The sequence below is a fragment of the Pomacea canaliculata genome, linkage group LG10 (genome assembly GCF_003073045.1).
Source record: "Pomacea canaliculata isolate SZHN2017 linkage group LG10, ASM307304v1, whole genome shotgun sequence".
NCBI lineage: Eukaryota > Metazoa > Mollusca > Gastropoda > Architaenioglossa > Ampullariidae > Pomacea > Pomacea canaliculata.
The window spans coordinates 8,086,525-8,374,882 of record NC_037599.1 but is presented as its reverse complement, the minus strand read 5'-3'; the positions used below and the strand labels follow the sequence as shown (position 1 = coordinate 8,374,882).

The following is a 288,358-nucleotide window of genomic DNA, read 5'->3' as shown; positions in this document are numbered from 1 at the left end:
AATGAACGTATCCACAATCCAAAAAAACAAAAACAAAACAAAAAAAAAAAAACAAACAAATAAGCAAGTAAACCCCAAAACGAACTATCCAACAAACAAACCAGCCTATAAACAAATCAACAAATAAACCAACGAACAAATCAACAAACAACCGAACGAACAAACTAACCAACCCATCAACAAAGGATTCAAGAAAAGAATCAACCAATGAACGTTCGCATTCTCTACTGAGGGAAAACCCAGTATCTGGTATACCTGTACCTAACAAGTAACCGATACTTTGATGAACTCAGCATGCAAAACCACGGCAGACGATTCGACCATCGGCATTGTCCATGAGTAGGTCCAGGCCGTCAAGAGAAGAAAGTGACCGCTCTGGTCTTGTTGGTCCTTCTTCGTCTCCAACCGCGCCGACGACACTCGACAGACCAGCTCTCGTTTTTCTGAGCACGCGGGGCATCTGTGTGTGCGTATGTGTTGTAATGTCTCTACTCCGTGTGGTCGTGAGCAGGAACCATTCCTCGCTCCTCTTGCTCCACTGTAGTGTTTTCTCGCTGGACAGCGGGAGAAACAAGTCTGAAGAGCGGGGGACTGAATCCCTGCCTCTCCAGTCGCAGAATCAAAAGCCTCACAGGGTCCTCGTAACACCGACCTCCAGTCATTGTTTTGTCTAGAAGATGTTTCCAATCTTGTCTGCCCTTTGTGGAGCGTGAGCGATTAAACTAAGGGTTAATTCAATTACTGCAGGAGGTCGGTCTGTGTGCGCCGGCGAGTATAAACACACCTGCCTTCTCTCCCAGGCCCCCTTGGATCAGAAATCAAACGTCTTCAACTGTCAGCAAATTCCCGCCGAGAATTCTGGTCACCCGTTCTTTCGGGCACACAGACAGCTGTCGGATGATCTAGATAGAACAGGCTACCCAATGCTTTCAGGAAAATTATGTTTGGAAAACCTGAATGAGCAACCCAATACTCTGTGTGTGTGCATGCATGCGTGCGTTCATCATGTATCTGCGCGTGAGCGAAGATATATTCTGGATTGTGTTCTATGTCTTTGCAGTTTTAAGCAAAATCTGACAGTCAGTTAATGACAAAACTTATTTTCATGTCGCATGTCGTCTCTCAATTTTTTATTATTATTTTATTTATTTATTTTTTTGTTGCAACTGAACGATTATTTACTTATTAACGGTCACTCTCCTCAGTAATGAGCAGGAGAGCCAACTCTGGTAGTGTAATACATCTTCAGGGCAATAAATAATCTAGAAATGTGTGCAGAATAAGTATACCAGACTGTTGATAGACTAGGCTAATCCATCTAGTGCCAAAGTTACTGAAGTTTTCTGTCCTGGTGACTGTCAACAAACCGTCGCAATCTCGGACTACAATAAATATACTGATACAAGTGCTTAATAAGACTAAAACTTCAAATGCTTTAGGAAAAAAAAAGTAACAATAAAAGACATCGATGTCATTTACAGACATAGAAAACCGCGAAAACTGTCGCATCCTTCGAGCAAAATATTTGTGCAGTCTTCGAATGTAAAGGCGAAGCTATTGACCCGGAAGTTCATGCGTCATCTGCCCCCAGACTCCTCCATTGAGGGCCTACTTCACACACTGCTCTGTGCAGAAGTCCGGTCCCCGGAACAGTTCACAGAGGACTGGCAGCAAAAGTGGACTCCCTGGGAGCAATGTTTATCGTGGCGACTGGCCCATTCACCTGTGAAGCAGCGCTGTCCAGGAGGTCTGAACATCCGGGGCACGGACATGCCCTGGAGGACCCTGAAGCTGTTCTGCACAGTGTCAACATTTTACTTCACGCCCGATGGCAGACTGTCGCTCATGACGAGGTGGAGAAATGAAGAGACTAGATTGCACTGAGCTGAGATGAAAGATGGACTAAACAGACAAACAAGCAAGCAGTCGCGTAATGAATGAATAAAAGTGTGATACGTGAGTAAATAAGTATGTTGGTCAGGGTCTTGGTTCCACCATTTTGTTTGGAAATAATTTTCTAAAAGATGCGCCACAGCCGTCAGCTGCAGCCTGTGATGTTGAAACTGCGCAGCTCAGAAAGTGAACACAAGTGCTACCCGCATCGCTACCCGAAGCAAAGCGGGTGGCTGTTAATCACAACGTCAGGGCTGATAACTCTGGCTGTAGATAACTCTGAGGGACGTCAGAAGGCGCACAGAAGGTGAAAATCAGACCATTTCTCACTCGGACCTGACTGGAAATCAATGTTTCTCCTTCACGCCATCAGATCCATACTGAAAGTTGACGAAAAAGAGACGAACTCCATCCTGGAGCAAAGTGCAGCAGACAATGGTCATGTGACCTATGAATGTTCTGCTGTTGCCAGTTGTATGCTCACAGTTCATACAATGTCCGTATCTCTCTGTAGCTGTAATAAAACTGCTGAGCTAAACGGAATTTTCATCAGCGCTGAAAGTGTTTTACTTTTTAAACGGCTTAAAAACAATATTGTTTAAATTCGAGCACAATTGTAAGTAATGGACCCGAAATGAATGCCAATTATCTATTTTATGCAGCTCCATCAAAGTATGGATAAGCAGAGAGAAGAGACTTTCCGCTTTCAGAATTGTTCAAAGAACACCATCTCTCGGGTAAAATGGAGGTCAACTGTTGACCTCAGGGATATGGCCATGTGTTGATGGCGGGTGTGAAATCCCGCAGTGCATGAGCAGCGAAGCAGTATCCACTGGAGGGCGCGAGGGCAATTATGTGTATCACCCAGCGTGGCTGCCCCTTTATCCTCCTACCTTTACAGCAGCATGGCCCCCTCACACAGCCATGATAGTTTTGCCGAGCGTCCCCCGCACGAGGGAAACTTGTTTGCGAGATCATCCATCTGTTCGTGACAATCTCCCTCCCCAGACTGAAGAGTAGAGAGTATAAAAACACTGCTGTGCTGAATTTTTAATTTTTATGACATCATCATCATCATCGTCGTCGTCGTCGTCGTCGTCGTCGTCGTCGTCTTCATCTTCTTCAGATTATTATTATCAAGAAACGCTTGTGAGACTTTTCTCTTTGAGGTGGGCAATGACATTTTTTTTCCCAGTCATCAAGTCATTAGTGTGTTGCATGTCACGACTGACACGTCATTTGCATCTCATCGATCCTCGCAAAGTATTATCGCATCCTTAATACGACGAGGAGCCTGAAATGTCATCTGCAACCCTTTGAAGCTGGCGTTATTACCATCACTTTTATTCGCTCGCGGTAAGTTGGGAGCAGAAGGAGGTGGGAGGGAGAGAACTTTGATGATGACGACGAGCAGCAATGGCGGGCAGGGGCCGCAAGCCTCGTTGCGAGGGAATGTTGGAGTCGGTCTCACACGTCAGCCCGTGTCCTCCATGCCATCGTTTAAGCCGCTTCTTGCCGACCCGTGGCAAGCGGGCTGTCAACGGGTCACACCTCATTTACTCCCCCTGATTAAACACGCTCAAACACGAGCGGCGCGCCCCCTAGTGGCGGCCGCTATTTCACGCGGTGCACGTGCAGGCAGCCGTGTAATCGTTGCCTCGTCAAGCGCGCGCAACAACTTCATTTTTTGGGGCCCGCATCAGCAAATCCAGATCTCAGTGGAAGGTGAGACGAAAGTGAAGACAGGGGATGAAAAAAAGTAGGGGTGGTAGTCAGGGGTAGAAGACGGGAGGGAGGAAAGGTTTCAAAGAGTTCTAATGACGGGAATGTTCACTTTTGGAGTTATCGTTCTTTGACCTGATTAAGCAATTACTCCACAGGGGGGAAAGGAAGCTAATTATTTTGTTCACATTTTGTTGGCATAAAAAGTGTCCAAATGACAATGAAAAGTGTGATAATTAAATAATTATACGATCAACTAATGATTCAATAAGAAAAATTTAAACAATCTTCGGACCTTTGATGTTATTCTGCAAAAGATATCAAGAAGTGCGCACTACCCCCACTCCCACCTCGACACACAGACACACCAACCCACCCATCTCTCTCTATCTTCATCTCGATATATATATAGATATGTAATCATCTATACAGTCCTAGAATTGTCAGCCAGACCGCACACAAAAAAAGAAAAAACTTCTCATGACAACCGACGTTCCCAGACAGGCTGACAAACCGATTTTAAAGAGTCTTGAAAGAACACGTGTCACAACAACATCTACAACACTTTACGCTTGTGAAAAGGAAATGGGATCCCATTAACTTTATTGGTCTGCTTGTAAACGAAACGCCTCTCTGGTGCTTGCAAAGAAATACTGAAGTGATTGTTGGAAGGCCTCAGGTTTGCACTTTTTGCCTTGATCGGTTCTCCGGATTCTTTATGCCACGCACGTGTGGACCCCTGCAGAAGTGGTGTGTATATATTTCTGGTCTCGCATGTACTAAAAAACCGTTTAGATTGGTGTTATTCTTAACGGGTCCCGAACGGTTAGTTACCACACTTTCGCGACCGTTATTCAGTCAACCGTGAAGACGGAAGTTTCACACTGAACGAATGAGACCACTCCTGGTAAATCTTTGCAGCGCTCCTTCTCTGACAGGATGAGGATGAAGAAAGACTGCTGCATGACCGGTGCGAACTATTCTGTATGATAAACACAAAAGGAAGAGAGTTTTCAAAAGGTTAATGACATTGCATCAATGGAAGATTTAAAACAGATTAAAAGGCAAAAGATGTTGATGATGATTATTTCGCTAAAGTATTAAGACATAAAGCTCTAGAATAAAACTGCCGGACGTTGTGGCTGGTCTGGAGACCACCATTATCTTATCTAGCTTCCTGTCTAATTGTGGGTGTCAGCCCCAAAGACGACATCTGACAGATCTGACACAATCTCACATTGTCGACATTTACCAACCTATAAGGATTATTATCAGACAAAACATGTGCGACCAATTGTCTGGTCAACTGCCATTTGTCCCGTGGTTATTGGAAGGCGGACGTGGAGCAAGATCTTGGCACCATCGGCCTCTTGTTTAAAGGCAAGACGTGCCGGCAACCGCCTCGCCGCGAGCCTTGACGAGGATTAAAGCAAGTTTGTGCAAACACTCGTCAGATACCATCAAAGGCAAAATATCGCACACCACGCTGCTAGACCTCCCCGCATCCAAGGTGAGGGTATCTAGATATAGTTTGGCCAACCGCCAGGACAGGAGCGTAGCAGGTACATCCAAAATGCCATGGAAACCCTGGAGTATTTTTATTTATTTATTTATTTATTTACAGTCGCTTGATGCTTGAACATAACATAGAAACTAACAGAACAAACATGCTGACACCTAAGGACATGGTACAAGTATGAAACGCTAAAGAAATCCAAAGCCATGAGCCACACTTAGCCAAGGAACGATAACCTCTGGACATAAAGATTGCAGTGTTTGTGCAGTTCTCCACTGGCCATTTATCAGACCAAGCCATAAAAACACACCCAATAAAATGCTGAACATTCACGGAAACCTAAGCGAATGTTTAAGGTCAACATTTGTTAAAATAAATATTATGGCGTTCACGCTCGCCATGTTTGCTTGCTCTATGCGACAAAGTCTGATGGCGCGAGGACAGACCCACAGATGTAAGCAGGCTGAGCAAGGGAGTATAAAAAATCCTGCCTGGTGGTGTTGTTTTTTCCTGGCTTTCATACCACCTCTAACCCCTTTTCTCAGAACTAATCGGAAGTGTCGCAGTTACTGCAGTGCCCTTTGTTCCAATTCAGAAGTCTTCAGTCAAAAGGTCAAATGTCTGACTTGGCGAACTGCTTCATCCCACGCGCTCATCACATGTTGTTATATCATCTTACCGAAGGGACCAAACTGTGTCTTTAGCCTTTGCAAAAAAAAAAAAAAACCTCTAGATGTCTTGGAGTTATCAAATTCTGACAAAGAGTTCGACAGTTGTAAGAAATGCAATGAAAAAGTAGGTGCGAAATTAACTGTACTTTTACAGTTATTGACCAATCGCTTGAGAGGTCGATGACATACAATTTCATGTCCACAATTTCACAGACAATTTCATGTCCCTGTATCAGCAGATTTTTAGTGATGATCACCTATTTTAAGGTCCAATAAATATCCAATGTTAATAATAACGGGAAATTTTAATGCATAAGGTTAGGCAAGCTGGAGTATTGTCGTTTTCCAAGACAGTTATTTAGTCTGCTAGAAAAAAAAAAAAAAAAAAACAAAAACATTGTAAAATAATTACCCGTATGTCACGTGATTCAGGAAAGAACAGAGGAAAAACTAGTATTTAGTCAGAACACAATTTTCTTTCTTTGATTTTGTGTGTGTGTGTAAAAAGCTGCAGAGCTGAGTAAAGGGATGTAAACACGAGACGACTTCAAAACGGCGAGACGTTTCAGCACACGGCAGACCTGTATACTCAACATCGTTTGAAATATCTGAGCCTTCCCTTCAGCAGCTCTGTCCTTCTCAGGAAGCAGTTCCTCCCATTACCCCATGTTCGGGAAATGATACCAAAGTAAATGTGAACAAGAATGTAAGAATGAATGAATGAAAAAAAACAAATGAATAATTACGCCTCTAATAAGCAAATCAAAATGCTTCAGTATCTCTGGCGTATTTATGTTGACATTTATTTATTTACAGCTTGAACTAATGAATAAGAAGAATAAGAATTTACGTATGTCATTCAAAAAGAGTTTCAAAGCTGTTCTAGTGGGTGATGTCAAAAAAAAAGTTTAAAGGTTTCAAATAACTGAGTAAAACTTAGTACCACTCCCAAAATCTACTAGATACTACTTCCCCAAATCAGGGTCAGCGCCCCTCTTCGCTTCTCGAGATCACGCCAGACATCATCATGCACAAAAACAGGTCAACAAATACTCGCCTAATTAACATTCCGTCTCTCCCACTGGCTGTAGCCGTGACAACGTAAACATATTCATGCACAATCTGTGTTGTTGACGTCTTCCATGGTGATGTTTGTACGCAGATATCTCGAGAACAGGATCTTCACCCTGAGTTTAGGAGGTATCACTTTATACCAAACTTTATCTATTCATTAAAAAAAAAAAATCTGCACCCCACTAGACGTTTTCAAAGAAATAGCCTTGAACTTGTAGCGGCTGATAATGTAGCGTATAATGGAGGAAACGGCGGGTTCCGCGCGGCATCTGACCCTCCGTGAGCTGCGTGTCACACTTACATCGTGAACATGCAGTATCCGTACACACAACAAATCTTGTGGCGTGAAAGACACGCAAGAACAGCCGTTAAAAAGAAATCCTCCCTGAGAGAGAAGGAGGAAGGGGGAATAACTCTAAAACCATTTAACCAGGGGAGAGAAGGAAGAGCCATCCCCTTCCCTCAATCCACACGCACACCTCACAAGTAGGAAAGAAGGAGGGAAGGGGTGAAGGGAGGCAAGCGAAATCCCTCCCCACAGTTAACTACTCTTGATGCTGTTGTGTAGCAGCAGCAGCCATTGGAGACTGATTCATTAGCTACGCAAGCCGCTCTCTGTTGTCACATTGTCAGTCCTACCCGACGCCTGGCAGTTCGCTGTTTTCGCTCTGACTGCATTCTTCTGCACAAATTTACACTAGTTGTGCCGCGCCGCGGAATGCTTATCGCGCCTAAAGGGGCAGATTTTAATTTACTCTAACATGTCTAAACAAATTTTCCAGTCAGAACTATAAGCGGCGGCAGCAAGAGCTCGCGACAACTGCGCCCTCTGCTGGCGCTCGTAAATCAGCTTCCGCAGCAAGCGAGCTCACTGGACGCCTCCCATGCTTGCCGTCAAGTCGATCAAGTTACGGCGGCTCTACTTGTTTACAGTCAAGCATATTGGTTACACAGTTCAAAAGACAGACAGACAGACAGACAGACAGACAGACAGACAGACAGACAGACAGACAGACAGACAGACAGATCCTGCTTTTTAGTGAGACCAAAAGATCTGGTCCGCTCGTTTTAGTTTCAAAGACATCAGAATTCATTTAGAGCTCATCCGTATCTAAAACAACAATTAATTTCATCCAGAAACTCACATTGTGTAAAAAGATTTGTATATTTCTACATAAACGATGCAAAAACTGTTGTTAGTGTCTCTGATGAGCAAAAGAAGAAGAAAGAAAACCTCATTTATGACGTCACAATAAACGAAGAACATGGCCAGGACGGTGGTCATCGAATACTAAACATCAAACAATACAAAATAAATGAAAGAAGCAGAATATTCAAGACCTAAAGTTGGAGCAGAATCGAGTGAAAAATCCTAGTTAGTACTTCTGTCACCATTCAATACACACTCTCTCTCTCTCTCACGCACGCGCGCACAAACACACACACATTAAAATATAAATAAAAATTAAGACACGAAAGACGAAGAAGGGAGAGGGGTAGGAGGAGGTTGAAAAACCAAAGAAACGTGAAAAGGCAGGAATTGAAAGTGGACGGCGAAAAGTAGCCACGGGTGAGGGAGGAACAGAAGCCATGAAAGGCGGTGACGGTGTGTGGGCAAAACCGCGGAAGGATACAGCATTTATCTCATTGTTGCCTCACCACGCCTCACGTGAAAGCAGCGCGGCAGGAGTAAGAAGAGTGCTAATTTTCCTCCCTGCCTGCTCCCTTCTCTGTTCCCCCGGGTGCGGCGGATTCTGGTTACAGAAGGAAAGTGCCTTGGTGCGCGTTTAATCGCCCTGTTCCTGCGCCAACTGAGCGACACGTCTAATTGGCACGTGCCCTCTGCGTGCGCAATCTCCCGCTGAATGCGCTGAGGGGTCCCGGTGGGAGCGTTCATTAATTTTCATGAATTTGTACATGATTGAGACCAGCATCTGTATGAAAAGTTTAATTAAGGCGCGCGAGACGCGTTTCTCGCCTGCGCGGTCGCGATAATTTTTGTCCTGACGGCTCTAAACTGTCGTGCTTCTCCTTATAAATATTTGGCGCTGGGTGCTCAAACAGTACATCAGAATTTCCGATGCCTCCGCGGCCATGGAGCCGTTCTTCACTCCGTCTCCCTGGGGTCCCGTAGACGCCTCGAGGTCCTTTTCCAGGCCAAGAAAGGTCCCGGCGTCCAAGAATGGGTGCCGGCGTCCAATCTCCCTCGACTTCTTTGGCGCTGACCCTCGCGCTCTTCTGGACATCGCCTGCCTGCTGCACGCCTGTTTGCTGCAATCAATCTCCATGCTGCACAAAGACTTGTGGAGACAGATCTTGGTGGCCGTCCCAGTATGACTTCAAGCTTGCCACGGCGGTAGGAGAGGGGAGTGGGTGGGAGAAAAAGGTGACCTCTTTTTTTCCGGCGAAGCACAAGTAGTAAAGGTTTTTTTCCAAAATTGAGGCTAGTTGCCAACGAGTCCCTTCTGACTTGTGCTCCTCGCCGTTTGATGACCAGCTGCCCGCTCTTGCTGATTGATGTCATCGCTCTGTTTCGGATATTTGCAATGCAACGATTTGTGTAAATGCGCGGTAATTAAGGCGCCATACGTCTGCAAGTCGTCAGCCAGTTGAACAGAGCGCTCCTGTTGTGTGGCAAATCAAAAACGAGGGCGGAAAATGGCGCTAGGAGCGGTTCAATCAAATACAAACGCAGGGCGGGACGCAGGGGAGACAAATAGGAGTTGCATATCAGGAAGAGAAAAATTGCACAACAAAGCTGGCAAATTTGGAGAGAAAGAGATTCAGAGGAAAAATAGTTTGAAATTGTCTCACTCCGTGTTTGTAGGCAGAAAAGCTGATTTAAAAAAAAAATCAAAAATAAAAATAAAAATGCAAGTGGTTTTGAGATTGCTGCGCACTTTTATTTGAAAGAATGCTTAACGCGTAATTAATTGTCCATGCATAATTTCAATCTTGTAATTAAAGGCAATTAGAAAAAGTCCTCCGAAATAAAAATTTCGCTTTTTAAAATCTTTTAGTTACATCGCCTTTCAGAGATGTAGGTTATGAAACATTTTCTTGAAATTCTTTCTCCACACAAAAGTCCCCGTTAGTAAAATAATAATAAAAAGCAGATGGGTTAGGATTTTAACTTTGGCACTAGGGGAAGACTAGAGATTTTCTAGAGATTCGAAACTTTCTTCTTTCTTGTGAAAAAGCATCTACTTTGAAGCTTGTGCGAAAATTTTATTGGGTGTGACCTGGTGGTGGAGAGACTCAAGCACGTCGATGATGAATGTTTCATTGCTGACTGATGCAGGTTGTTTGTTTCTTTCAGGGTGCCGAGATTTGCCTCCTAAGGTGGTCCGAGGCTTCCCTGGATAACATTCCCTTTCACAAGGAGAGAACAAAGCGAGTTTTGATTGACACAGTGTTGGATCTTTTATCTTGACTGTCTCAACAACCCAGGGCTGATGAGTGTGCATGCGTTGTGTTGCATATACTTAGTAGACGAGCTGTTGCACGTTCAGCCACTTCTAAACTTATACAAGATCTTGCTCACAAAGGTCTGTTTTTACAGATGCGAAGCAACTCTTACCACTTATTTTCGCGAAGAAGAGAATAAAAGACCAGAAACAGCAAACACGTTGCCCAAAGCTGTTTGCAAGGACTTTGCTGATGACTCGCTCGTGGTGCACGCCTGCCTGCACATGGAGAAAAAGGAGAAAATGTCTTCATCATGGCGACTGCAACCGCCCAACCGCTCCCACCTGGACCCACAAGAACAGGAAGTGAGGTAGAGAAGAGCCAGGATAAACGTTTGCTCACCGAAATATCGCGTTTTCATTAACCTGTAAAAACATGACCACGGGCTGCAACACGAGACACGTACACCCCGCGCTCAGAGTTACTTCCCCTTGTGCCGATGGTTGACATTGTGAGGTGAAGCCTCTTCAGCTGCAGCCCCTGGCTGCCTTCTGTCCTCCTTGTGCAGCAGCCATGATGGGTTTCACGAGGGTCGCAGCGAATATCCCCGCCTCTCTCGAGACGAGTGTTCTCTCGTTTCAAGGAAACCCTACTACCGCGAGAACAGCGATGGAACTGGGGGCGAGTTGACGAAAGATGAGTCTCTGGTTAAGTCGCCATTGTGCTGTACAAATGAACGTCCGCTTAATACTTTTGAAGTTTAAACGCCTAAGGCTGTCCATGTCTTGGTTTGTGGTACCTTTGAAATTTTTTATGAAAATGAAGGATATGAAATGCAAATAAGTGAATGTCTTCAGGCCGAACGATTAACTGCAAACAAATGCACGAACACAAGGAAACAAGACTGAACTGTCGCAAATAGAATGTTTAAAATTTCGTCTTTAGATTTTTACACACAAAATACTGTTTTCTCTTTGCTCCAAAAACAAAATCTCTCAGCATTTCATCGAAGTCATAGTATTTTTTTTTCTTTTCGCCTTGGTTATTTCTAATGATATTTCTAATGATAGAGCGAAGTAAATATATTTCTAATTCTTGCCATAGTTGATGTAGAGAATTGATTAGAGAGGTAGACAAAACCTTGTTTGTTGGAATTAGTTATATAAATAACACACAAGGAACTGATTTTGCGTTTATTTTCTGAAAGTTACTCCAAAACTATTTCATTTGATTTTCACTTTTAGAATATTTTTAGTTCAAATACCGTTGGCATAGTTGTTGCTGCTAAAATACTACAAAATCACGCTCACACCAGAACGCGCACCGGGTATATAAATATAACGGATATATATAATATTAAAAAACTGGTAAATCAGACGATAATATACATGATGTCAGTTTGGATATTGGAACAGATAACTTGCTGAAAAAAATATTCTCGATTAAATTGTGCTTTCTGTTTCACCGCCAAATTGAACACCAGAGGCGAGCTCCTTGACTTGATGTTTAGACGTTTGAAAAGATGAAGCTTTCAATGCACCCTGAAAAGTTGTGTGTTGAGGCTTCGCGCACTCATAAGCACTTTTGAACTGTTGTTTTTTTTTTCTATGGACAGAATGTCAAATGACCAGTAAAATTTTATTAAAATTGTGCAGATCGTGAGTCATAAGATATGTCGCCTTGGTGAAAGAAACTTGGTGATAACAAAAATAATTTTTTTTTCAAGAGGTTTACATTTAACGAAAATGAGGTAACCTTTGTGATGGAAAGATGAATAAGCTGACAAATGATTTGCAGAGCAGAGTTTCTATGTGACGCCGAGAAGATCTTGAATACACAGTCTGGGTTGAGGAAGACGACCTAACCTGGATGTGTGTGTGTGGGTGTGTGTGTGAGAGAGAGAGAGAGAGAGAGCAAAAGAACGGGAGAGAGATAGAGGGAGGACAATACCACCTACGGAATAAGCATTCTCGATGTGCAATGCCATGGATCCTCGATGCCTGGAGGCTTTCACGCTTTCTCGCTTCTAGCTTACCTTCCTCTGTGGACGCTCCTTGCCTCTTGGCTCCTTGTGCTATTGTCAACACCTCCACAAAGTGCCGCCCTGCGGGAGTCACAGAAACTGTCTGGCCCCCACCTGCCTCTCATTGGCCTGTAACGAGACACTATCAACAAACACAAGGAGGCCGTTTTTTTGTCTCCTCAACACTGGTACACCCAATTTTCGCCTCACAGCCGTTTCACCACAGATCACGGGGTCGTCGGGGCTGCCCGCCATGTGGAGGAGCTCTGTTGTGCCATTCCGAGGAACACGTGCAGGAGGTCTGCGGCTCGAGCTACGTCACAAGAGGGAGGGACGTCTTGTTGGAGGTCTCACGTTACGCTGCTGCCTGTCCTCGACATAAAAGGCCTTTCATGTTAGTAAACTTCTTCCATCCAGCAATTAATCCGGAAGTCGTTCTGCAAAGCCACATCGTGTCAGCCACTGAAGCTCTCAAACTTTGGGGTGGAACCGGGTGTGGATGAGGGGAAGGGAGAGCAAATCAAGTTCGACCAGTTTACCTTGAAACTGTTGAACTGAGGGACAAGTTACACAGATGCTCTCGATTACATCCCGAAAAACCCATCCTATGCTAAAATATCAGAAGTCAAAAATGCATTTAATACACCTAACCTACAAAACACCATAACTTATAACAAACGAAAAACACATTATCTCCCCTACCCCACTCCTCCAAAAAAAAAAAAAAAAAAAAAAAGGATGCTTGTAACACTGTATACTGAACTGTTTGTTGTTGAACCTCTGGATCCAGTTCCTGATTGGGAGTTGCGGATTTTCCCCTCTGTTCAACATGGCAGGAGAGTATTGTACCACAATATAAGCTCCAGAAAAATCAAAACTGCAAATTTCTCAAAGGTTTCTGCTGAATACGTACCGCACCATCATAAAGTTGAAAAATGGTGAGCAGAACCACTAGATCATCGTCTGTCAGTAGCAGGAAATCATGAAGACATCACAGAGACGTGGCCCTCAAATGTTGATCGTTTATTGTCAACAGCACCAGCAGCTGCACCGTCTGACGTCCTGAGGGAGGCAAGCATTGTGGGGGAGGCCTCCATCATTGTCCTTACCTGCAAGTTTCAATGCGAGCAGCGGGGACTCTCAGTAATTAGATGGAGAGCTCCTCTCTGCTTGTGACTTGTTTCCCTTGTCCTCCGTGTTTGACCACAACTTTCCGCTGGCTGCTCTTTGCGTCGTCCCACCGTCGCCACACCGGAGGCGCTCAAGTCATGCGAGAAGATGCTGGGGATGTCCCCCGTCTGCGTGTCCATTGGAAAATGGTCAAAGGGGCGGGGGAGTCTTTTCAAACCACCCTTAGAGGCTTGGGTACCATACTGGTTTTTGGCAAGGTAAGAGGTTATGATATTTAAATAGTACAAAACTAAGCAGAATAAATAAAATATTAGAGAGAATAAAGAATCGTGTAAATATTAGAATACGTAAAAAATAAATAACTTCAAATCCTTCACTTAAGTGATTTGTTTATAAAGATTATAGATACTATTATTTTTTTTTTTTTGCACAAAACGTGAACGTATTTTAACATTTCTAATAATCGTTATGTTTTATTTCTTCTAATTCTTGACACTTTCTGATCCCATCCTTCCCTAATGTTTGCTGTCCTCCAGTCCTGTGCGTTCATCGACTAGACATGCTACAACTAACGCATACATTTCAAGACAAACAATATCATTTGTGGTTTACTACTGGAGATAAGGCAACAGAATCTCCAGGCACTAATACAGAGAACTAAGGCCATGGAGTGAACCACGGCGACATGCACGTGAGGAGGTTATCTCGGGTGGTGGGGCACGCCTGTCTGTTTAGAGATGAAGAATAACAAACTGGCATACACACAGTTTCTTCTCCCTCGACAGTCGGAGATCGCTGCTGGCAGGCGGCAGTAGTTTGTTTTTGAACGTGAGGGTCACGTGTACACAAATACCACATACCAGCGTTCGCACATGCAGACGTGCCAGCCAGCACTTGTGAAGACATGACACTCCACAGAGCTGCATGCATGCATGGCGCGCGACTTGCACGTGCACAGGTTTGGTCTTTGAGTCTTGCGTCCTGGAGCTTTGGATTATCTGTGACTTTGTGACCTCAGGCTGTGTCAGCCATTTTGAGTCACACTTTTACATCTCTACACTTTTGTTACTCATATTAATTTTTTTAAAGATCCCTTTTATCACTCAACTAATTTCTGAAAGAAATAGTCTAGTCTCTTAGTGTGAAAAGTAAATTTTTTTTTTTGTAGCGTCGGTAAAAAAGTTGGAAAACATCGCTTCACACAAAGACAATATATTGTCTTCTACAGATTTTCATATATACCAGATTGGAGAATTTATGACCTCTGTAGAAACTTCCCTTTTATAGAAAACAAAGCCAATCATCCGATAATAATTATATGCTAATAAAGACCCTCACACACCGCAGTTAAGGCATGGGTCATCTTTCATTATTAGCGAGACCTTCGGTTAGATTTATTGAAACTTTGTTGTTGTTGTTGTTGTTGTTGTTGTTGTTGTTGTTGTTGTTGTTGTTGTTGTTGTTGTTGATGATCATTGTTTGCAACCAGATTTGGATCTATGCTTAGATATTAAAGATTAGAGAATGGAAACCGCGCTGAAAAAGATTCCTGCTTATTGCAAGATGACTGTAAAATTTTCTCAAAATTCGACAGAATAATGTAAACTAATACTTCGAATTGGTATGTTTGTGTATAAATACGTATAATAATCTAGAGATAAGGAAAGACAGGAAGATGTGTGAGTCTTCTTTAACAAATATTTTGTTGAAAAACCGTACAAGGTGTACCGCAATCATCGAATTCGGTATTTGTCTACAATCGGGAGTAACCAGCCTGTTGACCGCTACATTATCTCAGTGCCTCTACCCTGGGTCATCGCGGATCCCCGGTGTTTGGTAAACACAAGCTCGTGTTTAACCTTATCGCTGCTCGAAACACAACAAATAACGGCGCGACCCTCAGTTCGTGTTTGTTATTACGCCTTAATATCCATAACATTTATTCCTAATTGTCACAAAGGGAAATATCTTTGAGGCGAATTTGTACAGAAAATTGGACAGGGAGGCAGGGTCTGGCACCCACACGCCGGCGAGCAGTGATTGATGTCGGCTGACTCATTGCCGCCAAGTGTTGATGATGCAGGAAGTGTTTGTTAGTGTAGGAAGTGTGCGAGATATCCGGGTGTCAAGGCTTCTCCTCAACTCCCGAAAGTCTGTGTGCCTGTGTTTATGAATGCGAGTGTGAACGTGAAGGGGTGTTGTGTTTGTGTTTGTCTGTGTGTGTGTGCTTGCGTGCATGCTCAGAAAATTGAGTTTGTGTAGGCGCAATGAATTCCCATGTGTACGTGCGTGTGTCTTCACTCGTGTGTGTGTTGCATAATTTGCTTACTCAAGAATAAACATTTGAATACATTCAGTTTCTAACAGTCCCGACAGTACTTTACCCTTGTATTGTATTAATGCACAAGCGGCTCACATTCGGGTGCCACAAGCAGCCTCAGAGAGTTAAGTTAATTAGACAGACGAACACACCATTAACACCTGTCTAACACAGAGCTGTTACCGGGGTTTTGACCAGTGTTCTGCAGGCTGCTTATTTCTCCGAGAACAATTATTTTTCGTTGGGTCTAAAGGCTCTCCTTTTGTCAGCCACATCACCGCTTGACCTTTGCGCACAGAGGCGGCAGGAGGGACCGCTCCTCCAGTTGTTATGCCTGCGTGCACGTGCGTCAACACACGCACATATACAAACACATAGACACACACGCGTGCGCGCTTACACCGGCACCTGCACGCACACGTTCACACAGCCGTGCTCACACATTGTCCACAACGCCAGCCTCTTCATCTGATGCAGCAAAGGGTGAATTTATTCCGGAAGCCAAGACGAATAATTAAAAGGTATCCCGAATCAGATATGAAACGACGATCAGTGTTTGAAAAGTTAAAAAGAAGATACAACTGTGATGTTTGGAAAAAATAAGTTTTCATTACTTTTTTCAAAAATAAAGCCTGCGTCGCCTGATGCACAATTTAACCACTTCTTTAACTCGCCAAGAGTTGGATACCTTCAAGTAGTAATTGAGGCTCTACAATACAATGAGTGAGCCTACTTTTATGACTTAACATGAAATTACCGAAATAATAGCTACTAATACTTGAATCTCGTGGACAGAACAGACTTTTTTAATGGTGTTGGTGTTGGGTGAGGAATTAATATTTCACAACGAATTAAATTCACTCATTCAAAAACAAGTTTCGCATTAGGGATAACCTTCCTCCATGGTGATTTTATTTATGTCCAGAATCTTGATGTTTTAAACACATAAGCTTACAGATGCACACAAGCACGTTTACTCTCTCTCATCCACCCACACATACGCACACACACACACACATGAGAATTGTAAAGGTAATAGAACAGTGATTTTTATTTCCATTCTTAAAATAAAACTCATGCTCCCTGACGCAAAAGCAGCAATGACATAACCATTTTAAAAAGGTTTCTTTGGTAGAATCTGTAGAGTCAACTGAAGGTGGTTTGGTATCTGATGTACATCACGCGGAAGGTGAAGTCCATCGCTTCCACAATAAATCCCGCACCAGATACTGCTCCGTAGTCACGAAGAGTTTTTCCGTCACCGCTCCGAAGGAAAGGGAAAAGTTTGATGCTTCCACCTTTTTACATTCTCCCAACTCTTGATTGAAATCTTTGGTTATGTCACAGCTGAACACGCAATGCTATGTACGTCGTAAAAGAAGGTAACATAAATATTTTACGTTATATATATATGAGCAACATTCAAAAATGAGATAACAAATATTCGTGAAAGTCATCTCATTGTCAAACAATTTAAGTGCCTTGATCCACACAGTCCAGCATCTTCTTCATCAGCGGCCATTGTGTGCAGAATGTAAGTTATTTGTGGTCTATGTTTTAATTACGACTCAAAATTACACATCCCAAGCAAAAGCAGGATGAAGCCTTACGTGCAAGACACACAAAACAAGCAAAGCAGACAGAGCTACAGGGCATTGCCAGTGAAGCTTCAAGGTATCATTTCAAAGTGCATCCGTGGTGTGTAGGTCTTTGTCCACTTTATTAGCGGCAGGTCCGTTCTGCGGCAGCAACCACTCTTCTCGAGCGAGATGCGCGTTACTCTTGGGCGAACGCCAGTCGTCGGGGTAGTACTGATCCGAGTAGATTTTGAAGAGGCTGACCACGTCGTGGGGTACTCCACGTTTTCCCCGTCTGGACAGAGCCAGTAGTTTGGGGGTAGGGGGATGAGACAAGCGCCCCCTGGATGTCTTTCCGGTTACCTGGCTCTGCTTACTCTCCAACTCGTCGATCAGCTCCAGCAGCATCTGGCGAGCGTTCGACTTCTCGATGAAGACCTCTGGCAGGCCCTTCTCCTCGTCTGTCGATGAATCCGTCGAAGGTCCGAGAGGTTTGAGGGTCGGTCTCGCTGTGCGGCACAGCTGTGTGGCTCTGGGTGTGACGGGATGCTGACATGGCGGCGTCACGCACGGTTGGTACATCGTGTATTCGCGCGAGAACGACAGCGTGTGAGGCGGAGGAAGTGACGTAGGAGCTGACGACACAAGACTCCGCTCGACAAAGTGTTTCTGTAGGCAGAAATTAAAAAAGGTTGAAGTCGCTCCACTGGCAAAAACTAATATTTAGCGCAGGCTTACTTCACCGTCACGGTTATTAGATATTGCGGGGGACGTAAGTAATAATTAGAATATGCGATTAGCAAACGCTCGTCAAAGCAACATTCCGTAAGATAATAACTGGATAGTCAGAATGCATTTCCATGGACTGGGGCGAGCGCAATGCGTTCAGCATGAAAGGATGCAAACGAGTCAACAAATAACAATACAACAAAGAGACACAAGCGTGGCAAAGCAGGAACGAAGTGGATGGATGAACAAAGACAAAGAACTGAAAAGGGAACGGAAGAGTGAGCTTTAGTAAGAAAGATATTTTTGAAAGAGGTATGTTTTGAGGCCGGAGTTAAAAGCTTCAAACATAAACACAGTTCAAAGACAAAAGGGGCAGAGAATTCCAAACGGTGGGACCAGAGATTGAGAAGAAGTGTCTGCCAAATGTCGTTTGTCTGAGCGTGGTACTGAGAGGAGGTCAACATAAGCAGACTTAAGATATAGCAAGATAGACTGGGGTCGGCATCAATAGCTCTGACAAAAGTACCGTAGCACGGCATGGCAGTAAGGTAACTAGGGTGAGCTGGGCTTAGCAGCCAGTGGACCTGACGGAAGACAAGTGTAGTAAAGTCTACTTCACAGGTTTATTGATAAACTCGTAACCGTTATTTCTTACCTTACGGTGATACGATTTCTGTATCCATTCCCTGGCGCTCATGCGGAACTCGTTGTCTCTGAGAGCAGGCAAGGATTTTGTCAGGGTCAGAAGTGTGTATGCCGAGACATAATTTCCGTTCTTACATGCCAGCAACAGAGGTGTGTAACCCAGTTTGTTGCGATTGTCTGTGCTGAGCCCGAATTTGTTAAACGTCTCCACCAGCATTCTCACTGGATATGTAAATGATGAAAAGTGTTTGAAATAACCGTTGGAATTAAATGATATTTTACTTAAAACCATTAGTTCCTTTGATGTGTTGTCCTGTTTCCTCTAAAAATTCATTTATTTAGCGACTTCTATATGTATTCGGTAAGATTTCACATTTTCGACACCCGGTGTTCAAGACTACATCCTTATCAGAATGTTACAGAATCAACAAATGAAGGTTCAGAGGATCTCACCTATGGCAGGGCTGCCACTGATGGCTGCGTGATGCAGGGGAGTGTTCCCGTCGTTGTCAGGTTCATTGACGTCCAAGATGTCTTCCTTCAGGATGCTGCTGACGATCGCTTTGTGTCTGTTCAGGGAGGCATAGCTGAGGGCGGTGCGGCCCAGAGAGTCCCGCGCACTCAGGTACGCTCCTGCCTGTGAGATAGTGCCACTGTACGTCAGCCTCGTTCTCGTTCAAAAGTGCATGTTGATAGAGATGACAACAGAGCTCTACTGTACAGTTACACAAATGCGAAAACGCCTCTCACCCTTTCCCAGAGATTACAAACAAATCTCCAATAGTCATCTTATATTTAGATCAAACAGCAATGCGCATGTCATGTTTAACATCAATTACTCATTTCCTCTTGGCAGTCCAGACCTTGAGCAATATGGCCGCCATCTTGAGAGCGCGCTCCTCGTTGTCCAACATGCAGGCCAGCATGAGCGGTGTGCGGCCATGCATGTCCTTTGGGTCTACCCGGACGCCATGTTTGGCCACCAGAAGGCGCACCTGGTGCAGGCGTCCGTCCAGCACGGCCTGGTGCAGCGCCGTCTTCACCAGTCGCTTGGCAGGCGGCAGCTGCAGCGGCTCCATCATCTCCGTGGCCTGGTCAGCAGACAGAACGTGCCAGGCTCACCAGTGCGATGTTGTGGTGATAAGGCTACTCGACCGACATGAACAGCTAGGCAAACTCCTGCCACACACACACACACAGAGGATGGGCTGGATGGTTGGAAAGTGGAAGTGGAGGAGGGAGGGACATGGAGAGCGAGCGAAAAAATAAAAGACATTAAGGCAATCGTTGACAATATAACAATTCAAGAAGCAGGATACTTAAAAATCTGTTCTAGATCCCTGATACTCTACTGCTGAATATAAAACAAACCAGAGGCCCCTATAAATAGTGTGCGTAAAAACAAAGCACTGAGTACTGTAAATCAATCGAGGGAACAACGCACGCCAAAAGTCGAGTTACAAAGGAGGAAGGCAAGGTAAACTCAAACATAAAACATTGGCAGTGAAATAGGGTTGCTCCTGGTTGATATGATTTCAAGAGACTGTAAATTTCAACTAAGTGATGAACTTGTGATTTACTCTATTCTTTGCTGTACAGCTTTGAAGGACCCTACTTTGACTTGAGCGAGCTTTGTTTATTTAACCAGTCGAGTTCCCTAAGCTCTGTTTTGGCGTAATGGACGCCAAAGAAATTTACAATAGCTATAATGCAAGCTCTATCCGGAAAGTATCCGGCGATTTAACGTTGAAAAGCACCCTTGTAGGACAATGACGCCTTCAAAGTACCCTCCTGAGGACCTCACGCATTTATCCCAGCATCCCTTCCAATTTTGAAAGTCTGCAATGTTCCCTTTCGGGATCACCATCAGCTGTTTCGTCACGTTTTCATTAAGTTAATCTCGTCCATGGTTTGAACTCTTCTCTCTTTCATAATTTGTTTTAGCTTTGAGAAAAGCTAGAAGTTTTAGGGAGACTAATTGGGAGACCAAAGCAGACTTGGAAAAGAGCAGCAGAGAGCGAGGTAAAGGACGTCAGAACTACACGGGCCCAACTGAGGGAGGCTGCCCTATACCGGGTCCACTGGCGAGGTGTTGTTGTGTCCCTATGCTCCTCGAGGAGTAACAAGGACTAAACTAAAAAAAACAAAACAACTAAACTTCAGTGAATGGCCCTCGAAATTCGTAATCATTCGTATAGTTTCCGCGGTCAAATGTCCAAGTTTGAAGCAAAACTCGCAAGCTGTGTTCAGCTTTGAACGTTCTCGAGCGCTGCGTTCACGTGTCCTTGCAGTCTTGGGAGGCCGGTAGTTTCTTTGTTTAATCGTTCTAAAATCTCGCGTCTTCTCGGAAAGTCTCGTGCAACGAAATCCATACCTGTACAACACCTAACATCTTTTTACTAAAGAGCCAGACAATCTTGATTCTGCTGCACACATTTTTTTCATAAACAAGAGCAACAATTTATTTTATTGTTTATTTCAAAACACCCTATACTAATTTGTTTTTGTGTGTGTGTGTGTGGTTTTTTTTTTAACAAGTTTTTCTTCCGTGAGTCTTTGGACATAAATACTTCGTTGCCTTACGACCCACTCACCACGTCGCGCGTGCACTGTCTTCAGCTGCCGGCAAGCAGCACACGAGGAATGATTTACACCCGGTCACGCATGGCTTCCTCTCAAAAGGCCCGTAATATCCTCAGGAAATTCCACACGCACCAAGCACCGTTCTAGTTGCAACAATATGGCGAATACTCATTACCGCTTAGTTCTGCTTATTATTTTTTTACGAGCCCTTACTTGCAACAGTGTAACGTCGGTTTATTTCTCCCAGCCCTTCATTCGTCCTTCTTCAGCGACTTTCTGTTGGGACGGCGCAGAAGTCAAAGATTTTATGTTACCGGAACTGCTGCTGAAAGTGGCGACAGGAGCAGCTCACTTTCGGGTGTTTTATGTGTTTAGGTACTTTTGCTGGGTATCTGCAGTCATTGTGTCGATCTAGTAACCTCGGCAAGGAAACATAGGAGCCAGGTGAGACAACTGTTCCGCTCTGGAGGACTACAGGATTGTACGCAATCAATGTAATGCAAACTTATGTGCTAATATCTACAAGTACGTACATAAACTTTCTCATACAAAACACATGCGTGCACACATATATAAGGTTACCACTCTAACCTTTCCAAAGAATAATTTAAGGGAAATTAAATGCAATAGATGAATTATCGCAAATGTAGTAGACCACCTTGGAAAACATATCTGAGAAAGAAGTCTATATGTATAGATGTAAAATACCATATAGTATCAGCATACTGGAAACAGAAAATACACCACGATCCATTGTATATATTCAATTGGCCTTAGAGTTTGTATTTCCTTTTTTTCCCCGCATACACTATAATATATATTTCGTGTGTGTGAGTGAGCGCGCGCCTGAGTACAAGACATAAAAATGTAGATTTTTATGACCAGCATGAAGTATGTTATTCACACAGAAAAGCCTCACGAAATATTATTTTTATAATCGTGTCTGACAACTTGACCTTAGTAAGATCAATGACACAGATTTAGGTCGCTTATCCGTGAACTAACGTGTTGAAAGGACCACAAACGTCAGTCCCCTTGCAACACAAAGACACTCCATAGCAGGTAAACTGTTGTCCTTTTATCTTGTCTATGACTTAGCATGTACTGACTCAAAAAGACCGGCCATTACATGTAGTGGTGTACCTCAGAATCTAGAAGCTCAAATGGGCAACACTATGTGTCACTAAATACTTACCTTCAGTCGTCCGAAGAAATCCTCAAACTGAAGATAATTTTTCTGACGTCGGGTGTTTTACTGTCAGTCGACGACTTGATTCTTGCCAGACCTGTACATTGCTATACTTTTGTCCACCTGCAGGAAGCCACGGTCGGGTCACTTGGCACCCACCCGATCAGTTGCCGAGCGAAGTTCGGGTGGTAGGCAGGTTGGCAAGTGCTGTCGTACGCGTTAAGTCGCGGAACCCGGACTTCCTTAGCTTTGTCGGCAGACAGAAAAAAGAAGAAAAGAAAAAAAAAAAATTCTCAACGGGCAGGTTTTCGGTATCCAGGTAATGCTGGGGGTCTTGGGGTCGATAAGCGAACATTAACACGATGACTGCAGATCATGAGTACAGGGTGGGTTGGACTGAACGAGGTGTTCACGGCTTGGTGAGCTTTGGTTGTCAAGGTGAGTGCACCAGCGCTCGCAAAAAATCTCTGACGTCTACAGATGACCTTAGATTGTAAAACACTTGGCTTCACCCTCGTGCTTATTTTAGAATATTTATGGAAGAGAGATGTGTTTTGTTTTCGTCTGTTGTGATGAATGCTATACTCTCGTCTCCGTGCAGTAAACGCTTTAAACGCTTGCCGAGCATTTCTGCCAGCTTTTTATAACAAAACGTGATTTAGTGGTCATAGGGTCAGTGGTTCACCGTATCTGTGGGAAAACTGAGTCCAGTACTCTCTTCTCCCCGTCTTTAACTCCCTGATAAAACAGGTACACAGTTAACAGCTGCAGGGAGGGCAAGGGGAGGGATCCGGCCTCGGGCCTCGAACACCAACGTTCTGCTTCACAGTCCAGCACATTAACCACGACGCTAGGGAACCTCCTTAAGACCTGCTTTGAAAGTCCACGTGGACCATCTTTACAAAGCAAGGACTCATTCGCGATCAGAACATTACTCATATATTAAGCTTGCGATTTGTCAACGTTACTGCTAAGGTTTCTTGAAATATATCTGGTATATTTTTTTCTTTCTTAGGACATGATTCTCTTGACTGCACACGCAGTGATCAGAGATCGAACGTCCGTGTCATTCACCGACGCACAGCTTGCGTGAGATTATTGTCTAAGTCTCTTGACTGTGTTCTCCCTTTGTGAGCCGCGTGTCAATACCCAGCGCCGCCCACCCCGGAGGGGTTTGCGTTGGCAAAGACAGAGGCTTCATAATGACTAGTTCTCCTAGCAATCTCTCACGGCCCAGCGATCGAACTCCAGGATATTAGCAACGCAGTCTGTGCACAGCACCTACACCTCCTGGCCACCCGATCCATGACCTGCTGCCAGCAATACCCCAAGCTAGACACCCGATTGTGTATGTGTAAGACTGATCCATGGTGTTTGAATTGAGTCGTGCAAGGCAGGGACGCGTACATTTTTTTGAACTTCATGTTGCCACTTCGGTGATTCCATCAAAATTAGCAGGGTTGATGTGAGTGGTTTGCCGTTATGAATGCTTGCTGCTCGGTCAAAGCGCGGAATAGGATAAATAAAAAAAATTATTTGTTGTCTTACACACAATAGCCATTCTCTTGGTATCTAGTCTGGGGTCTTCCAGGTGGTGACAAATATCTGTGGCACTAATAGCAGTGTGGGCCTTTTACTGTGGTACCCGTCTTCAGTGACTGTTACACGTATTTTGAATTAAGGACAGTTTTATTATATACATCATCACAGCTTTCACGAGAATTTTTTTTAACTTTCATTAACTATTACAGTTTATGTGTCACAATGGAATGTAAGAAGGTGATGTTAATGACGACGATGCATAAGATCGTTGTCAATGGCTTGTGGATCCTAAAATCTATGGTTTCAGTCTTTCCACCATCAAACCGAGTCCACACAGTCGTTTTTTAATTTCAAGAACGTTTACTTACAGTTTGTGAATGCGATGATCTTCGATCTCACAACCAGCAGTCACACTTTATAAAGGCGACATGCTTGACACAGAAGAGTAGCAATCCACACACACACTGGCGCGACTCCTGCAGCAACATCACGATTAGTCATTGCACTCTCTACCTCTCTGCCTCTATACAGAATCTGAAGACAAGTACAGAAAACAGTTCATGTTCACGCATGCGCTCTCTCGCACCGAACATTCTGGTTGCAAGGCAGTCACATCCTCTACGCACAGCTACTAGAAGGATCTAGAGTCAACAGAAGGTAGATCTAGCTGTTAGACCAAAGCAGCACGCAGACGCCGGCCACGTCAAATTTGGGGAAAGGGTAAACATTCTGACGTCACTGTCAACAATAAAATTTAATTCATAACAATATATATTATAATAATATATTAATAATATTAATACAATTTTTGAATGAAAATTCGATGCAAAACGTTAAACTATATCCGTGACCCAACGGGAAGTAATCCTTTGTCCATTGTCTTACGAGTAATCGTTCTTTTCTCTCCTTGGAGAATATCTTTGCGTACGCCTCAATGTGTTCTTGTAGCGCTCAAACAGGAAGCAAACTGTGCAGGCTACCACACTATTTTTCAACTCATCTCTCTCTCACTTTTCTCATTACAGTTTAGTATTATAGAAATTTGTACCCATAGCCACAGCTCCTGCAGATGTTGTTGACAACCCGTGAGCTACCGCGAACACAGATCCGATCGCCGACATCGTTAACCGTCCTCCCACGGGGAGGATAAGGAGAAGGGAGGTGAAGAGGGCCAGCGTACTTACGTGAATTTGGTTCTTCATCCATTACTCAGGCGCAGCTGCAGGGAGTGTAAAAGACGGGTGTTTTACACTGAAGTACGACCGTGCAGACTTGATCGGAGCAAATGATCTGAAAAATCTGAAGCGAGGCAGTTACAGGCAGTAACAGCGGACGACTACGTCACTGAAGACATATGCTGACAGGAGTTTTCTGTTAGCAGTAAACTTTCTACAAACATACCCACGCTGTGTTGCTTACCTTCAGTTGCACAATACTTTGACTGTCGTCCTGTTCGTGTATGGTTTGTGTGTGTCAGTAAAAGCAAAAATCAAGAGCAACAGAGAAACATAGGCCAACTGATAAGACTTACTCCATAGTAAATAAAAAAAGATAAATTTGAGAATTTTTGTCTCTTTAATAATTTTTGTTCAAGAAAGTTCTGTTGCAGTAACACCTTATGTATGAGATTATCTCCTCTAAGCCAGAATGTTCACTCCCTCAGTATGTATATATGTCACTTGTATCATTATTACTTAAAAACATATTTAGAACCCACACGTGCAATGGTTTGCAGAATACGATTTAAATGCCTATGGAAATTAAATAAGTTATATCTTTAGATGCCCACAACTATTTAGTCTGTCACTACGGGTCCAGTGCCGAAGATCAACGAGGATGATGCCGTGAGAAAATAACAATGGAGCAAATGTTTCTAAGAAGTAATAATCTAGCTTAAAAAAAAATAAAAAAAAAAATATAGAAGTCATGCAGTTGGTTCCCTGCCCCAGTTAGCCGGTCTGCTGTCTTTATATCTGCATGTCTCTACCTCCATGTTTCTGTCAGCGTGTCCATCTCTCAATGTTTCTGTCTGCAAGGTGAAATAAGAATAACAATAATTTACATTGCGCACTTAACCGAAAAGTCGGCTAAATGCACTTTACCAACCAAGTATTATCAAAAATCTGTATCTTTAATAAACACACTTTAAAACACATACCAAACTTACCAACAAACAATTGTACAAAGAAATAAAAACAGACAGAAATACAAAGTAGAAAAAGAGAATGCTGCTTACACGCATGTCACAACAACATTGCATTAAAAGAATAACAGTAAGGTTGGCAGTCATGGAGAGGCGAAGTCTACAGTTGTATGTTAAACTATTTGAAAGACAGGACTCTTAGCAGACAGAGTACAACGTGTAAACTCAAGACGCCCAGTGCCAGTGTTCATGCAGGTCCTAATGGATGGCGACGATGATAAAGTAGACACAAGGTTGTTCATGTCTGGCGTGCACACACATTGCTGGTAGAGATGTCGCATCAACAGCAGTGCAAAACAGTAAACAAGACATTAGACCTGTTGATATGCATAGATATAGAATCTAAAATGTAGCGAAGAGGATGGTAGATGAGAAAGTGTAAAATTGGTAGTGAAGTAGAGGGAATGACATATATCTGACTTAGGAGACATGCTAGTTGATGACAACAAGCTGACGCAGGCATAAAAACTAACAGAAGCAGACAGAAAAACGAAAACACAGATGAACAGTTGACATTGCAATCGATGAAATTCACTGGCAGCGGCAGAAAGAAGACAAAGGATGAAAGAGAGAGAGAGAGAAAAAAGAAGAAGGCAGAACAGCCACCCTCGAGCGAAGGGGCATAACTCTCCTGTATGTCTGTCTACATGTTTCTGACTCTCTGTCTCAGTAACATAATGTCAACGGTGGTGTAGCTCCACAACAGCCCAGGGTCGATTGCAGGTCCACACATACCTGCACCCACAGAAAAGAACATGGCAGGTTTCCTTTAGGTCTGCTTTGGTGAGCACTACCGTCACAAAGCCAGACGTTTAATTACTTGTTCCTCAGCCTGTCCACAAAAATCTTTACTTTCATTTTATCTGAACGGGTTTGTTCATGTCAATCCTCATACTCTGATTTTAGCACATTTACTCCAGCAAGGGCGAAAAAAACAACCAAAAGCCATCTTCCTCACCTCAGTGTCACCAAGGACGGAAGCATAAGGTCTGCTTTTGATGTATCACGTATATTATTCACCGTGAACATTTTATGATGCTATAAGAAAAGTGGGACGAGCTCAGGCGACAAATAACAACGGATTTATCACTCCAGCCTTTTCTTTCAAAGGGGTTTGGGCAAACACTCTATGTGGAGGCGTTCCACCATCGCATAAAAATAATTTTCTTTGTCCTCTCTCAGCCGTGATGTACAAAGACTGTATAATGAAAACATTTTCTTCAGTTACGTGTCTTTTTACAGCATTATGAAAACATCCTTTTCTCTGTGGTTGTTCATTTAGTCCTCTCGAAAGTAAGTCCTGAAAGAAGTCGTGTTTACTCGCCAAGAACCGTACCTCGTAATCAAAACTTCATCCACGTCACACAGAACAGAAAAAACAAGTTTAATGTGCATCTATTCATAAAATTCCCGGGATGGTCCATTTTAATATACCCCAAGATGTGGAAAAATAAAAAAATAAAAAATAATAAAAACAAAACAACAAAGAGTTGTGATAGCTGCTAGTACGTCTGTACTCAAATGATGGTTCTAGGATCTCGAAAGCGCTGCTGGTCAAGTTATTTTAAAACAAACTTCATCGCAGAATCTGAAGAACTACTCAAAACACTCTGACTCTTCTGTAATTGTAATCTGGAAAATGTGTCATGGCTTAGTGGCCGGAGGGGCTGTGAACTTAAAGTGGATGGATCGCTGCATTTTGCACACGGCACAATGTGGAAGGTGGAGCCAAGCCATATCCCTCTTCAGCCCTTTACCTTCCCTGATAAATTAGGTACTCGGAATAAGTAGACAGAGAGTTTTCTGTTTACTAACTACAGCATTGCTTCAGACTTGGTAAGTGGCGCAGTGGCGAAAGCACCATGTCACCACGACTTTGAGAGTCGGGTGTCCGGAGTTCTGATTTCAGGTCAACATACCTCTCTGTGAATGTGACACTTGTCTACAGGGTTTATAGTGGTCTTCGAAGACACTGTATCAAATAAACATTATTATTATTATTTATTTTCAAGAACTTTCAAGACACATTTTTCAAAGCTTCATGCACACCAGCCAACCATGCTTTTTGGAAGCTGGAGTTAAACGTCGACTTAAGACCTCACATGCATGCCACACTGCTTGCTTTTGCAGGAGAGTTTTCATTCTTATAGTCTAAATTTCATTTGTTGGTACAACTAATAAGCGATAACCTGCTCAAAATTTATGCCAAGATATTTTCACTCTTAGCATCATCCATAACAATGTGCATACCCTTCTGGTGTGTCAGTCCATCTCACCTATTCCTTCTCGCACGTAACTTTTATCAGTCCTTTCGTTAGTCCGTTTGCTGGCTCTAAACATTGTTTTGCCTGCACCCATTCCTCTATGAACTGCTGTTTTATGCGACTCTTCCCAATATTATGGTGTCTAATGTGCGTCAGAATGGATTTCTCACATTTCGTGGAGGGAGGGAGGGAAGATAAAACGGTATTATTTATTTTCCCCGTGTCCCTCAGACGTAGGTATGACGTTATTATTCTTGCTGAATGTACTCTTTATTCCCCTTCCTACCCATGGATGACGCAGGGGTACCGCATGAAACCCCTTGCCCACAGTTAACACCTTTTGGAGGACCCGGCAGCCGACGTCTTTAGTCTCCTTAAGGAAAACACTCGCTCCTTTGTAGGCAGCAAAGGTGAACAGGGAGCTGTGTATATTGAGTGTCGTAAACTATCTGGACCCCTTAGTTTACATCACTTGTATTGACACCTTATTCGTGTTCACAATGTGGACGACGTGAAGTGCGATGCATTAAGGGATGAATGACTAAGACGGTGTTCTGAGCTCAACTGCTAATAATGCAACAGAGGCTGTAGTTCTGAAACTGAGGGACAGCAAAGTGCACTTTCCATACTTTGTCGATCCCCCTTTTTTTAAAATTTCTTTTACACTTTTTTTTAAGCTTGGCGTGATTGTGTGTGTGCTTTTTAATTTTTTTTAAAGCAATTGTCTCATTTCGATTTTGGGTCTGAGGGTGGAAATGTTTCGGACAAGAAAAGAGTGACGTAAGCCTCTTTAGCGGGTACACTGGCTCAACAAATCTCACAGTTCTGTTCATGCTTTATCTCTCGCTTTCCAATCTGTTTAGAGATCAAAACGTGGACCCAATCCGTTTTAAGCTAGTTTACAAGGGCGCGCGGTTTTACAAACATGCACCCGGTGACTTTGGCTGAGCACCCTTGGATCCGAGTGCAGGGTATTCCAATCAGCCATCTATATATAACTCCCCAGATCAGTTGTCTTCATCTGTGAGAGCCAGCAGTAAAGCAAGTTTTGCATGTCAAGTGTAGTATATCAATACCTCTTGAAGTGCTGCAGTTAGTTCATGAAGATCAAGAAAACACATTACTGCCGGGCCTGTCACTAAACTATGAAGTAATTAAACCTTGATGGACTCCTTAATCTGACAGCTCACGACGCTGACCAAGGCGCTGACGCAAGCTGATAACGGACCAGCGAGACGAACAAACTGAAGGTGGGTGGGAGGTCGGTGTCAAAGGTTGACCACAGCCAATCGATTAACAGACTGGAAACAAAATAATCAGAAAAGTGCGTACAGTTGGAAAAAAAAAATTAATCGTTTTGGTGAGCTAACAGTCTGACAGGCTGTCTTACTCCTACGTTGATTATGTTTTTGTATTTTGTGTTTTTTCATCGAGGTGCTGTCGTCTTCTGAAGATAACCTTTAAATATAGCGTCGTCTCTCGGCATATTAAGGAAACAGTGTGGACAGTCAGGAATTGTTTTTAAAAAAAAACTATGGGATAGGCTAAAAGTGGAAAGCATTAATGGAAAAGAACTTTAGAGTTGAAATGCGCTTCTAGATCCTAGGTTAAACATCCCTTGTGTCACGTGACCATGTAAGGAATCATAGTGTTTCTGACAAGTATTACACATTATTATCTGCTGCTATCGGTAAAAATTACACATAAATATGAGTTATGTCGGAATTAAGGTAACGTATAACTCTGTGATGTATTCTCCTCTCTCTCTCTCTTTTTTGTTTCCCTATTTAGTATTTAAGCTGTCTGTGCATTTTGCTTGTACACAATACTATCGTCACCTCCTTCCTCCATACACCTGTCTGTGTTTGTTATTGTACCTTTCAGTTTGTTCTATTCTTTGACCATTGTTATCTTTTCCACAAATAAATCGTCTGCTGAGAATCAACACGAAAAATTATTTGTATCCTGGAGGCAAAACACTACACATAAGCAGACCTCGTTGAACGTTGCACAAAGAACTCTGTGATTGCGTCACGGAACTCTGTACACTGAATCCTCTTTCTCAGCAGGTGCTCAAAATAGCGTTGAGCACAAAGAGGAAGCACGTGTACCTGCTCATCACAACGATTCTTTGAATACGAATTAAGTTCCGTGCTTCATTTGTGTTTGCTTTTATGTAGCGTTTTTCACGATGGACGCTTCGTGTGGGATCTCCCGAGGCAGAACGAGTGTCTTGCGGTGGCTGCACATGTACATGGAAAGACGTTTGATGTTTACTAATCAATACTTTTGTCCTTTGTTCGATGACGTAGTGTTAGCTTGCACCGAACAACCTCTTTCGTGGACGCTGTTTTCACGTGAAGGGACGTGTACTTCTTATGGAAAACGCCTGCCAGTGGGTGGTCCATTCATTGTAAGGCCTCCTTCTCGCTGGTAGCAGTTCTTCACTTTCTAATATGCAACATGATTGCTTTCCCAGTAAATCCACAGAGGGGAATGAAAAATCACATCTTGGTATTAAATAGATGCGGCTCAGAAAAGGGCATACGCTGCGACAAAAGCAGAATCTGATTGCGAAGAAGCTTCTGGTCCCCTTATTTTAAGTTTAAATGTGTCAGATGTAGAATTTGAAAATAATTATTTCAATATAAGAGTATTGACGTGGACGCGATATAAGTTTATCTTTTTCATACAAATGATAAATTAAAAATAAAACAATTAAAAATAAAACTCATCGTGCAATATATTTAAATTACCTGTTGTGTTGTGTTGTTACTATGATGTAGTTTTCTGGTGTAAAGATTGCCTTTAGTGTGTTCTATTGTTATTGCGTGGATTATCTTGCACGTATTTGAAATTGTGGTGGTATTCAAGACTATTACAAATACAGCCCGACATTGTTATAGTTAAATAAACGTAAAATATACATAAAAGTATTGTAATGATAAGCTGTGGTTTTCTTCAATAAGACTATAAACATCTAAAACATTTGTCAGTTTTCTTTTATTTAAATAAATGTGCGTTATTTTTCTGCAATTAATACAGATTGGAAAATCTATTTAAAATAGATATCGTTTTTTAAAACACTTTTACAGGATATATAAATATATCGATAAACTGCCGCTTCCTTCAGTAAAACTATATCTAAATCAGTTGTTAATAGGCTGCTAATTTCGAAAGCTATTAGGAAACATTTTATATTTTAAATTTGCTTTACTTTTTACAAAAAATGTACGTGTGTGTATTTGTGTGTGTGTGTGCGCGCGCTTGTGGTGTGCATATTCATTTTAACTCGGCAGAGGGAGATACACTGGGCGCACACCTGACAATCTCTAGGAGGGTGCTTACAGCCATCCTGACGAGAATGTAACAGCAAGGGTCTGGGCTCGCCAGCCCGCCGACATAGTGTTGCCAGACACATCCCATGTTAGATCGTTGAGGCCTGCTCTGATGGCGCGATTACACCAAACGAATGTAAGAAGCTTGCAGCTTCAGTTACTCCAGACGAAGACAGAAATCATGCCGCCACTCAGACTTATCTACTTGAGCCGAGTTCCTACGCTGACCAACCCATCTTCTTTTTAAGATCTTTTTTCAATAATAATAAAAAATACCGCATTGCGGGATAATGCCATCCAACTGTTTAGGCTTGTCTACATTTTTTTTTTAAAAAAAGGTTGTCTTGGGAACAAGTATACTTTACCTAATAACTGTAAGAAAAAAGTTGCATAAAACAATTTTTGGATCCCTGCGTAAGTACATTATTTTTATCCCTGTTCTTCAAACACTAAAAATACACTTGCTTAGTTTTTTCATTATTTTAATAGTGACAATCGTCATCTGTGCATCTGGAAAGTGAGTCAATAAATGTCACCAAAACTTGTATTTCTTGACGTGGGCGTAAGAAGTGTATTTTGTGAAGAGAACATATTTTATTTCTTTTTCGCCGTAAAGTTTTATTGGAATGTGTATCGTTTCGAGTTTTTTTTTTAAGAGTTTAAAAAATCCCTAAAACTATTCATACCGCAAAGTGACTGGAATTTCTGCTGGCAAGTTGACAGCCATTAAAATAGTATTAGCATCTTGATTTGCATACCTCATCCATACTGCACTAAATTTGGTGTCAGCAACCTAAATTAATAATCTGACAGATTTTAAATTGAATATAATCATAACACTCCTTGAACCTGCTGCTAAGTTCATCATCGACACCATTTTTCTTCGTCAAGTACCAATTCCTACGTCTCTCTCTTTCTCTCACTTTCCTGAACATTTCGACAAAAGTTTCACTTTCATATATCTATTATCTTCATCAATTTCTGTATAAAGAGCAGTCTCTTATTTCTCGCGGCTTAATCCTGTGGGAATTTCCAAGTATCGAGAAATGTAGATCCCCACTCCCTTCACCCTCCAGTTTCTATCTTGGAGCCGTTGGTTGTCGCTAATCGCTGTTGCTATTGCCGTTCTTGTCGTGCGAATCTTCGACGCACGTGGGAAACGCGTCTCGCCGCCGCACGCGTTGCCGAAGACCCTCGACTGCGCATGACGCCATCAGACAGGTGAGAGACAGGGAAAGATTGACAGGCAGCCATCTTGGAGGAGGCGTGCCGATTTGTCCTCGTGACAACAACTCCTATAGACGACCTCCCGGTTTGAAGCGTGCACCGAGACTCAGAATCAGAAGCCCCCTGCGCCGAACCGCCGCAACCCACTCGCGCCCGAGAAAAACTATTTCTGCGCGCTTTGCACGCGCGTGGATATGTCTCTCTGCACGCTTGTCAGGCGAAGATGGCGGAGGAATGCAGTGTATGTTAACGCGAAGGAAACGATTTTCGTTCTCTACTCTCTTTCCGACACATTTTTTTTTTCTTTTTTGTGTGTGTGTAGTTTCTTTGCTAATCTTTCCTTCCACGAAGTAATAGAGATAGGCATCAAAGAGCGTGCCTGCAGTAGTTTTCCACTCTTCACTTTTCACCATAAAACAGGAAAGTACTTAAGGCACGCTAAGACAAACAGGAAGAAAACAAAGCCAACGCGTCAGGTTTTAGGAATGAGTCAATAATGACTTTCTATTATTTACTTTTGTTGAAAGTGTCTTTGAAGCCCTCTTTTTTTCGAAAGATATTTTGTTCTTCTTGTGCGTCAGCGTCGTCCGTGTGTTTGTGTTTGTATTCGCCCAGCTGGTACCATATGTCTGTGTCTGTGCCAGCGGTAAACAAACAAACGGGAAAACCCATATGCACGCGCGTATGAACACACGCACACACGCGCGCGCGACTTACCCCCAGACAAGACAGAGAGAGATGGAGAGAATCAGAGACAAAGTGAAGAGGAAAAGAAAGACAGGAACAACAAGAGATGGAAAGCAAGAATAAAGTGGTAATGAGACATCGATCTACTTTAGAAAACGTTGAGAGAACGGCTTGACGTCCGTACAGTAACTCAGTTTGAATCACCAGGAAATAAATTAGCCCAATTCAGCATGCGTTTTCGAGACTCATAATTTCTGCTCCTGTACTTAAGGTGAATATAAACACCGAAAACAAGCACTTCGCAGAATGCCGGATCGAAATCCGCGAGGGCGCTTCTGTCATTGTCATGATCCTGCGCCTCACAGAAATTTAGAAAAGAGACCGGGGCTCCCTCTTTATCCTACTTCTCCCCGCTCTCCTCTTCCTCCCCGTACAGCTTTCCTATCAAGATGAGGCAGTCTGCAATATCAGATTCTGAGCGGAAGTTAAAGAAGGGGGATGACTCTTGAGAGGATGAATTTGGGGTTGGCGAGAGCCTTGTGTACATCACATCTTAGTTGGAGTGTTTTGTGAAAAGCATGACAACAGATGGACTGCAGCGAATTCGCTTGAACCTGGCCGTGCAGGAAGGGTGGTTATGGGGTGAAGGTGGTGTGTCTTGTGGAAAATCAGATTAAGTCTCTGGAACTATGGCAGACATGCAGACAAATGTAACTGCACTTACAGCCTAGTTGCCACTTTTTGCGCTTTTCTTCCTCCAAGAGTTTTCTGTTCAGCCTTTCCATGGAATCCTTCATTTTATCATTCTAGTGAGTCAACATTTAACATTCGACAAGTACTTTTTAAGGCAGATACGGAGATATGTTTTTCTAAGCTGTTTTGTGCATTTAAATTCAGTTTATCTGAAGTCAAAACGTAAAGTGCGCTACTTCTCTTTTGTTCCTAAATCGTCACGTCCTTTTTTTTACGTGACTGAAAATGTTTAAAAGTGTTGAAATATGAGGATACCTATCTCTCTATACGTGTGAGTGTATTCAAATTCGTACTGTATGTGGCTTTGGGGGTTATGTTTAAATATATTTTACCACTCTAGAACATTTAGTTGCGAAAAAAAATTTGCTTCTAGAAACAGGACACGAAATAATTTGTTTCATTTTGTTGACTGAATATAGAAGTAAGTGTACATAAAATAACAAGGACATTTTTAGCTGCTGCTGCTGCATTTTTACTACTACTACTATAATAATAATAAAATAAAGCGTTCATGGACAAAGCTGGTAAATTTTGTGCTTTTAAACAACTAAAAAATCCATGTCGTGTGTGGTAAGGATAAAAAGCTGAAAGAAATGAGAAAGCCGCAGTTTCAGATTTTTGACTTCACACTTTCAATTAAATCTGGGACAGGCAAAAATGTCATACCTGTCAACAATGTCAAGTATGTCTGAATAGTGTAAAGATACGCAGCTACCCGAAGACATTCATTCTGATGGCCAGGACTGCTGGTCAGCCTGTATTGTCATCTGGGTACACAGAAACGTAGATTATCTGCACCACTTAGAAACACAGTGTTTTGCAAAGGAAATAAAGGCAAGAGGACAGATATTAACCTGAGAGTGACATCTTCACTATACCTTAGCATGTTATGTTTTTAATTTTCAATGCCCACGCGAGTTTTTTCCCGACATTCCTGCGCACCTATCTGGAGTGAAATGTTTAGGAAGCAAACACCATGCGTTGGAACCTCATGCAGTCGACAGTTACAGAACCCCGTCGTTTGGCATAAAAAAAACCCAAACAACAAAAACAACTACAAAAAGACAAACATTCTCACGAAGTCGCTGGCAGCGTGTTACGGTGGGAGTAAGACTAGCGTATGTCTCGTCAGGAAATCTTTTTGTTTGCCCTCGCCCTAAGATGGCGATCACCTAGCTTTGCGCGGTGTACACAAGTTCCTGCGGCGACCTCACACAGCTCGCAGCATGCCTCCTGACAAAACGGCCAAACAGAAATGCTAAAAAACAAGGAGGAAAGTTATGAGTATAACGAAGTGAGGGAAAATGCAAAAGCAACTTTTTTCTGACGCGTCTCCATAATTTTACTGTTTTTAGGAAAAAAAACTGGGACTGTCAATCTTTCGGAAATATCGTCGTGCTGTTACCAGAGTACTCTTATGCGTGCCTCTTGTCGTCTGATGATAGTAGTATTAATAGCTAATCATACCAGAAACATATTTTAATTTGATTATAAAAATCTTCTTTGCCTGTTGCGGAAGCGAATGTCATCCGTACCCGGAGATGATCCGGTTCAATAGTGTTGTGGCGCAGAGAACTTTCCTCAACTCAGCAGTCGGGACTGGATACCTGATTCCCATTCAGGGATAGGGAAGGTAAGGCAGCGAGAGAGAGAGAGAGGAGAGGAATACCGCCTTCAAACAAAAACTGCCTAATCTCTAATACCCCACTCCCCAACGACCTAAAAAAAAAAAAAAAAAAAAAAACAAACAAACAAAAAAAAAAGGTTAGGAAACGAGCTTTATTTTTTATTTACTTGCTCTAGTTATTTGTGAGGGCTTGATGATTTTAGTATCATCCATCTTTTTTAAAGCGTGGATTCCAATACTGGAGCAATAACACAAATCTGTTCATTCGAAAATTTGACTTCCAACTTAAAAGAAGATATTTTTGTAAAGTAGTTGAAGAAAATATTCAAAGATCATGTGATGCAGTACAATACGTACCACACTACATTTCGTCTGCAAACATGTTTCATCATAACGAGTGAGTTGTTGCCAGCAGTGTTGACAGCCATGGTCGAGAATATTTTGCACGAGGGAACTGCTGCTCGAGGGTTTTGGGAGGTTGGGGGTTGGTTGGGGTAGGGGTTCTCGTAGCTTCTCGTCCCGGGTGAGGACGTGGCTTTAGCAGCTCACGCGTTGTTTTGTCAAGGTAATGAGGCTCTTGGCGTTCCGAAAAACCGAACTGACGGCTAAAGTCACCTAACTCCAAATAGTTTACTCGACGCGAGCCGAGTGTCAACAGGAAATTTGTCGTTTCAAAGGACGACCGCCAACCCACTGAATCTAGTTTTCTGCGTTTCCAGTAAGCCTCGGTTTGGCCATAAACCCGCAATGTTTGACCAATGAGCTTGGGCAGGTATGTTAATTAAAGTAAGCAAGTTTTGGACCCGAGCGGACTAGTTGTTGAAGGCAAGATGACACGTTAAGAACGAAGAGATACAAGGGATATACAAAAAAGAATATTTCTCTTCAGTTCCATATATGTCCTCTGCACCGCGATCACAACCAAGAGGAAGACACACACAAGCACTCTCCTCCCACACTATTCCAGATACTTCACACATGAACAAGTTTAAAATATACTGACATTTATCGCATGCATAACACACGAATATGCAACTACACACATGGACTCAAGCACGATCCCAAACATTTTAATGCATCGACACACTCACAAACAAAGAAAAATATTGAGAATAAAAATGAGAAATGGAGGTAAAAGCTTCAGAGAACAGCGTAGAAGAGTAAAAGCATTTTCAACAAATTTGCATAAATGTTCAAAGCTAAAAAATGTAACATTTGTAAACGTTTCGGCGATAAACCATTTCAAGTAAATACTGTGAAGATGCCGTCCAAAGGATAACGATAATAACATCAAGCTTTCGTGCTTTCATGTAAACAGCACCAGTGAGATTCGAGGTAAACTCCCACAGATATTCATGTAAGCTACTTACTGAAAGCGAAATGCAAAGAGAGCTTAAAGAGATAGGAACTGCTTTAGTTCCAGGCAAATATTATTGTACAGCTGAACTACAGCCACACCACCAGCACGTCCACAATCATCATCATCATCGTTGTCGTCGTCATCGTCATCATCATTTTCTTCTTCTTTTTCCTCTTAATCTTTCTTAGTCATAAGTCTTAATCTGACAACGTGATGAAACAACATTTATAAAGTTTCCAAGATATCAAGATGCTTCAAGTGCCAATAATCTATTAATAATCATAAGACAAGCTCCAGAAATGGCGTGAACAATGAAGCATTCATGCACACAGATTTTATTAGCTTTTTCCCCCTATAGGCCTAATCAATTTTACCAAAAATCATCAGTCACCATAAACGACATATCTGTTTCAACATTGATCACTATCTGTCCCAGCGCCTCGCAGTGGCTGAGAACACGACCGCCGACCGAAAAAAAAAAAAAAAAAAAGAATCGAGGCTTGCTTCACATGGACAGTCCTAATCTCAGGTGCTAGACGCATGACCTGGCAGGCTCAAGCTCACCTTTGAGGATTTACCGAAGCCAGGGACCATGGGCGGTACTTGTCTTTGAAGTTTCAAACCCTCGTGGCGCCACCGTTGTCTGCTGCACGAGCTGAGTTTATCGCGTCAAACTTGGACCACGTGGTCGTCCCCAACATCAGCTGCTGTTGAACCTGTTTACTGGCAAAGAGCACACGCATGCGACATCGGAACCACCTTTTGTTGTTTTGCTGGCTCATCTTTATTTCTATACCTTACGCTGCCTCTCCTCCCCGTTAAGACACACACATGCACGCACGCCAAATACATGGATGCATTACAAATCTTATTTTATTTTCACGTTGTGAAGATAAACCAAAGTGTTCAGGAAATATACACATTGTTAATTAAATGTGAAGACTTGCATTCGGTTAATATTTCATCCGCTGGTACCCCACCAAAGGCATGACATTGAATACCTTTTTTTTTTTTTTTTTTGGTTGGAAAACTAATGCTGCAAGGGGCCAGTCTTTAATATGGTTTCCAATGATAGATTTTATCCTCTCCGTTGCTTTCTTTTTAACTCCTAAAAGCCGTAAAGAAACCAAAACAAAATCGTAATTCTTTATTAAGTAAGGGTGACAATCATTTCAAGGTGATGAAGCCCCACTACTCGACGTGACTATTGGAGAACTCTGATTTGTTTTTCTTTAGAAAAGTTCCGCAACCATTAAAATGTTTGTGATTCAAACACATTATAGGCAAAGAAACACATTTCTGATCATGATTTCATAAACAATATGATCGTGGTTTCATAATTTGCCATAGGCAGGTAACAGCTGTATTAACTAAAGAGTTGTGCACACGGTTGTACACGGTGTCCTTAAAGAAACATCTAGATGAGAATGCTTATGTTCAAAGGTTCAAAGATTTCAGTCTCACAACCAGAAAGAAGATATTCGCTCAGATCTCAGGGAGCAGTATCGTTAAAAAAAACGCTGGTTAACTTTTAAGTACAAGATAATCAAAGGTGTAGTGGGGCATCCTTTATTCAGACTGCAAACCTAAGAGACAATTCTTAGTGGGTCTGCCGGCAAGACAGGGGTAGACCGGATGAAAATACCGTCAGTCCATTGTACCTCTAGGGACACACATCAATGGCGCTGCTGGCTCGTGAGGCTAAAGTTCATGACATTATAAGGACTATAAAGACATTCTAAATCTGGTCAAGACACTTGTGGCAAACACTTTAGCAAAGCAGCACGAGCCGTGTCCACGGCCCCTACTCGTTGGTCCTGTGGGTCTGAAGCCGCCTGGTATCTGGGAAGACAGAGGAAGCGACGCACTTTTCATCTGACAAAATAGGCATTTGCTCCTTCCGGAAGATTCTATTGCTCTTGGCATAAGTAGGTAGAGAGGACGAAGACGACCGCGACAAGAATAAGTATGAAAAATATTTTGAAAGCTTTATTATTAGTTCTAGTATCTGAAGTTGAATCCATGATCTGCTGTATTTTGTCAATTTATGAAGACATTAAAGAACTCATTTAATCCAGATATACTGCTTCTAAATAACCAAGCTTTATGCAGTTGATAGCAATGTTAGTTAAATTTGAGCTGTCAAAGGTATGAGTGATTCCAGAAAGACAGGAGTAAAATTGTGGTTCTTATTGAAAATAGGGGATTGTTCCTTTCCCTCCACATAGCAACTCAAGTAAAGCATGTTATAATATATATACATATTTAATTTCTCCTGCCTCCAGCAAAAAAAAAAAAAAAAAAAAAAAAAAAAAAAAAAAGCTAGGTGATGGTACATCGCATTCTCTCTGCTCGAATACATTTAGATAATAGTAAGTGAATAAGTTTTTGATGAACTGTCTGTCCTTTGTTATACCATCAGTTCCAAAGAAACTTAAAGGGTCATAAACAGCTTGATCATCGCACGTTGAGTGGATTCGAGTCGCTCGTGCTCACTCTGGCTATAGCTACTCACCCTCTTGAACATCATTAAGCGGTCAATTATGTCAGCTGCGTCATGCACGACTGATCTTAAGGCAGGAATACAGACATGATCGCTTGGGCGGAACAATCATGTCTCTCAGTAAGGACATCATCAACATCTCGTCCACGTTTTGTGTTGTATTTTCCGGTGTTGGAAGGATTGCGGTAGGAAATGATACAGCTAGCGTTACAACATCTCCACCCAAAGAAGTACTAGTGCATGGCAAAACCATTCCTCCAAAATATTTGTCTTCATAATATCATGTTCTGGAGACTTCCGTGCGTACACAAAGCATATTTGACGAAAAAGGCGACATCGTTTACAATAGACTTCACAGAGATCAGAGGGCAAAGCGGGACGATATTCATAAAACTTAACCCTTCCTGGGAAATTTTCGTCTTGATGCTAACAATGCCTGTGTCCGTACATCAAAGACCAAGGACAGGACACAGAAATCTCATCAAAAGGCTGTCTGAAATGGAAGTAGAACTTTACTATGGTCATCACTGACAATCCACGGTTAATTTCACCGGATGATGTCAGTCTTGACCAAATTTCTGACCAAAGACTGAGTGTCAGTCACCCTTATAAGGCATCATCAGTCGTACAATGTCCAGTTGGTCATTTCATCGTCGCCGCTCGAGATTGCAGACGCTGGCGTATGGAGAATCAAATTACAACTTATTCTTTTTAGGGTCCGCAAAATGTCTGTAGGTTACGCTGATGGGCAGTTTCAGTCGTTGCTTTCAGAAAGCAGGCAGGACACCATCAAGGGAAATTTACAAATCATCCAGCTGGAAATATGCAATTTCTCGGCCAGCTAGACAAAAAAGTCTCTTTGTACCTCTGCTTCCCCGTGAGTCGTGATAAAATAGGGGAAAAGTGGACGTAAGTGGGAGACAGAGCCCGTGAGCAGGCAACAGAGGGTAGGAGAAATTGAAACAATCGTCCTTGGTCGCAACCACTTAACGCCAGACTGGTTACAAGGAGAGAGTGGAGGGATCTTGGTCACACCTCTTAGTCATTCAATTATGGTAGCCGTGCCCAAGTTTAAAATGCCAGACGTTGACCCGAGCTCTTACGCATGTGCCCAGACATTCTGTGATAAAAATATGGCAATACTTTGGAATGTTATATATTACAAAAATTCAAAGATAACTTAAGCATCAGCAAGCAAAAATAAAAATGTGCTCTATAAACTTAAACCTTTTGTCTTGAGCACAAAGTTTACAGCTTTGTTCTTAAGGATTCTGAAGCTGAATGGACAATTGCAGTTTACAATGTTTAAGAAACATACCATTATCTTTTGAGAAAAAGATTATTCTTAAGATTGTCTGCAAAATCGACACTACAACTTTTCGACTATGACTACCTGACTACCTAAGCAAAATCTTACGTGGGTATGAAAGAATGAAAGGAAAAAGCTAAGTAGGACGAATGAAAGAATATTACTTATAAGTGACCCACGTCGAAAGGCATCAAATAAATCATTTGCTTTTTTCTTTTCACCTACACCACTCAAAAGAAAAAAGAAAGTAAAAAATCAGTGGCATCAGATGCCCTGACAAGCTTGTTTGTGGGCGAGTGTTTAGATAGAGCGCTGTAACTGATGGGCATCATCTCCCCCTCTCTCTCTTCCTCTGTGTGTGTGTCTTGGTCGTTTGTTCGCATGTATGCGAAGTGTGCTACTGAGCGCTCGTGAATATGAGGCAATACCATGCTCAGTAAAGCTGAACTGTAGGTTGAAATCAAAGAGATGTAGGGTAGAAAGAGGGGGAAGAAGAAGGGGTGGGGAAAGGCATGCAAATGTAACATGCTTATTGATGTATTTCCTTTTCCTTCTCTAACTTAATTTTGCGCGAGCGCACACACACACAGTTTTTGACAAACCCAGACTAAATTAAAAAATGTTTATCCTTATCTTCATTTATCAGTTATTTTATAGTGGGACCATAAACATAATCGTATTTTGTCGCTGTGAATTAAGATTTGTTTAGACTATATATAAAGCTCGTTGCAAATAGGTGTACACGTACCGCGCGCGCTACTCTGTGTGTGTGTGTGTGTGTGCGCGCGCGTGTGCCTTTTATTTATTTATTACGACAAACGCAGTTTTACGGGTGTTGGCTATAGCTCTGCAGTAAACGAAGATTAAATAAGTTCTCTATGACATTTTGTGCGAAAGGGAAATATTTTATGTTGGAGTATTTGATCTTGAGCACATATTGTTTTCCTCGTCCAAGATTTGTTTGCGGAGCCGGGGTGCTATACCGAGAACCAGTTTAAAATGAATTTGGAATAATGAACATGTGGGTCGGTCTCCTGCTTCAAGTTCACAGGGTGCTGGGAGCTTTGTGCTCCGTGTACTTGAAAACATAGAACCAGACCAGAGATTTAATGATGGCCAATGAAGCTGTTCAATCAAACCCTGCGTCCATTGTTTCGTGCAACTAATTTCATGGTAACCGTGTTGTCACTTGTCATTGGTGAGTATGATTTTCGAACAGATACAAATAACCATAACGAAAATGAAAATAGACGCATTGAATGATACAACAGCAGCTCACCAGTCAGATATATCAATAGTTAAAGAAATGCATTTTGCCCTGGCAGTGTTATTCTTTCCCTAAAACTCTCCACAGAGGTAAGAGGGGTGGAGATGCACGAGAGCCCATTCAAAAATTCACATGTAACTCCGCTTCGACATTTGAATTTTGACGTGCAAATTCAATTCACACACACAGGTTCGCACTTTTGTGACACTTTTTCTCTGGCCCTTGTCCCATTCAGCACAAAATATTCCCCAAAACTAAACCGTAGCTTAAAATTGATTACCAATAAGAAAAACATATTTTTGTGAAAACTCTGAGTAAAACAATATTCTTACAAGTTATCAAAAATGATTTTATCCGGTTACTCTATTTTTATAAAACGAACAAACAAAACAAAACAAACAAGCAAAAACTTTAAAAAAAACTAAATAAAAACAGAACAAAGCGATAAAAAGCCTGCATTACGCGATCTCTCGCGTGTCACTATACAGTCTCTGTGCATGAAACACCACGAGAGGGTTAAAGGGTGCGAGGGCGGCGATGTTCTAACATCTGCCTCGTTGTTAACCCCTCCAAATTTCTTTTACATGCCACTTGAATATTCTTTCCTGTGCTCCGTGCAGCATGAAAGAACACACAAAACCGACAGCGGGGGATCGTACTCAAAACATAACTTGGAGCAAATAATTATGGAGAATTGCACAGATAGAAATAACTGATACCAGCTAAAGAGCAGTTCACTGACATGTTCAATACTAAATAGGAACAAACCATTTTAAAAGGATTAAAAAACTAGACATCGTGGTCTTTCTTCTATTCAAGCATCTAACAGCATCGTCTAAAAAGAATCCCTTTTTCGCGCATATCGGACTTGACACAACTATTTTGTCGCCATGTCATCGCAAACGATTTACACGCGCTCTCCACAGCACCAAACCACTGTGTAAATAAACCGCCTCCTTAGTAGGGTCGTGAACTTTTTTTCTCTTGGTTTTGAGACTTTGAGAATGGAGGCACATGTTACAAGCGAAATAAATGACACACACGCGGACAGACAAAGAAGGGAACTCGTAACACTTGTGGCAGTTTTAAGAGAGGGCTGTTTATGTTCCAGTTTCCTTGCTGTCACTCACAGCACATTGACTACCCGAGTGAACAAACATTCCTGGCGCCTACTATGGTTTCGCTTTTTTGTCTTTGTTACTCGATGACCCCTGAGGCACAGACGTAGCAGATCTCCCTCCAGTAATCACGTGACGATTTCTTTCAATCAAATCATATTATCTCCCTTTTGTGGGGAGGGTGGGAATATCGGCGTTCAGTACAAGAACTTGGTCCTTCGGCGTGATTTATGTTGTGCTATAGACAGTAAAAACAACAACAACAACAACAGCGAAAAAATTAACAAAAAAAGGTATATGCGTTTGTAAGAAGACCTTAACAACACTGTTAAAATGAAATTAAGCAATAAACAAGGGTCAGGGATGAAGAAAAGTGTTAGATGTGTTAAAGAGTCGACTTCTCAAGACTAATGGTATAAAGGCTTAGGAAACAAATACTCAAAAGTTATGTTATTATATATACTTAAAAACCGAAGGGTCTAAGGTTAGTCAAGTTTTGGGTTGTTTTGGCCAAGTCTCATGTGACGAATATAGTTGAAAGGAAAAACAGGCAAGGCTTTTTTAGGCACATATGCGAGACTCCGGGACTGGGACAGTGGGACTTGTCGAATGTCGTGCTTGAGGCAAAACCACTGGACAAACTTTTTAGCTACGCAGTACCTACCAAGTATTTTCTGATAAGGAGAAGTCTATTGTATTTTAGGACGTTTCCTCAGTCAACATAATAAAACACTGCTTATATCTCGCAATAATTACACATGGAAGCACGTGCATACGCACGCACGCACATTCTGTGCAATCTTAGAATAATCAATCCCATCACCAACAGCAGCACCAACAGCAGCAGCAGCAGCAGCAGCAGCAGCAGCAGCAGCATTACCGCTATTGGGCTACCACTATGCACTTTAAATACCTGTCGATAAATACCTGTTGAATAAAGTTGGCTTAAAATATCAAATCCCATCAGAAAGTGTGTAAAAAGTGGGCGGAAGTGTTCATCTATGTCAGTCGTGACCATTCGTTTCTGAAAGCTTGTCTTGGATCTGTCCAGAAATGTGCTCATTGACTCTCTAGCACTTTACAGGCCATCATCACTTTTCTATAAATACCTTGAAACACTTGCATTATCAAACTGCGATTACCATTCCGTCAAAGTCTAAAGATGAGTTTCTGCACAGGACTTGCTGATAGAAAAAAAAATCTCTGCGAAACACAGCTGCACATAAAATTTCACTGGAAATCAAGACTAACATTTGTCGGAGAAGACATTTTTGTTGGCAAACTGAATTGCCAAGAAGGCCTCATTTCCTGGGACAGCATTCTGGAAACGCTGGAGATGCTTGCAACAGAATCAGGGGAAGCGAGTTAAGAGCGTTGATTGGATCATTGCGCGCCTTGAGGGGCCAGTGAGGGAGCGAGATAGAAGGAAACAGACCGCGCAGTTAATTCAAGTATTTTCCTCCCTCTTCCGTAAGAGATGGGTCTACGTCCAAAGTATTGGCCAACATTGAATTTGCCGGGAAACGCAATCGGCCTAATCAGGAAGGGCTTGGGGGACGCCGGGGGCAAAGAGACGGACACGGCAAGAATGCCAGACACTTAGGATCAAAATAATTTGATTTGCCACCCAATGCTGGGCTTTGTGGATGGGACAAATGAAAATATTTTCCGCTCTTGTATTCTCATCACATAGACCCGCGACCGGCCGCTCGGGGTGCCGTACGAAAAGGCCACTGTTCGTGCAGCCGGCCACTGATTGCATTAAGGACCTGCTTCAGCAGCGCGAGGCGCTAAATGTTATTGGAAAGACTACGTGCAGGACACCCACAGCACTTCACTCCTGGCAACGTGGTTAGAAGGAAAGGAAGGGGGAAGAGGGAGGGGAAATTCACTGCACATTTTGCACCGTGGTACATGCTCCCTCTGTGCAGATGGCTCTGTGGTTCCCCTTTCCACTCCCCTAACTCTTCCCGCCTCAGAAGCACTGTCACTTGCCGTGGGGATTTTCTTTAAGATGCGATTTTTTGTTTTATTTGCATGCTTTTTTCTGTCTAGCTGACATGATTTAGGTTAGCCTATCTGTATTGTTTGTTGGAGTTATTTAAACAATCTTAACTTTTTAGTGCTTGAAAGTCTACTCACACATATATTTATATCCCATGTGCACATTCAGGTGCATCCATATTGGTGCTCCTTTTCGGTCAAGATTAACTAGAGCTGCGACCTGCAGGAGACTGCAGCTGTTATGCACACCCAACCGCATGCAATAATTTGCAGCTTTGTGCAGGGCTGCACTTAAACAATTAAGAAATTTTACACAGTTCGAGTTTTCTACTTAAAGGACAAAATTAATATATTGTTTAATAAAGGAACGAGATACAATTAATATCTCTATAAAAAAAAAAAATGAAAGGAGAAAGAAAGAAGTCTCCGCCTCTGTGCAATGCACTCCTGGCAGTCGTCATTACTTCCGTTAGAATCAGAAAGTGTTGAGGAACAAACAAGGCTCAGACTGGTGGAGAAAGGGCACGTTAGTCAATGCCCGCCCTACCCCAAGCCCCTCCTACTCTATTATTGCCTGTTTTCAAACTTGGCTGCGGACAGTCGTAGGTCGGTTGTGGCCAGGGAGCGCTGATGGCAACACGGCCCTTAATGGTCTTAATAAGCTCCCGCTCCAACTTCTCTCATTATTCCGCTTACAGCACCCGCGGCATGGCGGGGCTTTTTTCTCTAGAACTTGCCGCCTGGTTTGATCAGCTTTCTCGGCCATGGCTTGATTTCGTCTGGCACTTTGCTAGGTAAGCCATCCAACCGACAGGTTTGTCAATAGCCTAGTAAGCGACTGAAACCAAAGAAAAAAAAAATGTCTATGTGGCCCTTGGTATAAATGTGTTTGGGGAAACACGTTTATGATGAACTTAAATAAATATATCGGTTTTCAGAGTAACCATTGACAGTTTTTCTTCCTTCCTTTTAAACCAAAGCTTGAGTTGTACACTCTCTGTTTGTTGTAAGAGAAGCAGGGAAGCCGATGACCTAACTGTCAAACTGGTACATAGATACACAGTTGCTGAAGAGAAGTTTTGGGTGCAAATCGTAAATTTTCAGAGGCGCTAAAACATCCCGAATTGAATTTAGCAAGACCATCCTTATATAAAGTGTGTCACTAGGACCAAACATTTGATACCCTTGTAGCAAACGAGACAAAGCACACACAAATACAATAGATAGGGACAGGGGAAGTCATTGAACTACATCTCGTCCTGATTTATTCACCCGCTCGCTCTCCAAGTAAACGGTGACACAAGACTTTTTTCCGGTAGACTTAAAATAAAATTTGTCTTAGCAGCCCATCAAGCTCAGGGACCATCCTAACCATTTTGGCTTCTGGCCATGCCGAGACCGAGAGGCAGTCCTGGACGCTGGCAGGGTCTGCGATGTGCAGTCACCCACAGCTAGCAGCCCCCCCGCGTCAATCTCTTCATCAACTCTTGACAGACAAAGAGTTAACCAGGACGGGGGCTACATCATTGTCGTCTAACCAGGCGGCAGCCCTTGACGGGAATCGAGCCGTGAGCAGCGGAGTTCGGCGCATATGCTGCCAGCGTTCGGCTGTCGGGGAGAAGCTCGCCAAGGTCTTGCCGCTCACCACGGCACTGGCCCTGACAGGCAGATGGGCCACGCGGGCCCCTCCTGTCGCCTCTTTGCGCTCGCGCTCCTCATAAGAAAAGGTAGTGAGCTGGAAAAGGTCCACAAGACCCTTAAAATAGAATCTCGCGTGTGTGTGTGCGCGCGCGCGTGCGGGTGTGTTTCCAGCCAAATATGGAAGGCATATTCGTGCCTGTTTTCGCTAAAGGGACTGTAAATCGTTTTGTGTTTGTATGTTTGTATCTTTGTCTTGCTGTTCTTAGTTCTTCTAGATGACCACATGTCCGACATAACCTCTTTCTGTCTCTCTGTCTCCCTCCCGCTCCCGCTCCCTCTCTCTCTCACACACGCGCAAGCACACACAGAGGTACGCACGACAGAAGCACATGTGAAAGTACGTCTGTCAGCTAACGATTTCTCCGATGAAAAACGCTGTGATGCACGAGGAGAAAAAGTGGCTCCATCCTGTACTGTTGACAGCAACAAGGAAAACAGATTGCGGTAGAACTCGGTCCGAAGGGGAGAGCAGTCACGACACCCATTGCACTATCAATCCTCACGTTGCACGATCGCTCAAGAAAACACGCCGAAAGGCCGGAGCGCTCGAGAAAACACGCGTTTAAACGATAAAAATCACAGAGGCGGAACACAAAACCCATAGGAAGTAGTGTAGGAAGCGAGATTCCGTTCAGCTCAATTGAGCGGAAAACACACAGCTCGCGAGAACGACCTCCTGACTCAAGTCTCACTCTCCTTCATCCTCCATCACCGTTTTGTCTCCCTTGGCGTTGAAGCTGGATAATGGGAAGTGCGGTGAGCACTAGCTCTCGCCCCCCCCACCCCCTTTCCCTAGCTTGGCGTAGAATAGCATCGGAATAGTTTGTTACATGTGTCCCATGGTCTGAGTGGTTAGTAGTATTCCCCGTCTTGGGTGATAAGTTCGTTTTCGACGTGTCCCTGGGTGGTTAGTTTGATTCATATATTTCCTATCTTCTGGACGGTGAATCATTACATGTGTGCCATGTGTACCCTAAATATTCCAGGCTTTATGATGTTTAGCTTTTCACGTTTTATTTCGCATCCTCTGAGCAAAAGAGACATGAACTACGCCGACAAAATGAAGCAGACAAAAGGCTGAAGAACTTTCTTAACATTTTTGATAATGCAGGTAATGGCGATGCCGTGTTGGGGTGGGTGTCTTTCCAAGCAAAATGCAAACGCCAGTAAAACTAAAAATATATTCAATGTTCTATTCAGCTGTTACAACAGCAAAGTAATCAAAATTTGCAGAATAACATCTTAGAGCCTGGCAAAATAGAGGAAAGGTTTATGACATCCGTTAAAAGCTATGAATGGCAAAGTAAATACAATAGGCGTGTAACAAGAAGTCAGACTATCCTACTGCATGATCTGTAGCTTCTCACGACTCAGGCAGGCTCGTTTTCTTTACATTTCTTTACAAGGATTAGTTGGATGCAACATTTTTTAACCTAACGATTGTGCAAACTTAGTGCAAGATAAATTGTGCAGAATCTGAGTCAATACTCCTCTTCTGTTCTCGTGATCTACAAACATCACCTTGCACAGAAAGAGGTCAAAATCGTGACTTCACGATAGGCCTAATTAACATATGCTCTCAGATTTCCCATTAGACTAGACCTTCTCAACATAAACGTATCCATGCACTTTCTTGGTGACTGTGTTGTCAACCTCTTTCTGGGTATAGAGATTTTGTAGGCATGTTTCTCTAAACGGAATGGGGCGGGGTACCAGCCCAGATTTGGGGTAGAAGTATAAGAAGTTATCCTTTACATCTTTACCACATTATAATGAAAACATACGCACACACAAACACATACGCGCGCAATTGTCAAGTTCTTAATCAAATTAAAAAAACAACTGGCGCAACTTTCTGGGTCTTCTCGTCGACGTCAAAAGCGTGTCTTCTGTGTAGGGTGGACCACGAAGATGAGTACATCATCACATGGAGTAAGGACACTCTTCGCGCCTATGCATGGATCGAGGAAAACGGAAACTAGAGCACGTCTTACCGACTAAGATAAGCTGTCGCCTCATGGAGACGTGGGGCTATCACAGCGTCCCATCGGCCACATAACGTCTCCGGCCTTTTCGAGAGGCAAACCGTTAGGGTCTCCTATGAACCTATGTCCCCAGCTGAAAGACTCTCTCCGGGTATCCCGCCGTCTAGGAAACCGTGTAGTGCACCGTGGGCGTGGTTTGAAGATCACAGGGACCGCCTGAAAGGAAAGTTGCCGACGGGAAGAACCACTTGGCTAACAGAAGTCCAGAAGAACTGTTGACCTGTTCACAGGTGCAGGCAAAGTTGTTAGTCGGAAGCTTGCCCGCTGCTTAGTGGTGTTAGCAGCGGTCGTTCCACTTAGCTTTGCTGCTTTAGTCGGCGGTTTTATCTTTCTGTGAAGGCACGCAGCTAAGACAATAGACAGAAAGAAAGAAATTCACCTCACACAGGGCCTGAAAGTTTTACAAGTTATGTTAGTAAACAAAACTTTAATCGCTTATCGGTTTATAAAGCTATATTTAGTCTCAGTAAATAGCACATCATCATCATCATCATCATCATCATCATGTGTGTATTACTCAATCTGGACTTCATATATTTGGTCCACGTTACTTTTTTGCCTTTGGTCCACTCACCTGAAACAAACTGCCACTCAGTGTTGGCCAGAAACCCCCTTTTTTTTTTTTTTTTCAAAATGTCTCTGAAATATTACCTTTTTCTCTTGTTTTGCCATGACCTTCCTTTTATTTTTCTTCTATTTCCATTAGCTTCTTTTTGTGTGTGTCTGTAGATGTTCGTGCGCATGCATGATCAGTGCTTGTATGTGTGTGCTATGAATGATGTAGCAAGAGTGGGCGCTTAATAAATATTATTATTAATCATTCATTATTATTATTATTATAACTACCACCACACCACAAAAAACTGGTGATCTAGTTTTGCTCATTTATTTATTTGTTTAATTCTCGGAGCACAACTGCAAAGCACAATCCTTTTTCAAGGAATACACTGTTGCGGCAGTTCACCGCAGTATCACATTTTCCATGCTGCAAGGACCAACCCATCCAGCGCTGAAAAATGGCGAAATTAAACGGCTGTACTTCTAGTTCTTTCGTTGCCTTGCAGCTTCATAGCAGGGGCCTGATGTCGCTTTGTGAAACACCTTTAGGGCTAACGCAGGCAAACAACACCTCACAAACGCTAGCTCGAGAGCTCAGCCCACCACCACCAGGAAGCGAAGTTCGCTATCGAGCACCCCTAATTACGCCAGCCTCGCGTGCCGGGTGGTAAAATATCTGCCCACGTCTTACGGGTCGGCTGCGTGACTACATGCCCTTCCAACCTCCATCAGCTGTTTGTACAGCGGATCTCTATCAAAGAGAGATTTTGCTACCCGTGTCGTGTTATTCGATGATAAAAGAATTTACCCCGGCGATTGTAATATTAAATGAAAGGGTTTGATTTAGCGCTCGGTCAACGTTGGCCGAGGACGGCAGCTGTCAACCTGCTTTGTTTTGTTGGTTACAAATCCTACGGTTGAGCGACCAACAACACCACGGTATGAGTCTAAGAAAACCACTCATAAAACAAAGGATGTAAGAATTATTTATCAATCGAAATGTTTCACTTTGCGTTATAGACAAGCTTGTTGTGATGACGTATCAAGAGGGTCGGATAGTTACAACTTTTGTTGTTTCACCCACCAAAAAACAAACAACAAACAAACAAACGAACAATCAAACCAAAAAGCTTGGCTTCAATGACAGTAGTACAAGTAATATTTTAAATCACTAAGTTTCAGTTGTTTTAACTATTGACTTACAATGCATCAACAAAGAAAAAATAAGAAAAGAAGGAAAACAATACAAAGAATGCTGAGGCATGAATTGAAACACTTTTTTAAGAAAAAAAATGAGGCGACGAAAGATAAAAAGAAGAGAGCTATATCAAAAGCTGCAATGGTGGCAGAGGAGAAAATCGTGGTGTTGATGGTGGTCGTGGTCGTTATGGCGGTGGTGATGCTGATGACGATGAGCACACGATGATGGTGATGATGAAAGAAACCCCAAAACATCAGTGTCCTAAAAATATAAACAAATCTTTAGTAGTGGTGAATAAAGTTTTAATCGAGACAATGAAGTTTCCCATCCAGCGATGCCTCATTAATTCCACCTTCACGTGCGCGTATAAACATGTTCCTCTCTTCACAGCTGCTCAAGTTCTTACATAAATAAAGTGCACCCCATCCTTTGCGATGTCCTGCGTTCACATCGGTGCAGGAAACATAGCAGTTGAAAGTAAACTTTCCTGTCCTTTAAAAACAGTTTCCGTGACAGATCTCTGACACAACAGCAGCTATCATTTAGCACCTTTGCACGTGCACTGCGTGCCAGGACTAATTGCTGCACGTGCAAGTCTCACTTACAATCTTACCTGACTCAAATGGAATGTCTCGGCAGGGGGTGGAGTTCAAACCCGCGGACATCACCAGAGTTAGGCAGGTGTCGACAGGTAAATAGCCAGGATAAAGGTCGGTGGTCAAACATTCTCTCGCTGCGGCAAGCCCCCAAAAAATATTTTCTTACTTTTGTTGCAGACGACTCTGCTGGCAGACAGTGTCTAAAATGGTTGCCACACTTCTCATGCAACTAACTGTAGAGAATGAAAATGCAAAGGTTTTTATCAACCATTTAATCAATTATAAAACACACACACAAGTGTTCGGGAATAAAGACCTTTAAAATTTCATAACAACCACATTCAAAATTTCATAACAACCACATTCAAACACTAAATCTCTTGCAGCAGAATGCTTTATCCTAAAAGTGTTTCTTCGTACGGTGGTGTCTATATCTGTGTATTTGATGTCACAAATGTGTACTTCGACATAATCTACTTTGTTTGACGTTTATTATGAGATGCAGTAATATCCATATCTGACCTAACGCTATAAAAATCACTTGCTTAGTGCTCAACTGTGTGGAAACATTGAAAACTTCAAGCAGCGACTACTGATGGAGTATAACAATGTCACTGCTATCAAAGATGTGACAAATACGTGCTTTCAATATTCTGCTTTCCCTTTCCAAATCTTATTAAATGCTATCTGCAGCGTGTGAAGTAATAAAAGCTACCCAAACTAAACTGAAGTAACTCACGCCAGCTCGTAGCACAGTTTACGTACCTCAATGACCGTTTTTGGCTGATGAAATGCCGTAAGCAAAGAGAAATAACGAACGCAGACGCCAATTAAGCTTTTAAAGGGGAAACGGAAGTGATAAAATGACGATAACCGGAAGTTCACAAAATGCACGTGCTTCCTGCAACGCTGAGCTCGCAAAGGGCTATGGTCGAAAAAAAACAAGGTAATTTGGATGATGTGTCTGATTTCCAGCGGCTTTAATGGCGAGCATTTGCCAAAGACTGCCCTGTGTGCGAGAGGCTCACCGCGCGCTGCAGTCGAGGTCTGGGGTAGGCTCGGGCCCACTCCAGCCGCCGTGTTTTCTCTTCGCGACCTGAGTCGCGTGAAGACTAGAAGTGCGCTGACATACGGAGCTCAGAAATATTACTCGAGCCCAGCTTGGACAAGAACCCAACAGCTGTCCTTTATTCTTTTACCCTAACAGATCAACAACAAAACAAGCAAAATCATAAAATAAAAACGCAAAAGAAACCCCAAAACAAGAATCACCCTTTTTCACTCCCGAAAAATAATACAAATATTATAACACTGCTTCTTTATCTCTCTTCATTTGCTCTTTCTGTTCTGTCGGTGTACTAATATTTGCATAAAGTGTACGCATTCTTTCGTGCATTTAAATAATACAGACTTGCGATCGCGGATGGTTGTCAGTGAACGCATTGACAAGAAAGCCTGTGTGAAAGAGATAGAGAGACGGAGAAAACAGGTAAGTGGCGAGTATAATTTACTCCTTTAAAATAGCTATCCTTCCTAACAGTAAGCACGCATCAGAACACTGACTTCAGAATTCAAAAGACAACGCAAACCGAACACACAATAGGGGCTAAAGACATGACAAATCGATGCTAAGTTGGGCCGGGATACAGCCCTTTTTTTAGCACTGTTTGAACATCGCGGCTGTCTTTATGTCAAATATTGTTCGTTTGCCTTGTGGATATAAGGCAGTCTCCCGGCTCAAAGCAATATACGCGACTGATATTAACAATCCTTTATGATAAAGCAAATTAAGCCGAAGTTACGGCGTGCGAACAAACACGCCCCATGTTTCATCCCCGCCGAATCCTTTACCGAGTTCCTGACACGTTATTACTGTTCATCAAAATATTGTCCTCTTCGCAGATCCCCCACTCCCCGCATCGGCAGGCAGTCATCGCGTCGCCAAGTCCTCAAATATTTGAGGTATGAAAAAGTTATGAAACTTACTATATACTTTCAACCCTCCCACACGGAAACTGTTTTCTTCTTTAGCAACACTCCTTAGCTCTCTACCTGTCGTCTGCCGGAATGGGCCGATGTGTCAGGAATTAGCATGGCGGTCAAGGGTGCTGTGTTGTGCTCGAATATTCGCTGAGGGCCAGAGCTAGCCAGCTATCTCAGCTCATCTTTCAAGAGCAGTTGACAACAAACGTCTTTATCATCCGATAAAAAGATGAACACTTGGACTTACGCAATGATCCTTCGCGACAATGATGGTCGGGACTGTGGCTCGTAATTTTAATACATTCTTTATGAAGGCATAATCTTGGAGGAAAAGAATATTTCACTAAGCGAGATACGATACTCATAGACACATATTATAATGCAACCACCATAAACTGGGAAAGCATTGTTAACATCCCTTTAGTAATGTCACCTAATTGCTTGTTTGAGTTGCAGCGTAAAAGCCCAATCCTCCTACCTGTTGTTCATCGAAATCAAGTGGACTGACTTATCCCTTTGTCTCTCCAGCCAGAGCACCTTCAAAGACACTAGGCGCATGATTATAAACAGATATTACTGCTGTTGATTGACTTTGTTTGTCTGCTCTCAGTCAGCGGAGAAATCGAAACCTTTTTGACATTTTCTGTGCTGAGAGCTGACTGTTGATATACGTGTCTGCGCTTCAGTCTTGCGTCCGTCTAACGGAGAAAGCCACAGAGACGAAACGGAAAAGAAATGACTCCAGACAGGCGAGCCAGCTTGGTGGATGAAAAGTCAGTGGCTGGGTGCGGCGCCATAGGAGGCGTGTCTCTCAGCCCCAAAAGTGCGTGACTAAAACGCTCACAGTAATCTTGCAGTACTTTTATTTGGACACACACAAAAGCACTTAAGGAGAATTAATTATTCATGGTCTGAATAAATAACTAAATCTGTCGTCAGCGAAATATAAATACAGACCCTTTTGTTTGCTTTCTTAAGTTTATCATTCTCAAACACTGTTCGTACCGGGATCGGGTTCTTCGACATCCCACAGTATCTTACAGATGCCAAACGCTCGAATCAGAAGGTTTAGGGAGAGATCCTTCTCTTGTGCTAGGCCCAAACCATGGAACTCGCTGCCAATTTTTGGTTTGAAGTATTCAGCCTGTTCCAGGTTTCAAGAATGGGTTAAAGACTTTCCGAAATACCTCTTGCAGGATACCCATTTCGATGTAATCGTGTGTGTGTGTGTGTGTGTGTGTCCGTGTTTTCGTTGAAAAAAGTGCTATTTTACACCCTTACCCTATCAATTGTATTCCTAGTAATGTAAAATGTGGAAAGCCTGGTCACGTGCTATGATTTAACAACAACAACAACAACAACAACAACAACAACAACAACAACAAAGGATTTCACTATATACAAGTATTTTTTAATTTATTTATTATTAACTACCTGTTCAATGGCTTACGACTGGAAACAATTCTGAGCTCACAGATTAGGTCTGCAACGTGTTTCTGCTAAAGTTTGTTTGCTTATGCATGACTGCTTCAAACCATGTATTTTATTACATCGTCATTCGATTTCAGCAACGCGTGTGGCCAGATCATCTAGACAACGAGCGAAATAAAGACAGATGTAAACTATATATATATATGTACGAGAACAAGATTGAGGAGAAAAGGCTGAAAGAGGATAAAAAGAAAGAGAGGAAGGATAGAGATCAGAGAGGGAGGGAGTGGGAGGAGAGAAGAAAGAAAGTGTACAGAGAGAGAAATTCACCACACACAGACACACGAGAGAGAGAGAATATGAGGTTAATCGACAACAGAAAGAAGGGGTCTGGATCCACCTAATGTTCGGTGTCAAAACCTTTAGAAGCGCCACCCCATCCCTCTTCCCACCCTTTCCAACATCAATAACTTACGTGCTGCCCTCCGTCTACTATATACGCCCAGCTCGGGGCCTCGGCGGCTCTTTCTTTCCTCTTTCTCATCTCGCCGCAAAAATAACGAAACACGTGAAGGTAAATAAACATGGGCGCTGTTCAAAAGAGGCGAGAAAGGCAGAGTTTATCTTGTATCCAGGCTGGGTGCTGGTTAATATGAGTCCCAATGCGCGATTTATGAATTGACAAACAGATAAAAGGCACGGGCTAGTCGACTGGAGCTGTAAATATTCTCTCCCCGACCTTTTATCGAGCTGCGTTTTAAATCTGACCAGAATGGAAAACGAGGCCCAATCTCTCGTAATAAAGAAAGTGTGTGACGAGAATCGAGCGGGGACTAGAAAGACAACAAAATTTCATAAACTTCGCCGGATAATCTAAATGTTTCCATAAATTTACCTGGAACTCTGTGAAGGCGAGACCACGGGTTGACAGAAGGACCACGCGGTCAGCTTTGAAGTCGAGTGGTCGCCGAGCTCTGATGCAGGCACGAGCTGGCTCGTGCAGTTTTCACCCTTGTTGGGATCGACTATCGAGAAGTCTCTTTTTTTTTCCCCCTCCACGAAAGGCGATATGTATGCAGAAGACTTCGCGAAAAAGACTGAAAAGAACTATATGGCTATTCATGTGGAGAAATAGATTGATTAATAAGTAGATTTTTATAGGTTATTTTTTCTTTTAAAAATAGTACATATTGCAAACACAAAACAAAGTAAAATACACACATATATAGATTCAAAATATTACATAGCTTACATAAAAAAAAACAAAATATGTCTCCCTCTTCAAACTATACCAAAGTAGCATCAAAGCATAGGAGCAAGATCTCGCAGTCAAGGTGGTAGTGAGATAGGTTGCAAATATTTGATGCTGTGAAGATAGTTATGAACTTTTGTGAAACGCTGAATTTTAAACTATTTATAGAACATAGCTTATTTAATAGCCTATTGTGGCGAGGTTTATGAGTTACCTATATTCTTATAATCTTGATTTTATTTTTATTAGTTTTTCGCTTCGGTCGAAATTTTTATCTTAAAATTGTGTTTTTTTATGGGCATGAACACATATACGCACGCGTATACGCTAGAAGGAGTGTTTGCGACTTAATGACTGTAAAACACTCTCCCATTTACAATACTCACTCGCACGCCAAGAAACAAATTAGTATAAGCGCATCGTTCACATGAAATATATGCAGTGTCTGTGTGTGTTGTTCTCACCGACAAAGCCCATTGTGAGTCATGAAAGTCAAACAATTCGAAAACTTTATTTATCGAACTCTTATAACCTTTCTTGACGGCCCTTCCAAGTGCATGGAGCTCTCAAGTTCTCGATGATGCAGGCTTCTTTTGATGGCCTGTGCTCTGTGTTCCTGAAATCAATACACGGTGGAGTTTAAAGAGTAGGGAGGTAACGTATACAGCAATACATCACAGTAAGTTCTTTGGATCTCATGAGTCACCTGCGAGAGGATGCGACCTCCCTAACGTACTAACCGTCATAACAGAGAGCTAAAGCCGGGCTTGTCGTGTTCTTCTTAACTGATAACATTTTAAAGTCCGTGGCTGTCGACGTCGACCCGATTGACTTCTGTTCTTCGCGTCATGGCCGTGACAACATCAAAAGCATCGCTCCTTCCTTTCTGTGCAGCTGTAAGTTTTATCTCTTTTTTTTTTTCCCCCACCGTGCCTATCTTGGGTTATGCTTGATGAATGCTGAAACGATTCTGATTTATTAGCGACAAGATGTTTCAATTTTAAGCTGTAAATGGATCGATAGACATTCGCACGTGCACCCTTTAATAATCGTTAAAGAAAGAAAAAAAGACTCCCATGGGGTAGGAGTTCAACTAAGGTGGTGCTCTGGTAGCAGATGAGGTGTGTGAGAGAGAGAGAGAGAGTAAGAAAAACGGAGATGAAAAATTCGATGAAAACAAAACATGGCATTCGGATATGCAAATAAAAGTGCTAAGCTATCACAGTTGAGTGACTTCTTTGCAAAGGTACGCTGTCACGCTATGCGTGTTTGATGGGTGTTTGATGTTTGATGTGTGTCTTTGTGTGATCGAACGCTCACTGCGAGACTGTGCCCACCTACATTTGATAGAGCAAACCTACTGCTGGAATAGCGCGAGGTGTGTGTGTGTGTGTTTTCCTGCACGCCGTCTGTAGGCGACTAGCCGACTCGACACTCACAGGACGACATATACCTCTCCCCTCCTTCCCCCATCCCTCCTCCCCCATCTCTCCTCCCCCACTGCCGCCTACGCTTCTTCCCTTCTGTTCCTTCCCGTGTTTGGTGCTGCCTCTTCTATTCTCTGTCCCTCGGGGTTTTTTCCAGATGCCGGGACCGGAGGAGGCTGTGAGAGCCGCTGTTTCCGCACAGGCCTGTGATGTTTTGGCCACACAATGGCAGCACATGTAAACAGTCTAGCCCTTCTCACAACACACTAATTGTGCCCACCAAACTACAACAACCCGTGGCGAGAAACCTACTCCTGATATGGCGAGGCTTTGCACGGCCTGTAACACGCTGACGCCGATACCTTCGGCTTCCAAAGACGAGGCGGAAGTCTTTGGATGTGGCTATCAGCCTCAGAAAGGAAGTCGAACTGCTTTCCGCGAGACATGCCTGAGCGTTTCCAGAGTTCCAAGGTACGCGAGCGTTCCACTGCAGTATGCGATGCTAGCAGCAAGCAAAGAACATGGCGCGTAAGTGAAATCCACTTTCTGTTTGACCAGGGTGGCGACGAAACGATGAATGGACGAAACTAGATTGTCGACAACTGGTTTCGGATTCAGTTTTTAATGACATGCTCCTTTCGTCAATGGCCTTGACAAGCAAACGAGTCGCGGCGTCATGTAAATTTACAGCGCACGAGCAGATTTCGTGCCTGTTGAAACGCCTTCACGGTAACCACCTTGCCACATTTGCCAAGTAGCCGGGAACACGATGAATGCTTCTCTCATTGATCGTGAAGAATCTCGACAAGCGTTCGATAATAACTCGTAGTGATTGTCATTATTAATAACGACTGTTCAAACATAACATATGAAACCCAACATGAGGCATAATATTGATTCGTAACTGTTGAAGGAGCCACTCCCTCCCTCCTCTCCTATTTAGTTCGTTAAGTATACTGCCAGTCTCGCAATGTTTTGCAAATGATTTTTGCATGGCACATTGACTAGCAATAGGAGAGGCGAAAAAATAGTGTAATGAACTACAAGTTTGTTTCTGACTAAAGTTAAGTGGTAATTATTTACTGGATTGGAATTCAACAGGATTCCCAAGTCGCTCATGATGTCTCTTGTTGCAGTAATGCTGTGATGGCAGTCACGAACAGCAGCAATGCTGACCTTTTCACCTGATGCAGAAGACGAGGACCACTGCCATAGGTTGCACGGCTTGTTGTCGGTCTGGATACTCTCTTCACTGCTGTCGAAATTGTGAAATACGATTTTCGATGCTAAAGCTGTGCTGAAGATCATTAATTAGCAGGCTTTGGAGATTGACTAGCTAGACAACAGCGATGTGGATCATTAAGGTTGACGATTACCAACACGAAATACTTGGTTGACTGTGTCGCACTCCTGATGCCGTCCTCGCCCTTCAAACTTTTATTTCTGCTCAATAATATTTTCCAAACTGCGACACATTACCACCACAATTTCTGCCTTACCACCTCCCCCTCGCGTCTTCTTTCAAGACAAAGGAGGCTTTTCGAGGTATGAGTACAGTACTATGTGATACATGCAAAGAGCAAGGGGAAGTATTATCTGCTTGGCGAAAGAGGCCTACATCAGATTGTAGAAGTTGCTTTGACGTAACCCCTGCTTTTGAAGTTGAGTCGAGATACCAGTCCCTACTGAGTGACCCGTCCACGCAGGAAACACTGTTCCTCTGACGGAGCCTCTTGAGAAGCCGCTGGGGCGAGAGGTCAGGGACGACCGGGGAGGACCGCTCGAGCAGGGTTCCAGGCGCACTCGCTGCTCCTTGCCCCTCGTCCTCTCGGCATGTTCACACGCCCACCACGCTGTAATCCCTTTGATGTACCCGGCGGTCAGGCCGCTGATCGTTTACATAAAGGATTGATCACTTTTCTCTATCATCGATGGGCCAGACGGTGGCTGGGAGCACAGCGTTCGTGCTCATTCTTTGATCATCAAACACTCTTCCCTTCTGTCCAGATAAACTGGCCACTGATGCGACTTATTTTCCTAGAAAAAGTTCTGAGAACTTAACAAGCATTCTGTGTAGACTAAAAGTATTGATTTTTATTTGGAAAGAGTAATCAAATCTCTCAGGTTTTTTTCACGATCCAGTTGGTGCGGGCATCTAAACAATTGCAAAAATGTGTCTGTCCACCATATGTTGAACGTGGGTCATGCTGTTCTAAAAATCAATCTTCTTTCTTCCTGTTTTTCTGTTTGTTTGTTTGTTTGTTTGTTTGCTTGTTTCTTTCTTTCTTTCTTTCTATGACCTGTCTACGTATAGATTTGAGATGTACATCTGCGCCGTACGCAGATTTTTTTTTTTTTTTATCGAAGTTTTGTTTGTTTAGTGTTGACTGAGAGAAAGAAAGTAAACAGAAAGTGTTCAAAATAGTTTTTTTATGATACGCGCTGGTGTAGCTCTCTACTATGAATAGATGTTGACTCAAGACAGTACCTCTATTGCCGACAACAATCTTCACTTTCATTTTTGTCTTGGGACGGTATAGAGTGCAGAACCTAATGTCTGAGAAGAAACTACGAGTGCTTAAGGAGGTTTTCAAAGGTCGACGGGAGTTGTGTTTGCCTTGACTTCTCCCCGGGAGCTGGTATAGTACATGCCTGCCCTCTGGGGAGCCTGGAGAATAATTCCCGGATGAATACTTCACAACTGTCTATGCAGGGGCACTAAATGAGCGATTTACTCCTTGGCTGTGCAGCACGGAAGAAGTAAAACACGCCACAGTTTCGAAGTAAACAGAGAAATGTTTGTCGCAGGCGTTTGTGAAGCAATTTGCATTATTCGTCCTCCTTGTCATTCTCTCCTCCGATCTAGTATCGTGGCTGGACAATGCCACTGAAAATTATAGCTGCTGTACAATAAACACCTCACTTTTCGCTAGGCAAATATTATGTTTATGAAAATTGTTTCGACTCGGTGAAAAGCAAGTCTGAAACCAGCATATACAACAAAGCAGTGTTGGGCTAAAAGGCTAGTAGCCTATTAGCTTCGAACGCAACGATTCCGAAACTGTCTAAACAATCCCCCGCCATTAACTTTTGAAATCGTAGGCAGTCGTGCATTGGAAAATCTATTCTTAATTTCTTTCAAATTTTGTTTGCCAATCATTCGAGAGACATCAAAGATGTTGACCATTTCAGTCAGTTGAAAGCGGAGAACTTTCTCTGATGTGTCACGCTTGGGCGAACAGACATACAGACAGACAGAGTGTATGCCCCATTCTTACATAATTATATCTTCTTTGTAACAGAATGTGTTACCAATATTTTGTAAGACAGGTAATCGTTGTAAAGGGGTCATCTGCGTATTGGACTCAATAAGCGATATTAGGTAGTATGTAGAAGGAATCAAGTAGTGCAGCTAGATTCATCACTAATATTGTAATTATATTATGTATTATGCTGCCAATCAGTAAATAAAATTCCGTCTATTTTTCCCAAGGATACCAGGATACTGTATTTATCTGCATGACAACGTAATGTGTCGGTGGGTGAGGCGAGTTACAAGTGAGCACATTAGTAGATGTCATAATCATAATAACCTTCTATTCTCTTAATTTCTTTCCTCTTTAGAAAAAAATAAATAAACAAACAAGCAACACACGAAATCATTAGCATCGTCCTTTTCACTTTGCCAGTTTTCTTTCTTCTCTCTTTTTTTTTTTCTTTTTTTTTTTTTTTTTTGTTTTTTTTTTGCCCGCACGCACAAACACAATGACAGAAAGACGCATAAAAGAAGAGACTTCTTACTAAATGCCACGTATCCTCAGATAATTTCAATCTGTCACTCAGATCAAGATAAAAGTAGGCGTGGTCTTGCTTCTAGAACCGTCACACTGGCACTTAGACAACTCCGAGTTCGCTTTAGACCCAGGGGCGGGACATTTTTGTGTGATCAGTAGCGCGAGCGCTGTTTGTTTGAGACTGACGTCCATAGTTCCTTGTGCGCTAATTAGTACTTTCTAGGTCCATAGTCTTTCGCTGTGTTTGTTTTGCTTCGAACCCTGCACTCGCACAACTGCCTCGACATCAAAGCTTTGGCCAGCTTGTTCGCATCAGCCCTGACTAGCGGGAGGGAACCAAAGAAACACGTCGGCAGGGTTAGTTCCGATCCACAGGGAATCTGGGGCAGGGAGCCAAGCTAGCCGAGACTTTTTTCCAGTGACTTCCACACGCAGACCACTCGGCAGTACTTTGCAGCAAATGGTGCGTTTTATCTTCGTGTCGGGTGGATAGAAGTGTCAGTGTCTAGCCAAAGCTTTTCTCAAAGCCTGAAAGCAATCCTCAATTTCCAGGATTTTGAACTCCAAAGGATTGTTTAGTACAAACGACTACTTAAATTAGCATATTATAACAATGAGACTGGTTATGTGCAATATACAGAGTCTATCAGTTATTTCAAAAAGCAGTAGAAAGTAACAGCATGATATTTGTTAACAGGTAACTCCAAATGACAGCAGAAGATTATGTCACTTTCGCAATTTCTCATCCAAACACATAAAGCAAGAAATGAAAAAAAAACAAACAAACAAACAAACAAAAAAAGGTAGATATGACTGCTCTGCGCAACAGAAAAAAAAATCTGAATAATGTGTAGCTTATTTGTCTTTTACTTGAAATATATTTTTTAGAACTGCGAAAATAAACTAGAAGCAGTGACCTAGGAAAATCTAGTAAACAGCGACTACAAAACAATTAAAAACAAGCCCGGCTGCACATATATTAATCTTCGAGTTAGAGATGGCGTTAAGGACAGAACAAGTGGTTTCCCATTTGGCTCTAAGAGGCGAGTGCGCCCAAAACGAGACCCTATTGTCCTTTTAAGTGTTGTATGTGTCAGAAGCATTTAGATGATTTCGATTGGTTCATTTGACAATGCTACCCTGGGTCAGGGGGAGAGGGAAGGGGTGTTATCTCGCCTCTTGTAGCCGCCATGCAGGCGATCGTCTGTGTGAGAAGCACATGTGAGCGGGCGATCTTCAGGGCAAATGTGCGAAGGCTGCCGTCTATCTTAGCATCTATAAAACTTTCCTAAGACCACACGGCATTCTACGCATGCGCATTCCTTACTGACCTCGAATGTCATTCGGCTGAGGTATATTAACTTAGCCCAACGGAAACTCGAAGCTAAATTTATGGTGTACTTACTTCTCCCACTGGTCAAAAACAAACAAATGTTCTGGGTGAGACAACTGGCTTTAAAAGCATGTCAACAACCATGTCAGTTTGTGCTCTGAAGAAATCAGACCAAATGTGTCAAAGATTGATCAAGTTTACTTACTTCCGAAAATAAAGTATCTGTCTTCTGAACAGTTGTCTACAATGTCCGCTAAATGCACGAAGAAAATACTTTTGAAAGCCCAGCACAGTTGGTAGTCTTTTGGCGCTAAGGTGCTCCCAAGGATAAGAAAGACATTTTCCTCAATAGCCTAGTCCGACGCTGACTTTGTACTTATCAAAATCGTGAGTGTGTGAATTTTACTACAATCAAAACTATTAAAGTTCTTTAAATTCATAACTCGACAGTTTAACGAAATTAGATGTTGCCTGTAGATCCTCAGTGGAAGCCTTATTTTGCCAGAATCTGGTAAATATCCAAAAGGCATGTGTACGGAGCCTCTGGCATATAAATGTGATGGGAAAAACAGCTCGAGCTGCTATACAAGATGACCCGCTGCGAAAGCAAATGGTCCCTCTGAGGCCGCACTTTATCCAAAGAAAACCAAACACTAGTGTTGGTTTATAAATTAACCCGGCGTTGGGTTAAATATTTTGCCATTTTTCTTCCACGTATGCGAAATCGTTTTCTCCAGTCTACGTCTCGTCAATGTTTGGTTTGTAGAGAAATAATTCCAACTGAACATGATTTAAAGTGGAAATGGGAGTAGCAGGATTTTGAGAAACCTACGAGTAGAGCCGGAAAAGGTTACGAGTTACACCTTTATATTGCCGAGATGCAGTAGGGAGAAATGGACCATACAATCCGCGTTTGGTTTCAAAAGAAAACGTGATCTGCATACAAGAGGATATTTAATATAAAAAAAACTCGCTCTAAGCGTGATTTTTAAATAGCTCACAACATTTCTAAAAGACACATCATTTGGATTCCATATGGAGGTAACGTTGAAATGTGTTTTGTGATCGCGGTATGTGCGTGTGTGTCGTGTGGACTCGCGCGTGCACTTTGTGTGTGTGAGAGAGAGAGAGATTTCCAAAAAGCCTTCTTTAATACACCATTGATTAAAGGAAAGGAAAGCCTTTTGTTTAAAAAAAGGCTAAAACAGAAAAATAATCTTTGAAGTGGAAATATCAGATGTAAGCAAAATTTTAGCAACCTTATCCATTGCATCGACTCAGTGCGAGTTCAGAAAGATTATCACTATTATTCACTAAGCAACTGCTATATATTTTCTAGAAATTAAAAAAAAAAGTCGTCTGATCTCGCTTTGAAATCGATCTCGTCAACTTCGTGCCCCCCAAAATTCCACATTTGTCTCTGGCCTAGCCCTGTGTTTCGAGGCAAAACTAAATGAAGACCTTCGGGAACAGAAAAGCGAATTTGGAACTCAACCGAAGTGCACTAGGTCTTCCATCAAACGAAACATCGTTGCGCCCCCAGCATCCGCTTTGAAAGGCGACGGCCTGGCAAGGTTTCCTAGAATAACGCTAGCCTTTTCTTTTCCCCGCCAGCCTTTAGCGAGCTTGTCTCCTTCAAAACAATCTACAGCCTTTTTTGTCTTTTCTGCCATTCTGCAAAAGAAAGGTGGGGGGAAAGGACAGACGCTTAACGGTGTTCTACTGCCGGGAAGAATGAGAAAGGCTGACGAGGAAAACGAAGGGAGTCGTATGAAATGCACTCCGACAGGAAATTCAGATTCGCGCGACCAACGCTGGGGTGATACTGACAAGCAGGGACGTGCGACTAACAAGGTTCTCGCTGTAATTGGCAGCGGACGATGACGCTTTCACTTTGCAAGGTTTCCCTTTAATATAACTTCGGAAATGACCCTCGCCCCAAATGGGAGAACCAGAAACGGAGCGAAGCTGCAAAACGGCTGTCTAATCAAGGAATTAAGCCCGAGGAAAGGTACACAGCGCTCAGCATTCGACAGGGCTCGAGAAACAAAGTTTTCTTTTGTTTCTCACTTTGTTTTCTAAACAGTTTTGTTGCATTTTAAAAATACCTCTACCCCCCTCTCTCTCTCTTTCGACGCCTGTCGTTTTTGTGTTCCTCTGATTTTGGTCTTATTTTTATTTATTTAGTTTTACCCTGCTGTGATTTTGTGAATTTTATTGTTAGAAAAAAATGTGTGCCCATTCAATTTCTTTTTGTTGCATTACAATGTCTGTTACATTCTGATGTAATGGGAATGTTTTGCAAGTTAAGACTTAATCAGTAACATATTTATAATAACATCTGTGACAAAATCAGTAGCATGTGTGACAACAACGACAGCTGGAAGTAAGGCTGAAAGGCTTTTAGCGTTTGTAGGGATCAATATTACATTACCAGTTCAACGTTCATGGGATAGTGATACAGCTTATATAGACACTCTGAAAGGGTAGTCGCTGGGGGATGGGACGAAAATACACACCTGCATCATTACAGGTCTAGTGCGGTGCAAAATGATGATGATGATGATGATGATGAGAGGAGGAGGAGAAGGAGAAGGAGGAGGATGGGCGAAGAAGAGAATGAGTAAAGCTCAGTGCAAGATTCGATTTTTAAAAATTAGGGTAAATCTGAATAAATACCCTTCTTACGCGTCGATACATAGCGTTGAGCTCTCGTTGACAACACAGACATAAGGATTGTATGGATAGGTTTAGGTTGTGAATGAGAGAATACCGGGTATCATTTAATAAGGCGTATCTGAACATAAACTTGATGTCACATGTTTGACTTCATATTATGTGTGTGTGTGAGTATGAGAGAGAGATGATATTGTTTTGATGTGTTTATCTTGAGAACGGAAGGGGGTCATTTGCACAGATTTTGGGAAGTAAACTAGTTTTATTCGGTTGTAAGGGAACAATTGCACCTTTAAAAAAAATAGAACTTGCTGTTTTGCAGCCTTATCATTCGACGAGCTGCTGCTCGTGGGCAGCACAAGGATGACGTCACGCCACGAGACAGGCTATACATCTACTAGCGAGCTCCTTCTGCCTGACAACCTCACCAGTGAATTGCCCGGTTGGATCTCTTCGGACCTTTCCGAAGCACTTCTTTGGCCCGAGTTTAAAAAGAAATCGGTCTAAAAGGAGAGGAGTTGGAGGGCCTGATTTATACGGCCCAAGCTCGAGGAAATAGCGCATGATAAGACGCAATAAAGCCGCACTTTGAAAATGTTTGTGCTCAGGGGCGCGGGGTCGCCTGCTTAATGCTACGTCGCGCACCAGCTATAGCTGCAGCCGGCGGTTGTTTAAGCTGTCCTGGTGCAACTAATGGTTGTAGCTGGTCTTCCATAGTTCATAGCCTGACAAAAGTTGAATAGCATGGAAAGGACAAACGGTCGTGGCTTTTTAAAAGCATCTTTGGAGCTGTGTCGCGGTTTGTTTTTGTTGTATGTTTCATTAACGACAGACGTTTGGAACTACTCTCTGGGATCCTGCTTCTTCGCTGAAGTTTTGAGCAATGAGGAGATATTTTTTCCCATGTCACAAAGGAGACGCGGTATACCGGTAAAAGTTGTTAAGTACAACTATAACTGCGGATGTCTTCACTGATTACAGATCTGTTATAGAGAACGAGAGACAGAGAGAAAGAGAAGCAGATCAGGATTTCGGAGGGCCTGTGTAAAGAAGAAAGGAAAAGAACTGAAAATACCTTTTTTTATTGTGTATAAACGCACATTTCAAACAAACACAAATCTATAAACAAAACGGTAGCGAGTACACATACGACAAAAGCAAATGCAACACTTCGCTTTCTCCATTAGGGATGGAATGGAAGAATGAGATTTCAGGTTTTGATTTTTTTCTTGATATCTTGCCTGAAACTGTGATCATGGGAGATAATAACAAAGTAAGCGACACCATCAAAACGTAGTGGACGCCATTATATAGAGAAGGGCAATAAATGACAGGAGTGAGGGCGCGTGGCCGCGACTCGCCGGACAAAACAAACATCGTGTCCTGAGGGAAAGGAAGAAATGAGCTGCAGATGAATCCAGCGTTTTCTTTCACTCACGCGGAAGACGATCTGATGCAAACAACTCATTCACAGATGAATGTCTATTTTTTAAACGTTTTAAGTCTCCGCAGAGAAATCTGATGCACTTTATAGTTATTTCTTCTGAAAGCAATTCATTGCCATTTGAATCGGTGCTACTCAAACCAGCATGGAGGTGCAGCACACAATGAACTTGCGACCAACGACAGTCAAACTAGATTATTGCGAAAGCTTCAATGTCCCTCAGAACTGGCTTTAAGGAAACACCTGTCAAAACTTTTAATCACTTGAAACGTGCAACTTGCTCCTTGAGAAATAATCGAACATGAAGGTTGATTTTATTCAAATTCAATTTTAAAATAAACTGACATTTATGGAAGAAGTACGTGAAGCCGACAGAAACAAAAGTAAGAAAAGTAAATCGAGAAAATGACCTAAGAAACAACAACAAAAGAACGAATGACTTTTCATGAGACCATCAAAGCGAGATTAAAATTCAATTTACATCCACTTTCAAACACAGAACAAATAATGTGAAAACTCAGTCATTACATATAATTATTTTATTGTTTCCCAGAACAAATGAATGGGGAATAACTTCAAAATAAAATATATAAATCACAGGAATACAATAACAGAAGTCTTTTTCTAGATTGACTACTTTGTTGACTTATAGACATTATCCAAATAATTAAATCGTGGCCTTGAAATAAGTTAATCTACCCTTATTTGGTGGGATGGATTATCTCAAACGACAAAGTACATCTCTGAAAGTGTCGTGAACTTTGTATAAGATGATTTTTTTCTGACTTATAAAGCTAGTTATTACTCTACTGAACTACTAACGAATACTGCTGGAGACAACACAGAATATACAAGAACACTGTCAGAACATAAGGTAGTCTACAGACCCGAAGATGTCACACAAAACAGTTTTTTTGTCTCTTCATATAATACTTCATTGGCATCAAGTTCACCTGCTTTAAATGCACATGAGCTAGAAACATGACTGGAATCTTTGGCATGCTTGAGAAATATAAAACATTTACAACGAGGTTCTGGGTTTCAGCTATGGAACAGTCAAATGATTGTAGAAGTTAGGGTTATGCAAGGGACATCAATCTCCTGAAGGTGAACGTGGCTGTGTCACAATGTAATCACATTGTAACATCTTCCAACAAATTATATGCTATAGATACCCGAGAAGAGGTTATTAAAGAAGTGTATAGAACATTTCAAGCTATCTACAGGGCCGGTGAAGAGCCTTGGAAATGGTCATGGAACAAAACAATTGAGTCTGGTGAGCTACATCATCACCAACATTGCATTGTCAAAAGTATCTTCAGATGGATCAGCACAAGAAAGTGATACGCATGAAAACACCCGGGCAATACCTAAGGTCTACGCCGTTGCCTTTCACTGCTGTGAACGATTAAAAAAAAAAAATCTTAAACTACCGATGCGTATGACTGCTTTTCCCCTCTGTTTAAATTAGTACCGGAATGGACAAGATTGCTGGGAAACGTGTTTGAATCATCACAATATGACACATCGCAAAGCCACAAAACAGTACAAAACAAAAATCTCGTGACCCGATGGTTTGTAATGCACTGAAACTTATCTAAGAGAGTAGACATCAGACTGCTAAACATAACAATACAAATATGACACTGATATATATATCGAGAGAGTGACTGCTATTACCGTTTTGTGGACCATCTTGCGTATCTGATTCAAACATTTGGTTGTCATAGGTTAAGAGCTTTTTTGTAAAACAAGCTGTACACAATTACTGGCACGTGATCAAAAGCCCGGAAACATGAAGGACTGAAATTAGACTGATAAACGAAATGTGTGAAATTTTTTTGCCAGTAATTGAATGTGGCATAGAAATATTATTTTTAAAGAAGGTGTTTTCACTCGTTATAAAATAGCTCTGTGGGACATTGCGACAAACGGGGACAAATGAGATTCACGCAAATAAATCGAACCAAAATGTTGATGTTTCCCATTATCATTTTGCATATTGTGAACGCCGTATGCACGATTATATGTTCATCGCTGAATACCAGAAGAGCTAACCCAGCACACGCTTCACACATTCATTGCATGTTAACCTATCGCGAAGTTCATTGAAATCATTTTCCTGATGGAAGATTTTTTAAAAAAACAGAGAGAGAGAGAGTGGCGTAGGAAACAGGAGGTAAGGTGGGGGTGGGTGGGGACAGCACCCCCTCAAAACAGACAATGAGGAGGCAAGAATATGAATGTTGTTCACTATCAGCATAAGAGTTTTCTTACCCCTTCCCCCAAACCGTTCATCGTTCCACAGGACACACACGCGCGCGCGCGAACATTCGGCTTGAAAACTTGAATACAGATTTTTGGCTACCTTCAAACAAATAGTATATGTACCATCTGGTTCAGCTGAATGTTCCTCTTATTTCGGTGCGTAGACATAACGGTAGATGATGATGGACCCACCATCACTTCCCCTCCCCATATTCTCATTTATATCTGTATACATTTATACACACATGCACGCACATAACAGCGCTCGCTCAAGTACGGACTAGCGCGTCTGGTAATTACTTGTCCCGAATCATGCCATGCAACCATAGGCGATAACGTACAGCGAGCACCGTCTGCTGCACACGGCAGTGGTACTTGACGCGTGTCCGAAAGGCAGCGAGAGCTGCGGGGAACCGTTTTCCGCTCTGATTTATTATTCGCCGACTCGCGGCACTGCCGCTGCCGTCTTTGACAAAGAAAGAAACTAGATCGGTTGCTACAAACGACGCTGACTCAGTTTTCTCCGCAAACCTAACACCAGCAACATCGTTTAGCTGATTTCACTAGAAGACCGCAGCCAACCCTTCAGCAGGGGATCGCTGATACTAGTCCCTGCCGTCTCCTCCCCTCTCCCACCGCCCACCCAACAGATGTTTGCCGATCACCCAGTGAATGGATTAACCAGTTCTGCGCCAGCATGTTGAGAGGGCTTTTTGTTTTTGTTTTTTAAAAAAATCCGTGAATGTAGTATGGTAAACTAATGAAATTACTGAAAAGGAATGGTCATTAATCTGTATTATGTATCCTGGCCGCCTACAGAAAAGCTTAATTCTAACAATATGAAATGACACAATTAAAATGACAGAATAATAATATGTTATATCAGAACATATCATTTATATCGCCACCGTACTCACAAAGAAGGCTATCGTGTCAACTGTTATATTGCATCTGTAACTGATTATTCTAATATTAGATAATTAAAAACTGCTTAATATACTCGAGGAATAAATCTAAGATACTGTCAAGCAGATTAGAAGGAAAAACCTAGCAAAACATTTCAGGATGACATGATGAGCTTTCAGAAATGGAACATCCTCCGAGCAGTACGCAAAGAAAAAAATGTTTTCAGTTTTTTTTTCTTTAGAATTTTCCAGTTTTCTCAATCAAATTACTAATATTGATGATGTTTGCCTGTTTCTTTTGATTGCTTACTAAAGTATATTTAGAACATAAACGTTGGTTTCCCTTTGGATGAGTGCATATTTGAGTATATATATATGAAACTAAGAATATTATCCGTAAAGCTGTAAACAAACCTGTCTCAAACTGCACACAGCTAATCTCATTGTGGGAAATATTCTATACGAGTGTCCGCCGTACACTGATAATGAGCTGTTTGCCAAAGCACATTTATTTGAAAGCCCAGCTGCGGCGATTACATGACAATCATTCTAATCATAATCTATAGTTTACTAGTAGCTTACAACCACTGAACTAACCACTGCATGTAACAATTGTATGTATTCATCTGATTCTGAGAAAGAGACAGGACAGTGAAGAAAAGCTGAGGCGGGGTTCGGGGGAGGGATAAATGATGAAAGAAAGAAAGCGAGTTTAATCGCACTTTATCTTCTGCTTTTGCACACGATTCTGTACTCAATGTTTATTAGTGGGTTCGATGTTACAAGTCACTGTATTAGCCAAGTGCAAGTCGGGGTCACAAAAGAGAGCTGTCCATCACAGAAAGGGGTACAGACTGCTGCATATTTTCTATTATACCGTTTTTAAACTGCAGACTAACAGAAAAATAAAGTGAGATTGTTTATATGCCGGAGATACCACGAAGTACTGTAAAAAAAACTTTTTAGAAAAGTGACACGATGTTAACATTTTTATTCATTCATGCCATCACTCAGCCATTGTCTTCCAGTCGCTCTATTCTATTTCATTTTATTTCAACCGAAAAGAACCCACTCACATAACTTGACGCTGAGGAAAATAACCTTAGGCAAAACAGTATCTCGCCACAGTAGTGCTTGTTTTAGAAAATTTAAAAGAAAAGGTTTGATATTGAAAACAGATATCACTTCTTATAATCCACTGTCTTAACTGTCATCAAGACCTTTCCTGTGTCAACCCCACCGCCCCATCAGTAAACGCTCTGTCAATCCTCCATACAGTGCAATAAATATGAGCATTTACGAAATAAATGAATAAAGTTAAATAAATTAAGATTTTTCACAGCTATTACAAACACTTTACTGCGAACACAGTAATTTACTACACTAGGCGTGAATTTATAAATACAAGTTCGTGTAGCTAAATTCAGAAAAAAATTAAGACTTTAATTTTTATCTCGCTTTATTCTTTTTTTAGTTTAAATGTGGTTTAGAATACACATTAAAAAATAATAATGAATTTGATCTCAGTACTAATATTTGCAATTAATATCAGCCTTTATTGTAAATAAACAGATAATTTTAAACTCTTAATTTAAATCAAAGTAAATTTGTTTATATAGATTTAAGAGTGCGACAAAATACATTTTAAAATTTCGATATTTGCTCGATTAAATGATTGCAACTTTTAAAAAAAAAAATGAAAACTGCTTCGAAGACAAATCATTATAATTTCTCTACAAAGAAGGTAATAGAAAGTAAATAATTAAATAACCTTTTATTTGTTTTGTGTAGGACATTTAACAATTAAAATTTACTGAATCGCACGTTCACGCTTATAAACGCTGAACAGAATTTTTTTAATGCGGCATGAGGCGAAGAGTTATTTTAATGAGGCTGGCATGCTGGGTGTTTTCAAACGCGATAGTAAGATCGTTTAGAATGCAGAAGAAAAATATTAGGCAGAGGGATATCACTATTAGAATCCAAAATCGTCAGAAAGTCGTCAGTGACAACAAAGAAGCAGCGATGTCAAGGCTCCAGATAAAAAGTCTGGTATTATGAGTCATACATTTTAATTCTTAATTTTCCGTTACAAGTCAAGTTTTTCATTTCCACAACACATATAGAAACGCATATTACTGTGGACATGGAATTAGCAAGGAATGGAAAAAAAAAATTGAACGAAGACAAAACAATATAGTTTTACTATGCAACAGTTCCAGCCATTAGAGTGGGTTTTTTTCACGAAAGGAAGAGTAGCGCAGTTTTTCGAATCCAGTTTTTGTTTCAGCTTCTCGTGGCCAATATAAAGAACGATGAACACCACAGGCTTAATAATCTGACAATATCAATGGGACAATCACAACAATTCAATCGTCTGCTGATGGCCTTATATTTACTCTCATGACCTACCCAGTGAACTACCTAATGCACAGTTTACCTGTCTGTCTATTTCCTCCATTGTCTATCGATGCCATGCAGGAAGGGCGCACGCTTGTATATACTGACGATACTTTTCCAGCTCCAAGGGTGACATACCCGAGAGCCCCGCGGATAAAGTCAAGGGAGAGGCAAAAGCACTGCTCCCCACGGGAACCCCCGCCCCTCCGTGTCGCAGAGCAGCAAGGGTGGCGGGCAGTGAGTGAATACCCGCTAACCCTGCTGGTCGGTAGGTAGATGCCGATACAATGGCAGTCACTGAGGAGGGCGAAGTACCTCTTACCTTGTTCAAACTGTCAGCACGCGTCGTCGATGTGATTACCGACGACGGCGAAGACGTTGATGCTGAGGGGGACGACGATGACAGTCCTATTATATTGTCAATGGTGAATCCTGGCTTTGAAGGGGTCGTGGTTGTGGTGGCTGACGAAGACGATGCTGTTAACGAGGGTGTAGACGAAGAGCTCGAAGAAAGCAGCCCTCCTGAAGACGAGGTCTGTGGCGTCGTCAAGGCAACGGAAACTGCAAAGTGCATCTTCGCTGCCTGCGGGGAGGAAGGCGGCGTCGGTGAAGCCTGCTCCTTCAGCTGCTCCAGCTTACTCTCAAGCTTCAGGTACTGACCTGCCGGAACGACTGCTGGGGCAGCAACGGCTGATAAGGTCATCTGAGGGGTCATGCCCCCGGCCATACCTGCAATGGCCATGTTCAGAGCCGAGTGAGCATGGGCATGTGCGTGGTGAGGGTGTGGGTGTGGGTGTGGGAGATGCGGTGCAGCAGACACCCGGGCATATTCCCCATGGAGCAAGGACAGCTGATGCGTCAAAGGGGACATGTAGGGGTAGCTAGTCAGTCCCGCTGCCGCTGCTGCTGCCGCAGCCGCCGCTGCAGCATGATGATGATGGTGATGATGATGATTGCCGCCTGCAAATGACGCTCCTGGGTGATGGGGGTGATGGTGGTGCGCGGCTGCAGCTGCCGCCGCGGCAGCGTAGAAAGGATGATGCGGATTGAAATAGGGGTCAGCGGCAGACATGAAAGCCGTTGGCTGGACCATCAGATCCGAGGAAGTAGCGCGTTTGTAACGCTTGCGTCTTCTGAGGAAGCTGCCATTGTCAAACATGTCCTCGCTTGCAGGGTCCAGCGTCCAGTAGTTGCCTTTGCCTGGATTTCCAGGCTCTCGTGGGATCTTAACAAAGCAGTCGTTGAGTGAGAGGTTGTGTCGGATGCTGTTCTGCCATGCCGGGAACTTCTCACGAAAATACGGGAAGCGGTTCATGATAAACTCACATATCCCCGACAGGGTCAGTCGTTTGCGTGGGGACTGCAGAATGGACATGGTGATAAGGGCAATGTAGGAGTAGGGTGGCTTTACCAAATTTGACTTCTTTTTCTCCTTGCTGCCGTCACAGCTGCGCGCGTCCGACATTTTTCCCTCGTCACTGTCTCTGTCGGAATGTACGTGACTGTCATCTTTTCCTGAGGAATCGCACGCTGAGCCGTCTAAACTCTCATCGCACTTATCGTCATTAGGATGCTGGAGGTCAATGTCGTCGTCGTTGTGCTCACTATCTCCCCTGGGTACAAATTCCTCGTCGCAGGCCTCGGAGGTGGCATCGCCATTGCACTGCATTTCTCCGACAGGGTCAGTCGCAGGATCAGGTTGAGAACGAGGGGACACGTTTAGAGGGGAGGGTGCCGGCGAGTCCACCTCCAGTGGCTGGTCGTCGTCCGTGTCGCTGTCGTCGCCACTGTCCGCATTGTGCCTTCTACCAGAACCTTCATCAGCATTTACCTCGTCACCACATTGCTCTGTGTTGTCGTTGCTGTCATCGAAAGCAAGTCTGAAACTCGGACTGCCTTCGTCGACGCTGCCACGACTGCGGTGTTGCTGTTGCTGATGTTTCTGCGACCGTTGCTGAAGTTGCAAGAGATGCTGATGCTGTGCGTGGCGGTAGTACTCGGATGGCGACATGCGTGAATCGGACGACGAAGGTGAAGATGGATGCGAACTTGTTCCGCATATAGTCAAGGTGGCAGCATGTTCATGCCGTCCCTCCACCCTGCCATGCTGTCTGCTTCCAGCGGTGCTGGCAGACAGTGACAGAGCCGGGTACGAATAAGGGGACATTGTCACACCTACTGGTTTTCTTAAGTCTAGAAGTCCATGGAAGGAGTTTCCGCCATAGCCTATGTGCTGTTGCTGGTGAGGGTGCTGGTGAAGACGGTGCAGTGGATGTGTCGGGGGAAGGGTAGAGTCAGACGTGGGCTCAAAAACACTGTGTTCCATGTCAAACCTCATCGCAAGGCTGCTTAGATTTTTATCAAGTCACAAGTATCTCGAGTCACAAGTATCTCGGCTTAGGAACATCTAAAGCATCGAGTATGTTCGGCTGGACTGTTTGTATGATAAATAGGAATAAATGCCTCTACGAGAGACTGTAGATCGCCACAACGCTTAGCCTGAAACGAATAGGAAGCGAAATTAGCTTTGTTTAAGAGTAAAGAAAAATATGAAATCCCTAGCCATTTAAAAACAAATTTTCTGTTGTGCAAGAGGAGGAGGAGAAGAAGAAGAAGACTGATGATGATGATGATGATGATGATGATGATGATGATGATGATGATGATGATGATGATGATGATGATGATTACGAAGGCTTATAGAGAAAATATTTTATCTTTTGACTGGGCTTTTTAAACTAATACTCTGAAAAGACAACAAATGAGACGCGATTTCTAGTTAAGGACAATAATTATTAGACCAATAATCTTGAAAACTGGCCAGTGCCAAAGTACTTGTCTTTGTCTACAGTATATATGCGTCTTGTGAAAGGAGCTTGACTATATCAGTCAAGCGACTAAGAGGACAAGGAAGACAGTAAAGCCGAGCGCTTTGTCACCTACAGATTAGTTTTTGTCTCTATGTCACGACTCTAGTGGACAGTAAGAGTGGCTGTAAAAATAATGTGAATGACACAACCTTGTCGCCAGGACACGTTTATGATGAAAAAGACTCTAACACTTAATGTCCTACTGACCTTACTGAAGAATAATCAAGAGCAAGATACTCACACGTCGATCAAAACGAAGCCGAAAACAGATAAACACGGTTAAAAACTGTCAACAGCCTCATGGGCATTTCCGGTTTGTGCGCAATCACTGCGTGTGTTGCTGAAGTCTGTGGAAGTCCAGGTCGCAGACGATCTTCACTGCAAACGACGTACGTGTTTTACTGAAGGGTTAAATCTCGCAGTGCACCCCGGGTCACAGGCACAGTTGTCAGGCGCGCGTTAGGACAGCGGGAGTCCATCTACACAGCGCGTTGGCTGACAGTCGACAGAACTATGACGATGGCGAGTGCCGTGCAGACATTTTTAGACAGGTCGAAAACTAATCCACCATCTCGTAGCTGCGATGGTAGCCTGAAAAGTCCTGTCGTCCGGCGTGCGACAGAAGCCGAGAAGAGAGCGATAATGAATGCAAGTGAGCACGAAGACTATCGCGAGCTGGTTTCACCAATAGGACGGGAAGCAAGCGCACGTCGGCACCTTCATCACCCGTTTCTCGCCTCGTGGACCCTATCGCGCGTATTCTTTACGCCTTGCGTGCACCGCGCCAAACCCGCAACTGACGTTAAGCTCCGCCCATTCGTCGATAACAGCCGCGTCGATTATATCACGTGGTAGCACCTCCCGCGCGCTGAGAGCTTGTGTCGGCGGAGAAGTCAGCCAATGACAAGCTGCTTTGCCTTCGCTGTTTGCCTCTCTGCGAACAATGAGGCGATTTGTTGGGAAAATACGTTTCGAAGAGCTGTTAGGATCTTGGTTACAGCCCGTGCTACAATACACGAGAAAGAGGAAGAAAATCTTATGGGTTGTGTGGTGTTTCTCTTGCCTCTCTTGCTTTGGTATGTTAATGTTGCTTTTTTTCCTTTCTTCTTCTTTCTCTTCCTTTTTTTTTTTTTTTTTTGCTTTGAAGGATAAAACGTGTTTTGTAAATGGTCTCCGTGATTCTTACATTTTTACAGTTGTTCTTCTCAAGAGCGATTTCCTGCCGATGTTTTGACACATCACAGTGAAATCCAGTTTCTCCCACAATGTCTTAAAAAAGAACGACATACAGACAGATAGAGGCTTATTAGAAGCTATATCATAAAGAGGGAAATCATTCATTGAAAGCGGACAAGAAAAAAAGGAATAGACAGAACTGCTATTCATCCTTCTGTTAACAGCCTACTGACACGCCTACAATCGAAAAACACCTGCGATTATTTTTTCTAATTTTTTTGTGACTCCCAAGGAATGGAGATTTTGTCTTCTTTTGCGATGTTCTTGCTTACTTCAGCCTACGTGGCCGCACATAACATCACCTTCCAGTAATCACGACCTAACAACGGGAGCTTGGTTCTTGCTCTGCGACCTCAGGCCAAGGAGGACTGACCTTGTCACCTTTGCCAACACCTGCTAATACATCGCCGTACAGCTCACCAGGCTGCTCGAAACACGCAGAGCTAGGACGAACATCTTGAGGACGTGTGCAGCATGGAGACTTAAAAAAAAAAAAAAAAAAATAGCACAACATCTAAAAGTCTCGGTGAGTACTTGTACAGCCAGTAGTAGTTGCTACCTTCTGCTCACAAAGTGAAAAATATGTCACTCCATGCCTCGCCAGACGTGGGTCTCCGTGACAGGGGAAAGTAGAAATGAATACCGCTTGAAAAATTGTTAAAAAGCAGTGCCGATGGAAAAGAAGACCACGACAACAGGGTTGGTTGCAAAGGGGGTTGGTGGTGGATATTATTGTGGGATCGGTCGACAGGATGGGGTGGGTGGGGCAAGTAAGACTGTTTGGTCTGGAAAACGCCGTCATCTCATGCTGAAGATACACGTTTCACTTTGCAGCATGTATTGCTAACGAAGGAGAAAAACGACCATGGCGTTCTTCACCCTGTAGTATTTGCTACTGTTTCGTTCCATTCTCAATTCTCTTTTCATTGTAAATTGAATTCGTTCTAAATACTTTAATTTTTATAATTGTTTGACCATGAACACGTTTCAATTTTTTTTTTACACACACGCCTATCGCAAAGTAAGCTTTCTAATATCAAACCTCGATTATTTAGAGATCTTAATTTGAACAAAAAACAAAAACAAAAAACCCCACACACAATTAAAACCAACAACAAACAACTCTGATTAACTGCTAATATTATAAGCTATCTGTGAACCGGTAGCGTCGCTAAAATAATAATAATAATAAAGGTACTACACAGCACCAAAATACAGAACGGAAATTCTTTTCGAGATTACGTACCTCGAAGTGACTTCAATCAGTTTGAGGACTCGAACGCTGCATCTACATGACAGAAATGTTGTTGATAGCCAGAAGCCATCTCAGCTCTCGAACTGATACTAAACATTTTATTCAAGTGCGTAAAAGTGTCCAAACAATGTGCACTTTCTACCATAGCCCTACGTTCTCGACAATGCCCATACTTGTGTAGTTCTTGAGCCCTTGACTGGCTCCAGGTTTAAAACGAGCTCTTGTGAGGATGTATTTACAGTCTATTACTGGCCTTTTCGCTTTGGCCTGTAAATTTCCAGTCATTGTTATGTCTTGTCTATTACAGGGTACAAATAACTAAATCAACTTTCTATCCGCACGGTTTATGACGATTTTATGGCTTGCAGCGTGGTTCACGCAGACGGCACGGTCTTGGGAGAAAAAAAGAATGAGTTGTAAATGATACACAGTGACGTGAAGATGGTTTTGTTGTGGCAAGCTGTGAGGAGGGAGGGGGGAATAGCGGTGGTTTAGGAAAGAAGAGAGGGAGGATGTGAGAAACAAGATTAGAACTAGTGTACAGAGGTTTTAGGTTATGGGTGAGGGTTGGGGTTGAGGGTGGGGAAAAGCGTAAAAGAGAGAAATAAAGGAAGAAAGGAAGAAAGAGAGGAAAAGAAGTCAGTGAATGAAGGGGAGACGTGTAGATATGAAGAAAGAAACAAACAATGAAAAACAGAAACAAAGAAAGCGCGAAAAAATATAAACGTGTGCAAAATAGGATCAATTTCCACGATCCTTGTAAAATAAAGACTTAAATTATCAAAATGAAGCAATTATCTGTAACGAGCCCCATGCTATTTACTGGGCTAGAGTCCTTGACCACCTTCAAATCACCAGATCTTAGCTCAGCTTTCTCCACCCCACCTCCTGCGCTCATAAATTTCACGCCTGCACTAAGTGGATTATTTCTTCATACTCTGACGACGTTTGCCTCACTTTCGGCGTACAGAGTTCGCGTAGTATTATTCCTGCCACAGTAAAGTCCCCCTGGATGATCTCTCCTGCCAGAGACGGCAGACTCTCGGTGCTAACTTTAAGACTCTACCTTAACTTCCGGCGTGGAGGTTTTCATTGCACGTCATAAAATGATGGTGCGACACAAAAATGCATCGTCTAAGGTCTCACTTACAAATGTCGTCGTAGTCATCGTGGTCAGTTATGCTTCAGACAGTTGAATGTGCACGCACATTGGTTGCGTCTCTTCATACTGGTCCTGGAAGTGCCCTTTCACGGCTCTATTTGTTTAAAATAATGCGAAATCTCATTAATGAACAGCTCGCACTCCTTCCCCTCCAATTCTTTTAAGACTTTGAAACGCCCAGCTGCGTGGCAGCTTTTAGGACAAACAAAATTGCTCAAGCACTCCGCTCTGGTGTATTTTATCTTACATATATTTTGAGGGTAGAGTGTTTTTGTTGACCAGTTCAATTCAGCAGCTGCTCACTGTATTTTAGTAATTAATCTACTGTGTGGGGTACTTTCAGAAATACTGTAGTACAAAGTCGTTCAACAACTCTCAGCACCTGGAAAGTAATAAAACCGCTTTAAACAGAAGCAGCCTTTAACAGCCGCGGCTTTTGCAGACCAAACGTTTCATCACAGTACAGCCAGTTGAAGCCGGTGCTGGACAAACACGATCCAGCGGCCAGTTTCCGTTCCGGCACAGGGATTATCAAACTTAATGAATGATTTGTAAACATAAGCATCCAGTACAAAACAGGCTCACCGGCTACTTGCTGTTGCTCTCCCCTCTCGCTCTAGCCTCCTCCCGGCTTTTCCCCTCCCACTCACGCATTATCGCTACTTAAAAACCAGAATATCAGCGGTACCAGTTCAGTCAGGTGTCCGAGCGGTTGCGCTGGCTTCCGTTATCGTTGTGAATGTGTTTGCTGACGGAGTCCACAAAGAAAAGCTCCTCAAAAACCAGTACTTTAAGATATGTTATTTCAAAGCGTAAGCCCACCTGTGACCCCATCATAAAACTACTGCGAGGTATGCAAGGGTGTAGCGATGTCTGCGTCAAGTTGGGAGTAGTGCTGCGGGAGCGATCTGACCATAAATTAGTCATAAACTCGCCTATTTATCTTAAAGAAAGAGCGATACATCTCCCACTAAGCACCCCTACATATGCCAATATTTGTCACAGAGAGTAAACGAGACATAGGCTGATCAGTCAAGCACATGAAAACGAGCAAGAGTAGCAGAAAGGGTCATGATGAAAACTTGAGAGAGAGAATAATGTTTAGGTGGTAGGTCAGGGGTTGCAATAATAAACTGACTGCACTCATTGGCTGTCGAATAAACATTTTTCGAAAGATGAATATTTTTGGCAGAGGCCAGCAGTACTAACTGGTATAAAGGCTATAAATGAGAATGAATGCAGAACTAACTGCGCCTTAAGACTCACATGAGCGAACACAACAAAGCACAATTTCAATGACTGAACTCCAAAATTATAATCCCCAAACTATGAGAAGAGGACACAATTCTGTTGCCAAAAATTTAGGCCGTGATAAATAGGGGTCAAAAAGGTGACATCATGTTGGAACATGCAAACGTCTGCTTTGATAAGGCTACACCATTGCGAACTGCATGTTAACTAGATGTATCCATCCATATAAACATTAGCAGAACATTTGCTGCTTTTACTACTAAATAAAAACACGCGAAGCGGTCTAACACACACAAAATTCAAAGTACTGTATATATATATAGCCTATTCTCACGGCAATTTTCGGACTGCAAACTCTTCAAATATCAGAAAGAAATCAGAAACCAAATATTTTCACTGTATGCACAACCTCGAGCAGTCTGATAATATCGTCAGTTGCTAAGCTGGATGGCTAACTCGAGGCTGTCAGCTAAAATACTCACTAAATATAAGCAGTTTAGCTTGACTCGTGAGCTATCCAGCTAGCGGCCAGTCCAGTATCAAGATTTTTAAGGTCTTGACGTCGCCATCAAGTATCCATTTCTGTTTCGAAACTTGATGCGCAGTGGTGGAGATTAAGAAGCCGGTGTCTTCACTGGCATCTGCGCACACCAAACAGATTTTTCTACCTTGTCAACAGCTCCCATGACGCCAAGATTCGCTGGAACGCAGATACATTGTGGCTTGTGTTTCTGGCATTTTATGCGGGAAAGTGTCGCATACCTTCAGCGGCAGAACAGACGGAGATTTCTTCAACCACGAAGCATTTATTCAGTCTTCCTTCGTTGGCAGGAGGATACTCACGTCCTAAAGTCAGATATATGAACATGTCTTGCTTGTATTTCTCATACACTTTTTTAGCTCTTCCCCTCCCATCACACAGTTTTTATTAGGCCGGAGAGGGGCATTTCGCTGTAGTTAACTGCTGACATTTAAAATATTTAACGAGAATAAGGGCAAATTTTGTGACATATTTTGCATTGCTATGAAAAAAATGGACTCCTATTAAAAGTCATTACCATCACCTCATTCGTGTCTGCCGTCACTAAAAAACTGGCACCCAAATCCCATCGACACAAACGTATGTAAGAACCTGGTCTTTTCTCCCACCTAATTTGGGCGTTTGGACACTGAAGGACTATTTGACACAATGTTGTGGCTCTTCTGTCTATTTTATACTTCAGTTTTCCGCCAACAGCAATATGCCACATCTCTACACTTCCAAGTTATTCATCTATGACCTCCATTCTACTAGACACTGTTTTACTTGCAACAGCGAGGAGGGATGAAACTAAAATAATCATTTCCGCAACTTTATTCAGGTGCCAATTCATTGATTGATTGAGAGAGAGAGCGAGAGAGAGAGAGAGAGTGCTCTACAAAAAATACTAATAAAAACTGTCATGAAACTATCAAGGGGTGCGCGTAACCATATAAACCAAGAGTTCCACTGACCACATGATCAAGGACTACGCATGCCAAAAAGAGACCTCCGGAAATATTACATTAAAAAACAAGGGAACACGCGTGGCTCTCTTCCCCATGTGAGACAGAAACAGAGGTGTACCGAGAACAGTCACACACATCGAGGAGGGCCGAGAGGTAAGCTGGAGGTAGAATGTTAGTTTCTGATCTTACAGTAAGAAAATAAAAGTAGATATTTAGGTTAAGGTTAGCGTTCGGACATTGTGTTTAATTGCTAGCAACTTGTAGTTGAATTAATAAAGTATTTATGTACGGAAGAACAGTTTGTGGGTTGTGGATTACTGTCATTTGCCACAACCATTGCTGTCTTCTCTCTCTTCCTTCACATCTATTATCATTTCCTTATCTATCCGCTCCTGTCCTATTAACACAAACGCGCGTGGCTCCCACTGTATCCGGTGAGGGGAAGACATGTTTTTGTCTGGTAGTGAGATGCCCCGCTACACCTTTTTCTTATTTCTCTCGCTCTCTTCTTATTCTGTAGAAAGAGCCTTGAGATTCGCCGGGGTGGCCCGGTGGCGCAACGGTTAGCGCCTGTCACCAATACAGGGAGGGTTGGCTGTCCTGGGTTCAGCTCTCGTATCGGACACGCTTTTCTTTCTCTGTATGCGGCATCTATTTACAGGGTTGGCTGCCTTGCCGTGATATAGCCTTAGTTGCTGGCTCGGCGTAAAACACAATCCCTCCTCCCCCTTGAGATTCGTCGCTACATTTCGCGCTGTTCAGAATTCTACTGCTATTATCATGTATGTGTGTTGTTTTTGTAAAGCGCTTTGAGCTGGTGATGAGGAACGGCGCTTTAGAAATCAACGTTATTATTATTGCTTAACAGAAGCGGGTGGCGCTTTATTTAGATTAGGAGCGCAGCATGTCTGCATGTCAACATCTCACTTGCTAGTGTTGCATGACATTGTGGGTGTTACTCTTGCAGCATAGACACGTAGCAGTGACACACCTAGTCCTATGATTCAAATAAACGAAGGGAGCTATGGTTATTACTACTAGCCTTCTATGCCACTCACTCTCAGGTGAGCTTGAAACGCTTGCACGTTGCAGTCAAACACACGAGATGCCAACTAAACTCAGCTAAAGTTTCATAACAATGGTCAACAAATTATAACAGGAATTCATGTTACTGAAATAAAATTAGCCAATTCTCATAAATGTTTATGTGCTCAACACAAATATGACGATGAAAATGCGAAATTGGTCCTAGTTTTCTTTTAATATCTGCAAAAACTATTGTATATTTTACGAAAGGTAATAGTAACTAATCTATGGTTAATACTTATACACAAAACTCAAGTCATAGACTACGTCTTACATTTTTTTTGCCTGTCTCTTATACAACTGTTTGGGAGCCTCTCTGGGCTGTGTCCAGCAGTAGTCAGCCAGCATGGTAGTGGACAATTTTTCTTGGTACCTTTTCTGATACTGCATCAACATGTCTAACCCTAACCCTAACCCTTACATTCCCGATAAAGTTTGTCGACAGTAGGCGAAAAGCCGTTCATGCTTGTTTTGTATCACCCTGCAGCAAGTTGTTGAACCGATCATCTTTGAAAAGTTCTCGAATCTGAGGACCCACAAAACTTCCTCTTTGCCTCGCTGAGTCGAGTGAATTTTTCATGCAGATATGTACCTCTTCCGTAAACATTACTCCTAACAACCTTTCCTATAATGCTAGTCCTTTTCCACACGCTTCCTTTTGCAATATCGTGTTACCTACCCTCAGCTCTTTTTCTTTTCTTGTTATTTGGTTCCTCATTGTGCTTTCTGTTTTTGATTTTATTCGTTGTTAGTACTGCTATTTAGTGGAACCAAGCAGAAATTTGTGTGGTTGCCTGGCTCTCTCCACACCATGGGGACTTCAAACGGCATTGATGGTCTTTTGCCATTCAACGACCGTGAAGGCTGTGTTGCACATGTAGCACAGCATAAATAAATCTGATACTACAGATTAGGACTTTTTAAGTCAGTAATAATTTCAGTGTTGACCAGTGTAATCCGACTGGTCTCAGCCAATGACAGCACGGGCATGCGATAAATGTTAGAAGCAGGCTATAAGCATACTACACCGACAATCACGTGTGCGCACGCTTGTCTGATATTTCACGTATCGCGTCCTGTGCTTTTGTTGTTTCCAGAGAGAGTAAACTGTTCAAAGAATTTGGATGTACAGACAACCACTGTTAAATAAAAATAAATACTCCGACAGTCCCCAAGAATGCTCCTCTATAAGGAATCACAAAAGAGGGAAAATTAGGGTCACAAACTGTTGAAGGAACCCAGTCAATTTAATCGTGGAGACCACAAACATTTTAATAGTGCTAGACTGACACTGAAAACAGTCCACCAGTTACACGCAATAAATGACACCACTTCTATGTAACAAAAAAATTCTTCGTATTTGGAGTGACTAGTTTTTGTACGACTGTTGATTTATCTTCCAAGGAAAGCGCACCTTTCAACCAGACAGCCGCATCCTTCTATTTTTAAACAACACCCACCCCTCGCAAAGATTTTTAAAAAGAGGATGGGGACTTTTAGGGAAGGTAGCCAGTAAGGAAAGAAAGAAAAGAAAATGGAGAAAGTCAACAACATGAAATGCCTGTGCCTCTCCGCAAAGTGCCGAAGTGTATTAAAAGCACAACAACTTCACTGTGATCGATAGCGAGTATTTGCGCTCTTTAAACAGATCTATGCTAATTCGAAGGACACGCAGAAACAACAGTTTGAAACAACGTGGCCGTGGCTCTTTGTTGGGTCCACGGATCAAACACTAGGCACTCTACAACATGTTTGCCCGGCAAAACTGTTTCTCATCAGACCGACACGGGAAGAGGGTGCTCGCTGCGTCCATACCTACAGTCAACAAAAGAAAATGAACCACCGCGCCCTTAGCTTCCGGCCTGATCTGCATAACGATGGCATTGTTTGATGCAGGCCTTTTCGCAGAAACTCTTGAAGGAGTGTTTAAATGTGGGTGAGGTTCAGTTCGTCCCAGCCGTAACATGAACACGTGTCACATGTGATTAAGAAATCTTTTGATATTGATCAGAATTGTATGATTGTCTGATTGCTATAGGAAAGGAAGCAATGAAGGAAACGAAGGGAACAATGAAGAAATATAAAAAAGGAAGAAAAGAGACAGAAGCGAATGTGGTGGTTAGCTAGCAATGACATTCACACAGAGGCCGTGAAACTGATCGGTCATTACCTAGCCAGTAGTTTACTCTAGAGTTGTAGCAGTCCTGTCGATGAAGCTGGTCGATGGTGGGCTAGGAGGCGGAGGAGACGCAGTTAGCGACGGTAGCCTCCTGATTCTGGGTGGAGAAGGAAGATAATGCCGTCAATGAATGGGAAGGAAGATAAACAACTGGAGGCTCAACAAAATAATTATTTGTGCGTGATACAAAGCATAACAACCGCCCATCGTAACGACCTTTTTCAACAAATTCTACCTTAGAAATTGACTTTCAAAATATGTACACCTATGGCAGAGGATAAACGGCTTATTTTCATTTGCTCTAACTTCTAACAGTGAAGCTTTGATCGCCCTCCTATAGACGTGTGTACGTGGGTGCTAAGAAAACAAGATTATGCCGTGCTTAGTGAAATTTTGCAGAGAGAACCGGAGGAAAGAAGGGACGGGGAGTGAGAAATACTGGCACAGAGAGATTGAGAGGAGAAAGCGGGTGGTGATGGGGGACTAGATGGAGGGTGAATGAGAAAGAGAGAGAGAGAGAGAGCGCGCTCGGTGCACGGTTATAGTAATGGAATTCTGATGCAGGCCTCTGAACAAAAATCGATGAGGCAACGGGTTTAAGCAAATAACCTATTCAGCCATATCGTGTTGTTCTTAAGGGGGTCGAACTTTCCTTCTTCTTTATTGTAAAACTTTCTCCACAGTCACCTGGTCTTTTAGTCTTCTACTACTTTAGTGTTAGTCTGTGTGGTGCAGCAAAAGCCTCGGGGTGAAAAACGCTTTAGCTACGGCTGTGTACTTAAGTTACAATAATTATCCTCTTACAGCCCACGTGAAGTACTAGCAGATAATGGCACAAATTTGGAATGATATACCACTGATTCAATGTTTGGATTTGATATCAGCTTCTCCATTTTCGTAATTAGCACAAACACAAGGCAGGAGAAGAAGAAGGATGGATAGGCAAACAAACTAAGACACCGAGATCAAAGGGAACTTCGATCAGGTCCATACTTTTTCCGTCGGCCGACGTAAAGGCTGATTTAAAAGAAGTAACTTCAACACGCTGTAGTTGTGGTGCAGGCTCCATGTTTGCAGAAACTGGAAAGTATGTCTGGTTAAACAGAGATGATGGTGTCGGCACAAAGGAGTTTTACACTGCGTGTCGTCATGATACACAGCCTGACAATACTCCCCACAATAATTATCTACACGGTGCCCTTCTTGCCAAGAATAAATATTCTACTAAATATACGAGTGGCACTCTGGGAGTTTCAATTTTGAGCCCCCTCCTCTTCTTTTAAAAATGTGTGTGAGAGGGAGAGAGAAAGAGAAAGAGAAAGAGAAAGAGAAAGAGAGAGACCTAGACATTATGCCTGTACATTGATCCAATATCAAAATGTGGAATCTGCAAGTTTTAGTCAGCTCGTTCTCCCCTTTATTCGTCGATTCATAGATTCATACACATTCAAATTATTGTAGCTAAGAGAGACATGACACGACGTAAACCCTCGACGCAAAATTGTTGAATGATAGCTAATCACTAGTTTGGGATTAGTTTCATGTCGGGTCTTAAATTTATATTTATTATGAACTCCTGATAATGTTTCTGTTATATGTGTATTAGCAATATATATATATATATGCGTATATACAAAGTTGTATAATCTTGCAAACTAATATTTTTGGGATAAACATTCACATCATTTCTGGCATAAGTCACAAACTGGGCATTTGTGAATAAAGCATTTCCGTGTTACACTCTGAAAAAAATCGGATTATATGCCAAAAGACTAGTAAATACGCACACTTTAGGTAGAGGAACCGATAAAAATATGTTCGGGCTGACGGTGGGGTAAAGCGGTCGAGAAGAGGTTCGGACTTTGCATTGATTCGTATATATATATAGTATTACAGAGACAAAATATTTCTGTGAATATTCGTATGACGATTAAAGGAAATTAGAGAAGAAATATAATTAAAACTTGTTTCTTTCATTCAGTGTGTACGTGTGAATGCCTACTTAAGTGGGTGTATAGAAGTGTGTGTGTGTGTGTGCAGGCGCGCACAAGTGCACGTCTCAAACTCCGCTAGCAGATACACGCACGGATAAGAAACTGTCTTCGCCCACGGGTGTCGTAACCTGTTCGCTGTAATATCAATAAAGTAAGGAAAGCTTAAAATTTCAGTTTGTTCTCTGATTTGCTATGAGTTCTCTATACATTGTGACAAGAATGACAAAACGAAGAAACAATCCCGCGCATTCCTTATGAAGGTGACGGTGCGTGTCTTAGGTCAATGTGGACAGACGAGAGATGCGCAGTCTTTGGAGGTCGATCCTTCATCTACCCACCCATCACCTGCCTTTTCCACCATTCCTTTAACGCTACCATCGCTACAGCAACCAGCAACGTGCTGGTTATAGCTATTCTGACAACTGAGTTCCCTGTTGCTACCTCTTTTAAAAAAAAACAAAAAAAAAAACCAACCAAAAAAAAAAAACCGCGGCAGGCACGCACAAAGCTGACATTTGTCGTGATCATGAACAGTGAAAACACTCTATTCGTCAGAAACTAGCTCGTCACGTTGCCTCGACAAGCGATCGATAACGGCGATCGATGCGACTAGGATGCACGAGACGAGGTACATGAGAAAGGATGTCCGAAACACGTGCAATAACAAATGCATTTATCATGCATTTCCACATGGTAATCCCCCCTCCAGTCCCCACTGTCTCTTTTTGTTTACCAGCTCCGTCTAAAGGTATTTTGGCCTGTTCAGCACGTCATTTATTTAATTAGAGATATGTGCGTGTATTTGCAGCACAATCCGCCTCACCAGCACCCGGGGTAGGAACTTTGAAAAACTTTTTAAAAAATCATATACAATCGAATGCCGATGTTCAGCCACAGAGTACCAAGCCACCGGCATGTGTCGATATCAAGGTAATAGCAATATTCTGTAACAACTGTTTACCTTCTTCTTTCATTCATTCGAAACTCTAACTGAGTCATGCGTAGTGTCGGATGGAATACCTCGAAATATTATTCTGGGGTTTACATGATTTGTACCATGTCTGAGCCAAATTGCATCGAGTCGATGTGTTTGTGATGCTGATTTGGTGAAACAAATGTTTTAAGGACATTTGCAACACAGCTTGTCTCTTCTGTCGCTCAGCTAAACTCTGCCACGTTATTGACCCTCCGCAGAGAGAGTCGACCCAGTGCAAGACTCGTCTGCACCTCGGAGATCGGTAGGATCGGCATTTCATGGGGTGAGCAGTCCCCGATCTGTTCCGATAGCTTCGCTTCACCTCCTAATGCTGGATTTTTCGTGTGGAGAGAGGCAGTAGGAAGTGTGAGTTTACTCACGCCACTTAACCAGTTAGTCCACTTAGCAGCAAACCCGGACAAGCGCTGTCTGGCATGTATAAGCATTGGGTGGTCTCTTTGCGATGAAGCGGGTATTGAGGCGATTTATGCTACCGTTGTTGTCTTGCTTACTTGTCCCAGTTTGACCTTTGCTAAGATGTTATTTTTTACAAAAGTACATTGCTTTCTTCTCCCCATATCATGAATTCGCTTCAGTTTATTTTGCAGCTATCATCGGAGGAGTCTTGCGAATATTCTCCAGCAACCGCTGGCCACAATATTGCACCTCAGACTATCATAAAAGTCATTTTATATGATTTTATGTCGAAATGATTTTAGGAAAAGAACGTGAATTTGATTTTCATAAAATAGTGAATGAGTTTGCTTTGGCCGAGGCACTTTAAATATAGTGTCATAGATGAGAAAGGAAGAAAAAGAAAGAAAGAAAAAAATAAAGACTTTACAAAAGATCAGTGAAATAACTGAGATTATCGGGGGTAGGGAGAGAGAGACAGACGAGAGCGGTTTTAGGCGGGAAACATCTAGAATCCTGGAAGCCAGATGAGACTGAATAACCTTGGGCAGCTGAGGAGCTGTGCTGGAGTTTTAAGTACGATGAAAACATCCTTTCAGTAGTTGCACATGAACCCCAACGAAAGGATTTTAGACAAACTGAGATTACATCGACCAAATTCTGTGTTTGTGTTAGCATTGTTGAACATTTGTTGTGATAGTCGTCATTTTCACCCACCTGAAAGGCTCGAGGACAATGAAAAGTGTAAGGCAGGCACAGATGCAGAAGAAGAGCACCATCGGGCCATGTTTACATGCCCTCTCTCTTAGTCGGGTGGCTGAAACCACTCTTCACGTGCTTCCACCCGTGGAGGTGCCCAGGAAGCGAACGCACCCCGTTCAGGGACATATAAAGACAACCCAGGTGTAGGTACTTGAGCTGAGTGTTTAAATGGGCAGGGTTTTCCGAGGTCGTTTGTATCTTTTTGAAAAAGAATGAAGAAGAGTGGTTGGGGAGTTTGAAAATATGGGACGGAGGAGCGGACTATGTCAAGAAGCAGAAGGCCTTAAGCGTACACCTACCTACCAGTGTACAAAAGCTTAATGTTTCAAACCGGTGTGTCTCAGTCATGCATATAATTTGAAAACGGTGTTTGTATCTCAGCTGTCACTAATAAAAAGGGCTTGTACTAAGCCACGAAGGAAAGAAATAAGCAAGCATTCAGAGTATGACAGCACGCCAAGTATCTGACCTATACAAGTCAAACCCAGCTAGATAGTGTACAAAATATGAAACTAATCAAAATAAACTCTACGTCAAAACGTCAAACTCCTATTAACTTAAGCACACAACATACCTACATACACCACAGAACGGTACAGAAAGAAAAAAAGACCAAATAAATAAACACAAAAGACATAAAAATGAAACAAATCGATATTAATGGAGTTTATATCCTTTTAAAACTGTTTTAACTCATTTAATGCGGGTGTATGATGCAATTGAGCTATAGAATAGAGGAGCAACTAAACTTAGTTTCCAATTAAAGGCGTAAAAATGGTGTAAAATTCGTAAAGTTTCATAAGCGGTATCGTCTTCGTACTATAAGATGAATACGCACTGTGGATGTTAAGGGAGTTTTTTTTTATAAATACGTCTTGCTCCCATCCTCCAACAACATCCCTACACCTACCCCAAAGTGCACATACTATACGTGAATGGGTCTCAGTTTGATGAGGCTTTCTGCCCTTCTGGAGGATTTGAATGACAATTAGGTTTTCCTTGTAGTGTTCCTGTGCATTGACGAACCATGTGCAACAGGTGCCACGAACACTTCAAAATTTACAAACTACTATGTATTGACAAGGCCTCTTTTTTCTTTTGAGGTCGTGATCTTGAAAAAGGAACACCCGTTCTTGCAGCTCCCAGACTCGTGAAAAGCAACATGTTTGCCAAACAGTTGCAGTTTGGTGAAACAGAATGTATTGCGGGCTTAATGTGTTGTATGTGAGAGATTTGACCGTGGCGAACGCTTTTGAAAAGTGTCAAGTTATGAGCCGATTACGTTCTCGTGACAACGTCTTTTGAAACAGAAAACTGAAGAGTCCGTTTACTCCTTCTCCAACAGTGAACCGGCTTTTGAGGAGGAAACAGTACAATTATAATCATGTGAATACTCATCTCTGTTATCCGTGCATCTGAACGTCAATCTGTCCAACGTATCACTTGTCTCCTACATATACACGCACGCAAGGGCTCGCGCACACCCACACACATGTAATACTATGGGAATGTATTGTCGCTCAACATATATGGGTTGTCGGGTGGCGCAACGCTTAAGCGCCTGTCACCAGTACCGAGAGGATATCGGGTGGCCTAGACTCAGATATCGTCTCAGGCACGCCATTCTTTCTCTGCATGGTGGTCACATGCGATTTGGAGTAATGTACATAGCCTCAGTTGCTGGCTCACACTGTGCATGTTTAAGAGAAAGTCTGCGTAGGCGCTTCTGGGCGTATTTTGTTGTGTGCAATTAGTAATGTGTGTACATTTAACGCCAGAGTGTTTAGACACACGCATATGCAGCCTACAAAAACCTGTACATACATGCAGTTGAAATCTGGGAGGTAATAATGGCTTGCTTGTGCTGAAAGGTTAAAATATGACTTCTATTTTGCTTTCTCTTATAACACCATTTTCTTTTCCTTTTGCCCATATTTGTATCGACCCGTAAAAACAACATCTGAAATCAGCATAAGTTACAAATGTTGGGACAGAAAGAAATAAAAAAAATAAAATCTTGATTACGAATTATTCAAAGGATGAGTCTGCACTTCCATAAAAACCCTGGAGAAAGCTCCACTTTTTCCTGAGTAACGTCATCTTTGTGCTTTGATAGCACACACCCAGTGACTCGCACTAGGTTCACCTCATATGGAGGATGAAAAAATAAACAGTGAGTTTCTCTCATTCTCTGGCTATGGATCCCTATGTCAATTTAATGGGGTTCACACGCCATATAACGCTGTGTCTGCCCTGTCGCCTCGGGCAAAAATAATAGTGGATTTGGAAGGCAGTTCGCCGCGCAGTTTTTCTCCGCATCGCTCTGCTGCATCGATCTGCGTGGCCGTCGTTTTCTTGTTTGAAATTTACGAAATGGCTTATTGTGTTATCTTTTCTATTTCTGTTTAGTGTGTCAGCTGTCCGCACTGTGTGTTTATCTTTCAGTCTCCCTGTTTGCATGTTGGGGTTGAATAGTGTTCTCCTAGTAGTTTTTCCCTGTCTCTTTTTCTGTAGTGCACTCGCGCGCGCGCACGCACACACACACACGCACACACCCACACGCGTGCCCTTTTAAGCAAATGCTAACAGACGGCACGAGCGCGCATCCCACGAGGATTTCAATAAATAATAATAATAAAGAGAGACGGCATAGGTAAGACTGTTTTTTCTTGCTGGCCATTATTGTTCTGATTTGGCAGTGATCCCTCTGCGGCTCATCAAGAATTAAACCTATGTTCCACAGCGCACTACGAAGCTTATTAACTTTCCTTACATTATCATCATCATCCATCATCCATCATCATCCATCATCAATCAACATCAATCAATCATCATCATCATCATCATCATCATTGGAGTCGTCGTCGTGACTCATTCGGTCATAAGATGGATTCAGTGTTATTGAGGCGCGGGGAATTTTGAGGCTGCAGCTGATGAATAAGTTACGAATCCACTTGCATAAACAATCTTGGTGTTCGCGTATTGTGTCGGCTATTAATTATTTCATGATGTGTCGATTGTTCTCTAACCTGGTCTGTGTTGATAGTTAATAAAGTCTGATTCGGTTGCTGCAGTCTAAAATTCCGTAAACACTTTGTTAGCTAAAAGCGCAAGGAATAGCCTGAGGAATGTACATCCTGTCACCAAGTACTTCACTGCACTCAGTTTCTGAGCAATATTTCGCTTGATGATGATGAATCTGAATTTTTTTCAGTTTTTTTTTTTATAATGAAAAAGCCTAGAAGAAAGAAGAAACCAAGCAGAATGGAGAATGTAGTCAAAAAGTTTTTTTAACCGGATAGAAACTTCACAGAAAAATTGTTATAGACACTTGATAACAGTTTAAGTCAAGAAGATATAAAGGAAATGGCAAGATTCAATCCCTGCAATGTTATGGTGGGAACTTTTCAAACTGTTTTACTCTTTCTTTCTTGCGATGCTAAGCCGTATAACACTACATCCGAAATCTGAAGTAAAAAGGTATTTCCCTGTCCCTGAAGTGAGGGACATGGTCCACGACATCAGGCGACTACAAATGCTCGTGTGCAGAGTGAGGGGTCCTTACACTAAAGATTCAGGAATGTCTGCTATGTCTCTCCCCCTACCAATCCACCCACCGACATACCTACTAAGCTGGTCGAGGACCATTGCCACAGCCCTTCAACGCGCACGCCTGAGCGATTACACCGGTGGGTGTATTGAAACGTTTGTTGCGTTGACCTGAGATTTACCCTTGGTTCAGGGATTCGAACCAAACAGAAATGACGAAGAGCCATTGTTGACCTAAGGAAACGAAAGCCTACGGAATAGATGCTATTCGTGACCGCTAATCAGCTGGTCCCGTAGCTAACAATTTGCTGTCTGGGTACTCGTTCGGACCGCTCGTGTCAGTGCGCACGCCCAATAATTGGATTTGCTATTTCATAAACAACTTGGCCTATGACCCCAGGCTATCGCAGTCGAGGGTGTAAGAAACAACAAAAGCGTGGGCCTAGTAACCCATTTTTTAAAATGTGTCTGGTGGTTGGATACGTTGCCTATAACACAATGCATAGCATACCACAACATAGTTGTTCTCTTTCCTTCCTCTCTCTCTCCAATCATGCCCCCCCCTCTCTAGAAGGAATGCATACTCCAGACTACCATCTCTTTCAAAAATACGTATTTTATATTAAAATAACAGTCTAACAACTTTGAACGAAAATGAAGTAATTTCTGATGCGTTTTTAAACGATCGTTTTTAAGTAAAGTATGGAAAATTGTATGGATAAACATCTCTTCTATGCCATTCTAAGTGACTGCATATTTCTGGGATTTCTTATTGCAAAGAATGTCCTTCGACCGGCGTGTGAGATGTTGATGTCACATCGGCACTTGCAAAATGCATAGCTGTACCCCCCCCCCCCCCCCGCCGCCATACACACACACTTTTTTTATTGTCAGGTTCAGTGCACTTAAAAATCAGTTGTGTGTGATTTCCACAAGGTCTGCTTTCGTGCTAGAGGGAATGTCGATACTTGCGAACCAAAGTCTCTTGGTAAATCTCTGGGATGTCGTGGTTGCGGTGCAGACGTGCATTATGCATTGTAAATGGTGGACAGGAAACTGGGATCGGATGTTGAACGAAATGGAGCTAAACAAACATTTTTAAATTGTATTTTTATGCTTTATGGATTTCCTTATATAATATGGAAATATCGTTCTGGTGAGCATCTCTCTATCCCTGACCCATCTATCAATTGTGCTCTGCGAAATTAAAAAAAATAGCTTTTCTTTAAAATCGTAACTAAATAATACATATTTCCGTTCGTTATGAAAGTAATGTTGAGTAGTCTAATTCACATATTTTTAGCCACCGATTATACCCTGAAGTCAAGGAAGAGAACCCTGTCAGCTGTTGCTTTATTCCAGTCTTCCCAGCGATCACCCACGTCAAGAGACAAAACGGAATTCAAATGAACTCGTGCCCCGAAGATGTGTCTGATATTGTGAGTGTAATCACAAACAGTAGTTTATTCATGAAACAGCTGCTATCGGAAGTTACCTCCGTTTGCAGTAAAACTTCGGTACTCTTCTGCGGGAGAAATTTTCCTTCGAAGTTACAGTGATCTGGTACCTAGAGTGCATCCATACTAGAATGTCGAGCACATTTTCAAAGAATAGTTACTGTGCCTCTTGCGTAATGAACCATGATTATCTTCATATCAATAGAAAGCCAATCGAGCAAACGACAGACAGGCTTGCTTGCGCGAGCGTGCGGTCACGTGTCACGGACTCAGCGAGCGCTGCATGTGTCGTCACCTCTCTGCCACGTTGTCTTGCGAACTATTAAAGGTAAAAGCTCCGGGCTGCCTGCCAAAATCACTAATGTCGATCTACTAACATAATCTCCCAAATTGCCAGAAATCGATTAGTTGAAAAAGGCACTAAGGCCGTTATAATGTACAATAAAGCGACACAATAGATTTCCTACTATTATGTTTAAAACAGCATCCAACCTGTAAAGCTGATTTTCATTCAGTCGAAGTGGGAAAAAGTTTTGATTCTCTGGAATTGTATTGACGTTTTATGGTCAGAGACCCATCTTTTACCGAGGATAGCTCCCCCTTCCTTTTTATTTCTCTTGATCTACGACGCGTGGTGTCAGTCTCCTTCTTTTCACTATTATGTCGACCAGGGGAAGTTCGCTGCGCCACACGAATATCGAACCGGCGCTTCGGCAAGTCCAGGTTCGAACGCCAGTGCTCTAATTCATCGGCTATCCGCTTCTCTGAGAAACTGACATAAGGAGTCAAGAAAAGCAATAAGTGTCCGTCACCGCTAATTTCAACAATGAATACGCCTCCTGCCACGACCCAGCCTAAAGCAAACACAAGGGAACAGCTTGAATCAAATGCGACAATTCAGTAGAGAATTGTACATAGGGTTTTGTTCTGACAGCAGATGGACACGACCAAATGGGTACTCCTTGCTCTGGCTTGAAAGGAGTCCAGAAGTGTCTACGTCTTTTTTATGACCTTTATTGACAATATTTCCAATATTCGAGACAAATATAACCAGCAAACAAAGCACCATCTACACAAGAAAAACATAGTAAGTGGTCGTGGCCATAGATCTAATACTATTACAGTAAGGTATTATGTTTCTAACTATAGGGCCACAACTGGTAGAGTTGGTGGATGGGGGGGGGGGTATATAACCTGGATTGTCTACTTCAAGCAAGCCCTCTGTAAATTGTTCAAAATTGTATGAATGGCTTGGTTACCATCCCATGTTACACAAAGCAGGGGCGGGTAAGAATAATAGGCTGCAACACACATCTGAGCAAGCTGTACAATATCTCAAATGCGTGCGCATGCAGAATGCTCACCAAATAAAACAAATACCCCCATGCTCAATTATTTTTTCTTATTTCGACGGCTGCGTATATGAAAGAATCAAAATAAACGAATCTACCAACTTTACTGTGCATATCACACCAAGTATCAATTAAAACATTTTGAAAGAAACTTTGTAATTGATGGAAGTAATGTCAATGCGCAACACAAAACAAACCACATTGCTTTAATATCTCTGTGTAATAAGTTTGACATAAAATGTGGGCTGTTTTGATTTCTGCTATGGCGGATGACACTTTTGTGCTAGAATAGATACACGCTGTATTGTTTCCTTTGAAAATAAACGAAGCTTTTTCCGTGAATGCAAACAGTGTTCCTGCCTCGTTCATTTGCAGAAATGCCTTCTGTTTTTACTGCAAGCAGAACAGATTTTATAGTGTTCTCGCTGTTTTAGGTTCGCCCCACAGTTTCAGAGCTTTTCACACCGCCATAACAGAAAAGGGCGCCATTTTGTGATCATACTGAATGAACCAGCTAACCACGTATCACATACATCCGTTTTTCTGTCATGATATGACACATAGAGAAAATCTTATAAACGATATAAACGATAAGAGCACCAACTTTATAATATGCAATGTTAAAAAAGATGTCTGTCCGTCCATCTTTATCTCTCATTTATTTGTCCGTCCGTCCGTCTGTCTGTCCGTCTTATTTCTTTTTTTCTCTTATTCGATCCTCCACGAGCTTACGTAAGTAGGCCGAAACTTGGCCTCAGCTGTTGATGAAAGTATATGTATTTAACGCCTAATTCTGTATAAACAAAGCAGCCCGTGTCCTAAGAGGTCTAAAGATTACCTGATGACAGCAGTAAGCGAAGAGACTCGTTATGTTTTGCTCTCCGCGCTGTTCAAAAGACAGCCACTTCTTATGTTAAGGCTGAGTGGGAACGATAAACGTAGACAACTACCTCAGCCACATCGATAGAAATTCTCTCATTCGCACAGCTCGAGGACAATACGGTCTGAGACAGTTATTAACTACACAGTAAAAACACAGACTATCAGCTTAAAAACACGTTCAAGATAAACATCTAATCAATCGGTGGGGCAATTTCTGTTCTCCTGTAAGTATACTTCACAGTCAGTTCCCTCAGCTTTCAGAGTATGTAACTTGTGAAAAATCAGGGAGTGGAGAATAAAAATCTATTTTATCTACAGTCTCACATAAAAAGTAACATTACCCGAAAGAGATTACTGTAAATTATTGCAATTATCAGTTATTGTGCACTTTAGTTTGTTTCTTGACCCTCGGCAAGCGAAGTCTTTGCCTTTCATGAAGGGCGCAGGAATGAAAAAATACAAAAGGTCTGGGAAAATCCATGAAGTCTAATAACATCGCCATTCACACTGCAGCGAATGCAGAGGAAAAGAGAAAATGGCGTCTGAAGTATTCTCGAATACTAATATTTTTCTCCTTTATCGGGTGACATTTACGCTCCCCAAGAACAAAGGAGGCGCGATGGCGGAGATCAGGCTGTTTGTTGAACATCTAATCGCTGAAATTACACGTTGGTTGCAATTTCACTTCGAGCAATTGCAAGGGGAGTTGCACCAGACAGAGAGACTGGCAGCAGTGTTCAGAGGGATAAACAAATATTTTCAGTATCTCAGAAAATGAGCCAATTTTCCGACCCAGCTTGTTTCAACGGAGAGCGTCTGTGGAAATGTACGAACCTCACGCGGACTGCCGGACTCGCGCAAATGAATTTCACGTGACTCAGATATGGAATCGCCGGCTACATCTCACAAGAGCAACACTCTCAAGCGATCCTTCGTTGCACTTACAGAAAATGGAAGACGCGTTTAACGTGTCTGAACGTGTGTACGTGCAGGCGTTTGTAGACTATGTACCTATATGTGAACGTTGTATGTATTCATGTATATATACATTTTATATGTAGTTTTTCTGCGGTTAGGTGTGTGCTAGGAATCTCACCTACACTCTTAAATAAGGAGGCCGCTAGAATTGCGCTCTTCTTCCAGACTACCATAGAGCTAACGAAGTTGTGAGCATCTGTGCCACAAGAAAGAATGCATTTAATTATTTTTGAAATTTCAAGAATGAAATTATTCCGCCAAGTGGAGCTGGTTAGGTTTTTTATCATTATTATTGATTTAATGTTTGCCCCGTGAACATCCACCATGTTAATTTTTTTCATTTAAATGAAAAGATCCTAATTATTTTTAAAATGTATGTCGTTCGTTTTGGCTGAGAGCGAAATACGACGAACACAAGCTTACTCGACGACTTGTTTGGAGAAACTTGAGGCTGAGTGGTACTAACAAAGTGGTGAAAATGGTTTTAACCCCTCGGTGCACACTTACATTTTCTGCAACTTCGGCTGAGTTTGCCAGAACTATCTTGTTGATCTTTCACCCAGGCCTCTCGAATCCTATTGTCGGAACATGTGCAAAACGCGATGCTATACAACGTTTTCTCCACGTTGCTGCCTTTCGGTCAATAGTTAATTCCGTGGAAAATGATCAGATTTGTTGTAAAATTACTCTTTTCCCCAAATGTTTGCAGCGCTTCAGGGGAAATAAAGCGTTGAGATAAAAGAGGAAAATGAAGAATTTTCACACGGTTCTGGCGCAGACTGCGTGTGTGTGAGTGTCAGAAATGGGATGTGTGCCTTATGCACCATATTTCGATAACAGTATTTAGCTTGGTTCAATGCAGCGAGGGATTTGTGTGTGATCATTTAATTGATTATTTGCACGTCCTCCTAGGCAAACGCACTACAGGACACAGAAAGAGGATGAGAACGAGCACAGATAAAGAAGGAGGCGGTATCCAAACGGCATCAAAACAGTGAAAAGTCTGGAGAAAGGGTGAGAGGAGAAGTGAAAAGTACTAGAGCAGTTATGGATGGCTGAAGAATTGCCTTGGATGACTTAAATAATAACAGCAACAACAATAACAATGATGATGATGAGGAGGAGGATTTAGTATTGCCTGGGGTTTTTTGGGGTTTTTTTTGTTTTGTTTTGTTTGTTTTGGTTTTTTTTAAAGAGTTTTCGCCTCCCTTCTGTGATGTCTATGCACGTGCTCTATCATTTATTTTATTTTATTTTATTTTATTTTATTTTATTCTTTAGAGTTTCGCGGCCAATAAGAAGCTCGATACAAGTGATTTCTACTAACAAAGACAAAAAACTCATGTGTACTAGTCCAACCCCACATTAAAACAGCAGATGACTTGTCTTCACTTTTTTCTTTTAGCTAGTTTTGAAAATTGAATACAAGAGCATATATGACTTGTTTTTCCTTTTTATTTTACTTTTACTTTTTTTCCTTCTTTTTTTTCTATTTGTTTGAGGTTACTTCAGACACCTCTGCAAAAAAACGAGCTCGCAGACTATTGGTGATTGGTAAAATAAGTTTAAATAGTTAAATACTTATGTTTGTCAATTTGCATTGTAATTTTACTAAAGCACTAGATGCCCCCACTGTTGTCTTCATAAAATCTGCGCTTTGCTTCAGACATCACGTTCATGAACTATATTATCTTCTGTGCTGTTCAATATTCTTTTAGTACAGAGTTATATATCAAGACATAAAGATTCATTTCGGGGGAAAAACATGGTTGTGCAAGCAGGTGTCTAACTTACAAATAAATGTGATGATGTGAAACATGAGCTGTCAACCCACGGACAATATTACAGCTTAAGGATTGGAAATCAAAAGCACTGCTGTACTACATCACTACACGGACGCAGCATATCAATACGTTTGATTAAAATGAGGTGAATTATTAAAAGTTGACACTAAATAACTAGACAAATTAGTGGCAAAAATCAACCCTGACAATCCTGGATACACTGGTTAGTTCATATATTTTACAGTATTCGCGGGAGTCAGTAGCGCAGGACTCCCTCGCATGGAGAAAATCTGCAAATAACCCTTGTCCATAGTCCTTCATACTTAATATGGTGGATGATATTAAGCGAACAATAAAGCAAGACACAATAAATTCTGCTTATAGGTATGTTTCATAAATTTATAATTATAACACCAGTAATATAGGCTTTAGCACACACACGCGCGCATAGTCCACAGTTCTTTAGAACACTAAACCTTTTTACAAAAATTGAGCTTAAATAATTAAATAAATTGTTTGATATATCTATGGCAGTAATTGATAAAATAATTATAGATATACATTATTAAGAATTTATAACTTACAAAGCTTTCTATTGGTTTTCGTTACGTTTATCTATGCGCGTCGTCTGCGATTATTCGCAATAGACTACACCTTGAAAACTTTCGATTTAATTACAAATGGAAAACTTAGGAATAATCAGACCGCGAGAACAATTACGAAGGCTAGGCGTCAATGGTAAAGAGGTTTTCGTTTTCAACAGAAACTAAAGACGCCTGCAGACAAAGGGGAATAACCGCTGCTTCTAATTGAACATTTAATTATTTCCCTTGAAAAAAATATATATAAAATGGAGAAAAAGAATGGTGGTGGAAAGAAGAGGGGGAAATCAACGAAAGCACAAATCTTTTAAAGTAAATGAAGACTCACTTTATTTTGAGATCCTTACAGCACCATTTGCGATAATATATGAGCGAGTTTGTTGTCTCTGGCACAGCAGTACACTTCTGTCTCTCGATTTCTGCTCAAGGAAAAAATCAGCAAAAATCGTTTAGGTTCAGTTGCTGTCCTGTCGTTTAGGCTGCTTATAAGGTTTATCCAGTTTTTTTAGAAGAAAAAAGTTTATCCAGTTTATTCCTATGCGCAGTGATAGATATAACCACAAATTTCTGTGATCTATAAGTCCGTGCCGATAACTGTACATTATCATTATTTTAATTAGGTCGCCTCATTTGAAAACGACGTCATTCCGAATTGAAAGTAATACGTACCATAGAACAAGTGTTATTCTTCACCTCTTCATTTTTTGCCGACGAACTTTTACTTTACTTTTTATCTTCTTTTCATTGCTGTTAATCCTTCGCTTTGTCACTTGAGATCTGCGGTCGTCTGCGAAAGGACGAGTGATGAGAGTGACTTCCCTTGACTAGTGAGCGCGCATTCTAAAACCTTTTCGTGATTCTGTAGTATCACACAGACAGGCAGACAGACGAAAATTTCATTTAAAACAGCATGCGTTTCATTCAAATGGACAAAAGAACTCGGCAAAAAAGTAGAAACCCAGCTTGGTTGTTTTGTATCTGCATGTTGAGCAATACAGGGCATAACACAACAATTTAGCTGAAACAAGCAAGGAAGGCTTGAGGAGTGTAAACATGGATGCCATACCACGCTGTTTCTTCATAAGTCACAGCATAAGGTTATGCAAGACATGCATGAGACAGCGGCAGAGTCAGAGATGCATAGGTAGGTCTGACCAGAGGAGGCGGGGGGAGGGGAACAGGGCGATCTGGAGTAACCAGCGGATTGTTTTCCTTCTTCTTGTCCTTTTCTTTTTCTTTTAAAGAAGGCGGACGTAACATTCCTCACTCTGGGTTTTTTTTTTTCTATGGAAATGAAACATATGTTCACAGTTCATTTCTTTACTACTATAAGTATATACTATAAGTATAACATCTCCCTTTGATCTTGATCTATAACTATTCTACCCCGCCCCCGTGTTTAGGCCGGCGTGTCCCGTGTCCCTGGTCAGATTTATGGGCCCCGCCATGACCATCCTGTCCTGTCATTAGCCGAGGCCAGTGTACGGTTGGTGGTCTAAACCAAACTTGCTAAAAGTAGAAAATACGTTTTCTACAGGGTCATACCGTTACTTTTGATAAAAATGACATCCAGACAAGTCCCATTTTATTTTTCATCAATGATTCATCTGCAATTTTTTTTTTCTTTTTGAAGATGAGGATAGGTCTCCAGTCATGCACTATGGCCATGCCTGAGGATATTAACCACACGTAGCGAGTATCCTTTGCGTTGAGGTGGCGAGTGATCTTATCACCCTGCAGCAGAATCATTGCACGAAGCGTGTTAGGATAGTTGGGGGGGGGGGAGGTGATGGAGAGGAAAATCACTTAAGTATTTTTGAATACTGAAAAATACTAAAATTCGCCTTTATGCGTAATGTCTCCTACCAGAGAATGTGTGTATTTTTTAAGACGATAAAGTAAACCCGATATGTGTGTGTCATATTATAGTTGCTTTGTTTTTATGTCATCATATATTAATAAAACTTACTTTATTTACTTTTATTGGGACTTTTATTGTGATTGAGTATATTTTCTGAAATTCTAGTTGTGTTAGTGTACTGGCACTCTCAACAACAGATCGACTGTTTTACCACAGAATTGACAAAAGGCTTATTGAATTGCTGTAAACTGAACTACATTGATGAGCACATGAGTGTCCGGGTCTTTTTATATCATACAAAGAAGTATACATTAATTGTGTCTGTTTACCATCTGAATTTTATGGCCATTAAATTTTTTATGAAGGCTTATGTCAGCCGCCAAATTGTACAACCAGCATTTAGTGATGCCTATGAATAATAAATATCACAGATAAGAATATTTGAGCTCAGTTATAAAGACTCAGAAACAGCCTCGCTCTCTCTCACACACACACAGTCTTTGTGTGCGTGTAACACGCCCGTGACTGGCGACTGCGCGCTGTAACAGCCAATGGGATCTCAGCGCCACAGCTGGACAAAGACGTGATCTAAAAATAGCCAGACACATGGCAGTCATCCAGTCCGCTCCACTGACGTAAGACGTAAACGAGCGTTCGTGCCATTCCCAGGGGACTGTACCCCAACAAACTGGCAACTCGTGTGTGTGTGTACCTTGTGCCACCTCCGGACATGAAGGCAGAGATCAGCTGCAGTATCCCGTAGTCTACGTCCAGGTGAGTTCTTTACGTCTTTTTCTACTGTCCATGACTTGCCATCCCTGTCTCAGTCTTCATCGATTTCCTTCACGTAACGACCTCTAGTTCTGTCGCCCGATAATGGTTGCCAGGAGGAAACAAATGTTACAGTTAGTCGTCACTACGTTTGGCTTCAGAGGCACGTAGTCCGTGAGCCCTTAGCTCATCTTCCATCACTTTATGTTTGTACATGCAGTGATCATAGGCTTTAAACTGGCTTTTCATTCGTTATCCGATGCTCTGATGAAATCATTTTTAACGCCATCAACATGTATCACGACCCTGCCTTCATGCTTTTCTTCACTGTATCTCTAAAGAATGGTCGTCTTTAATGCATTGTGATTGTCTTATCGATATTTCTGCTTACAAATCATCTGAGGAACGTTTATGTCATAGGTGTATATTAAAGAGTGACGCTAAGGGTCTTTTATTAATCAAACACATGTTATCAAAGATGTGACTTTGGCAAATGTTTATAAGAATGAATGCACACAATTTTCAGAATAGTAATATTATGAAGGCTACCGTTACGTTTTATTTACGATTAGAAACACTGGATAAGTTTCTGTCATCGCTGAGTTTGGTCCAGCATCTGGTTTACGCTCGGGTTGTTCGCCGGTGCGGTGACATTGTCGTGGGTTGTGGGGGGGGGGGGGGTGGATCCGTGGACAATGTGTAAAGTCTTTTGATCATTAGAGTGATTAGACCGTTACGAGCTGTTACGTGTTTGACGTGTTACGATCAGATGTGTGTGTAATCAAGCAAACACCCACTGACTTGCCAGGCCTGTCCCTTGGTTTGTTTTTATAGTCTTCCGTGTTCGTGTTCGTGTGTTCACACGCTGATCTCAAGTGGGGAGAGGCCTCCCACTGGCATCTTTCGCAGGTGAAAGGTTTAAGACCACAGGGGAGACTGCTGTGACACTGACAACTCTTCAGATGTCACAGTACTGACGCACCCATGATGCTGAAGGGTGAACACTGATACGAGCGATTTGTCAACGACACGTGCGCTTGCCTTTTTGCATTTCACCTCATGATGAAGGAGGATTGTTCGTCACGATTTGTCAAGTTTATGGGGTTAACAGCAGGCAGGAAGGGTCACTAATTCTACTGATGATAAACAGCCTCAGCACGAGGGGGAAGGGAGCTGGGATTGTGATGAATGGGGTGAGTGGTGGAGGGAAGCCATGCTGAAGTGGGAAGAGCTGAGAAAATGAAGGCTAATGAGAGTGAGGAGTATAGAAAGGTTGATAGTTGTGGTAAATCTCCACGAATAACAGCACGGATTTGTATCATACGTCCGTGGAAAACAGATCTTGTAACTGAAACAGATCATTGAACTGATTTGTGTGTGTGTGTGTGAGAGAGAGATAGAGGTGGGGAGAGATAAAGATGATTGTGGCAGAGGATTGAAGCCCCTCGTCACCATGCTGATGACTGATCGTAGAACTCGGCGCTGTTGAAGTAGGTAGATGTGTGTGGTTGTGTGTGAGTGGAGAGAGGGGAGATATTGTGGCAGTGACTATTACACCACCCCGTCTCCATGGTGATGACCTAACTTTAATCTTGGCGCTTTTAAATTAAGGTCTTGCTCCGTCCATACATGGTGAGGTGGAGGGTCGCTGCTTGAGATAGATTACTCATTGTCATGAGCTAACCTCTCGACAGCCACTAATTATCCCCTCCGCACAGCCTGACGCTGTTCTGACCACCTAACTGTCCACGCATAATCCATTTCGCTTATCAACTGCTCATTGTGTATTACACATGTCTGACTTACAAAAGACCTCGTTAGAGCAAGCGCCCACCCGGGGTGGGTAATCGCAACTGTGGACAGGTTAGGGCCCTACTTCTGGACATAATGGGTATTACATCGCGGCATACTTGACTGTTACCGGTGAACCCCGAGCATTGATAAAAAGGACAGACCCAAGGTGTACTCTTCTTTCTGTTCAGTTTGGATATCCGGCTGCAAGCTGAAGGGGAGTGTATGGAGGACTTCGAGTGCAGGTTAGTAAAGATTATTTTTTTGGAGCTTACATCCTGTTTTGACTTTTAAAAAAAGCGTATTTTGCGATTTTGTTTAAGAAAAGATCAGCATATTTTAAAGAGCATGTTGACAGCAAAGGACAGCAGGTTGGCTCCTTTGTATTTATGACGAACATTGCCGAGAGTCAATAGAATTGCTCCATGTGAAATATAAAACTGTACAGTCAATATGGTCCCACATTTATTCAGTATGTTTTTGACAGAAAGGCAAATTAAACTTGTTTACGTATGAGAACGATTTAAAAAAATTCACTTATCGTGTGTTGTTAGGAAAGAAGTTTATGGGGTTTACGAAGAGGAAGAGAGCAGTACGGGTGTATTTGTTTGTTTGTTTGTTTGGGTTTTTTTTATCAAGATAGTGTTGAGAGGGATCTTCTTAGCCAGACATATCGTTGAATGTGTAATTGTTTGACATTTTTTTTTTTTATCTTATGACTAGCACATTGAAGCGAGTTTTAGTATACGAAGTCTTCAACACGCATGCGCACACGCGCTTTTACAGCAACAAACATATCCTGAAAAATAAAGATAAAAATTCTATTAAAGACCAGACATTGGAGGTTGATCATTTGTTGGCGATATTTTACTGCGAGACGACCGGCTTGGCAGGCGCAGTTTAATCAGGATCAGAAGCAAAGGTCAGAGGGCAAGCGTGGGTAATCTTTGCGTCTGTTCCTTCCACGGGCAGTGTGTACTCTAGTACCAAGAGGTCTGACCGGGTACTGTGTCGACGACTGAGAGAGAGAGAACACCCTGAGTTGTCAGCACAGGTGTTTGCACAGTCACAGCCTGTGTCCGCGATTTTACTGAAGGGGTCTTGCACGAGGAGAGACAGAGTGTGTATGTGTGTGAGAGAGTGAGGTCCTGTGCATTCGTGTGTTATCAAGTAATCAAATTGGCCCCCCATTTCCCTCCCAACAGCATGAATTAAAAGCCAGAAAATGTCAGAGTCGTAAGGGGAGTTCAATAAACTCTCAAGAAGTCGCTTTTTTGTGTATAGCGCCCCCATTCACTCACCTGTTTGACTGCGGGCTGTACAAGTATAGGGACGGCTTTACCGCACTCACAGACATACCCGAGTAAGTAGTGGGCTTTATTTTTATGCAGGATGTAAACTTGCTGACCTTAGCGACAAATTGTTTTTCTTTTTAAGATATGGATAGTTTCTGTACTTATGGGTATACCCCATTTCAGTAAGCATTTCTGCGGGTATCCACTTATCCACCTTGGAAATTAAATAAGAGTGTATATAACATTATTATATAGCAATAATAATAATAACAACAATGATGATATTTGTAAAGCACATATTCACACTCCTTAGGAGTATGCAATTAGCGCTTAAGAATAAGAACGAGACATGGGCAACATACAGGGGACAGGAAAACTACATATGAACTACGAAAGAAGAAAAAACAGCACTGACGATGAGTACAAACAGAGAAAACGCAAAGAGGAACCACATAATAAGAAAACTCATTTTGAAAGATTGAAGCGTGCAAAAGGAAAAACAGAAAACACAAAAACTAATGCAAGAATAAGACTGTCTCTTCCTTTCTTTAAACACCCCCCACCACCACCACCACACGACTGGGGTAACTGGGACTAGCAGGTGCGTTGAGGTCAAACCAGCGCGAGCACACAGTCCTTCATGACCCAATAAACAGGTGGAACCTCGCATCTCAGCGCGATGTCACCTGAAGAAAGATGATTTACAGCAGCAACATCCCAGAGGATAAACACAGCTGTGCAACGTTCTTGATGGTTGCTTACCATTGTTGCTACACAGCTGCACTAGTGAAACATTTTATACGTTTTTGCGCAGATTTATGAGGGAATCGCTGTTAATAATATCTGAATGTGTTGAGAGATCTCGCCTGCTTGTGCTCATCTTTATTTAGTAAGAGAAGAACATTTCGATTTATGTTGCGAGTCAGGCTCATTTGTTAATTTGTTTAATAAAAGGAATTATTGATCTGTGTAAAAAAATTATGTCTGTTGGTCATTAGTACATACATATATCTGCTACTTATTTATCGACAAATACTGAAATCATAACCGTTTTGTCTTTGTTTTTCTTAACGGATAAATTAAGAATACGTTCAAATTAATTACATATTTTGGGGTCAATAATGTTGCAAGACCAGCATATCCACTGAGCATAACTTGGCAGCTTCACTAGACCGGAAAGAAGAATTCTTTTTACACAGCAAAAAGCAGGAAAATGAGATTTAGTGACTAGAACACTATAATCATTTGTTAAAGCTTTTGTCGGTTGTGGTGGTGGGGTGGTGAGGGGGGTGGAAAGGTTGTTAACAAAGACACAACATACCGTAACACTGGAGCTGTTACTCCAACGTAACACCACCCGGAGTACGCAGCTGCAGTTTTTTTTTTTCCCAAAGCACTTCGGGTGCTTTTGAAGAAGGCGGTACAGGTCGCTCGTGTTGGTCGACATACCCTTTTCACACACTGCGCTGCTCTTTGTTAGACAGCTACAAGAAAGGTGACTCAGAAGAAAGGAAAACTCAGTAGGAGACTGAATAGTGTGCAGTGAAGAAAATCACACGAGAAACTAATAAGTTCTCAGCCTAGCTAGGGCTGGAGAAGGGGGTTGGGGACGGAAGGGAAAGAAAGTCTCCCACCTCCACGGTAGGTTCCGTGCAATCTTTGCTGATCTTAACAGCAACACAGTTACAGACTCTTGTTATGACAGAAAGTGAGCAAGGTTTTTTCTATTTGTTTTTGGAATGTATTTCAGTACAATGTGATAATCTGTATGCTTTTGATTATTTTAATTATTGCGTACACACATATATCTTTGTTGTTTACTAAATCTTCTGCTAAGTTTTATCATATTTATCTGCTTCTATCTATTTTATCAGGCAAACGCGATCTGCTAGTAGTATATGGGATGCTGTGAGTATTAATGGTTTTAAATACACGTTTACATGATATTCAGCTTTCTTTTGTAGCTGTGTGCTTAAGTGTAATACACTTATGTCAATAATTTAAGCAGATACTGTTATTTAATAGACAGTTCATTAAGTACAGGAGCCACCATGCTTGGTTAGCCTTGCTGGATTAAGCTGCAGACGAACTTCAGAACTTCACAGAAAACAGAAAAAAAAAATGTATACAATGTTTTAATAAAAATAAAGAAATGCTTCAAAAGGTCTCTACCTAAGAAAACGCAACAAAATGAAATTGACAAAACTGATTGGTATAACTACTTTGTTAAACATGTTCAGTTTGATTGGATAATTTAATATTCTCATACTGATGCCGTGGGCACTGATGAGGTAGGGGAGGTAAATGACGATGCACGTTTAGATCTGAACTGTTATTACATCCCCTGGAAAGCCATGGATGCTGCGTGTGCTGTAAGAAATGGTAAAGCAGCAGGACCAGGCGAGCTAATAGACAAGTTCAAACCGATACAGTAGTGATCTGATTCACCTGATAAAATAATTAACCGTCTATAGTATTTTTCGTTGATTTTTTTCCTTTTTAATTATAGCCGATGAGAACACGAAATTGCGAGTAAATGCGTACACTCTCTGCAAAACAAACAACAAACTAATGCAAGAGCGTTCAAGTATTCAGGATAGGAAGCACCATTTTGTTTGTTGTTCATTCCCGCACACGTGAATGAAATCAACAAAAATAAACTCAGTCGCGTGAGGTCGGCGTATGATTTTTTTAGACTTTTGCCGTCAAACTTTATTTGCAGGAAATTGCAGGGTATCGATGTTGTCTCCAAGATTCATTAGACTGTGGTTGCATGGTGTTGTGGTTGATAAGAGTACGCCTACCTGTCTTCAACACTCCAAGTTTGTTATAGGATACTTGCCCTTAGGTCATAGTCTGTACATTCTGCCCTGTGAGCACCAGCGGGGAGGGAATTGTTTGCTGGGAAACCCGCCCCAGGGCCAGAGGTTATAACGAGTCTCTTTATGGCGTGGTGGACCTGTCATTAGAGAGTTTGAGATTCATGACGCGTAGGGAAGACGCGTACTGCAACGGGTAGGGCCCGCCTCTACGCGTACCCGTTCTGAGAAAGCGATTGCGATTAAGCGACGGGAGCGCGAATGCACGGGAAGTAACTGCATAGACAATTCTGAATGGTTCTATGTTAGAAGAGGATGCCGTCAGGGGGACCCAATTTCGCCTTATATATTCATCTTATGTGTAGAAATTCTAGCTATTATGATTAGAAAAAATAAATGCATAAAAGGTATAAAAATACAAAACAGCGAAACAAAAATTGTACAATATGCAGATGACACAGAATTGACTTTAGAGGGTGATAGACAGTCTTTTGAAGAATCAATGGATACATTAAAATTGTTCGAAAAAAATATCTGGTTTAGTTCTGAACACTGAAAAATCAAGTGCAATATGGCTGGGAAGCAAAGCAAATTCAGCAGCTAAATATTTACCCCATTTACAGATGCAGTGGAACCCAGGAGAGTTCAAAATTCTTGGTATTTGGTTTACTAATAATCTAAAAGCATGTATAAAGTTAAATTATGATAGTAAGCTAGCCGAAATTAGAACATTGTACAAGATTTGGCTGAAAAGACAGTTAACTCCATTAGGAAGAATAGCAATACTCAAGTCCTTAATCTTGTCAAAATTAACACACTTATGGTTATTGCTGCCAAATCCCCCAGATCATATTGTTAACAATATTCAAAAATCTATATTTCAGTTTGTGTGGGGTGGAAAAAAGGATAAAATTAGCAGAAGTGTCTACTAAAAAAGTATATAATGGGGGGATTGACATACCTGATGTTAGAACTTATATGAATGCCTTAAAACTAACATGGTTGCGGAACATAAAGAAAACCAGTCATAGTTGGAAAATGATTATTATGTCCTCACATAAAATGTTAAATTACCTAGACAAACTTGGCCCAGTAGTTGGCTCTTTTGTAACTGTAAATAGTTTCTGGAAGGATGTTTTAAAAGCGTACGAGATATTTGGAGAAAGTGTTGTGTGTAAACATATGGAAGAGATTATATCAGAGCCTATTTTTTGTAACAATAAAATTAAGATTGGGAATAAGCCATTTCTGTATAGAAGTTGGGTAAAGGGATATATTTAATTAAACACTTGCTGGATGAAAGAGGTAATTTTCTATCATGTCAAGATGTTAAAAGGATATATGATGTAAACATTAATTTTGTCTCTCTAAATGGTTGCATAGAAGCCATAAAGGAATATATGCATCAAGACAGAGAGAATGCAACTGATCCATCACCGCTTGACTATGATACAAATAAAACTCTTAGTGTAATTCAATCTGTACAGAAAGGTGCAAGACTGTATTATGATAACATGGTAACTAATACACATGTGCCTAACTGTTGCTCAAAATGGGATACAAGACTAAATAGAAATGTAGATTGGCACATTATCTTCAGGAAAGTAGCCAAGATTAAAGATATTAAATTAAAATGGCTCCAAATCAGAGTCTTGCATAGAATACTGGGACAAAAATAGCTTTATTTAATATGGGTCTAGAAATTGATGATCTTTGTAACCACTGTAGAAGTGAAAAAGAAAACATTCAACATATTTTTTGGAAATGTAAATGTGTTCAAGATTTCTGGCAAAACTTTCAAAATTATGTGTCAAATAAATGTGGGATTATGACAAGGATGATATTATGTGAACACCTGGTTTTATTTGGATGCAGTAATAACTTTAAGACAGACGATGTACTGGATTTAATCTTACTACTTGCTAAATTATACATATACTCTTGCAGATTCAAAAAAACCACACCTCAGTTGCAACCATTCATTCAGATACTGCAATATAGATATAAAATTGAAATTTTTAATGCCTGCCTGGAAATGAAAGAAGAAAAAGTTGTACAACTTTGGCTACCTTATATGAAACTTGTTGACCAAAACTTAAGCAGTGACTAGACTTTCATACACGTTGACATACACTACCTTATATGTCTTTTATATTTTATATATGGTATAGTGCAATGGAGCGAATGGCTAGTTGTTAGATACTAGATAGTATATTGAAATTACTTTAAATCAGAGTTCTGCACAAAATGTTGGGGACAAAAATGCCTGGCACTATATAATGCTTGTGATATTGTTATGTATGCTCGTTATAATTCAAGGAATATGATTTTGATGAAAAAAAAAAAAACAAACTGCATAGACAATTTTTTTGCCTCTGAAAGTAAAATAAAAATATGCAAATGCTAGTAGTGACCAGGGATAACCAGTACAATTTAATTTCAAAATTTCTCAGCATTTCATTCCTGACCCACTATAATTCCTAAGAATAATAAACTATTACACAATCAAAACTTGTTAAATGAAAATGCTACAAAAGATGAAATTGCTTATGGTTACTGCTTAAATTATGGCATAACTGTAATAGAATATACAGAACATAACAAAATAATATATATAATTAAAAAACATAAATATTACAACTGTATAATAAATAAAAAATTAATAACATAAAGAAATAATTTTTGCCTATGGTATGAAATATTTATTCAAGAGTTATAGATAGTTGTTCCTATTGCTCTATAATAGTACTAAGAAATATTTAACGGTTATTTTTGGGATAGATAACTAATGATGAAGAAAATTATAATTATTATCTTTAACAGTTTTATCTCATCATTAAATAACTTTACACGAAAAGTGTCTGAGCAAGTCTTGTACATAGATTGAATAGACATAAACCAGCGATTGCAGGCTTGGTCGTTTTTCACTGCTTTAACTTCATAAACAAGCAGCTTAGTTTAATTTCCAGCATAAAGTATGATTGCAGAAGATTTAAATATTATAAACAGTTGAAATTATATTGACTATCCTTGCAAAAAAAGCTGAAATAAAGCGAACAATTTACACGTTCTGGTCACAACCGCTAGGCTCCAATCTACCCGTCGCGCCGTGTAGCTGTACGGCTGGCTGTGGCAGAAGTGATGACGTCACACGCAAGTTCCCGTGACGCTACACGTTGCCGTCCCCGTACGCGTCGCGCCAGCGCTGAGTCTCAAACTCTCTATTGGACACATGGGATCTTTCCTACTGTGGGCAGCAGTGTCACCTGCTAACCTGCCTTATCTTGGTAAGAACCCCGCCAGTTTGTCTGCTTATTCGTCTAGGAAGAACCAGGCTTATTTCGCAACTAACCTCCATATCTTGGGGTCATTCTCCTATCCGTCACCTGGAGACGCGCGGGGTTGGGGGTGGTCGCTCCGCTACCGAACTGAGGATAACATTTGTCATAGATTGCAGTGAGCATTTACTCGTTTACAAAAGACTTTTCTAAAATAAAAAAAAATGGCAGGTAGGATTATGGGATATAGCCGTTAGCAACCAGTTCTGACGTCACCTCGAATGTCTAGAGTAGCTCCTTCGATTTTTTTGTTCTAGTCTGAACAAAGCCGCTCAGTCGTTAAAGCACACTTTGGGGGTTGGTGGAGTGGTGAGGTCCTTGAATAAAAGCAAACTGCTAATGGCACGATCAGGCCATTATATTTTCAGACGTGCACCGTTAAGGTTAGAAAGGAACAGCTGTAAGGACAAGCCAACTAGTTTCCTTCAGCGCAAGCAAGATTGCGTGTCCCTTTTTCTGTTATTAAACTTTGGTGCATGGATTTTAAATGACAGCAGTATTTCTCACATTGCTGTGCTTTTTCACGTGATCGGTAAGTACACAATTCTTCCAGAATTTTCAGCATAGGATGCGCCAATGAATCAAAACAATGAGAACTCGACAAACTATTGTTTCAATCGTACCCTTTTAACTGTCTGTACTTAGTACTGGCTATTTTTTAATATAGGTTGACACGTTTTAATTACTGGATATTTTTGTATGTTTCAGAGTGAACGCTGCTCACAGTTCGACCTATTAGATCCATCTGCTCCCGCACGGGGAGGAGAAAAGCAGGTTGATTCCTTTGACTGACATTTTGTAAATAGATGGAAGAGGCTGGGCCTTAGGAACAAGCAGAGATGGAGATGCGTCTGTATCCCGACCTCCGAGAGTTCTACAACGAGGGTTTCGTTGAGTACGGTTCCTCAGTCAACCTTTCCTTCGACGCCATCGAGGCGCTTATCCCCACAGCGCCGCCTCTTTCAGAACCTGACCTTGAACCCTACCATGACATTGACGGAGACATCACCCTCAACATCACGAGTCCAGAGGAGCCCGAGAAGGACTATGACATGGCAGAGGAGCCAGAGCCGGACTACGACATCGACAAGCCGATGGACGACCTAAACTTCAATCGCTCAGAGGTGAAGAAGACCAAAGACAAAGTGCTGGATTTCCTCAAGCACACAGGGGGATAAAAAGGATTTCAACATCTGGATGAAGTGGAGGAAGGAGGTCAACCAGCAGCTGCTCGCGGTCATCCTGCTGAGGCAAGGTCACCGAGTGCACCTCAGCTCCACTGAACTGCATCGCAAGCCGCTGTGTCGCCATAGTGAGGCGTCCATTGTGCGGGAGGCGACTGGGTGCAGCTGGGTAGAACGTCGCAATATAAACGGAGCGGAGAGGACTCGACTTCCGGGTCGCCCATACATCATGTACGGGATTCCCAGGGTCAGGCTTAGATCAAAGGCGAAGTAGTGCTGCGTGTCACCAGACCTGTTATCAAGTACAGGCGGATTTATCCCGATGTCACCGCAGGTGTTTATCTTGTTTCTTGGTGTCATTGTGGAACTGTACTTTTGTCTTATTCTCGGTGAATTTTTTTCTTTTTTTGTTCAATCCCGAGAGACCGACACAGACAGCTACGTTGTGATGGAAAATCAGTCTGCCGACTGAGTACAAATAAGCTATACAGTCGTTTCCAAATATCACAAACGCATTTTTGTTTGTTTTTTCCTTGACGTCATGAACTATTGTGAGGTTGTGCTGAGTACAGGAGGACCTTTACCCTCTCTTTGAACTCGAGGGAAGAAAGAAAGTTGCGCCTTATACATGAGCTGTGATTATTAAGAGTCATTTTTTCGCCCTCTCGGCTGATGACGCACTCGACTGTATTGTGGTAACTGTTTCCTGCCTAATGTCGGCGGACCGCACGCGTGATCTGTAGAAAAGAAGGCCAGGTGATAAGCGCACCTCTTTATTCGTCTGCTTTGTGAGCTTCAGTTCAATGACACGTCTAGGTCGTAATCAAAGAAGTCTCATGTCTTTACAGGCATGCTGTGTGTGTGTGACAGACAGACCAGACAGACAGACAGACAGACAGACAGAAGCTGTCTTGAAATGGTAGCTTGAAAAGGGCTAACGTCTTTTTCTCCATGAATCTCATGAGATCGTGTTAGCGGTGGGGTGTGTAGGGGGGTAGTATGTAACGCCTGTTTGCTTGCCTGTCCTTTTGAGATTGACGGTATGAGTTGGAGAGGAAAGACAGCCTTGCATTGACTTGGAATCCTTTTTGTTGAGACTGCAGCTGTACTGGGATTATCCTGTTTGGCGGATGGAACACATGCAAGAGACAGATGTAGGCCTCTTTAGACAAATCCTTTCAAACACGACGACGCTAAAGATCGCCACACAGAAGGTCGATGGCGATAATTTCATCACACCCCAGATGAATGGAACAGCTGGCGAACTACAGTCTATAAACCCTAGGGGGACAACATATAGTCAGTAGTGACGTGGGTGAGGTGTTTGAAGATGTGGATATTTATTTATGGATTCTCAAAGGGGTGAACATATGTGCACGTCATGTGGTAACGTATCGCATAAGGCATGCAGTTCTTAACATGGGCAATTTTATTTGAACTTGACACTGTTGGTGCATGATCTTGAATGACAGCAAACGCGAGATTCAAATTTGACAACTTGCTTGAGAAATGGACATTATCCCCATTTCGCAAACGAAGAAACGAAGTCTTTACAGCAACTTTTAAAGTAAAGTGAACTTGCACGAACGTCGCGTTATTGTTGGTATACTTTTCTGAGTTATTTGTGCGTGTGTGTGCGGCGCGCGCGTGATTTTTTTTTATTTTTTTTTTTTTTTTTTTTTTTTGGAGGGGGGGGGAGGGCTTAAAAGCGTGTTTTTTTCAATAAACAGTAAGTTGATAAAACTGCTGAAAATAATAAGGAGAACAGATATCACGTCCTGAGTGTGTCCAAACCGAGAATTGAACCATCAACACTACGAATATCACTGTGGATGTAACAAGTGTTGTAACGCTGCGCTCACAGGACCACCTGACGCAGACGAGAGCAGGAGGGGAGGAACGGTCTAAGGGAAATAATCGTGTCAGAACTAACATCAGTTAACCACAGCGGTAGCGTACCTTGTATCTCACCGCCTCTTGCACACTTTCGGTCTTCAAAAAACATTAAATTGATAAACAGTCAATTAAACAATCTGTTGATACATGTTTGAAAATGTATTTTTAGGAAAAATATTTAGGCGAATAGTCCAGTAAGAAGGAACTTTTTTTAAAAAAAATAATCCTTACAAAGCTAGGGAATAAATGGCTGCCTTACTAATACCGCGTTGACTGCTTCGCGTTTTCTATTTCGTTTTTTTTTTTTTTTTTTGGCCACTGGTCTGTGTTTCTCCAGTTATAGTGGGGCGTTGTTGCGAAACAATCGAGCTCATTGTTAGGTCTTATCTAAAACAGTTTGGTGTCAGCAGGCAGGTGGTACAAAAAGCAGGGAGACAATTGACCTACAGATTGGGAGCAACTCGGATCGCCTTTCAAGACAAACTCGTTTTATTGACGCTTTCGACGTCGCTGCATTACTGATTTCAGAACTCACACCTCTACCTCCTACGGAACTAAAAGGAACTGACCTATCCGAAAACAGAAACAAATGATAAAACTCTCACAACGCCTTGTGTGCGTATAACCCTAAAAGTTGAGGGGGGGGGGGGATCTGAGAGAAAAATAAAAGGACCTTGGCATAACAGACTTTCACCCCATTACGTTTGACAGAGAAAGTGTTTGAAGCAGCGCCCTATGATTGTTCTAGGACACGTGCTTTGAATTAGTTTAACATTACATAGGGCATGCATGTAAATGCCAAAGCTATCGTATAAGGGTTGGTAGTCAACCCCAAATTCACAAATCACATTATCCTAACGATTGTATTTCTTCAGTGTGAAGTAGGTCGTATACAACTGATCTCATTGTCCACTTGCCTGTGTGCCACCCTCCCTCCTGTCTACTTTCTCTTTCTTGTTAACATTTCTTCGACGGCTTGACAACAGAGATGACCCTGACCCTTTCCGGCAGCGGGGACGAGAAGCAGGAGCTGTAAACACTCGGATTACAGAGGACGAAAAAAAAAAAAAGTCCAGCAGAAGAAGATCGTGAAGAATTCGTTGGTCATCTCTGCGATTCAAAACAGAGGCATGGCAATGTAAACCTTGGCAAGGGGCCAGCAGGTTCCTAGCGCATGCCGCTGGAGGGGAGCGGGTTGGGGGGAGATCGAAACTGCGTTCGTGTTACGACAGTGGAGGAGGCTCTGGTGATGAGGTCTGCGGCTAGAGGACAGGGTTTAGCCATTACACACTGGACTCGTGCAGCCGCTGCTAGGGATACCTGGAGAGGTTCCAGTGCGGCAAGAGCTCCTTGTTGTTATTTACAGGTACGTACGCTTGCACGCATGATTATGTTACGTGCATGGGGTGCGTGTGTGTGTGTGAGAGAGAGAGAGCGCTAGGTCTATGTATGGAGGATGTTTTCATTTAGAATGATCTGTTTAAGAAGGGGGTAGCTGCAATGATTGTTGTAAATAATAATTTAGACAAAGACATGACCGTATCAGCGTTTTTCCCAGCCTGTCAAAATCAAGAGGGTAATTTTTCAATACGCAGTGTTTTTCTAAGGATTGCTTCCATTGAACATAGAGTCTTTCCACTGGAAGAAAGTAAACATATACAACAAATCATTACATAGCTTATGTAAAACTTGGAGGGTAAAGTATTTTTGCTTAAGGCTTGGAAAATATTTAGATTTTGTCATTGAAACAATCCATCACCGCTTTTTTGCGCTAAGTGGGTATGCATAATTACTTTTTACCTTTAAATAATTTTTAAGGAGTACGCGAGTTGACCCTTAATGTGCAAACAGCCCCATACCTCATGGCAGACATGAAGCAAGGTAAATAGAGCAAGAAGAGTAGCAAGTCGGTCGCTTGATGCTGGATATATAAAACATTGATGTGCGAAGAAAACGTGCAGCGAGATGTAAAAAAAAAAAAAATAACCAAACCAAAAACAAACAACAAACAAACAAAACAAAAACGTGAGACAAAAATTATATTACAAGAGAAATTTGCGACATTTCAGGAAAATCTATGAATAAGAAGACATCGACAAGAACACATGCAATGACATGGACTTTGAGCAACTGTGTTACCTGTCCTGTACAATCTCCCTGTACAACTGTACAAAGACAATGCACAGAATAAACCAAGCGGCGTTCACACGACTAAACTGTGCAATGTGCGGCCATGTTGCTCACAGGTTCTGTCCAACCCAGGGAATGTTTGCATGAAGCTGCGCTATGCTCTGTTTGCTCTCTCTGTTTGCCGGAAAATGAGGTTACCGCAGGTCAGGGGTCAGCTGCGCAGCCATCACCATCGCCGGTCCCTAGCTGCATGATTAACGCGAGGCAGTGAGCTGTATATAATTCTCATACCTAGTAAGCCATCAAGCTTAGTGGTGTAGCCACGTGCTGTGCGTTGCCCTCTGCGTTCTTCTGGTTCACAACGACTGAGGTATGCAGCAACATCTGTGTGTACCCGAGTGTGGTGGGTGTGCCTTTTATTCCTTCTCCTTCACTCGTTATAGTCTCGGACGCACTCGCATTTGAAACAGAACTTGTTCCAAGGTATCTTTCTGAACAAACTGAAATCTAGGTATACGTATAGTAAGCAAAGCTTCATCAAGAAACAGAGAACAAAAATAAATACATAAAAATATTTAAATACATACATAAACAACTAGCACAACAAGGATTTTTATGGTTCATCGAATTTTCTTTTCATCTCTTGTGATGGAGTAAGCCAATACCCTTAAAAAGAGACTAAGCCTATTATTTTGTATATACTTGTGTGTGTGTTCTTGCATGCCTCAACATGCGATACTTCGAAATTATATTGCTCCACTTCTCTTAACAAAAGACTCAGAACAGAAAGTAAACTTAAACAGTCTGCGGAGGAAGTGTACTTTAATGCTTCAACCACTTTAACCGGAACTGGTGAGGGACGGGATTGGTTTCGCTTGTGTTTCGTGCAACTAATTACAAAAATATGCATCAAAATATCTTACTTGTTTTCTGCATTAAAAGCGCAAACCCTATGGTGTGGGTGTTCCGGGACTGTTGGTCGACACTTTTTGTTGTTTACTAGACTACCAGAGCATTCCTGTCAGCTATCCAAGCTCATATTCCGATGGAAACCGTTCAACAGTATTTTGTATATGTTTGGCTTATCAAGGCGTTGGCGCCGGACAAAAAGCTAGCAATATAAGCTACTCACAGGAAAAAAGAAACCTGCTAAAATTAGTTTTTACTTCAAACACCTGGGGATCCAAGTCTTGTTTGTTTAGTCTGTCGTAACTGATAAAGGGGCTCAGCGGCACTCAGCAGCAAACTGCAATTAAAAAAATATTTCCAGTACTACAAGTGAACTTCTGCCCAGATTCAAATAGAAGATCTGCTTGTAGATGTGCTCGCGTGCGCACAAACACCCACACACACAAAACACGACGAAAACATTAAATACAAAACTTAGGACAGACAGACAACTAGGTACACATAAGAACACGGACACGCAAACACAGAGATATGTAGTTGCTAAAGCAGGTTATAAGGGTGGGGTGGAGATTGGTGTTTTACGGCAAGGCAGCCAGCCCTGAAAACAGATGACATATGCAGAGAAAGAACAGCGTGCCCAAGACGAGAGCTGAACCCAGGACAGCCAACCCTCTCTGTATCGGCACGAACTAATATCCGTGGACTAACGGACCTCCCAGCAGGTTACAGGCACAGGCAACACCAGATCGACGCCCAGAATTCGTTTATAATTTTTGAAGATCCTTATCTACTGATCGTCAACAAATTTACGCTTGCAATACAGCTGAAAATGAGTTTTGTGTTAAAGTCACATCGAGACCTCGGTAAGTCGCCTCGTTAGCAGCCTGGTGACAGGACCTCTGCAGATCGACTGATGGCAGGTGTTCGTGGTATTCAAGTAAGCTGTATTCTAAGCTTGCACGTTTGCTCGGTTGATCGAGTTGCTTTGGAAGGTCTTCAGCCTTTCCCCCTGGGGAAGAGGGAGGCAAAAGGAAACCGGAGTACCTGGAGACGCCTGACAAGCAGGTGTCACATACAGAGAGTGACTCGAGACGAGATTTGAACTCATGGCCTTTTACTGCAGTGTTTTACCCACTACACTACCTGTTGCCCCATTTAGCTGTGCAAACCACCCACGTTTTTGTGGCTTCCGCGTGTTCTGCGCTCCTAGTCATGTGGTCACGTGTCCAGGGCAACAGTGAACATGGCTGACGACATAATAAGCTCACTCCATGTGCAACGTGAACAAGCAATCAAACCCAGAGGATATTCGTGACAAGAAAAATCTGGGTCGACCAAGCAGTAATGACAGTAAATTGATGGCATGAGATTGTCATAATGAGAAGCATGGGCACTGCTCAGAGACCAGAAGGATGAACAAATAGGGTTTTAAATAAAAATCAAATAAAGAGAAGTGAGTTAACAAAGTCATGACATTAAATAATTAAGACAAAAAGGGGATTCATTAAACTTAGATAATTAGGATAAATGTTTATAATTAATAATATGATCAACACAACAAAAGTATTGACATCAAATGTCAATTAAGACAACAAAGGAATTACATTAAATGGAAGTTTATTGAACTGTTCAGATGTTTCTGATGTGCAGTCTTCTTATCAGAAAGCTGTCACATTGTTAACATTTAAAGCACTCGAAATAATAAAAATAAATTGTTTACAGCATCAATTATTTTCTTTTACTGGATTAGACATCTAGCTATCATTTTAATACCTTTTAGAAAACTGCTGCCTATCTACACATTAAAGAGAACCTAGGCAAAAATGTATGGCTTCAACTTTGAACGAGAACGAAAAAAGATAAGCAACTCCCCTTCTTGTTTGGTAAATATTTTCAGCATGGGAGACTACAAAAACAAGCAAAAGGCGCGAGTTCACTTGAGATGTCGAATAAAAATCGGCTAACGGACAGAAGAGACAGAACATACATCCAGAGTGAGATCGTGATATTCTCTGGAGAGAGAGAGAAGGGGGGAGAGGGGGAAGAGCAAGGTGTGGGTGAGACTGCAAAAAGAGAAAAAGGGAGGGAGGTTAAACAAACGGTTTTCTGAAAGCGTTTTGACTCCGTGCTGCCGGTAATGGAAAGCTGGTGATGGTAAACAGAAGGGACGACCATTAGTGATTTCCGCAGCGCTTTATCTTTGAACAGGCCGCCGCGTAACTAGCTGAGAGATGTGTGGGTGTCAGGTAAACAGTCACACCGCCATGCTGCTCGGTCAGGGGGAGACAACTGTCGCCATTTAGTGTTGCACATCACCAAACAGACCCAGAAACCCATGCGATGAAAATGAGGTTAATTTATGTGTTTGTGATGCCATTAGCTGAGTCAGTACTACAGTCACGGGTAGGTGCGCGTGTGGATGGGAATACAATCTATGCTAGATACTAATAATGAGCTTTAATTACTAGATACTAGAGCTTTAATTACACTCACCAGTGAGCAAGGTGGATGGTGGGAGGCGGTTGAGGGAATCGCTAGGAAGGGTTTAGGTCACAGAGGAAGATTTGGAGGGAGAAAGTGCGACAGTGGTCGGTAGACAAGAATCCGGTACGGCATCCAGTCATCATCGTCATCATCTGTTGACTTGTACCCAGCTGAGCTGGTCCGCCAGGACAGTTAGCAGAGGGAAGGGGATGTATGTTAGACACAGTAGCTGACAAAGTTTGCCACTGATGCTGGTCAGCTCCAAGATAATACTCAGAAAAAAAGAGTTTTGAAAGACTGACTTGTGGTAGAGTTTTCTTTAACTTTTGAAACGACTTCCACTGAAAAAAAAAGTGAAGGGGATAATGGCGATGAACGGAGCGTGTTGAGTAGTGTGCAGAAGTCTTGAAAACCTTCAGACGATGTATCTAGAAAGTGGGAACAAATCCTCCGCATAGCACTCACCAGGTAGTGCTTCAGGTGAACGAACTCCTGTGTGAAGGACACAAGTCTACGTTGTCTTCCTGCCACCCCCCCCACCCTGTCCTCACTGCCTCCCCCTTCACTCTATTGTAGCTGAGTGTGACTCACCAGTCCCCACAGTGTTTTCATTGAAGTTTGGAGACCGATGCAAACCGGTCCTACAGCCCAGACTTTCCCACTTGGCGGCAAAATGGTTTGCTTTCCTTGGGTTTATGACCACTAAATTGCGTCCCTTGCTAGTGCCGGAAAACTGCTCGTTCTTGAGGTGAGGTCGTGCTGTCAACACATTCACTACGTCACTCGGTTTGTGTCTCGTCCTGTCAGCACATTCACTACGTCACTAGATTTGTGTCTCATCCTGTCAACACATTCACTACGTCACTCGGTTTGTGTCTCATCCTGTCAACACATTCATTACGTCACTCGGTTTGTGTGTCCTGTCTGAAAACACATTTACTACGTTGCGCGAAAGGAGACAGCGAAAGAAGCTTTTTGTTTTCACAAAGGACATTCACGTGGTAGACACGTAGAAATTTTTAGTGGCGTCTCCCATGTTCTTCCCTGTAACCATGTCCAGCAAGTCGAAACGGAGTTTCTGGTCGATCTGATTAACTTGAGAGTTGACTAGACTCTCCTTTCCCACTCTCAGCGGTGGAAATACAAACCCTCTTTCCGGTCCTTGCGTGTGTGTCCGGTTAAAGACAGGAACAAGGCCTCTGACCAGTGTTATTCATCCATAGACTGCGATAAGCTTTTCTGATCCCCGGATAAGGCTCTGGGGAGTTTGCAAATTGTTGGTTTTTTTTTTAATCGATACGAATCAATGAAAATGTGTGAGGATAATCTAGGAAGTAAACAACAGGCTCTAATCATAAATGTCCTGTTTTTAATCTTTGCAATGGACACTTTATTCTAAAACAGCGACAGCAATCTGAGTCGCGTTTGTCTGGTTTATAATAAAATGTCAAAGGTAATGAGATCTTTCAGAACCAAAGTGTTTTGTATCTGTTTACGACGTCCGTCGACGAATCGATTGCAATTCCAGACAGTCTGGGAAAACATTGTCTTTACAGGATTTGTAACATTTTTATGTGATGTAAGCACGTTTGGCCGCTACGGGAGTCACTAACAGTCAATGTCGGTTCAGTTTAATGTCATTCCATCGACACACGGGGTCAAAAGTCAAAGCAAATTAATGAAAATATTCGCAAAAGGAAGTTTTTTGTAGTACAGGATAATATTTGTGTTGTATCTACCGAATGTTCGCACCCAGTGACTACTCTCTTCATTCTGATTCATAAAAAGGAAATAAAAATGCAAATCACAACCTGCTTGTTCTCAAATTGAAACAAAACAGAGGAGTGCTGGTTCCTGTTACATTACTTAAAGATATGTTTATCTCTCAATAATATTTCGGGACTTCAGTGGAAAGTATTTCTCGTCTTCAATTTTAGTTCCTGGGAGTTGGAAGCCGTTACGTGAAAGTCAGGAAACCGGAGTACCAGGAGAAAACCCTCGATTCCAGTCCTGTGGACAGGTGTCACATACAAAGTGTCCGGAGACGAGATGTGAACCCAGAGCTGCTCAAAGCAGTGGTGACAAGAGAGTGCAGGTGTATGTGTGGCTTGGCTCCAGTACCTAAGCCCTTTGGAAAGGGGTCAGTGGAGGTCACGCCACCGATAGCAGTCCCAGACAATAAAAGTTGCGGTCCTTTGCAGGATTGGAGTCGGTGCTACCAGGGTTTAACCGTTTTCCTGCCAATAATCAGACTATACGTCACTAGCCTCTCTCTGACACAGACTCGAGATTGTTTAAAGCTTTATACTTCATGTAAAAAGATTTCAGTTTCAACTGCATTTGAGCATGTTTATAATTTTTTATTGTGCAGCAGTGAGCTAAAGAAGTTAGATAATTATTTTTATCCTTGAAAAAAGAAAAAACTGCAAAGCGTTGTACAAATTATTTCATATTGATAGATTGCAGAGTAGTTGTTTAGATTATGTTTAATGTCTTTTAATGTTTGTGATTATATTATTTCTTCAACCGTAACAATGTTGGCTATTTTCTCTCCATAAAACTTAAATTTTTTTTGTTTCCATTAATTTTCCCACCAGGTTTAGGATATGACATGAGCCACATAGGAGCGGTTTGAACTGTGGACAATAAGTTCTGAAAGCTGAGGTCAGGATGAGGCTAAGCACATCGTCTTGCTGTGGATGGAGAGACTAACAATGGATGGAGGTATGGTGTGACCAATCGTCATCCGACAGGAAAGACTCCTGCAGGTATGACACTGCTTTGTCACTTTACCATATTATTGGTATGTTGTCCTTTACATTCTATATTCACACCTTGAGACATGCTGGCCGGGTGTCGGGTGGACTACGGTACGTTGATAACAAAGAGTGTTCTTCAATGTTTACCGCCACCGCCGCTGGAACTACCTGAATGAGACACAATGGCATCTTGGAAAATTCAAGGATCACAAGAGCTGGCATGCTTGGTGTTGTGGTCCCCGAGTAGCGAGATTGATATTACATCATAAGTCACTGGGCGGGTAGAGGGGTGTCCTAGACAGGTACCCAGTTCGTCACACATTACTGGGAAAATGGAGAAGGTGCCTGACTGTAACTCTCTTCATCTCTCTGATTGTGACTAGAAAGACCTGAGTGTGTGCGAGGACAAGAACAAGACTAGAACAGTGTGCAGGAAGTACAGCAGGTAAGACACATGTTATCTACATGTAGTAACTGTACAGTCAGAGTAACTCTCACCAGTCCACTGTTGCTATCGTTTCCTTCCCTTTACAAGCTGTAGTTTATTGTCACGCTCGTTGTTAATAACAAACGTGTGTTTTATGTGCGTTTGCATGTGTGAGTGTTTGTGCGAGCATGTGTATGTCATTTAGGATATATGTACGTGGTGTGGGGATGTGCCGCGGCATGTGGTTGGGGTGGTGGTGGTGTGGCAGTGACTGGTCGTAGGCTTGCATGACCCTCGCTGCACCTCTATGAACGAGCGTGACGTGGAGATATACCCGGCCCCAAGTTTGTAGTTGCTAGGTGGCCTGTAAAGCCTGCTTCACATCGTGCGATTAAGGATTCTATCAAACGATCGAAATTACTGCTATCAGAGTATATACGCTCACACCCACCCCTTTCATTGGCTTTTGCGGAAGAGGGTGTGACCGACTCCAACCCTCGAGCCAGGTCAGAAAGGTAATCCCTCGTGAACCAACTGAGAACACTGTGTCTGTGCATTTATTTTTCCTTTCGACTTCCACACGAACTAACCTCTCCTCTTCGTTCTTTTGCATCCCTCTCTTTAATCACCACCTTTGAAAATCAACGGATTTCAAAATCCATTTTAATGGATAAACTGCACGGACGTGCACCAGGTAAGCATGCCTCAGCCATTTAACAAAACAAAACAAATGACCCGGTGTTCTGAGGCCACACGATTGTTACCCAGGCAAGCTCGCTGGTCGTAGGTTTCCTTCTTGTCTCACATTGTTTATAGAGTTGGCTCCACTGATATAGTATTGCTGCTTGACAACGAAGCATAGCCATCAGCGAACCCTCGCCAACCTGCCCCACCTCCATGCTTGCCACACACGATGGCGAGGGGCTGGAGACTACGTCAGCACGTGCTTGAGCCCCGCAGGTGCGCAGTCGTTGACCCCAGCTCCTCCTCATAAACTCTTGTTTACGTTGACACTTTATGCCCTCATCTTCACTCGCAGGAGGATCCAAAGACAGCGGAACCCGACCATCAACATCCTCCATGATTGTTTAACTTAGTTTTTTAAGGAGGAAGGGGTGTGAAGGTGTTTGGTGCAGGTGAGGTCACTTATAGACAAACCTCTTTCGATGCTTTTCTTTACCTACCCCGTTTTTTTTTTTAAAGAAGAAAGAGCTGTTAATTTACTCAAGGATTCATTTTCTTATCTATTTCTCCGCCTTTCCATTGCAGCAGTCTACTTTATCAACACACTTTATTTTTATTTTCTGACGGTGACTGGTGAGGTAAGTTTCGAAAGGAACGAACAATAGGTGAGAGTAATGGCTTCCCTCTGCTGCCAAGAAAAATAAATAAGGTCAGCACAGCGACTACAGTCGGTTGCCTCACGACGACAGGTGTCGGCCACGATGTCTACAGTCGAGAGCTCGGCGATGGCGAACAATAAATACACAGACCGGCCTGGCTCCGCCTGTTTCTCACGAGGTCCTGTTTATCATCGAGGCGCGAGGATACAACTCGACCTCTGCAACAGATGCACCTTGTTCAGCTTCTTACCTGCCTCCAGTCGGGACAGACAACCCGGGGAAGTCTCACACACAGATGTTCGGTTCCAGTGAGTGATTTCTTTCGTGTGGCAAACGGCTGGTCGTGTGGGAGGTTTGGATTGGAAACAAAAACTGTGTGGAGATTTTTTATTCTCTCTCTCTCTCGGTGTGCAGTCGGCGATCCGTGAGAAAAATATGGCTGTATGAGTTCCAAACATGAACTCCACTGACCGGTTTTCAAAGGAATGTACTCACGAGCTAAAATGCTGACTATGGAATTCGTTACACAAGCCTACAGACGGACTTTTCAGTCATCTGCCTCGGATGGTTTGTCTGCCATGGTTGACTGAGAGACTGTTGATGTGGAAACTGAACTGAGATGGTAAGTGACCGTTGTAGCTGTTGTGTCCCAAGCTAAGAAAAATGTAACGGAGAAGGAAGATGGTTTGAATTTACGCCTAGTCAGCAGTTTAGGTAATATCACAGAAAGCTGCTTCAGCCACAAAAATACTTGCACAGACAGAGAATGGGTGAGTCCAACGCAAAATGTGAACCCACAACATATCTTTGTGCATTACTTTTGCTACAACAACTATTACTTGGGAAGTTTTGGAAAAGGCAAACAATGGTATGGAAAAAGATGTGAATAGGTAAATTTCCTCCCTCCCTCTCTCTGTCTCTCTCTCTCTCAGAGTTTACATGACCGCGACAATTGGCTTATTCTTTTCATGAAGGGTCAGAGTCTGTTTGTGTCCGGGTTTTGTTAGCCTATCAGTCTATCAATATTAGTATAAAACAGCGAGTTGCCTACGTCATGCTGAAACCGGAGCTGACTATCCATTGAACTCAGGGTCACAGACAGTTCATGGCCCCGATCAGTAGTCAACAACTAGCAGGGGAGAGATATTTTATGAAAGGTCTTTTTAAGACCATGTCTCTAATAACATGATTTTGTATTATGTATTATGTGCTGCAAGTCCTACTTTTAGTCGAGGACAGTTTGATTAACTTTGTCAGGCATGCGTTTCGAAATTCGGTGCCCAGAGGAATAAGAATAATAATAAAGTTAATAACATTTGGCGCTGAGACATTCAGCGAGGGCTCTATAATGGCGATTCCATGTCCAGAATGTTTTCAAAATAATATGAACATAATTCTCCCACTGAAAATCATGTTTATGGTGCTCATAATATGCTGTTTGTATGAACTAAATCACATTAACGCGGCTTGTTTAGAGTTTCGAGGGAAGGGCGAGGGGAGAAGCAGTTAAGTCTGATGACGTCAAATAGTCAGTCATGGTTTATCTACCACATTTCTCACCTGACGTACTTGCTGACTCAGTGTGCAGCCAGTGGTGCTCCACCTCCCCACACCACCCCACTCACCTCCACCTCACCCCCCGACCTGTCCACGTGGTGTGCCCAGCGCCTCGTGACGTGTCGTTAACCTCTGTGTCGCCACTCGTGACCAGCAAAACTCGCTCCGACTCGCGCCTACGCGATGCCTGTCTATAAAGTGTGGCTGAGACTGGCAACTGGCGACAGGAAGCAGCGCCGTGAGTTACAGTCGCCATCTGTCTGTGGTCAGCTTGCGTGTTGTTTGTTTACTGGGGGACCAGGCCGCTCTTACAATCTGTCTATCATACCGGTAAGGAAATATTTACTCAGTTTACGTCGCACGTCTAATATTTTTTAAAAGGTGAATTCACATCGTCTCGAGCATTTTGTTGTGTGTGTCGGTGATCGACTTTAGTTCGACCTCGCTCGACTTTCCCACTTTATCTCGGCGGCAAATGTGGGCCAAAGTCAAGCGATAAAATTGTGACAGGCTATTGTGGTTACTGCCCTACCGAACTCTTCAGCAAAATGTTCAGACCATGGCAGCAGCACCCTAAGGGCGAGCCCCACACCGGGAGCTGATGTGTCATAGTTATGTGTCATTGGGTGTAGTGGTGGTAATGGTGATGATGGCGGCGGTGGTGGTGGTGTGCTCGGGCGATGTTGGGATGCGAGTGGAGTGTCAGGATGTATGTTGGAGCTCCACAGGTCTGCGACTTGAAAGGTGAGTGGTTCACACAGACGGCAACATCGCTGCATCTTCCTGTGTTCCGCTCAGCGCCCTCTTCCGGTGCTGGCGCCTGAGGCTCTGTGTATCTGATGTCCTGTAACCATGACAATTGCATTCCAGATGATGCAGCATCGCATACCTGGACCAGCATTGGCCTCATTTAGTTTCAAGTTTCCACCGCTGCGATCGGCGCAGAGTTACAGTCTCCTGAGACCGATCCAGGCTCTGTAGCCTTATAACCGCCTGAGGCTGATCCCGGCTCTGTTGCCCTATAACCGTGGTGTTGATGTGTGTCAGTGGCAGAAGGTGCAGCCGAGCTGTTCTCATCCTCTGTTCAGTGTTCTGTCTTTGCCTCTCCTAGCTGAAGCTCACCTGTCTTTGTCTTCTGTTTGCTTTATTCTTACCATTGATAGCCACCATAGTTGTGATCGCATTATTTTCGAGAAAAACGTGGATTTAAAAAGTGTAAATGTTACTATATTATTATTAGTTAGTTACAATTCCCACTGGGATTTTTCACTTCTTAGTTTTATTTTCCTTTTGCGCGAATTCGACATAAATTGTGATGATGCTCTCGCGATGGCAACCAGAACTTTGGAAGCAGTGTCTCAAGGTCAGTTAATATCTCATTTCCGGTGATGCAGGACTTCATCACATCCATCACTGATGTGCACACGATATCTGCGTCGCTAGGTAACAGCTGCAGGAAAAAACCCGGTCTATGAAGAGACATGGAACATGATTATCCGCCCATCTGTTCAGTCACTTGACTGACTTTTTATGCAGAATATTCCTGAGCAATGTAAGTGGTACAACGTGTCCAGGCCACAGGCAGACCGGCACAGGGAATAATTACTTTTGTAGTACCGATGATAAACATACACTGCCTAAACTGTTTTAACACAACAACAACATAATTCACTCAGGAAGGAATTTAAACTCGCTAATAATTATCATCGTCTGTTCACCGTAATTAAATTTAAACAATGAAATGACAGCCGAAGCCGCACTCTCTGCTCTCTGTTAATAAGGGAAATTCATTGGTATTCAATAACCTGCTCGCGAAAACCAAATACCAGTAATGGGAAATGTCATTTCCATGCTGATTGGTGCTGGGATTGATGCCCGCCACCATCATAATTAAGGGCCTTGTGAGGTGCAGGTTTTCTTCCTAGTATCTTGCACTGACCTGTAGTCTTTGTACATTGCCCAGTCAGAAAAATATAATTGCACCCTGCTTGACCTTTGACGTTTATCGGACAGGAGAGTTGTACTACTTTACTTGTTTTGTTTACGAGTAGCAAGCAGGGATGTCAGGGAGGCAGAAAGTCGCTGTTGACGACCTCCTCGGATCTGAGTCTGAATTATTCCCACCCAGCAGCTGCTTTGTTGCTTTAAAGTCAGCGGAAGGACATGGTTTGGCCTTCTCACACCATCCGGGCCCTCGACACAAAGGTGGACCATGTTCATTGACCGTTTCTTCCCACAACGGCTATCGAACATTCTAGCAAGCAAAGTTTACAACTCCTGCTGTGTTCTCGAGGCAATGCGAGTATTTGGCTGTAGATGATTAATGCCTTGTCTTATAAAAAAAAAGGTTTTCTTGTGAGTCGATGCTTGGGGCGTATTCCCTGCCGCCAGATGGACCATGTCACAGCAAATGGAAAACAACCGTTAAAAAGCGTTTATCTTTGGAATTGATTAAAGACCGCGTACAACCCGGCATGTGTCATAAGATGCCTTGGCAAAGGGACCCTGGCAGATAACAAGTAGTCAAAACGAGTGGAAAAAACAAGCTTGTGAGAAACAAACAAGGCTTTTAGACTGACCGCATTCGGGGTAAAGTTCCTCCCCGAGCAAGATTTACAGGTCACAGTTACCTTGGCAAATTGCAGATTTATCAAAAACAAACCTAGCTTTCAGACGGACTGGCTTCTGTGTAACTCATGTCTGAAACAAGATTTGGTTCGGGACAGTGCGGCTCTTCTTCTCATCAAACAGCTTCGAGGGCGCGAGCTTGTCGGCGTGAGACTGTTCTTCAACATGTTCTTTGAAGATGTCCACTGGCTCCATCTTTTCATCTTCTTGATTCAAGTGTTCGCAATTAACATAGGTCAAGGCTGTTGAAAATCCAGCTTCAAATGTCAGGAATTAAAATAGTAAATTACAATTGTACCTACAGTGGAACCTCGGTTAGCGAACGCCTCGGATAGCGAATATTTCAGATAACGAACAAAACATTCGTTAAAAATTTGTCTCGGATAGCGAACAAAATTTCGGATAACGAACAGCCACGTGAACCACACGTGACCGACCAGCATGTCATCATTCGCGCTCGAGACACAGTTACGATCGGTCGTTCCTTATCTATGAGCATCCTTCTTATTTAGTGATAAGATATTTAAATAAGATAATCCTCAATCATGGCTCCAAAGAAAAGTCTGTAGAGAAGTCTTTCCCTAACAGTGCGATAGGCAATATGAGGCTAAACATTTTCAGTGTACTGCTGTGTATATGTAGTACACATACTTCTATGTATGTGTATACACCTTGTGTTTTACGGTATATACTGCTGTACTACTGTATGAAGTTCATATACTATTTTGTATATGCATATATCTGGGATAGCTGGATTTTGAGTAAGAGTTTGGACAGCCAACAACAAGAAAAATAAGAAAGTCATACAGATAGAACCCTGCTTACGAAGTCTCAGTAAACTTTATGGGACCCTTGAATTTTCGGGAGAAGGAACAATCGAGAAGTGACCTCCTCTACATGATGATCAGGGCCGCCGAGAGCCAGCCCGGGCCCCGGGACAGACGACCTCTCCGGGCCCCTTGTACTTGTAATCGTAAATTATTTTCCCAGTATATAATGTATTGTTTACAATTCGAAAGAAGAAAAAAAATCCACTGACCAATCCCCATGACAGCTGCGGGCCCGGGTACACCAGACCCCCTTGTCCCCCCCTCTCGTCAGGCCTGATGATGATGATGAGGAGGAGGAGGATAAGTTTCGTGCACCCAGCAACACATTTTGACCGCCTGTTGCCTTCCAAGTGATGATAAGCATGGAGGGTTTCTTTGTCTGCAAGATGGCCGAGACCAGTAACATCTGTCGTTATGGAGCAGAGTTTACGTTCTGTCAAATTCTACTTGAGGGATTTTATTTTCGTTTTAAAAGGAGTCACAAAGCTTTCTTGCTGCATATAAAACTGTGTGGCATTTAATGATGTTAATATAGAGGAGTGTGTGGAATTTAATGATTTCAGTATAGTTGGCATTGCAGGTTCAATTTAGGTCTCTTGCACGTTGAGAAATATTTCATAGCCGGAGCGCTGTTTAATGTTTGAATGACTGTAGGGGTCTTTCATACAGATTTCACATTAAAGTATATCATAGCTACGCAAATAACATTAACAGTAAAATATTCACAGACAAGAAAATAAACACAGAGGCTACCGGAGTCGGAAAGTCTTACCCGTAAAAAGACTAATTTTTAAGATTTAGAAAACATCCTTACGAAGATCTTCTGTAAATTCTTCAGTTATTTGTTTGTACGTTAACTTTGGAAAGATTTCCATGCAAGTAAAAAACTAATGATGGAATAATGTCAAATGATACCAGATAATGATACGTTCACGATAAGACTTGCCGAATTCAAAGTAATCCACCCTTTCCATTCTCAAGATACGAACCCACAAATATCAGCATGCACAGGTCAAGGCCACTCGCACAGACGTCAGAGTTGTACATAACGAGTCATTAGGGGCTGGGAACCAATTAAATCTATTTCCTTTATTTCTTATGGGAAAAACTGTTTCGGATAACGAACATTTCGGATAACGAACAACTTTCCAGAACGGATTATGTTCGTTAACCGAGGTTTCACTGTACTTTCTTCTCGAACATTCGCAGCCTGATCAGCTGCACCAAGTATTTTTCTATAATGACCGTGCAGCTGGTCAGTCACTGATGGTGTCAAGATTCAGAACTCCTTATCGTCTGCGATATTTTTAAGTTTAGAACATCCTTATCTAGGTACATTTATTTTAAAGCAAGAGCTTTAGTTACTATAATCTCTAGTCTCCCCTTCACTGAACAATATCTAAAGCAAAGTTATTCTTGTTGGTTGCAGGTTTCTCAAAATTCTCTCTCATTCCCCGTTTTGGATGCTTCACCTGACTTTAGAAGACTTTCCCCAAGCATGCTCCATTTTAGTTGCACACTCAAGCTGGTGCAGAGTTCAGCGAGAGAAGCTAAATATTTTGTTGCTGCAAAGACCTTGTTAAGCTCGCCTGCTTGCTTTACTCGTGTGTCAGGAACAAGATGGGAAGATTACCTGCACTTAACCGGATTCTTTCAGATATAAAAGCGAATTCGTTTTTGAAATTTCTACAAGCACTTTAAAATAGTTATACAACACTGCACCCACAACGACTCAAATATTGGAAATGCTTAATTTCATCATTAACTGAAACATGCACACGCTTGACTTTAGCTTAAACACCAGCTTCAGAAAGTGAGGCCAGGTTCAAACAGGTCACGTGACGATGTGATAGCGTGAAACTGTGGCGACAGATGGTCCTAGCAACTGAGACAATAATTATCTGTCTCTAGACAGAGTGACTGTGTCATGTATGTCATTACAGTCTCTTTTACAGAGATTGTCATCAATATACATGTACACATTTAAGCTCCGCGCAATAATCTCTTATAGAACTTTCTTTCGAGAAACCTTGCGGTTGTATACACTTATCAACCAAACAACATCCGCAACAACAAGTGCTGCTTTAAGAGGTCAAGTGATGCAACCCTCGTCACTGACATCACTAACAGCCGGTCGTCGCTAAACTAGTTCAGGTTAAAGGTCTAGCATGGCGCAGCTTGCTTTGGCTGCTGTTTACAAGATAAACGCCTACACATATCAACGTAAACATAAGAGATCAACAACACAACTGTCGTGATTGTACATGGATACGTTTATACTGTGGTAACATCCAATGGGAGAGCTGGGACTATATTTTAACAAGCTATATTCTGTACAAGCTCAGGTCAGGTCACCATTTGCAGCGCTTTCTGTGCATTGAATGTTTTTAGGAATGTATCTCGAAAACAGAAGGTGGGGATTCAACTCGATTTGGAGAAATGATATCTTGGACTGAATGTTACCCAGTCACTAGAAAATATTTGTACTTGGCTAGACCTTTAACTCATTGGAAATGTTAAAAATGTCAGTAAGCACGAAATCAAGTTTAGAAACTTTAAACCTTCTTCCGGTCTTTTTTTGGCACCCAAAGGAGTCTGGAAAGAGATTCAGCTTAAAAAAAAAAAAATCACAAGTTTTACTTTGTGAGCTGTTACTAACAATTGTCAAGATCGTCAGGGGGTTAGTATCTTTCCTGGAAGACGTGGATTAACTACCAACATTCTAGTATTATCATGCAGATTTACAGCCAATGAAAGTTCCAGTTTGGAAAAAAATTTGGAGATATGTGGGGTTTACAAAAATTCTAATCCTAAGATTCAAACTTCTCTCTCTCTCACTCTCTCTCATACACACACATACACACGAGATTCTAGGTGGCGTCCTCGATCTGATTCAAGTGAACACCACTGAACACTTTGTGTAGGTTTGTAGACTTATCTCTCGGCAAACTCTCATCACTTTGGTTCCTTTTCTTCAGCTTTGCTTACATAATCGATTTCTTGCCTAGACTTCATCAAGGTAGACCCACTGTTGACATGGTGATCACTCAAGCATTCATGCGATCGCACGTCATCCGGGCATCTTGTTCCTCCTCCACTCTAATCCGGGGCCCGACGCTCGACAAATACATCACGCGCATCGATCTGGCCGCCAGGCAGAAGTGGAGAGGTTATTATTCACAACAATCCGATTCCAAATGAACTCTGAATCATAGTGTTCACCGTATTAGCTCTCCTTGTTTTACTTGTCTTCGTTTGTCAGAGATGAAGTCTGCAGAGTTTCTCTCATCCAGGAACGAGTCTGCGGCACAAAGCTGGGGTCAGATGTCATGTTTGGTTTCTATTCGTGAATGCTTTTCATCATGAAGCGATTTCCTCTTGTAATAAACATTTCGCTGAGCTTATTGTTATAATCAGTTTTCTCCATTACTGCAAGATAGTACAGTTGTAGCAAGATGAGGCCTGAGGAATGTTCCATTGAGTCAGAAGCTAAATATCTAGTCACTGATGATCAACAGAAGACTGAATAGACAAATGAATGAGAGAGAGAGAGACAGCGAAGAAGAAATGTCCTCTAAAGAAAATCTTGATTCAATGTACGCTTTCCGCAGTCGTGCAAAGGTTTGTTTATCTGTAGAGAGGGAGTCAAGGATGTTAGAGGCAAAGAACAAAGAAGCAGAAAAGCTGGTTGGTAGCCAAAGATTCAACGTAAGATTGCAGTGATGAGACCTCGCCGAGGGCTGGCGACGATGGGCAAAGAAGTACTGACCTTGTCCTTTGTTGATGTCTGGCCTTTTATTTTGAGAAACATAAGGTCGTGTCAATTTCACTTGGACAGAAAATTGTTTTTATGATGTGTGAGAAGAATTTTCATCATCTTTCTCTCCTAATTACAATGGCGTACCCATGTCATTGCGAGAACATGAACAGTAGTGAAGAAAGACATGACATCACTCAGAAGGAATATTCTCTGCCTCCCTCCATCTCTCTTTCTTCTTTCTCGCAGTAAAACTTGCCGACGTCTGACCACTGAAATCACGGAAATCACAAATTCCATTGACGGCTCGCGGGCACAGGAAGGTCATGAGTATTGATTACTCCCCCTTCCCATACCCTCCCCATACCCTCCTCATCCCTGAGAACTAGGTGGCGCAGGATGCGCTCCCTAAGTAGCCGCTAGCGCCAGCCAGGCGAGGCTTTAGTCACGTGATCAAACGTCCTGCAAAGAAGCTTGCCACCATCCTGTTGAGAGAGTGAAGACCTTGGAGGCTGATTTTTTTTTTCTTCTGACCTTTAGTCTAAACTGACAGTGAGGTCATCATATTGGTCAGGATTTTTTTTCCTTCTTCTCTGAAAATCGTGCAATTAAAAGTGTCTTTTTTTCCCTCGCTTCGGTGTTTTTCTGTATCCTTATGGGCTTCCAAAGAACCGTTGAACAACGTTTTATATACTCATAGGTTCTTCACTTCCACATGTGTTAGCATGAGGAAGCTTTATTTTTTTTTTTTTCTGCTCTACATTCTATCATTCGTTATCATTCAGAACGCCTGTCTCCCTGCTCACCTGTCCGGCTGGCTGGCTTGTCACATGCGCGCCAGTGGGCGATGAACAGTCACGTGATGGGATGGATGCCACCCCTGCATCCCTGGCCTCGACGAAGTCGGTTATTCAGACACGGAAACATATTCGATAAGTATGCACGCCGTGCAGGGCGGCGTATGACCCAGTGCGACTGTCGTCAACCCTCGTGACACCGACACACTGCCGAGGTCAGCAGCAAGACGAGGACTGTGCTATCAGCCTTCAACACTCGCGCAGTTCCGGTATTTCTAATGGCGAATAATTTCTTTGTTTCTCCCGGAAAGACTGCTTGTTTTGTGAAGCAAACCTGCTGTGACAGTTTCAGACACCATGCTGAGTTCGCGGTGAGAGGAACTAATCCACAAAAAAAAAAAAACCAATGGAGCGGAGTACTTTGCAGGGTCCTGTGAGACACGGTGCGTGACCATGCACGCGGGATGGTGTTTGTGGTCGGCACACACGCTGTGGACTGTTGCTAGCTGGCTGTCAGGCCGCATCACACCTCCAGGCTATGGACTATAATCATTCCGCAGACTTTCCATCGGATGGAGTATGAGAAATGGCAGTTAATAGAGAGGGGGTGGGGCAAGGTTATGAGGAGTGATGAGGTTCAAAATGGTGGCAGCTGTCCACGCACACAGTGGAGGTTGGGTAAGCATGTTTTTTTTTTCATTAAAAGCACGATACAATAACAACTGTAGATGAATGTAGAAAGGTAGCATGTGAATGTTTACAGCTGGTGCTTCACAGAGCGCAGTTGTCGATAATCGAAATGAACTGGTACGTCACATACAGTGCAGCTGACACGTCACAGCTGTGAGCGAGACTAGATGAGTGAGACCTGCAACATTAAGGAAGAAAACACGGAAATATGGAACAAAAATTTGTCGACATCCTAGCTCTCGGCACACGTATGCTACTACTGATACAATTTGTTATCATGAACGTACACAGCATCACGCTAAAGATAAGCACACGACAAAGCCTCGTGTTGTTGTCTTTTCTTTGTATCAAACTAATAAGATGAGCATCACAGCTGCACATTCAGGTTCATGTCGCATGACGGTCACCTTCCTGTTGTAGAAAACAGGAAACGATTGAAGCCGAGATGTGAACGACCAGATGTGTGCCTCTTGCCTGTCTGCACGGCCATGCATGACTGTGTGCACACGCGTGAGTGCACGTATGCACGTCTGCTGACAGGCAGGCAGGGGGTAGGAGGGTCTGGTTACAAACTCTCACAGCTGCCACCAGCCGTCGGCAGAGTAGCTAATGATGTACAAGTAGAAAACACAGTTTTAGTGAGCTGTGCGAGTGAACAAGCGAGCTCACTGCTGTGGTTGTCATGGTGTCGTGTGAGCGTGAACTGTTTGTGTCTGTGGTGGACATGTCGGCAGCGACACGTGTACCTGTAGATAGATATACATGTATAGCAACGTTCACACGCATGTACGGTGTGTGGTTAGAGGAGAGTAAGTGTGCTGTGTGTGTGTGTGCGTGAGAGTGGGTGTTTATATGTGTGTGTGTGAGAGTGCGGTTACTTACATGTATGTGCGCGCTTACTTTCATTTCGCAAACTTCATGAATGTTTATGTCTTTGTTGTAGACTTCGCTTGGCTTCGTGCTGGCTATGGCTATGGGCTATGGCTGGCTATTCACTTGAGTTATTTCGAAGGCCCAGGATGTCATTCGCTCTCATGTTTTCATCCTGTTCGTGAAGTGATGCATGGCTTCATTCTCTGGCGTGAAGTTTCTTAGTCTGCTAAAGCTTCAATCATTCTTGCCGCCAGCAAAGAGTATTAACAAGAGGATATAGTTCATGTTGATGCCAGTTTTTATAATTTATGACATAAAAAGAAGCCCATGATGGGTTTATGGGACTTTCGTGTTGTACAAGGCACACTAGCTTACACAAACAGGCGCACGTGTGCGAGGGCACGCACAGACATCCATCTCTGGACTCGCACCTGTTGAGGAGATTAATTTACTGGTCCGCCGGTACTGGTCGTCAGGGTCAACTACTGGATAGACGCAGAGGTTGACAACTCGCCAGTCAACGCTTCTAAGGCAAAGATGAGCAAGTACAACACCAAACGACCAGTCCACTCCTTTCTATTCTACGAGGTGCGATGGAAGACACAATGTCGTGCCAGCCCCTCCTCCCAAATGCTTTTTTAAAGTCGATTAAGTTGTCGAAGAGATCCCATGTTTTTTCTGGAAGTGTTAAGAATAGTAATTGCGACCGTTTGTTGGACCATTCTTTGCATTCCCAGACTTTTTTCACAGAACAGTGAGGGCCTTTGTCGTTGTTTTTTTTTTTCCAACGTGCTTGAGAAGTTCAGCTGCGATATTGTGAAAGCCAGGTGACATCCTCCCTTCAGACTGCTTACTGTTCTCTCATCCTCTTCGAGTAGGACTGGTAGGTTTGTAGTTTTTTTAGAGGATGTTAGAGATTGTCGTCAGCTACATGTTGCAATATTCAGTCCATCGGCTTATCACTGGGGTGCTTTCTGTGACAAGATGGCCACTGCTGTCTTTGATGAATAAAGTCTTGTGATGACCTGTCATGGTGAGCTTCAGTGCCTTCAACTCAAGCTACTTACTGAGGATGAGCCTCTTTGATGTCACTTCCTGCCATTTCCTCCTTTATGGTCTTGCATTTGTTCTCGAGTTGTGTACCTGTCCGATTTGTACTGTTCCATCATTTCTAGAATTACTTTTCGTGCCATTCTGCATTGAGAAGAAGCCCTAGGAATCCTTCCAACAAATGCCAGCCTGAATTCGACTGAGCATTAATCAAGCCATTGCTGTCTCTTATCTCCCTATTTATCTGCTGGGCGTAATTGGCAATAAAAACTATTGTACACATCAGTTTTAATAATGCAAGCAAGGATCTGTTATTCTAGCTAGATATATCAGCTTGCATGGACAACTATTTAGCAACAAAAATCTCAAGTTTAATTTTCTACAATTTTTAAAAACATAAAATCAGTTTTATGGTCATTCTCAAGAAATCAGTAAAGTGCATCAAACAAATTCTCTCTCTCTCTGTCTCTCTCTCTCTCTCACGCACAGGGATAGAGAGAGGACAACAAAACAAAGAGAGAGTTTGAGGACAGGTGTTCAGACAGGAAGAGTGAAGGTGAGAGTGAGCTCTACAGAGTTTGCAGTCCACTGTCCCTAGCAAATAGCAGCCATGTAAATACCGCTAAGGCTCTAACAGTCATGGTTTTGACATGCGTCCACTTGAACTTTCATTGGGAAAAGCTGTAGGTTGTAATCTTCTAATTAATCTCGCCCTAGTTTCGATCGCCCCGCCATACATTTCCTACAGTGTCTGACCCCCAGTGGCTGCTGTACTGAACTTATCTGTCACCCCACAGTTTACACCAGGTCATTTGGACTGACAAAGAGTTGTACAGACTGACCATTTCTGAGTTCAAAAGTGGAATCTAAGGGAAGGGAGTAGAATTAATCGGTTTTATCTCTCTTTAATTCACAGCACTGGTTATATCCTGTCGGATTTCCATCACAAAAGTCCTTTGAAGTGTAGTCAGACCTGATGATCCGTGACACAGAGAAGACTGATTGCTTCTGTCTGTGTTTAATTAGGACCTAGCCAGAAGGCTATTATAATTACTGTTGCATGTAATGTTCTTGTATTTCTTTTTCATTATGTGAGGCCAGCTACTTATCTACATATCTTTCGCATCTTCTCATTTTCACGACGAATATTATGGGCTCGAAAATCTCTTCCTAATCTGGCTGAACTCTGAGTGAACTGGACTTGTCGCGTCTATGAGAGAGCTGAGTCACATTTAGCCTCCTACCTTCCTCCTACATGGGATCGCCTACGAAGGAAGCAGGAAACGATGTTCCTCTACAAGGATGACGGTCATTCCAGTCATGGAAAGAAGTAGCAGCAGTAGCAGAAAGAAATCGCTAGAAAAATTCTTTCTGACAACATTGCTATGTCGTTGTCATGACCTTCGTAAATGTAAAGAAATTTCATTTTACAATGAATGAATTCGTCATTTATTATTAAATAAGTCGTTCACCATTATTGTAATATTCACAATGTTGTGTGCTTCAGATGCAGCGAAGACTCGCACTAGAGCAGACTTTACTCCTTCACGTGGACGGAACTGTCACTTGGTCGTTAGCTGGTGACCGCCAGTGATCCCCATCACCTGATGTGAGGAAGCAGTGACCTTTGCACCGACAACTCGGCACTGACCGTGTCTGGACGAGACTTGCCGAGAGTTCATTGAATATCGGACACCTGCACGTGTTGATGGGAAGCCATCCTGCGCGTGTGCTCCACTCCAGGCCCGTCTTTCATCACTAGGGTAACACGTGCGCCCTGCTGCAGAGGAAGTGACGCAGACGGCGGTTTATATCCGCTTTGACCATCAAGTAAGCTACTTCTTTATCTTCTCAAAATTCTATGTTAAGGTGTTACCGCCATTAAGGTCATCCCAAGTATGTATTCTGAGGTTTCTCTCTTTTGCCATAATTTTGTTTTTGATTTAATTGTAATGGAAGTTAATTTATTTTAAAATCACATTTCTGGAAAGTAATTCAAAATTGTATACACGCGTAAGATGTGAGTTTTGCTTCACAACTAAAGACTTCAGTCTGTATGTCGTCGTCGGCTTCATCATCATCCATCATCATCAATCATCATCATCATCATAAAATTTTATTTTGAGTTTCATTAAGTGAAATACGGAAAATGTAAATCTTGAGGAATAGAAAAAGCAACGAAAACTAATAGAACGATTATTATTAAATATATGTATTTGGCATTATATATTTGTATATAATGTATAAATAATTTTGAGAAAATATCGAACTTTTGACCTAATTTCCAGGTTTTTCTCTATGTCCCATTACAGTTAAAATCTTTCATTTTAATTTAGTAGAAGAAAACAAAAACTATAATTCTTAAAAGTCACACGAAGTAAATGTGAAGAAAAAATGTGTTGCAGATTCTTCATTCTCTGTCATGAGCCAGCTTCAGCAGGTCACGCCTGAGCACGTGCACTGGAAACACGTGCCGCCTGGTTCTGAAGCGTACGAGCGGGTGCTGAGGATCTAAGGGGTCAACCTGTTCAGTCTCTTGCCTCCTCCTGTCAGCCATCTGACCCTGATCAGCCTCCTTCTGTGACGTCGTTCGAGGCCACTCTACAGCACCATAGTGTTGGCCGAGCTGAGGTCGAGGGCTGGCGACAGCGACTACGACGATGAAAGCGACGCATGGCATCTCTCGACAAATCGACATTTCTGATGATGTTGCTGAGCATGCCGCCTTCAACTCTAGGACCGACATCAGTCACCATGGCAGTCGCACTGGAAGGCCATGCGTGTCCGTGGTGATGGTGCAACATGACGTCAGAAAGCCGTTGAGAGAAGACACAAGCCTAAGTAAAAGACAGATTTCGGTTCCTTTCGCTGAAGAAGAGCTCTGGGAGTTTGAAAGTGCGAGACAAGAGGGGGAGATCTGTGATTTTATTGAGAACTTGATTCCTCGCAAGAACGGAGTTGATTTGCCGCAAGCCATGGGAAACAACTCTAGCCTTCTGCTGGAAAAGCATCCAAACAATGGGAATGATCCGCAGGCGCCTTCCATCCTGAGAAAGAGTAAATCATTCTCAAAGGCCGGCCAGAACAGGAGAGCTGTGCCTTCAAATCAAAATGTTTCTACTCTTTCAGGTCCCACAAATGTTGATGTGGATCACAACAATCTAGGTTTAAGTCACGTGGCCGTCGGGAGAATGTCGTGCGAGCTCTCGTCAGGCAAAAATGGGGAGTCACGAGACCGCGGCCGAGCCTCTTCATTCAAGACCGACCACAAGTCAAAATTTTCAGGCAGAGAGTTACATTCTTTCTCTGAACATAAAGGCTCATCGTCACTCGTCCACCAGGACAGCGAGTCAGTAGATGGACATGGCGATAGCGGACACAACACGAAGAAACACTCGCGAAATCTCGCTCTGAAACAGGAAGACGTTGGTACAGACAGATTTGAAAGAGACGAACACGTCAGGCAAAAGTTGACTATCCCAGCAGGCCGCTGGAACGAGGAGGAATCACGTGAAGCAGGTGCTAAAGACTCTCTCATTTCGTCGAGGTCGGGAGGATCCAGCCATGACGGGGATCGTTCTTCATCAGGGGCACCACAGCAACTCGACCACGTCTCCAGCAGAGGCCAACACACCCTGTCCATCCACCCTCACCCTGCGCACTCAACCGACCCGAGACTAAAAGTACGATCGGATGACATACAGAAATGACCAACGGCGACGCAACTAGCAACGGCAACGGGGAGGCGGAGATCGTTGGCGAGCTGGGGCTGGCCACCTCCCACTTCCGGCAACGCTCCATGAGCGACGCCATCGTGCACGCGCGGCGCAGGCGTCTGCAGTCCTCTCCCATGCCCATGCATCACGTGCTGATGGAGGACGTGCACGCTCACGTGCGCTGGGCGGATGAGGAGAAGGGGTCGCCCCTGGCAACCAGCGTATTAGTCTCTAGCGTCCGGCCTCGAGCTTATTCGCACGGGTCCGTCGACATGCCTCACAAGCCCATTCTTAAGAAACCCACAGGGTTCTAGCGGGACTGCTCCTCGGGGCTCTAGAGGGACAACTTGATGACTTGCTCGGTACAAAGATAATAAAGAGATATCAAACTGTGCAAACGTATTAAGAACATGTTTCCCAAGTCTACAACACGGAACTGAAATTCAGGGAGCTGTGTTTAATATTACAGACAAAGTATCAGTTATCCAGTCCCCCATGACATCCGTCAAATATGCTGTGAAGTCCCCTTCCAATTATAATGCCCTCGCCATTTATTAGGAAGTTGCTGGATGTCCTTTAGGACCGATTGAATAAACCTCCTCAGGACACGTATAATCGAATAACTTCCCCTAGACACCTGTAATGAAACCAAGAGACATTCTTTGAAATGTGTTTCTCTAGTGTTTGTCGTAAGAGTAAGCTAATATTGAAACAGCATTAAGGTAAAACTTTTCAAACGATTGACACTCTAATTGTCTCGAGAACAGTTCGTTCTCTGAAGAACGGCTAGAAATAACCCGGATGATGAGATAATGCGTCTTTAACGGAAGGGAGTGTCTCAGTGACATTAAAGTGGGTCCTTTCTAAAGTGGGTCCATCATTCCTATCACTGGCTCGCAGACAGGAACCGGAGATACCCATCGCTCCTGAAGCATCGGCTACAGACACAGGTCATTTTCCTTCAGGTCATCTGATCCCGAGGTCAGAGCCTGTTTACTAACACGACCTCGCAATACTTCCTGTCCATAGCTACCCCGAGACACCCTTGTCTTCAGTTCTTATGACCCATGGCTGTTGTCTGAACAAAGCACGCGGGTTAAAGTAGTCTGCAAGTCTTTATTATGTATTATGTATTGCGATATGAGTTATGCTTCTCTGTGACCGGAAAGCTCCGAGTGTAATCAGTGCCAGGTGCCTGTGTCTTCCGGTGCAAAGAGTTGTCCGAGTGCATGTATTCAAGCAGACAGAATTCATGAAAACCTTAATGTATAGATGACCTGAACAGTGTGATCGATATACACCAGTGATGTTATGCCAAATATGTCTATCAGCCTTTCCATTTCGCTGCTTGTGGAATAAGCAGGTGACAAGATATCAGGAGGAATTAATTCACTTTATTCCCGTGTGAAAGGTTTTATCATTACTCTACCATGTGTCACTAGCTGTCACTTCAGTTCAGTCCCTTGACTCGGGTAACGGTTGGCACGAGGTCAAAAAATAGATCAGATTAATTACTGCTTGCTGTCTTTAAAGGGGTTTATCATGGTATTCTCTTTGATAGTATTTAATAATGTCCAAAAATTCAAGCGGTTGATACTGAAAACATAGCAGACGATCTGTTGGAATTCAGACTATTGTGAAGAAAAAGAGTACATCTCAGGATTTGTAAGCCGAAGTTTTATGTGTATATATGCTTAGAGACTTAGAAGCTGATAACTGAAAAAAAAAATCAAGATTGACCTCGCATTTTTCTTCGTTTGCTATGATAAGTTGTAGTTTCATGAGTTCAGTCTTCGGCACGTTGTACTTTGTAAATAGCAATGTACTTAATAAATATGGGCATGCGATACAGTGCAGGGTCCACCTACCATCTTCCCTCCCCTCCCCTTTCATAAAAGTAAGGACTGTGCAGTGCATGGAACGATCGACACATCCATATTATCCAGACACAAATGTTTAATAAACCGTGCCTTCTTGTTGTGAAGATGTGCTTACAGTCCATGACAGTCATCACTGTATCTTGTAGGTGGATGAACAAGCGAGTGAACGATTGACTTTCACGTTCACCTTTAATTATTATGTTCATTTAGTTATTTATTTTAAGAATTGATCTGTCATTGAGTCAGTAGGTGGAGCGGGGAGGCGGTCGCGGGTGTGCCAGAAGTTAATGCAAGGGAACTAACCCGCTACTCTGCTGTCAAATTTGTTTTACAGACTTGCTTCCCTTAAGTACGTTGAACCTATGTGACCTGTTGAAGATAAAACGATTTTCTTCGTTTGGTTGTCAAAGAATACAGTCAGACAAAATAAAAATGCTTATAAACATTGCTTATAGTTGCATAAATGAAATATGCAACAAACGACTTACCGTTGACAAAAACAAACCTAACCGTTTGTCTTCTCACTTGTTTTCTTTGGAGCAATACTACTCATCTCTGTTAAGTTATAAGTATTAATTTTCTTCAGAAAAAAAGAAGTTTCCTTTTTTCTTTTATTGTATTGCACCTCAGTGACTAATACATTTAAATGCTAGATCAGAAAACTCGATCGCAAAAGTTACACGTGAATTTAATATGTGAAGTCTGAAATGTACGTTTATAAGTGCTTTCTTATAGGACTTGAGTATTTTCTACATCGTACTATAGTCTTATTCGCTATCCACCTCTCTCTCTCACACACACACACATGCGTATCTGTAAGCACGTGAATTCATACAAAAAACGCAAGGTACTAAAGGAATTGTAAACAGTACTTACAAACACATCTGTTCGTTTCATCTCTTACTGTGTAGGCAATCCAAATCAGGGTTAAAACATTCCTTACAACAAACATGCATTTATTTTTTTAAAGAAAAGGTTATGTGGATTAAAATTTCTCTCCATTAGCTTGTGGGTTATCACAGAGAGCTGTGTCCATTACATAATCTAAAGGGTTTAGAAAGTATCTTCGGATCGCTTTACAAACTTAGCCGTTGATATCTAAAGGGTTATAAACTACAACAAAAAACAATAGTTTACCAAATAAATATGGTTGTGGTACGAGACTCTAGAATATTAGTTATCATCACACCTCGCACCAGTCCTCAAATGACAGACATCAAGACGAGTGGCTTTTGTTTAATTTTGTATTTTCTGCTTTCCCCACTCTCGTCTGTTTCTGTTCTCGTAAATCTATAGGTAAATATTTCTGTGAACAATTATTCTTCGATCATAACGTAAAGACTACGTATACACTGTGTGTGTGTGTGGCTATATTTATGCGTGCCTAACTGCGTACCTACGTGTTTGTGTGTGTGACCGAGCGTGCATGAACGAGTTTCTATCGCACGTACAATGGCGATGTTATCTCGCATTTTACATCAACTGTTCCTGATCGACATTCACTCACAAGACGATTGAACATTCCATGGACTTCACAAACCACTCCCTTGACAAGACCGTGTATTGACCATGATTTACATGAGGATGAGAACGCGCGCGCTCAAATACACACTTAGGTACACATGTACACAACTATCCCACGTTCTGCTGTACACACATAATTACCTACAAATTTTCCCACCCATTTATTGACAAATATACGCAAACAGGGAGAAAATTCTTGTTTTCAAGTGAAATAGTCTTATTGTTAAGAAAATATCTATACCAGGTATAAAAGCTGTTTGCATCTCTACTGTCTAATATAGATCTTTATTAGTGCCGGGAGCATTAACTATCTGAGTAACCCTCAGAATATTTTGTTTGCAATTACTATTTTACTCTTTTCAATTTACAATATTCACTGGCGTTTACATGGAACTAGATAAAATCCAGCATTATGGGTAACCTTTGGTATTTTCTGAGAATCGTTCTCCCTAATAAGAATAAAATCTTATTTAGGGGCTGAAGGAAGTTTCCTTTCCGCTCAAGTAAAAATGTGATAATTACGGCAATCTCTAAATTGTCTGAATATGTTATAGCAATTAAAAGAAAAATATGAAAAACATTTAAAATTTTGTTTTTACCAATAATTTCCATTCATGTTTGGAGCAAATTATATTTCTGGAGGTATATTTAAATAAAGATTAAATGTCAAAAGCCTTTTAAAGGAACCCTTGAAAAGTCTGTTCCTTTCTCTAGTCCTTGTTGGATGTAAAACTGGTTGAAATTACGAGAATTGGAAAACAAAATAAATAATATAAAGCATGGTGGATCAAAGGAAGACAGATATTTATAAAACACGGGAGTGCATTCAGTTGATGAACAAAGAACTTTGTTTGCAGAATCTGAGAAAGCCTCTTGTTTACAGAAGCTTGACGGCAGCCATCTTCAAACAGTCTGTCAGTTCCCAGACTGCTTAATGTTGTAGATTCTATAACTAATGTCGACAAACAGTAGAAATAAAATAATGTCTTTAATGAAATTTTCATTTATTTGCTCAATCTTTTTACTTTGCAGAATTATTTAACTAGTTTGAAAATTTGAAGACGGTTACGAAAACTAAGAAACACTGTCGAGGAATAACACCGCGCTGTAAAGAGAAGTTTACAAATCATCAAACAGCAAAGTAAAAATGTCGCAAGGGAATTTTCTTTACAGACTTTCAGGATAAGACAGGGAACTAAACTTATTACAAATTGGAATGCCTTAAGTTTTCCGATTGTAAGAACGATTTGAGATTTTGATTTTAACTTACTGTTTCAGTTTGTTTCAGTAGGCTGAATTTCTTGACAAGCGTCCATCATGATAAAGGTGGGTAGACTGCATGTGATATGTCCATTGCTTAAATGTTATCGTTGATAACAGCATTAATATGAAAGTGTTGCTTGTACACCATTAGCACGAGACTCTCACACCAGTGAGAAACCTGCGTATGAGGTCATTCGTAGGTCAGCATCAGGCAGCACGAGCCCGCAATATTGGTCAAGGAAGCTGGCACACGCAAGATCTCTTTCTCACACACACACACACACACACACACACACACCGCACGCACGTGCACACACACACAGCATCAGTGTGCTTGCAGACGGCTTTCCACTGGTCCAACAGCCAGGGTGGGACAGACAAGAGCCAGCGATGTTAATGGATGGACGTGGCATCTCGCTGCACATTCAAATGTGCGATGGTTTTTTTCCTTTGTGATGAAAGTGGTTGTGTGTGCACAACAACGCACACTTTGTAAAAGTGTCGGTAGTCCAGTCACCTGCCAGGTCAGACTTGCTTACAGGTTGTATTCTTTGTGTTTTACTCGAAAGAATTTCCATCACATTTTGCACTCGATCTCCAGTAGCAGACCGAGCAGAATTTGGCACAAAAGAATCTGAGGTTTGTAGAATCTTTTCTGTTTCATATTATTCATTGCGATAAACCGCTTTATTCAGTGAATATAAAATTCTATGAGGTATAGAATAAACTTTGAATAAATCAAACAATATTCAGTGAAGAGAAATATTTTCCCATGATGATGATGATGGAAAACCTTTATCACGCCAATGACCAACAGTAAGGAAAACCATTAAAATGCTAGCTCAAAGTAACATGCTATGATGCTAAACAATGCATAGAGAAATAGAAATTTAAGTAAAGAAATAAATTTTAAAGAAGTATAAAAATTAAAATAAGACATTTAAAGCATGAAACAATAGATGTGATTAATAAAATAAGATGTAAAAATAAACTGCACTGATACATAATGGTAGCAAAAAGAGTAATCATAGTATTTTTAATCAAGCGCAGTATTTAATCCATTATAGACTTGTTGAATCTTCACCAAAAAATAATCTTTCACTCTCATGCAGGTGGTTGATATTGTTGGACAGAGATACAGACATTAGTGTGGGCCCTTATCATTCCTTTAGCAGCTTAACCTTGCCTGGCTGTTTGAGGTTCGATAAGAGAACGCATGTTTAAATGACCAGTACATTGAAGAGAAGGACAATCAATGAAACTGGTCGTCGGACAAAGAACCTCCAAACAAATGTTTCCAAGTTTTCTGACGATTTAGACCAGAAGTGGTACATATGAACTGTTGCAAGCAGAATTTACTGACGTTTTCAATCTTTTGAATACTGCACATGATGTCACGTGGTTGTCAAAACGCGTTTTTTTTTTTTATTTTGGACAGATATCTTTAGAGTTGGTCCAAACATTTATAAAGGAATAAAAAAAAAAAAACCTCCATTCCCATGGCCATGGCAACTTCCTTTCAGCTCTCGACTACACTCGTCAGCTCAAAAGAATGCGGGGTCACGCATGATTTCACAGGGGACAGCAGAGGAATCAACGAAAGCAAATATCGTTAAACAAGCAGAGAGTGGACACTGGCTTCCACAGCATAGTGGATGCATTGACCTCTCGCAACATAGAGACCGCTGTGAACGTCGGCATGCTCCCGGCGATCGTAGTCATGGGCGTCAGCACCAACGTCATCACCATGGTTGTGTTCGCGCGTCAGGTAACTATGGTTACATTTCTGCCTATGGAAAGTCCAGGCTGTAATGTTTTCGGAAGGAAGAGCATAGGGACGGATCGAAGACAAATTAATTGTGGAGTCGGTCAAGGTATAAAAATACTCATCCAAACTAACTGTATGCCCTCGATTAAGTTCAAACTATTTACGGGAAAAGCAAGAGTTGATTTACTTTCCTTTATTCTGTTGTGTTGTTTGTGTCAGGCGTATACACCAGTTTTTCCATTTGCACACAATTTTGTTAAAAGTAGTAGCTGAAAATGTATTTACTCCCTCAATCCCTTTTTCTTTGTCATTTCTCTCTCTCTCTTCTCTCTCTCTCACACACAGACATAGAAGCTGAGAAATTCGGAGGACATGTAAAACTTATCTCATCAACAAAGACTGCGTACCTAGTTTTAAAACTAGTTTTGAATGATATAATTTTCTACCAATTGCTTTAATCGTATAACTAAATCCTAGTGTACCATGTCACAAACGATAAAAAAAAAAAAAAAAACTTGCTCCTTAGATATTTCTTGACTGTTCATATCTCAGGGCAAGGCGGACTGCGATGTCTTGCAAGAGCGAAATAATGACTTCCCAGAGCTAAAATACTAACAAGAAAATTACTTTGTTTTTGCTATATGACATAAAAGATATTCATAATCAGTTGATTGTATTTTTTCCAGAGTCTTAAAGATCGTATCAACCTGTGTCTCTTCAGTCTGGCTGCAGCAGACGCAGGCTACCTTCTCGCTGTTTGCCTATAAATCGTTTAGCTTACTGTCTCTCGTGTCTCCTAACCTCGGTGCTTACTGGAAGATCCGCAGTTTGAACACAGTCATCGGGGTGTACTGGGGATTTTCAAGCACCTCCAACGTGCTGACCATGATCGTTGCCCTCGAGCGGTGCCTGTGCGTGGTCAGCCCCTTTAAGAGCAAGAAGATTCTCAAAACCAGAAGTCATGGCTGTCTTGATACTCGTAGTCTACGTCTTCATCCTTGGCAGCTCCGGAATCTTCAACTCCAAGTTCGATGTCGGGACGATGGTGGATGTCAAGACAAACCTCTCCAAGTACTACGCCGCTCTAAGTCCCTTTTACTTAGAGAACAAGTTTTTCGTGGATCTGGTGTATAACTACTTGCTGGCTATTGCCGTTCCCTTCACCTCGCTCGTCATTGTCATCATCTCAACTTTCATCACGGTGGTCAAGCTGCGACTGTCTATGGAGTGGAGGCGTGATCGAGCTAACCTGTCGTCTGTCGAGAAGAAGGAGAACGCGGTCACGAGGATGCTCGTCATAGTATGCTACGTCTACGTCGTTTGCGTCACTCCGTCTGTCCTTAATGCTTTCATCGTGCAGACCGTGCCAGATTATCTGCCCACGGGCCGTTACTCTAATCTCTTCTACGTTGTGGTGGCGTTCATGCACTTGCTTACCGCCATAAATTCGTCCTGCACCTTCTTCATCTATTATTTTAGGGGATCCAAATTTCGTTCGACTTTACATAGTTTATGTCATCGCAAAGCCGTTAAGTCAGGGTTAGTGTCAGAGGTCAGTGTCACTAACTCTGACAACAAAATCCTCAAGAACTAAAACATTAATCCTGTCAGTGACCGCATTTTTTAACTGCTTAATGAGTTTGACTTTGTTAAAGTCAAATTCTAAAAAAAAATTTAAAAAAAAAACTTCGTTACCTCCTTGATCGGTGGAGAATAAAAACCGAAAATCATATATATAGAGTTAATAAGTGGGACGGTTGGTGGTGCGGTGGCTAAAGCGTCAGTAAGAAATTACAACAGTGACATCGCGTGTCGTAGTTCGTATCTCGGTCCCGACATGCATTTTTTTTTTCTCTGGATGTGACCTGTTTTACCCTAAATAGGTATGTGCTTGTGCGCCTTCGTAACTGTCGGGTGTATTTGTATACAGCGCTTTGAGCCTGGCTAGTGCTATGGAAAGGCGTTACATAAATGTCCCTATTATAATAAGATTATTATCGACATAATAACACTCTGTCAAAACAGGAATGTTCATTAGTCCTCTGGCAGCATATGCTGATAAAGAAACATCGGGGTGAGGTTCTTTGTTTGTCTAAGTATTGTCGTATCATCGAGAGAAAGAATTCCAAGCAGAATGGATTTTTTCGAAATTCAGCATTAGAGACAGTACGGGATAACTGTTATTGCCACAAACGATAGACCTAAGCCTGTAGTTGTTGTCCTCAGCATTTGCATCTCTAAGTGACTTAAAAGAAGGGAAGGGAAGAGGGAAAGAAATAAAGAAGAACGCGAGAAAAACATGAAAGAAAGAGAGAAGAAACAAAGACCCAGTTAGGGCCTCCATCGCCAATCTTTGGACGGTTCAGTTACAATTATCCACAAACACAAACATGTATGAAATTGTACAGTTTGTTTACGCTACAGCAAGACTTTCACATGTGCCAGAGGCAGTCAGGCTCAGCATTTCTGGAAGTCGCTGCAATGTTGTTCGAGAGCCTACGGATATTGTATTTCCTTTTACGCTTGTCTCGTTGTAAAGCTTCATTTGCATTATATTCTCCTGAAATCGGAAATGATGCTATTCTCACAATAAAACACTTGACAGCGATGTAAATAGCAAAGTAGGAATAGCGGATGAAGTGAGCTTTGAACCTGTGCTACGCCTTCGGTGCCAACGTAGGTCCTTCAGCACTGTACCACCTTACTTACTGTAGTTAGTCACGTGTGTGTATCTCGCCTCATGAACTGGAATAAACAGCACAGGCCAGCGAACTGTATAATAAGATATTGACTGTATGTCTTATCGTCCACAAAACTTCAGCAAGACTAAAACCTACCTTTACCAGACCTCGATTTGCCCCGAGAATCGTCAGCTTACTACCTCTTGCTGCCGACCTGACAACATCCCTCCCTGAATAATCTCCAGTCCATCCTGTAAACACCCAGTTTGATTTTTTTGTTGAACAAAGTAGTTTTCTACATCTTGTTCGCAAACATGACTAGTCATACATATATATTTACTTTAATGATGTGCTGTATCTCTTGAGAGAGATGACCAGAATTCAATATTTGTAGTCGACCTCTCTGCTTGGGTTGACTGTTAGGATGTTGTAGATGTACTCAGTCGAGACTAGATTACCTCTTAAATCTGTGAACTTCATGTTGTCTTTAATTATTGTTACTGATGTGTTTTCTGTAGAGAGACTGATGATCATGATCATGGCAATATCGCTGCATCATAAGATTAAAGAAAATAACGAAGAAAGCTGCTCATGGAACTAGCTGCAAGAAAAAGGAAATTTTCATAGCCCGTATGTTTGGTGATTACTTACATCACCTACAATATAGGCTTAGCACTCGGCTACCGACAAGCACTTTATATATTTCCAGCTCTAGTATATTAACAGTTTTATCACTGTCCTACAGAATATTTCTTTGCTCAACAATTAAATCATTTAAGACACCCTAATACGGATTACCGAAGTTCTTCCCAGATGAGGTTGACTTTATGAAATCTTTGGCGCACGGGAACTTTGGTTTTCTGAAAGCTTGAAGATGCATAAATGACAGAAAATAGCAGAAGGGTATCACTTTTAAATAAAACTTATGTATCGTGTGGCTATATAGATCACCTCATTGTAATATTCTACCGCTGGCATTAGCTGAGCCCATTCTGCAAGTTTTAGTATTCTTCTCATGATCACACCGTATTTTGTATTTTTTGCACTAATGCCGTTAGTCAATTCGCGTTCTGGATTATCACGTGACTCGACTGTCTTTCAGTCGCAATTTCAGGTACTGTTGTCAAATCTACGACTAGATTAAGGTTAAAGGTTTAGTGGTATTATCCATTCTTGAATACTCAGGTACATACAGACAACAAACCTCAAGCTGCATTATAATTTTCGCCTCCATTTTGTCGTTGACCGTCGAGCATTTTGTCAGAATGGTTTTAACAGATGACTGATGAAGCATGCCAGTATTATACTCAAGGAATCGACGGATATATGGATGCAAAAACCGTAGCTTGGTGTTTATGCCTGAAATACACAACAGGGCTAGTTGGGACACCTACACAAATTTTCAGCACTACTGTTATATTATTGTCTTTGTAAAATCTTCACTGCTCTGTGAAGTTTACCAACTCAGTACTTTCGTCAAACTGGATTTTCCGAGGAAAATGTCAGATTTTGACACTTTTGATAAAGTCTAATACTTAGCAAAGCTCCAACTTTAATTCTTGACATTTTCTGGCAAGGTGTTTGGCAGTTGCTGAATGTGATTTTCGTGCTGGCCGCACTGAATAATTCTGAACGTGAGTACCGCAGGGTTGTGACCTCAAGACCTATAACCCTTGTGATGTCACTAATCAGTGAACACCAAGCTATTGTTTTCTCACTTACAAAACATTCACTTGTTAATGCGTTCAACAGGAAGATTTTGTTTTTTGGTCTGAATAACCGTTTTATATTTAAGGATACAAGACAGAAAACTTGTCTTTTATACGAGTCACTATTATTTCCGAAGTGATACAGCGACTAACTATCGATGTTCCTATTTTCTGGAAATGCAGACATGTTTGTTGACAGATATCAATAATTTTAATGTATATCTCGTTCCGCCCAGGGTCTGTGTTGCTGTCTTAGATGATCCCAGCAACGATATTTAAAAAAACCATCGTATCTGAAAGGACAAAATACTAATACCTTGGGACCGACACCTGTTACGGAATACTACAGCAGCTAATACAAAATTTATAATTAATCAGCACCAACATAGACCACATAACCAATATAAGAAAGACGAAACGAAGCAAAAGAAAATGCAAGACCACGTGACACCCTGTCACTCGTATTGAAGCAAGTCACGCCCCATCCTGTCAGCATGGCTACAAGAATGTATGTCCCACTCTTGTCCCTCTTATTACAAGAAGGCGGGATTGTTGCACGGTCTGTTAATGGATTAGTAGAGAGATTATTTGTACTGATAATAAATTATTTACGACTTCTGAACGAGCGACAGCACGTTAAAACTAATGAAAATCGGCGACGACAAGTACCCACTATTGGCAGCAATAAACATTTGAGTTATTTCTAGTTATTCCTCAGAACCATTATTTTTCACATATTTTTGAAAACAAAATTGCCCTGTATACAAGACTGGAGCACCTGTACTTGCGTGACAAAGGTAAATCAAAACCGTTTCCGGAACTGCTCTTACAGGACTGTCCTGGTTGAGTTCAGGTCACCGGGCATTCGATGCTTCATTAACGCACATTCACGAAAGATCCCGAGGACAAATCGTAACATCGAGTCCTGAAATGCTGCCGCATGGAAAATGTTTAATATATTTCCATTATCAGGTGTAAAATGTTATAGGTGTGCACACTGGTTCTGTGTGGTGTGATAAAATTCCGACAGATGAACGGACAGAAACGGAGGACAGAGAGACGACAAACAGACGACAGACCAACGGAAAGACAAAATGGAGGACAAACGTAAGAGGAGACGACAAATGTTTAAGAAGAAACAGGTGAAAAGATAGACTGAGTTATTTAAAAATTTTGATTGTTTTATTTATTTTCTGTAATTGTATTTGTCTGTGCTTGATATGTACAAGAGTTTAATGAAATAAAAATGAAAAATAATATGAAGCTCATGTTTCTCTTGTATTCGCTCTTCATAACTTGTAAACACAATCGCAAGCTCGCACACATGCACGAACAGAACATCAAGTCCGTGGACAAGAAGCCTATCTTGAATAACGGACAACCCTGAAGTAACGAAGATTGCGGCAAGCTGTGTACACAGTGTGCTTCCCTGTCAGAATTGTCAACACCCGAGGAAGGTGTTTCACAGCATGCTTTACAAAAACAAACAACTCCCAGAACAAATCTGATTAAACAGCAAACACCAACCCCCATAATAAAAATAATAAAAAAAATATTTAAATAAAATCGTTTATTTTCCTTGGAGTAAAATACTTGCCGGCAATTAATCACGACCTGCGTGGAGCTCAGACCTTAATGCCTGTTCATCGAATACCAAAAGCAAAAGAGCTTTCATTCATCCTAAAGGACCTACACACACACATTCGGATGCATGCACATTGTTGCATACATAATCACGCCCACAGAGAGAGAGAAAAGAAACACTGGGCATACTGGCAGACAGCGAATTTAGGATTTGTTTGCTTTCTCAAGTGAATGCCACTTCTCACGCGGGCTTTTTTAATAACCGTTGTGTACCCCTTATCTCATCGTAAGAAAACCGATTATTGGTACCCGGAAGATGCAACACCCACAGTGAGTGAGCTGGTCTGACGTGTAGCCATACGCCATGTTGTTTTGCCTTCCTGACTGCTTGGAATATCTGTCAGACAGGTTTGCATACTTTTCATATGAAATCTGTGTTGTTGATCATATTGACTAAAGCAGTTTTTTTAATTCCTCAGGTGGGCTGAGCATATATTTGTTGCTCGTTTCTACACAAAATATTGCTTTTAAGGAATGCTAACGCTCTAAAAATGTTGAAACTCATTTACGGAAAGATGAGAATAATGGAGCCGCCTAGTGTAACACTTTAGAACACGAATACAATGATATCAAAATGTTTCGCTGTAAAGTGCAGTGGAAAGAGTACCCTTGAGGGGCAGTGCCTGAATACTAGTGTAGTGCAGACCTTCACTGGTTTGAAAAACCAGGCAGGACTTAACTGTCGCGAGGATAACCAGAGATTTAGAATTATATATCATTATTAAACAGGAAGATATATATATATATAACGTAAAACTAAAATGGTCAGAAAGAATGGAGTAGAAGTTGTCCCATGGCAACTGGTAGCTGTCGACATAAATATTTAAAGCGTTGCTAAGGGGCAAGAAATGGCCCAGGGATTGTTTTGTTCGCTGATTCCTGGGTAAGTGTAGTTTAGGCTGAGTGGGTAATAATTTTAGTCATGGCATTGTGAGGCCGATCTTCAACGAACACTGCTGAAGAATTTCACAACGAGTCTATCATGTCAGGATTGACTAGCAGTCGAACGCTCGACAGGTTCCACTGTTGTACCTCCACCACACTGCTGAACTCGTCCATCTATTATCACCCTCTGCCCAGACTCAGTTTCTTGTGCCGCTGCACCACAGCCAACCAAGGTTAACTGACAACAAACACCAGAATGTTCTCCGGTTTGAATCTCTTGCCACGAGACACAGCCTTTAACATTGAACCTTCATCTTCATCATCATCCATCTTTGAGTTATTTAGTTCATTGTTGACATGAAATGCATTAACCGTTGGTCGGTCTTTTTTTCTGAGAAGGCGGGGCTCAGTGTTAGCCTGGTCATACATTCATGTCCATGCACGCTCGACATGGCAATCTCTCGAACCCTTTTCGAAGACTTCAAATGTCTCAGATGAACAAGGCAAACATCAATAAGCCTTGTGGCATAAGTGCAGGCAACTATCGGATGGGCAAGGAAAGCGCAGATAAAGAACCAACCACTGAGATAAATCTGGCTACAGAAGTTTACCTGTCATTCACCTGCCATCTTCCGTGTACCTGTTATCACAGTGTAGCTGTACTGCACCTGTAAACTGTTCACCGGACATCCAGCTTTACGTTATCATCATGATTCTTATGTTTAGAAAAAATTGTCTGCATTACACAGGCTGTCAAATTTAAGCTGACCGGACTCATTTGTCATCTTTTTTTTTTCCGACATGAAATCTTAAAATCTGTGCCACCGCAGGAACACCTGGTATCCAAGTTACACAGTGTCGACAGTGTCCTCCGCTTTTGTTTTTTGTTTTTTGTCTTTCAAGCAAAACCCAATGGTTCTGATATTGCAAAAAGACAGAAAAACGAAAAGAAATCAACTACAAATATATAACTTTTTAGTCATTATCTGAAACAGGTTATCATACCTGTTGTTTATTCAGTGTTACAGGATGCATATTATCAACCTTTGATTTCAATGGCTTGCGATGCAAGACAAACCTAGGATAAACAAACACTTTTTTAAAACTTACTTCCTTGTCTTTATTTGCTTAAGAAAAAATTCTTGTTCTGTCCCAGTGAAATTTCAAATTGTTTGCACGCTGAAGAAAGCAAAAACCTTTTATCGCATTTGCAATATGTTTAACTTTCTAGCTCAGCTAAAATAGGATTTTACAACCCTAATGTTTGTTAAGTCTAACCACAGTTAAAATACATCAGCTTGGCTACATTTCAGCATTTGATGTTTAATTTTTCTGGTATACCAAAGTTTTTTTCTTATTCCACATGCATTTACTGGATTTATTGATGTGTAATGATGCTCAATGTTACTGCCAGGTGTTACCTATGAAACGTTGTAAAAGTACAGACTCAGATTTTTGCCGAACACTATTTATTAATCGACCAGTAAAACCAAAACGAAATTCATGTATTTTAATGAGTAAACATAAACAAATATACTGACTGTTCGTACGCTAGAAATTGATACAAAAATCCAAACACACATACACACAAATTTTAAACAACCGGAAAGTTAACTACGCACCCCCCATCCTGATTGCCTGCAAAAACTAGAGGTAGTGATATGTCTGTAATTTTGTGTACTCACTGAATCACTATGTCCTGTCCTCTTTCAGCAAAATTTTCCAGTGGTAGTAACCTCAGTTATTACTCTGGCTGCGCCATCAACAATGGACGAAAAAGACCTTCTCAAGAAAAGCCTCGTTAGTGCTCTGAAAAAAGAGAACCAAAGAATGAGATCAACTCGCTGATAGAAAAACTAATCCAGCAGAAAGTTCAAATCGAAAAGATGAAAGACGTGGTGAGTGCATTGTGCACATTATGGGATACCGAATAAACTTGGTAAAGACACGGGGAGGGTATTGTGCAAATATGAGATACAGTGTAAATTTGATGAAGGTTCTGTCAGCACATCACTACAAGTAAATTTCCTCCATCAACAGATCAAAAACCAAATTTTTATGAACTCTTTTTTAGCTAAGAAATAGTAAATCGACTAAACCTTTCCCTCGACGTAAAATAATAATAATAATGTTTATTGTTAATAATGTATATTTATTTTGTATGTTTGTCTATGTTTTCATACATGTAAATCTGTACAAGCAGACTGGTACTCCCCTTCTCAACATTGCCATCGATGCAGCTGAGGACAGCAAGAACAGTGATGTTATTTCTCTCTTGCTGCGGCATGGGGCTAACCCGCTGCTTACTGACAAGGTGAGCAAGTATGATATCAGAGCAGAGTTACACTTCATTTCCTATAATATGATTATAATAAATTAAATTATAATATATTTATAATATACTAAGGGATATAATGAAATGTGGCGCCAGCAGAATGCAGTCTAGAGACCGAGAACCCTTCTGTGGTAGATGTCTTCTTGCGGGTATAAACTTCACATAAAATGCAGGGATCATTGTCCATGCGCATGAACCTTGAACCCTAGTTGCTGTTAACAAGTTAGTTGTGTTTGTCTCTATCTCACCTCCGTTTCTTTAATCTCAACCCAAAAGGTTAATTGTTAAATATTTCGTTATCACGATAATTAGAACAACAGAGATCAACAGGCAATTTAAAAAATAATTGAAAGAGATTGACAATTAAGAAATGATTCAAACCTTTCTTAAAATATATAACCGCTTGAATATCTATTATTCATTGTAGAGATCTATTTACGGGAAAGATTGGTATGTTGACTGGATTGTTAACAAAATGATATATTTTCTTATCCTTATACAATGAACTACGAGGCGTCCAATGCTGTTCGTAATTCTCTCCCCTTTTCTACTCTTTTTTTTTTCTTTTAAGTTCCTCAAATAAACCTGTCTTAGTGCTTTAGATAATTGTATTCAATGACTTTGCAAGAACAAAACTATTATCAAGTGTCTATATCGCAACAAAGCAAGTTAGTCAACACATCTTTAGTAATTACAACACCTAAGACACCAAGTTGAAGGATTGTTTACAGTTAACTATCAATCTTACAGTCTTGTTGTTGACTAATATTAACAATCATTACAGCATGGACAAACAGCACTACATGCTGCAGCCTGCGTGGACAACGTTGACGCATTGTGGTTGATAGCCATGAGGACAGACATGAAACAGTTATTGAAACTGAAGAACAGTGTGAGTATTGGTTGTATGGGTGAGTGCATCAGGCCATGTTTGAGTGAGAGGGACATGAAATGACCTAGCTGTTTATTTGTTCAAGCATGTGGCTACAGTAAGAATGTGAAAATCTTCTCAGTGCAATTATAAACAGTTTACACACTGTGGAATGAATGTATTATAGAAATAGACCTATCATAAATTGTTATGCTTTTTCGTTTCTGATACCAAAACTCAGAAAATGCAAATTGCTTATGAAATTCTTGTTAATAGCATCGACAACGGGCATATCTCTAGCCATTTCGTTAGGCACAGTATCTCATATCCGACCTGTGAAACATTCGGACATGGCAAAACCAACGTTTCTGAAGTAAACAAAAAAAAAGAAAAAAAAGAAAATACTAAGAGAAGTAAGGAATGAGCGATTGAGATATTTCAGTAGACAAAACTCATGCACAATGGTCTCTACAGGAAGGAGATACTCTGCTGCACGTTGCTGCTCGGCGGAAGTGTGTAGACACCGCCCAGTGGTTAATGTTTGCTGGTGCTGACCCCATGACCCTGAATAAGGTCAGCTTAAGAATCAATAATGTTCAGAAGTTCAAATCAGACAAGACAAATCTTGATCTAGTGCCAGAAAACAATCAACACACTATCGTGATGTTTGCTATCCCCAGAGCCTTGTTCCACACACATACACGTGCATATTCACGTACATCACTCCTCCATCATCTGACATTTAGCTGACTGGCTACTCCCATTGCTGCATGAACTGTATCTGGCAAACTACAAAAGAGAAATTATTTCTACAATGTCCATAAATGTTAGTAAAAAAAATTTCATATAAGTATTTTAATTTCACTATTTTATCACAAGACTGCTACTAATAGAATTTAATAATTAATAACTGATATTAATTGATATTAATAATTTATATTGATTGATGTTAATGATTGATACCTTTAGGGTATTTCGGTCACCATGGCTGAAACGCAGGATAGGGGTCTATCTCTTATTGAGACCTAGTAGCATTTATAGAGCCTCTACATCGCTATCGCTGAAAATATACCTTGAAGGCAGTTTCAGTTATAACTACCTCAGAAGTAAAGACAAATCATCCTCCCCCCACTGTACACTCGACCACCCTTCACCTCATTATCTCCCTGCATGGGGTTTTGTTTGGAAAGGAAAGCCAAACATGCCGGCAGGTGGCGCCAGACAACTTATTTATGATCAAGCACATTCTGCGAAAGACCCGTGAGAATGAGTATGTAGGTTTATTATTTACCATATTATTTTATCTGGAAAGTGTTAATGACATACATGTACCAATCTAATTTTCCTTCTTCTGTCGCTTTCTATTAATTGTTAAAAAATTTAAGCTAAAAGAACGCATATTTGTAAAAAGCCCAATGAATGTCTGAATTATTTGCTTACCTTTAAATAAATTTACTTTGTATTTAATGTACTAAAACTTAAATCTCCTAAAATTCAAAAATACTTTACCCAAAGTATCTGAAACTTTCAAACAGTAATCTTACCTCAAACTTGTCCTACTTATTTAAACAAGCGTGGTTATAAAATAAAACTATTAAAGGAGTACGAATGTTGTTTCTTTCATCAGATCTGTGCCACTCTTTCTCACTTCCGAAAAAGCGAAATCTTTTCGTTCACGGAACGGACATTTCTCTATCGCACTCAACCGTGGACACAAGAGTGCGGCGAGTTCAAAGGTCACAGCGGTGGCCATGATCCGGACCAAAGCGCCTCAGAACCTGAATCCCCCAATCACCTGTTACGATGGAGAGACCTTCTGGGGTCACGGCATTGAATACATGAGCAGGACCACGACACAAGCAAAGGTCAAGTTTTTTCTTCACGACCGAGTGGATACATTCCATCGGCTGGTCATCAAGATAAAATCAGAAGAAAAAGAAGAGATGGAATATGATGCCACCGTAGAGGACTTTTCGCCTCTGGGAGAACAACTACAGACTTCTGTAGAAATGGTAAGTAAAGCACTTGTCCTGAGTTTCGATAAAAAAAATAACTTTATGTTTAGAGACAAATACCGATCATTAGTCAAATTTTCAAATACCTGTCAAAAACACTTTTTATTCTTTTACTTTTCTATAGTAGTAGTCACTAGCAATAGAATCGTTTTATTAAAAGGGAAACTTTTATCGTAGTCCCGCCTGAAATCTGTTTTCCACAAAGGAAGAACTATTTTTTGTAGGTGTCGATCAACAACAGTCCCTACGTTGCAGTAGCATGGGCACATGTTGAGCTCGACAAAAGTGGCTCAGTCAGCCTGGTGTATGGGCCACCCGTAGACACCATAGAGCTCGGCCCAGAAGGAGGCACCTTTGAATTTTCCAGGAATCCTGGCGTCAAACTCTCAGCTACTACAAGTCAGGGAACCATTCCCGAACGGACAAAGATTAATATGCAGGTATAAAGCTATGAAATTTCCACCACAACATCAAAGGTCACATTTAAACGATGTCATGTGAATGAAATGGCAGGAATCTTTTGCAGTAGATAATAATATCTAACAAGGTATGTTTATGAAAATGCAAAATCAAAAAAATCAACTACTGAATATCCTGACCGGTGACTAGGAAAATAGTTTTAAAACGAACCACTGAACCACTGGGATTAAAAAAAATATCATCGTGTACAATGAAGATAAATATGTAACAATCAGCGAGGTCCTCTAGACAGGTGCTTGTGATGGCTCGTCTAAGAGCCTCAATCTCATGTGTGTCTGAATCCTAGGTGACAAAAGCTCCCCCTCTGAATCATCCACCACCTCCGGAGTCATCTGCAGGAGAATCAGGAGAAGCAGCAGAAGCCAGGGTGAGCACTCAGCCAGTGGTGGCTATGACAGACTTCCTTCACTTGAGAGGACCGTCGTCTCTGGCGGACAGTACCCAGCTGTCCCTGCGCGCTACGCTGCCTCTGAGTGAGCAGTTTAGCAAAGAACAGTCACAGGCCTTTGTTTTTGTACGGTAAGTGAAAAGGAAGCAAAGTATAAGTGTTCTAACTTTCTTTCGACTTCAGAGGAATTAAGAAATGTCAGAGGCTGGCCGATGTGCAATTGCCAGGAAAGAAAAACAAAATCGTAGCAAACATTTTCTACCAAAGTAGGCTGTAAGAAAAGGTAAACCAGTCGGAGTCTTTAATACTGTACTCTGGAGGCCCTTTTGTACACTAAGTGAGCGGAATTCTGACTGAAAATAAAAATCAATTATTTCAATATCATTCTGAGCTTTATAACACCCAGAAAATTGAGATCTTTTGCAGACAAAATGGACAAACAAAAGAAAACGTGGAAGAAGAGATGAAGGAGTGGACACCATCGCCAGAGATAGTAACACTAAAAAGAGATGTCTCCAATGTCGTTATCTCCGCAACTATGAACCAAATGTAAGTACGACTCAGCTGCGAGTTATCTCTCGCCAAAGGCTCGCAAATATTCTCTCAAGGTGTTCGTGAATCTACACCCGTGTCTTTATCCTGCGCCCACCCCACAAAACAGTGACATTAAAGAGAGAAGGACTGCCATCTCTCGCGCGGGAATAGATCCCTTGCGATGCGCATGCGCTGGACTAAGTTATTGCTTCCGCCGTTTTTGATTTTGCTTTACCAGTGCATCGCAGAGCTACTGTCGTAATTATTGTGAGATGCCAGGCACTAGCTGTGCGATTACAGGTTGCCCTGCATATAAAAGTCGGCACAAAGGTTTATTATTTTTTCGCATACGAAAACTAGACAATCAAGACGGAAAAAACTTTTGTGAGAGCTGTGAATCGTTGTCATTCTAGCTTGACACAGCGACTACTTGACCCAGACATTTCAAAGTAGAGTGTTACATCGAAGGTAAGCCACCAGGCGAGAGCAATATAGCTTTTTATATTTTAGAATAATTCGACTTTTCAGTGGTTGTATTGTTGTGTCATAGATGTAAAAATAATCGAACTGTTAATCACATAGTGTAAGCAAATTTATCCAGCACTGATGTCTTGAAACTGATGATGAAACTGCTGAGTGCTGGATATGGTTCGTATTAGAGAGTGACAGAGAGCGCGCGCGTGTGTGTGTGAAGAGAATAAGTAACCTATTATGATATGTTATCTGTTGTAATATAAGCAACACAAGGTAAAACAAGAATCGAGAAGTAAATTAAACGGTTGTATTTTTGTAGACACTAAAATTAACAAAATAGGATTACTTGAATTCAACCCCTATTTAGCAATAAATCGTTTAAAAATAAATCAGAACACGTAGTGTTCCTTGTGCATTATCTTCCCTCCTACAGGGCAACTGTTGTACAAGGCTCTAAAGACGCGGATGTTCAGGACGTTAGACGAGAGGTAGCCAAGCAACACATAAAGGCGGGGCAGGTTGCTGTTCAGTTTTATGTGCGCGAAAAGAAAAACCAAAACCAGTCTGTCAAAAACGGTAAGAAATCGCAAAACGCATTTTTCTGAAAAAGAAATTTTAGAATATTTATAGAAAAGTACAAAAAGTCAGGTCAAAGGGTCAAATGAACCAAACCTAACGAATGAATGTTCTATTTCATAACAAAATCTTTCTATTTGATACAATCATCTTTTCGTAGGAACCGCTGTCCTTTAAAAGTTTATGGCAACCTTTATGTAAGAAAAAAAAGATACTCGGGGTTTGCAAATAAATTCCATTGATAACAAAGAAAAATACAAAAATAGTTCATAAAATTGTGTCCAATTACAATATTGAACGGATTAGTTTAATTTGAGGTAATGAAGTGGTGATTGGGGGGTGCGTTCACTCCATTCTGCATGTTATTCGCTGTAATAAAGGCCTTAGAGATCATCTAGTTCAATGTTCAACCCTTTTTTTATATTTCTTTAAGGAGAACATTTTAAATGAGAATTGTGAAAGTTAATTAAAAATGAATGTTGTCGCTACAACACTTTATTTAAAAGTACAAATAATCTAGGCAAAAACATACTTGAAGTTCATTTTCGTAAGTTCTATGTCGCATAGTAACCTAGAGACAGACTGTAGCACATACATTGTCGATGATTCAATTCGAGATTCATTCCACTGACAAATCATCTGTTTTTCTAAGAAATTTCCCAACCAACACACAATGTTACAAGAAAGACTCTTTTGTGTTTTACGAAGAAAACACCCCATGCTTTCTTTTTGTTTGATGAATCAACTTAATCTGTTGTCACCGTTAATGTAATGCTTTCCTTTCTTCAATGTAAACTAAGGTAATTCATCCAGCTCAAAGACGTGTCGTCTGGAAATAACAGTAAAAGCCAAAGAGGAAGGTTCATGCAACAGGCAGCCACAAGACAAGTCCGACAACTATAAAGTTAGTGACATCGTGTACGTGCCACCCAGCCTCCGTATGAGGATATGGCTTCACCAGGAGAACTTTGAATCATCGCTGGTATGCTAAAGAGTTGTACCTTATTTATATTGATTAGAATAACGAACGATCACACAAGTAGTTTCTTCGCTTCATACATAAGAGTATTTTAGGATAGACAGAAGGAAGGTGATATCATCGTGATTTTTGAACGCCTTTCTTTGCATGCTTATTTTTATAGATGTACTACAGATACTCAAACCAGTAACGTTTCTCTCTTATTCCAGACATCGGGTGATATTGTTTTCCAATATGGGGTGCATACAGAACCAATTGGAAACTACTGCTGGTTCGAAGTAAGCAGACAAGAAACAACACAGACGAGAATAATTCTTAAGATAGAAAAAAGCAAACTGTTAGAGCAGTGTGGCCAGATGAGCTGGAAACCACTTATTGACTTGGAAGTCTGTATACCTCCCTTCAAAACGGTCTCGAGCAGCCCAGAACCTGAAACACCTGTGAATGAAACGTTCGATGGTAGGTCGACATCTATTGCTAAGTGGCTGAACAGTATAGTGCATAATTACCACTTACCTCTAATGAAACTTGCATTATCTTCTGATGGAAGTGTGTTGCTTGTTACTATAATAAAATATGTAAAAACAAGCAAACAGAAATAAACAAAATGGAACACCGAATCGGAATAGTTCTCATGTTCAAGTCACAAATAATACAATTTACATGTTCCACAAAAATATGAAACAGAATCAGTGGACGACTCATTAGGAGAGAAACTGTAGTAGACGCATACAGATGACACTTTCAAAATTTTCTTCGGAGTCCTATAGGCATGGGCTCCTTAAAAGAAACCATTAAACTGATCGAGAAACGTGGGCACCACAGAGCAGATCATCACTTGGCACAAAAACATTTTCAGAAAACATTGAGTTGAGCCTAAAGAGCTTGAATTCAAAGTTGGACTGCTTGGTATGGTAAGAATGACTAGTCATTTAAACACAGAGACAAAGATACGACAGAAGTGCGTTCCACTATTATTAGTCTTCGCTCTATTTAGCTTAAATGCAAATATAAACGGCACACCACTGAAGACAAAGGTTGCAAAGGTTGATACTTGATCCTGTCTTTGTGTGTTACAATATAAATTTAGTTCCTGTCGATGACCAGCTACTTAGCCACCTTGCCAGAAGAATACCACCAACTGAAGTATATCGCCTGGGAATTGAACTTCAACTTGACTCGTGCTTCGTGGAGAACATCTTCCACAGCAGCCATGCACACGACTATTTTACAAAATGTTTCATGGTAAGAAAGTAACATATCAGTATAACATTGTTCTCGAATAGCATAATTAGTTCAATACTTTTTGTCATGTTACTGGGAGTGGTATCTACAGAAATGTCTTGAATACATGAAATACTTTAACAAGTACTATCATATTTCTTTACATTGATACCAAAAGCAGGTTGTCTGTAATTCGTTGTCTAAGTCTTCCTCCGCTGCACATCAATAATCGTGTTTTGTAAATATTTCGCCCAAGATATAAATGTATCTCATGTATTGGCATTGTTTCCCGCCAAAGATCATTATTTTGACAAAGCAAAAAAGACAGGAAACCTCAGCAATAATTTTCAGATTCAGATAAGAAATTCTTAACCAGAATAAGTTTTTGTTTCATACTACCTATCTCCATCACAGATTTTGAGAGCGGCACGAGATTCATGTCGATTACCAAAGGATTTTGTTGAACTCCTCCGCGCAGCTTTGACTGGACTTCAGTTAATCTCACAGTTGGAGTGGCTTCTTCGGGAACTCAGGAAAAGAAAGGAGTAAGTGAAATGATGCGATTCTTTTAGTTTCTGTTTTTAGATCAGCAGACAGACAGATGCGGAGAAAACTCCAGACCAAATGTCCTGCTTCAAACCCAAACCATGAACGCATACATGTCTTAGTTCGTGAGATGGAATCCGTTTTAAGCTGTTAAGCTGTAAAGGTGTTTTAAAATGTCTTGCATAAAAAAATCCATAGCCTGAACAGCTTAACACCTAGTGTCAGTGTCCTGACGAAATGATTCATTTTCTGATGCAGGTCTGAGCCACAGTGGGATCACTTCTCTACACTTCCGGTGATATAGTCGCAGAAATAACCAGGAGGATGAATCTGTGTAGTGAAGGCCCGATGAGGTTCCATAATAATGGCTGTTACATCTCGACATTTAAGAAGAAAGGAATTAATATCCTATGAGTACCCCAGAGTCACCCTCGTCTTACCATAAAATAACTGTGCGACCAGAAGATATTTCTGCTTCCACTCTTGCACAGGGAGATAATGGAGACAGCATGTCGCACAGCAACTAGTGTATGACATGAAAGATTGTTTTTCTTACTAGACCACATTCTCATCCCCTTCTCGCCTCCCACATCATATTTTGCAGGGACTAGTTGTTAATGCTTTTAATATTTAAAACTGTTCTACAGAAGCAAATTTTAGAAAAAAAATAATTGTTTATATACAATCAAATACATTGATTGTAGCGCATATGAAACAATTGGGCTGACAGGAACGAAAGCCTGGCATAAACAGTTTTATCTTATTTAAAGCAATTTTAGTTTATAAACAGTTCTAAAACTGTGTTGTACACTGCGTTTTTTTTCATAAAACTGACTGGAAGTGGTAAGAGGGATGGTGATGTTGGTACAGGTGTCATTCACGAGTACAAATTTTGTTCATTATTTCAAATGATGTTAGTAAATTTCAAAACATAAACAATGCATATCCTCGGACAACATAAACCGATCTGTAATATTCCATTTATAAAAAGTTGTTAACTTCTTTGTTGCCCTGTCAAGTTTGGCGAGCAGTATTTCAACTCTTCATCAACAAGACAATACGAATACAAAAGATAAGAAGACTACAATATTTGTTAGCTTGTACATACAAATGTAAAAATAAAAGCAATGAGATAAACACTATTTTTTGACATTGCCCTATCTTTGAGTTGAAAGGCGCTTGACCTTTCGTCAGAAAAACAACTCGTTTCGGAGAGAAGAAATCTCCTACCAACCAACAAACAGTTAACTCACCAGGAAGAAAAAAATGATAAAAAAAAATTGGCAGCAAAGCTGGGTTGGCTTCCTGCTCCCTATGTTGATGACAATGAACAGTTCGGCCCCCTCCGTCGACTAGGCCCTGGGACCTTCACCTTTTCCGACTAAATGTTGTTGTAAAGAAGGAAGGTCTTATATTTTGTTCTGAAATCAATAGGGCCTAAAAACTTCAGTTACACTGTCCTAACAGTGCTTTGCCAAAGAATAAAAAGGGCAACAGGTTACATACAGTAAATAACTTAGTGTACAGGAAGATACTGGTATACCACGTGAAAGATCCAAAGGGGGGGGGGGCAAAACATTTTCTAATGACTGGGTTTATCTCGGTGCAAGACACTATTTCCCAAAATCTGGATGAATAGCCCTCTTTCGTTCTAGATATACAAGCCCTACAGACATCATGACACACAGGAGGAGGACAAAATGATGTCACGTTTGTACTCAGATACGCCTATTCTTCCAGCTTTCCTATTAACTGAGGCCTTTAAAAAAAATATTGTATAAAAATACATGTGCACAATACTGATGTCTGACTTATTGACCTCTTTCTGGTCAACGCCGACGTAGACCAGGATGGTGAACATGGAAGAGTGGATTGGGCGTACCGTGTTCATCGCAGCTTCGGACAGGTTTACGTGAGCCTCTGGAGTCACATGACAATCTGCAAGTCCCTGTTAACGCCTGCGCACTGTGACAATTTTGAACCCGTCTCGAGCTCAAACTCAGTGACACCAGCTCCGGTTTCAGGGACTGGAGCCAATAGCTAGTGCCAACACCAGCCCACGCTTTGGTCGTGGAGTTTCTCTCTCTCTAGAGCCCGACAAATACCTTAGAAAAATGACAGCCGTTGTCTGCTCACTTTCTTTCTGTGTGCCTTCACTGCGCTAATAGAAGACACAGAAGCAGAAAATATAGAAAATATAGATGTGAGAAGCAGACCAAAGTTCAACACCTTATGTAGTAGCCATTCTGTTGGAGCAGCGGTAAAAGCCCTTGTCACAGCCAGAATCGTGAGTCTCACTTCCTGAATGCAGTTTTTTTTTTTTTTTTTGTCACCTGTACCATATAGTATTACTTATAGTTGCTAACATTGTAAAAATAGCACTGATTATTCGACACTTCATCTTTCATTCAAACTGTGTACGCATGATCAAACTCTGGCCTTGGAAGCGGGCCATTCCCCTTGTCACTGCCTGTTAGTCATGACTGGTTGCACCTGAAATAAGACACAAATACCTGTTCATCGTAATGCGAACATTGGAACCATTTATCCTTTCGGTCATTATAGCTGAGTGGTGAACTACAATGACTTCCTCTTTTAAGTAAATGTGGAGGAGTATCTGTTTATTTTATGGGAAGTGTACTTGAAATGTGCTAGGTATACCCACACAAAATATATAAAAATTATAGGATTCAAACTGTTGCATGGCCCTATGCGCTGCTTTTCCTACCAGAGTAGCAGTTCAGTGTCCTTTTAAACCCCGAGTCATTTTCGTGACAATAGTTTTTGTTTTTAATCTGTAGGGGAAGGTGATTAGCAGACAAGATCTTATATTCCACCTCTGCCCTCTCTCATCAAACTCAGTCGTAAATATTTTATTTGTGTGTGTGTGTGTGTGTGATTAGAGAGAGAAATTCACTGCACATTTTCCTTTCTGCTTTGGCAACCACCACTTCCCGTTGGTCTCGAGGTTTTGATTCTTCTTACACTTGAGTGCGCACAAAGAGCTCTTAGCTCACAGCCGTACCACCTGATTTCTGTCTTCTTTTTTTCCACTGGCATACAATGTAACAGCGCGACACCCACATTGACAGTACCCGTGCAGCTGTCACTTTGACTCTACCTTCGTAACGTCGTCCACCCAGGGTACTGCTCCGAGTATTCGCGAGACAGGTTTGAATACCTTTTCGTAAATCGCTTGGCCTTTAAGTAGAGCAGTTTGTATCGTTAGAATTGAGCTATAAAAGCTTTCGTTTCTCGTTTCCACGCGTGCAAAAATCAGCTTATGCCGTGACTACAGACTGAAACTAAGAATCATTTTTAATTATAGAAAGCAGAAAAAGTTTGCAAAGCTTACATACATATCGATAAGTGTAAGCATCCAGTCTTTAGTGACCTGCAATAATAAGAGCCGTTGAGGATGGTAGTTATCACTGCATCATGTCCTCTTTCAGTGACGACATCGGTCATCTTGCTGGATCCACAATCAGATGGATGAGAAGCAGCTTCTCGAGAAAAACCTAATTAATGCTGTAAATAAGATAAAACCAGAGCATGAGATCAACAAGCTGTTAAAGCTAGTCCGGCTTCACGTTCCAATTGAACAAATAAAAGATAAGGTAAGGAAATGTGCGACGGCTAATACTAATGAATTTTCTCTAGGAAATGATAGGAAATCCAGTTTTCACAAGCTCATTCACTTCCGACGACGACTGAAGCAAACTGCGTATAAATGTTTCATTCATAAAGATAAAAAAAAAATATCTATGCATGAGCAGTCATGTGTAACTGCGTTTGTCGATTCAGTGTGGAACTCCCCTTCTGAACATCGCCATCAGTGCTTCCAACCTTGGTGCGGTTTCCCTTTTGTTGAAGTATGGGGTGAATCCGCTGGTTGTTGATAAGGTAAGTGTCATATCAAAACAAATAAGGTTAAACATGTCAAATAACACATACAGAAAACGCCTGTAAGTATACGAAGGAAGATGACATCGGCAGAAAGGTAACAGACAGAAGGATTTGAAGCACAGCCTGACAACAGATAGAAAGAAGTAAAGAATGCAGACAACTGCGTGTGTGAACATGTCGTGTGTGTAACGGCAACATAATGCGTTGAAGGAATGAAAGTGTGTAAAATTTGTTTTTAATAATTAGGCAACGCTCTGTAAACGGTTCTACATACCCACACCTGGTACAGAAAGAGGTCAAAATTACGATTTCGCATTTGTAAACATATATGCCTAATTAATGTATGGTCCTTTTCCATAGCTTTATGATATGCTTTTGCAAGCCCAAAAATTAAGTCCTAGCTAGACAACACATTTGTACAATTTATAGCACTTAGCATAAAAGATTAAGTGCTATTAATAACAACCTAATTTAATCTTTCTTGTCCTCTTTACAGGACGGACAAACTGCTCTACATGCTGCAGCATACGTGGACAACACTGATGCCTTGTGGTCAATAGGGACTAGCAGAAACGATATTGAAAAGCTTCTGACAGTCAAGAATGGCGTGGGTAGATTGTGTGCATGTGTGTTGGTGTGTGTGAGAGACAGCGAGAGAAAGAGGGGGAGGGGTGGGTTATGGTACACCACAGACAACCCATCACAAAACGCTTCAAAAGAAAGAGGTGGAAGAAGTAAGGAAGGGTGGATAGACCGACAGATATGAACTGGTAAGCAAAACTCTTTTGTTTGACATTCTCCACAGAAAGGAGATACTCCCCTTCATGTTGCAGCTCGACGGAGTTCTACAGACACCACCGAGTGGATGATGTTTGCCGGTGCTAACCCGATGGCTGTCAATGAGGTCAGCATAAAAATCACGGGCGATAATCGATAAAATTCACATGAAATTTCGTGAACTCAGGCTGAAGAGACGACCTCTCATCATTTCCTTATATTACTCCCTGTTATGTCTACAGGAACAGCAAACATGCCGGCAGGTGGCGCCAGAGAGGCCATACATGATAAAGTACATTCTGCGGAAGTCCCGAGAAAATGAGTAAAGTGATTTTGCACTTTTCCCAATACTATCTTTGGAGAGTGTCAGTGATGGCCACAGTGTACTTTCAAACTCGGCATGCATTGGTGTAATCAGTTATCCGTGATTCTTCGTGTTCATTAGTGTTTGTTGATATTGAGATCCACTTAGTGTTCATTTTAATATACATTCGAGATCATGTCATGTCATAGAATGTGAGGGTGTGAGCGGATAGCCTATTAGTTACTGCAACAGATGGCGTTTACATCGTTAACTTTTCTCTTTTTAAAAAAAAATATTATGTTAGTGTATTTTATTTTTTTTTTAAATATATTTTAACGGCTGAAATCGGGAAGGTTTTGCCCAACCTAAGCGAACATCTGTTGAACAATAACCTTTTCTTGAGCTAGCTCTGTTAGTAAAGTAAAACTAATAAATGATAATATTACATCTTTCATCAGGTCTGTGCCTTTCTTCATCACACCCACACAGACGAAACCTTTTCTTTCTCAAGACGGTCACTTCTCTATCGCACTTGATGCTGTGGACCAGAGTGCTTCGACTTCAGAAGTCACAACGGTGGCCATGATCCGGACCAAAGCGCCTCAGAACCTGAATCCCCCAATAACCTGTTACGATGGAGAGACCTTCTGGGGTCACGGCATTGAATACATGAGCAGGACCACGACACAAGCAAAGATCAAGTTTTTTCTTCACGACCGAGTGGATACATTCCATCGGCTGGTCATCAAGATAAAATCAGAAGAAAAACAAGAGAAAGAATACGATGCCACCGTAGAGGAGTTGCCACTTCACGAAGAACAAGTGCGGTTATGTGTACAAGAGATCGTCAAATCGTTAAAATTAACTGCCATAGTTTGGTCAAAAATTTTACAACTAAGAATAATTTCGATCATGCATGTTCGGAATCTGAAAAAGTACTTCTCATTATTTCACTTTGTACTGTGGTTGCAATACTCAACACCCATTTATTTGAACGAAATATCTTACAAATTTTACGGGTGGGGCGTGCAAAACTGTGCTCGTTACACATGAAATGACTTAAATAATTAAGAGAGTTCAGAGCAAGAAAATTTTAAGAAATCAACGTTTTGTTTGCATTATTGTTTTCACAACTTTCTTTATTCCTATTACAAATATTTTCACATTTGTAGGTGTCATTTCAAGACAAAGCTTACGTTGCAGTAGCATGTGCACATGTTGAGCTCGACAAAAGTGGTTCAATCAGCCTCCTGTATGGCCCAGCCTCCGATACCATAAAGCTCGGTCCAGATGGCGGAACGTTTGAGTTCTCCAAGGATCCTGGTGTCAAAATTTCAGCTTCTTGTACAAATCAGAGGGGACTTCCTGAAGGTGCGCTCCTGAATTTACAGGTATGCCATCAAATTTATTAGCAAAACTCGCTCTAGATCAGGGGTGGGCAATTAATTTTCCCAAGAGGCCACATGAGAAATTGGGATGGTTTTAGAGGGCCGGACTTATATAGTTAACTCAGTTTTACCCAATACTGTATATATATAGTATATATACTGGCGGGCGGGCCAGCGGGCAGGCCGGTCAGAGATAGCGGGCAGGCCGGTCAGAGATAGGAGGCGGGCCGGATGCGGCCCGCGGGTCGGCCTTTGCCCAGGTATGCTCTATAGTGTCATGTGAACATTGGTATGACACTCGTTTCAGAAGACAATATAACCTCGCAGGATAAACTCTGAAGATTTAAAAAATCGAAGTTAACTGGTTAAATATCTTTTTTCTAGGTGATGAAGCCTCCTCTTGAAGATCAAAAAACACCTCCGGAGCCATCTCCGCCATCAGAAGCAGCAGAAACCACTGCGACACTTCAGGGAGTGTTGCTGGCTATGACGTACTTCCTGTACTTGCGAGGACTGCCGTCTCTGGCTAGCAGTACTACCTGCACTGCTACACTGCCTCTGTGTGAGCAGTTCAACAAGGAACAGTCGCACGCCTATGTCTTTGTACGGTAAGTGAGAAAGAAGCTAAGCAACCACATAATTTTCTTCCAAAATTTTTTTCTGTCAACTTGAGGTGTTGAGAATGTAGGAGATCGTAGGAGACTGACCAATGTGTGAATGCTAAAGTAGCAAAAAACTGTGCTGCTATTTTCAGATGATAATGATTTTGTGAGAAAATCCTTCCATACATCAGGAGGCATTGTGAAAAAGAGTCAGGGAGGAGAAAAGTTTAACTTGTCCCTTTCTTTCAAGGATGCGGTCCCAACTCTTGTGCCTTTGACATGTGTTAAGGGCAATATTTTCACTTAATCCAAGTTATACTTGTTTTACAATTTTGCCTATTTCGGTTGCTTGGGGTAGATTCACATAAGTATAAGCCGTGTCGGGGACTATTAATGAGTCTTTTCACATAGTGTAGCATGAACCATTTGATTAAATTTTGGCTATTTTAGTTTTATTTTATTTACCCGATTTGTGCAAGAGTAACGACTTACTGGAATGTTCTTCTAGATCTGGTCAACAGTTTCTATTGAATAAAGCAGCAGCAGCAGCAGCAGCAGCAACAACAACAACAACAACAACAACAACAAAATTATGTCCAAAACACGAAACAATGAAGCACAATCTTTTTCAGACCCGATGGACAAGGACAAGAGGGAGACAACGTGGACGAGGAGATGAAGAGATGGGAGCAAAAGCCAGAACCTCTCGTCCTGGAAAAAAATAACTCGAGTGTCGAAATCCCCACAGGCATCAACGAGACGTAAGCTCCTCGTGCAGCTGCTGAAGTGATATTGCTCAATGTAGGAATAGTAAATACAGTATCGAGGTTCAAAAAACTCAACTCTTTCACAAATAAACTTTTATTGGTTGCAAGCATGCGTGTGTAAACCCAAAATGGATGTTTTTTCTCTGTCTCTCTTATTCCCATCCAGTCATGTGATCCTCTTTCTCTTTTCATCACCAACTTCATTCCATCCTTATATCTGTCCTGCACTTACCTTACTGCATCTTTTACTTTTCTGCATATGAAGTATTGTAATGAAAATTCAGGCTTTGTTCCCTTCTACAGGACAACTGTTGTACAAATCGCTGAAGGAGCAGATCCTCAAGAGGTCAAACGAGCGGTAGCCGAGCAACACATGAAGTCAATGCTGGTTCCAGTTCAGCTTTATGTCCTAGAGAAGCTAGACCAAGCTATCGAAAACGGTGAGAATTCCTTAAAGATTTTTTTTTCCATACCTTTCCACCTTCAGTCACCAAATTAATCCACAGTTTCTTTGAGAAAATGTCTACTGCAAAGGTTTTATCTTATAAATTATTTCGATGACAGTTCGATACCTTCTTTTTGTTTGTCAGATCACATTTTGTTCTCGTTTAAACACAATATTCCTGTTCTCTAATGGAAACGTAGGCCCTTTATCCATTCCAGAGAGGTGTTGCCTGGTAATAGCAGTAAAAGCCAGACAGGAAGGCTCATTGATCACGGAGTCACAAGATCAGTCCGAAAGCTATAATATACTCAAAGTTAGTGACACCCTGTACGTACCACACAGCCTCCAGATGAAGATATCTCTTCACCAGAAGAACCCTGTCACAACGGTATGTTATTTCTGTTGATTAGAGTAACTAACGATCACGCAAACAGTTTCTTCGCTTCGTACATAACAGTAATACAATACAACTTTATTTAGGATACACAGAAGAGAGCTCATATCATTGTGATTTTTGAACGCCTTTTTTTGAATGTATGTATGTTTTATTTATTTATTAATTTATTTATTTATATATTTAGTTATTTATTTATTAGAGATGTGTTATAGATACTCAAGCCAATAACGTTTCTCTCTTATTCCAGACATCGGCAGTTATCCTTTTCCAACATGGTGTGCATACAGACAAGAACGGACACAGCTGCGGTTTCCACGTATGCAAACAAGAAACAACACAGACGAAAATAATATTTAAGATAGAAAAAAGCAAACTGTTAGAGCAGTGTGACCAGACGTTCAACTGGAAACCACTTATTGACTTGGAAGTCTGCATACCTCCCTTCAGACCGGTCACGAGCAGCCCAGAATCTGAAACAGTCGCAGAACAACCTTCGTCGCTCACACCTGAAGTCGATGAAACAAACGAATGTAAGTCAACAGCAATGAGAAATGATTTTAACAGACTGACTGATGAAAAATATAAAGAGTTTAACGTTTGTTTCCCTGGAAACCTGATTAATTTCGGTGCGGCACATTCTTTTGTTCCTTTGAATTTTTTATGAAATTTGCAAACAAGTGAGTAAAACAAAACATCTAGTCGGAATAGTTCTTATTTCCCCGTCAGAAACCCTATAATAATTTACATGCTTTAAGAAGACGTGTAAATCAGAATCAGTCGACGGTTAAACGGGTAAGAAAATATGCTAAACCCAAAACGATAACAAATGAATCTGAGTCGTCTTATATACCAGCTTCTTAAAAGAAACAACTAAACTGATAAAGAACTTGTGCAGTTCTAAAACATCACTTGACTGAAATGCGTTTCCTGAAAACATTAAGAGAGATGAGTCTTCAGAGCACAAATAACTGCAAGGTTCGGCCTTCTTGGGATGTGAAGAATATAAGCATGGTTAGTCATTTCAAACAACATGACTAAATGTAGCAGAACAATGAAGAACTCATTTCACAATAGTTTGTCTTCACTTTGTTTAGCTTTAATACTAAGAGCACACCGGTAAAGACATGCACAGATTGATACATCGAAAAGTTTTGTTACGATATAAATTCAGGTCCTATCGATGACCGACTACTTAACCAACTTGCCAGAAAAATACCAGCAAGTGATGTATATCATCTGGGACTTCAACTTAAACTTCGCTCATGGGACGTGGATAACATCATGCAAAGCAGTAGTACAGAGGACATGTTTACAAAATGTTTCAAGGTAAGAAAGTAATTAGAATATTGCTCTCTAATAGCATTATAAAGACAGTGCTTTTTTAGAATTTTTTGTGTTTAGATAAGTATACTTTTTCTACGAGTGGTCTCTACAGATGACATTGTGAAGAAACCCTTGCCTTTCTCTTTCTCCACTTTTCTTCAGTATTAACTTGACCATTAAATTTTTTTAATCTATTTTGTAATCATCATTTCCAGTAAGTCTAGAACATTCAGCTGACCGTGAATGCCAAGATATTTGTAGGAGGGACAGTATGGCACCATTGCGGATTATATCAAGCCTATTTATTTTCCGATTTGATAATTTCTTAATAGCCTTGTAAATTCGTTCAGAAAAAAAAATCATGCAAGAAACAGTTGAGCCCTTTCCCTCTGCAAAGTTTATCCTAAACGTTTGTACAAATAGAGTACCATCATATTTGTTTACATTGATACCAAAAGCAGGGTCTATATAACTAATTCGCTGACTAGGTCTTCCTCCACTGCAGATCAATAATTATCAATGTTTTTGTAAATATTTCACCCAAATATCTCATATATTATACATCATACATTATACCGTTAAAAAACGGAAATCATTATTCTGACAACACACACACACACGACAAAACAGCAGGCAATTAACCTCCGGGACCAAAAAAAATCGGATTCAGATGCGAAATTCGTAATCAGAATAAGTTTTTGTTTCACATGACCTATCTCCATCACAGATTTTGAGAGCGGCGCGAGATTTATTACCGAAGAATTTTGTCAAACGCCTCCGCACAGCTTTGAGTGAGCTTCAGCTAATCTCCCAGTTGGATTGGTTTCTTCAGGAACTCAAGAAGTCGACAGCGTACGTAAAATGAGGCTCTTCCTCTAGTTCCTGTTTCACGGACGGACGGACGGACGGACGGACGGACGAACGAACGGACTTGACTGACTGAACTGGACGGATGGATGGATGCTTACTAATGCGTCACGGACAAAAAGTTCTCGTAAACTATCCTGCTTCCAGAAAACCTAAGATGTAAAAGTCTAGTTATGTGCTATCATAGTAAGGGCATTTCAAATGTATTATATAACAAATCCAGAGCTTAACACCCGGTGGTCAGTGTCCTGACGAAATGTTTAATTTTCTGATGCAGGTATGAGTCACGGTGGAATCCCTTCCATCGTCTTCCCCAGATTAATCACAGAAATAACCAGCAGGAGGAACATGTGATAGATGAGGTTTCTACAAATGTTATGGCTGAAATGTCGTTATATCTTGACATCAATGAAGAAACAAATTAATATCCTATCGGTATCCCATACCCTGCTCGGTCCTACCACAAAAATAAATAATTGAGGCACGACCAGACGATATTCAGCATCTAAAGAAACCTGCAAAGGGAGGTAGTCTGGACAGCATGTCGCAAAGCAACAGATGTATGACATGAAGGATTGCTTCCCTTACTAAACAATGTTCTCTTTCCCTTCTCACGTACCCTCCTACTTACTACTTCACAAGGCCTATTTCACGTTTCTGAAACTCAAACCATTTCTAAAGAAGCAAACATAGAAACTTTTTTTTCCAAAAAACGTTCTATGCCATTTAGATACATTGCACAAGTGTGTAAAAAAAAATTGCTGGCGGAAACGAAAGCCTTTCATAAACAGCTTTATTTTATTTAAAACAATTTTAATTTTTAAAAAGTTCTAAATTTATGTTGTGCATTGTGTGTCTATAAAGCTGATTATCTAAGCAGATGTAAGGCCTCTAAGTGTTTAAAATTAGAAATGTGTTGTGCACCTGTTCGTTCATAAATCCTCATCTATTCTAAATGTGAAGAGCTATCTCAACAAATTGTTACTGCGAGTAGAAAAACAAGACATTAACACCTTTTGAAATAGGACTTTGTTAATACACAGCTGCTCCAGATAACACTGCAAGGTCTGTCTTCTTTCTTTTTGCTCCATTGCTGACATTTAGGTTAGACATTCTTTCTCCACCTCCACCTCCTTCTTCTCCTCCTTTTCCTTCTTCTTGTTGGTGAAGGAGGAGGGAGAGTAGGAGTAGTGGCGGTGATAAGGATGTTGGTGTTGGTACAGGTGTTATTATGGAGTAAAAGTTTCCCTCATTAGTTAAACTGTTTAAGTAAATCTCAAAGTAAACATTGCATATCACTGGCCAACATAATCCCGTCTGTGATATTCCAGCTTTCTATATATATATATCCATATACATGTATATATAAGCTGTTGTTAAATCCTTTGTTGTATTGCGCTGGTAGTCAATCTATATGATTCGAAGAAAGTACGATAACAAAAGTTGTAAGCTTGTATATGCGAGCTCAGAAATAAAAGCAATTCTGTAAAGACTATATATTTTGCATACAGCGGCTATTTATACCACACCCACCCCGTTACCTACCTTGGTTAAAGTATTTCCTCAATCGGTACTAGGAGACAGTTCCACGAGGCGCTCAAGAATAAGAGACTGACGCCGAGACACTGCTAACAGTTAACAGTATCGAAGGAGGGATGAAACGCAGGCACAAGTTCTAAAACTAGTAAACACAAAACAACAAAGATGTGACTCTGCATGAAGCACGGTCAACCATAGGCTCGTTAATCAATAGACCTGCGGCGGTCAAGGCAGCACAGTTGCCTCGTGGTTGGCACGATTTATAGGCACCTTCACACCCAGGGCCACAATTAAGTCGATCGCTGATCACTTTATGGGGGATGACTGGATAATCAGTCAACACAACTGTCAGGGTCCGGGAAGGGCTTTCTTGACTGGAAATATGGCATAAAATATTTTACCATGGCGCAATTTGTTTTGTTGCTTTGTTTTGTTTTTGTCACAGTCACAGTACGATAACATGTTAGGTTAAGAAGGTCCTAGAGAGTAAGAGGATCAGCCTAAGGTTTTATGCAGTAATCTCCATGCAAGCCACCACCTCTCTATCTACTCACTTTCCCATTACTTTAATTGTTGCTGGTCTGCTGTGTTGCTTTCCCTCTTAGCGCACAACAAGACTTCATCATCATCATGAAGTGTCCTGGTAGTCCCAGATTCTTCCAGCCTGAACGCATATGCACGTTCCATGATTATTTTTGTCCTATCTTTGAGTTAATGGTGCGATTGACTTTTCACCAAATAATCACTCGTTTCAGCGAGTAGAAAAATCATACAAACCCACACAGTGAGGTCTAATGGGGTGCAAACATTTTTCTAACGACAGAGTAAAGTTCAATGCAAGATACTACCCAAATCTGGGTGAATACCCTTTTCCATTCTCGAGATACAAGCCTAGACGGGCCTAGAGACATCATCATGCGAAGGAAGGGGACAGAATGGTCACTATGTTTGTAGGCCTTTGCTTCCAGCTCTCCCATCAGTTGAGGTTTTCCAACATTAAAGCACCCAAGTACAATCCTGATGTGTGTTGTTAACCTCTTTCTAGTCGACACCGAGGGGGACAGAGGAACTGGCTGGGAACACTGAAGAGTGGACTAGGAGTTCTGTGCAGGCGGTTATCATCGCAGCTCATGTCGACAGGCCTCAGCCACGAGCCTGTGTTGATATCTCATCCTCTCAGCCTGGTTCTACTGTTTGTCATCCAGTTTTAGATAAATAATAATGATGAGAGAATGGAAGCTATTGAAAACGCTGTGCATTTGTCTTTTCTCCACGACATATACCTACCTAAAAAAAATCATAGGAATGATTATTACCTGTCAACCTGTAATGCATTTAATTGCCAATCCTGAGTCGCGTATTGCGAGCGTTGTGGAATTCAGCAGAAAAACTGATTCTGCTGATTATTTAACATTTTTGACAGTGCAGCTGACAATGTGGGTATGACAACGACGTGGCTGGATAAAGGAGAAAACATTCTCTGGGATACGATATCTGAAATATGCTCAGACTGGTAGACGTCTGAATCCAGCCGTTAAACGGTTTTAACATCTCGTCTGGAGCCACATGACAATCAGCAAGTCCCTGTTATCGCCGGCATCAGACAGACAACTATATATAAAATAGGCTTACAAAGAAGTATCTCCATTTATAACTGGCAAGATGGCTTTCTCAAAGCCCTCCACATCAGCCACTTTATACTGTAAGCTGAGCTAGCAAGATAAGAACACTGTTACCACCAGATCCCAGCCTAAGGTTTTCAAGACATCAAAGGAAACAACCAGCTTTTCAGTTTGGTGAAGAATTTCTACCTTGCGTCGTTAAAATCCTCATGAGCATCAACTGATTGTACGATATTATGTCAATGTCCTGAAAGCATCTACCAGTTACTGGCCTTTTGTCAAATAATAGTAAAACAAAACGCTAAACAGTACGTGGTGGTCGTTCACACACACACACACAGAAGCAGTATATGCCATGGTAAAGTCGTGTATTGTCACCGGTCGGTGTGACTTCTCGTTCTTTTGTGTTTCGTGTCCTGTAGCCTAGCGGACTGATCGCGAGCAGTGAAAAGGCCCATTCGTCTCCTGTCGCCTTTCACCTTTCCTTAGAAGTCAGGTAACCACCCTACCTGGGCAAAGGGTAGTTTTGGATCACATTCCGAATCTACATCCGGCAATTTTCTTGACACTGGAGCTCACCAACTACCGGCGGTTCATTATCATATCTTAGTAAGTGTTTCACTGTTAGCCATTTTAATCCTAACACTTTTGGTTATTAAAAATATTTTAAAACATAGTTTATATTCAAATTTATGGCTAGCTCGATCGGGCTGTTTAGTGAAGGCCGACTTGCGGACTAACGGGTGCGCCACAACAATAACTTGCAGATTATCATCTCGGGCTTTCACCGGCACTGAAGGGAAGAGAGGAAATGAAGCGACTGGAAGCCCAGTGGGCACCCACCGTGTCATGATGCGATCTCTCCCACTCCCTGACCTGGCTGTCGTCTTTGAATAGCAAGGCTGCTCTGGACGCTAGTAAAAGTCGACTGAGCTGGACAGAATAACTCAGCCTCGCTTGATTTAGCTCTATGGCCATGAACACCTCGACCTATTTTTACATATTATCATCTTCTAACAATTGCCAATAGGAATTGAAGTGATAACGGAAATAACTGGAGTTCCCGACAGGATCAAAGGGAAACAGGCAACATCGTGATATACATACATCAAGAATACACAATTTAATAAGAATAAATCGTTGTACCCTCTGCATGTATTATACTTATAGTGTATAAGAATATATGTACAAATGGTTTTTCTGTATGCATTAACCAAAAGGGGAAACGTTCGGAATCAAGTCTCCTTTATATGTGCTTTGTTTTTCCTGTCTGCTGCAGTAACGAGGCTATACAATTATTCACAATGTTTCTTGTGAAGACACAATGAATTCCTCTTTTTTAATTTTTATTCTTTCAAAATGTCTGTGAAATATTATCTTTATCTGTTGCAATAGTCATGTCCTTCCTTAATTATTTTCTGATCTTGAAAAAAAGAGTAATTAAGACGATCCAAAGAAGAAAAAAAACTTGCATTTAGCTACATGACAATCTTATTATTGGACAAAATGGTTCTGGAGGCTACACAATTATCGCTTTGACACAAGTTGTCTGTCCAGGCTACACCAGGGTTTGCCAGACCTAATCTCACCGACTGTTTACTCCATTTAAGCGCTTAGACGATACCCGCCTGTCAAGCAGGGGACTGATGAGGGTGCCAGCCGACGATTGACACCTACTGTACCTGCCAAGGCGCGAGACGCTGCGAACAAATTGAGCACAAATTCTCACGACCGAGAATGCTCGGACTTGAGCCAACTCCAGTTTCACGGGAGATCGCCTCACCGTCTTTTTTTTTTTTTTCTTCTTATCTGCTTGTCTCTCTCGGTGCATCATAAGTTAGCCCACACCACATGTAGGCTTGGTGTAGTGACAAAGATCCGTCCAACTGAGATGAGCAAAAACTAAGTGTGAAACTAATTAATTTTAGGCTTAAGACGTCTACATCGTGACAAAGAATCAGCAAAGGGGTAAATAGGATTCATGCTGCAACTTGACAAGGCCCTCCACAATGCTCACTTGTTACGAGTAACGGTAAAACAATGAAAAGTAGAAAAGTAATACGGATGTTACTGCTACCCTCGGTCATCCACTTCAGAGACAATTTGTGGTGCTTTCTGTTTTCTTGAAAGTGCAAGACTAGTTACTTAGAATAACCAAGGTCAATGGCCACGCATTTCTAATTCTTATTCACATAGCAAAAGGGGAAAATAACAAACACGTTGCAAATGTTTACTTGGTGCTGAACATGTTTAGCATCTGCAGAACGCCACCGAATTTCTTTCTTCCATGGCATGAATGTTTATGTTTCAAATACACCTACGGTGTATATACACAATAACAAAGACAGTCTTACAACCGAAGCGTCAAACTACGTGAAACAAAGATCTTTCTTCTTCCACCGTCCACTACTTAGTACAAATGCTTTCATCTTGAATCTCCCGTTGAGGCGAGTGCCATTAACGCCACATAAACATTACCACAACCTACTTTTAAAAGCTATTAATTCCAATCGCTAGCTCTGAATGGCATATCTCGCAGTAGTACGGGAATAATCACTCTTGGGGGTTTAGTTAACGCATCTTTATTACCTTCCCCCTGCCAAAGCTCCTTCCTCTTGTCCCTTCTACATCAACTGGCTTCGTGGATAAGTCAGGATGCCAAATAGCACATTCGCCCAGACCCTTACTCCTTTCTCCCTTTTCCATGGTTTTTTTTTTCTCTTCTCATCATCATCATCATCATCATCATCATCATCATCATCATCATCATCATCATCATCGTCGTCGTCGTCGTCATTAATATTTCTTCTTTTTTTTTTTCTCCTCCTCTAAACGAAGCTGTCATTGGCTATGTAACTCATAAATATACATGATGTCAACTTCCCAAACTGTAAACAAGGGATCAGATTCAGGTGCATGGAGCAAACGTATGCGTGACTGTGAATACTCAGAACAATACGACAACCACCGCAAGCACCTGCTCACCCACCATTCCCTTCACCTTTAATCCCAGGTCGTCGCAGACGGGCGGTCAGGTACTGAGATATTATGACGACCCACGTGACTGACCACGCGATGTAATCAATATCAGGGTTAGATATACCACCTTCAAGACTTCTCTCCACAGCATTAGGTCATCTCCAGGACCTAGCTACAACTATAGAGTACCTTTACTATCTCTACCCCACAAAAGATCACATTCAAGTGTCATCATAAGATGTACACACTTTGATTACTTACATGCCTTTTATTGGCTTTAGAGCGTCTCTATTCATCGTCAGATCCCATACCTGAACATCTTCGATACCTCTGTACCCGTTAAATACTTTCAAGACCTCTTACATGTTTATGTGGATGTAATGGCTACAAACATGAGAATTTATTACAGCAAGTCCTTTGTAAAGCACTGAGCTTGGAGGACTGCGATAAGGACGACACTGAATTATAAAGTGGTGGACATGATAAAGATGACTGCTTCGACATGAATGTTACATACAATGGTATATTTCTGCGAGAATAACGAGCCTTCGCAGAGATAATGGTGGATCCGATGAAGGTGGGTGTCCACTCGCTCACGACTCTGTCGGCAAAGGTAAGGGTGATCGGACAGCCTGTTAGACGAGGGATGAGGACCTTTAGGATGAAGGGTGTGTTATAGGAAAGTTCCAAACACGTTTTATATCAAAACATTTTCAAAACAAATTTGTTTTATGCGTGTGACATCTGACAAACACCCAACAAGTTCCGGAAACTTCTTTCTCCGCATGTTATACGTTTCAGAGCATGCTAACAAACACTTAACGAGAGCTTTAACATTATTTGCTTTGATAACTACTTAGGGCTGTCAAAAGATATAATTTTATTTCCGACAGTAAACGGAAGAAAATTGCGGGAAATTGCAATCTGCTCATTAACCTGCGCTGTAAGCCGTTATTGTTCACCTGATTCGCTGAAACAATACCATTGTAAAAGCGGCTCATAAATTCTGGCCACTCATCTGATCACACTAATTGGTCTGGCCATCCCCTACAGTCTATGAGAAAAATACTTACAGGTCCTGGAAATTTTCCAGTTCTGTAGCTATCTGAAACACGCAGTTGTGTACGCTGCTCCCCATCCAGTTTCTGTCTTATCTTGAAACCAGCACTTTGTCAAAGTAGACAGGTGATTGCTGTGGATGGGGTGTTTTCATGCTGGGTGAAGGTTAAGCTCCAAAGACGTGGCGAAGGGGCTTGAAAACCCTGATGATGGACGTCTGCTGACGAAATAAATGTTTTTTCAATCACTCCGCTACCCCTTTGTCTGTCCGCCCTTTGTGTGTGTGTGGGTGATGTTTGAGAGCATATATGAAAGAGTAAGGGTGTGCCTGAATGTGTGTCAGTGTGTGTGTGTGCAAGTGCGCATGTGGTTTCTTCATTTGTGTGCCTATCTGTGGTATGGGAATTTTTTAGAATACATTTTTATGAGTTTGTACAGGCGTGTGTGTATAAAATGTGTGTGCGACGATATTTTTGTATGTGCCTCCTCCTAATTCGAACTGTATCAGTTTTAATGCACTGTTATTCTGTTAAATCACCATCCACCCAAACTTAAAAACAGCAGCTCGTGCGGATGGAAACAGAAATGTGTTTCAAAGAAACAAACTGGAAAAAAAAAAAACCTCGATGATTGACTGTTCGAGTACTAACTGCATTCTCTTTCTGAAAATTTCCTACCATTTTATCCTGCTAGTAAGGTCGAAGTGGTATAAAAGCCCGTTACAGTAGCAGGTCCTTTCGAGCTTGCAATTAATCACTGAAAAGATTTTGAACTGCGTATATCTTCATATAGGTGTTGACAGACGAGGGAACGGCGAGGATTTGCAGGCTGTGCACGGTTAGAAGTCGGTCCTCACAGTTCTCTGGCATACTTACCGCGCTGTTTGCAGTTATCTAAGGGAATCTCGGTTTCCATCTGACCTTCCAGACAGCGTCCCCTTCCAATCAGCCAGTCGCACCTGCGTACAGCGAACCACGCGCCACTTGCGTCGAGTCGTCTGCCGAGGTCACGTGACAGCACGCTGACTATGGCGCTGACGCGATTTGCGTTCGAATGAGTGGCAGCGTCCGTGTGGATTTACCTGTTGTGTTGGAGTACTTTTATTTTGTGCTGCGATTATTGTTCGGTGGATTAAAGGAACGGTACTCATGTGAGTAAAATATTTAGTCTTATCTCTTGTTCCATTGCAAAGTCTTCAGCAGCAAGGGTACTTCTAGTCCCAAGTTTCGGTTTTTTTCTGAGGACTTCGCAGAGTCCTCTCTTTGCTGTGAGCCTCACACCCACGAGCAGACGGGCCTTTCGTCAGGCGTTAGTTGACTCGCTGCACAGCGGACACCAATCGAAGCCTACAGGCAAACAGCGGCCGTTTTCTCGTTTAACTTCGTTAGAAGCTCGAGGGTCATGCCGATTCCTGGCAGAAAGCTGTGCGAACTATCGCCACACAATCAATTTCTATTCACATATGCATGAAAAGGGTCAGCGGCGTTAGGTTCTCTAATTAAATATATTGATTATTGTTTAAAGAACTAATAAAGTTAGTTAGATTATAATAGGCTCATTACCAAACGTTTAGTGTGAATGTTTATTCAGTTGTTCATTAGAATGATTACTATATCACAAGCTTTTCACGACATTTGTTTCTTAAAATAACAATATCTTGAAGACTGCAGAAAAAACGAGCATCATGTGGGACTGGAATCATTCAGCTCCATAACATGCAGTGAACAACTGCACATACATATATTGTTACTAAATTTTAATATAAATTTATCATAAGCCTCAAGAAGCAATCTCCTATCTGTAACAGTATTTCTCAAGCAGTTGTTAATGTGCAGACCCACACAGTAGAACATACTCCAGAACTAGTCAAGTCTGCTAAGATTTTCCTCGCCTGTTCAACTGCTGTGAATGAAAGCCAAAAGCGTGGAACTGGTGTACACGTTCTGCATCTCCAGAGGCAGCAGCAAATACTGGCATGTTGATTCAAACAGTCAGATATGCAGATGAGGAAAATCCATTAAGACAAGTCAGACAGGTAGTGTTTAATAACATCACAAACTCTGGCCATTTCCTGTCATGCTGAGCATTTGACAGTAGGAGCAAAAAATTGCATTAGCAAACACAAATGAAAGATCATGGATCAAGTAATTGGCAAGAAAACACTATGAATAGGTATTGCAAAATAAATCCCAGAACAAGACATTGGAAACAATAGTCAGCCATGAAAAACAGAAAAAGGCTAAACATGATATTCTTTGAGATGGAGAAAGAGGTAGATCAGAAAGAGAAGGAAAAGTTTGTGAGTGCACATATGCATGTGCTTTGTGTGTGTGTGTGTGAGAGAGAGAGATGACATTTGTGGGAATCAGAATACAAAAATGTTTTCCTTTACTATTTTAGTCTCAAAAACAAAAAGATATTTTCATTCATGTGACCAGAAAAAGTCAAGATTCAAGTGTGAATATTAAAATTATTTAAAGCACATATGTGGCTCCTATCCCCCAAAATCTGAAAATCAAGCTGTCTGTATGTGTGATGATATATATATATTAGTGTCCTGATAAACCCATTTGCCCTTTTAAAGATGTTATTTGATTGCTGATGCCACTATCAGCGTTTTCTGGTTTTTTAATTAATCTTTTGAGCTACAAAATTGATTTCTATGATACAGACAGCTCTGTGTTTGCTGCATGTTCCTTGGTCAGCAAACCCAAGACAGTGGATATCACTTAAATTGCTATATCTTGTCTTGAAGAGTGTTAAAAATGAAACCTATAAAGAAGGGAAACAAATACACCAAAGGCGGTCACATAATTTCACCTAATGGTTGGCCACATGTTTAGAGGTTAAAGGGAAAAGCAAATAAAAGGATAAGAATCATGTTGAAATAAAATTTTAGGTTGAAAAACTGTCCTTATGTATACTCGCATTAGAAGAGAGCTTTAGGGTGACTTATGAAGACTGCCATGTTTAGAAAATTTTTTTGTGAAAGAAAATAGACTTCAGTTCCTGGCATGGGTACACCTATTTAACAAGAAAAGTACATTCATCAAGAGAAGTGATACTGCTTGCTGTTTTGCTGACTGACCAGGATTTGTTTTCTTAAAGCTTGCAATCTTCAAGAAGCATAGAAAGACTGCAGTCTGTGGAAAGGCTTAGCTTATGATGGTGAATGTAGACAGACTTGTTTTGGTTATTTCCTACCTTTAGAAAAGCAGGTATTGACAGTTTACTGGCTTCATTTGTTTGTGACCCTGCCGCCAGTCCAACCATCTTAATGCAAGTCACACAGAAGGAGGTTCATTCAGTTTTGTACTCCTTAACACTTAAGAGTTTGCTGCCCTGATAACTTCTTCCACAATGATTGCCATATTGAAAGCTACATTGAAACTCCGTGTTACTGTTTGTAACAGTATTTTCAGTCACACCAGTCTTCTCCAATTCCTGAAACTTTTCATCACTGTATGATCTTCAGAATCAGGATGGACAACACAACATAGTGGCCAACTGAAACTGCTTCAGACATGTGTTTTAGACATTTTGAAAGTTAACAGTCATTTGCAACCCAAATGTTTTCTTGGACATGATTCAGAATTACAGTATCCATCATTTAATTCCATCTTGCCATTCGACTTGCTTTTTCTTTCAAATACTTAGCAGGGGGAGAAGACTGGAGATTGCTCACTTTTCCTTTGAACTCTATTTTGCATAGTTACTTCAATTTTTTTTAAACTTTGATTAAAGTTTACAACCCATATCATAAGTCAGCCACCTCTTTTGCTTTTGATTCATCATTTCGAATCCTGTCCTATTTTTCTCTGCTGCTTTGCCTGCATCCATGTCTTCCATTGTTTTAGCCTAGAGTAATGATATTCCGACTTGAAGGTGTATTGTTTATTAATTAAAAATGAATCATGGCAAGCAGCCCCAAGTGCACTGCGATCAAGTAGTGCCCGAATGCCCCGAGCGTTGGGGCCAAGTGGGCCAATCCCGCCTGGGCTTGTGTCGCCACTAATCTGGCCTCCCATCGCAGTCAGCCCTTGGTGATCTTTTGAGGCGATCTAGCCGAGTGCCATTACAGTTTGAAAGATCGAGCGTTGGTAGCGGTGACAAGCACGGCTACTGTTCGCGGTGGATAGCTAAATAGTTTGGGACAGTAATTCTCCCCATTCGATTTTAATGTAAAGCTTGTCCCATGACCATTCTAAAGGTCGTTGAGGGGTGAGATGTTAGAGACCTCGCTTTTCTTGGGGTCAGCATTGTGTGAGGGCGGTATCTATATCCCATACCTTACTTCACACTGTAATTATACAGTCAGATACTCATTCCCGATGATGACTGGGTCGACTGGACGTACGTTCCTCCACGCGGGTATTGAACCGTCGTACCTCTCTCGGCTACCCGCTTTTTTTTTTTTTTGGTCTTTTTTAAAGTGTAAGGGTCCGTGTTTTTCAACAGCAAGGTGTCATACATTTTATTTCAAAGTCAGTGTAAAGCTCAAGTAACAGAAAGTGACAACAAAAGCTGAAAATATTATTCTTCCTGTCTCTTTGGTGTCACTGGCGTTATCAGCTTGACGTTTGATGCAGTATATAAGTATATATACTGTGCACTAATGTCTGACCTACAAGCAGAAGTCGTAAGTCACTGCGCTGATAGACCGGATCCATGCCTGTCAGTAGAAGCCCAAGGTACTCCTGTGAACTCGATAAGATTGGTTGGGATTGGGCAGAGGAAGCACGTGATGTTTATTTAGGGATAGACATTTTAAGGCCTTATTTCTGTGTTGTTTGTGGCGGTGACAATAGTGCAGGTGTGTAGCTATGGCGCTCCAAACTTGAGAGTTAGGAATCTAGGGGAGTGTTTGAATTATTCTTTTAGTGATACCAGTGAACTCTTGAAGTGTGTTTATAAAAAAGCAGCATGGGAAAAGAATTTATGTTGATAATGGATGATTTTTACAGACTATATACTGTACATCTTTGACAACAAAGGAAGAAGAAAAATAGAGTTTATTTTTATTTCATGTGACAAAATAACAGTTTGTTAACTTTCCCTATTTGAAGTAAACCTATAAAAAAAAGTTTGGGGCTCAATATTGTATTAATTGCTAAGATTCTTTGAAGGTTCGTTTAGTGATTATTTACTGAGGCCGGTTGCAAATTTTCACATTTCCAGAAGGTTCTATGTACATGCATACACTTATTTCTGAATCTCTTCAGATAACTCACATGTATTAATTTCCTACACTAGTTATGTATTAAATTAATACTGATTAATCATTAATTCATAAGTTAGATAGAAATACAGCTCATTGCATCAGTGTGTTTAGGGACAAAGCCAAGGGCTGTACTTCCTGATGGCTAGGTGCCAGCTGGTGTTAGCTTAACAGGGATCATGTCTCTGTCTCTTTGTCTTTTTAAGGACCAAACATCTTCCGTGTAGGGAGGAAGATACACATGACGCACTAACAAGAGAAACAAAAAATAGTCTGAATTGATGCTAGCTAAAGAGAGACATCAGCATGGCATGACACGTGCATCAAGGGTCTTTTGATGTCTTGCCAAAACTTCATGCTCACAGATTGATGGGATTTGCTATGATCATATTTTCATGTTATAAACAATTCACATGCAGTGTTTATTAAAACTACAGCAAGAGAGTTTTTTTAGCAAAGGTAAACAGGTGCAAGCAATGGAGATCAATACAGGGAGTTGGATTGAATGAAGGGTGTTAAAACAGAGATGGACCAGGAGTGTTTGCTACCCTTTGTTTACTGTTGCGAAACATTTTTCATTGAATCGATCATGTGATACACAAATACAGCATACACAGCATTTTGTTCATCCATTAAATCCCATTAAACCATAGCTGCATAATACCATTCTTAAAAAACTGAAACATCACCCATTTGTTTCGATACTTTAGTTAAGTATAGTTTGCACATCATTATTTTTTCTGAGTTCTAGGTAGCAGAAAGAGTATGTCATTACAGAGGAAAATACATGTAATACTTTTACAGAAAGCAATAAACAAATGAAGCAGAAAGATTGAGAGCAGCAACACAGAGACACACAATTTTGACACAAAGGGTCAAGTGAATAGGGCGTCTCTTAGCAGTTGCCCGGTTTATTTTTTCAGTAATTTGTACTGAGAAACCTCCACATGCAGCACAGTTAGAACCTGTTTTGACAGGATGACAGTCCGTTAAATCTCTCGACATTTTGCACGCTTCTGAACTTGTGAACCCATGCTAGCCACGCCAGCCATGCCAGACTTCTGTCCACTTACTCCACATGTTTGGTAGAGGAACTTAATCGATCTGCTTGGCTCCACCGAACAGCTCAGACCAGAAGCAATGATTATTGAGTTAGCCTCCGATCTCTCGTCAGAGCACCTTTGCCACACCAGTCTCCAGGGTGTTTCTCTTCTAGTTGACACGAAGCTGTGAAATCGGGCCGCCTGCTGGCGGTGCAGCTTTGATAGTGTGCCAGCGCTTTAATTGGCGACACGTGCGAGTAATCACCGGTGATGACGACGACAATGAAAATCTGCCGGCGGCAGGCAACCCCCGCGCCGCGCAGTGTCGCTACCTTCGGTAGTTTCAGGTGAGTGAAACCGAAAAACGTGACACAGCGAGGATGAGAACCTAGTTCAGGTCAAAGTTCAATTGCCGAGAGGCATGTAGACGTCTGGAACAAGTTCTTTTGAAGATTGAATTTTGATGGTAGGAATAGGGTGCGTTGACACCTTCCACGCCTCCACCATTAAAAAAAAAAGCTTTCAGTCTACTTAGATAAGCGAGGAGAATGTGGTGAAAGGATTGTAGTGAATGGTGAAAGGATGGTAGTGAAAGGCTTTTTCACTGAAGTTTGTCTTGAGTTCAGAGTGCAATGGTAATATTTTCAGTATGACAAATTGTGTTGAACAGATTAATAATATATTCAAAAAAGAATTTGTTTACATTGTAAATACAGACCACAGACATTGCATGTGTGTCAGTGAGTGCAGTGGCAATATTTTCAGCATGACAAACTTTGTCGAAGAGATTAATAAGATATTAACAAAAGGAATTTTAGAAGTAAATACAGTACATAAATGTTTGTGTGTGTGAGACAGAGTGAAAGTAATGTCATAGAAGTGGTAAACGATTTTCTTTATGGCTCACCATGTCTAGAGAACTGCATATGGAAGGCAGAACTCAGCTTTCTCCTGTCCATGATAAACCAGGCTACTTAGATTAAACACAAGGATTAAAACACTATCACCTTTGAAAGTATGAGCATTTGTGTGACATTTTTGCTAAACATTTTGTTGATTGTGATGCAGTTTCAACAGTATTGTCCACATCTGTTCTAAGATAATTGGTATCAAACAGAGGGATGTGCTTTATACTGTGACCAACAAATAGTAAGAAAAGCTTTCTGCATTTTGTCAATACCTGAACATGTACTGACCACAGAATTTGTATTATAAGCTCATTTAAACGCTATGCCATGCCTGTATGTAAAAGTAATAGACACCTGAAATCGTTTGTGCCATCTGCAGTCCTGCTGCTCAACCTCAGATGAACTGTCAGGTGTGTGTGTGAGATGCTTTAGGTGCGCACATTTATTCTTGATGTAAGTTTGTTTCTTGTTTGTTTTATGTCATTAAATATAATTGTCACTTGCTTCTTTTTTTGTTTGCTAATATTTTTCATGTTGACATAATTTCACTGCAGCTTGCAATGAACTTTCTTTCTTATTTTCATTTCTAACTTTTACTTTTGTGAACTAGAGCACCTTCCCATGTTCAAATGGTCCACTGGGACAAAGTTGGTCATTGTCTTCTCGTTGTCATCTTATAAAACTTCAAAGAGCTATTATTGTTACTGATGCTGAAAATCGTATTTTAAGTGTTTGTCATACAGCAGCAACCTTTGTAACTGCGACTGAGGTCTGAAGTTCCATAGGTTGTTAGAAACTGTTGGGGAACAACAGTGGTCAACAATCTGAGCAATCTATCATGGACACAAAATTATCTCATTCTGACACAATGACTTTGGCAATCATTTGAAGCCAGAAACATAATAACATACCCTGTAAAATCAAAGCTTGCCGGTATTCTTTCACGATGAAGATGATGACAGTGACAATGTGATGATAGCTTTTAATGCAGAAAAAAGTAGTGTCTAAGGAAAGCCCTTCCACCTTAAAACTATTAAGAAAAAAAAAGTTGCAGTGTTCGTAAAACCGACATTCGACATGTGCTGTTTCACAGACGGTTATTTCGAAACTTTTTTTCTTTGAGTCTTGCCTAAACAGCGACAACACACAGGGGTAAAAAAAAAAAAAAAAATCGAGGGCCCGTCCGGAGTAGCAATGGTCTCCTAAAACCTCTATTGTAGAGTTCGCGACCTGAAAGGAAGGTTGCCTACGCGAACCGGGGATGGGAGGGTGACCCAGACGACAGGTTCAAATCGACGGGCTTTCCTGTTGAAAACAAGCTTATCACAGTGGTCCAACATGAGGAGTTGGTAGAAATGTTGATGACTTGTCATCATAGTATGGCAGGCATGATATTGGTGGTTAGTTTCGGAATGCTTCAGTCCTCAAACATTCCCTTCTCCCTCTCTCTCACACACACATATATTACATTATTTCCACATTAGGCAGATCTTTGGTCCTAAAGAGCTTCCTCAATGCCGAAGGAGAAAGAAAATTCCAAGATCAATGAAATATTGTTTCTGCCTTGTTGTTAAAGGTTCAGTTGATTCATTCATTCCAGAAATAGAACTTTTTCTGTTTTCGAAGAGTCTTTAACTCATTTTGTGGTTATTTTGCCCGATATCTGCCATTCAGCGGCAGAGTTGCTTTGCCTGTAGTGGTTTTGTTTTTTTTTTTAAGAATCCACGTATTGTGCGATTCACATACAATTTATTCAAAGCCTAAAATCTCATTTACAGTTATTTAAAAAAACAGTTTGTTCGTGAATTCTAAATGAGGTTATTATAAGTCGTAGGACAACTGATTCCTAGAAATTTTTACCAAAACAGGTCAAGTTAAAATTTCTTTAGTAACAGACTATCCGTACATACATAGGTATAGGACCCGGGGTCGTCACGGTAATGTTTCCGGTAAACTCTTCCGTGATTTTATTACATGAAGGTCCGTGGATTTTTTTGTCTGCTTTCGATCTGCCACATTGGAATAAAGATTAGCAGTGAAACTGACTCATTTTGGGTTGACAGCTCAGTTTGGGGAAGGGGTGTAAGAGGAGGCGCGTTGTTTTGATATGAGGGAGATAATGCGATGATATGCCTGATCAAACGAGGTTGAGAGATTGAGGGAGAAGAGAAGCAAAACCTTCCGCTGGTAGCAATGGGAGAGATAAAAGTTGCCTCCACGCGACTCCACCTGCCTTTCTCATTTGAAGTGACTTTAAAAATTAGGGTGAAATTCAGATGGTCTTTTAAGCTGTCGAAAATTATTCGTGAGAAAAAGTATTGTCAGTTGTTCTGAAATATCTCTGGCCATTTAGAAACTGACATTTAGAACTAAATTTACATCTTCTAAAAAGGAAAGAGCCCACAGATGATTGATCTCAAGTCGGAGCTGACAGACTGGGATTGTTTCGTGAGCAAGACCAGTAGAGGATGAGAAGCATTGTGTTCAGTTTCTCTAACAGCATTCCATGCACAATCTATATTTAAACTTGACCTCCACACTGCAGCAACACGTTTCACGCATTACAAGTTAATGAAAGGTGTCGCATGCACACAGACATCCACATCACATGGTCCCTCCCCTCCTCTCCCCAATACCCCTCCTGTGACGGTGTGCACACCTCTCCTTTTGAAGCCTCGTCGAAGTCTCGGCGCATCTCGCGAGCGCAGCAAAGGGCAGCAGTTAAGTGTAAAGTAATCCTTTTTTTAACTCACATTTTTTTTAGGTTCAGACTTCCTTTGTTCGAAAGGAAAAAAAAAAGAGTTAAAGACGAAGGGAAGGGGCAAGGGTGAAGCTTGCAGGGGTAGAGGGCGCTCCAGTTTCGCAGTGGAGTTGGCCTTTTATTGATGCAATTATGCATAGTGGGTATGTGCAGGGACATGAAACCCACCTGTAAAAAATGCTTACAGCTAGCAGTGAAGGTGGTTTGGTTCTTGCAGATACTATTCAGAGATTATCAGAAAACTACATTGACAAGTGGTCATCGTGACCCAGTGGTCTCCTCGTGACCGACCGCTGCTAGGGGTTTCGTTCTGTGTTGATTTTTTCTCAGGCAGGCAACGGGGTTGGGGCTGTGCACAGCGTGCAGAGGTCAGCTGTCAACGTGCAGGCTGCATGCGCATGAGTAATGTTGACCATGTTGAACTTTTTTTCAAGGATTACTCACCCAACCCGACCGAACATGAACACGTTCAAGCTGAAAAAAAAAAAAAATGGTCTGAAACCCAGAGACTCTGGTGATCTTCGAGCTGCATCTTTCATTTTGCAACAGCTGTCATGGCCGTCAGAGTCTTACTAAAATTCCTTTACATCAAAGCACGAAAAAAAAAAAAATCACGATAAGCTAACATTGCAAGTAAACCAGAGTTTGAGAACGAGAATCAGATGTTTTCAGCAACTGGCACGCTTTTAAGTTTTTTGTTTTATATCCACTCGCATGAATGAAATCGTTGGCCATGGATCGTTGGCGGATGGCAGTTGATTGCCTCTGCACGATGTATGGTGCTGCTCTGCAAGTCAAGACACGCTGTTAATTAGTAACAGCTCATTCGATCGCTCGGCGTGTTTTACTTTCCTCTTTCTGTTATTTCCCCATTTCAGGATGAGTGTATCGCATATTTTTGACAGTTCGTGCATATTTTATAAGCTTGCTTCTTTTGCATATCGGTCCTTGATTGTACTCTTGGCATCAAACGTTTGTGTACCAAGCCTTAGCTAAGGTTGATAATGCGAATCTTGCGTGCCACTAGTGCCCCTATTTCCCTCAACTGTCCCCTTGCGTCAGCAACATTCAGACCCAAATAAACAAAAATAAGTCAGACCTGGGGACTGTGACAAGGCGATTAACTACACGACTGCTGCTTTGTAGTCTCCGTGTAACTATAGATTCTACGTCAGGTTGTGTGGGGTGATGAAGTGGTGGCTTGTAACGAGAAACAAAATAGTACTTGCGAACTTGGATGCCCACCCACGAACTTTGCTTGGCGTTGACAGGTAGGAGGTGGTTGAGGCTGGGGGGAAGTGAGATGTTAGAGCCCTCACTTATCTCGGGGCTAGTTTTTTTTTTCTTCTAATGGCAGTGCCCATCTCCTCACCCTCGCTGCCTTTTCTCAAATCGCTAGGGCAGAGATGAGGAACCTCCAGCCCGCAAAATCATTTGGTCTGGCCTGGCCAAGGCAGTCGCCGGTAGCTCGAAATTCAATAATACTAGAAGCTTTTTATAGTAACAAGTTTATATTTATATATGAATTTGACGTCTGTTACGGGATAGACAAGACACATACGAGTCATTATGGGATACACACTTAAATCTCTCGTTAGCTGCCCGCGGCCTGTATCGCGGTGACTCAGTGGACAGTCGGTGCCAGGCAGGCTAGGAGTGTACATGATGCTTGACCAAATATAGTAGGCTAATTTTTAATTTGAGAATTTTGTATGGCTCGCAAATTATGTGATAAATGATGCTCTTGGAAAAAAATAAGTTTCCCACCCCTAAGCTGGGGATTCAGCTAGGTCATAGCGGTGGAGGTGGGAGAGGTGGGAAGTACCCTGCGTGTATCGAACCGACTAGTTTGCATTTGGACTCCGTTGCTGTAACCATGCTTATTGGGGTGGGACCTGCCCTGTTAATCGTGATCACTACACCTGAGTTGTCTCGAAACGGTGGGCAGACACTTGTAAATAGAAGTGGCGAAACGAGTCTGTGAGTGGGATGGAAGGAGAGTATCTCGAGGGAATGAAATGCCTTTCATTGGCATGTCGTCTCTCCAAATCAGCTAATAACGGCGAGAACCCTGCGTTTTATAGTGCGGGTAGGTAAAAAAACATGACAAATGTTCTTAGTGAAGAATCCAAGTTTTTGTGAGGTTGGCACAAACAAAACAAATGCCTATGCGGTTGTGCGAATCCCTTTATTCTTCTGTCCGATCATAAACTTTAATATATATATATAACTTAACATATGCAGACAAATAATAGATATGAACAAGACAACACACAGAGACCAAACACACCAAATGCCAAGCTAAGAAAACGTGGCTAGTGTTAAAACGGGAAACATTTCTTTCAGTCTAATACATAAATAATTACATATTTGTTTTTCACGGTGCGAAGGTACTATTCTTGGTAGCTTAGATGGGAAAAGGATGGGTGTTTGAAGTGGGAGGAAATAGTAAATCTACCAGAAAGCCCCAATGGCCCTCCCTGTCAACTGATATCAGTGAGAAATCCATTTTCCAGAACATTAGTTTTATCAGGATAACTAAATTAACAGCCCCCCTAGGTTATACCTCTCTTGCCTCCTGAAACATTGCAAAGTCATGCATTTTTATATCTCAGACCCAAACAACTTCTTTACTAAGTAGTTAGTGTTTATTTCCCGCAGAACAGAACAAGCTAGCATATCAGTTAAGAAAAGAAACAGAACCACAGCTGTCCGTTATTTCAGTTGTATTTTGACAGCTGGTGAATCTTGTTTTGACCCAACTTCACCCTCCCACCACAAAAAAAATTAAGATAAGGTGACACCTCGGAATCTTAAAATACTTTTTTTAATGTACACAAGAACTTGACACTGATTGTATCGAGCCAGTTGGGAGTTGTAACTGGGTTTCTTGGAGTGGAGGCCGATACAGAAATTTTGTTGAGAGTACATTTACTTAGTGATAATGTGTAGACACGGTCTTCGTTTTATTTAATTAATTTTTGCAGCGTTGAACAATGCATTTTAAATATTTTTTTTAAAGTTCTGCAGATGATTTTAAATATCACGGTTTGGCATCAAGCATTTCTTGGCACAGTGATGCCTTAGGGCTCAATTTTCTGTTAGTATAGTGGATGAAATGACAAATGTTATTTTTGACTGGGATATTGTAGTAGAACATTCAGCCTCTGGTGCTGCAGAAGATATACAAAGATAAACCGAATATTACTACAGGCCGCTGTTAATCTTTCTTTTCTACTTGTGTTTCAGAGCAGACAGAAATTAAAAACCTGTAATGGAGTGGGAAAACGGCTGAGTGACCGGAAGCATAAACCATCTCTTTTATAGCGAGGTAAGCAGCCTACAAGAGTTCACTAAGGTCTTTTGGTTCAAAGTTCAATTATAATTGTGTTTCAGAAGATCCGTTCCAAAAGATCAGAAGGATATTCTAATATGTCAATCGAGGAAAATGATTGCATGACCTTTACAACCATCCGCTTCTGTGTTCTTTAAAAATCTTTTGTATTGCCAAGATGCTTATTTCGACTTGGGTTAATGTTTTTACGAAGAATAGACCCGTTTAGCATTGATACTTCTCTTTGGCACAAACAGCTGAAATGTTCCATTTGCAATTTTTCATAGTTTTTAAGTGTGTTTTTGTTTAGAACAATGGCAGGTCTGGTTCGGAAATGTCCGTGTCTTCGCCCCAAAATTGAAGAGGATGTGCGCGTGTTGGATTATCGCCACAGCAGCCTGACAGATGTCCCCGGGGAAGTCTTCAACTTCGAGCGCACACTTGAGGAGCTTTACACAGACTCCAATCAGATTCGCGACTTACCCAGGGTAAGCATAGTTACCCGAAATTTATTACCCTACAACAAGGCTAAAGTTAGAGAAGTTTCTTCGCTTGGATAAGCTTATAGTTAACCGACCTTTCTTTCCTGTAGGATGATTAAGGTTACTGACTGTCTTGCTGAGAGTAAAGTTTTTGAATGAAATAAAGTGGTGGTAAACAAGATGTTTACCTTGCCTGTGGTATGGTTAAAGTTAGTGCGGTTGTGTTCTCTTCTTACTGCAAACATCAACCCTCTATTAATAATGTCGAGCTTGGCATTTACGAGCCTTATTGATATAGATGTCAAATTTTGTGTCATTAAAAAAGCTCCTTTTACTGCCGAACTGCACACAATTAGGGTTTTTTCCCCTCTGTCTAGTTTATTTTTAACAGGCGTTTAAAACCTGCACCGATGGCAGGTAGATACTGCACGTTAAGTGACCGCGCGTGCTCGGTTTCCGTAAACAGACTGCTTGGCTAAATTGCCATGTGAGTGTTGTGTTAAGTCTTGTTTAATTTTGTAACACACGAACGCCCTGTTAATTTGATCTCAAGCCTTACCGCAGGTGTTTTGTTTTTGATGGACTTGTGGTCCTCTAACACTGTCGCGATCTCCTTGTCATGAAAACCAGGGTCCAGAATAGCATCAGTGCACAGCAACACCCACTCGCCCAGCTTTCTGACTCGTGTTACTCTCAGCTGAGTTCCGCAATCCCGTCCCACCATTAATCTCATGGTTAAGCATGCTGTTGAAAAAAAATCATTATGTTTGATTCATGAAACTTTCATTCCCGCTAAGTCGTTTTGTATCGTTACAAATGGCAGAAGAATATACCTCTGTAAGACTTCCCACATTCAGTTTGGATTATTTTAAACTGCCGCCGGCGCCAAATCTGTGGCGAGTGAGTAGCTTCACATTCCAGAGTAGCTGGACAGATATTTTAGCCCTCGGGACTCTCGGAGAGGACAGGGATTTCACTGAATGATTCTCGAAACAGCTTGAGGTGCTGGCCGTACCATTTATCACCGGAGCTCATTGAAAAGTGAGCGCCAGTCTTTATTAAATGTCTACCACAGATGTTTGACTATTTTGCCTTAAAATTTAATTAAAATATATCAACCTGACTTTCTTCTACAGGAATTGTTTTACTGTCACGGATTACGGAAGTTGAGCATCAGCGACAATGAAATTACTAGTATTCCCCCAGCTATCGCCAGTCTTGATCATCTAGAGGAGCTTGACTTCAGCAAGAATGGTAGGCTTTGATGCCTTCTCTTCATTGATAGAGATGAATATTACTGTATTACCTTCTCTGTGTGTGTGAATGGGTGGATGGAACATTTATAGTGTATGTCCTGATATGTAGGCATTGTATAATATGTTTATGAATAAATTGTTGATTTTGGGGGCCCGGGGGAGGGCCTGTAACAAGAAAACTCTTCCAGCAGATGAATATTATTGAGGGAAATAAAAGGCTGCGGAAGGAGTGTTGGGTCTTAGACACTTAAAGTTCACTGCTCCCATATCCTGTAGGTTATGGGGACCTGACTGTTGTTTTTTTATATTATTATGCGGATGGATGCTATTATAAAAATGATGATGCAAAAACGTGCAGACAAATTTACTCCTTTAAGGACCCTTTTCCTTCCCGATAATTCAGGCAATAATAATGCTAATTTCTTAGAACCTTTCCCCACCATCAAGGTCCTTTACAAAATAATATACAGTAATAATAACAATAACTGCTAGAGCACAATGTCCTGAAGTTTGTAACCGAGGAAGTATGAGTTGTCTTGAAGAAAACGAGAAAATCCATGGAGTAAGAGGCAGGATAAACACACTTCTTATTGGGTCTGCAGTCAACATTGTTTACATGTGACCTGTACACACACAGATCCGAAATCCAAACATATCGATAAATATAGAGACGAAGCGCAGGCCATAGATGTGAACATATGAACATTGAATGTAGTTGGGTAGACGGGAGGTGTCTAGACGCTGGCCCAAGCGAGCATCTAAAATTCCTAGCTTCAGCTCGGAAGGGGAGTGTACTAACCTCAGGATGGAAATCTCGAAAATTGAGACAGTTTCTGTAAAATATTACATTTTTATACCGTCTCGTATGTTTGCTTTCTTCTTTCTCTTCTTGCATTCTGATTTAAACATTTTCCCTTAGAAAGTTCCACATCGCCATTAACATTCGACGAACAGTGATCAATAAAACATTAGTGAATCTGCCATTGATACTGAGGGGCAGTGTTTCAGGCTGTTTAATTTGGTTTCCATGGATCTGTTTATAAAAACATTTGTTGTCGCGTGTAGCTAGAAAGCATCAGTTTAACAAAGCACTTGTTCATTCCACTCTCTATTATTTCGCTAGGTGGCGTTGTATGCAGATATATTCCGTTATAGGTAGACTTTGTTTGATTGGAGATTACAGTGTTCGTTTTTGACCGTTGATCTGCGATAGAGAGACACGGAGAATGTTTTTCAAGGAATTGTTCTCATTGTTTAACCTGGGTAGAACATCGCTTGGCAAATAGGAGTCATTGCGAGAGGATTTAAGCTCGAGCCAGAGATCAGCCCTCGTCGTTTTTGTCCTCAAGGGTGAAGGACGTGCCGCTATTGACGTTTAGAGGCGTGGAGGGGGTGGATGGGTGGTTGGCGAACGTTATGTAAGGGAAGGATTTCTAGTAATAGTCTTATAGTAGTGAAGGTAAGGGAAAAGAAGGTGGTTGAAAGAGAGAGAAATAACAACGATAGAGGGAGAAGGGTTTTTGAAGCTCTGTCTACAGTTCTTTCCACATCAAGTCTGTTTTTAGATCATATGGGAAACTGTTTTTTATTTATCCACCATCTTACCTCCAGCCACAAGCACTTCCACTATCAATCAATATATTAAATTAAACAATAATATAAAAAAATAGTAGACTACTAACTTAAAACATTTTTCCACCGTCCCATTCAACAGCATAAATGTATATTACAAAACCTCCCAGTCTTTAAAGGAGTATCCTCGCCGATCTTAACGAACTACTTAAGCAAATGTCCAATTGACTTTCAAGGAATCAAAAGCAGTTACATAAACACTCTGTATTTTCAAAGCAGTTTTAATGTGTAATAATTTTAATGCTCACCCAAACCCTCCCCTTCCCCGGTGTTATGAGAGTTAACAGTGTGCAGGAACTAAGTATCCAGTAACTATATCTATCCTTCATCGCATTCCCCTCCCCATCCTCAGAAAGAAACCTCCAGATTGTATGTGACTGCTTTTCGTTTGACATGTTTCGATTGTCGCTGTCCAACAGGAATCATCGATGTGCCAGATAACATCAAATGCTGTAAATATCTGCATGTCATCGACGCCAGCGTAAATCCTCTTGGGAAGTGAGTAGAAGTTTGGCTTTTGGTAAACATCCTCTTTGTCTTGTATACCGGCTATGTGGTTTATATACAGTCGGACCTCGATAAGTCGAACTCAAGGGACCCGAAAAAAAAATTGACTTACGGAGTTTTCGAGTTAGGGAAAATGGCGAAATAGGCGCAGGTTAGTTATGGACAATGTTTTTCCGGCTTAATTACTGTATTGTAACCGTTTATTATTATCGTTTTATAAGGGTGCATGTAGTATAGTACTGTACTGTTGAACAGTACTATCAAACAGCTTAACTTCAGTGCTCGTCTATAAGAGACTGACAAAGATGAAAGGAAAATGCGGTAAAAGCATCTTTCTTGAAACAGTTTGGAACATAGTGGAACAGTTTGAGACATAGTTGCGGCTGGTTGGTGATGACTCAAACTTCGACTAACGGAGGTTGGAAGCCAACAAATCTTCGAGTTAAGGGTATCTAAAATACATTGGTCTTATTGAATTTGGCGGGAACTAACCATTAATTCGATACAGGGAGGTTTTCGACTTAGGGAAGGTCGACATATCGAGGTCCGACTGTATCTGACGGGTGATGTTCGTTTTGCCCACCTAGACGTATTGGGGCAGACTGACGAGTGATGATCGATTTTTTCCTTCACGAGCGTTTTATCATCGTTAAGTTTCAGTTTGTTTTCTAAAATCCAATCTTTCACGCCACATAACTCACAGGCTTCTAAAGTGCTGATCGCGGAGTGAAACAGTTGGTGAGGTGGAGTGTACAGTTGCGTGTCATCAACATGACTGATGAGAAACATCATGAGATAGTGAGACTGGATAATGGTGTCAGTTGTTTCATGTAGAAAATGAATGGAATGAGGCCAGGTACTAAGCTGTGGGAGACCCCGCAATTTTTCTGAATAAAAGGCTTCACGACCAGTTTTATATGTATCTGCTGGTCAAGACCGCTGGGAGTCCAAGGTACCGGGTACATCTTGAGGTGATCGTAGAAACGCACCGCGTCGAGCATGGCAGAGGACAAAGGTCATTCACGGTGATAATGCAAATACTGTACTGTACCCTGAGGGAGATAATCTCAGTCCTAAACGAGTAGGCTGATAAAGAGAAGGTTCCGGTTTCACCCCGAGTCGTAGAATTAAAAAAAATCTGTGATTCATGACATTCCTCTCTCCTTTTTCACTCCCTTTCGATTCTATTTCCCTCGAACCACCCACCTCCCCTTATCCCCGCAGTCTTCGCGACTCATAAATATTTTAACGATGTGTCGTCCTCGTTTCTCTTTGGGCTGGTCTCAGGGCAGCCCTTCTCAAGAGTGGGTCAGAGGACTCCAGTGTTATATGTATGTGATTATCTGTGAAATACAGGTCAGGACTCTTGTCGTACAAAGTAGTAGCGAGGGTCACAGCGAGATACTTCGCTCAATGAATACACTTGACTGCTTATAAATTTTAGTTTGTATGCATTTGTGTGACATGAAGATCCTCACAAACGACACTAACGTCTCTATTGTGGCGATAACTGTTGATGTAAAGTTTCTGCTACACACTGTAAAGAATGCTTTGTCACCATTGAGATTACTCGCCTCGTTTTGATTGGCATTAACTGCACGTAAAGGTTTGAAAACTCTGTCGATGGTCATCTTTTTTCTTTGATATTTTCGTGTTTGCTAAAGAGAGCATTCAGTTTACTATGTGGAAGATAAAGAAGATAATAATGATATATCGAATATATAAAGAAGATAATAATGATATATCATTTTTCCCTGATGGTCATAATTTTTTGCATTAAAAAAAATCCGGGAGAAACTATTAGGAAAACGTAAACTGCATGGACACTTGAATTGCCATGAACCTTCCAAACAGAAGAACATTTTGTGTCTAAAGGGATCATCGTACTTAGACAAGAGTACAGATGTTCGTTTCTTTGCTTGAGTTTTCAACCGTTAAGTATATCAAGGTAATAGCAGAGAGAATAGTTCAAAAGTTTTCTCTTTTTATTTTGATAAATGATAAACACATTCTCATCAGTCAAAAACGGCTTCATTGTTTAATCAGATATTTGATAATTTTTTTCTTTGATGTTCAAAATTATTTGACTCGTGCAAACACTTAGCACAGATTGATAAAGATGAAAACTGTCGATATCCTCTTGTGAGAAATATGTGGCACACAAAACTGTCTCAGCATTTTATGTGACCCGTGAGAAAAAGAAGCGAATTATACTGTGAGGCAAGGAGTCATGATGAATCATTCTACTGGCCAGCACATCTTTCGGGCAAAGAAGCAGTAAAGGAATGACTGCTGCACTGAATTTGGGGTTTCAAAGAACTGCACAATTTAGTATTATTTTATTATCTATTTATTTTAATACTTATATTATAATAACGCATTGTTGATTAATTGTGTAGTAGCGACTCAGACTTAAAGGCTGTGATAAGGCTGTGGTGACTGTCAAAGTGTTTAAAAATTATATTTAGTTACGATTGCAGTGCATGAGAGCAATGCATCAGAAATAAATGATTCGTTTTTTACTTATTAAGCTTTAGCACCATTTCGGTTACCGATGTTTATAAAAATCGAAAAATATCCAATGAAATGGACCGTTGTGCCGAGTAACCACGATATCTTCCCGAGACGGTTAGCAGTCTTGGTCATATGTCATAAGGTCACGTGACGGAAAGCGAGACTTCGTCTAAGCAAACGAAAGACTCAAATGTAATTTCACTTCTTAAACACAACATTCTACAAAACCTTCAACTTTGTCCCTGTGAACAGACACGAAAATACACGAGATTCAAATTGATCCTACTTTTTACGAGATTCTAAGCAGTTTTATTTTGCCTTTAAAATCCCTTTAACCCGGCCGGCCAGCAAATAAGACAGACGTCAACGGAATAGAGGAGAGGGGGTTGGGAGGGAGAATGCAGACAAAATCAATGGCTGGTGCAGTGCAGGACCCGTGCTTGTACGGTGGTCTGTTTTCTGTACATGTTGCTGGGTAACTCTGTGACTACATGTCACCAATATGGCTTCCCCGGACCACACCACGAAAGTTAAATCAACTCATAGCCTCCATTGCTGTAGAAATATGCGTTTATTGTAATTTGTATAGGTGAATCTCAACCCACGTTTCAATTTGTGTCCAGTTCTTGCATATTTTAATGTACAATTTCTTTGTGGAATTGGGATGATCCTTTGAAGGCAGTAGTGCAGTCTCAGCTGCTTCTTTTACTCTTGTCACTAAGGACAGCTTGTCCAAAAAGAAGTGACTTTAAAGAAAAATCAGATTCCTTAATGCGGTGTGTTAAACGATCCCGTGCAAACGGTTTCGACCTTTCAGAGTAGAAAGGTGAAGGCTAATGCCCAAAGGAGTTGTTTGATCTGACCTGAAACTTCATTTCACAGCCAACTGTTCGGTCAACAGCCGGCTTGTGCACACTCGGTCGCTGTCTCTGTAAGAAAGCAGAGAGACCCTCTAAAATGCAAGGAAGGGGGAGAAAATGTTGGAAGAAAAGGCCACAGATTTCCGCGTCGCTAAGGGCTCCGGCTAAAGCAGCAACAGGGATTATGCTTGTCTCAAAAGCCGATGTAATGGGAGGATTAGGGGCACAGGAGGGGTAGTCATTTACAGACAATAGTAGGGTATCCAGGTATTCATCTGTATCTGTTCGCCATGCCTGCGGGCAGGCTGATATCCTGGACGATGCTCTGTAGAGTTTTTCTCCCATCACCGCACTTGCTTGAAACCCCTTCCATACCAGCATTCCTGAGCTTCACAAAATATTCAGAACAAAACGCCAGGCAGAATGGGAAGAAACTGTTTGGCGAGGCATCTTTCATATGAGACCTGCCACACCAAAAAAGTCAACTTCACATTTTGATTATTGTAAACATTTTCTTTCAGAATTCTTTTCACACGTCATTGTTCAGCACCAGGTGCTTTGCCGAAATATAGTCTGGAGGGAACTACTTTCCTGATGTAGTCTTAGTTGCTGACTCGGTGTTAAATACCAATTAAACCCACCCCTGTCCTTAGCAGGATATTGTTTTTGTCCCACTCCTTAAAATAAGACCAATTTTCTAACATTGTTTATTGTATTGCAGTTAATACTGTTATTAGGTATTACGACGGTTGGCAGCATTAGTTTTAAAAAAATCATTTACTGTTGCTTAAGTGATGACAACATATTGTTGTTTGATGATTTAGGCTACTTTTTTCATGTCTTCAGGTTACCCGAGGGCTTTACCCAGCTGCAAAATTTAACCCATCTTTACCTTAACGACACCTTTCTTGATTACCTACCTGGAAGTTTTGGAAGGTAAGTAGATCAGTTAGTAATGGACGAGAAACTGTTTGAACGAACAGCAAGACGTTAATATACTTCATCATCATCATCATCATCATCATCTACAACGCGCTCTATGTTCTCGTTGGTGTGTAGTATGATGAAGCTAGCGCGCTGCTTGTTTTCGGTGGCACCTTTTTTTGTGAAGTGTCGTGAAATCCTCGTCAGCTTAATGCTTTGTAAGGAGGACAATGAAAGAGAATTTTGTCGGCAAGGGCTGAGTCACAGTATTGTTTGGGGCTTTCCTTTTCACCCATACTCCTACCTCTTGCACCTGTTCCTGTCTCTTGTCATTAGTTCGAAACACCAGTGCGATCATCTCTTTGTGTCCACGAGGGCACCATCTGTGCTTGTCAGCTGGTGTGGTGCGTACGTGTGTGGGTGCAAAAGAAAGAATGAAAAGAGAGAGATACAATTATTACATTATAAACTGTAATAACTGCCGCTGATTGCATTTAGCTAGTCGTTTGCTGTTCCAGTTCAAAAATAATCAGGCATGGACCACGAAGAAAAGAAAGAAAAAAGAGGGAGCATTAGGTGAAGACGGGCAGGGGTGGGGGGGGAAGAGGTGTGGAGAGAGAAGAGTAAACAAGAGAAAACTCAGGGGTAAATAAACCAGCTTACCCGAGGCGTTTCTCTGCGTTTAAACGCCCACAGGCCTGACAAACTGTCACCTTCCAAACCGTTCACTTCTTTGTTTCTTTTTTCTTCTCTTCCATGTTTTCTCGGTGCAGGTGAAGCAGCTTTTTAAGACAAATAATTTTTTTACTCTGAATATCATCGCTTATTTCCCGCCTCGCCGTCCAGCATATTTTTTTTTTGTGATAAAAATAATAATCTCGTTATTGCTCGGAAAATTTTTTTAACAGTGACATAGTTTTATGCAGGGTACAGAAGATAATAAAGCGTCCTCAGCATCTAAGAATGACCATAGGTTGTTGTTGGTTCAGTTTGGTGTGAAGGACTGCAGTTAATGAGTCTTCGTTAAAGCGAGTAATGCGGTTAGAACTCTTTAAAAGTTTGGTCAGGCAGGGCTGTTCACGGTTTACTTAAGGAAGGTCTCAAGTGTTTGCAGATTTTGGGTGAAGCCAAGCCGAAGCTGACATGGAAATCAATCGACCTGTCTTTTCCTCCCAACGGGTTTAACATTTGTGTGAAAGATTGGTGCCAGGCATTGTCATTTTCAGGCCTGAAAGGGTCAAATGTTTGGCAAGGAAGGACAGGATTTACGACGAAGTGACGGAAGACGTGATAGAAATGTATTAAGTGGACCTCATTGCCTTGAGACATCGCCCGTTAGATTGAAAATGTATGCAGTTTTTTTTTTAACCTCCAGTGGAGTAGGAAGATGCTCGGCTTTTGTGGGTGTCTGTGTGGGAAAGGGGAGAAGTGGAAACTTCATTCTGACAGTGAAAGATGATCACATTTTTGCCTCCTTTTTTGAGGGGTCGGGTCCTTGGCTCCCCCCTCCCGTTCCTACGACACTGACTTCTTGTTGTAGCAGACGATATTCAAATGATATGAATTGGACAGTAACATATTAAAGCTTAACAGATAAACGGTATAGTCAGATGTTAATATAAAGAATCGTGATAATAATTGGGAACATGCGATTTCAAAGATAGTATAGACTGAAGATGTGCAACTTTGAGGCGGTTGATGTCGCACATCTTTGATGGCCAGTAGAAAAAAAGTGACGGCTTGCAACTTGCAAGGAGTTGCTTGTGACAATGAGGAACCTGCAGTTGACATACAGAGGGTATTGCGGGAGGTTAGCATCTAATGTGCAATAAACAATCACGCAGCTCGGGGCGGACACGAGGCATCAGCCATACGATCTGTGACCGAACCATGAACCTCATAAAGTTTGTTGCCCTCGCAGCTGCCGTGGTGGCGCTGGGGTAGACCGGATCACGGGCTGCAGCACTGACGCCATCTAATGGCGGGGACCACCGAGCTCTGCTCCGACATTTTCGGTGTAAATTTCAGGTCTTCTCTGCTGTTTGCGAACTAGCCAGAGTTCTTCACCCTCCTTTCTTTCAACCCCCCAGCATCCCATTTTGTGCTCCTTCTTCCCTACCCTGCTGCCTTTAAAGCTACGCAGCAACCTCTGAGAAGAGCGCTGGCAGCTTGACAGAAGTGACTTCCCAGCATGAAAGGCAGGTAGTCGGAGTCGGAGCGACCTTTATTGCGCAGCCGGCAATTACACGCATGCGACACCAGGGTGCACTTGCTACACGGAGGCCCCCAACCGTTAGCATTCGGTAGTGCAGGACGAATAGCATAGAGATGTGCCTGTGGAAAATGCAGGTTGACAGTGACAGTTGTAAGTTTCTGGCCGCCTAATTTTTCTGTGTGAAAGGGTCAGTAAATAATGAGGTTGTCTACAGAACGAATGTGACCTCTTGTAAAAATTGGATCGACAACCTTATTTCCCTTGACTAGTAAAACAAGTTGTTTTTTTTTGTTTGTTTTTTTGAAGGGGTACGGTAAATAAAGGATTTAATATGCTGGACTTGAAGAGCTCAAAGTCGTAAAACTTCTAGGCGGCCGAATCTACAGCCATTCGTTGAATCATTTTTTTAAAAAGTAAAATTAAGGGCCTGTGGCAGAAGGACCAGTTAACTGTGAGTGGCTCACCGTGCCTATGGTACGATTCGTGGAAGGTGGAACCCACCCATGCTGGTTCCTTTTACCTTGATAAATCAGGTACTCCTCTGTTGCGCAGCAAGGGGAGGTTTTAAGTCACATGTTTGCAACAACCACCAGACTACATCGCCGCTGCTGTGTTATGTAGTATGTGGTGAGAGAACGACAAAGCGAGTAGGTCTAATGTGGTGAGAGGAGAAAGGTGGGTAGGAGCAGGGTTTTATAGCGGTACACGGGTCGGGTGTCTGTTGGGTCCGTTGGTGATTTTTTATGACGTTTTGCGAGTAACGTTAGTCGGTGAATTCTGTTGCGGTGCGCACAGGAGGACAGTCAACGGGAATTTGAGAACACCAGCGACACGGAACGGAGCACGTGTTAAGGGCCGGAAACTCTCAGACATCATTAAAATGCAAAGGGCTTCATTGAAAACCCACACACACGCACGCACGCACTGGTGCGCAGAGTGAACATTCGAACGTTCTACAAGTTGTAATCTGCTAGCCAGACCTGACAAAATCGACATTTTTGATAACAGAAAACCTTTACCTATGCCATGAACACTTTGGGGGGAACAAAACCTAAAGTATATATACACACAGCTGAAGGAAGACATTAAACGCAGTGTTAGTACTAACTCGGTAAGTGTTTATCCGCACCTTAGAGGCGGGTACTCATGACACCCCGTGAAAATGAAATCCGACCTATAAACGCTTGGCCTGTTAGTGCGCTTTATGAATACAGAAGGCTGTCACCTCTGTGGGCCGTTATTCTGCTCGCTTGTCGAAGTGTTGGGGACACCGTGCACAGATTTGTATGCACTTGGCAGCGCTGTCGCTGTGCAGGCCGCGTGGCACTGTGGTGTCAACCAGGAACCAACCCCTCCCCGGCAGGTACAACCAGCTTGGTCTTGAGGAAGCGCTGCGAGCCAGCAAACACACACACACCTGCCCACGTAACGTGCGCACGCTCCAAGCATGGCGTGACGTTCAGGTGTAACGGCATGTTGTCAGCAGTGCCACAGTAACATTATTACGCGGAACCTAAAATAGTGCCAGGACCTAGAACCCACCTACCCCACCCACCCGACCGACATGTTCAATGGTTTCCCAAAGTAGAGAAAGGTTGGGTGGTGGTGGTGGTGGTAGAGAACAATGCTATTGTGTACGTATATCTGTATAAAGGGAGAAGCCGACATACCCGATTCGGGGTGGAGGGAGGTGAAGGAATGACATCAATGAAGAGAAAGAAATCTTGGATGTGTACGAATATCTTGATTTGTCATGTGACAGAAAGTTCACCCCCCTTCTCTTCACATTCTCTCGCCCCCTACCCACTCGCTGAGTTGTATAGGGTTTTGTTGTTCTCTCGGGGCAGGTGCCTGGCTTCTAGATTTCTCGTGCTCGGCAGTGGGCGCGCGCCGATCGGTTCGTCTGTTCACGTAGTCGTCAAGGTCTATTGAGGTCAGCGTCACTGCCGTTCAACGTGCTGAGCACGTCAATGCGTGACAGTCCTGGGGTGCGCTTGGTGGGGGTCAGGTGTCGGGTGCCAGGAGACGAGAGGGAGGGAGAGTATGTGCGAGTGGTGTGTGAGTGCCGATGGTAGAGCGGGTGGCGTCGATTTACCGTTATGGTAGCACCAGTTACCGTTGTAACCTTTCACGACCATGTGCTGTGGGAGATTAGTGCAAGCGAAATGTTTCGAGTTGTATTTTGACAGAAAAACCTGCAAGCACACCCAGGGTAGCACCCTATATTAAACCGTTTATGTCACCGCTTATTAAATGCTTGCTTCCGATGGTTAAAAAAAAATCAATTCGGTCCTAGTTCACCTTGAAAACACAACAGGGTAGTGTGGCCTGTTTTCCCTTGTTAGAGGTGTTCCTGTCTCATATACTGCTGGTTCACTGATGACCTGCACATGGTTATCACTGCACCCCCACCCCAACCCCCATCAACTCCTTACACATGTTTCCTCTCATCAACAATCATCGGCAGGAGAAATATGTCAGCAATCCTTCAGAATTCTGTGTATACAATCTGTGTGTCTGTAACTGCATACGTATGTGCCAGAATCTAACTACTGCCATTTGTCACCAGTCGTCACCAGTCATTATGTGTTTACAATGTGTGTGTGTGTTCATCATGTTTATGAGAGAAAGAATCTAGTACTGTAGGTGTCAATAGTTTTATTAAAAGATTCCTCCATTAACTAAGTGAAAGTGCACTGGGTAATGAGTGACCTGGAATGAGCTGGCCATGCTGGGCTGCTCTTTCATTACTCATTTGCTTATAAGCAGACCACAGCGACGGGACCAGTAATATTGATTAGTGTACTGATGGCAATAAGATATGACCAAGGCAGTCTTACGAAAGGATAATGGCAGCATTTTATAATTTGATAGAATCGTCTTTGTTCAACACTTATCGTTTTAATATGAGTCTGTTTCAACGCATTCTTGTGCATGGTTTCCACTGCCTAAAGCAGCCTTGGATCAATTGTTTTCTTCTTTTGAAAATGTCACTAAAAGTCTAAAAGTAATAAAAATTTCTCATGTTTCCTTTTGTCTTGTCATCCATCAGAATGGCATAACTTTTATTAAGAATTAAGAAAGATTTTTCTCTTTTACAGGCTGGTGAAACTGAGAATTTTAGAAATCCGTGAAAACCATTTGAAAACATTGCCCAAGTCCTTCGGCAGGCTAACGGAACTTGAGCGTCTTGACATTGGAAACAATGAATTTACTGACCTGGTAAACAAAACATTTTAATTGTAATGAATTTCGTTTTGAGTTGAATGTGTTAAGTATGCAGACGTTTGACCTGATTTTTAATTTGTAAACGATAAACACTATATAGGGCCCTTTATAAAAGTGCAATCACTGCACCTGAACAAATATATTTAGGTGCACACACATATATTCACAAAAGGTATCTATGAATAAGGATTTTCTAAATAAGACACATAAATGTGTGCATGTGTATGCCCATTTTATGATTTGAAATTTCTTTTTTCTCATGCAGCCGGATATAATAGGAAGCTTGACAAACCTCCTGGAGCTATGGTGTGATAACAATCAAATCCTCAGGATTACACATGTAAGTACATATCATTGCATCATGCACTGTGACAGCTCAGTCACATATAAATGGTGCAGCTCTACAACATTTAACATGATTTCAACAGCTGGCGGGGCATGCATGCAGTAGTTCAAATATAAGTAGTAAATAATTAAGACAGACTTCAAATTTAAAGCACTAAGTACTTTTATTCCAAACCATTATTGAGCTATTAGAATTAAGTTTAGAACAAAGAATAAATGGTTGTGATGCATTGATTACAATAAGCAAAACTAGATTACTCCATATCACAGTGTGAAGTAGGAGGACTTGTATGAATGTCAATATCAGGTTAGAGAAGCCACCGTGTGTCTTGATGTTGATTATTTTCCTCTTGTTTTGGTGAACTAGATGATTGGAGCATTAAAGCAGCTGATGTTCTTGGATGCCTCAAATAATGATTTGGAAGCTTTGCCAGGAGAGATTGAAGGCTGCACATCTTTGGCTGATCTTCATCTCAGTGGTAACCTACTTCGCAGCCTGCCAGATTCTTTAGGCAAGTTACCTGTCCTATGCAGACAGTTTGCAGGAGGTCATTCTTGAGAGGAGGCTAGATATTGAACTGTTATCTTTGTGGCAGAGATGTTTTTTTCAGCTGTGCAATTATAGCAAACACTTGGCCAAGCATTACATGCTGCTTAATTTGATAGACTCATGAAGAGCCAGACTTTAAAGACCAGTTGATGCATGGGTCAGGGATTATGACTCAAGCATGACTAAAATCATAGCAAAACTCAACAGTCTGTTTATGATCTATAAAGAGATGCCTGTCTTTAGGGAGTGGATACACTTAACACTGTGCCATCCAGTCTAATATTTTTTATGAATGGACACACAGATATAATAATTGGTTAAAAGTCAGAATTGAAAAGTAGATGACTATACTTTGCTTCAACACAACTGTTGCGGTTAGAGTATTGGTGAAATAGAAGATGGAATATTAACTATACTTTGTCTTTCCCAAAATGACCCCAAAGTTGATGATGATGATGAGATAAATTATTTTCTCTGAAATGTTTGAAGAGAATATACTAACATTTGAACTTTAAACTTGTTTTGTAGAGAAATTTCTTCACAAAGTGAAGGAAAGGAAGTCACATCAAATAAACACAGTATACATCTGTTTAATTTATTAAAATATGAAAAATTATGGCTAGTAATAAAGCCTAAAAGTTTTAAAAGGTGCTATTGAGTTTGTATTTTATGCTGCAGGCAACTTGAGCAGCTTGACAACTTTGAAGGTAGATGACAATGAACTAACATCACTACCCAAGACACTTGGCGGGTGAGTTTTCGTTGCTGTCATACTAAAATGAATTTGTTACAAAGCATGACGTGTTACTATAAAGGGCAATCTACTCATTTTTTCAAATATTGTACCAGATAGCCTTGTATCTTGAAATAAAATCTTCATTGTTGTCTTTGTACAATTCCCTATATTGTGCAAATTTGTGATCTTGAAGCTGATTATATGTACTTGCTCATAACCTGTTGATGAGATCTGGAAAGAATTTGACGTATGTCTCAACAAGTTTTTGAAATGTTTAAAGTAAGTTTCTGCAGCACATGCAAATGGATTTCTTTTAAAAGATGAAGTAAAATCACTCATCGGTATAATAATTGATGGGTTCATAAGTACAAATGCTATCCTTGGGTTCTGTCTGTTTTTGATGGAACTTATTTGATAAACTAAGAAAGATAAGACAGTTAAAAAAGAAACAGAAGTTATTTGTAAATGTTTGCTGTGGGTCTGGTCTTATGTGGGAATGTTTTACAGGTTGTCATCTTTGTCAGAATTGAATATCAGCATGAATGACCTTGAGGAGCTTCCAGCCAGCATTGGATTACTACGAAATTTGCGCACTTTCTATGCTGATGAGAACCTTTTGACATTTGTGCCAGCAGAGGTGACTAATAAACAGATCATATATGAATCTTGTGTAAATTATATTTTTAGAGTTCTTATTAAATCATTGCCTGTTGTTTCTCACTTTCAGTAAAGAATTAATTTGCAACACGTCATATATGAAATATGGTCATATACTCCACACTACTAGAAAACAAGAGAAAGAGTGTTTAATCTGTTGCTGCTTATGTTTCTTTTCTTTTTTTTCTCCCAACAGTTGGGAAGTTGCAGTGGAATTACAGTACTTTCTCTTAGGAAGAACAAGCTGACATACATCCCAGATGAACTAGGACGTATTCCAAGGCTTCGTGTTTTGAACCTAAGTGATAACTACCTGTCATACTTGCCATTTACCATTGTAAAACTGAAAGAGCTTCAAGCTCTATGGCTTACTGAAAACCAGGTATAATTACATCCGTAGATTGATATTTTTTTTAGTCATTCTTTGCCTCTGTCTTCATTAATCTCTTACGCTTTTGTTTTAATGATTAACTATCAAGCTAGGTGTTAACAGTTTTATTTGTTTTTTTCTGTACTGAGGAGAATGATACTTCTTTCTTTTCAGACCAGACCTCTAATTCCTCTTCAGTCTGACTATGAGCCAGAGACAGGACGAAAGATACTTACATGTTATCTTCTTCCACAGGGTGGTTCTGAAAATGGTAAGCCGTAAACAGCATGCAATTTGTTTTGATTTTTCCTGAATGCATAAGAGGGAAAGGAACCATTTCTGTCTGATAAAAACTCTTGCCATAGTTTATGAATTTGAATTATGAATATGTGGTGCCTGTCTGCTGAGACCAATGTTTAGCCTCTTGTGAAGTTCTCCGCTGTTAGTCTTGGTGAGCCTAAACAATGAACATTGGTAAGCCAGAAGCTTTGTATACACCAGCCTTATCTTATTCAAGAATTTTCTTTAAGCCATTTCCAGGAAGTGCACGAATATTCAATTGTCATAGTAATGTGTAGATAGGAAAAGGTCACTGTACCTAGTCTTGAGAACAGATGTTATGTTCATTCCTCCTGAGATATATGTTTAACAAAATATACAATGAAGTAGTTGTAGAATTTTCTCTCTTTTGGATGATCATTGCAGATGATAATGAAGGTGATGGTGACAGTGACAGTTTTCATGCCTCAATATGGGATGAAGAACGACTTAGAAGACAGCAGATTCACTTCAATTTTTCAGATGACCCTGAAGAAGAGGTTGTGTTACATTTACATTTATTAAAAAACACAAAATCAAAAACCAGAAAAGCCTTTTTATACCGACACTTAACACATTTCTCTGAAATAGAGTATATGGGACTAACTATACCTATAACAACCAGGGCTGTTAACCATGCAGTCACCATTCTGCTAAAAAGGTGGGGGTGGGGGGAGAGAAGAAACAAAATCTAATCATCACCTATTTGATTTCCACAAAATAAGAATGAATTCAATATAAGCTTTTGCATTGCTTACAAAAGTGTCCTTACTGTGAATTCAATAAAGGTAAAATATTGTGACAGTTTTTTTGAGTTTACATATAAAATTGTTAACTAAGATCCTACATTTATATGAATATGATTTAAGTGGCTTATTTGTCTATCATATAATCAGGAGCTTCTCATAAAATTAACATGCTGCAGGTGTAACAGACCTGAGAAGGATGGCTCAAAATAATTTTTTAAGTCATGAATGCTTTTGAATGCTGTTTTGCTGTATAACCTCTTACTTTTGATTGTAAATTATTTTAGTCATCATTTCCATGATAAAACTTTCATCAAACACATTATAAATTATCATCCATTGCAACATTGCCTTCACATGGCAGTAACAGCTTGCATGACTGTCCCTTCTTCTGATTTTCTTTGAAAGGACTCGTTTGAATATGTTTCATGTATGTAGCTTTTCTGTCACATACACTATTTGTGGGTGTGTCTCCAAAATCATAGGGTCACCTGGTACGTTGTCCCACCCCATACCCTAAAGAGATGAGGGAGAAGGCTCGACACATGCGGAACTTGGCAATGCGACAGACATTAGGCAGCAACTCAGAACCTACTGGCTGGACTCCAGAAGGCAGTAGTAGCCATAGTTTCCAGGATCAGGTAGTGAGATTAAAAAAATATAAGCATTATGTTGTTTAGAGAATGATATTCTTTTGATTGATATTTTTCTGGTAGTCATCACAGCCATAAACTGCAAATGTCTGCATGTATTGGTAAGAACTACTACCATTCAGTATGCTTTTTTATTGTTGATGATTGTATTTTATTTCCAAGTTCAAATTACCTGCTTCAGCATTCCTCAACCCTCATGCCTCCTATACTCTTTAGTGTGTCCTGCCTGTTCTTCCTAACCTCATTACGTGTGATATCCAGATTTTAAAAAAAAATATATGCCATTAAAGGTTAAAATGTTTTGCTGCTGGTTGACATATATGATGAAATCGGTTGTGACATATTAAAGTTGTAGGAATATTTTTGATTTGGATCAGTCTTGACCTTCTGGGCTTAATTTACAAATCATTTTAAAAGCATTTCTATAAAAGTCCTTATGTTTATAGCTTAATGCCCTTAAATTTTTTTCTGCAGTGTGCAGTGCAAAGCTGAGTTCTTTCACTTTTAAACTGGCTTAATATTCTGTATTGTTTATAGAAGAGCAGTAACTTTATGTAAAATAACATAACACATAGAGTGTGGTGGTTTATATGTTTCTTTGTGTGTTTGTGCATGGTTGTGTGTGTGCATGGTTGTGTGTGTGTGCATACATATGTGTGGAATGGCTTTTTTTCTTTAGAAGGACAGCAGTAACTTTATGTATGGGTCAGGAGAGGTACGGGTACGTGAAGCTAGGATAGCAAAGCCGCAGTCCCCTTCCTTGCAGGAGACCCATCGCTTATATCGTTACGACAAGGTAAGGGGATAGAAATACAAGATATTGAACATGCAAAGTAGTGTATATGTAGAGAGAACATATATATATAAAAACTTCAAATAGTTGTTGGTAGGACTGATTATTTTTCCATTGATTGAACCGGGCATCTGTAAGAGTATCATGTACAAAATTATGTAAATGGTGTACTAAAGAAAAAATTATCTAAAAGTGTAGTCCATCTATAACAATCTATTTTTAAACATCTTTAGGTAAGGAAGTCAATAAACTAGATTGACAGATGATGGTATAGGCATTTTCATTGCGCTCGTATATCTTGAAGCTTTGATGCTTTTGTGAGTGAAACTTGAGTGCCTTTAGGCTTCTTAGGCTAGAATTGTGTTGACATCATATGTGTTAAGACTTACTGCTATCAGTAGAGGAACTCACACTGGAACCACCTCTCACAAAGCACCTCTCTGATGAAAAACTCCAGCAGCTTTCACTCAGCCCCTCATCAGTCAGATAACTTGCCACTCTCAGAGTTGAATGCTGTGTCAGGACAGTGAATGAGGCATCAAAATAAGTCTATGGGATTGATGCAAGGGATGGTTACAATATTGAGTCAAGAGACTTTATGCCATCATTTCAGACTAAGCAAGATTTTCTTTTACCGCATGACCCCAAATGTGCATGATGATGTTACAGTTCATTGGATGATGCTACATCCTAATGTGTATGCAAAGTGATTATCTGTGCCAAATATACAAAATCATCACCATCAAATGGAATTAAATATGTATTGACCGGGGGGGGGGGGAATGAAACCTGATGATATTTTTAGCAGAACAAGAATTGTTATTTTGTCATTACTTGTGTTCTAATCTCAGTAAGTGTGTATAGACAATCAGTGGATTCATGAAATTATTTGGTAACCCTGTACCTCCTTTCTTTTATAAAGCAGTGAAAATGTCTTAAATAGATTTTTCGCATCAAGCATATATTTTTAGTTTAGTTTAACATCAGTGTTTGTTAATGTGTGAACCAGGAAAAATTGTTGAAAGACAAGGCACGAATGCAGCATCGTCACTCCATGCCTGACATTCCAGACAATGTGGCTACTGCGATAGCCTCTTCTGGCAAGCGAGGCAAGTTGTAGTTAAAAAGACTTAAGGAAGAAGAAAAAAAAGATGAAAATGAAAGAGATAGAAGATGAATATCAGAAGATAAAGAAAGAAAATGGAAACACAAAAGAGAAAATACAAGAAAGATTTCTTGTAGTGGTATAATTTTTCCTGTGACATGTTCATGATTTCTGATTTATTCTATCATTTCACTGATTTGAATCATTGAATTATATTTATTTAATCCATTATGTCTTTTACATAAGGTTTTTCAGTACTGCTGATCAAGCAAGGAGTCAGCATCGTGTATTTGTGTACATGAATCTGAAAAGACATGAAATTGTTTTTAGCATAAAATACAGCTGGGATGCAAAACATTGTGGTGAAGGAGGATCTGGCTTGGTCCATGCACATAAAGGCTACAGAATAACAAAATCACCTTAAAAGAGAGCTTCCTGGGTTGTAAATGGAAAAATATTTCTTTTAGAGAGCACACAGATTGTGTTTTTACTGTTTTATTTCTTTAATGGCTCTTAATCATCATTTCAGGGGCTGTAGGCTTGGAAGAGCCAGAAGCAGGACCTCTTGTCAGACGAAAGTCCACACCAAATTTACTATCAGCTGAGGGAGAGAGAACAGAGGGTGAACAAAGGATTCCAGCACTTACTTATGAAGACCTCTACAAAAAACCTCTGCTTCAGCAACATCAGCATCATCGAGGGTCATCCGGAAGACGATCCCGACGGATGAGGGAATATGATTCAGATACAGGATACAGAAGTGAACAGGAAATGTTCAGATTTAACAGACAGGTCGTGGATGATAGCAGAGTTGATGGTAGGGAGTTCCATCTGACAACATGTCTGTGAGGTCGCAACCCACCATGCCAAGGACACACCACAGAAGTCATGGGCGAGAAGGTGGTTATGCCAGTGACCTGGAGGCATATGCTAGCAGGGGAAGAGGCAGTGCAAGAAGAGGCAATGCTCCTTCCCCCATGCTTAGACCTCCCGTCATTCAGCAGTATCATTCTCAGAGTGTGCCTCAGGACCTCAACACACGATTAACTTTTACAAACACAGAGAACTTGTTTCATTTTCCCTCTCAGTCACGACGACCTTCACATGATATGTCCAACAGTCCAACTCCAAGCAGCCGTCCAAGCACTGCAATGTACATGTCTCATCACCAACAACAGCAGTCACAGTATCACCAGCAGCAACCTCCACCTTCACCAAGCCAGTTTGATGGTGGCAGCATGTTAGATCAAAGTACACCAATCACCATCCAGGCCCCACAGAGCTTTTTGTCAGCATCTGCAGGGTCAGGTCTTTACCCTCAAGCTACTGGTCAAAAGGAACAAGATCTGCACAGGGAGCTGTACACAGTGCTAGAAGAGCAAACAAAATCAAAAGAACCTTCTCCTCAACATATCACGGCAAGTAGTATTATTGTACCAATTTATATTGTGTTTTGAAATCACAAAGTTTTCCCTGGATTTTTTTTTAAGTTTGTCATAGTGACATTTTCCTATATACTTGACTTCCCCCAGTTTATTCAGTATATTAAATTAGTTTTTTGTTATGACTTTACAGCCCAGTCCATCTCTTGAGACCTTGCACAAGAATAGTCTGGAAAGACCACCACCACCATACCAGCCAGCACCACCATACCACATGACACCAAGAAAGAAAAGTGTAACAAGTAGCAGAGTCAGTGAAAGTGATGCAAGCGCTGGATCTTCAAAAGAAGGAGGCGGTGGTAGTGGCAGTGAAGTGAGCTACCAGAGCAGCTCATATTCTAATCCAGAATATACCACCATCCAATTTGTTGATCAGCCAAGGCAGGAAGATAAGGGAGTGAGGAAGAACTATGATGCATTGTCTCTTGGGCAAAGAGCTCCAGAACATTCATATACTGGCCAACAGCGGAGAAGTTCAGACATTTACTGTAGTGGTATAAGGAACTCACCTGTACCCAGAACTCAAAGAGAACGGGCTAATTCTGATGTTTATGCATTAGGAAGGTTTTCTGACCTTCAGTATTCTCTTTCTTCTCACAAACATTCTGAAAATCCATCACAGGCTAGTGGAGGAGGCCACTTTGTTGACCAAAATCCTCAACCCACAGTGTTTTCTGATAAGGTGATGGATAGATCAAGGGACTCTCTTACACCAGTCAGTAGTCAGTATGGAAAGTTTGATCCTAACAATGCAAGACAGTCACCACATCAGGTCGACCCTCAAAAACCAAGAGAAAGATCAAATTCTAGGGTCACTATTCCTGGTGGAAAGACCAGCAACATTGCCTTGACTTCTCAGACTGCATTTGAGGCTTACCCAAACCCATATGGGGAACCAATGGAAGCTGGGGATCCTCTAATGATGCGCTTTGAAGATGTGGCTATTTTCAAAAACATGCAAGAACCATCGTCACAGGTGTCTAGCTCAACAGACAGTGGTTATGGCCATAGTCATCATATCTATGAGCATATTGGTGATTTTCAGCACAGACATTCAGGTTAGTCTAATGTTACATTTTCTTAGTGCAGAATATTGATCTTCAGATAACAATCCCAGGAGTGTTTATTGTTAAATGTCGTCATTGAACTCACTGTTAAGCAACTATTCCTCACTGAATTCTGAGATCTTGCATTTTAACACATAAATGTATCTCTGTCTGAAGTGCAATTTTCTCTGAAACAAATGGAATATTATGACACTGTTTTGCTAATAATCTGAAAATGCTAAATTTGGTGTTGCCATCTGACAGCCATCATAAGCAGACTTTTTTTTTATATTTAGGCTCGCCGCATTCATCAACACCTCCATCTCATCGAAATACACCAGTCCGCCGGAACAGTTCCTCACAAGGCACTTCTTCAAGGGAGACCACACCTGTGAAAGAGGAAGGCTTTTACTCTGTTCAGGGTCACACATTGTCTGAGACAACATGTCAGGAATCTAGAGAAGTGGTGCGAAACTATCCAACTTGTATTTATTATGCCATTTCTGTATTTCACAGAGTTTAAAAGAAGGCTTAGATAGGATCGTAGTTGAACCAAAATTTTTCAAGATGTGCACTTCACTGAGTGGATTTTCATTTCTATAGCAAAACATTTTAAATTTCAAATTTAACTTTAAAAAAAATTAAAATATGTAAAGCAAGTTTGAGGCCTTGAACACATTTTTGTTGTGCTGTGCAGTTCCGTGCTGTCATTCAGAAGAATCCAGGCCTGGGTTTTAGCATCGCAGGAGGTCATGGCTCTCGAGGAAACCCTTTCAGGGAAGGTGATATGGTATGCTGGCTCCATGAAAACTTTTAGAATGTTAAAGGCCAAACTTTCACCATCTTGCAGGAAAGAATGATTTGACACCTGAGGGAGGTGACAGTACTTGTTAGGCCAGATGAAAGCAATTAGCAAAGCATCATCACTATGGTTGCTGGCACCAAATGTGCCACTCACCAACCTCTCTCATGTTGAATCATTCTTTCCTGCCTTAAGATTAAAGAACTCAGGAATTTGCAAAGAAGGCATTTTGATTTTTTTCTGTTAACGAGTACTTGGCTGCAAGAAAAAAGACCACCATATGCTACTGCTTTTATTAAAACTTATATTTGATGCTCTGTAGGGTATCTTTGTGACTAAAGTCCAGCCTGAGGGTCCAGCTGCCTCAGTGATTCAACCAGGAGATAAAATCCTTAAGGTACAATTTCATTCCTTTTGTACATATACCATTTCTCAGCCCGTCTTAGCAGCTGCTTAAGATGTGAAATCATCAAAATAAAATTTCTAAATATCTTTAACCAAACTCTCAATTTTGGAGCTTTAATAAATCTTTTATTTTTATTTTTTTCTTCTCATGTGCTAATTAGAATCTGACAGGCTGGAAATTTTATTGCAGGTTAATCACATTGATTTTCGCAACATAGACCACAGTCAGGCAGTAAATGTGATGAAAACATCCGTCACTGTGGAACTTCTGGTGGAGAGGATTCAGAAAATTAATCTTGTTTGACATCTTTCATTGACTATAGTGGAAGATATGAATAGGCAGCTGCTGTATGGCTTGATTTGCTGTTCTGTTAAATGAAACTTTGGATTCCCAGTGACTTCATATTGTGAATGATTTTTTGTGGTAAATTTGTACTTTGAAGAAATTAGTGTTAGTATGAAGTTCTATGAAGGATTTATTTTTATGTACCTGATCTCCGTTGATGGTGATGTTTGTGAGTCTGAGAAATGGAGATTTTTGAAAGTGCACACATTATCAACTCATTTGCCAAGACACACAGTAAATGAGGCTGAAAATACTGGTACCTTACTTCATTATTTCACTTTGCTAAAGAAGGCAGCTGTTGGTAATTAGCACACCAGGTGGATCACTGCCGAATGGTATTCATGTATTATATAATTTACTGTTTTATGTTTCATGATTCTGAAGTCATTATACACTTGTTTTAGATTAGTTCACTGTGGAGTTTCATGAAGAATAGGGTCCACAATTTGTGTGCATGAATAACTTGTATGTAACATGTCAATCATATCCGAGTGTAAATGGTATTTAAGAGATCATCATAGTGACAGAATGGCAGATCCTTTGGCCTCAGGCTGTTTATTAAGTTGTACAGTCACTGGTTTTATTTATAGACTGACTTGCCTGTATATATGTTTGTGCGAATTTGTCCCGTCCATAAAAACATATGCAATGTTATTTAAATGTCCTGTCAGTTATTTTTATGACCAGCTGTTCATCTCTGGTAGTTAAATGTTGTATATTGTTATTACAAAAAAAGTCTGCAGTTGACCAAAATACTTTTTGCATTAGTTATCTGTATATAAAAATATTTCATTGTAATATTTTCATATTATTGGGCTTATGGATTGCCAGACTTAAATACTGCTGTGATACTTGATGAGTTACTGTCATTCACAATAGTTATTTAGGCAATAGATATGAATAACAGTATCCTGAAGATGTGCAAGCATGTATGCATGTGTTTGCGTGAATATGAATATTTAAAAACAAATTGCTGCTTTAAAGTTCATACACAACATTATTATGCATCTCCAGAAATTCTCTCTGCTGCAGACTCTGCATCTACGTATGTGTACATACATGCGTAAATGCACTTAAATCACTTTGAAGGCCCATAAAAAGGAAGGGTTTAAAGGTGTCAAGAGTTTGATCTAGTCTGTAAGGGTCAAACATCAATCATGGGTATCCAGTGTCCTAACCTGGGGTGACAAGTATCAAATACCCAGCATCCACACCTGGCCATCTGAACATTTTGGATGAATTTAAAGTCTTTTAGGGTGAAGCTGAACCCTGATGCAGACAGAACATTTGTGACTCACATTCTGTGGCTGTTTCCTCAAGTCAGAAGAGGATAGCTTTTTAACTTATGATGGAGAAAGTGCACATTATTGATCATCAAGAATACTTGAAAATATAACAAATGAAATGCAACTCAATAAATGGCTTCAGAATATTATTCTCGCTCATTTTACCATCCTCCATGATTTAATTTTGTGTATGTGCATATGTGTGCATGCTCCATGTATGCATGGACATATATCATTTGTATATAAATATATCATCATATGCAAAATTTTTCAAAAAGAAAAAGAAAATCTACTGCAGCATACACAGTACATTTATAAGCTTTTAAAGTACTGTTAATTCAAAATCTGATTTTTTTAATTACTGCAGATTTAGAGTAAATGGGGGGTAATATATGATACCTAAAAAAATAAAACTGAAATGTAGGTTGAATGCCTGACTCTTAAACTGCACAAGAAGGCAATGGTGTTCATAAATGGACACTTTTTAAATTAAATGTAATAAGTGTTAAATAACTGAAAATGTCTGGACAGTCTTGGCACCGTATCTGTTGCTTGTTTCTTTGTTCCTACATTTGCTGCATAGACTACAAAGTGTTGAAACACAAGTTTTCAGTATGGACAGAAAAGTGTAATTTTCATGATTTTTTTGGGTAAAAATGCGTTACAGGCTTTCTTGTTTGCACCAAAACAGCTATAAAAGATATAGATCTCTATTTCAGGCATTATAAAATTTACTCTGCAAGTCCTACATGGTTACAAGATTGTGTATATACTGTTCTCCAAAATGGCAGTTGTATAATTATTACATTTGTATGTTCACATCGTGTAAGCGCATGGATGTATATTAGATGGCCCCTATATATGGTGATTTTACATTGATGTCTGTGGAAGATACAAGTGCATCACATTCTCTTAGTATATGTGCAACACACTTCTTCAATATTATCAATATTTTTACCTTGAAATTTAAAAAAATGGTTTAGCTTTATTGTTCAAAAGCATGGGTGGGAGATCAGAAATGTATTGTATTTTTAAAACATTTTTACATATTAAACAACTTACAAAGAGACTGCAAAAGAAAATGTTGAATAAAGCTGGAAGAACATTCATGCTGCTGCTTATTGTAGGCTGATCTGTAAGCATCAATTTTGGATATTTTTCAATGCCATCCAAATCATCTTCATGTATGTGTAGGAATATCATGAAGTTGTCACATGATTGACATTTCTTTTTGACAAGACTAAGTCCACTCAAACTTTGCCACATGCCATACGTTTCTGATTTGGGGCTAAAATTTGAGCTTTATGTTGATAGATGTGTACATTGCATGCATTTTTCAAGGTGGACATTACAGATAAATGGCAAGTCTTTATTTCTTTCAAAGTGTTGAGCATTTTTCTGTATTAGTATACAGTCTCAGAGTTTCATGAAATTGATGAATTGAGTTCGTTATTTCTAGGTTTTTAAAAATTTTTAGTTAATTTTTTGGCACAGCATAAAACCCAAACATTACCTTTTAGTCATATCTGCACTTGGCTCTGTGGAAAAACAACTATGCCCATGTGCAACAGAGAAAGGTGCATTAGATGCATTCAGACCCTACAAAGCATTCCTTCATTTATTCCAACAAAAAATATGGCAGAATTATTATTTTGCACCTGAAAGACCTACCTGTTCATACAATCAAAACTGCTCAATAGTATGCAATGGCAAGGTTAGTGTTATTATCACAGTAGGTTGTACATACTGAATTGGCATCTCATTTTGTTAAAATGTTACACAATTTGAAAAAAATTCACTTGCGCCATGTCATTGATTCTATGTTGATTTTCAAGAATAAAACTGAATTAATTTTATGATTAAAGTGTGTTTGACTGATGTTTACCTTTTTTCTGTTTCCTTCTATAAGGTTTCTTATCTATATTAGTACTCCATGGAATTCATGTCATTACTAATGAAGTATGCATGTGTAGTCTGCCAGCTGAGACTGACAGCACGTAGTGCTTAAAGCCAGTAGTGAGAGTTAGGTTTCAGCTGCAGGCTGGAGTGCCCAACCATACTATACAAAGGAAGCAGCTGTGCCAAGGCATCAAAGGTTCTTCCTTTAGCCATTCATCCTGTACACCTTAGTAATAATTACCAGAAAGTACGATGGTGTCTTCATTATGTGTATATGATACATTTTCTGAAGTCTCGAAAATGCTTTTTTCCATTTTGCCCTTGCCCTTTACTGGGAAGGGAGGATCTAAGAAGACCCAGCACTAAAATCCTTAGCCCTTACACTTCAGTTTTATTCCACCAAAGGCTACAGCTAGGGAATTGTTAGACTACCCCATTGTACAAATATCAGTAAATGGTATACATTGGGGCTGATGAACACCAGATTTCAGGGCAGTAAGTAGCACTAATGAAAATCTTGTTTATTGATGCTTGATTAGGTAAATGACTTTGTCTTCAGCATCCTTCATGGCCATGTTTGAATCTGAACCAGACAATAATACCATATTATTCCTAGTACAATCTGCTGCGAAAACAAATTCAAAATCTACATTACTTAAAAAAAGCAATGAACTCTAAAATAACAATGACAATAACAGGAAAGTATTAAGAAAAGTGAGGTCGAAGTTTCATTCAACACACGTGTATTAAAACGTGTTTATAGCAATAAGAGCTGCATATATTGTGTAAATACGTATTTTGGAAAGGAACTAACTTCAAATCTCTCGACTTTAAATGCAACCAAAATAAGAAATCTGTACGTAAACAACACAGATCGAGTTGCCCCAATTTAACCGTGTACTAAATGTTGACCAAAATATCACTTCTGAGAATATTCAAGTGCAGTGTAACCATTCTCTTTGGCGTATCTGCTTGCTGCCTGCAAACGCACCACACCTGTACTTGTCTTAAATTCATGCATTTTTACTACAAAAATGTCAGCGTATTTTCTTTTTATCTAAAGTAAAACGTAACGTGAAAGATTCGCATATTTTAAAAGAAATTGAACATGACTCTATATACGTATGGCAGACATTTTTAACATTTGGGTAGAGAAAAACCACAATCTCAGGCGAGTAAGTAGCTAGCAGTGGTAGCACAACCCATAACAAGCTCTCTCGCAAGCCCAGCCTACACGAACTAATATCCCAACACACGTTCATGCATATTAGTACGTGACCCAGCCTACGACACAAGCGTCATGACCGAGATCTCATTCCTAGACATCTTTTCTAGAATCTTCTTTAAATTTTTTTCTATTCTATGCCAACCGTTAAATAATTTCTTAGTTTATGTGCAATATAATAAATAATAATTTTTAATAAGATTTAAATCACTGTGAAAAATACCGATTTCGGTTTTACGACTGATGACGTAGTAGTTTGCCCGATTCACTAGGAGAGAGAAACAGACAAAAGCTCTGCTTTCTGATTGGTCAATCGTGCCGGAAATAAACAAGCATCTAGGACATTCGGGAATGTTCGTTACTATTCAGGACATCTTCGGGAAGTGTATTTCTGCACCGCCGCAAACGCTGCTCAGAGAAGTTCGGAGCAACCGTTGGTTGAGCAGGACGAACAACGTTCATGAAAGTAACCTGTTGCTAGTGGGAGAGGAGTGCTGCTGGTAAACCAAATTTACGAAATCTTCAGCTCTCGCAATGGGGAAAGACTATTATAAAATCCTTGGTCTTGCCAAGGGTGCAACAGAAGACGAGCTGAAAAAAGCTTATCGTAAAATGGCACTCAAATACCATCCAGACAAGAACAAGTCACCAGGTGCTGAAGAAAAGTTCAAAGAGATTGCGGAGGCATATGATGTGCTGAGTGACCCGAAAAAGCGGGAAATATTTGACAAATTCGGCGAAGAAGGCCTGAAAGGGGGTGTTCCCGGTGGTGGTGGTGGAGCTAGCGGGGCTGGCGGTGGAGGAACCTATCATTACACATTCCAAGGCGATCCTCGAGAGACTTTCCGCATGTTTTTTGGAGACGAAAGCCCTTTCGGTTCGTTCTTCAGCATGGGTGGTAGTCCTCATGGAAATATGTTTCAGTTCAGCACTGGGTCAGACGACCATATGGATGTCGACGATGACCCGTTTGCACACTTTGGACGAGGTCCTTCGTCTTTTGGTGGGGGTATGAGGGGAGGAGGAGGTATGCCTCATCGCAAGCATCAAGACCCTGCAGTGGTAAGAGACTTGCAGGTATCTTTAGAAGAAGTCCTAAACGGCGCCACTAAAAAACTGAAAATCACTCGAAAGGTGCTAAATCCGGATGGTCGAACTTGTCGCACTGAAGACAAGATTTTACAGATTGATGTGAAACCTGGTTGGAAATCGGGCACCAAAATAACTTTTCCCAAGGAAGGTGACCAGACACCTAATAATGTGCCGGCGGACATTGTGTTCGTGATCAAAGACAAACCTCATCCACTGTTTACGCGAGAAGGCCAGGACATTCGTTACAAGGCAAAAATTTCTTTACGTGATGCACTTTGTGGAACCACCGTTCAGATTCCGACATTGACAGGCAGAAAAATTCCGCTGAACTTATCAGAAGTCATCAAGCCAGGTTCAACGAGGCGCATACAAGGGGAAGGACTGCCCTATGCCAAGCAACCGAGCAAGCGAGGAGACCTTATTGTGGAATTTGATGTGAAATTTCCAGACAGAATCCCGCCTGGTGCAAAAGACATTCTCAAAGATTGTATTCCAGCTTCTTAAACTTGTGCCTGTGAAACTTAACGAACTGTGATACTATCTTATCTTGAGCACTGTAATGCGTTGCCAATGCATCGAAAAGTAAGTTTGTGCAACTTTGATTAATAGTCGTTTAACGCACTTGAAGCATGTTTGTCATTGCATGGAGGTCAGTGTGACATAGTCCGTGTAGTTGTAAACAAGTTAAATTGTAAACTCGAGCCGATTGAAAATGTAACCTTAAACACATTTTGAGTCAACGGAGAAGCGAATGTTACATCGGAAGATCAATATTCTGTAATTTGTTAAATAATGGGGTAATGTGTTATAGTACATTCTAAATCTAAAATAAGTTTCAGCTTTGTAGAACAAGTAACAGCAGTGCAGTAGAGCGATGCTTTAAAAAAATGTCCTATATTGTTGGATTTGGAGTTTCTCCAACATGAGTCATCGGTTGCTAGGTGGCACGAGATGAATTGCGTTACCAAACGCTTCCACAGGCTATACTTAGCGTTGCTGTTGCTGGCGCCAAGTGCTGAACTGGTGGTTTGCCAGATAACAGCTCCCGTTATTTTAAGTAGTTATAATCAGCTTGTATTAGCACAGCCAGTCTTTGATTATAAGATAACGACTTTCATAAATAATCTATGCGTCCCAGGTATTAGTGTTTGTATACAAGAAGAAACTGGAAAAAAAATGTATTTTGTGTAAATTTTGGATGCAAAGCCAGAATGTTGATGTGACTTGGGTTATTGTGTAACTGTTTTAATTGTTTTTGAAACTGTAGCATGTGCAGTCTTTGTAATTCATCGTCTTGCAACTTGCAGAGCTGGTGTCAGCTGTTACTGTGAAAATGAGATACGAGGGGACTTGAAAAATCGAAGGTTTATGTATTTATGCAAGGTCCGAAGAAAAAATGCATTTGAAAGCATGTGATGTGCAAGATCGTTTCAAATGAGTCTGTGTGAATTATTAAGTGTAGTAAAGTTTAAAAGGAGTACTGAGGAGCTGAAAAATAAAGCGTGGAAAAGTTGAATTGTCTTTTTTTCAGTAATGCTTACGGAATGTGCTTACAGAAAGTGTGCAGTCATAGTTTTCTATGGCTCTTGGCATAGGCCAAAAAAAAGTGTTTTTGACCACACCAAAAACTGACAGCCTTAAATGAATAGACTGGTCTAACAAGATCTTCAACTCGATAAATGTTAAATGTATATAAATTACTTTTATTGCCCACTATAAAGATAACCATTGAAAGCATTTTAATTGCTCAAGAATTTAAGGACATAATTTCTTTCAATCTCTTCCCCAAAGACAAGCTTTGGAAATGTAAGGTGGGCAGCCTTGAGCTTTTATCTAAAACTTTAAAAAGTAATCCCACATTATAAATGTGAACATAATGCATCACTGGTAATAACCTTTTTAGACATAAAAGTAATTTAAAATTCCACTAAAAGTGTTTGGACGGGAGGCATTGTAGACAAATTTGAGATTTGTACCTATGAGCCTATTTAAGCAACATGCAAGAAATGTATAAACAATAAAGATTTTAAGATGTCTTTGTAACAAGCAGGAGTCTGAAAATGCCCAACTTGCTCATGCATGGGGTTCAAGCCTGCAACTGTCTGGTGGATACTACCTGTATGGTTAGCAGGATGGAAAGGCCGTCATAATGAGACTGATAGTCTGACTCTTTGTGTTTATTTTTTGTGTAAACTTTTAAGATAATTATGTTACCTTTCACTCTTGCTTCAAAATGTAGACATTCGTTCCCACCAAACGTGCATACACATATGCAAACATGCATTTACCCAGAGAGTAAATGCATTCCCAGACATTGTGTTTATTACACCATGATTTCTTAAACCCTTTATATACTCAAGGGAAAGGGATAGTTTGTGGAAGACCCCTGAGGGTGATTTTTAGTGATCCTGCCGTAACTATAACACCTAATTCACTCTTAAAATGCAAGCATTGTGTCTGTGAGACAGAATGACCAGCACAACTTTAACATGCTAAGGATTGTGGTGATGAATCTGTAATATAGTTAAATAATGTAACTGGCTTTATATGAATATTACACCCTATGAAATCATCTAAAAATGTACACACTGTATTGTTAAAATTGTATAATCAGTTTTACATGTAAAAGTGTAGACACTTATGAAGATGAGTATATGAATTTTATTGGCTATTGTTGAAATAGATTTATTTGACGCTAACAATGCTTGTATCACTGAAATATAAGTTTAAGCAACCAAAAACCTAATCTGTACTGCAAGAAAAAGTTGAGAAATTAAAAAAAAGGGGGGGGGGGGTAAACAATGTTGACGACCTAGGATTGGTATGTCAGGGCTAACGAGGATGAAAATTCTGATGTTAAAAAGTTAACTCCAAAAAAAGAATAAGTTGTTCAATAATAACTTGAGGATTATGATGAATATATGTATTATAAATGATTTCAAATACACTCTGCAAGACCTGGTTAGGAGGAACATCTTAAATTTATTGCACACTAGTATTTCCTATTAATTCACATAGTATGCACTGCTTTAACAATCCCTGCTGCAACAATTCTAAATGTATACTCTGAGAAAATTTAAATGCTGTTGACTTTATTAAAAAGAGACTTGAACACACAATAAGATTATGACTATTTGCTATAAATGCTGAGCCACAGAAGAAAAAAAACCAGGTGATAGCTGTAATGGAAAGGATCCATAAAACCACTATGATGCAAGAGAGGAAAAAAGATGGCGAGTGCGGGGTCAGGATTGCATTTTCATGTTGTTATGGTGAAAGAGTCCAGCTCAAGTCCACAAAATTAGCAATCCTCATAACATGAAAGTTTCATGCCAAATTCCAGCATTTTTCTGCCTGGTACAGCAGCCAGATGTATTTGACTGTTGTCCCCAGTAGATGCATCCACACTTATGTCAATCTAGAATCCACTGGATTTAATTATTAAATAACAATTGAACATTTTCATAATTATGCTCATGCAGTCTTTCTCTGCTCTTCATGTGACCAGTGATGAAACACAAATGATACTGAAGAGGTCCACACAGTCTTCAAAGCAGTGTCTGATAGACCTTTCTTATCAGCACAGTGGTGCCACTGTGACAGGTCAGAATTGCAGTCTGTTCCTTCTGGTGGTCCTCGAACTTGGATGTTGTTAATACATCGCTTGCATTTGAACCTTAACAAGAGAGAAAAGAATCTTGGTGTAACTAACCAAAAATAAAAATCCCAAAAATGTTCATAGATATATTAAGCTGTACCAATGATTTCTTGACCTACAATTTCTTAGAGCACTTTACTGATGTTTTCACTACTGTTAGCCAATTTAAAATAGAGTACTTATTAGTTACAATGCTGGCGAAATAGTTCCATGACTTTCTTTGACAGAGATAAATGATGGAATGTTTGCTCTGAATTTAAAAAAGAAATTGAAGCTTGGGAGCTGGTCTCTTTTACACATACTGATCATATTGGCAATTTTTAAATACTCCCCCCCCCCCATAAAAATGATTCACCTAGCTTTTTGAATCCAGCAAGCTGTAGTACTTACTTGTCATGAGTGTCACTCAGTGTTTCTTCATTTAATGTGAAAAGGTCACGAAGATCACCCAGTGAAAAATGTCGTTCAACATCTTCCTCCTTATCAACAACACAGCTGCTCAAAGCCTTTTTATGTGCCTGCCGCTGGAAAATCTTCTCTTCTATGGTTCCAGTCTGTAGAAAAGAAAATTGGCTCTTACTTTTTTCCCCTATGAAATGCTTTCCCTCCTACCTTGTCAATATTGCTACAGTGGGTGATGTTGGCTATTACCACAAATGTCTTTACACCATCCAGTGGAGATATTTGAGATTTGTTTTCATGTTAAATAGTATTCCTCCACAGTGCAAGTTTTCTGGATTAGAAGCAATCATGCTTCATTATCTAGACCCTGAACTCCCTTTATGCTCTCAAACTATCAGCATTTTTACTAGAAGAAACTAGTTTACCTATCTCCCTCTGATCTAAGCTCCCTCATTAAAATCAACTTACTGCAATTAGTCTATAAATAAAGCACTGTTTCTTTTGCCCATCACGCCAGCATCTTGCCATGGCTTGCTCATCATTGGCTGGATTCCAGTCAGGATCAAACATAACAAGACGATTGGCCCCTATCAAGTTCAGACCACAACCACCTGCTTTGCTGCTGAGCATGAAGATGAACTCAGGACTCTAAATGAACAAATAAAAAACCGACCATGCTTTAGAGTATAACGATAACAGCCTAGAGAGAGAAGAACTCAAAAAGAAAAGGTCTTAAATATAAGCTTGCACTGAACTTAAATAACTCTCTCAACCCACCTATTAGTATAGAACTATGGCACACTGTATGGTTTTAACTGTAAAGATGGTGTCAAACCATTGAAATCCTAAATTTAAATAAAAATTTCAAAGGAGAAAATGAGAACAAAACTGACCCCACCAAAAAAATTATTACAACTTCAAGACAATTCTCATAATGCAAGAAAGGGGTTAATTATACAAATGATAGTTAAGATGTGATCTTCATTTTAAAACGGTAACACAACTTCATAAGCCAATTGTTAACATTAATATAGGGTAATAGAACAAAAATGAAATTAACTTCTTTACATTATGAACACTATAGATATAAAGTCAAAAATGGTAATATAAATATGACCATAAGCATGCATAACTTGTGTCTGTGATTCACTTTGTGTATGAGTGTATGTTGCAGAAGTGAGAATGTCTGTTATATGTGAAGTGGGTGCATGGTTGTTGATGGTTTAGTAAATGTATGATTTGGTAAAGTGTTGAACAAATCTTTGGAAAGGCACTATTCAAATCCTCATTATTATCATTATAATATGAACAGTGCAACGTAAGGAATCTTGCAACCAGTACAGAACACCATCACCACAAACAGGTCTCCTGAACCCTAAAAGCAATAACAACTCGAAGAGGGTACCATTAACAGTAATCAATACCGCAGTATTAAGAAACAGTGACCCTTAAATATACTGATTAATATTACTCATGAACCTCAAGCAATTTACAATATGAAATAAAAATATTTAAAACTCACAGATGGATCATTGAATCGGTCAACAATCTTTGCCCTTTTCTTGATTGACATGGATCCATCCAAACGAACAAACTGGTAACTAAAACAAAACAAAAACAATACTGTACAACTAATCTGTTATATAAAAGTGACATGAATAAGTAGTTTGAAAAGTGTACCAATTCTTAGCATTGCATTCCAGAAAAAAATACACTTCTGTAATGGATCAATATTAATTTCCTGTCACCAAAACAACATATGGCCACATGATTTTTGGTTATTGTGCAGTGAAACAATGCAACTCTCTCCCTTTCCATATCTGCCACCTATCCACTATTGAAACCTTTAAATGTGATCTTAAAACGCACCTCTTACGTAAACATTACTCCTAACAACTTTCCCATAATGCTAGTCCTTTTTCACACTCTTCATTTTGCAATATCATGTTACTCTCAGCTCTCATTTGATCTTGTTATTTGGTTCCTCTTTGTGATTTCTGTATTTGATTTTATTCTTCGTTTAGTATGGTTGTTCATTCTTTTATAGTTCATATGTTATTTATTTGTTTTCCTGTCCCTCGTATGCTATAATTGCCCTTGTGGATGAATAAAGTTGTATTGAATTGAATTGAATTGAATATGCTGTCCATGTTTCGTTCTTGTTCTTAAGCGCTAAGAGCATGCTCCTTAGGAGTGTGTGTATGTGCTTTACAAATTTTGCATTTACTATTATTATATTAAATCTGCAGCAAGTTATAAGCTTTAATACATAACCTTTAAAGGAATAAACATAAACACACCATAAACTTTAAAGGAATTAGTCAATACATGATTTTAGGGACTCACCTGCGCTGACGGCACAGCTTTTCAAATAAGTCTAGGGTCTGTGTGTAGTTAGATACTAGAACAACTTTGTCATTGCTTGTGGCTTTAATGACTGCAAGCAGTGTATCTAGAACCACCACTTTGCCTGCATGAAAATAAAAACTTCTTACACATACAAAATTAAAGAGACAGAAGTCAACAAAAGCCGCAGTTTGTAATTTTAGTTAACCTCAATGCTGAAACAATATACTGCTTCCAGAATCAGAAAACTCTAGTCTAAGAATATTTTATCAGTGCAATATTAAGAAAAAAACCAACAAACAAACCCGCTCACCTGACAGCTCAGGCCTGACCACCTTAGTGCTGTAATCTGCTGGGAAAATATCAAGGCCATTTTCAAACCCTTCTGCACGCTCCACACATTTGTCATAGATCAAGTCTGGATCTGAAAGGGATTGTTCTTCTGTATTTGTCCATAACCTACTAATACCTTTATATTACGATACGAGAGAAGACTGCGGGAATGTAACTACCCTACTCCCCCACTTCATTAAAGTATATTCAGATTTAGTTTAAGTAAGCCTTAAACCTTACGATTGCAGAGCTTCTTTAACTGTGTGATGGCAGAAAGTGTGCTCACAGACACTTTTCCATCTGTCTCCATCTCACATTTGGCAGCCTGTGACTTAACAAAGGACTTATAAAGAGCCATTTGCAAAGAAGTCAGTCTGCAGCAGACCACTTGCTCCACTGAAAAAAATATCAATAAATAATACAAATTTAAAATGTAGAAGCTTTACTGCTTTTTCAGCGATAGTTTAGTAGATACAGCCAAAAGATATTTATAATCCATGGAATATCATTTACCTGAACTTAATAATACAAATTCTCTTGTTAGTACATGTTCAGGTATTGACAAAATTGGTGAAGCTTTCCTTACTATTTGTTGATCACAGAAAGGCAGACATACCTTTAACTGGAAGATACTTTACAAGGAGTGCCTGAGTACGACGAATGATGCAGCGGTTCACCACTCCTGCAAGCTGCAAAATGTTTTTCAATGTTATAGTAGTGTGGGTACGTTTAATATAAATTTTAAATAATTATGTCTTTTCATTTTTACAGAGAAGAAAGTGTTATCCCAGAAGGCAATTAGAAGTTTGATATGAAAGTACAAAACGATACCATAACCTATCCATATCCACCAAACTCATGCATTCATGTTTCAGACAGCTGCATTCATTTCCACACAGTAACATTCAGTAGTTGGACAGCCGAAACAACAAAGAACAGCCTCAGTCTGTTGGTCCTGCATGCAGGTACACAGAATCGGTGGCCCAATGGGAGTTGGAAAAATTGTTATTACAAGGATTTCAGACACTTTTCATATTTCAGACAAAAGTGTCTGCCTGCTATACACAGCCTGAAGAGCATTCTGGGCTGTCCCAATGACTTTGGAGCAGGTGGATACAACATGATGTAAGCTGCTCTTGTTCTTCACCTATAAACTGTTGTAAAAACAAATAAAGGAGGCAGCATGCTCTCAATGTGCGATCTATAAATTAGATGAATATCCCTGGGAGACAGAGAAAGACTTCAGCTTCTGAAGAAGAAAGAGGTGCTGCTAAGCCTTCTCCATGACTGGTTGAAATCCTATTAAAGATGGCGCCCAGGTATTAAAAAGCAGGGACAATTTCTACTTCCTTATTGTAGATGACACTTATGGGACTTGGTGAAGAATTCCAAGGAAATCAAACACAATTCCTTTGGTCTTACTCATTAAGTTAAAGAAATTGTCATAGCACTAGACAATAAATTCATCTAAAGCTACATCATGGATATCTACTGGCCTGCTAATAAAAAACGGTGCAATGTCATCAGAGAAAACTCACACACGTCTCTCTAGATATAAATATATACACATACACACAATGCTTCAGAGATGGAATAATAAAAAAACTTTACAAATTACCCCATAATATCTATTTAAATGTTTACAAAATCTACACAACGCACCTCTTGAAGTTTTTCTTCTCCTTTCTTGTGCTCGTCATCTGAAGCATCTGCATCCCGTCCACGCAGAATTGGTGTTTCAAATCGACGTTTGAATTCTTGAGCAGTACCTAAAGGCATGAACACATGCAAAGATGCACACACACATGCACACACAAAACAGTCATTATTTAGGATGAAATATTTACTTGGAAAGCTTGATACCTGGAAAAACAGTTCTTCACATCAGAAGCTGCTGATATGAAGTAAGGTAAAATGCTAACTCAGGGAAAAATGGGAAACCGAGAGCTAGCATCTTGTCTTTGAAGTTTTGAAGCAGCATGCAGTCCTCACAAAAATTGCTTTTATGATACTTTATCCTAGATCTAGCATCTTGCCACTGCTTTAAAACTACAGCCCAAAACGTAAAGCTGCATATGTTGTACCTGGACACCACTTTATAGTTACAGTGACAAGAAGCCTGCTCTTCAATTTCCCACATTGCTCCATGGCAACATTTATCCTGGTTTCATAACAACAGCCTTTATGTCGACTCTTCTTGAGCTCTGTTCCCTATCACATAATATCAAGTGATGGATATAGTGCTCTTTACAAGCAATGGTATTATAGGACCTCACTGTCTCCTGTGAATGTCAAAATAAAAACAATAGAGACCAAAAAAGTGACCAGAACAAGTCATGTTTCAGGGCACAAGAAAGACTAGCACCTTCACCAAAGCCCTCAATATGTATATACTCAGAAGAATATTTTATGAAATATTTTGCAGTTTTAGGGTTGTTTATTTTTATTTTATATTTCCTGCTGCTTTAGATTCTGGATCTATTTGAGAACAAGCGCAGACTTCTCTGATCTATTGTCTACAATCCTGCCACATCCATTTTTTTACTGCCACTGTGTTGATGTGACTTTCATGACAGTAATATGTGCGCCTATGTTTGTTGATGCCACCACCTCTTCCCACTGATAATACAACTACAAATCCTTTTGTTTTGAGACCATTACAGGTAGTCCTCGACTTACGACGTTGATCCGTTCTTACACGTAAACCGAATTTCGACGTAAGTTGGATCATACATTCATACAATACTGTATCATAATAACAGTACAGTACTGCACACACTTAGCCTATCCAAACACCTATCCTAACAGATTAACCTACATAATTATCAATAAACATAAGTACAGTAAAATATTGTGCCGCACTTGGAATGAGGCGCACGTACAGTTTGACTTACGACGCTAAACCTCGTGAGTCGATATGAGTGTCGTATAAAGTGTCGTAACCACGAAACGACGTAACTCGAGACCGTCGTAACCCGAGGACTACCTGTATTATTCTTATGTCTGTGTGTTTATATTTTTTCTCTATAAGGTACTTTGAGCTAGCCTTTGATGGCAGGATAATGCGCTATAAAAATTCACTTAATTATATATCAATGTTTATCAAAACAACTCATCACACAATATAAGACACATAAAGACAGAAAGAGAAAAACTGAAGGATGTACTAGGAAGAGAACAAAAATGAAGGAACATTACCAAGCATGCCTCTGTTGACAAAATGGATCAGACTGAAGTATTCCAGAAGATCATTTTGAATAGGTGTACCAGACAGCAGAATGCGTCGTTCAGCATTAAGGTTGGCTAAAGCCTGGTATGTCTGATTTTCTGAATTCTTTAGTCTATGACCCTGGAAAAAGGTGGGGGGAAACAAAAGACAGTAATAAAGCTAAAGTAATCTCAAACTATTAGAAGAATTTGTTCTCTTTCTACAATTCACTTCATATATATATTGTATTCAAATACCTGTTTAATGAATACTTTCAAACAAAAATGTTTTTGAGTCAAAATTGAAAAAAACAGCACAACAGAATACCTCATCACAAATTACAAGTCCCACAGAACCTTTGTGAAGAACAGAAGCATGTAGACGAAATGTTTCATATGAAATGATAAGAACTGGGTTAAGAACTCTGCGACCATTCTGTTGCATAAAGTGAGCTGAAAAATAAAATAAAACGATGATTATTATCATCACAATTACTCCATGGTTACTCTATTTCTTTTCAAGTATGGCATTCTTCTAATCATTACTCACTGATCAAGAAGATAGGTAATACATATTTCACAAACCACTTACTTTACTATAAACAAATTTTAAATGCCAACTATTGATTAATGAAAACAAAAAATCAAACAAAAAACAAACAAGAAGTTTGAGCTTATGCAATCATGTGATTCAAATTTTGAAACAAAAGATCCTGCAGTTGCAGGAAGATGGAAGAATGTACAACACAAATCTTTCCCTGAATTTATGCAGCAGATATTTCACTTTTAAAAAACAAAATGCCGCTCTGAACTTTCTAACATTGTTTTCAAGTACTTTCTACAAATTACTAAATTTGTAAACTAAGGAGCAGATGTCCGCTGCGACAAAGTACAGTACCCCAATGTTTATCCCAGAGATAAACATGTTACTCAAAACAAAATGCATAAACTAAACAAAAATTTAGAAGGCAGACAAATATTAAATTGTAATTCCTGAAGGATAAATAAACTTAATACTTATGAGCATAGAATATATATTTATGAATGTATGAATGAATAAGAGTTATATACTTAATTATACTAAAGAAAATTTTTTTCTTACCAAGATCCCTGTCAATCTCGCTCTTTGTTCCAGAGTCAATGGCAAGGGCATTTATTCTGTTTCCCAACCACTTGTTAAGTTCATTGTACCAATTCTGTGGGTTTTTCATGACCAACAATACATTTTAAAACACTTTAACATATATTTAATAATGGGAAAATGACTGGTTTACTGAGCAAAGAATGTTACTCATGAGATGCAAGCACATTACAAATCACAACTATACTTTGTGAAAAGGCACAAAAGAGCAAGATGATTTCACTTGTTATTTTTTTCTTCCATTATATTAAAAGCCAGAAATAGTTCAAGTGTGCTTTTCCCAAAGAAACACAATTAAAAACAAAATAAACCAATGGCAATGTTATGTTCTGTTAGCCTGTCAGCATCTGAGAGTTAAAATATTCATGGTTCAAAGCTTTCTGAACATCCGAGAGACTCAGCTTTATGACTAAACATGTTTGTATGAACTGCAATAAGTTTGTCAAACACAGGCTAGGCTTTAATTTTTCCTCATGACAGCTTAATTGCGAACAATTTAATTTGCTCACTGCATACATAAATAAGCAAATTATTTCACTATACAGTATACCATCATTCTTTCCTCACAATGCATAATTTTAAACTATAACATTAAAAACATAAAAGTTTATTACCTTGTCAGTTATAGTTTGAAATTATACGGCTTACATCTCCAGTTAATTTTAATAATAGATTTCAAAACAAGTATACATACAGAATATGACTATGATAACAGTATTCTAGTATTCATAAAATCAGTTTATGAGGTGTTAGATAAGGACGTTACAAAAATAAAATTACCTTCACAAGACTGCTAGGAGCAACAATGATAACTTTTGTGACAGTAGAACAGCAATCTGGACTTTGTCGCTTAAGAATAAAATGTAAAAAATTATCTGTAACCTTACAGATTACAGCTATCATAGACTACTGACCATTTCTTCTTTAATAAGAAAAAAATTACACAATGGATTACACCCACCATGAAATGAAAGAACAGGGAAAATAAAAAGACAGAAAAACAAAAGAGTACAGCAAAAAACAAAACAAAACAAAAAACCAACCACACATGAATAAGGTAAATGCAAGACAACAACAGTAATGGGGGAAAAAAACAAAAGGGGAAAATCTGTCTTTAAAAACTTGACCACAAATAATCATATCTTCTTAATCTACAAGAAATAGTCATTAAAATTTTAATTTCAACATTTCAGTGCTGAAAGTTTTAGTAAAAAGTTTGGCATAACGCACAAATTTCTGTTATACAATAATACAACACAACTTTACTGGTCCCCAGGGGCAATTCAAAATAGTGCTCCTACTAGCAATAATACACTACACTAGTGCCCTCAACAATAATAAATGTTCATTACAATTTTATGTTAAACATTTCAGTTTAAGGTGAAAATTTTACTTTAATGTTTAGGCATAAAGCTAACATTTCTGTTGGTACATTTCACTAACATTTCTAAATGATTCTATTTACAAGAGCAAATACATTTGAAGATGAAAAACGGATCAAAAATTTACAATAAACAGTTCTTGATTACAGATCTTTAGTAAGCTTCACTATTCTCTTTCTGAATACCAATCTCTCTTTGCAGTCTCTACTGCTTTTAAGACACATTTACCATTGTAAACACACAAAATCACCATTGCCTACACACAATCAAGCAAAGTTAAAATTCCCTACCAACAAAGTCCAGATAAGAGTGACACACTGCAAAGTTTTCCCAAGACCCTGTAATAAACAAATGCATTCAGAAAATTACCTGTCTGCAAAGTTTGAATAGAATTGTGTGATCCTCGTACAATGGATATGAAATTTGCATTAAAAACACAACACGATAAGTAAGCAAATATTTTAAATCTCACCTAAATATAAATTTAAGAAAAAGTGTAGTAACCAATTCAATATTTCGAACACTGCTGTGTCTCTCTCACCACTATCTCAAGTCTGCACATACTAGCACATGCTCTTTCTCACACACACACACACATGCGTGTGCGCAGTCTTACCCCCCTCCCTTATAGTCTTTATGCAAGCAGTGTATTACCATCTCATCAGCCATAATACATCCATGGTTGTTCTCTATTTGCTTTCCAGTGACACAATCATACATAAACTTCACACCCTGAAACAATCATATTCAATATTTGATGAACATAGACAAATCTGATTATGATAATGTTAGTGTGACTGGAACAGAATATCTTTTACGTTAACAAACTCTGACCTTACAATATGATTACTCTGGATATGTGCTGAAAGGTGATGCCACAAATACAAGAACAGGACTCTACACCATGACTACAAATAGCAAATAAAAAGGCAGTACCCCAAGATCCCACATGAAGGCATACATGGACCAATCTTTCCCCCAACCGCCGCCACTCACCACACACATACAGGTAGTCCTCGGGTTACGACGGTCTCGAGTTACGTCGTTTCGTGGTTACGACTCTCATTCCGACTTACGAGGTCAGTTCATCAAAGAAAAGGAAGGCCATCACCATGGAGGTGAAAGTGGATATCATAAGGCAATCTGAGAAGGGGGAAACAGCAACATAAATCTGCAGGTCATTATGACTTAGTCGTTCGACTGTCACTACGATTATCAAGGATAACGATCGCATCCTTGAACACGTGACAGGATCTGCTCCTATGACAGCGACAGTGATAACAAAGCTTACTGTACTGCACAATACTTTACTGTACTTATGTTTATTGATAATTATGAAGGGTACTGTGTTAGGATAGGTGTTTGGATAGGCTAAATGTTTGTAGTACTGTACTGTTATTATGGTTCAGTACTGTATGAACGTATGATCCGACTTACGTCGAAATTCGGTTTACGACGCCGCGTTAAGAACGGATCCCCGTCGTAAGTCGAGGACTACCTGTATATGAATGCATGCACTGTAACTAATGATTATTCACCTCTCTCTGATGAGGTCTCAGCACTTTAGTGAGGAGTGGATCTACAACCACATGAACTGGCAGTTTGTTCCTGTGATGACAAAAGCATAGCAAACAACTTCATTTGCTGTTTCTGTATTATGCTGACTTTATGCAAGCTTTTGGACTTAACTCTTTACACTTGATTTAATATGAGTAGCAGAGAGGGGAGGGAACCCATCTCTACTTGGCAGCTATGGGAGAAACACTGATAAGTAGAAAATTCAGCAATTTAACACACTACATCTAGGGAAATTGATAAAAGCCACTGTTACAACCATGGTCAGTGAGGTTAAATTGTGGTCACAATACTGGATTACCACATTAGAAATGCCAGAAGACTTGCTTAAAAGAAAAGAAATTTTGGTTAGGAGATGAAATGAAAATTGCTAGCTTTACCAGAATAAAACTTGCTAATAAAAAAAAGATAAAATAAAGACAAAAATAATACTATTGACAATAAAACCTCAAAGGTTGTTTTAATGATAGTTAAAAAGATAATCGCTAGCACTCACTGGTCTACTTTCATCAACTCATGAGCGCTGAGGATTGGAGGGGCATATAAAACAAGAGCATTCTCCTCATCTGGATCATGAAGAGGCTGCCTGGTGCCTTGCCTACGCAGGCCAAGGGCTCGATTAAACAAACCATTTCCTGCTCAAAATATTATACTTTGTAAAGCTCTTGGAAGTATTAACAACATTTTGGTGCTAGCTATCTAAATTAGATCACCACTTTTTCCTTAATCAATGCCATAATAGCACTCTATATGCATTCATACACATCCATGACAAATTATAATGAACTAGAAGTAGTCACACTTTTCTATGGCAGAAGGGTGGTGGTGCTTGTTTCCATGCTTCTCAGTTTGAGCCTTTTTAGTTGCCTGTGACTGAGTCTTAATCAAATCCTTTAACCATATGACTAGGTAAACCCTCCAACAAATCAGCATTTTTTCCCTTTCAAAATGATTTGAACATTTGAAGAAAATGTTATAATGGTGCACAGCTTACCTTGGTAGTTAGGAATAGGTATTTTAAATGGTTTTGACAGAATCTTCTTTATCAAAGCCTCCTGTGAACAGAAGTATGTTGTATACTTTGAGAATTTGATGCACATACAGACAAAGCAGAATTACAAAGGGAATTTAAGAGTACAAATACGGGAACTGAGTGCACGAAGTCTTCCATACTGATGTCATCTTCACATAAAATAAAATGCAAAACTATTTATTTCCTTCTTAAACAAATGTTAATTTTTTTTTTTGTTCTGTGCCATACTGGTATAGCATTCTTTAACAAAATGACTACTACCTACAAACACCAGTTTTTGTAACCATGCTTGTAGAAATTTGTGTGAATTCTATAATTTTTAGGCAGACTTGCATATTTTATAGGTGTATGGCATGCTTCAGTGGCTTGTTTTCATTGTAATGTGACTGAAAAATGTTTCATCATAAAAATATGCTTAGATTTCTAGACACAATAGGTAATAGTAATTGGTACTTATAAGTACAGTGTGATGGATGTGCTTGTTAGATCACAAGGTGACTGCATGATTTGCAACTCTTTAGCAGACTGTTAATTTCATGAAGAGAAGTAGCTTCAGTAAGTAAGTAATGTAATGTGAGCAGACGTTTCAAGAGCGAAAGCGGGACGCGTGCTGATCATGGTGTCGTTACTGACAAACAGCACCAAAAAAAGCGAAAAGCCAAAATGCAAAAGGAAACAATTTGAAAATGTTAATCAGAAAGCAATAGGCAAAAGCCAAAGCTAAAGGCACAAATGTGAATCAATGCGCTGTAACAAGATTTTTAAATATACGCAGGATATTGATCAACTTTTCAGATGAAAGTGGGATATTGGGTGCCCTACCATGACATTCAGAAGGTGGGATACACGGTCAAAGGTGGGACTGTCTCGCCTAAATCAGTCACCTTACCTTACATTCAACATTGTTACTGTTTATCGGTTTCCTTCTGTCACCCCTGCCCACTCACTGTCTGATGTGGCAAATGAGATGTATAACACTGGTAACCTTTTAGAAGGATTTGAACATTTTTGTTTTTATCTTTAAGTAAAATACTTACATGAGAAAAACTGTCAAAACTAGCTGATACATTGGTGAGCACAGTCAGGGGCTGGCGATATGGTGACAAGTGTTGTTGTGGGCTGTAAGCATCTTTCTGATTTCTTCTTTTCTGGAACAGATCAGTGGATAAAGATTGATCTTAAATGTCTCAGGTTTAGTTGTAATATCTGTAAATTAGTACTTCAGTGGCATCCATAATAACATGACATTATCATATCCTGGCTCTGGCTATTAGTTGTCATTATATGACCTTTGGTCACCTCCAATTTTGAGTAGCAAAAATTTTCCTTTAATCTTGCTAAGAGTAACAATTCCCATTTTTTGTTTTTCCTTTTTTGTCTATAAGTTTTGTTATATATATATCATTTCAATCAGTCTAAAATCTTCACATTTCTTTACACTAAGGTATGGTCTTTTGATAATTGGCACATCAATACTTTTGAAACAAGATGAATGCTGAAGAATATATAATGTAACTGGCAAATCAATATTTTCATGCTTTAGAAAAAATACAATGGTAAATTTTAATGTCTTTGGAGTGAATCTAATAATATAAACAAAATATATCCTTAAATTTAATTATACATGGTGTGCTTTAAAAAATGTTTCACCTGATGTTGTGGATAACAGTCCTCATCATGATCAGATTTTCTTTTTATTTGTTGTTGATTACCAATAGTCAATCGCTGGCTTGGTGCTTGACTTCGACGCTGAAATTTAAAATACAATCATTTTAAAAAGTACTATCATAAAAATCACGTGAATAGACAATGCTGGTGTGTGAATGCAAGACTACATGCTGCATGCATATCCATGCTTGTTGCCAAATTTTATTCTCAAAATGTTGAAATAAAGTTACAAGCAAGTAACCATGCATATACAATATCTGCCACATACAGGTGTATACGTTAAAAGCACATACACAGTGATATATACTTTCACCTCACACCTTTATACCAGAATTACCTCACACCTATCAATAATAACACCTGATTTATATAGCACATACACTCGATATAATGCAAAGAAAAAGTGTAGTACTTCTACTGTATACATATATTTTCTGTATATACTATCAGTTCTTTAAAAATTAGTGATCTGAAAATGCAGATAACCTATCTGATATTAATAATTGTCATGATAGTTATGTGTGAGAAAGGCATTTCGAGACCCAAAACAAATCCCCTTCCCAAATTGTTTTATTATAGTTATGTCTAAAGCTATATATGGATATATGTATATATGTTTTTCCTGCAATATTGCCTGTATTTGGTGTGTGTTCTGATTCCGGGCCGACCCCACCTTTCAAGCGCTTCGAGCGGGTGAAAGACTGTTGCTTAGTAATTAATGGAAAGTGAGTGAAAACTGCCTGGCTCCCCATCCCCACAACCAACGCACACGTACATATAAATACTTTATTTATCAAGCCACACCACGCATTACTTTCTCTCGTCTGAGTGGGCGGCCCTCGTCTCTTACGCAAGTGGAAACATCCATGTGATCAGTGACGTAGGCGACAGAGCGATCGCGACATCTTCCACAGCCTACTTCTGCCGCGTTCTGCTACCCAACCCACCGAGGCGAGATAGTTATAAATCAACCGATCTTCGTCACGATGATTCTTGTATCGAGACTAATCTACATGTTGCAGACGTTTTACTGAATAATACTAATTAATATTCAGACCGACAGGTGTTTTCTTTGTGGTTAATCACTCGCAGAACTTCGAGTTAGAAAGGAACTATTTCTCCAACTTACACAGTGAAATACTTACCATGATAGTATGTAAGTTATAGTTGTCATTAAAGCTGACATAAATTAATAAACGTCAAGAGCCGGAAAAAGTGAAAGTGAATGTGGAACACTCATTGGGTTTCGAAGAAGGCCGCCGACAACGAGGTTTCCTCAAGTAAGAAGAATTGACCAATCCTTGATATTTACCTTCTCACGTGGTTTTACTGGCTTTCCTCGAGATTTCCGACGCTGCAAGTGGGTCACAGGGTGAACATGGACGGTTTAGACTGAAAGAGGACAGTCTTGTTGTATGTTCGATGTCTGATGGATGGAAAGACCCCGAGAAGAAGGTTATGGAGTTGGAATTAAAGCTACATAGTCCAGTGGGAGGTGAATCGATCACATACACATGGCCTGTGTCGGGATCGGTAAGTATCCGTGTCTGTGTTGATATGTAGCCGATTATCTCCTTCTGTTGACTGTAATACCACATGCCATCTTCACTTCGATTTCTGTTACAATCATAAATGGATTTTTTCAGGATGGAAAAGAGGGGGCAGCAGAAGTAATCGACACCATTCGGTGAGTTTTTATACGTTTTCTTGTGTGTCATCGCTTAAAATTTATTCCTATTTACTGATCGGAAAAGCCTATGCCACGCGAGTTCACGACGCCATCGTTTTTTTTTTCCCGATCGGTCAAAGGGTCGCATTCATAATAATAGTAACACAATGTGTGGAATTTTGCAGCGTAAGCCAGTGCATTAGTATTTTTGATAATGCATTTGTTTTGAGCGAAGAAACTTGTGAAAAATAGCTTATAATATGATGCAATTGTGTTTGACTTTGTGGAAAAACTGTCGACCCATTTTGCTTTGCTCAAAACGTTCGCAAACGCAGGCCTGCCCCGAGCGAGTGGAGCTGACTTAGCAGAAAGAGGCCTACATTAATAGTTTCGATATTTCTTTGCTGAATTACTCGAAAAGATACATAATTACTGTATCTCCTTGTAAATATTATATGTTTGAGTCATATTGATGAGTCAAACTTGCTGCCTTTGTATTAATGACTAACACTTGGTAACAGTGTGTAAGAGGAAAACAATCACAAAGAAATCCCGCGGTTTCCCCTCATTGTATTGGTATGCAGAACGACCTTGGCATATGGGGCGAAGCTCTTTCCCTAACAGAAGTTAAACGTTAACAAACTGACTTGTAATGTAAAACACATCCACAATTACAACAGACAACACAGTTTTATGAGGGTTATGCCTAGATGGTCGACATTTTTAATACTTGCAGGAGGTAGTCATTGCCAAACGACCTAGTGTCCGTTATGTGGTACAATTTCGAGATTCTCTTGGTATGATTTAAGATTCTCAACAAATTTACCTACCGTGGATTGATGGAATGTACATGGCTATATAAAAGCAAGCATAAACTATTAAACTTAACTCATTCATCACCCAAAGTTGTTCTGAAGAAGGAAGTGGCAAGTGACATGTCATTTTGCCCCACAACAAAAGTCATTTTGTCCCAACTATGTCCATTTTTTTCTTAAATTAAAAACTCAAATTGTCCCAAGCCCAAAAGACAACTCATGCTTTCTTCTTGCATGCTTTCTTCTCAAACGTTGCAGATGCAGGTAGTCATTTAGCTTGAAGCACATCATGCTACAAAAGTGCACCTACACCACCGTTGTCAGTTGTGAAAGCTGCTTTGAAAATATACTATTTCAATCCACATTATTATTCTATAGTATAGAATTTATTGTAAACCGCCACAGGCACAGAAGACTGGTTTTGGAGTGGTCTAGTTATTCTTTAATCGGAGGTTCGTTTGCAGCATTTGTGGTGGCGTGACGGCTACCCATGATCCCCATATGACTGTCAAAACAAAGTCTAGACTGTAGACTACATTGACAGCCAGCATCATACATTAACCAGTGCATATTAGAAATGCAATGCCAAATGAATTTACAAGATTCTTTGTACACAGTAAATAAATGTGATCGTAATTCCTAATGGTTTTTTTGTTTTTTTTTTTGAGCATATCATAAATATTAACATGCATTAAAACCTTTGCCTTAAAAATAAAATCTTCGTGACAGGTTTTCATACGCTATTTTAGAATGGATAGATCCCTAGATATTTTTTTAAGGAGAAAATAAAGATTGTTTGTCTAAATAGAACTTAAACCAATCATAAGCCTTAGTTTAAGTTAGGATCTGTTATTTATAACAATACTGAAGTAAACCAAAAAGGGGGGAGGGGTTAAAGTCAGGGGTCAGTTGTTTTGCAAGGGTGATGCCCAGTTCTCTCTCATTGCTTTACCATCTCTACAAAGCCAGGTACCCAGTCCAGAGGTGGGAGAAGAATACTATGCACCTAAGTTTGGACATGTTACACTGACCACTATTCTATCCACTATTTCTGTACCAAAGTTGATAAAAATAAATGTGTGATTTATATGGTGCATACTCGTGCTCGTTGCACTTGAGACAAGAATGAGATATGTACAACATAGGGAGGTTGGAAAGATAAAAAAAACAGTACTGATGACTGATAAAAAAAAATGACTAGTGAGTAGGGTAACAAGAACTGAGGTGGGTTTGAAGGTGGACTAGCATTGCACAGACTGTCGTTAGGAGTAATGCTCAAGGAAGAGGTGTGTTTTTCGCTCACATTTTAAGGATTCTCTAGCAGATATGGATATGTTAATCTCGTGATGATAAGTGCAGTGTTTGACATACAGTTAGTATGATCAGTGATCATTCAGATGTTTCAAGTAAGAAGAATAATGTGACTGTTGCATGTATTAACATGTTGTGGAGTTGGAGGAGGGACCACAAAAGACTATGCCGTCTAAGGAAACCATTTTGTTGATGCTTTATTACATCTTAATCTTTGGTACGTGCAGCCATGGACTATCAGTTTCCAATAAAATGGTGTTTATTTCATTAAGTCCATCTAATGTTGCCAACACAGTTAACTGCAAGAAAATTCTAATCATTTTGAAACATCCATATGGTTTAATTTTTGTGCCACTTGGTTTGGGGTGGATTTTTTTTCTCAGATGTCCAGTACTAACAAATGCATTTTTTTGCTTATTTGGGGTTTTTTGGTACTTCTCTTGACACCAAAGCTAACAGCATATTTCCATAAGCTGGCCACCTTGTCTCAGGTTGAATATTTTCAATGTTGCTTGTGTGTCTGATTCAGGAATTCCATTGTCGATTCATTTGATTGATTTTGCTCTCACTCTCATTTTTATTTCCCTGACTCTTTGTGGAAATTATTCACTTTTCTTGTAAATTTGGGTGCATGGAGAAAGGATACCATTCCCCTTTTCTCCCCATGTGGAATTAAAGTGTTTTTTGTTTTGACTCTCACTTACAAAAAACATGATAGCTTTCATGCATCAGTCTGAAATTGTCTTTTTCTGGTTTGTTAATCTGTTATTGAATGTCTTTTTTATTTTCAGAGACACATTATGATGTCATTTGTGTTTTGTATTCTTTGGTGGCTTCTTGACCTACTAGAGCCATTTCTGGCTTACATTTCACATCATTTATTAAATTTTTTTTCAACTGCTATATTTTTCCTTTTAATATAAACAACTAAGTTTTCCACAGAGAAATATAAAATACATTTAATATCTGCACTGTGAGTGTTCCATTAAACATGTTAAAACATAATTGGCATATTTTGAGAAAAGCCCAGTTAAAGCGCATGAAGGAAATTCTTATTTCGGATGTACAGCTATCTCATTATTTTAAAAAAATTGGATAGTGACTGGATCTAACTATATGCTGTACTCATTAGTATGATGCAAATAGGCAACAATTGAACATCTGCAGCCTTGTATTTCCTACTGCACCTCAAGTTCCTAGTTCTGAGTGCTTCAAATGATAACCCGCTGCGTCACCAGCTGTGTGTGGTTGTTGATTGTTAAAGATTAATGCAAGCACATATTTAAAAAAAAATTACAAGGATGAAGAAACAGTTCAATTCTAAAGAAACAGGATTTTTCGTTAGCATGTGTTCCTTTAAGGAAGTATTTTAATATTTTACTGATAATTCCTAGTTAAAATCACAACTAGAAAATCATTTGGGGCTTTTGCATTTGTCCTGTATAAAACAATTTGATGACTCAAAATGTGGAAAATCAAGATTTTTGGGTAAATCTACCTCTTGAGAAAGTACATGCATGAGTCAAGCGATGAAATTTCCTTGTCAAGTACAGTATCAGTTGTACACATTCCAGATATGCTTCATTAGTTGTGTATGGGCAGGTCATGTGAAGCTTAGCACAGCCTTTTAAATCTACTCAGTGAGAAATATTTACAAGTGTATCATTGTTCAATTTTTTTCACTACGTGTGAATATGCGAGCAGATACCATCAAAAGTCTATCTGAGTAGATCATGCTAGCAGTCGTTGTAGTGGAATTTTGGGGGGACGAGGGTGTAACAGTCTATACGATTCACATACAAGCACGCTTCACTTAAGTCTTCCTCACATTCCTTCCTTTTTTAACTCCTTCCTTCCTAGTTTTTGTGAAATCAGTACTGATCTCAACTATTTTGCCCCACCAGCTTGATGCCTATGCAGTGATATTGGTTAGAAATTATAATGTGGGTAACAGATATACAATGCATCAGCATTAACAAATGCTGTGTTAAATACTAATCAACATTTTGCTGTAATGTTGTTTTATGCTGTTAGTTTTTGTGAGAAGGGAGATAATTTAAGTGAATGTGACATAATCGGATTTGACTTTTCACTCTTGAGTGGCAAAGAGTGATCCATGATTAAAATATCAAACTGTATAAACCACTCATTAAAAGTAGTAACATACAGCCTAGCCATAATGACAACTAGAATCCCCAGTTGGACCTAAGCTTATGGATGTTGTATGTATGGGTACGCATTGTGCTGTACCCACACATCCAGGCAGTATCTGCACACCTGCAATAGTATTGATTGTGCCTTTTAGTTAGCACATGAATGCAACTTACACTTCAGCAGTCATGTGTGCTAGCTAGCACTGACCTTACTGTAATTTAAATAGCTTTATAGTAATATAATGGTTGCTCAATCACAACATTGAAAGCAATCAACACTGAACAAAGGGAGTGACATTTCAGTCTATTCGGACGCATAATCCAGTCTATGATAATCAGGAAGATTATTAGGAAAGTAAAATGTTTTTACGTGTTTTGCATGCATATCTCACATACCAAAATTTGAGACACATTTTAATGGGAGTTTTACTTTGATATAGCCTCTCAGTAATCCTTTGTAAGTTATCAACCATCATTTTAGCATATCTTATGTGCAGGCACTTGTACCTGACAGTTCATTGGAGATTAAAAGCTAAATGTGATTTATTCTTGAATTAATATTTTATAATGAATGCAACCCCTTCATTTGTCAGCAGACAATGGGATACATTGGTGACAATCTCTTGAGACCATACAGATGGTAATTCCTATTAATTTAAAACAAAAAATTATTGCTTATGTTGCAGATGGGCTTGCCAAGAGACTCCAGGCCTCAGTCAGATCTTGCACAATCATATACTGCGGGAATTTGACCTCAAAAGGTGAAGATATCAAATTATCCATGAAAAGCATTTCTATTAGAATATTCATAAGATGTGATGACAACACATGAAGATGAATTGCTTTTTATGTATAATATTTATTCTTGTGTCTTAGACAATTTTGCAACATGACAATTACTTCTTAATTTCCTTAATAGTATGTTAGCAATCTTTTATTTATTTTGTTATCTTAAGATTAAAGAAACTATTTAATTATTTAAAAAAAAACTGGTTCCTTGCTTTGCTCAAACCTTTTAATAACTTTTTTTGTAAACTTCTCCCGTCTACTTTATTAAAACATTTTTCTGTTTGGCTTTTTTAATGGAAAGGTTATTTATTGATTTTAAAAAAAAAGTTTATTACTATTCTGTTTATAAAAAATTATTTTCATGACAGCTATGAGAGTATTAAGCGTGTATGTGATCGGTACAACAAGGCAGTAGATGGCCTGCGACCGCTACAGCTAGTAAGTGATGTGAGTTGTGTTGCAATAACACATTTGGCCCTTCTTTGTTGCATTAGGTGACAGGATGTAAAATATTACAAATTCAAAATAATCCTGGTAAAATGTGATCCGATCTTCAGTTGCTTGTAACCACCTCTTCCTAAAGGAAAATAGCCACACTTTTATTTTTAGATTTTTACAGTAATGTTTGTATAAAATAATCTATTTCCTTAATTGTACACACTGTGGAGATATGCAATCACTTTCTGCACCTAGTTTTGGGTTAAATGGTCACAGATTTTTAAGGTTAAAAAGAGCATCCAGTTATTTTTAACCTAGGTTTACATGTATGTATGCATCTGTGAGAGAGAGAGATGAGTGGAACTAGGATTTTTGTCTGACTGATATACATGGTAAAGGTAGGGGGTGGTTTGATGTCGCAAGTTTTCTTCCATTCTTCCTCCCTTTTTTAATTTTAACTTAGTGGAAAGGAACAAAGCAGTCAGAACAGGCATCTATGGGCCTTGTGAAGCATGTAGTCCAGCAATGCTACAATTATGCTGTGAAGGATCCGGAGCGCCTCAACCACTATGAGCCCTTCTCTCCAGAGGTTTGTCCCTCCCTATTAAATTTTCAGTTTTTTCTTGTCCATTGATAAAAAATATTCCTTTTGGATATATATATAAATTGACATATACGTGTTTGAATTTGTAAATACAACCAGTTTTAAATAAGGCATCTTTTTTTCTTCCATTTTTCAATTTTGGAAAAAGTATGAGTAATTGTCTGATTTTGTTCATTTCTTTTTCTTTCTGGTTTTTTTTTTTTTTTTTTTGCAACATGTTTTAACACGCTTCTTAATTTGTATATACAGGTATATGGTGAGACATCATTTGAACTCGTGGAACAAATTATCAAAACCATTGATATTGGCAAGGATGATTTCTTCATTGACTTGGGAAGTGGTGAGTTACTGTCTGTGTACTGTTAGCTGCAGAAATAAATTACCAACTAAAAGCTTGTGCAGATCCAGTTATGGTAAAGGGGGAGATAACACTGACCATAATCTATTAGGGAATCTAGATGGTATTTTTTGATGAGTTGATTTCTTTAATTATTTAGAGGTAGTGGTAGGGAGTGTCTTACTTTTTTCACTTTTAATTTTTTCGCAAAGCTTATTAATGTCTATTATCTTGAACAATTTTTTAGGGGTCGGGCAAGTAGTTCTGCAGGTAGCAGCAGCCACTTCTTGTAAATTTTGCTATGGCATTGAAAAAGCTGAATGGCCGGCTGCCTATGCAAAGGTAAGTTCTTAATAAAGATTCTTTAATTTAGATGTTTCAGAAATGTCAAGTTATTTTAAACATTTCTGTGATTCGCATGGTGAAATTTGACGCTGCATGATTTATGGCTGAACAGCATTTAGTTTTGCTTTGGGCAGACGCCTCATGGCTTATCTTGTCTCTTCCTCCTCATTGGTAGAGATTTGTTGCTACAAGAATCAAAACTAGCATCATCAAGCATGCCATGATAATTGCAAGAATTATGGTGTGTAAAACTCTGCAACTTGCAGACGCTCAAGCTCATGCAGTCACCTGGACACTTGCACATTATTACTCATTCAGCAGGTGCCACTATGCTAACTAGTTAACCCCATGTCATCCCTCTGTGACATCGTGTGACTACTGAAAGGAATTGTATGAAGAATATAAATGATGAGAATGCAATAATTGTTTGAAATTAGGCCTTCCGGAAGACAAAAGTGACCAGGAAATTTTTTGTTTTCTCTATCTGTTTTATCCAGTTTATTTAAGTGATTCTTCTCTTTTAGGTAACTTACCAAATTAATTTTGTTAAAAGGGTGTTAGTATGATTATTCAATGCTGCCAAGTTAATTGGCATAAAGATAGGTTTCCTTAAGTAACTTTTTATTTTTATATGCTTACAGAAATGCTTTTTGAAGTAAGAGATGATATGGTATAGTTTTATTTCTGTAGGACATGGATGTTGCTTTCAAGAAATGGATGTCTTTCTACGGCAAGTTACATGGAGAGTATATGGTAAGTAGAGAGTTTGTGTTACACGATTTCACTTTAAAATATATTTAGATTCAAATGTTTTGCCTTATGGAGCTTATTTATGGTGGTATATTTTTCTACATCTTTTTAATTTAGCTGGAAAAAGGTGACTTTCTGGTGGACAATATAAGAGAGAGAATTGATAGCGCAACGTGAGTATTTTATTTCTGTACATGAAAAAAGCAACCTAATGCATACATATAAATCACTGATGTTGGTTTTTTGGGAAGAAGAGGGATGTGTATTGTTTCTAGAAAGTGCCCACGTGATCTTTAAGAGATTAGACCTTGTGAAATATGCTGTGGTGGTTAAATTCTTTTCTTTGGCCTAGTTGTCATATTTCTGTATGTTACCTAGAGTAAATCATGCCTTTTATCATCTTTAGCTGTTCATGCCTATAAAATTTAGAAGTCATAAACAGAGGACATATTGGATGAAAACATTTAGAAAAATATTGCATGCATTGATTTTTGCTTGCTTTATTGCTTTTAAAATAGATCCATAAGATAAGAATAAATATTTCTGGGAAGCACTTTTTTCCCAAGACTTTCTGTTAGTCTTTTTTGTTTTGTTTTTGTTTGCTTGTTTTTTTAATTTGTTTTTTGCTTTTTCTCTGTTTTTATTTTCAAACAATATTTCTGATTTGTGCAGTGTGATATTTGTCAACAATTTTGCCTTCGGACCTCAGGTGGATCATAATGTAAGAACTGACATAAACTGTAATTCTGTACTTAATTAAAGCCTTTTTAATGAGAAAGCATTTTACGAAATTAAAATACAATCTTTGCAAGGTCTGAAAATAGCATTGAACCAATCTAAATAAAGAGCATGGAAGACGTAGTATAATGCTTTGCTTTACTTTCCTGTCTTTCAGTTAAAATTAATGTTTTCCAACATGAAAGAAGGTGCTAAAATCGTTTCCTCCAAGGCTTTTTGTCCACTCAACTTCAGAATCACTGATCGCAATCTCACTGGTGAGTTATGTGTTTTATTTTTTATTTTATGTTTAGGGTGTAGCTTTCATAAATATAGTGATTATTTCTGATTATTTTAAATGCTAGTTTGTTTATTGTCTTTCATTAAAAGATAAGGTTTTCTCTTCTTCACAAGGACTGGTCAATAGATGTATTTAAGATGGTGCATTAAATAGTTTTGATGGAGTACGTTGATGTCATTAGGTTTTATTCACAAACTAATTTGTGAGATTGATGCTAAAGGCAAAAGGTTTTTCTTCACATATTTTTTTCACCCATATGTTCTTAGACATTGGAACCATCATGCATGTTCAGGAGTTGTCACCACTGTGTGGTGCTGTATCCTGGACAGGCAAACCATTTGCTTACTATATTCATACCATTGACAGAACACTGGTAAGTTTTTCCCTCCATCTCTGTGTGCTGGTTAATTTAATTTTCTCTATGATTCTATGCTTCTCCCTCTTCTCTATGCAAAGCAGCTGTTACTCCTCTGTGCCTCTCTCTCAATTAAAAAATAGAGAAAAGATAGTCCCCTCTCTGGTTTTTTTCCAAGTTTCAGATTGTTTTGCAATTGCTCTTTGAAAGAATATTTTGATATAACAAAAAAGCTTTCATTAGCTTAAATAAGTGCTTAGAATTCATTTTCAGTTTTTTTTAAATGTGTATAATTTGGGGATATTATGACATACCAAATTCACTTATTTCAGCTGGAGAAATATTTTCAGAGGTTGAAAAACCCTAAGGCAGCAGTGAGTATATTTTAATTTTTCTTTTCACTTTACTGTATGTGATAATGAGAAGGGGTGCTAGTGTCAAGATATACACAAGTACTGAAACATTTCTGAGTTTATACCTGTTAAGATCTTCGATCTTAATAGCTTCAAGTGAATGTCATTTCTTGTGTTTTACAAGACATGTTTATAGAAGGAATATGGACATTAATGTAATTTTTACATCATAAAATCCTTTTAATTGTACTTGTAATTGAAAGGTAGTAATTTTTGAAAATACATTACAATGCTGGAAATGTATTAAGTAGAAGGAGAAGTAAACACTGATGTATTCTTTGAAAAGACAATAGGGAAAAAACAATGGCATGACTATTTCTCTGGATGACCCAGGCAAATGATATATCAGGTTGTGAAAAGATTCATAGATAGTTCTCATGCACATTTCTGCTTTGTTCTAGTTATAAAACTGTCATTACAAGTGTCATTTGATTCTGTGGTACATGTTGTACTGACTTTTTTTTTTTGCCTTAAACATTAGTTTCTTGTTAATTGTTAATGTTTTCCTTTTTTTTCTATTTCTGAAAAAGTGGCACAAGCATGCTATACTGGAACTCACAATTGTAGAATCTCTAGAGGCATTATTGATCTTTTAGGTGCAGCTGATCCTCCCTCAACAAACCTGCAGTTATTGATCTCTTTGTCTGGGATGGGTTAAGGCAGTGTTTTAAAACTGTAGAGCAGCATAAACTCCTTTCAGACATGGATGTGATTGCAAAAAGAAGATAAAATGTAATTACATAAGTAGTGTCGCACATTTCTTTCAGCAAACTCCAGCTGAACCAAGGAAAGATAGAAAAGGACGGATACTAAACTTTCAGAAGAAGAGTAACAGAGGAAAAGATAAGGTAATGCTGTTTTTGTTTTATTTATATTTTAATGAAAATATTTTCATGGATTTTTGTCACCCCATCTTTTTATGTTACTATAAAAATTTTAATATGTTGTTCCACCCCCATTCCCACACCCCACTCTTTTTAAAGCCATGTTACAGGAGACTGCTATTAATTTTGGAAGGATTGTGTAGGAAGTAACACTGAATACAGTGGAGGCATGTTTTTACAGGAAAATTCCAAACAAAGGTGGGGTCACACTGGAGATCACACTTACCAGGCAGCCAAGGCTTTAGACTTTGACTGTACAAGCAATACCAGCAGCACTGCTTGTGATGACAGTAACAGTAATTTTGGTGCAAGTGAAATGAGCACAGAGCCAGGGAACAACATCCTGGGACCTACAACAAGGCGTCAGTGGACAGAATGGGTCAAGCGGCCAAACTCTGGCAGCGAGTCTCAGAATGATAATGATAGCTCTGTATGTGGTGCTTTTTTCCTTAATCTGATGCAAACTTTAGCATTACAAAAAAAACTATGATCCAAACATAAAGTGAGTGTATTGAGGATGGTAGGGCAAGTTTAAATAAATAAAAATAAGAAAGAAAAGAGCTATAGAGACTATGGCAATAAAGTCTCTGATATATTTACAGATATCAAAAAAGACAAAACATTTGCTTGCATTCTGCCTGAGCTCACTAAATAATTGTAAGGTTAGTATAATTTCAGAAAGGTATTTTACATACAAACATCATAATGTAATTCCCGGAAGAGGAAATTGATAGTGCCAATTCTGTAGTTATATAGGTAGTTTTATTTTTATACAATTTACATTTTTAGGAAAACTATTTTAGCATTTATACACAAGTACAAGTCACTGTGAGTTACTAATGAATATTTGCAATCAAAGCCATTTCAGGTGTCTGGTTTTAAGTGATAAGTATTATATTGTTTTATGTGTTTTTTTACCCTTTCATTTAGGCTAACACAGATGCTGAAAAACATGTGGTCAAAATGAGAAGAAGGGTCAGAAAAAGAAACATCAAGCGCCTAAAGAATACTGCAATACAAAAGAGAAAGGAAAGGAAAAGAGGTATGCATGCTGGCTGAATAACATAAAATGGTTTTCTTTAAAATAAAAAAATGTTAACAAAGTTAATTGATGTCAAAGATAAATCAGACTGAAACCAAATCAAACGGTATGAGGCAAGTCATAATTCTGCAGTGCACAACTGGTCATCTTTATTCACCAGGGCTGTTTATGGATGTTAAAACCAAGGTCTGTGTATTTTGTTTCTAGAAAGTCAATGATCATCTGGGGAAAAAATTATACACCAATAAACATGTTCTATTATTCTATCCGAACATATTTCATTCTTATTTATTAGACCCCCTTTCCGCGGTGCACACTTTTGTATCCGCAGTGCAAGTTTATCCATTTATCAACCCATCTGCTGGGTGCAGGGCAACACGTGATCTGCACATGAACTGTGTGCCCAAAGGAGATCACTTTTTCTGCTTAATAGTAATTATCTGTTTTGTTAGTGCTTATACTGTTCTGGAGTATTTTAAAATATGCAGAAATAAATGAGAAAAGGCAGAGTGATAGATTTTCAAATTTTGTTTCCTTGACAGACGCCTAAAACATCTTTCTATGTAAAAATTGCTCATAACATTGCCCTAGTAAAATTTATGAGCATGTGGAGCAAGACAGCACTGGACAGGTAAATTCTCTTTAACGGGAATTGTGTTTCATTTTTCTTGTGATAATGCATGACATGCAGATTTCATTAAAGGTCTGCGATGTTTGCTCAGTTATAAACTTGTTTATTGCAGTTGTCACTCTCTTACTTCAACAGCTTCTCCTCAAGCAGGCAGTGGTGATGGGGAGCACAAAGTGGCAGCCAAAGCAGCGCCTAACAAAAGAACAAAAGCCAGAGCCAAGCCAACGAAGCAAGCACTATCACTGGACAGCCTTAATCTTCTGCATACTCATACCGTTTTGTCAACATCTGGTCAAGGTCAGTTTATTAAAAACAGAATTTTTACTTAACATTGTTTGATGCCCAATGGGATAAATTATCCCGGTTTGTGGGGTGCTGTATTTTTAAAATATTTACGTTAAGTTTTTTTAAAATATATTGAAGCTCACTCTGTAGTGCAAACTAGAATCTAGTCATTGAACAGATTGGTGTTTACAAATTTTACAGAATTGCGTGGCATTGCCGGATAGTAAATTCATGCTTCAGGTGATGATATCTTCGGGTTTTCTAAACAAACCATGTTGAATGAATTCTAAGGAACCACTGATGAAGCATGAAAAATGTTTGTAGTAAACCACCTTAACATATGTCATGTGGTGTTTAACACTTGTAAACCCCTATCAACAGTATTAATACTTGTGGCTAACCAATCAATTTAATCATCTTAAGAGTAAGTTTCCAGTTGAAAATCGCTTTGAAAGTAGGTGTGTACTAAATTTTGAGGTCTTTCCGTGAAATGTAAAAGGCTGTCCAATAATCTTCTTTATGTTCTTCAAATAACTACTTTTATTATCCGAAGAACACATGCGTAATACTTATTTGATGATACCAAATCATGTCCAGAGTAAAAATCAGATCCATAAACTGTAGGTGCCCTCTATATATTTTTAACACATTTGATTTGTAGTATAAACATTCTTCCATTTACTTGTTCTTGTGCTTTGGTAAGCCTTGGACTTGTACTTTATGCAAGTACATATTTTTCTGTCCTTATAGCAAAACTGGTATATTCACGGCCTCTTAATGAACCATATGCTGTACCTTCTGATCAAACTTTTTATTGAAATCTGAGGAATCACTAATAAAGCATTAACAGTGTAATTGCACAGTATCAAGAATTGATTTTTTTTCATCATTTTATTAAGTCAGAACTGAGAGCATAAATTCCTTTTAGTTTTATTTTAAAACTCTTCAAGGAAGAGAAGTTTATTCACAAAAAGATCACAAAAGCCAGTGCAATTTGCTTCCCCCCTTTCCGTGTGTGTATTCTCTGTCATTGAATAAACAACATGCTTCAGATGATGACAATTTTAACTTCTGATTAAAGTATGTAGATTCACATCTAAGGAACCACTGATGAAGCACTATTGTACCAAAGGGCAAAGCATATAGTGAATATATTTTTAATATGCTTTTCTTTCAAGAAATGATTATTTAGATAACAGAGCTGTTTCCTTTATCCTCATGCAAATAATTCCTACCTCATTCTGACCCGTTTAATGCATCTGCTTAATTAACCTAATATACACTGTAATAATATATGACTATGACAAAATTTTTCCTACCTAATTAGCAATGAAATTTTTGCATGAAATAAGCAGTGCCTACAAACCATTGTATAAAATAAAAGTTCAGGTTGTGTACCACTAGGAGTGAAGCAGATGTGAGCAGACAAAGATGACTGTCTTAACACTCACTGTCAGAATTATAAAATTATCAAATAACATATCAGAGATTCAGAATCAACACAAATTCTGAGACTTGGTTTTTTCATCATTTTATTAAGTCAGAACTGAGAGCATAAATTCCTTTTAGTTTTTATTTTAAAACTCTTCAAGAAAGAGAAGTTTATTCACAAAAAGACCACAAAGGCCAGTGCAATTTGCTTCCCCCTTTCCGTGTGTGTGAATTCTCTACCATTGAATAAACAACATGCTTCAGATGATGACAATTTTAACTTCTGATTAAAGTATGTAGATTCACATCTAAGGAACCACTGATGAAGCACTATTGTACCAAAGGGCAAAGCATATAGTGAATATATATTTAATATGCTTTTCTTTCAAGAAATGATTATTTAGATAACAGAGCTGTTTCCTTTATCCTCATGCAAATAATTCCTACCTCATTCTGACCCGTTTAATGCATCTGCTTAATTAACCTAATATACACTGTAATAATATATGACTATGACAAAATTTTTTTGTTACCTAATTAGCAATGAAATTTTTGCATGAAATAAGCAGTGCCTACAAACCATTGTATAAAATAAAAGTTCAGGTTGTGTACCACTAGGAGTGAAGTAGATGTGAGCAGACAAAGATGGCTTTCTTAATACTCACTGTCAGAATTAAAAATTATCAAATAACATATCAGAGATTCAGAATCAATACAATTTCTGAGATTTGGCAGTGACATATTTTTTAAAAAACTAATAGGCCAATGAACAAATTCATATAACATGTGTTTCCATCCTGTATTGCTTGCAGTCAAAGGAGCACTGTAATTGTCATGCAAAATTTTTTCCCAAGGAGAGAAAGACTGGGTTCTCAAGAAGTGCTCTTTCCTGTCATACAGGTGGAACATTAAAAAAAAAAAAAGTAGCCTTAAATGACTATAATTAGCACCAATATATTCATTTTTGTAAACAAAATTGTTATATGCATTTAGTGTGATCTCCTAAGAGGGCTCAAACGGTAATTCTGGTAATTTAAATTCTGGTCTAGTGATGTATAATTTTAGGTGGAAAATTTAATAGAAGATGGCAATCAATAAATAAGTACAATCAAATGAAGACTATAATATTTGTGCCATGAATCCCTTTGATGTGTCTTCTCCTCTACCCCATTCCCTTCCTCCCTATCTGCAGAAGGCAAAGACCTCATGCTTCAGATGATGACAACTTTACCTTGTCTGAGTTATTTATGTAGATTAAATCTAAGGAACCACTGATGAAGCATGTTGGCACTTCTGGGGAACAACAATAGTACCTTTACCTTTGCCATTGTCCGGTATATTTTTATTACTATTCCATAATAATGGTATTTTTTGTATTTTTTTCATTGTGCGCTGTAGATTTCAGACAGTGATTGTGCAAAATTAAAACTACATGTTAGGATGCCAAAATCTTTTATTAGATGCAGTCATGTTCCGTATACTTATGACCCAGAATTTTGGTAAAGCAGATTTTAATGTATATATATATGTGTATTTGTTTTTTCCCTCAGTGTGTGTATGTAACTTATTTCATTAAAAACAACCTCCCGCTCTGAGTTGCCTGGCACTGAATAAACTGTATGCTTCTGGTGAAATCTGCTTCACTGAATGAAGTAGATTTAAATCTAAGGAACCACAGAAGAATTATTGAGCGGAAGGACCATGTGCCTCTGCAAAATATTTGTGGTTTCGGGGGGTTTGGTGGTGGTAACTATAATGCTTCTTTTGCTCTTACACCACCCAAATCATCTTTTTTGCCATTTGTAAGTTTATGTCTTTATTGTTTTTTTTTTGTTTGTTATTCTTTCCATTTAGGAGAAGACAGTGCCAAATACAATGATCGTAGGATGGCCATTACAAGTACAGGTCCATTTAAACCTTCTACACGAAAACAGACCATCTCCACACTGGAGATCATGCCATCTCTTGACCAGATGTTGGGTTGGTGTTTTGAAAAATCCATAAAAGATAAACAACAATTTTGAAAATTACATATGGTAAATTCTAAAAGATAATAGTGCACCATTAAGGTCAGGAATTTTGAATATATTTAAGGGTTTTTATATAGTGCTATAATATAGTGCTAAAATACCATATAAGGAGCACATAGAAATTGTTTTTTGATACTTACAAGGAAAATTTTGACTTTAATAAACAATTTCATTCAAAAATGTACAAGTGTTTAAAAAATGCATTTATGCTACACCATGTCTTATCCCAAAGCTTTTGGTGTTTTTGTAAACAAAGTTACCTAAATGATGATGGATCGGCTCTTCGTTGTCTTACGAAATCCAAGAGATATAAGCAACCAAATAAAGTACCCCTCACGATTTCAACAAGTTTCTTTTTCTTTGATTATCAGTTTCTGCCTAATAATGTTCCTACCAGGATGTCAGACCGTTGGCATTTTTTCCATTATTTTATGCAGTGAACATCTTCACAGAAGGAAGAAGTGTCACAAAATACATTATGGTCATGTAGGTCTGCACAATACCTAGGTTAGGATGTCGATTTTTCAAATTTAAAATGTTATTTAAAAAGCAACTGATTAATCACTGCTAAGAGCAAATAGACAAGATCCTGAACGAGTTTTATCAGCAGCGTAGTCATTGATTTATTCAGTACCTGCAACACCGGAGAAAGCAACAGTGCGATAGCTCCTGCAATTTTTATTTGTCAGTTTTAAAATATCGTGTCTTCTAAATCTAAATTTCTGGTAAGTTCTTGGTCCTTGTATGTTGGATGTTTCCTGTCCAGAAAAACACGTTCTCAGCGCAGTGTCTAATACGGATCAAGTCCACCATTGTGCTATGGGTACGATAGCGAGATAGTGGAGGGGTGATACTCCATTAGCCTTATAGGTACGATAGCAGGCTATCGGAGGTCCCTGCATACGAATTTTCCTGCAATGTCGCGACAATAGCAATATCATACCGATAGCAGCGCTAATGGTGGTCCCTGCATATGGGGCCTGTATTTGGATGTAATTTGAAAGTAAACAATTAGTTTGTCAAGAGCCATTTTTGAGATTATTCCCAGTTACTCAGTTTGACATGGATTCGTACTCAAATAGCAGAAAATGATTATATGATAGTGTGTAGTATTTGAAATCTAATTTACATTCTAATAAAATATTTCATTATTTGGCACTTGTTTGTAAATATTGTGTAAATTTTTAAAAAAAATTCTGCCTTATCATTTTATGATAGGGCTCTCCGTTTCATTGGTTACCATCTTTTATTTGAATTGAGTACAAGAAAACATTTCTTGCAAATCCCATCACTTAAATGTTTAAAAAATAATGAGTCAGTGATGGTTGTCTTTACTGTATGTTAATAGGTTTAAATATTGGAACACTTTGTAATTATTGCCACCACAACCACTTTAGATGTTCAATTGCATTGCTTTTTGTCTGCGTTAAATGAGGTAAAGTGATGCATCTGGTTACAGATTCTTGGAGACAGCAATATATAGCTTATATTGGCTACATGCAGACTCCCCAGTTCCGCTCCTGCATACAGTCAGAGCTAGAGAGGGAGCAGGTGAAATATTTTATGATCATGATGATAGTATGATGTGTGTGTATGTTGTACATTATGTGTTGCATTGTATTAATATTCACGTATAAAAAGGTAAAAGCTAAAGGTCATCCCGTAACCTTTTCAGTTTGTTGGGGAGTGAGGTGTTAGAGACCTCACTTTTCTCAAGACCAACTTTTAATTGAGGGCAGTGCCCATCTCCTCACCTTCACTGCCTTACCTTCCCTAACCCTCTAAAGAGTCAGGTACTCATTCCCGCCAGCTGGGTCAATTGGGGTATGTTTGCTGTGCTAATCAGGAATTGAAAGCTCACTCTCAGTTTTGACACCAGTTCTTTAACCACTCAGCCATCTGCTTCCCCTTTCATGTATAGCTGGTGTATTTGACACCTGTCCTAAAATGTGTTCTCGTGTGACTAAATGTAAAAGCACCCTTAAGCCAGCTTTGGTACTTGACATAAAGCACTATATAACCGCAATCTGTAACAATAATTCATGGTTATGAGAATTGTGAGATGTAATAATAAGCTTTTGCTGATATACAAAATTTCTTATTCTGTGATATTTTAATGATTGACAGAGGTTTATACACCCTAATTGCACAATATTGGTCTTTTCAAATAGAAGAGCAGAAATTTAGGATTACACTTTCCCAAATAAAAGGCACAAGGATTCATAGGTTTACTATATTACCTGGCATCTCCTTAGTAGGTTCCTGTGTAGGTTGCATGTGTGTTGAATGTCTTGTATGGGTATGTCTGCCCATTATGCTTTATGTATATATGCTCATATTATGTTTGTACACATGGTTAGATTTGTGAGCAAAAGAAAAGATTGTGTCTTGGACTTCCTTGGACAGACATCAAAGTTTGATTCGATTTGAATTAAGGAATTTTAAAAAATGAGTGAAGTTTATAAAGACAAAGGGTTAAAATATTCCTTTCATCTTGTAGATCCGTAAAAGAGACATGGAGGGGAAAGTTTCCTTGCTTGAGACGCAGATCTCTGGGCTGCAGAAGGACAGTGTGGAGCTACTGAAGACTCGTATAAATGAGGTACATTAAGCTTGTTAAGTTTTTCAAGTAAGCTTGTCAGTTATTATGTCTGTGGTTTTTAAAGTGGATTTGTAACACATTTTTGGGGGTGATTCATTTTATTTCTCAAGTGGTAGAAGTTTGGAAATAGAGTGTTCATGTTGCATTTTATATCATGAAAGAACGCATCTTTTAAAAACAAAATAGTGGATCTATGTAGTTTGATTTAGTAGTAAACTGTTAGTAGAAAATAGCCAAAACCTACAAAAAGAACTAATGATGGTTTCAAATAGCTTGGGATGGAAGCCAACACCCCAGCAGAATTTTTGAACCAGGCGAAAGATATGGTGCAGCAACATCGCACTCTGCAGACTCAGCAGTCAGATCTTCAGCACCAGATTCGTTGCCTGCAATCAGAACAGGTTCAACTGGTCAGTCCCTTTAATAGATTGCCTCCCTATCACTTGATGTTTTTAGTGTGCCAGTTGGTACTGCATTAACAATTTTCAGCAAGATATTTTTACTATTCACCACTATATTATCAACAGGCAATGGCTAAATGTTGCACGACAACTATAGATAGGACAATTATATATTAAAAATCTGTGGTCATATTTTTTTCTGTGCGCTACACATAGAACAGGCACATACTTTTATTGCATGCATATGCACACATGCAATAGTGGTAGTAGTATTTCTTCAAAATATTGCAATGCAGACAATTAGTAAAAAATAAAAAAGGAAACGAGAATTATTAAGGTTGCCTTTTAGGCCCACTACTTTCCCTACCAATCTGGCAAAAGTAAATGGCATCTGCTTCACATGATGACAACTTTACCTGTCTGATTTATTTGTGTAGATTCAAATCTAAGGAACCACTGATGAAGCATGTTTTCAAAAAAACTTACTGAGTAGATGTTAAACCAATTATTGTCTGTCAATACTTTTTCGGGTTTCTCTGGTTCTAGCACTACTTGATATTCATGTTCACTTTTTTCCAGTATTTTTGTTCATTGTAGATTTTTTATATATTTATTGGATTTAATCATGTGTCTTATGTAATGAGATGGTTACTTGCTTTGTCTTGTTTCCAAAACAGTGAGCCAGACTTCTAATTTTGCATTCTGCTGGCTTTAATTTTTGGTTGTTTATTCAAAATACTTTTAGCTTTCTTAATTTGTACTTTGTGTGTGTGGTGTTCATAGGTGACCGCTCACAAGATGCTCTCAGAGCAGAATGGTGTTACCAACCATTACAAAAAGGTAAATGTTTTCCTTTGGAACTTAGTAGGCAGAAGAGAGTTTTTACACTGGAAAAACAAATTGATGTGCTTTCAGTTTCAAATAGCATATTAGGCTAGATGCATTTCCTTTTATCAAAGTTATGCAGAAAAGATATTAGTTATTAAGAATTATTTGAATTGTATTTTTATATCTATTTTTTTTTTTATTTGATATTTGGATCAGATAAATTTTTTAATGCATGTTAAAACTCTTTTCACCAGAATGGCCATGTGCAGCCAGCCATGACCACTAAGTGTCTCCTTCAAGAAGTGCTAAATTCTTTTAACTCCAAGCAGCGATTGCTAGAGCAAATGAGCCACCTAGAGGGAGAGGTGCAGCAACTGGAGAAAATAAACAACCATTATGTCAACCTCACCACTAACAGTGATTCAATATCTGCTTCTCATGTACATCAGGCCATTGCTGGACTAGGTACAGTCTCAAAGAAAGGAGCACAAAAAACTGGAATGGCCAAGCCCACAAAGCGCAAGTCTGGGGGCTGTCCTGCATCAGTGGGTGTTAGCCTGGGAGGTTCAGGTGACAAGAGATTGCAGGAAAAATTAGAGATGAAGGAAAATCTTGACTCCTTTAGCCACATCATCCGCAAACTGAAAACTGAAGTAACTGCTGCACTTATGGGTGAAGGAATTGATGGAGCACCAGGATCTGCAACAATTGCAAGTTCTGGCTCAGCAGCAACTTTGGTTGATCCTCTGCTGCTTCAGGGATCAGTTTCCTCCATTGGTGCTAAAGAAGAACAGAAATTTCAGCCTCCAGATTTAAGTATCAAGGGTCTGCTTGAAAAAACGAAGACAGTTCCAAATAGTGCCATTAAACAGGAAGCTGCAGCTCTGTCTTCCTCACATATGTCTAGCCCTGCACCAGCAGGGAATAGTTCAGTGTACAGTAGGATCAGCATAAAGACGGAGATCAAGGACATGCTGAATGGAGTAAAGAAACGTAAATTGGCGAATAGTGACATAGTGAGGCACACCATGCACCAGACACCAGGAGCTTAGAGCAGTTGATGGTAGTCAAGGGAGCAAATCCGAGTCTAAAACTTTCATTCAGCAAAAAGACATTCCAGACCGCAACATCATGGCATCTGCTTCATTGCCAGTAATCTCTCCTATACCCATTGCCCAAAACTCATTGTCCAATCAATGTGAGAATACTAGCAGCCTTAGCTTGAGTGACAAAGAAACCAGAGCTCGTTTATCTCTTGCTCAAGATCTGATCTTGCTCAGGGAATCATCGTTTGAGCAGACGCTTCATCCAGCACATGGTGGTACATCTGTAGCCTCCAGTTCTTCAGATGTTGCCAAAGGAGTAAGCATGGGAGCTGTTTCTTCAGACGCAGGCAGTCTGAGTGGGGACAAGAGTACGCAGAAAGCCACCGCGTAGAAAATAACTATTCCCCTATCAGCCGTCCTAGTAGCCAGAGCAGTACAGAGTGTGCTCCTGCTTTTCCAGGTTTGGCTGCTGCTCCTCCTAACGTAGGGGAAATAAGTGTTGGTCAGAGTTTGCCAGCATGTTTGACTGAACTTTCACGCCCATCCCATTTTACAAGCCCTTCCATCAAAGAATCATCACCTGCACGCTTGGTTGGGCCTGCTTTACCAGTGCCAGGAGTAACAGTCACAGTTGGACTTGGCACCGTGTCAGGTGGCAATGTGTCAAAACAAGTAAATCTGGGACCTTTATCCATGCATGACTACAGTGCGAATCAGACCATAGGATCACCAGGAAGCATCATTTCAAAACCTTCAAAAATCACACAAGACGGGACTCTTAGCAGCAGCAACAAACAGGCAGCATCCCAGCGCAACCAGTCTTGGCAGCAGAACAGTTCATCGTCGGCAGCTCTTGGCTCTTCTCGCTCCAGAAGTAAACAGCCTGTCATTTCCACCAATACAGCCTCACTGACCAGTGTGGAAAACACTCCTACTCTTGTGCTACCAAAATCCACTCCAGCACCTGTTTCTTCGTGTAGTGTGACAAACAGCTGGAAATCTCAAACATACCCAGAAGTCCACAACCACAACTGCAGCACGAAACTTGTGCCTGTAGAACACAAGCAGCAGCAGCAGCAGTCACGCACTGGCCACAAGATGGTGTCGCTATCATCAAATGGTATAAATGCTGTGGTGCAGATGCTTGGCACAGAACAAGAAATGACAAAGGTTGTCTCATCCATGCTGGGTTCATCTGTGGCATCTGCTGGGATGGCTGTACCTGGAGCAGTCCAGGTTGCATCCCTAAACACCTCTCTCAGTAGCTTTGCTCATTTGCAGCAATCCCAGCAATCAAACTGCCAGAAAGGTGAGTCTGCTTTCTCCTTGTCATTTCCTTGAAGTCACACATGTTTTCTAGCAGTGGCTGAGTTTTCAGGATAGTAGTATAAAGCAAGTCTATTAAAACCGAAAAAGGCAAGCAATTGTTGTTTTGTTTGCACTATCACTCGTAATATGAAGGTGAGAATTATGATTACCATTCTAAAATGTGGATGAAAAAATTGGGCTTCTATTTTAGGATGCTTTTTTAAGCCTTAAAAATATTTGCACAGGTTAAAGGTAAGCTTAAGATAAAATACTCATGCTATTACTTGGGTGATAACCAGACAGTATGCAAGACAGATGACATAAAAATTATTTTGCCAAAAGCAGCCCAGGCTCAAAGCCTCTTGCAGTGTTCAGAGACTTGAACAGGCTTTGTGCTCTTTTTGTGTTTTTTTATTTTTATTTATTTTTTTTTTAAATTATTGTTATTTTTTTCCTCAGTGAGGGTTTCTTGGGGGCTGGATTTGCTGACATTGGCTTGCATGGTTGCTTTTGTTTGACTGCACTGTAGAGCTCTGTCTTTAGATGTATATACTGTAGATAAAATCTTTCTGTCGTTAAATGCTTATGCTTGTAAATGAACATAGCCATCAAAGTGTAGAGTTAACAGCACTAGAATTTGTAGGTTTTGTGCTAATGTTTAAATAGTTTGTCTTGGGAGGCTATTTAAGATTGATGAAGACTTTGAGTTACGCAAAAAGATATTATTTTCATTTTGTTTATTTTTTTATATGGCTGTTCACACCTACAAATGCTTTCCTTGTGAGCTTTCCCTCATTGTGCAAACATTTTATATGTATTTCTTTTTTTGTTATGTCACTTCTTGTTGAGTTTTTTTTAATTTTTGCATATTAAAGCAAATGAGTTATTGCTACAATTTAGTTTATGATATGAAAATTTGTGTCTTTATTTTTGTCTCCTCTCCATAATAGTACACAACTCGATGAAAGCAATTTTTAAAGATCCATTTCACTAGTTAACCATTGTTGTATGCTTTGTAGAGATCTAATTTTATTGGTTTGCTGCTGTTGTTTAAAAATCTGTGCTATTAAAGACCAGTGTGTTTTTGTTTGTGTGTGCGAGAGAGCGTGTAATTGAGATGGGGGAAGGCTGACAGTCTGATATCTATATTATTAACGTTGCATATATGCACAACTAATACTTCTACTGTTCATTTCCGTGCTGTTGGTGCTTGTGTTTGGATCCTTTTGAATGTGGCACGATGCATTGACACTCTTTAAAAATGGGCATGAAGTAGTTATAATTTCTTAAGTTTGTATTATTAAATGTTTTGAAGCTTTGAAGCTTTTTCTTTTTTTAAAGAGTATGATACAGAGTTAATTTGTATCTTTAAAGTAGAATATGTTTTCGTGAAGTGCTATCAACAATTGGATTAAACCTTCTGGTTTAAGCACTTGGTTTTTGGCTTTTGATTACTTTGTTTTAAACTTTTCTAGATAGCAGTTTTTATTAACTGTTACTTGCATGCGGTGCTGTAGGCCTTTGCATTTAAAAATAAATTTTATCCAAGCTGTTTTACTGTCTGTGTTCTTAGAAATAATTTCATTGGTGAATACTTCTTGCTCATAGATTTCTTAAAACTTAAAAGTAAAAAAAAGGTAAACCAAGAATTTCACAAATTGGCCCAAGACGCAATAAAATATATGGAGAAAGAGATACAAACACTGATGCATCCCACTTTTGCAGTGTTTGTTAGTAGCCTTTTAGCAATCTTTCATAGCTTGCATGATGTGCACATTTTGTTATTTTCTCACTTGGCTCTTTACAGCAGACTGCGAGATAAATTGTTTGTCTTGTGATTCATGTCCACTCCCCCACCCCTATTTTGTATTCTTTTATCTGCATTATTGTTGTGTGGGGTCTAGGATGGGTAAAATTGTCGTATTGAACATTGTCTTTAGAGAAGCAAAAATTAAGCAGAAACATTTTTCTGGATGATATATGATACCCAGGCATTTGCTTTGCAGTTAAAGTCTAGGAAAAAAGATTTGCAGTTTATCAATCATTTAAATAATTTTAGTGTTTATCCATGTGTTCCACCTTTCACGCCACCCACTAAAATGTACTAAATTGCCACTAGTTGTGTGCTTTTGATATTTGTGCTGCCTGATTGTAATGCAGATTGCTTCTGTTTGACACAAAGCTTATGGTTGAAAATAAAAAAGCAGTATGTGCATAGAAATCAAATTTGAGGAACTCTGAAATCTCCTGTACATAAGGGTTCTGCAAGGTGTTAAGGTTATAAAAATCCAATGTGTATCTAATTTTCACAAAGGCATAAGCTTTTGGTGCTTTTTAGCCTTTAAATCCATACAATTACTTTACCTTGGCTGCTTTTGTGCTTAAGCAATTTTTAAATTATTATAAAACTAAGGGGGGGAAAATTGCAGAGTGAAAATTGTGTAAACTCTTGATAAACTCTTTTTATGCTTGCCATTTTGGGAAGAAATAGGCTAAATCTCGTTGGAAATCTTTTTGTGCTGACGATGGAAAATCAAAGTTTAAAAACTTGACAAACATGAATAAATAGGCAGTGCTGGCTTTGGAAACTGGGAAATGCTATTGGCAAATTTATTGGAATTGAGGAGATGGCTGGCAATTTTCCAAGCATGATCCTATTCTGTCTCCAGATAATGACATGCGGACACAACCTGACTCAAAGAATCCAGAAAGTACCATACATAATGATTTTGATGCACTTGTGGCTTTTGCTTCATCTGAGTTTGACCGCAGCAGCCGAGATCTTAAAAGAAAAAACACAGGGAAATTTCTACCTGCTACATGCAGCAGGGCAAAAGAATATGGAAGTAGAAATATGAAAGATACAAACTCGGTGTCTACAAATTCTGATTACCCAAGCAGAGCAAAGCTGAGCAAGCAAGACTCTCAAAAAGAAGAAATTGGACTTCCCTCTAGAGGTTCCCACAAAAGCAGATGTGATTATCCTTCAAGAAGGGATAGTTACTTGAATAAGCAATTTTCTTCAAAGAATCATACCACTGTTTTTGCAGAGTCTCCAAGCAGTATAAAGAGACCTTCAGATAATGCACACTCTATATCCACTGGATCACCAGCTCGGAAAAAACTTTCCCCAGCTCTTACAGCTCGCACTGTGTTGGCACAAGCATCCAACTTAGAAGGCAGCCATTTTAAAGTTCACTCTTCAGTCAGAAGCATACTTTGTACCAAAGCAAGATCAAGCTCATCTACTCCAGTATCAAAAATAAGCTCAGGAAGTCTTACAAGAAAGTCCTCTTCAAGCGAAAATCTGGCTCTTTCCTCCTTTCAGACAGACAAAAAGATGGATGAAAAGTGTACTTTGGCATACAAAGTAGGTGGAGCAAAAAGTAGGGATATTGGTGGGAGAGGGGCAGGGCAAAGAGAGCTGTCAAAGGGAGAACAGAACCTCTCACCAACTCCAGAAAATGTATCTGTTTTAATACATTCCAGTTCAAAAGGAAAGAACAGTACAAAGGAGGAAGAAAGGAAGGCAGACAGACTTATGCACCACGACAAAGGAAGAGAGCAACACAAAGGCAGCAGTAATAGCAGCCGCACAGCAGTTCATCCAGAAGGAAAACCACCACAAAGTATATTATCAATCTTGCAAGGGAAGACCATTCAGGATTTAATACATGATAAAAGAGAGACTACAGTGTCACCTCCTAAGTTGCAAGCTACCTCCACACTTTCCTTAGAACTCCATACCACTCCAAATTATTCTAAACAGCCCTCTCAGAAAGCAGGAGTTAAAATTTCTTCTGATGGGAAATCATCACCACTACCTTCAGCTGTCAAAAGAGGATCTTTGGAGCAGTCACCAAAATCTTTTACAGAGGTTTCACCCTTTAGGAAGGTGTCACCAGCATCATCCAGTAAGGTATCACCAGCACCCTCACCATTGCTACCACCATCTTCTAGTGAAGTATATAAAAAGATCTCCCCAGCACATTCACCTTCAGGTAGATCACCAAAATATGACACTCATAAGAATGTGAGTAGAAAATCTCAAGATAAATCATCTCCCTTTCAAGGAAAGACAACTTCAGAGTCACCAGATGTCTGTGAATCATCATATCCAAGAAAAATGCAGACCAGCATTAAGTGCTGCTCAAACCAGAAGCTATCAACTATTGACAGATATGTTCTTTCCCATGAAAGTTCTTTACTTTCTGGGGTCACGAAACAACCAGTGGATGCTTTGCTGAAATTTTCTAATGCTCGCAAACAACCATTTGAGAGTGGCACAGAGGATTTTAATTTACAGCTTGCTGAAGGTAAATCTTATGACAAGGCCCTTCATGTATCATCTGTTGGCCCAGAATCGGAATGTGGCTTACTGTTTCCTGTAAAGACTGTGCCTGTGAAGAGGGGTCCACTTACACCTCCAGGCTCCCCTACAAGAGTAACCATGGAAGTCAGCAAGATAAAACGTGGTGGGTCGCGATCCCCATCCAGCACCGGCAGTAGCACATCATGCAGCTCTAGTAGAAGTAGCAGCAGCAGTAGTAGTAGCAGAAGCGCTAGTACCACAAAATGCTTGCAGAGTAATGAAAACAAGGCGCCTTTGCAGAGGCGTACAAGTTACAGTAGCATCTCCTCCACTACTAGCAGTGATGATGATGAGATCAAGGAATACAATAAAGATGTTGGTGCCAAGAGTAAACATCCAGTCAATGAATTATCGGGAACTGTATGTCATTTGTCATATAATTCCACCTCACCACTGTTTGGACCCCCAAAAGAGCCAGAGAAAACTTATCAGCATGAAAAACAGCATAGGGTGTCATCTGCTTCTTCAACCGCCTCTTCCAGCTCAACGAATACTAGTAGAAGCAGTAGCAGGCTAGCAGACACAGGAGATGGGACTGTTTGCAATGATGGCTCTGATTTTGTGTCTGTCTGGCCTGACTCAAAGCTCCCTAGTTCAAAGATCCAGGACTTCAAATTTGTTAACATAAGTACCTTCAGTGGGGGTGGGGTAACAGTATGCCCAGGTTTACCTGGAGGTGCACCGATTTTGTCTCACACCAGGGAACATTTCAATCCCATTAATGAAACTGATCACAAGCATTTTGGGGGAGGTTTCAAATTTGGTGACAGACTGACTGATCAAGGCCATGTGTCTCTCTCATACAACAAAATTGCGAGGCAGATGACACATATCACCAGCAAGAGAGCTTCAGGTAACTGCACTAGCAGTATGCCTGACCTAACCAAGCCACCACCTCCACTGACCACTAAACCAGCTTATGTGACTGCTTCACAAGCAGTTCCCAGACCTGGTTATGTTTCAGCAAGACCTCCATCAACTATTACCACTCTTTCTCCAGGCTATACCTCACGCAGTCCTAACACTCCAGCAACTCCTCCAACTGGTCGAAGTAACTCTTCATATAACTCCAGTGCTGGAAAATTAATAGTCGGAAAAGGTCTTGGTAGCAAGCGCTCTTCTCTTAATGTGTTGCCAAGTTCCACTTTTGCCAGTAGCATGCATCATTCAGGAGGAAGCACTGGCAGTAGCTTTACCAACCGACAACACCAAAGATCTGGTTCAGGAATTCCTCACTCTTATGTTCACCAGCAGGGTGAGTTTCTTGCTAACCGAAGTGGAACAGCAACACGACATAGCTATAGTGCCCTGCATCCCTCACCAAAGAATTCTGTAGGTTGTAGCAGAACACCTTTGGGTGGACGTCCCCATAGTGGGCCAACAGGACCTCAGAGTCTTTTTTCAACTGGAAACGGCCAGGCCAGAGGATGGCAGCCCTACCCTTTGAACAATGCTGGGATTACACGCCATTAGGGTATGTTGGCTGATATTGTTGTGTGAATTGGTGTTAAGTTCATTTGGGCAAAGGGTTTGCTGATGTTTCAAGTGCCAGAAGCCCTTTTAAACATTTAATTCTGTATCCAAAAAAGAAAAACAACCAACCTTAAAGCATTTTACTCTTCACTTTGTCACAAAATTTAACGATTTTACTAAGTATTTATAACATAGAAATTAAGCAAAGAGTGAAACCCTTATTTATTCAGCTTCCATTCAGGATGCTTTGGCGAATTGCTTATTTTAATATGCCTTTTTTAGATGTTAAAGGGTGGGGCTTTGCACTTAGTTTTTTCATTAATCTTGCCTTCATTCCCTTAAGAAAAAAATGTGAAAGTGGGGGAGGGCGTATTCACCAAGGCAACAAAATGAATAGTTGGTAAAATGAATTAAATAGCCTAAATGGGTTGGTAATCAGTTGGTGTTTTCACAAGTTCAGAGGCCCATTGGTTGCATCTAACAGTATGCAGTGAACTTGTCTATTGTCTAGAGTTTGTCCTGTCCATGTGTGTCTACCAGCTAGCAGTGCTAGTCATGAAGTGTGAACAAAACATGAAATGTAAGTCCTATGCAGTTACAGCATGTTTGTTTTTTTTTTTTTTTTTTTGGTATCTGTAACACATGGAACAGAAGAGAAATTACATTTTTCAGTGTGGTATTTTTAGCCTACATTATGCATTATTTTGCTTGTGAGACAGCAAAAGCTTGCACAGAGTTCTGACCAATGGTGTTTTGGTTCTTTTACAGAGGTGCGTTGGATTGTTGTTCTTCCAAATCAAGGCAAGTCAACTTTTCAGTCATCAGGGTGTCACAAGCAGCAGTAGTTGACCACCTGCTACAGAAGTTATTGCCTTAAGCCCTCACTGAGCCTCTGCAGTCATTGGTGACATAATGAACAGATGGCGATGTTTGTCTGTTCATGCATGCATTATGCATGTGAATGTTTGTGTGTGTGTGTGATGCTGAGATGTGACATACTCATGTAGTGAAAAGATGCAGACTAGTAATGTGCAATACTAAGCCGTAGTTCAGTGACTTGTCATGGATATAATATGTGAAGGGTGGTTTCTAGCTCATGTCTCTTTGTATTCTTAAGTGCAGACTATTTCATAACTTTCTGAGAAAGCATGTGAATGTTAAAGTTTTAGAGTATTTAATGCTGTTGATACGATTTGTATCCTGGTTATGCTATTACTCTCTTGACACATTTGCATTGGTTTCTTCTCATTTTATATGTTGAGCTTTTTTTTAACATTGTTTTGCGAAAAATAATTTTCAGGTTCTTTGTACTATAGAATCTTTTACATAGTAACATTTAATTTTAGTTTTTGTTCTATTCTATATCTTATTTGGGTATTAGGAAAAACAGCTTAAACAATGCTTGAATATGTTAAGGTAGTCCTGTCTGTTTGAAGACATCCTTTTAACAATACTAGCTTAATAATATATAGAAATAATATGTACACATAGAATAAGTAGTATATACATATATCACAACATATATGGAGACTGGAAGAAAGATGTTCTGCATTAATGAGAATATTTTGAGGGGGGTGGGAGTGAGAGATAAAAGTGCTGAAAACTTTCAGAATGTATGATATATTTCTTGCAATAAGAAATTCTGTGACTGCAATAAGGATTTAGTAGGACAGCTTAATATTGAAATGCTTATCTCTCTGCTGGCTTTTGTCCATTTTTTTGTTAAGTTTATTTTTATTTAATATTTCTTTTAGCACAATTACAGCAGCTGTAATTAAACAAATTTTATGTTGGGAACTATTTTGTGGAATCCTTTCTCAGTATTGCTCCTATGGCACATGCACACTTAACAAAGGTTGTTATAGGCTGCAAAACTATCAACAACTACTTTCCAATGAATGTTTGAGACCATGTCTATGTCATTGCATTGAAGCATTTGACATCACAGTTTGACAGAAAAATTTTTGCTAATTAGCCTGTTCAGCTGGAAAGAAAGAGTAAGAAAAATTCCATTATATGTTTGTTGGCTGGGCATGGTCAACAAAACAAAGATCTGCAAAATGATGACCCTAATGGAGAACCATTTATCACTGCTTTGGCAGTTAAGCTTGGATCAGCCTATACATAAATGTTATATCCATCAAATGTGTGCAAGTGAAAAGTATCTCATTACTCAGTTCTTTTCTGTTACACCAACAATGTATTCCAGCAAGCACTTTGAATTGGTTCCTACATTTTCATGGAACTAATATGGCAATGATGAGGTGTTTAATGGTGTCAATAATATTCATGGCATCAGCTTAACAACACAGAATTATATTTTCTGAGGAGTTTTGTAATCATTTTCATTCTGACTTGCCATCAGTTTGTTTCATCTGTCAGGCTCGTGTCATCTACATCAACAAAATGCAATTTCTGTGAAATGTAAATAGTTTCTTCCCTCTCTGAACATTTTTTGTATTCCCCTTATGAATGTCACATTTATCATAATTATAAAATAATCCAAAAAAGAAAGTCATCAGTGGTCTTTAATATATGTTAAATTATTTGTAACTCCATCATTATTTTGGCCAGTAAAATATAATCATCCTGTTACATAAAAAGGGCAGAATTCAAAAGCTAGATATTTACCCTTCATGTTCATGACAGAAAATGGCATGTTTAAACTGCTGGTAATTGCTCAAGGCAGTTGAAATGTATTTGTCATTTTCAGTGAATGACTTTGTAATTGTATGCTTTTATGCTTATAACACAAGAAAAGTCAGTTACTTTTAGTGAATAAACGAAAAAGTCATCAGGCAGAACATCTGAAGGTGTTGCAACGATAAAGAAAAAAAATATGGTGAGAGTAAATATGATTCCTTTCCAACTCATATTTTAGAGAATCGAGGATGGCGTAGTTACATCATCTGACTAAAGCGGACAGCAGCAAGACTGTTGATCTCAAAAATTCAAAGATTATCTTGATTTATTACTGTTGAACTATATTGTTCTGAAAAGAGAGATTGTGTATGTGGGAGAGAAGAGGATGGGTGCAGAGTGCGTGCACTTACATTTATCCATTGTGTATCTGTGTGAAAGAGTGATGTTGATGTGACAGGCTGGTTAATATCCTTAACATGAGGTAGGATGAGTATCCAGTAACTGTTCGTGTATTATCTCTATAGTTTGTTTGACTTCTTGAAAAGCTTTGCTGTAACATAAGCTGCAGTATGTGATTATTTTCTATCTGAATAAAACATATGCATTCTTTTTTCTGTTCTCTTCATACATTTTTATCCTTTAAAATTGTGCCCATTTACATATTCCACTAATGTTGTGGAAGTAATGGTATAGATGAAGAAAGAGAGTTCAAGGTTTGTTGATGTTGCAAATATTACTTTTATTAAAGTATTTCTTGCAACATTATTATCCATTGTAAATATCAACCCTTTTCTTTAATCCGTTTTTATAAGGTATTTTTTGTGTTGCTGTTAAATTCCTTTATTTGCAGAAGACAGTATAGGACTAACTTATTTGCAAGATGTATTGTAGTGTCAGTCTTGAAATTTAACATTTTAATTTTTCTTTAAATGAAAATGATTTGTGTCTTTTTTGTGCCCATTTTGACATCTTTGTTTTCTGCATTTGCCAGTGTCATAAAAGAATGAGCACCAATTTTCCCCTGATCTTTCTTTGCGAACACTTGAGAAAAAAAATAAGCATTGTTGCATCAGTTCTGTATGGATTAAATTGACTTTAAAGTATTTAGTACTGAGCTTGCTTTCATTACTTTCTTTTATATCCACTTACCCATTACACACTGAAATGCAATTTACTTTTTAAACTTGATAATATAACATCTAACTCACAGACACTTGCTAATGCTAAGCACTTACCATAATTTTTTATTTATTGTAAGACATAAAACAATTTAATTCCCACTTGAACACAGAACATGCAAAATGGCATTGTATACATATCGTCAGTGACAAATGCATGTTACATGAATGAACCATGCACGTCCCAAAGAAATGTAAATTGAACATAAATTATGCAATCTTTTAAAAATAATAATGTGCAAACATCTGCAGGTGTTTTTCTCAAACCATGAAGCTTCATGTTTGCGATGCTTTTGAGAACTGTATGAGACAAGTAGATGAATACAAGCGTAGCAGATTTTTTATCATGATGTGATAACAGAAGAAATAAGAAATAAAATGCTGCACCAAGAGTTGACATTTATACTTGAACAATATGTTTATTATTTAAACATATCCTATCAATATTGAACTTATTGGTTCATTATGTCAGCTTTGCTATGTTCTTTCTTCCATTTTGTAATTTTTACATTATTCTGCACATTTTACCAGCATTGAACCACCTGGTTTATTTATTCAGTAAGTTTAAGCTCTTAGAAAGTGTGCTTTTTTATCGCCTCTGATGGTTGAAGTTCAAGTCCAAGTACAGCCAAACGTCTAATGCGCCTTGTACTAAACTTATTTTCTAATATAATATTCCTTTTTAATTATTTTGTTTTCCTTGTATGAACAAATTTAAGTATGGCCTTTACCAGTTACTTTCTTTTGTTAGCTATTATAGTTAGTGTATTTATTAAACAGATGGGAATAAAGAAGTGGCCTGTGCTTACATGGAGCATGCCTTTATTATAATCCTCCTGCATGCACCATTACTTGCATTTCACCAGTACTACCATACATGGTGACTGTTTGATCCTGAAGTAAGCTTTAATTTACTGTAAGTCTCTAGATCAGAGGTGATCTCTAGAATGTTTGAAAATGGAAAAGTAATCAAGATGTAAGGAAGGCTATGTATAGTGCCTTGCTTTTCTTTTTTTTTCTTTCTTTTTCTTTTTTTTCTCATCTCACATCTTAACAGCCAAACAATGACAGTTAGTCTACAATGACTGACATATAGATGGAAAATCTGTCATAAGTGAAACTGAATGTGGCATTTGCAAAAGATGTTTGTTCATTCTTTTCTTCCTTGTTTTTAATTATCTGCTTAAATGATCATTGATCCAAGAAGCTGGTTGTTATGTGTGCTTCCTTGTGATTGTACTTACAGTTGACTGTTTGTAAGTTTGTACAGACCATTTTTTAAAACTATATGAAACTAATATTCTGTGCACAAGACTGGTATGTCGTGTTTTAGACAGATGTAAATATTACACTGTACAAATGAGGATGGAGGGTTTTTTTTTTTTTTTGGTTATAAAGAAATGTAAATGAAGGGTTAGTGGGGTAAAGGTTTAAGAGTCCCATCCCATATAATTTGGGGGAAAAAAAAATTATGGACACAAGTAAGCCTCAGCCAAATAACTTGCTAAACCTACTTTGATAGAACCTGATTCGTAGGTTGGCAGTAAGGCATTTTACTTTTATTTGGTTGGGAAAAGATGAACAACTCATTAGGGTTTAAGAATACTTTTCTATCTATGAAAGTTCTGACACGATAGAACAGCCCTCTTTATCCAAATCTCAACTTATGCCTCATAATCCCTATTAAGCAGTTCAGAAAAATATGTTTACTTAAGGCTTATTGTTGAGGTTACATAAAGAAAGTATCACAGAACTGTGTACCTAGATTATTATTTAAAATAATTGTTTTGTGTAAAGTATTTGCTGGCTAAATAGTGTGCACTAAACATTGATATTAAAGCACTAAATAGTAATAACCTCTTTTTTTTTGACAAAGCAGAAACATTACGTTCTGGAATGGCAGATTTCGTTCAGAAAAAGATGAAATGTTAAGAAATTCTTTATAGTATGTTATAGTTATATTAAACTTTGAAAAGACTTTTGGATCCCAATTGCAGTTTCAAAAATGGTAATACATGTATATATAACTGTTGATGTGATGTGGTCACTGTAGTTACAAAGGTTTGTTCTTGTTCGAGTTTTAAAATAGGCATCTTTACTTCAGAAGCTCCAAGTAGGTGTCTATTTATCATGTAAGTAGTATGTTGACTTTGTCTGTTACACCTCTAGAGGCCATGTGGGACTAGTTATGTCTCTGAACTGCAGATATGTTTAATGAAATTGTCTGTGCTATTTTCCTGAGAACTGTTATGCACATTTTTAATTTATTTTTTGAGGCTGCAATCAGTTATTTATAAACCAAAATGAATGAAAGATTTGGTTGGGACTGCAGTTATAATAAGACCATCACTGTCCCCTCATGTCATGTTATTATCTGTTGGATCATTTGGTGTGTAAATATCTCTGCAAAGGAGCATATGGTTGAATTCCTGGACCCGTCAGTTGCTGATTCGGTGTAGCATATGGTGCATAGCTATCTTTCCCTTGGTGTGTGGACAGACTAGTGTGTTGTAAATCATGCAGACAACGTTGCTTCTTTACTCTCTTCCTCCACATTTTTTAGTAAGGGAGAGAAATGTAGTGAGTTGAGCATAGGAAAATACCTTTCACTAAGGTGCCATAAAATCAAGGTCAGTGGCATCTGTTTATACATTTAGTGCTGTATTAATGAGTAGAGTGTTTCATTGGTTGAAGTATTTCAACCAGAATGTGTACCCTCGGGCATAAAGAGCGTTTCCAACCAAAGCAGTGTTTATCTTTGCAAGCTAATTGTCATTTTAGACTTTGTTGGTGCATAGTGCATTGCGGTCAATCTATAGAGGCAAGAGATTGTTGTTGTTGATACTTTAACTACCCAGCTAATTTATTTGTACTGTCAGCTTCTGCAGAGTAATGTGAATAGTCACTTTGGTCTGTTGCCTACAGTACACTGTGAAGATCTGCACTGTGAATGTGGCTATCAATTGCTGTTATGAATAACAGTTGTATGAGCTTCACCTTACCATCGCTGTGCTTCATTTTTTTTCTAATTATCATCATTGTGCTTGATATTTAAATTTTGTAAAGGTGGCAGCATTTGGGTGATTACATTATTATGTATCATTACTTGTCAACACTCTCTGTAAGTTTCTTTCAGAGCCAGAAATCTTAGCAGGTCAGGCTAAAGAAGGGTAGCTATGGGATCATCAAATCATCCAAGGGGACATATATGCATGTGGAGTGTGTGAGAGCTTAGAGAACTGCACAGAAAGGGCAAGCAAATTATTAGTCTCATACTGTTTTCTTTCTAGAGAGTCTCTTCCCTCCTCCTCCAGCTACATGCTTTATCTATCAGAATATAGTGGCATGCAACTTGTCTTTTTTTTTTTTTTTTTTTAAATCACAGTTCCACTTTTTCTAAGCCTTGGAACTCTGCTGTAAGCCATCCTGGGGATAGGGAAAGTATTTCTGCTCTGAACTGTTATCTTACAGATAGAATGATACATACAAGTTTCATAAGCTCAGATGATAGAACTTCTCAGGTAAATAAATTATTGGGAGGTGAAAATACCAGTATGATTGACCTTGCCTTGCTTCAACCATCTCAAGGAACACCTCCATCTGCATCACCGGGCAAGCCTCAGTCACAGGTGGTGTTCATGCATATTCATTGCCAGTAAGCAAGCAGCATAAACAAGTTATTATCTCAGGCATGAACTGTTGAATATTCATCTGGCTGATATTGACATTTGTTATAAAATGCCATATATCAAGACCTATGCTGACAATGTGACCTTGCTTTCAGCATAAGACCATACCACTTATTTTGTGTGCAAGAACAGTGGCATGATGAACTGCTTCACAATGAGTGCAAGATTGTGTCTCCCAAGAAAATGAATCGATGTGGTGTAAAGTAGCTGCCATTGGATCAAGGTGCAGCAGTTTTCACCGAGTATATGGAGTTTGCCATCATTTTTGCCTGACTTTTTTGTATGTCGTTTTGATACGATATGACCAAACGCATTTCCACTGCCAAGCTGACTCCAGTGTTACACTATGTATTTTGTATTAATACTTTCCATGTTTACCAAAGCAATTTGCTTGCTTTTTCCATCCAAACATCATATGGTATAGAATGTCAGAGATGTGTCATGCTTTCTCTGGTAGAGAGATTTTTATTAATTCTCTAGGATTTTTATGATGGAAATTCATCATTTTCATTTGCTCTTGCAAATTACATGGTCATCCTTATATTAGTTTTCATCACATTAACAGTAAGCAGAAAGATCTTAGAAGGAAATTTTTACCACCTGTGGCCAGTATTTTTTACATGCTTACGAACTTACAGTGTTCAAAGGGTTTCTGTACTTCGCTTGTGCTACAGGAATACAAGTTAAGTGGTTTTGTGAAGGGAATTAATTTCTATCTTCCATTGAAACCTGGACATTTGGTGTCCATTCCCCACAGCATTTCAGTTATTAAACTACAGACATTTAAGAGTGTGTGTGCTAAGGCCTTCAGGTTAAGTATGAAAAGAAGAGGTGTGTAATAGTGGTCATGGATTTCTAATCAAGTGATCAACAAAGAATTTAAAACAAAATCAAGCATACACAAAAGCTGGGTGCCTCAAAAGCATGTAGATGCTTGTGTAGGAATGGCCTTATATAAAATTCAAGGTGAAATTTTAGGGATGAAAGGTGTAGAGAGGAAGTGATATTGATGTTAGCGTTACAAGAAACGGGATGCCCATGTAATTTGTAACTATTAGGGTGGGATTGAAATGTTTGGTTTCCTTTTTTCTCTCATTGTTCCATTCCAATGCACCATCATTTACACCTCAGTGTTGTCATTTGTGTGAATATTTCAGAACTATTTATTACTCTTGTACACTTGACTTGCTGTCATATAACAAACAGTAGGCTACAATAAATGTGTTGTTCACCTGATGGGTTCCATGTTTGGTTATGTGTACAGCGAGGCAGATGAAGTATAGGAAATATTGGGGGTGGGCGAAAAACCCAACAAAAAGATGTATAAAGACCAACTCGACACTTCCGGGAATACATGAAAGATTCACTCACTTTAGTCCTTACCATTTGGGTAGCGCGTAAAAAGTAAAGATAAATACAAAGCCACCCCACCGATGTTTTTTTATGAGATGTGAAATAGAAAGGTGTGAACACTAGGTGTTACATCGCATTGTAATTTGTCTGGATACAGATTTCGGAGGGTTCACAGCGCTGGTATTTTACAAATCGAGGCAGGGTTGGGTGTTTTCAGTGTCGTGGCGTCCATAGCAAGACCAGTGTGTCGTGAGACCTCTAAAGGTTCCTTTGACTATCCCCACTTGTAAAGGCATGCTTGGTTTCCAGTTAATTCGTGTCTTTCACATTTCGACTTACTGGCACAAAACAAGGTTAAAAACAAAAAAAAAAAAAAAAAACGCCATGAAAATGGTGTTGAAAGTTGGAAACTATAAAGCTAACTGCTCTACTTAAAGTCAGGCTTTAGCAAGTCGCAGTGATATTCATAACCATAACTAACGTGACCAGACGTTACGGGACGCGTGCTGATCATGCTGTCGTCGCTGACAGTGCCAAAAAAAAGCGAGGGTTGCCGAGGGGGGGGGGATGATTTCCTCTATCAAGGAAAGGCTGTAAACTAGGAGACAAATTTGAAATTATTAATCAGAAGGCGATAAGCAAAACCTAAGGCAAGAATGCAAATCAATGTACGGTAATCAAATTTTTAAATACAAGCAGGACATTGATCGACTTTTTAGATGAGAGCGGGACAATGGGCATCCCGCCGGGGCATTTTATGAGCAGGCGGGACACGCGGTCAAAGGCGGGACTATTCTGCCTAAATCGCAACGTCTGGTCACCTTACCATAACAGCATCACACCATCACCATGGTATTAACAACGCACCACCATGGACGCATATTATTAGTTCGTGATCCGACGCAAGCCGAAATTATAAGGGAGACAACTAGCATGGTAGAAACTGTTTGGCCGCGAGAAACCCGCTAATAGCTTCCCCTGCATGATTAGCTTGACCCGCTAGGTGGCGTGGCCAGTCGTCTGCTACTGTAGCGGCGCGGCTAAATGAATGGGGATTGATCGCTCACTGTATGCGACGCTCGAGAAGCGAGGAGGTTCGCGTATGACGAATCGGGAGTCACAGTTTTACATCTTTCACTAAGAATGTAAGTACAGTTATAACCGTTTAATTACTGACTTCTTCTTATCATGTTCATAATGATGACAATCCTAGCTTGGCTGTTTTTACCGTCTTGGTTTGTAGAACACACTACACACCAACAGTGTTACGTCGCGATGGTCGTCTGCTCGATCGATAGCTGTGCATTGGTGTGCTTCGTCGTCGAGATCACACGACTTGTTTGAATTTCCCATCCCAGCAGTGGAGTTATGATATAGTCGAGGAGGCGTTAGCCTTGCCAAAGCTAGTTCTTTTCAAAGCGGACCTGATGCCTTGATTTTGTGTAAACGGAGAGAAATTCGGTTATTCCGAGGATACAATGGGAATAGATAACCGGGATAAGTTTTTTAGACTGAGCACAGTGAAACATCTTGATTATAAGTGATCTGGTGTATGGAGAACACAGTGCGTGTGTGTGTGACCATTGATTGGAATAATCTATAGAAAATGTGAGTGAAAAAAAATTTTTTTTTTAAAGAAACCCACACATCCCGATATTCAAAATGAATAATTATTGAATAATTCGTAATTTTCAGAACATATGGATTCTCGCATGTTCTTACTAAAGCAATTCCTAAAGCAAATCATATTCTGGATAGTGGAAGAGAATAGTGGGAATAAGCCGGTTGCCTTTAATAGAAGAGGGAAAGGAAATCTTAAGAAATAAAGGGTAGAGGACAAAACATGTTAATGAAATTGAATAACAAGTTAAGAGAAGGCTCGGATTGCTAAGTTCTAAAAATTTTCTTGGTGATTATTATGTAATCCTTAATTGTGTACCTTATGTACCTTAATTTTTTTTGAATCCTTGCTCATTCGAAAATATTTGTAGCCTCAATTCACTGGCTCATCTGCCTTGCCAGTCCAAAAATAGATCACACAATAAGCATCTAGCTTCTGCAATAAAAGTATAGAAATACTCTTATCTGACGTGTTGTTCAGGCCTTCAGTGAGTATACACATATATTTGTATTACTAATAACATGTATTGCTAAATACATGTGAGCTAAGTGTGCTTTTGGAGTATTCTTCCATGAATAATGATTTTTTTTTTTAAATCTGTCTTCATGATTCTTTCATGGAAAAAGCATCACTATAATAGTTAAGCCTTTCATCAAACTCTGTAAACAGAGATAAAGGGGTCTTTCTGATATTCTGGTGTGAAACAGTTTTCGATATTAATAACATTAAAGTGAAATTTACTCTTGGAAGCATCTTTAATTAGTGGGGTAAAATACAAAGAAGCTGCGTTTGCTATTTTTTTATAACTAAAACTAGCATGCATTTGCTATGTTGCGGCTCTATGCTTCTCGAGGAGTAACAGGAATAAACTAAACTATGCATTTGCCTAAAGAATAATAAAAAAAACGTTATTCATAATACAGCTGTTTCTTGTATGCTTTGACTTACATTCAGTTAGTTACCAGCATGAGTTCTGCAGCAAGAATACACCTTTTGGGTGGTCTTGGTTGCGGATTTGATGCTCACCTCATGTTCTTGAAAGATTCCTCATGAATTGGCGAATATTTTATCTCTTTGGTGTACAATTTGTAAAAGGATCTTTCCCCCATTGTGAGCAAAGCAATCAACATTTCGTGTTAGTTTGCATTAACCTTTCCTCCGCCGTTGCCACGGTCCCACCTTTTGTATCAACAAGGTCAGCCTGGTGCCTTTGTAAGGTTACTCACAACCAGACAGGTTTTTTTTTTTTTGGCTCGACTTTCCACAGAACTGCAGTGTCTTTGAAAGGCAGCCCTGTGGACTCCGACTCGAAGGTCAGAAATTTTACCACCTTCGTGAATTTGATCCTGTTTGCAGACCATATTAATAGCTAAGTTTGCTTTTGGATATAAAAGAAGATCTTGGATATCCTGGAATTCCGGACAGATGCATTAACCGAATAAGTTAGGTCGTGGATGCCGCAGAGTATTTGGTGCCGATTACTGGCGATTCGCCACTACGCATTGCACCTCTGTAACTGCGTCTTTCTAGTTTGTCTTTTATCCCCGAACATTAGTGGAAAACTTCGAGTTCTTTAGTTGTCAGCTATGGCACAGGAAAAGCGTGTATGCGGGCCACCATAAACTGCCTGACTTGATAACAATTAGCCATGATTGCCGGAAGTTTTTAAGGGATATTTGGACAAAGGGAAGGCTTAACAGAAGCAGGCTGCCCTTTTGCGGTAGGCTGGTCTAGGGAAAAAAAGATACATTAGGTATAAGGCATATTGTTTATCAATAATTACCACACGGGGTGCAAAAGGTGTAAACATATATGCACAATAGAGAGAGAGAGAGTGAAAGGAAAAAAAACTCTAATCAGGGCGACCCCAGCAAAAGCGGGGCCTTTGGTCGAGCCGATCTTTGTCGAATATAATCATAGCAAATGTACTATTCATGATACACGTTGCCAAACAAGTGAGATAGTGTGCAACAAAAGAGCGAAAGTAACTCCTGAGGGGAGAGAAGAAAAGGCTTTTTCTAAATGCTTCTGTTGCTTCGGACATCAACAGACGATGTTCTCATTTCTGAGTACTGTAGTACTCAGTAATCTCAGTTTTCATTCCTCGCTCATTCTTGCCCAGGGACGGGCAAAGTTTTCTTTTTGTGGACCAGTCTAAAAAAATCTAAGCTATACGATGATGGGCCGGTAAAAACCCACACCGGGTGACTACACAACAAATCTAGTGATCATGGAATGAACAACCAATGAGCTCATAATGGGGTTAACTTACAGAATTTATTGTGTAAAGTGAAGCTTTCAATTCGCTCACAAATTTTAAGACCAGCCTTTCATTTGAAGGCAGCCGCCCCGATACTTTCTAACGACTACATCGGACATGTTAGCCGTTTTATCTTTGTACTTTGTGTTAACGGACTGCCGATTTCAAACCTGTTGTATTTGATAAATTTCAATCAAATTAATCTAGGCAGAATAAAAGAAATGAAAACAAGTGCAATTCACATTTTGGCAGTCAGGCAAGGCCCTAAGACGTCCGCGGGCCATAGTTTGCCCACCCCTGTTCATCCTGTCGTATGGATCGGTGTGGGAAGGAAGAAAAGAATGCATATATATGTGTGTAAGCGCGTAATGAAAGTGAATAAATGTGGTTTGCATCGGTAAAGGGGGAGACAGACACAATCGCATAATTCCGCTTTTAAATTTTGACTTTCAGTCTGGCAGTCAAATAATTTATCTTTAGTTATGTTTAACAGATTGAGTTAAAAATCTTTTTACTGAGCATGATGGGATGAAATTCCATCTACATTTAACAGTTTTACTGTTGTTAGCGGCATCAAATATTCAGTGACACGTTAGAAAGATTTCGCTGACATCACTAAAGAGTTGTGAAACATTTTCACTATTATTCATAGAGGATCACCGAAGGCCTAGACAAATTGTGCAACAATGGATATTAACTATCTCGCAGATCTAGTTCACCAACACGATTTGTGTCCAGTAGTGCACTCGAGTGAGCCCAAAGAATGTCATTCTAAGTTCGTATAGCTGTGGATTACTTGGAGGAGCGGTACTGACAGAGCGAGGCTTTAACGCGCCTGATGGAATTTGTGAGAAAGGTCATGCATGGTGACTGGCGTAAAATTTGCCGATGGCATAGGCTACGTTTATGCTACGTAGGTCTGAGGAAGTGATAGGTAACTGTTACTTCCCATCCTCCCGAAGTGTGTGTGAGAGAGAGAGAGGAAGAAAGGAAGAATAGCTGTCTAGTTAGGGTTATGTACATCGAAGCTTGTATATACCTTGTGGATGGTGGAATGCCGCACGCGTGGGTAGCAACGTAGTGGCCACAAACTGTAGCTCGTGTAAATCGCCTTACTGGCCTTCTCTTTTTCGTTAAGCCGTTTGTTTAGCTAAATATCTTAGCCTGTGTGTTTTACGGATTAATAAAATCCTACTCTCGAGATTTAGGTACTTGGCTTTTCTCTACTAGAGATAGTATTTTTTTTCCCGTTTAATTCTTTTAGGTACATTGCATTGTCTCTATATCTTTCCTTATTTTAAACTCCAAGGCGCGTGTAGTCACATCGTCAATAGATTTAGCGAGCGTTCATCCATTCTTTCGATATACCTTACAGCCAATAAGTGAAAAAAGAACCGAATTGCCTTGAGCACTCTGGTACCTTCCGCTGTCTTTACTCTCCTGCAAACACATACACAAACACACTGTTGTAAGTATCTGCATTTAGAACGGTTTTATGTAAGGCCAAATATACGGCAGTATTCAAGGCTTTCTATTCAGCTACACCCTTGCCAACATTTAACTTTTTTAACAACACCGTGATAAACAGATTCAGTGACAAACTTAATTTTCTTGTATGCCGTGAAGTGCATTATCCTGTTCTGATTCGCTCACAATCATATAATGGTTTCGAACCTAGACAAGTACAAAGGCATCGTTGTGCCCTAGCGTCCTTGTGGTGAGTCATCGATATAAGTCTGGACTGGTGGCTTATCATCGGCCAGTTTCTTTCTGGCGTTTTGTGTGACTTGCAGGTTTCCAAGGTTGGCAGGCATCTAAAGTATGCGCAGCATGTCAATCTTGATTGCATAGAAGCTGGTCAATGCGTTGTTAACACCCATTTCTTTTTAAGTGCGCTATGCCGCATCGCTTGTGGTCGCAGTCTTGAAGTTGTTGCATGTCCCAAATCTCCAACATTGAATGGGATAATTGTTTGGTGACTGACCAGGCATGAAACTTAATGTGACGACGGTCTTCTGTAGAGACTTTTGAAGAACGGGGGAAATGCTGGGGGAAATTAGGACGGTGTCTGACAAAAGACACACCTTGCTGTTGTCGGCTTGGACTTAACGGTGACACCCAGGATAAGCAATACTGTGTGTATGACGGTGCGCTGATCGCTTTTTTTGAATTGGTCTTACGTTTTGCAATTCTTACTACTGAGTACAGTTCTGTGCCAAATACTATTTACCCACGAAAATAGCGGGTGAGCACTATCCTACCTCTGGGAAAACGCACATAAAAACATCCCCATTCTCAAGAAAAGGAGGTCAGCACATACTATCGGGTTGTACGTGAACGTGCTTATGTTGTCAAGGCTACATTGAAAGGAAAGTGTAAGCAGGCGTATCGTAGATAAACGCGTGATGGCGTTTGTAGGCGTGTATCTCGAGAACGGAAGGTGAGATATCTTGGCGCTTGATGGGATTAGTGGTACAGTGACTAAAGAGTGTCACATCGATTGGGAGAATCGAGTGTCACGGGTTTGTATCTCGGTTGCGACATAACTCTAGATTTGACACCCGGGCTAACCGTCGGTGGTTTTCTCCAAATACCCCGGTTTCCTCCCACCCATCCACTCACTTTTTCTCTTTCTTTCTCGCTCTCTCTCTCTGTGGTGAGCATTCATGTTTATGAAGGTGCGTTTGATTCCTACTCTTTAAAAAATTATTCATGTGCATCTATGTAGGTAAAGGTTTTGAGTCGGGATGTTGATGGGCGCTATAGAATTGAACATTGTTGTATTATTATTGTTGTTGATATTATTATCATTATTATTATTAACCCAAATTAGGGTAGAAGTATAATTATGGACGTCTATAGGTGGATGGCTGACTGTATGCCGAGACCAACGCTCGGCTTCTTGCTATGTTCTCCGCTGTCAGTCTCGGCAAACAATTGATAGACTTCCGCTTTAAACACTCGTCACTCGTCTTGCTCTTTCGGTAGGCCTGCCCGCGGAAGCGAAAAACAAAACTTACACAAAACATTTGGCAGTTGCACAGGGGCATCCTTCAACGCAACAGTGTAAACCACTTCGTAACTGTTTTTTGTTTTTGACGTAGCCATTGTTGTCGTTCGCTAAACCGGAAGCTGTTCTGTCGATAGCCTTGTTCTAGGAGTTAATTGAAAAACAATCTTCGAGCCATGCAGGGAGCACAGATTCATGGTATCATGCACTAAACTTTACTCAGTAACTAGGAGAGAAATTACACCTCACCAGCCCATTAAAGCGGGCGTTCTTCTTTCTGTGGTGCTCCTTTAATAGGAAGGAGACTGTTAAATCTGGATCCCTTAACCCGAAGATTACGGACGTGATACATCTAAAGAAAGCTATCTCGCCTTTAGATACCGACAAGGTCGTCGACGGCGCACAGTCTTCTCACCATTTACCCTGACTACCAGAAAGGCATGTGCACATCCCTGGTTCGCAAAATATATAAGCATAAAAAAATAAAAATAAAAAAGCGGGTGCAAGCGCATTATTGATTTTGCTGTGTATATGTTGCCGGCAGAGTTAGGATGATTGTTTCTGGTTGTGCTTGACAGCTCTGACATTCTCATCCCGACTCCAGTCTTCGGCTAGGATGTACCCGCTTTTCTGTTTCTGTTTTTTTTTTTTTTTTTTTTCGTACAACGAGTAAACGCCAAAGGGTATATGTTGGAGCTGTCTGAATTGGACTGTGTGAATGTTGACGATGATAATAGTACTTTATCTCAAACAGCTGGTGTAAGATAGCAGATGCAGCGAGCATTGCAGAACTGCGACCGCCGCCGGTGCTTCGTTTGCTGTAAGGTGTTGTAAACAGTACGCAAACGAAGAAAAATATATTTCAAACTTAATGTTTAATTCGGGTGTTGATTATTAAAGACGATGGGCAAACAATTGTCGGTTGTTGTACATCGTAAAGGAGCCTTTAGAGGGAATTAGTGTAATTCGCATGGAACTCGTTAACATGGTATATATAAACTGAATGTCTCACAGGTTCTACTATATTACTGTATTGATTTGTATCTAATCATAAATGTTTTATCTAGATTTTTGCTTCCCTCTTGTTTGTTTGTTTCTTTCTTTCCTTAATTTGTTTTCACTCACACGTATTCACTCACGCATACAATCCCCACCTCTCTCTTTTACTTGAGGAGTGGGGGAGCCCAGCATCGTTAAT

At 40.3% G+C, this 288,358-nt stretch overlaps 11 protein-coding genes and 1 long non-coding RNA gene across 38 annotated transcripts; 9 read left to right on the top strand and 3 right to left on the bottom strand.

Annotated features, from left to right (window-relative positions):
- Positions 1-16,651: 16,651 nt before the first annotated feature.
- Positions 16,652-25,438, bottom strand: LOC112574389 (ankyrin repeat domain-containing protein 17-like). Of its 6 annotated transcripts, none has more exons than XM_025255434.1 (7): positions 25,208-25,438; positions 24,392-24,557; positions 22,488-22,728; positions 19,573-19,888; positions 19,163-19,346; positions 18,720-18,931; positions 16,652-18,004 (listed from the first exon to the last, which is right to left on the bottom strand). In XM_025255434.1, exons 4-7 carry the CDS (start codon positions 19,789-19,791, stop codon positions 17,441-17,443), a joined length of 1,179 nt encoding a protein of 392 aa, XP_025111219.1. In that variant the 5' UTR covers positions 19,792-19,888; positions 22,488-22,728; positions 24,392-24,557; positions 25,208-25,438; the 3' UTR covers positions 16,652-17,440. The 6 variants fall into 6 exon arrangements, with proteins under 6 accessions (XP_025111219.1, XP_025111220.1, XP_025111223.1 ...); XM_025255435.1 differs by lacking the exon at positions 25,208-25,438 and adding an exon at positions 21,506-21,711 and having other exon boundaries at positions 24,392-25,103; XM_025255438.1 differs by lacking the exon at positions 25,208-25,438 and adding an exon at positions 21,506-21,703 and having other exon boundaries at positions 24,392-25,103.
- Positions 25,439-36,646: 11,208 nt separating this feature from the next.
- On the bottom strand, positions 36,647-101,411 carry LOC112573981 (forkhead box protein D3-like). Of its 12 annotated transcripts, XR_003101315.1 has the most exons (8): positions 100,647-101,411; positions 100,306-100,396; positions 78,053-78,094; positions 56,986-57,069; positions 56,097-56,298; positions 54,776-54,914; positions 49,379-49,776; positions 36,647-38,205 (listed from the first exon to the last, which is right to left on the bottom strand). XR_003101315.1 is itself a non-coding variant. In XM_025254739.1 (3 exons), exons 2-3 carry the CDS (start codon positions 75,036-75,038, stop codon positions 38,203-38,205), a joined length of 2,019 nt encoding a protein of 672 aa, XP_025110524.1. In that variant the 5' UTR covers positions 75,039-75,199; positions 75,812-77,445; the 3' UTR covers positions 36,647-38,202. The 12 variants fall into 12 exon arrangements, 2 of the variants coding, with proteins under 2 accessions (XP_025110524.1, XP_025110523.1); XR_003101313.1 differs by lacking the exon at positions 78,053-78,094 and having other exon boundaries at positions 56,097-56,308; positions 100,647-101,409; XR_003101308.1 differs by lacking the exon at positions 78,053-78,094 and having other exon boundaries at positions 100,647-101,405.
- LOC112573982 lies at positions 57,134-62,470 on the top strand. The gene is made up of 3 exons (XR_003101318.1): positions 57,134-57,349; positions 58,038-58,408; positions 59,017-62,470. It is a non-coding gene; the product is annotated as an uncharacterized LOC112573982 (long non-coding RNA).
- Positions 101,412-102,290: 879 nt separating the features above from the next.
- LOC112574378 lies at positions 102,291-114,623 on the top strand. 6 transcript variants are annotated; one of them, XR_003101426.1, is made up of 3 exons: positions 102,291-102,612; positions 104,592-104,645; positions 112,561-114,623. XR_003101426.1 is itself a non-coding variant. In XM_025255421.1 (2 exons), exon 2 carries the CDS (start codon positions 112,692-112,694, stop codon positions 113,028-113,030), a length of 339 nt encoding a protein of 112 aa, XP_025111206.1. In that variant the 5' UTR covers positions 107,319-107,336; positions 112,561-112,691; the 3' UTR covers positions 113,031-114,623. The 6 variants fall into 6 exon arrangements, 2 of the variants coding, with proteins under 2 accessions (XP_025111206.1, XP_025111205.1); XR_003101427.1 differs by lacking the exon at positions 104,592-104,645; XM_025255421.1 differs by lacking the exons at positions 102,291-102,612; positions 104,592-104,645 and adding an exon at positions 107,319-107,336.
- A 12,095-nt stretch (positions 114,624-126,718) lies between these two features.
- On the top strand, positions 126,719-143,209 carry LOC112573250. 3 transcript variants are annotated; one of them, XM_025253448.1, is made up of 3 exons: positions 126,719-126,871; positions 138,674-138,996; positions 139,572-143,209. In XM_025253448.1, the coding sequence occupies exon 3, from the start codon at positions 139,827-139,829 to the stop codon at positions 140,874-140,876; it is 1,050 nt and encodes a 349-aa protein (XP_025109233.1). In that variant the 5' UTR covers positions 126,719-126,871; positions 138,674-138,996; positions 139,572-139,826; the 3' UTR covers positions 140,877-143,209. The 3 variants fall into 3 exon arrangements, with proteins under 3 accessions (XP_025109233.1, XP_025109234.1, XP_025109232.1); XM_025253449.1 differs by lacking the exon at positions 126,719-126,871 and adding an exon at positions 127,134-127,285; XM_025253447.1 differs by lacking the exon at positions 126,719-126,871 and adding an exon at positions 134,248-135,231.
- A 4,937-nt stretch (positions 143,210-148,146) lies between these two features.
- On the top strand, positions 148,147-164,435 carry LOC112573249. The gene is made up of 14 exons (XM_025253446.1): positions 148,147-153,699; positions 155,950-156,134; positions 156,437-156,550; positions 157,356-157,463; positions 157,917-158,015; positions 158,633-158,712; positions 159,070-159,454; positions 159,682-159,897; positions 160,224-160,456; positions 160,752-160,874; positions 161,767-161,909; positions 162,710-162,891; positions 163,098-163,347; positions 163,979-164,435. The coding sequence occupies exons 2-14, from the start codon at positions 156,123-156,125 to the stop codon at positions 164,143-164,145; spliced, it is 2,112 nt and encodes a 703-aa protein (XP_025109231.1). The 5' UTR covers positions 148,147-153,699; positions 155,950-156,122; the 3' UTR covers positions 164,146-164,435.
- On the top strand, positions 148,279-148,911 carry LOC112573678. The gene has a single exon (XM_025254247.1). The coding sequence runs from the start codon at positions 148,279-148,281 to the stop codon at positions 148,909-148,911; it is 633 nt and encodes a 210-aa protein (XP_025110032.1).
- Positions 164,436-164,669: 234 nt separating the features above from the next.
- Positions 164,670-176,964, top strand: LOC112573247. 4 transcript variants are annotated; one of them, XM_025253443.1, is made up of 17 exons: positions 164,670-166,945; positions 167,731-167,829; positions 168,111-168,275; positions 168,463-168,561; positions 169,061-169,171; positions 169,370-169,468; positions 169,584-169,663; positions 170,104-170,467; positions 170,818-171,036; positions 171,418-171,641; positions 172,268-172,396; positions 172,706-172,842; positions 173,066-173,235; positions 173,492-173,774; positions 174,416-174,570; positions 175,295-175,419; positions 175,712-176,964. In XM_025253443.1, exons 3-17 carry the CDS (start codon positions 168,147-168,149, stop codon positions 175,857-175,859), a joined length of 2,472 nt encoding a protein of 823 aa, XP_025109228.1. In that variant the 5' UTR covers positions 164,670-166,945; positions 167,731-167,829; positions 168,111-168,146; the 3' UTR covers positions 175,860-176,964. The 4 variants fall into 4 exon arrangements, with proteins under 4 accessions (XP_025109228.1, XP_025109229.1, XP_025109230.1 ...); XM_025253444.1 differs by lacking the exon at positions 167,731-167,829; XM_025253442.1 differs by lacking the exon at positions 164,670-166,945 and having other exon boundaries at positions 167,150-167,829.
- A 6,381-nt stretch (positions 176,965-183,345) lies between these two features.
- Positions 183,346-222,994, top strand: LOC112573251. Its single transcript, XM_025253450.1, is given in 24 exon segments — positions 183,346-183,783; positions 195,813-195,894; positions 196,208-196,385; positions 197,516-197,633; positions 199,687-199,765; positions 203,995-204,084; positions 209,389-209,509; positions 209,781-209,855; positions 210,228-210,372; positions 211,089-211,161; positions 211,654-211,783; positions 212,000-212,185; positions 212,348-212,444; positions 212,879-212,991; positions 213,723-213,878; positions 214,570-214,686; positions 215,693-215,792; positions 216,318-216,631; positions 216,634-217,206; positions 217,364-218,288; positions 218,573-218,742; positions 218,974-219,066; positions 219,401-219,475; positions 219,674-222,994. Coding segments are annotated over 22 exon segments (4,038 nt in total). The 5' UTR covers positions 183,346-183,783; positions 195,813-195,894; positions 196,208-196,211; the 3' UTR covers positions 219,788-222,994.
- A 1,604-nt stretch (positions 222,995-224,598) lies between these two features.
- On the top strand, positions 224,599-226,847 carry LOC112573245 (dnaJ homolog subfamily B member 5-like). Its single transcript, XM_025253440.1, has one exon. The coding sequence runs from the start codon at positions 224,774-224,776 to the stop codon at positions 225,833-225,835; it is 1,062 nt and encodes a 353-aa protein (XP_025109225.1). The 5' UTR covers positions 224,599-224,773; the 3' UTR covers positions 225,836-226,847.
- Positions 226,848-228,288: 1,441 nt separating this feature from the next.
- On the bottom strand, positions 228,289-243,355 carry LOC112573240 (DNA repair and recombination protein RAD54-like). The gene is made up of 21 exons (XM_025253431.1): positions 243,222-243,355; positions 242,059-242,157; positions 241,446-241,556; positions 240,370-240,430; positions 239,872-240,010; positions 239,339-239,408; positions 238,455-238,532; positions 238,091-238,138; positions 237,199-237,267; positions 236,380-236,473; positions 235,606-235,730; positions 235,269-235,419; positions 233,733-233,839; positions 232,687-232,759; positions 232,311-232,466; positions 232,051-232,161; positions 231,738-231,861; positions 230,914-230,992; positions 229,860-230,039; positions 229,380-229,543; positions 228,289-229,007 (listed from the first exon to the last, which is right to left on the bottom strand). The coding sequence occupies exons 1-21, from the start codon at positions 243,222-243,224 to the stop codon at positions 228,806-228,808; spliced, it is 2,244 nt and encodes a 747-aa protein (XP_025109216.1). The 5' UTR covers positions 243,225-243,355; the 3' UTR covers positions 228,289-228,805.
- A 110-nt stretch (positions 243,356-243,465) lies between these two features.
- On the top strand, positions 243,466-280,152 carry LOC112573676 (serine-rich adhesin for platelets-like). Its single transcript, XM_025254246.1, has 26 exons — positions 243,466-243,609; positions 243,723-243,763; positions 248,711-248,785; positions 249,182-249,251; positions 249,715-249,840; positions 250,105-250,195; positions 250,440-250,534; positions 251,228-251,290; positions 251,405-251,460; positions 251,960-252,008; positions 252,183-252,282; positions 252,572-252,678; positions 252,993-253,034; positions 253,841-253,921; positions 254,139-254,387; positions 254,888-254,999; positions 255,766-255,927; positions 259,201-259,326; positions 260,836-260,927; positions 261,877-261,978; positions 262,251-262,388; positions 263,163-263,219; positions 263,462-264,257; positions 264,504-265,562; positions 268,231-271,407; positions 272,175-280,152. Exons 1-25 carry the CDS (start codon positions 243,499-243,501, stop codon positions 271,404-271,406), a joined length of 7,176 nt encoding a protein of 2,391 aa, XP_025110031.1. The 5' UTR covers positions 243,466-243,498; the 3' UTR covers position 271,407; positions 272,175-280,152.
- Positions 280,153-288,358: the final 8,206 nt, after the last annotated feature.

Excerpts from the sequence above, each read along its gene's own strand:
- LOC112573249 (XM_025253446.1), top strand. Across the intron at positions 156,551-157,355 it reads ACCCGCTGCTTACTGACAAG|CATGGACAAACAGCACTACA; the intron begins GTGAGCAAGTAT and ends CAATCATTACAG. Across the intron at positions 159,455-159,681 it reads TACAGACTTCTGTAGAAATG|GTGTCGATCAACAACAGTCC; the intron begins GTAAGTAAAGCA and ends TATTTTTTGTAG.
- LOC112573981 (XM_025254738.1), bottom strand. The coding sequence starts at position 75,038 with ATGAGGTTTGACATGGAACACAGTGTTTTTGAGCCCACGTCTGACTCT.
- LOC112573250 (XM_025253448.1), top strand. The coding sequence starts at position 139,827 with ATGAAAGCGACGCATGGCATCTCTCGACAAATCGACATTTCTGATGAT.
- LOC112573676 (XM_025254246.1), top strand. The coding sequence starts at position 243,499 with ATGTCTGATGGATGGAAAGACCCCGAGAAGAAGGTTATGGAGTTGGAA. Across the intron at positions 249,841-250,104 it reads ATGAGCCCTTCTCTCCAGAG|GTATATGGTGAGACATCATT; the intron begins GTTTGTCCCTCC and ends TTGTATATACAG. Across the intron at positions 250,196-250,439 it reads CTTCATTGACTTGGGAAGTG|GGGTCGGGCAAGTAGTTCTG; the intron begins GTGAGTTACTGT and ends ACAATTTTTTAG.
- LOC112573245 (XM_025253440.1), top strand. The coding sequence starts at position 224,774 with ATGGGGAAAGACTATTATAAAATCCTTGGTCTTGCCAAGGGTGCAACA.
- LOC112573678 (XM_025254247.1), top strand. The coding sequence starts at position 148,279 with ATGGCTGTCTTGATACTCGTAGTCTACGTCTTCATCCTTGGCAGCTCC.
- LOC112574378 (XM_025255421.1), top strand. The coding sequence starts at position 112,692 with ATGGAGATGCGTCTGTATCCCGACCTCCGAGAGTTCTACAACGAGGGT.
- LOC112573240 (XM_025253431.1), bottom strand. Across the intron at positions 235,420-235,605 it reads GACTTGTAATTTGTGATGAG|GGTCATAGACTAAAGAATTC; the intron begins GTATTCTGTTGT and ends ACCTTTTTCCAG. Across the intron at positions 232,760-233,732 it reads GAGAAGAAAAACTTCAAGAG|CTTGCAGGAGTGGTGAACCG; the intron begins GTGCGTTGTGTA and ends AACATTTTGCAG.
- LOC112573247 (XM_025253444.1), top strand. The coding sequence starts at position 168,147 with ATGGATGAGAAGCAGCTTCTCGAGAAAAACCTAATTAATGCTGTAAAT. Across the intron at positions 173,236-173,491 it reads AGAAGAACCCTGTCACAACG|ACATCGGCAGTTATCCTTTT; the intron begins GTATGTTATTTC and ends CTCTTATTCCAG. Across the intron at positions 175,420-175,711 it reads GAACTCAAGAAGTCGACAGC|GTATGAGTCACGGTGGAATC; the intron begins GTACGTAAAATG and ends TTTCTGATGCAG.
- LOC112574389 (XM_025255434.1), bottom strand. The coding sequence starts at position 19,791 with ATGATGGAGCCGCTGCAGCTGCCGCCTGCCAAGCGACTGGTGAAGACG. Across the intron at positions 19,347-19,572 it reads TGGCGGCCATATTGCTCAAG|GCAGGAGCGTACCTGAGTGC; the intron begins GTCTGGACTGCC and ends ACTATCTCACAG. Across the intron at positions 18,005-18,719 it reads AGAAATCGTATCACCGTAAG|AAACACTTTGTCGAGCGGAG; the intron begins GTAAGAAATAAC and ends TTCTGCCTACAG.